Here is a 288,358-nt window from a genome sequence, read left to right as displayed (position 1 = left end):
ATTTTGCTTGGCATTTATCATGTCAATAAGGCTGAAGAACTACTATCTAAAAATAGCACCTAGCGCTGAGTCTGTCAGGTTTCCAAGCCCTCTGGTCTCTGAAGCCAGCTTCTCTCTTCGCTCCCACCTAAAACTCAAAAAACCACATGCATTGCTTTCATGTGGGCCTTGCCCACACACAACTCCACCAAATCCAGGCTCACACTTGGGAATGTGCTGCACGTGACCTCCTCACCTGAGAATGTCACAAAACCTGTTTGCTAGAGAGCTCGCACGCTCTTACTAATGAATGAACAAGTGTGAGCTGGACAGCTTCTTCTAATGACATTATTTGCCTGTAGAGTTCTTTTGTCCTCAGGATGGATGAGACAAATGCTACATTTTTTTTTTCCATTATAAAAGTTTTACTGAGAAAGGGAAATTTTTTTAAAAGATTTTTTTTTAATCCACTGGGCTCTTTTTACCTCGTGATAGAAAGACCCGTCCCAGCATCATCGAGGCTCATAGCATGTCTGTAGTGTTTGTATTTGGTACTGTGTATTTCCCTCACTGCTGTTATCTGTAATCATTTACTATCTCTTAACTACATCTCCCCCATGAGATTGGACAATTTTATCAACCTTATTTTACAGAGAACTGGTGGGATCAAATGCTTTACCACCATCATATGGGTGCAGGGTAGCGTCAGAATTAGGGCGCTGCTCAGTGCCCTGCCCTTGGGCTGGGAACCAGCATGGCTAAGTCCTTGTACACGTGTGGTCCCAGGAAACCTAGCGTGGATGTTGTTCCTTGATCAGCATTATGTGCTTCTCTAGAATATGATAGGAACACAGGGAGAAGAGGGCTCTCGCCTATCCTGTAGGCATGTTCTATTTTTTTCTTTGACTCAGCTTAAACACCCACACTTAGGGAGGCAAAATTGCAGGACAGTCCCCAAAAGTGAGGGCTTCTTTGTGGCAAGGGCATTCTTTCTTCCAGTCAAGAGGGTATTTAGAGGGGCGCTGGGAGAGATTATTCTCCTGATTTTTTTTTGGCTGCCTTGGGGCTTAGTTGCTGCACGCAGGCTTTCTCTAGTTGCGGTGAGCGGGGGCTACCCTTCGTTGCGGTGCATGGGCTTCTCATTGCGGTGGCTTCTCTTGTTGCAGAGCACCGGCTCTAGGCGCATGGGCTTCAGTAGTTGCGGCACACAGGCTCAGTAGTTGTGGCTCACGGGCTCTAGAGCACAGGCTCAGTAGTTGTGGCGCACGGGCTTAGTTGCTCCGCAGCATGTGGGATCTTCCCGGACCAGGGCTCGAACCCATGTCCCCTGCATTGGCAGGTGGATTCTTAACCACCGTGCCACTAGGGAAGTCCCTGTTCTCCTGATTCTGCAGCAAGTTTAGCTCCAGAAGAATGGCCTAGGTATTGAGAATGGCTCAAATGTGACTTTGCCCCTATCTTTCATTCCATCTGAAGTACATAAATTATAACAATCTCAGTTTATTACTATGAGCAGGGAAACAATGAGAACTAACAGCCTATTCAGAGCTGCCAAAACCTTTCCCAAGAAGCAAACTGGTTCTCAAAGGATGGTCAGCTAATAACACGTTCTGTAAACACCTGCCACTTTATTAATATGCCAAAAGCCAAATTAATTTGTCCCATTAAGGTCACCCACAGCTTGAACCCGATTATCTTCACTGTGGTGTGGTTTTTGAATTCAAAACAATGATGGAGATCATTTTCTTCTGACTCCTTATGGGAGTATTATTGTCATTTTACTTCCTGAATTAGCTGCTGTAACAAGTAGACCAAACCTTTTTCATGGTTAACATAATAGGAAATTATTTCTCCGTCACTTCTGGCATGGCAGGTGGCTTTCCTCCATTTGATGATCCTGAGACCCAGGGCTCTTTTATCCCCCGATATCCCCTGGGCCTTAGCGTTATCCACATCAAGCTGGCAGAAGGGTAAGGAGGATATGAAAAAGGTACACCCACTTCTTAAAGCCTTGACCTAGAAGGACAGAAGTTGTTTCTGCTTATATTCTTTAGTGAGAACCAGCCACATGACCACACTTAGAGGCAAACAAACCTGGGAAATGTGGTCCCCGGCTGGGCAGCCAATATTCAGTGATAACTCTATACCGTGAAAGGGGGGAGTAAAATGTTGGAGGACATGTAGCCATCTCTGTCCCATTTCCTTCAGTAATCAAAGTAATCAATGTGGATAATTTTCTGTGGTACTTTCAAACTTGGTGCCACTTTAGAGGCCCACATTTTACATTCTGCCTCTTATACAAAATCTTCAAGTGTCCATGAGGGCAAGCGCCACTGGTGCATACCTATTGTGTGTGAATTCAGGCCTGTCGGGGCCTGCCCAGAAGGCTGGAAGGAATTCTGTTTGCATGAGATCTGGATGAGCTTCAAGGAGAGACAGTGTGTGGCTGAGCTAGGCATGAAAATAGGAATCCCTTACCTTGCCAGACGGTGAAGTGGATGAGGAAGGAACCACTATGAGAGAAGATGATGGACTGAAACTTCTAGGTCTGCAGATTCTGAAAGGAAGGGTGGGGATGGCTGTACAGGATGGAAATAGAGGGAGATGATTAAGGACAGCACTATTGCCTCCTCCTGCTATTGAGGATCAAACCTCCTACTCAGCTTCCTCTTCACACATGACTTTACTCTTCCACCGTCTTCAGCATATAACTTCATTCTTCTAGGAAACACTTGGCCAGGGAGATAAGAGAACAGATAACTATATTGATCATTGTAGGAACTTCCTGCAAGACCTATCTATTCTTTAATTAAAAAAAGCATCCCATGACAGTTTATACCCTAAGACTCTTTGTCTCTTGCCTCAAAATCCTTGCTTTGTTTTGTCCACCAATCCTAAATTGTATCATGATTCTTCCTCAGTCTTGACCATACCCCTACTTTGAAACACCTGTCTTAAGCCAGACTTCAAAATCTCAGTAAATCTATCTCCTTAGGCCTTCCTGCTCAGAGACGCTACTAAGACTCTGAGGAAAAGTGCTCTCCTTTCCTGCTGTAAGCAATACACTCAGCTTATGTTTGTTTTTGTGATATTTTGTGTAGCCAGCATTCCACAATATCTCCTGGTCTGGAGGATTTGTGCCAACTCCCAAAGGGAAGGGGAACTGTAATAAAATAAAAATTGTACTCACATGAAAAAGTGGTCCCATTGGCAGCTCCAAGCCACTGAGTAGGCCCAACTGTCTCCTATTTTGGCTTACAAAAGGTCTTTTTAAAAATGGTGGGAAACGGACCTCACCCCTAGACTGTGATTCAGAAAAAGACTGTGATTCAGAGAAACACAACAAGGTAATTAGAGGAGCTACAGGACAGCCAGGAGGCAGTGGTCCTTGCAGGGGGAATCTTGAAGGTAGAGAGTGGCAGAAGGTAGGAGAAAAGTAAGTGCTTCCTGAAAGCACACTCAAGACATCTCAGGGGCTCTTGAACAGGCAGCGATCATGATTTCATGAATGGGACTCTTAGCCTAGATCCTAGTTACTTTTCTCTATGCAGTGCTCCCCAAGCCTGGGGATGCGTGGCTGGGCATGGAAGGCTGGCATCTAGGAGACCTGGTTGTAAGAGCAGAGTCCCCTGTGATCTGGGCCATGGGGAGAAAATGGAGGAAGGGAAGGGAAGACTGTGATACCCAAATAGGAAGGAGTTGGGAACACAGGAGAACAGTCTACCAGGAAAGAAGCTGCTTTTTTCTTGATGAGCTGAGATCTTATGAGCCCTGAGGACCCCTCCCACAATAGGATTGTGGGCCAACATCCAATTCTGGGCTGGGTTAGGAATGGAGGAAAGAAAATGTGGAGGATTTATAATCTCAGCAGGGTAAAGATTTGCATTAAATGCCTCTGATAAAAACTGCACTTTCCCTGAGAAAATTATCAGGCCATCAGTCATTCACACTATAAGCTAAATTAGTGAATCAGCTACTTTCCTTCTGATATTTACAAAAGGAGGGAGAAAATTCAAGTTCATATGAGGATAGGGGAGTAGGGTGGTAGAAGGGTGTGTGGGGAAGGAGATGGAAAGGTTGTGTAGAGCTCCACACACTTCAGAAGAAGTCAGGTGTGACAGGATGTTGTAATGGGGCCCTGAAGCCAGAGGAAGTAGTGTGACATTCAACATGTGTGTGGGGGATGTTCACAGATGAGAAAGGGACCAAACAATCCTACTTGCAAATTTATTTTCTAGGCCAGAAATCCTACACCTTTCATCTAGTATTGGCTAGAGTGTTTAATTTGTAAGGTGGGAATATTTGTTTAGCACTGAGCTGAATACCTGAAAAATGAACACTTTATTTTAACGTCAGTTAGGAAAAGAAATCTTAAGAATAAAACCGAGAAACCTCAAAGATCTGAGATTTATCTGTAAGGACAGCAGCGCTTTTTTTCTTTAAGTGGAATAGATTATCTGCTTGGGAATGTGAAGCCTCTTCACTCTCCAACCCAACTGCTGAGAAAGCTACATTGAAAATGGAGAAGCTGAGTTTGTCCTTGGAGAGTCCTTATGATGTGCAGCTGAGCTTTTGGTTAAATGTTTTGAGACCTGGTGAGAACCGTAAACTCCCCTTTCTCCTAGTTTCTCTCCTGTAAAACAGAGAAAAATAAAAACAAGGGTCAGAGGGTTATTTCACTTGGAGAAGATCCCAGGAAGGACCAAGTAATTCATCAGGTGGAGCAGATGTGGTCCAGAAAAAAAGATTAGCCAGAGAAAATCCATCTGAAGAGCCAGATCTTTGTTGATAGCTGGCCTGAAGGACACCCCAGGATTCCTTTACCCTCTGAAAGTGACACATCATCACCTGCATCATCAGCCTCTTTACAGTAAAAATCTCTTTACTTACCAAATATATATAGAATATAGAAAATTTTGCATTAAAAAATAACATTTATTGAACTTACCTTTAATATAGAGAAGTACGAAGAGATAAACAAAAGTTTAGGCTATAATCTCACTTTTGATAGAACAGATCAATGAACAAACCTATCCATGGTCACAAAATACAAATATACAGAAAGGCCTAATTTATGATTTATTTATTCAGTTCCTGATTGATGGACACATTCTATATGTCCTCTCTCCCCCAACTTCTTTTTTTTTTTTTTTTTTGGGTATTATAAATTTTGCTGCTATGAATATCCTTGTATGAACATCTTGGTGAACTTTCATTCAGATACCCAGAGGGCAAGTTCCTAGCACTAAGAAGTTAAGGGAAATGTATAAGAATCATGACAGGTCATAGCTACCCTTTATTGAACAACTACTTTGAGCTGAGAAAAATTCTAGATATTACTTTTAATCCTCACAATAACCTTGCAAGGTCTTTATTTGTGGTCACAGGGGAGGGTGATCTGAAATTCAGGCAGGAGGAGGGTCCTGTCTTAGCTAACAGAGCTGCCAGTGGCAGAGCTGGAATTCAGTCCCGAGTCCTTCTGACTTGGAACTGACATGGCCATCTAAAGGTTACAAATAACATTCAAGAGGAGATCATCAAACTTTGTCAAAGGCCTTGACAATCTACTAGCCTAAAGCTTTCAATTTCAGATGTGGCAGGGAGACTTCAAGCTTAGTGTTTTGCCAAAGGCCACGGAGCTAGGTTGGACCCAGGACCTGCCTTCCAGGCCAAAGCCCTTTCAAGTTCACTAGTGGGTTTGCATGTTTGGGGCCACAGATGCTCTTCTTCTAAGGAAAAGCATAGAAATTCAGAGCTGCTCTGTTTGAATGGAAGAAGGCCCAGCGCCTGTCTCTCCTTTGTTCTCCACCTATTCTGTCTCTGTCTCGGCACCTCTGGGGAGCACGGTTTGAAAACCACTGGTCTATATCACAGCTGCCTTCTGTGGGCAAAGTCAATAATCCTTGTTGTACTGGACAAGCTCCAAAGCTCTGACTTGATCCTCCAAATGGCTGTGTAGGGCCTGGGGGGCCACCCTTCGTGCTGCAGTTCCCTTGGCCTCGTCCTCCTGCCTTGGGGAGGCCTTGTGACGGGCCTGTCCGTGCTTCTTGCTCTTGGACAGGCTATTTCAGATGTATTTAGGACTCTGGGGTTGTAAAAACCCACTATTACTAATCCTAGAAAAAGAGAGGAAAAGTATAAGAAGAAATAATCCAAACATTTTAAAATGTGAAGCTGTCTTCTTCTGCCTGGGGTGGCGTCAGTGGAGAAGTACAGCTGCTAAGCTGACAAGTGCGATAAGCATTCTTGGGCCGGATGCACCATGAGAAGATGGGTAAAAACACCAGGAGCCGTGCATCTATAAAAGAAGACAAACAGGAAATTTGATGTGAATCATCAGAAAGCAGACTGTGCAAAGAGGGGCCGTGCGGCTTCATCAGAGATGAAATGCATGGTGCTGTGTTGTTTAGGGCAGCGGACGGGAGAAAGCACATTCGTCAGGTCTAAGATAGAGACGTGGGGCGGCTGGGTTGACCTAAGCTGAAATTAACAGATTCCGCTGCTGGAGGTGGGACACTTTAGGAAATTGAAAATGAACTTCAGCTTTGGGCACTGTGAGATGAGGCCATATTGATGCATCAGTAACGTCAGGTGTTCTGTGTCTGAGGTGCTGTAAAAACCTTCAGCAGACCATGCGGCCTCAGCTCATTTTCTGGTCATTTATCCACCAGTTTCTGTCACCTGCCACTGTGGGAGCTGGGAGGCAGTTAGCCTTTTCATCCTTGTTGGCAGGCGCAGAGTAATCAGAGTTACACAAAGTTAAGCAGGGTTCTGATCAGAAAGACCACCATCTGATGTGGGTGAAGCTGCCTGCGCTCCTGGGCCCTGTGTGCGGGTCCCGTGGGCCCTAGTCTTCTACCCTAACTGGCTTCCCACACGTGTCGGAGGTAAGGGGGAAAGGTGGGAACAGGTCGTCTAGGACTGTGACGCTGTCTGAAAGCTGGAGCGCCCCGAACACTGAGAGAGGCCAGGGTTCCTTTCCTCCAAAATGGAATTCTGGAGGCAACACTGCCTCTGGCTCGCACCAGCTCGCCGTCCCAGCCTCAGAACTGACAGCTTTTGCAGGCCCATGGATGAAAGCTTGTGATACCGGTGAGAAGAGCTCCAGGTGGTTCTGAAGATGTTCAAGTCATCTCCCATGAGGACATTAACAAATGCTGCAGGCTGAAACGAAGGCAGAGAGGGAAAGTGTGGTAGAAAGAGTCCTGGACTTGGGCTCTGGAGAGCGGCCTTCAAGGGCCCCTCCTGCCACTGGGCTCTTGGGCTTCACTTTTTGTCTCTTTCCTCTCCTGTTATATAAAGAGGCTAGACCAGGACATGAGTGAGGCCATTCCCACCAACCCTGGTGGCAGGACACTGTCTCCCGACTGCTCCCCCATACTCGGTCTCTCTCCTCTCCCAGCCACCTCATGTAGTCCTAAATCTAACACTGCGTGTCTGCTATGGCACTATGCATAGTGCTTAACAGATATGAACTCACTCAATCCTCATACAATCGAATAGGATAAATACTATTTTTTCTACCTTACAAATGAAGGAACTGAGGCACAGAGAAATTATGTAACCAGTTCAGGGTCAGACAGGTCGGAAGTGGCCAAGCCAGAACTGAAACATCATACTGCCTCTAAAGCTGGGGTCCCCAACCCCTGGGCCATGGACCGGTACCGGTCTGTTAGGTACCAGCCTGTTAGGAACCGGGCCGCACAGCAAGAGGTAAGTGGCAGGCGAGTGGGCGAAGCTTCATCTGCCACTCCCCCATCGCTGGCGTTACCGCCTGAACCATCAGTCGCATAACCACTTGAACTATCCCCCCACCGGCCCGTCCTGTGGAAAAATTGTCTTCCACAAAACCAGTCCCTTGTGCCAAAAAGGTTGGAGACCGCTGCTCTAAAGTGTACGGTCATTCAAAAATGGGCAAAGGACTTGAATAGACATTTCACCAAAGAAGATATACAAATGGCCAACAGGCACATGAAAAGATGTTCAGTGTCACTAGTCATTAGGAAGATGCAAATCAAAACCACAATTAGATACCACTTTAGACCCATTAGAATGGCCATCGTCAAAAAAGCCTAGAAAATTATAAGTGTTGGTGAGGATGTGGAGAAATTGGAATCCTTGTGCTTTGCTGGTGGGAACATAAAGTGGTGTAGCTGCTGTGGAAACCAGTTTGGTCATTCTTCAAAAAGTTAAATACAGAATCACCATAGTGATCCAGCAATTCCAATCCTAGGTATACACCCCAAAGAATTGAAATCAGGGACCTAAACAGATACTTGTAGACCAATGTTCATAGTAGCATTACTCACAACAGGCAAAGAAGTGGAAACAGCCCAGATATCCATCGACAGATGAATGGATAAACACAATATAGTATATACGTACAATGGAATATTATTCAGCCTTAAAAGGGAATGAGGTTCTGACACGTACTGTAACATGGATGTGCCTGGGAGACATTACACAGCATGAAATAAGCCAGACACAAAAGGACAAATATCGTATGATTCCGCTTGTATGTGATACCTAGATCAGATGAAGTCACAGAGAAAGTAGATTACAGGTTATCAGGGGCTGGAGGGAGAAGGGGATGGGGAGTTGTTGTTTAACGGGTACAGAGTTTCTGTTTGAGATGATAAAAAAAAGTCCCGGAGATGGATAGTGGTGATGGTTGCACAACAATGTGGATATACTAATGGCACTGAATTGTACACTTAAAAATGATTAAAATGGTAAATTTTGTTATGTATAGTTTACCACGATAAAGAAAAAAAAGTGTACAGCCAGACTCCTCATCATGATACACATCATGCCCCTCCTGCTCTGGCACTGTTAGTGGTTCCCTTCTTCCCCTCCAACTCAGCTATAGCACCTCAGCCTGGGACAAGAGTGCCAGCTGGGCTGCAGGCGGCCCGCCTCCTCACGAAAGCCACGTTCCTGCTTACTTCCCTGCCCCTGCTGTGCTGCTCCCAGCCCCATGGGCTCCCACCTCTGCTCGCAGCCTGCAGGCAGAAGGGTCTAAGCCCCACTCTTCACCAAGAAATCTTTGCCGTCTACATCAGTGCTTTGGGCTATATCTTTTAGGAATTTCCCTAAGAGTTGGAGTCTGTGCTACGATCTTAATGCTGAATTATACATTGTCTTGTAGCAGTGTCCGCCTGTGTAACGACTCTGGGTCACCATCTAGATTTTACTTTGGATCTAGAGTAAAGGACAGAAGTGGAAATGCAGCAAACAATAAAGAAATGCTTCGTGACTTGCCTGGAAACAATAACGCCGCTGATTTTTATGTCAGCTCCGGCCTCTACATTGCCTTTGTCTGTGTGGAATGAATTGCAGCTTACAAAGTCAGGACTAAAGAAGGGACAGGTGAACATAAATAGGAGAATTAGGAAAGGAATAATAGGAGTCAGCCAGCCTGTGCTCTGGTTCATAGGTAATGGCCTTCGATTAGAATAGTATCGCTCTTTGAGTAGCAGTTCTAGAAATCTCAGCACCAAGAGAAGCTGTAATTGCTTACAGTGTTATCTGCTTTGTTGTCTTGTCATTTTATTTCTTACCCGTTTTATATTCTGGGCACAGAACCAGCTGGGAAGGATACCAACCCGGTGGCGTCAGTAGTGGTGGCTCGCGGCAGGTATGGTCTGTTTAAACCTTGGCTTTTATTTAGGTCCTTCTTCTTGTACATGATGGGTCACTTGGAAAGAAGTGATTCCATTGGGTAGTTGAGGAGGGGAAGGCACAGGAATAGGGGAAGTATTTAAAGCTCACCAATTATGCAGTACTTCACAACCAAATTCAAATTAATTTGAAGCACCTTGGGTAATTTGCTTTTTTCCCTTTTTTACTTCTGTCTGTGTAACGAAGGGCAACGTACTTGCAGGCCCCTGCATCCTGACATACCTGGCCTGGGTGTGACCAAGCAGATTTCCCTGCCGCCGCAGCCTGCAAGTTGCTCCCCCTACGGTGGAGACGAGAGGCCGTCAGGCCTTCCCCCGCCCGACTCCGAGATGAGGTTGGAGTGTAATGAACAGCGACCTCCAGTGTGCGGTTCAGGATTTGCGCTTGGCTAAGAGCACAGAATGAAAATAGCAGAGATGGGAATTCTTCGGAAATTCCCTGCAAACAAAGGCGAGATAGACCTTTCCTTATTGTTTTCCCTGGTAGAGAAGCTCAGGACTGAAGTTTTGTTTCCCTTGCACCGCGCACAACCATCAGTGCTGGAGATGCTACTCAAAACGTTGTCTTTTTATTTCTCCAGCAGATTTCCTCCAAATAGATCACTGGGATTTGTTTTTCTTAAGCCTTATCGGTTGCCTTTAGAGTTCACTCCGGATAGCATCAACATCTTTGACTGTGGGGTGTGTATGCCAGCTGGAGGGAGGGTTGAACGGGGGAGGTTGGAGTGGGGAGCTCAGAAAGGGGTGACAGGCAGTGTCTGTGGGGAAGGTCAGGGGCTCCTGCTCACCCTTCCTTGGTGACAGCGACTCTCAGAGGGTGGCCGGCTCTCCACTTCTTCTTCTGGCTATCGGCTATTGAAGACTGCCTTCCCCTGACCTGGTACTTCAATAACAGTAATCGGCCAGAGAGGGTTCCTGCCCTGTCTCTGTCCTCTCCTTGTCTTCTGCCCCTCCCACTCGTCTGAAGCCAGGTTCTGAGTCTCAAGGGCGATGTTTAGGCCAAGTTAGCTCACAGGCCGATGGTGTTCATTCCCTCTGAAAAACGGGGCCAAAGGGTGATCTCCAAACTCTGTCAGGAGCCAGGGGGAGGGTCTTCAGAGAAAGGCTAAAATCACAGTTCCTGGCCCATGACTCTGCTGTTTTGTGATGGGAATAGGGATTTGGGGGTGGGGGAGGGAATACATTTTCCTGTAACTTCAGCCCATTGAAGGCTGATACAGTCACCGTACACATTTGCAGTAATAACTGGGCTTGCCCTGCTACTGCCTTTTAACAAAACTTCAATGTGGAAATGCTGCATCTTACTGTTGTGTTTAAAGTTGTGAGCACATCACTGTGCTTGGGCTTCCCTGGTTTCATGAGGGCTTCCTCCACCCTACATTTTTAGATCAAGGACCTAAGCAATTGCTTCAGGTGGAAGCCGTCCTTAGAGCTGACAGGCTAGAGCCATAGACTCAGGCCAACCTTGGCCATGTGTTCCCTTAACATCACATTTATATGCCAGGAGTGGGAATGACAGATGAGGATGAGCCCATGAACAGGGTGAAAAGAAGATGAAGGGAGTGGTGGAAATCACATGACCAGGTAGAGCCAGGGAGGCCTGTGCGGGTACTGGATTGGTTCAGCAAGTTTTCCCAGGTGGCCTGGCTGAACATGTGGCGCAGCTTAGGAACAGGTTTGGGGGCAAGAAGAAGGTGAGGCCAAGAGGGAGGGACACAATGAAGAGGCAAAGTGGGCAGAGCTCCCTGTCCTTGGATACAAAGGATCAACACCTTCGCTCTATCTTTGGTGATGTGGAAAGCTGCTAGAATCCCAGCCCAAGATGGGTAAGAAAAGTAAAATAAGAATGATGATTCAATAAAAAACAATGCCAACAGGGGAAGATAATTCTGGCTGAGGTGGCAAGGGTCAGTGGAGGAGGGTAGTAGATTTAGAGGGAAGAAGTCTGGGGTGGAAGATGGTTCCTATGGGAAATTATCAGTGTCTGTTCTCAGGCTGTGACGGTACAAAAAGAAAGGTAGAAAGGCTAAATATCAAGAGGCAAAAGTGACAGCAGGATTTGTGAATGGATTCATAAAGACTGAAAATGAATAAAAGATTTCTCTGAAGTTCTCTGTCACAGAGTTGGCAAAATGGTGTCATTGATGAAGTGGGCACTCAGGAAGGGCCACCTTTTTCTGGAGGTAGATGGTGATCTAGGTAAGGATTGTGCCTTGGAAGCAGAGCCCTGCTGGAGAAGGGCTGGGCTCATTTCCAGTTCTCACTCTTCCCCCTTCTACACCCCTTTGCCTCTGCCTGGCATAGCTCCATTCATGCGAAATGGGCGTTCACCCAGCAGATGCTAATGGCAGTTTCAGGGCTTCTCTCCTTCCTCAAACCTCCAAACTGCCTTCTGCATCTCACGCTCCCACCAATTATCTGCCAGAGCAGGTGAAGGCACAGTTGGTTTTGGTTCTCCCATGACTTGTAAGCTCTTCGGGGGAAATGAACCACATCTCATGTGTCCTTTATTTTTCATAGTATATTGCTTGGCATGTCCCTGAATACCTAGTGTGTTCTTATGTGCCTGTGTCACTCAGCGTTCTTCAGAGAAAACACACACACACACACACACACACACAAAGAGATTTACTTTAAGAATTGGCTAACATGATTGTAGGGTTCTGGAAAGTCCTAAATCTGTAGGGCAGGCAGCAGGCAGGAAACTCAGGCGGAAGTTGATGTTACAGTCTTGAGGCAGAATTTCTTCTTTGAAAAACCTCAGCTTTTGCTCTTAAGGCCTTCAGCTGACTGGACGAGCTGGACCCCACGTTATGCAGGGTCATCTCCTTTACTTAAAAGTCAGCTATTGTAGATGTTAGCCACATTGACCAAATGCCTTCACAGAAACACCCTAGATTAGCGTTTGATTAAATAAGTGGGTACTGTAGTCTACCCAAACTGACATATAAAACCAAACTGACATATAAAACTAACCATCACAGAGCAGCTGATAATAGAGTCATATTGAGGAGTACAGGCACAGCCCATTTTTTGCGCTTTGCTTTGCTGTGCTTCACATATACTGCTTTTTTTTTTTTTTTTTTTTTTTTACAAATTGGAGGTTTTGGGCAACCCTGTATCGAGCAAGTGTATGGTGCTATTTTTCCAATAACATTTGCTCACTTCACGTCTCTCTCGCACATTTTGGTAATTCTCCCCATATTTCAAACTTTTTCATTATTATTATATATGTTATGGTGATCTGTGATCAGTGATCTTTGATGTTACTACTACGACTTAGCAATAAAGTATTTTTAAGTTAAGGTATGTACATTTTTTAGACATAATGTTATTGCACACTTAAAAGACTACAGGATAGTGTAAACATAACTTTTACATGCACTAGAAAACCAAGAAATCTGAGGTCTACCTACAATTTGTTGTACAGTATTCAACAAGGTGGAGTCTTCAGAATAAGAATGGAGAAAGTCACTGAGGGAACTTGATAAGAAGCAGTGAATCTCCGGGGTGTGCAGAGTGGAAGCCACGTGGTGCTTCTGGGTCAGCTGGTTGTCAAGAAGTTTGCAAATCAGGAGGAGCTTGAAGATTCTGGGTTTTTTGAGGGTTAAAAGGAAGAGAGGAGGAGATCACTCTTAGAAGGTACTATGCAAAGAAAGGACTGGGGTGGGGTTGGGGGAGAGATGGGGAGAGAGAGAAGGGGAGAGAGAGAGAGAGAGAAGGAAGGGGAAGGAAGGAAGGAGAGAAGAAAGGGAAGGGAGATGGGGGAAAAGAGAGAGGAGGAGGAGGGGGAGGAGATGGGGAGAGAAGAGAGAGAGACCTAGAGTTTTAAAATCCCAAGTCATTGTTTGTTGTCTATGGTTAAATGAAACTGAGGTAAACTTAAGTGCCTTCAAAATTAGAAAGAAATTTTGTTTTCTTTTCAGGCAATAGGAATAAACTAATGAGAGACTTTGGAAATGTGAGAATAAAGTCAATAAGAATCTAAGAAAGGCAAAGCAGATGCCTCTAGTGAAGAGAGAGAGTTTTTGACAGATTTTCAGATGACAAAAGGCCAATTTTTATCTGGAAATCGGTTAATTTCAAATAAATTTGTGTAGGCAAGAACTTGAGGGAGTTAAAAAACAGCAACAAACAAATAGAAAAGCCAAACAAAACAGCTTACAGCAGAAATCCAGATACTTGCTGCAAAACAATTAGTATTGGCATTGCTGGAGCATTCCCGAAATAGATGCGCTTCACCATCAGCCTTCTGTGAACTCGAGCAAAAAGGCATCATTACCCAAATTACATGCCAGGAGAAGGCGCTTCTGCACCGAGATGAACTTGTGAAAAGAACGTTTAAACCAAAAGCAATTTTGCCTATCTGTAATTTGCGCTATTCCCTTTGCTATCATTAAAGATATTTATTCTTGAGCAAATTTCTCACTCTCAATCTGATTTCTTCTTTTTCTTAATCCAGCCATGAAGTCATAAAATCCCCTGTTTGGGACAATATGATTTGCTGCCATGGAAACAATTACAATATCATAAATGTATCTTGCCCCATGAGATCAAAGAGGAAAAGCAATGATACTAATATTTTGCAGTTCAGTAGTGCCACTCATCCGGCAGTCACTGGCTGGTAAATATCATCGATTTGCAGATGGGGAAAACTGAAGCCACAAGCTCTCATGTTTTGGTCTAAAGCTCTTGAATTTTAGACTGTGGCAAGAATGTCCAGATCTTTCTAATTCCCACTCAGAGAAGCAGCTAAGGGGCCAGACTCTTGGTCTCCATGTCTCTTTTTTGTTTTTTTAAATTTATTTATTTAATTTATTTGTTTTTGGCTGCGTTGGGTCTTCGTTGCTGTGCGTGGGCTTTCTCTAGTTGCTGCGAGGGGGCTACTCTTTGTTGTGCGTGGGCTTCTCATTGCAGTGGCTTCTCTTGTTGCGGAGCATGGGCTCTAGGCGCGTGGGCTTCAGTAGTTGTGGCACGCGGGCTCAGTAGTTGTGGCGCATGGGCTTAGTTGCTCTGCGGCATGTGGGATCTTCCCGGACCAGGACTCGAACCCGTGTCCCCTGCATTGGCAGGAGGATTCTTAACCACTGCGCCACCAGGGAAGTCCTCCGTGTCTCTTTTTGGATGAGGATGGAGAGCCAGCTCCCTTCCCGGTGCCTGTACTTCACCAACAATTCCTAATTATGAGAGTATTTGATGGAATCTAGTTTGATAAAATATACAAACAAAAAGTCTTTAGCAATTGCCACAGTAGTGAAAACATTTATATACATAGGAATAGGAAAGAGATTCTGGAAGTGCATTAAAAAGTAAGCACTCATATCCAGTCCAGCCTTGGCCTGACACCCACCCCCCCGCTCCAGTCTCACCTAGGTGCTCGTTCTCTTGGCTCCTGGCCATCGGTGGATTTACCTAGAAGCTAATGGCACTTGAACTCCAGGGCCCTTCACATGTACAGATCCTTTCAAGGCTCTGGGAAGGGCCCTAGCATTGTGTTCACTGGACAGACTTTAAAAAGATCTACACTCTTATTTCCTCTGTGTTGAGTATTGTTGGAGTGGCCTTTTGGGTTCCTGGTAAAAGAAAGTGAGGTAGGGATGCATTTGGATTAAGTGGTTTGCATTCACTTCTGTTTATGGTTAAGTTATTGCTGGCCATTTCTGAGCAGCGGTGGCTTCCAGGAATACTCTTATTGCCCACTTTCCCCAACCCCCATGCGTGGTGTGAAGTATTAATAAGTCTGAACCAGGTTCCTGGAACCAGGCATTGTTGGCCTTCTTTCTACATGGAGCAATGTGCATGATGCAATAATTTATCTTTTATTTTGGAGGGGACGCCGTGGCATTCTTCAGATTACTGGAGACCTAAAATTTTTACTGATGTGGTGGATTCCCGAATCTTCATAGGGTTTATCTCCCACCCTCCAGAGTGCATGTGGCTTAACCAGGCCTGCAACACATTAGCCACTTCTTGCCCATCCAATCTAATTAGCATGATGTTGTTAATATAATGGATCAATGTGATATTTTGTGGGATGTCTAACCACTCCAGGCTTTTATTTTGGACTATATTATGACAGCAGGTGGGAGAGTTAATCTAGCCCTCAGACCAGAGTATAAATATACACTGTTATCTGTTTCTGGTCCTCTTTTTTGTATTTGCCAGCTCAGTGGCTACATTCCATGTAACCAAGGCCATGTTCATCTGGTCCAACAAATATACCACATCTGGTACAGCAGCTGCATTTGGGCTTGGTTGAGTGGTACCATCTACTGTCATCCTTCAGGACCTGTCTGGTTTTTGCAGAGGCCAGACTGGTGAAGTAAATGGAGGTAAGATGCATCCTTTAGGGTTTTCTTCTGCCATTCCTGCAGGAAGCTTTATTGCTTTTGATTTACTATTTTGAACTGGGTTTGGGAAGACTGCTGTTTCAGAGTTTTCCACTTGGATTTCCCCACAGATCGAGGCATCAATGCAGGTGTATTTGCATTGAATTGTACATTTAGGAACTGTGGGAATGACCATTGGATGGGTCCATGGATTCACTGGGCCCACTGTAAGCCAGACCTGGGCCAGGCTACCTCCACTTATTACTTGGAACTGATATGTCCTCACTCTAACAGGAGGGCCATGCTGATGCTTTGAGTCTCCGGTTATCAGTATCAAGTCAGATCTTATGTTCAATAGACCTCAGAATGTCTGGGCATTTCCCTTCCTCAGTGTATGTGTGGCAAGTGGTCACACCTCTCTCTGGGGGAGGATTGGAGGAATCATTACTGGGTACACTTGCCATGATGTTGCAGGGTCCTTCGTCCCGGGGACCCAACCTCTCCTTCAGTTATTAGGTTCCAAGTCCACAGAACGTGCTCATATCTGGAAACTGGGCAAGGGATCATGGCTTCTTACTGGTATGATAGCCCCCAGCCTCCTGATCATTTATCCTCGATTTCTTTTTATTTCACATTGAGTAGCATCCTTGCCAGGTACCCATTAATTTTGTCCTAGGGATATTAACCCTTAATAGAGAAGTGTGGGATGCTTCTGAAGTCTCAGAGGGTTCAGAACAATCTAGAATTCCGAGATTTTTGAGGGCTTTAGCCTAACTATCCCAATCCGGTGTATCACTTGGACTAGATGGACTCCAAGGTCCATTTTAACCCTGAAACATCTTTCAAGAATGACGTTTTAGATCTAATTCTAACCTTTCCTCAAGCAGCAGCAAGGCACAGCCTCCGGGGGCAGACCACAAACGTTCGAATTGTGGCTCTGCCATTTAACTAACTGTGGGACCTTGAGCAAGTTACTGAGTATCTCTAAGCCTCGGTTTCCTTATCTGTAAAATGGCAATAACAAAATACCTCCCTCAGAGAAGGAAATGAATCAATCTATGTAAAGCATTGATAACGATGCCTGGTACATGTTAGGTAGTTTTGTATCAGTATTTGCTATCCCGGCTCCTGCATTCAACAAGCTCATTTTCGGATATGAGTGTTCGTTTCTGCTGCCCCTGTGCCCTGCGTGTACCGCGTGCCGTGTCTACCTTTAGCACAGCGTTCAGCACATTCACTGTGGTGACCGGGGCCTGTCTGGTTTTCCTGCCTCACTTTGAGCTCCTCAAGGGCCCAAGTACGCCTTGTTTCCTCTCCGCTCCTGACACAGTGCAGCCGTTTAGTAAATACTCCTGTGAGTGGATAAGTGAGCTTGCAGTCCAGAAACTGGCCTGTCTTCGGCTGGGTCCTGAAGTGATTTTAGGACCCAGCTTTTTCTCGCCCAGCTGCAGCTGGGTTCTCTGTCAGATGTGCACATCTGCATCCCTTGGTCTGAGAGCATCTGCTTCCCGGCTCCTCTGGCAAACAAATCATCCTTCAGGCACTCGCATGTCCTGAACCCTGCTGCTGTCGTTCCTTTCCCCTATTTACCTGCGCTCTGGCCCCTTGATTGTTTCGGCAGTTGAGAACCACCTGTTCCTACCTCTTTCCTGACCTTCAGGTTATCAGTTCGCTTTTAAAAACCAGCACCTCAAGTTCTCCGCTTTAACCTCCATGCTCCTAAGTTTTTGTTTTTCTCCCCAGGCGAATAACATGAAATCCCTTGTTTCTGTTCTGGCTTCTTGTACTGAGACCCCTCACCTAGCTTCTGGCCTCTGGTGGCTGAAACACCCTTGATGTTTCCCATCTCCAAACCTGGGTATTTGATTGGTACTGCCTGACCTCCTAGAGCAGGGATGAAACAGTCATGGCCGCTCCCCATCCTGTGTTCAGGGCAGACAGAGCTAATCAGTCTCAGCTCTCTTTCCTTCAGGGTGTCCATAAGGTTGCAGATCATGTTCAACTCCCAGCAGCCACTACCTATCAGCATTGGCACATGAGTGCAGTCCTGTTTGCCCTCCCTGAATTAGATCGTGGCCCTTGCCCACATGGATCTACTTTGCTAGTTTCACCTCTGCCTCTCGGGACTTGACCTTTCTGCTGCCCATTTGACAGATGATGCTACCTACCATTCTTCTTAGTCCCTGGCCCCTACCAGACAGCTCTGGGGCCTGTTGAACTTTAGCTACCAGGACTCTACAGAATCTGGCTCAGTTATGCCTTTTAAGGGTCAAATATGACTCTTGGCCCACAGTCCCTCCACCACCATCATTACTGCGCTGTACCTGGAAGCAGCTTCTCTAACCAAGCGTTTGAAGGAAGCCCAGAGAAATAACAGATCTTTTCTGAAATGTACTAGTTTCTTTTCTGTGCCCATTTATAGGATTTTCTTGGGGACAGAGCCAGGTCTGATTGATTGTGTTTTCCTGAAGATCACTCAGAATTGGGCTTCTGAGTAGGCTCTTTGGGGACCCAACTCTCCCATGCGTTCCTGTGTCCTGCACAAAAAAAAATAAAAAGAAATCCATACTCCATCCATCTATCCCTGAGGACAATAGTGCTGATGTGAGTCAGTGAGATTATTGAGCCCTGGTGCTGGGGGTGAAGCTTGTGGTGTGAAAGGCAACAAGTTTAAATACTTTGACTTCCACATAATAGTTTGTTCAGTTTCCCCTTTGGGCTACTTGCCACGTGGTGTCATCTCCTGCCCTGGAAAGGCCAAGCAGAATCAGGTTGGGGCCTGGGGCAGGATGCTACACCCCAGAGCCCGGGCTTCAGGGAGAAATGCGCTCTTTCTCTTTCCACTCTTTGCTGGGGCCGGTCTTCCCTCAGCCCTTCTCGCCATTGCAAGGTGAAGATCAGCATGTTATTGGGAGAAGAGGCCCACAGGGCTGGCCAGTGAACATTTAGCAGCTGCTTAGGCTTCCTAATCTCAAGCATCTCACGTGGCCATTCCCACTGTGGGGTTCCAAGGGAAGCCACATGCCTCACTGAAGAGGTCACAAACTGGCTACAGAGCCCGGGGACCCCTACAGCCCACATGCCCACGTTTAAGAATTGAGGATTTCATGTGAAATTCCAGATTTCTGCTTTCTCCTGAGAAATAAGATGTACCGTCCATGTTGGACCCATCTTATGATGGCACACGTTAGCAAGAGTCAAGTAATGACTCCTCTTTTAGATGATGTCATGGGCTAAACCGTGTCCCCCAAATTCATATGTTGAAGTGCTGACACCCAGTACCTCAGAATGTGACTATATTTGGAGATAGGGTCTTTAAAGAGGTAATTAAGTTAAAATGAGGTCTTTGGGCGGGTCCTAATCCAATATGACTGGTGTCCTTATAAGAAGAGGAGATTAGGACACTGGCAGATACAGAGGAAAGAGCATGTGAATAGACAGCAAAAAGACAGCCATCTACACAGCAAGGAGAGAGGTGTCAGAAGAAACCAAACCTGTCAGCTCCTTGATCTTGGACTTCTATCCTCCAGAACTAAGAGAAAATAAATGTCTGTTGTTTAAGCCACCCAGTCTGTGACATTTTGTTATGACAGGCCTAGCAGACTAACACAAATGGGCATGCTCTCCAGTGGGCCACGGTTCCCACCACTCCTCTTCCTGGTCCACTTCAGCCATTTCTATCACCTCTCTGAGCCCTGGAGGCATACTGTCTGTGACCCAAGTCTTACCAGAACAGAGAGAGTGCTTTTTCCTGGTTGCGGGGAGGGGACCTCCATCTACTTCCTTCACATTCTTACAGAGTGGCAGGTTGTGAGATTCTGAATCTGGGCCAAATGTCTATACTTTTCATCTCGATGACGCTTCTAGATACTTAGAATTCATTTATATTCAGAGTGGGTAGCATGATCAAGCTTGATACTTCCTAGACTGAGGGTTCTGGGACTTCCGACCTGGCGTGTGGGGACGTGAGGCTGGCTCTCATACATGCAGTCCCGGGAAATCCAAAAGAAAACACTGAGGCAAAGTCTGAAGCGAGGGCCAAGCAGAGACAACACAAGAAGCTTTAATCTGAGGAGACAAAGTAGCATGCTTGCAAACTAGGGAAGAGGCAGCAGGACAGAGAATGCAGACACAGAACAGAACAGATATGCCCAGAGTGAGGGACTGAGGTGGCAGAGCAGGCCTGAGCTGGAGAGAAGCCATCAGGTTTTTTGTAGAGTGCCTATGGCTGTATCCCTTGTGACGTACGGGAGCTTAGACATCCGGAGGAGAGCCATATTGCTCGGCAAGCTATGAAAAACCCTCCTTTTGGCTTCTCGGTATAACTTGTACAGGTTTTAGGCCTATACTGGGGAGGCATAAACCAAATTGAAGTGTACAAAGTTCACAGAGGAGAGAGATCTCCACTTACTCCAGCACCTGAAGGCCTCACCAATTCACATGCACAGGAATTACGAGGAACTGGCATTGGTGGCGATCACATACGCCTCTCCACTCTACCATATTGCTTCTTCTGAGAATGTAATATTTTTATTTGATACCGTCTATGTGAGAGGATAAAGAAATGTTTCCTCCTTCTGAGGTTTCTGTGAGGGTAGATTTTGTTTATGCTAATGGAGGAAAAGCAGGGCTTTTGAGTAATATGTTGACTAAAGGCCAGCCTTTACCCCAAGTGGAGCAGACCATGCCAATGCTCGTCCTCATTGTCTTATGTCATGGGTTTACCAGTGCTCATGAAGCATTGTCGGCACCATGTCTTTATTATTTCAACTCTCCACTGTGTATGGAGAGAATAAATCATTTTTTAATTGTAGTATAGTTTATTAACAATGTTGTGTTCATTTCTGGTGTACAGCAAAGTGATTCAGTTATACATATATATGTATGTATTCTTTTCCATGATGGTTTATCTCAGGATATTGAATACAGTTCTCTGTGCTATACGGTAGGACCTTTTCTTGTTTATCCATTCTATATATAGTAGTTTGTATCTGCTAATCTCAAACTCCTAACTTATCCCTACCCCACCCTCTTTCTCTCTTTGGTGACCACAACTCTGTTCTCTATGTCTGTGAGTTTGTTTCTGTTTCACAGATAAGTTCATTTGTGTTTCTATATATAAGTGATATCATATGGGATTTGTCTTTTTCTTTCTGACTTACTTCACTTAAGAGACTAAATCATTTTTGTCCTCTCTGTAAAGTCACTTTAATCACTTAAAGACTCATGGCTCCCCTTCATCTCTCTCCTTAAAAAACAAACATAGGCCATTTTTTGGGTATTTTCTCATAAGACTTTTCTTTCAAAACTTTTATTGTTCTCAATTTCCTCAGAAACTTCTCTGATTGGTCTACATTGGTTTTGAAATTTGGAACTTGAAGAATATACTTAGTATCCCCACCGGGTTTGTACTTAGTGAAGGCCCAATCCAAAGTAATGAACACATGCCTGTTTGACCTTAGAGTAAAATCCCTGCAGCCCAGCCCGACACACCACGGTCTGCTGTTGCCGTGGGGCCCTCTGTGGATTCCAAACCATTTATGACTCATGCTTAACTGGACAAACAGTCTCAATTCTCTGCTTGCTCCATATTTGTTCATATGAGAAAATATGAACACTCCCACAGGAAGCCGTCATTTTCAGTGCCCTGATACTTCATCAAAAATGTTTTGGTCTGGGACTCCCCTGGTGGTGCAGTGGTTAAGAATCCGCCTGCCAATGCAGGGGACATGGGTTCGAGCCCTGGTCTGGGAAGATCCCACAAGCAGCGGAGCAACTAAGCCCTTGCGCCACAACTACTGAAGCCCGCGAGCCACAACTACTGAGCCCGCGTGCCCAGAGCCCTGCTCCGCAATGAGAAGCCACCGCAACGAGAAGCCTGCACACCGCCACAGAGAATAGCCCCCACTCACTGCAACTAGAGAAAGCCCACGCGCAGCAACAAAGACCCAACGCAGCCAAAATTAAAAATATAAATAAATAAATTTATTTAAGAAAAAAGAAGTAACCCATGCATATGGTAAAAAAATTCAGAAGGTGTGAGAATACACATTAAAAAGTATGTCTTCAAAAAAAAAATGTTTTGGTCTGACAAGAATCACATCTTCCAAAAATTCGTGATAGAATTCCAAACTACAGAATAAATGTACCAGTTGTCTTACAATCCCCTGGTCACATCTATTTTATGAAAGGAAGCATTTACTTCATTAAATAAATATTAAGATATATTGTAAAATTTGAAAAAAAATCACATCTTTTGAGTATATATTAAGTTGGCTAGAGAGGAATATTCACTAATTTATTCATGCTTTCAGTAACTGTTGATGCTCCAATACGTGCAAGTGTATGGAGGATATAACAGAGAATGAGACATGACTTCTCTGGCCTTAAGGAGGAGGCTCCTCCTTTCAAATGGCCATGAATATAATAGAGATTGAGTCTATATTTTCTCCCCTCCTTGGACATCATTCAAATTCAGAATGTTCAATAAAGGTTTTTTCTGAGCATAGTGAACTGACTGCTTCCAATAAACTATCCCTTCTCCATCCTCTCCCGCAAATACAGACCACCACCATGTTTGCTTCTCATCTAATGCATGGGGATTTTTATTTTGTAACTGGGAGCAAGAAAAGAAGATGAGGGAGATGGAGGAGATACTGTAACATGTGTCCCCACCCAGTCCAAGGAGCAGGTGAGTGCTGTGCTTGGTTGGGGGTGGAGGGTGCATGTCAGGAGCTGGTTGGAACCACTCAGATTGTGGACATAAGCTCAAGTAACAAAGCATGGCCCAGAGGTGAGGGAGAGGGACATTCTCCCAGCCACATTGGGAGTCTCGCACAGTTCTGGAGCTCTGAAGACTGGACATATTGGGACCAGTAGAAAATAATACCCTAGACATGAGCTTTAGGTTTTCATGGTAAGTGTGGCCATTTGGAGTGTATGGGAGAGGCTGATTATTGCTAACTTTGCTCCCCTCCTGAGATTCCTAATAAATGCAGGAAACGGGGGTGTGACAACTAGCTTGGAGACTTCATGGGTTGTATTTGACATAAAAGTTGACGATTGCTAGCTACAGTGGGCATTGCAGGTAGAGAGGAACGGGGAGCAGGAAAAAGGGAAGATGAATATTATCTTGAGTTTATGTGACATATCAGCATATTGGGTACTTGATGTATTTTGTCTTACCTTATCCACACAATAACCCTGTGAGATAGAGATCATCATCTTTATTTTCAGATAATTAAAGTGAGACTAAGAGAGGTTAAGTGACTTGACCAAACCAGGATTTGACTATAAGTCTGCTTGGCTCAAATACTATATTCTTTCCATTATATCACTGACTTGTTATTATGAATGGGATTGCCTTTGATACTCTTCTACTGTCGTGTCATATGACCTAAACACATAAACTTGGTCTACTTTGGGAGTGAGGCCTCACTCTCGTTATTTTGAGATGATAGTATGACTTGTCATCACGCTCCTCTTATAGAAAACTTCCAAGGAGACAGTGAGAGAGTATGATGCTTTAGTGTACTTCTCTTCTGTAATAGAAAAATTGTTCCAAATCTGGTCTGGAGCAGACTTTTCTATGTGACAAAAATCCATAACTTCCTCCTAGAAAAGAAACGCTTATGCAATTTTCTGCTGAATTTTAATGAGATGAAGATTGGGTCTAGGAAATTAGTTACTTACCCACCCAGTTGACTGCAGCTGGTTATCAGAAAAGATTTCAGAGACCTTTAACCAGGCATTCTTTTTCTTTTGTATCTAACAATGATATTTGCCCCATTCTCTTTGCCTTTTTTTTTTTTTAAACATCTTTATTGGAGTATAATTGCTTTACAATGGTGTGTTAGTTTCTGCTTTATAACAAAGTGAATCAGTTATACATATACATATGTTCCCATATCTCTTCCCTCTTGCATCTCCCTCCCTCCCACCCTCCCTATCCCACCCCTCTAGGTGGTCACAAAGCACCGAGCTGATCTCCCTGTGCTATGAGGTTGCTTCCCACTAGCTATCTATTTTACATTTGGTAGTGTATATATGTCTATGCCACTCTCTCACCCTGTCACATCTTACCCCTCCCCCTCCCCATATCCTCAAGTCCATTCTCTAGTAGGTCTGTGTCTTTATTCCCGTCTTGCCACTAGGTTCTTCATGACCTTCATTTTCCCTTAGATTCCATATATATGTGTTAGCATACTGTATTTGTTTTTCTCTTTCTGACTTACTTCACTCTGTATGACAGACTCTAACTCCATCCACCTCACTACAAATACCTCCATTTCATTTCTTTATATGGCTGAGTAATATTCCATTGTATATATGTGCCACATCTTCTTTATCCATTCATCCGATGGTGGACACTTAGGTTGCTTCCATGTCCTGGCTATTGTAAATAGAGCTGCAATGAACATTTTGGTACATGACTCTTTTTGAATTATGGTTTTCTCAGGGTATATGCCCAGTAGTGGGATTGCTGGGTCATATGGTAGTTCTATTTAGAGTAGATCCATGCCTTTAGAGTATCTCTGACTTGGCATACTATGGGCCTTTTTCCCTTGCAAGCATGATTGTAGTGATATTTTGATACTTTCTCATAAATAGATTATCTGAAATTTTTTCTTTAACACAAACAATGGTAACTATTAATGGCATTTATTGAACTCTCACAATATGTTAGGCAAGGTTTTAAGCACATTACATGGATTATCTTATCCTCAGAAAACCTGATAAGGTAGGTATGCTTAGCACCCTCATCTCACAGATGAAAAAATTGAGACCTAGGGAAGTGAAGTAATTTGTTCAGCATCTCACAGTTAGTTAAGTGGTAGAGCTGGGCTATAAATCCAGACAGTCTGACTTCAGTCCTGTGCTTCTTACTTCTTCCCCATAATGCTTCAAGTCTCCTCTCCTTTTATTTTAAAATGTTTGGTAGCTTTTCCCTTATGAACCTTTGAATATCAGTATACTAGTATTCTCTGTTGGGTTTGCACTTTCAACTAGAAAAAAAGAAAAAAACCAAAATGTTGCCCTTTGCTTTCATTTCTTTATCTGGCTGAAATGTGTCATAATCATTCTTTGTTCTGACCCTTCAAACTTTGGCTTTTCCTGGGGGAGATGGAGCGGTTTCTAGCCGAGGAGTGACATGATCTGACTTGTGCTTTTAAAGGCTCACTCTGTGGTCTATAGAAGCAACTGTAGGAGGGCGAGGGTGGAAGCAGGGAGACCAACCAGGAGATGCTCACGGTAATCCATGTGAGGGCTGATGGTGTCCAGGACCTAAGGGGGAGAATAAGCTACGGTCTGTATTTTGAAGGTAAAGTCAAAAGGATTGGGTAGATTAGCTCTGGGTAAGGAAACAAAGAGCCTGACTGGGGTCTGTGTCTGTGGCAAGAGAAGAGAAGACGGCTGATCTTCTGAGCCTGGCTTCTGGACCATCTGCACGAGGGTAGGAATCATCTACACCAGCTCCCCTCTATAGACTGGAAGAGTCCTCCCTGTGGGAATCTTCCTAAACCCTGAGATACAGGATATCAGGTTTTTCATGGTTTCCTCTTCTTTATAAATGGTCGCCTCTCCTGCTTGGAGCAGTTTATAAAAACAGCTTTCTCATTAGCCTGTTTCCAGCAACGTATATTCTCGTAACGTTCATGGGTGATTCTCAATTTTGTTTTAATTTGCCCCTTTTAAACTGCATTTTCCATATTGTATGAAACCTCTTTTGAGGTGTCTTCCCAGGGCAGGACCCCTCCTTCTGAGAAGTGTTCCCCCCAGTTGCCTTGTCTGCCATGTAATTCTTTATAGCCATCTTATGTAACCCTTAGCTAATAAATTACTCCCTAATTTATCACTTGATAAGCCTGGATTTACTTATGTAAGTTTTGCCCATCAGTGGGCTAAACCTTCTTACTAATACCCACAAGAAGATTGCTTTCATGTTGATAATTATCTATATTTGTACCTACACCCATATCTATATATGTTTACGCATATGATACATATTTATGAATATTTACTTATTTAAGCTGTCAAAATTTAAGGTTAGGGGTACCACGAGTAATTCTCAGTTAGGATCCCAAAACCCTCTCAGTTTTAACAATACAAATTCTCACTCAAGTCCCCTTGGGAGCTTTAGTATCAAAGGTGAGGCTGGAATCATATCAGCGAGATGAGAAGTTGCCCAACTTGGGCTTTGTGATTGCTTAGGCATAGGGTGATAATCTCCCCATCTCCTTTCCTCATAAATTCAAACTCAGGTTTGTTTCTATTACACAGCGACGTAAGCTATTTGAGCGGGAAACACCAGTCCACCTGACTGAGTGCTTGGCTGAAAGTGACAGAAACCCAGTTGAAACTGACTTAAGCACAAAAGTGAATTAATTGGCTCATGTAACTGAAATGTCGAGGTTAGCCTGGCTTCAGGAATGGCTGCACTCAGGCACTCACGCTACACGATTGGGAGGAATCTGGATCTCTCCATTTCTCGGCTCAGTTCTCCTGTGTTCTCAAGGCAGGATCTCCTGACCGCACGTGCCCCAGCAGCTCCAGGCTTATATCCCACCGGCTGGAAACTTCAGTGAAAGTAGGGGCAGGCCCAGCAACTGGGTCTCACTGGGACTTGGGCCCCAACTCTGCTCCCATCACTGTGGATGGTGGGACACAATACCATTTGGCTGCATGGAATGGGAGTGGTAAAGGCATAGTTCCCCAAAGAAAATCACCAGAAGGAGGGAGATAGATTCCAGACCGCCCCACCAGCAGGTGCCCTATCCTAGATTTAAATTCCATTTCTGCTCCCTTGGGCTCTACCCTTAGGGGATGAGCATCTTCGTTGGGGTCTGAGTTAGCAGTGCCCACTGAATTCCCAACTCAAGACAGAAAGTGCCTTTTTGAAAGTGAAACAATGAGGTTGTTTCTTCAGGAGCTTTAAAAAAATACTTCCTCCCCCACTCCCTGCTTGAATTTAATCTTTTATATTTCCATCAGAAATAATTTCTAGTGTTCTTTCATCTGCAAATAAGCGCTGGTGTTGTCTTTGTCTGCATGTATTATTTATCATTCAATTCATGGTGTCTCTGTCGATCAGCCTGTGGGTGTATGTGCCTGAATTTAAATGAGAATTTATCTGTGTGGTCAAAGAACTCCTTTAGGAAATCAAAAAAGAGGCTGGGGAGGTGGCAGCTTGGCCCCATGCTGCCCTGGGAGCAGGAAGCCTCCTTTGGAGTCGTTGCCTATACAGATGGCATGGAGCCCTTCTCAGCTCTAAGATCACCAGGCAAGTGGAGGGCAATTCACAGATCTAATGCAGCCTTGGTTCAGCCCAATGAAGAATTTCTAGAGTACCTAATGGCAGTGATACAGCATAGATGGCTAGCTTGCAGCTCACAACTGTTAAGAACACATTGCCCATTCTCCTGCTTTATCATTTCTAATTTCCCTCAAAAGGGGCGACTGCAAGGAAAGGAGCTGAAATGCAATTTATTTGTTCCCTTCTGCTCTTAAGTGGTTATAACCACTTTTCAGAGTTTGTTGGTAGAAATGATAGGTGCTATTTGCAAAAAAAAGAGAAAAGAAAAACAATATTAATAATGCTTCCCAACATGTAGCCAGCTGCTGAAAATAATAGTTCTCCCGCCAACTAAAGGGTTTCTATCCCCATGGCAACAGGAGAACTACTCCCAAATATAAGGTGGAACGGCAAACACCTTGGAGGCCTTTTACTCGCTCAGTGGACCCTGGGTTTGGTTTTGTCCACTCGGCCAGGAAACGTCCGCAGGGTCAGCAGCTAATAGTTTTGGCTCCTGGAGATGCAGTCTAAAGGTGGAGCAGCCCAGACTTTACCTTGATGAATCCCTGAGTGCAGATCTCCTCTTTTGATGCAACTTTAAAGAGATTTTATTAAAAGATGAGATGCTTTTTGAAAAGAATCACAAGTTGGAAAATTTCCTTTAGAGTTATTGAAAAGAAAACTTTAGGCAAATCTCCACAAAGGGTTTTCTTTCCCCCTCCTTCTTTCCTTCCCCTCGTATCAAATGAGTGAATTAAATACGAGGCATAGCAGCATCCAAACTGGAGAGACAAGACTCATGCATGAATAAATACAAGTGGGAACATATGCTAAATGCTGCCCTGTGGCACACACAGCAATTCACACAGGTCATTGTGGCCTAATAAACCTGAAGGAACGTCAAACAACAAGAATTCCCTTTGTGAATCTCGTTTAAGAAAACATTTCAACATCCTACAGGTCCTTAGAGCATTGTGTATTGTGTGTACTATTGGCGAGGCCATCCCCCTAAACGCTGCCAGATCCTGTGTTGCGTGTGAATTATGACTCCAGGACTATTACTCCCTTCCCTCCTCCCTTCTGTTTCCTTTTCCCCTCCTGTCCCACCCTTCTTTCACTAGCACTTTTTATAGAATATCTCTTTAGTCTCTGACTTCATAGTGACCTGTGTTCATTTCTGGTGAGGAACGTTGTCCCCTTAAATTCCACAACTTTATAGAAACTTGGACCTTAACTTGCTGATTTGAGAACCACTCACTTCCAGCTGGCCATGTAGAGTTGATATTCTCCCAGTGGAAGTCTCCTCTAGGCTCTTGAATTGCTAACTCTCTGTTTTCCTTTTGGGGACAGAGTTCACATATAATCTTCTCTTTGCCTCACAAACAACTTTTCTTTGCTATAAGATGGAGTTCAACTTGGTGTGCCTTCGAGAAGCCCTCATCAGGTGCAGTTGAGCTTGGTGGTCCTAGTAAAGAGTGTGAACCCTGAGCCCGACTACTAGGGTTTGAGCTGTAGCTCTGCCGCTTGCATGCTGTGTTGCTTTGGCAAATTGCTTAATCTCTATGTGCCTTCATTTGCTCCTCTTTCAAATGGGGACAATGTACCTACATTGAAGGGCTGTGAAAATTAAAGGAGTTAACCTATGTTCCAAGCTTTCTTGCTTAGAACAGTGTTCGGCACTAGGTAAACTACACAGTAAGTGTAGCTATTATTATTCAAGGAGTGATAGTACTGTGGCTAACATCTTCTGAATGTTCACTAGAAGCCAAGTGTGGTACTAAGGGTTTCACATGAGCTATCACATCTGATCTGCACAAAGCCCTTTGGGGCACGTATTATTACAACCTTGGTCTTGTAGATGAGGAAAATTGTTGCCTGATGTCAGTCAGTTATCCGTTAACAAGTAACAGAAACAACAGGAAACTAACCTAGTTCTGCGTGGTAGTGAAGCACAGACACTGAATTACAAGGCTGGGCTGTGTGTATATGAGTTGGTTTTTTGTTTTGTGATGTGGGGGAAGGTTTGAGTAGGAAAAAGCAACTTTTTCAGAGAGTATTTTTTGTCTTATTCGTATCTCACTTGGATTTGAGAAACTAATTTCTATTAAATAATGATCAGATCTGTGAAGATCATTTTACATAAATGGATCCTCCCTCTGGACGTCTTGCTTAGCGCACGCACACCTCTCAGATGCTCAGTTCACAGCCCGGGAAAGGCGCGGCCAGTTTTGGAGGTGGGTCCAAAGCTGGATAAAGGAAGGTGAGCTGGCAGTGGCTTGAACAGCACCTAAAAGTGTTTCTCCTCCCGCGAAAAACACCAGCCCTCTGTTCTAATCAGTTTGGTGATCACCTCGGAGGGAACTCACAAAATTGAGTCCAGGACATGAATTCTGACGAGAGCAAGAAGGGGCAGGAATAGGGGCCTCCGTGGGGGAGAGGCCTAGGCCGCTGGGATTACTTGCAGGTAGCAGTCACCTGAGGCTGTCTGGGGTCTCCTAAATGAAGAAGGTGTCAATCAAAAGAACTTTTGAAGATCACTTTTATTGGAAACTTTTGCCTAGATCTGGCCTTGGTTAGCCCATTAAGGCTCTGGAAACCAACAGCTACTGCCTTTATATGCCAAATCTCAGCCTCACATGCACCATTTACTCTTTGGTGGTATTTAGTACTGGTGTTGTATTAAATCTCACCTTGTTAAAATAACTGCCATAATAAAAAAAAAAAATCCTACTGGGCACATGGGCTGTAGCAAATGGAAGCTGCCTTTTATTCTTTTTAACATGCATGGTCCAGCTGAGCTGATAACCAAACCCCAGCCTCCCTCAATAAACTCAGCGTACTGCTCTGTCCAGAAATGAATGTCATATTTACAAGGTTTCTTTTATATAAGGAGCAACCCCCCTACTCTACACCTTCTAGGCCATCTGTGGCTCTGTCTCAGTTCACAAAGGAAGCATTTCATTTTCTTTCTCTAATGGAGACTTTTAAAGGATGTTGGCTATTGCCAAGGCATTTTCAGATGCAGGACAATGAAGCAGGTTGGTTTCTTCGTGAAGCCCTGGTTCCATCTTCCTTGGTGAACTGCAGGCATCTTACCTCCATAGACCAGGCTCTAACTGTCGTGCTTTGCATTCACCTGCGATTCCCATGGGAATGGCACGAAACCGTGTGACTTCACTCAACCTCATTTCCCACCAACTTTAAATTGAATTTAACAGAAGTAACTACTTCACAAGACTCTTGTGAGGATGAAGCAATAATGCACACAGAGCATCTTGTGCAGTGCTTGCCACAGAGTAAGCGCTCAGTAAATGACAGCTAGTATTACCCCTCCAGCCTTGTTGGAGCCTGGTCTTGTGTCCTCTTAGGTGTCACAGTTATGTAAAGTATGCTATGGTGACTTCTAGAAACTTGTGAGGGAATCTTCTGGTGCTCATTTACTCATGTTGCTCTCCATTAGCATTAATGCCTCACACCTTCTCAAACGTAGAACCAAAATCAAAGGCTGCTGTCATTGCCCTCAGTTATATGAGGCATAAATAAACTTCTCTGAGAGACTTGGAAACTTGCCTAGTTCAAGGTTAATTAGCTCTACATCTCCAGAGTGTGTGTACAACAGTGCATTGCTCCCACCAGCTTAGAAACCTTGTTATTTAAAGACATTTCAGTGCCTGGGAGGGAGGTTGCACAGTACATCTCTCAGGGTCAAGGCATCCCTGCTTGTGCTCGGGGCTTGAGTGAGGGTGTGGCTCATCTGACCACAGTGACCAAGGGTTTCAACTTCAGGGACAAGCCTTCTATGGGGAGTTTTCAGAATGCAGTCAGCCTTTGTGGTGGTAAGAAGGACTCACAAGGCAGACTTTGGACGAAACAGTCAGGTGAAATCTTCAGCATCCATCCTCTCTTCTTTGGATCCTAGAATTCCAGCTTGAGAAGTTCCAATGGCCATTCTCTCTGTTGTTCTGAAAGTTAAGGCAGGTAGAGGGATGGTTTGGGGTATTGCCTCCCAGGGCAAAGCATCTTGAAAAGTTGTCGGTGCTTTCTCCATTCTCTCCCGAGACCTCTCCCATCAGACTTCTGTCCCCACCTCTGCATTCAAACTGCCCTTGTTGAGATCGATAGTGACCTCCACGTTGCCAGACCCAGTGTTCTCAGATCTCATGTTACTGAACTCATCAGTGCATTTGATATAGTCGGTCACTCTCTGCTGTTTCAGACACATTCTTTGGATGCCTCTCAGAAGCCTCCTAGTTTTCCCAGCCTCTCCAGCTGCTCCTTCTCAGTTTCCTTTTCTGATTTCTCCTGATATCCTACACTTCTGAACACTGCAGGAGCCCAAGCCTGGGTTTTGGACACCCTCTTTTCCTACAGGCACTCCCTGGGTGGTCCAGAGTCATGACAGTAAATGCTGATGACTTGTAGATTTATACCTCCAGCTTGTACCTCTCCCTTGAAATCCAGACTCAAACAGGGATTGCTCATGCAGCATCTCCACTGGGATATCTGTGGTAGGCTGAATAATGGTGCTCCAAAACACATCCGTGTCCTAATCCCTGCCACCTGTGTGTGTTACCGTAAATGGCAAAGGGCAGTTTATGATTATGTGATTATGTTAAAGATACTGGAATGGGGAGATGATCCTTGTTTATCTAGGTGGGTCTTAAATGCAATCACCTGTAATCTTACAAGAGGAAGGCACAGGGAGATTTGACACACAGAAGAGGAGAAGGCAATGTGACCGTGGAAGCAGAGTTTGAAGTGATGCAGCCACAAGCCAAGGAATGCCAGCAGCCACTAGGAGCTGGAAGAGGCAAGGAATGGACTCTTTCCCTAAAGCCCTATTGTGGCCCTGCTGACACCTTGATCTCACCCACTGAAACTAATTTTGAACTTCTGGTCTGTAGAACTGCGAGAGAATACGTTTTGTTATTTTAAGCCACCAGGTTTGTGGTAATTTGTTAGGCAGCCATAGAAATCTAATACCATGCCTAATATGTGTCTAGAACCCTGTGGATCCAGAATCACACTCTTGAGATTCCCTGCAAGCCTGCGATCTCAGAAAAGTGAAAATTCTATTCTTTCAGTTGCTCAGAGCAGAAACCCTAGAATCATCCATAACTCCTCTCTGTATTTCATATTTCACATCTCATTTAGTGAATCCTGCTTACCCTACCTTCAAAATATATCCAGAGTCACCATTGCTGCCACTGCCATCCTGGCAAGGCCATCGTCACCTCTTGTTTGAATCATTGCAAGAACTTCTAACTTGTCTCCCTTCATCCTCTTGCCCCTGACACAGTTGAGAAGATACTACACAGCAGCCAGAGATCTTTTCTGTGGCGCCCGGAGCACGGAAGACGGAATCCAAAATTCTTATTATGATGTCAAGGCCCTCTATGACTCGGCCCCTGTTTCCTCCCTCCCTCCCTTCAGCTCCCTCTCACTCTTCTCACCCTCTCGAATTCTACTCCAGCCACACTGGCCTTCTTCCTGTTCTCTGAATATTCGTGCCTCGGGGTCTTTGCACTTGCTGTCCCTTTTGCCCAGAATGCTCTTCTCTCAGATATCTGACAGCTCACTCCCTCATCTCTTTCAGGTCTGTCAAGTACCACCTTCCCAATGAGGCCTTCCTTGTCATCCTATCTGAAATTTCTCCCCCAATATAAACCCTTCACCCCACTATATCCCCGATTTCATTTTCTCTTTAGCATTTATGACTATCTGACATATAATATATTTATATTATATATTTTACGTGCTTATTGTGTTGGTTGCCTTTTTCCCTCACCAGAATATGATTCCAGGAAGAAATAGATTTTTTAAAGTTTTATCCATTACCATATCCACAGTGCCTAAAATAGCACCTAACACATAGTAAGTGCTCAATAAATACTTGTTGGATAATTGATTGGATTAATTTCCTGGTGGTCATTTTGGCCAAGAGAGAGGAGATATTCACACTTCATTCCTGAAGAAACTGTGCAACCCACACACATTTTAATTAAGCTTCACTAATGGCCTAAAGCATAGGAGGATCTTTGTTAAGGAAAGAATCCTTTGTTTAAAATGAAAAGAAAGTAATCATTCCTTGATTTTCCTTGTCCTCACTCACTCCCCCATTAGCTGTTTCAATCCTTCATTCATAGATTCTCTTATAGTTCTCCTATTCTTCTGAGTTTCCGGGGTTGTGTAAATGATGAGAAAGTTAGAAATGTGGAGCAGAAACTGATGAAAATCTAGGATCATTTTTCTTTTAATGGTTCAATATCAGAAACAATAAAATAATATAAAACATTCTTCCCTGAAAGGTCACACCTGGCCATGTGAGACCCTTACCTCTGTTCCTAGCATGAGGAAGGTGCAAAATTAGTGTCTAGTGAACGATAGTACAGTCAGGCCTCCATATTTGAGGGTTCCACGTTTTGGAATGCAACCAACCATGGATTGAACTTCCTTGAGATAGGGACCATTACTAATCTCTTTTTTTAAAAATGAAACTGAGGCATAAAGAGATTAATTTGCCAAAGGCCACTGTATTAATTTTCCCATGGCTACCATAACAAAGTACTACAAACTAGGTGGCTTAAACAACAGAAATATGTTGTCTCACAGTTCTGGAGGTCAGAATTCTGAACAAAGTCGTCAGCCAGGGCCACACTCCCTCTGAAGACGCCAGGGTAAGATCTGCTCCAGGCCTCTCTCCTAGCTTGTTACCAAGCTGGGCCTGTGCATGTCTTCACATGGCATTCTCCCTCTGTGTGTCTCTGTGTCCAAATTTCCCCTTTTTATAAGGACACCAGTCATATTGGATTAGGAGCCCACTGCAGCATGATCTCACTTTAACTTAACTAATTACATCTGCCAACAGGCCTGTTTCCAAATAAGGTCACATTCTGAAGTACTGGGGGAGTTAGGACTTCAACATATGAATTCTGGGATCACGTAATAAGTCACCCACCAGTTAGCAAGTGGCAGAACCAGGACTTGGACCCAGTTCTGTGCTGTTGACACCGCAACGTGCTATGACCCATGCACGGACAGAGTGCAAGGGAAACGATGGTGCTGCAGAGGGGGTAGGTACTGGATCCGTGGCTGTGGTGGTTGCAGTCATGGCCATTGTATGGTGCACATGATGTTTATTTACTCTCATTTTCTACTTCCATGAAAAAAAAAATAGAATAGAACCGTGGGAGATGTTTCATAATTTTTATAATGAATTTTATGTGCTTTTGATGGTTCTATTGCCTTTCTGGCAACTTTGATGGTTTTCCACTGGGATTTAGGATGTTACATTGAGGTATCATGAGGTAAAGGATGGGGGTGGGCAGGCATGATTCCCCTACCCTGGGACTGGACTGAGAGCTAATGACTTGTTTTTGCATTCAGTAAATAATTATTGAGCCCTCCTATTGTGCTAGGCAGAGTGCTGGACGCAGGGATAACTAGTGACTACATCAGACTTAAGGCCTGCCCTCTCACAGCCCACAGTCTTGTAGGAGATGGGCAGTTATGACAGAGGCTGTGGACTGGGGAAGTGCAGGTCCACGGACTCGGAGGTCCAAGAACAAAAACCATGCAAGGAAGGTGATGGTGAAAAACCAGCTTTTCATATCGGTGAGCAACAAGTACAGTTCATGAAAAGTCCTGAATATATTTTCGTACCTTAAAGGAAATAATGCCATGGATACACATGTATAGCGTTTAGATTGCCTTCCTATTACTGAGCCATGAGGAGAATTGAAAGAGGATGGAGTGAGGTAAAATCAAAGTGTCTGCTTTTCTGCACCCCTGTGATTGTGATTTTCTATGTAAAGCCTTTCATACCTCCACCTCTACCCAACCTACATGATAGCCGGCGTCAAAGACCAAGCTGGAAAACCAGCCACCGGACAGTTAAGAGCCGCACAGGCAGTGTCAGGAGTCTTGTTTCTGCTCCAGGCGGGATGCATTTTTATCTCAGTCCCCAAATCACCCTTTCTATCACACACATCCCTTCCACCATTTTACTAAAAGGCACCGAGAACATTTGGGGCCAGAGAACACACCCAGGACAGCCCTCAGGGCAGAGAGAGGATGTGAGAGAGCCAGCCCCCAGGGATAGGGGAAGATCCCGCTGGCAGCCAGCGTGGTGCCTAACGTGTGAGAGGCCCAGAGCAGCGACTCAGCCTGGTGAGAGGCCAAAACAGCACCCACCAAAAGAGGAGGAGCAGCCCAGGAGAAGAGGAGCCTGAACACGTCGGAACTCAAACCGGTTGGCAACAAACTCGTTCTCACTAGTTCCCAAATGGAATTACATCTTGAATCCCAATGCACAATATCATCTGAAGTTGTATGTGTAGAGATGTCATTCTGCAGTAACATGCATCTAGCTCTTAGTCTGGTGTCTTGGTCCAGTCTTTTCCCAACAAATGCTTTTGGTATGTCCTTAAAGTCCTTGATCAAAGAGCCCTCTCAGGTGTCACTTTAGATGGTTGTCCGGATGGAGTGGACCTTACCCAATAGTTCAAATCTATTCAGTGGCCAGAGGGGGGAAACTCAGAAAATCATACCCCTTCCAGAAATGAGCTTAAACAAGGCTTATTTCAGTCTGTTGTACCTTACACCCTCATTACACAGCAGGGACTGTGCCTTGATTTTTACTTCCCATAGCACCAAGCACTGTATGTGGCAGGCATTAAATAAATATACATATATATATGTGTGTATGTGTGTGTGTGTGTGTGTGTGTATATATATATATATAACATATGTTGAATTAAACTACATGTTCCGACAGTCTCAGTAAATGCTGCACATCTTTGGCAGGGGTTTTCAGGCCCCCTGTACCATCTAGCCCCATAGGGCTGCTAAGACCTATGAATCTTGACTGTCTAACCACATCCTGTTTTGCACAGGTACTTGCCGCCGAAGCACTTATAAAAGCAGTTGACTCTACTAAAGTCTAAAGTGGTAAAAGATTACCAATGATGATGATGGTGGATAATTGCCTCCAAGAGTAGAGACCTACTGCTGTTACTGTTTGTTAATCAGGTATGAGCTGAGATGATCCTTCCTGAATGTAGAAGAGGGCAGAGTCCAGAAGTGGCTCTCATAGAAAAAGTCTCAGCATTCCAATTGGTCTTTAAACAGAATCTCTCATCTTGAGAGGCAAGATATTTGATACGCAGAGTAAATATCCCAGGTTGAGGGACACAGCTACAGGACAAGGCATAGATTTTAATTCCTCATGAAAGGGTCAAAGGACCACCACCCTCCTTGCAGGAGCTTTTAGCATCATGTGTCTGGGTTGTAAATTTCCAAATGGTGGGGTGATTACTGCCCTCCAAAAGGCAAAAACAGAAGAACTTGGCTTCTGCCCTCCCTCTTCCTCATCCCAGCCCTAGGAACTCACTTTAAGGAAGTATGGGCTTGTGAGGTCAATGACCTCTGGGATACCTACCTAGGTACCAAAGTCAGTGAAACTTGGACAGAGTAATGGGTTTTGGATTTGAACTCAGTGTGTATACCTAAAAGTCTATACTGCTAACTCCTTTCTTTTTATTGGCCAAATGAAATGCAAATCAACTGATAAAACTAAGAAGTTGGCATCCAGAGAAGCCCCAGGCTTGCACCAGTGTTAAATGATAGTTCAGTCAAGCAGCACAAGGAAAACACAAGAGCATAGGACCTTTATGGAAGGGCCCAGCTTCTTACTGCTTGGGTCTCATATTGTGGGAAAGAGAAGGAATGTTGAAGAAATGTCTCACTGTTCTTAATTGCTCTAAGAGTGGTTCAGGCAAATTTAAGGGAAAGAAATTTAAGGGAACTAGGGCAGGAATCATTCTACCCACTGTGTGCTGTGAGCTCCACTCACCACATCCCTCAAGGATGACGCCCCCTGCTGGTACTCATCACAGATTCCTTGTTCATTAAGACAATGACCTTGGCCTAATAGGTTTTCTCTTGTTATCATGTTCAAATTATTAAGGTTGGGCTAGAAAACAAAGTGGCAGTTGCCCTAGGACTGATCTGAGTCAGATAAATGTGCCGTGATTTGTGTACAGATAGAAGGTAGGAGGAGTGATAGGAGAGAACTACAAGGAGCCCACAGTTCTTCTATCCCAGGAGGATTCTGATGAGATCTCCTCCGCTGAAGGCTTTTTGGAGGCATCCTCTGTGGACCAGTACACACTTCATCTGCAAGGCTTTCCTGTTGAAGATTCAGAAACCATCTAATTTACTCCTCAATATACAGTTTTCTACACATTCTATGTCTTTGACACTATCAAGATAAGCAAGATATATTTGTAAGGATTGGGGGGTCAGGAAGGCACAACGAATCATGGCACTTAAGACTCGGTGGTCGGCAATCCAAAAATGGGCAGAAGACCTAAATAGACATTTCTCCAAATAAGATATACGGATTGCCCACAAACACATGAAAGGATGTTCAACATCACTAATCATTAGAGAAATGCAAATCAAAACTACGATGAGGTACTACCTCACACCAGTGAGAATGGCCATCATCAAAAAATCTACAAACAATAAATGCTGGAGAGGTTGGGGAGAAAAGGGAACCCTCCTACACTGTTGGTGGGAATGTAAATTGATACAGCCACTATGGAGAACAGTATGGAGGTTCCTTCAAAAACTAAAAATAGAAGTGCCATACGACCCAGCAATCTCCCTACTGGGCATATACCCTGAGAAAACCATAATTTAAAAAGAGTCATGTACCACAATATTCATTGCAGCTCTATTTACAATAGCCAAGACATGGAAGCAACCTAAGTGTCCATCGACAGATGAATGGATAAAGAAGATGTAGCACATATAGACAATGGAATATTACTCAGCCATAAAAAGAAACGAAATTGAGTTATTTGTAGTGAGGTGGATGAACCTAAAGTCTGTCATACAGAGTGAAGTAAGTCAGAAAGAGAAAAATACCGTATGCTAACATATATATATGGAATCTAAAAAAAAAAAAATTGGTTCTGAAGAACCTAGGGGCAGGACAGGAATAAAGACGCAGACATAGAGAATGGACTTGAGGACACGAGGAAGGGGAAGGGTAAGCTGGGACGAAATGAGAGAGTGGCATGGACATATATACACTACCAAATGTAAAAGAGATAGCTAGTGGGAAGCAGCCGCATGGCACAGGGAGATCAGCTCGGTGCTTTGTGACCACCTAGAGGGGTGGGATAGGGAGGGTGGGAGGGAGACGGAAGAGGGAGGAGATATGGGGATATATGTGTATGTATAGCTGATTCACTTTGTTATAAAGCAGAAACTAACACACCATTGTAAAGCAATTATACTCCAATAAAGATGTTAAAAAAAAAAGACTCAGTGGTGGGTCGGTATGGACTATCCTTTGCGGAAGCGGCTGTTGAGCAGGGATGCAGCAGGGGCGATGGTGAGTGAACCTCCTTTCCCAGGCCGCACGTTCCCTGTGGCTGCTCTCCTGGGGCCATTCTTGAGCAGGAGGAGAATTTGGTGATAGCAGTGACTTCTTTTCTCTTTCGCTCATCGTCTCCCTGCTATTCAGCAATTAGAAGGCTGTGCCCGTTATGTGCCAAGTACTCTTCTCTTTCAGCTTTTCCTCTGTATCCAAGTGATCATAGATTCAGGTAGTCAGAAGTCACTGTCTTCAGGAAAAGTGTAGCCCTCTGTCCTTCTCTAATCTCGGAATAATTCTACAAAACTGTGAATCTCACACAAGTGTTTTGACACAATTTGACACCCAGGACCCAGTGCTTTAGAGGAGATGACTGTTGGGTCTGGTACAATACGCTCATTTTAAATCATTCATGCATGGGTATATTCAACAGATTTGGATACCTACTGTGCCATCAGACTTTAGTTAAAGCTTCTGACTTAACCTCCTCTCTCTTTAGGCTTTTTGTGATACGGCCCCGCACCACCTATCTGATGCTACTTCCCACTCACTTATAACCTCTTTTGCTGAGTACGTATACCCACAAGGGTATATCACAAGCGCACTGCTGCAAATTAGCACGCAGTACTTGATGCCGGGCAGCCTGCTGTCCGCGATACTGTCCATCTGTTCTTATCACAGCCTGCCTCACCATGGTGAGCCCGAGGCTGATCTCCAATAAATACTTGGCTCATTGATTCATCTGTGAAGCCACCGTCTTTGAACAGCCACAAGCTCGTCAGTGAGGAGTATCTTGAGCTGCCTGGTGCAACAGAAAAGGGAAATTTTGAGAAACAAAGGAAGCTAGGGCAGTTTCTTCTTTGAATTTGGGACTGAAGCTAATTTAAAAGGCTGCCAGAAATCTGGAACCACTTTGCTGGCTGCAAGTTTTTGGTGAAAGCACGAAGAGTGTTTCCTTTTTCCTGAGGCCAGTTTGTAACATCCTGGAAAGGGTCCTTGGACTCCACTAGAGTCTCTGTGCTCTAATGCCTTCATTGGGCCCCACGCCCTTTGTGATGGGCTGTCCTTCCCCCAGACTGAAATCAACCTCACCCTCATTACTCTCCTTTAAGTCTTGCCTGTCCTCCCCAGCACCCCTATACACACACACATATTTGGACCAGTATTGTTAATCTCCTCCTTTTTTCTGGCTCCTGGAATTCATTAGCATCCTTTTTCCCTTCCTCGACATAACCTGAAATCTTACCAACATCAAAATTCTCTTCCTCCAAAGTGTTTATATAGTGACTCTTTGCATGCAGTGCTGGGCTGGGCAAAGCAGCAAATAAGTTCAGGGATCAAGGTCCATGCCCCTCGGGTGTGTCGTTTTTCTGCCAGCACCAGCTTAGATGGGATGTTCAGAACCTTTGGTCAGTTAATAAATACTTCTTATCCCTTTACTTTTTCTTTGCATAAGATGTAAGATGGAAATAAGATCACTTTGCCTGTAAGATGGAAATAAGATCACTTTGTTTCATGGAGCTATTTAGAGGGATAAATGAGGTAATTTACCCAAAAGCACTTTGACAACTATAAAGTCCCAGTTACATGCTTGTTATTATTTTCCATCACCTAGCATAATGCCTGGCACTTTGGCACTTTTTGGTTGAAAGAATGAGTGAATGAATGAATGAATGAAATAAAAACCATAGTCTCTGAACTCTGCTTAGAATCAGGCTGGACAGAGGCTACACTCGCTCATGAAATATCACCAGAACAGTGTCTAACAACACCTCACTAATCGAGATGCCCTTTTTGGGTAGCGGCAATTATCTAGAACATAGTTGAAAACCAGTGTCCCCAGATCAGCCAGGATAAATGTCCCCGAACACTGGCACCAAAGCACATGCTCTTTACTCATTAAGGAGGTCTTCAAACATAACCTATTTATTCTTACAATTTTGTTCATTCTTCTAACAAACATGCTTCTCTGGGCTGCCAGCCTCAGAGCAGCATTTTGGAGCAAATGGAAGATGGGAACATCTGGCTAAAGGAAACTTGTCATGGGCTCAGAAGGTATCTCAGTGATCCAGCCTTGTGTGATAATTGATGCTTTTAATGATGGCCACTTGTAATCAAGTAAAACCTCAAGTAGATTTAGTATCTTCTGAAACCATTTAAGTTAAATAATACATTTTAGAAATGTTAAAAAAATTTTCTCATGCTTAAAACGTTAACTCCAAAGGTTGGAAAAATGCAGGGTAAGTGTAGCGTGACTGTGCCCGCAGATGCGGAAGGACACTGTCTAGGTTCAGTGCACGAGTGCTGAGAAGGTCAAGCATAGGCTGTTCACAGCGGGTGTCTCTTCCCAGAGGAGAGGATTTGAGCAGTAATAGCCGTTGTGGTAGCAGGTGCCTTAATCTGTGCTCCGCAATAATCTAAGTGCTTTTTCTGTATCAACACATTAAACCCTTGAAACAGCTTTATGAGGTAACCTTGTTATTATCATCATTTTACAGGTGAGACACAGAGAGGTTAAGTAACTTGCCCCAGGCCAGGCCACACAGGAGTGGAGGTGAGCCTGCCTCCAGACTCTATGCTACTCATCATTGTGCTAATTGCTTCCCTAGGTTTTAAAAGAGGAGAATAAAATCCACTGATAGGGAGAAGAACCGTAGGAGCGGTGCGCTGAGTGGGAATGATGAAGGAAAAAGGAATTATTAAAACAGTACTTTAAAAACTGTGAGATCAGAAGAAAGCTGCCATGTAGTTTTGTTGCTGTTGTTAAAGAAACATGTATGAAAATATGTGAGGAGCCGCCTGAATGATGCATTAGAAGAGACAATCACTCAAAAACAGGGCACGTTATATAATAGCAGGGGTGACAATGATTTCATAAAGCTCTGGTTTCAGTTGTGTGTGTGCCTGTGTGTGCGCGCTGGGATGTGATGTAAAATATTTTTCTTACTAAGAGTCACAGTCAAGAGACTTTGAAAGCCCTTGCTCTGTAGAGTTTGCTGCTCCACCGGGACAAAGCTGGCTGGAGCGGCCAGCGATCAGGTCCAGATTTGCTGTCTCACTGCTGTACACTCTCTTGTAACCTAATAGCTCCGTCCGTGCTGCCCACTCCTATTTCCAGGGGGAGGGGCCATCATTGACTGAGTTGCTTGGGCAGCATCCAGAGTGTGAGTATGTGGGTTTGTTCACAAGGGGCTCTTATTGGAGGTTATTTCCTTAGGTCAATTGTGAAGTGTACAAAAGACCAGTCAGGCAATAAACAAACGTGGATCAAGCGCCTACTACGTGAAGGGCCCTGTGTTAGGCTACTTGGGCTCTGACGTTTTCGATTTAACAAATATAAGCCTGATGTAAATTTAAGAAACGGCAGAGAGAAAAATCTGTTTTGAAATGGGAGAAAGAAAACCAAGTCCTTCCCCTGTGTAGCTCTGTAGCTTGACAAGCTTCAGTTTAAGGGCTGGCTTTAACTCTGTTTTCATTTCCAGTGGGTATGCTTTGAGTTGGCACACAAATTCAATGTGTGAATGGCGTGGGAGTTGAGAAAGTTGCATTGCTGTTTCTCTTCTTAAAATTAACAGTGGAATCCTTGTGAGAGCTGTGTAGGCCCCAGAATGTGCCACACATGATTCTCTAACTGCATAATTAGGGAGTTCTCCATAATAAAATAGATGAAATAGTCCTCATTCTTGCCGAGATGTGTGCCCCTCCTCCGCAGCCTCCTCTGAGAAGCAGCTGACTGACAAAAGCTCTGCAGGCTTCTCCAAGTCCTAGAATCTTGCTGTCAGTGTAGTATCCACACCCTAGCCATTAGGACTTGTCTGGTGAGGTTTACAGATGTTCCTACTTGCCCTGAAGCCCTGTTGCCTTGAGCTTCCTGGCTTTTCTGAATCCACAGTGGATGCTTCACTGATCTACGATATGTGTGTACATGTTCCCAGGAGAGGTCAGTCCACAGTGGCTCACGGCCGCCTTCCTACATGAACGTGGTAGGTCATCATGGAAGCTTGTTAGAGCTGAAGACTCTCAGGCCCCGCCTCAGCCCTACTGGATCAGAATCTGCAGTTAATAAGATTCTCAGGTGATCTGTGTGCACACTGAAGTTAGAGAAGCACTGGGTAGACACTTGGGAGCAGCTCAGAGGCAGTCTAGATTTCTATGTGGAGCCTCAACCAACTGTTGACCTGAAACAGACAGACTGACTGTTATTTCTCCAACAAAAATGAGTTTATTTGGGGTCAGCAAAGAATTGCAGTTGGGGTCTGCGACCATGATGAGCCACATGTTTGTCCCCATACAGCAAAGAGAGGAGAGCTCTTTGAAAGAAGGGAAAAGGAAGGGGCGGGGGAGGGCAGTGGGGTTTACAGTAAACAAAAAGCCCATTAGAGGAACCGAGAGTTCAAAGTATAGTGGTTTTTCATTGGCTGAGTGTGACAGTCTCTCATTGGCTGAGCTTTTGCCAGGCAAGAAGAGGAGGTCTCTCTTCTTCCTTTTGAGCTCTGCTATGGTGGTAGGGGGTGAGAGTTCCCCCTTCTGGCCTCTTGGCTCTATTTTAATTGAGGTTTCTGTTTATTGATTTTTACACAACCAACCAACTAACCAGCCAATCAATACCTACATTTCTATAGACCATCTACCATGTTTACCATGATAACCAATACTCATGATTACCAGTGCAAAGATCAAAGTAATAAAAAAGTGCAGTCCTTGTGTTTCCCAAGTAAAAACTTTCATCACAGTGGTAGCAGGATCAAAGGCAATAACTTGGCCCAGGGCAGTACTAAAGTGGGAGGCATCTGATAAGTCTGTGGTCCCTGCAAACTTGGAGGTTGGAATGCAGCTTTGGCTAATCGTGATTCCATCATAGTGAGTGGTCAGTGCTGACAATAGAGAAAAAAAATCTGGTTTTAGTTTTTTAACAAAAAGCAATTGTTGGAACAGGTGCACAGGGAACTTGAAGGTAGGCGTTGTGTCCTGCTGTGGCTTAAAACTTTTTCCGGAAGTCTATCAACCAGAGTCTGTAGTTATACAATGGTTATAAAACCATTCCTCAGGGATACACCAATTATGTATAGTTTTCCCTCAGCATCCGTGAGGGGTTGGTCCCAGTACCTCTTGTGGATAACAAAATCCACAGATGCTCAAGTCCCTTATATAAGATGGTGTAGTACTGTTGGCCTTCTGTATCCGCGGGAGAGTCTGACATCTGCACATTTTGATCCATGATTGGTTGAATTCATCTACGCGGAACCCATAGATACAGAGGGCAGACTGTATTTAAAGGATTCTTTTCAAGTTCTTAAGGCCATGTTTGACCCTTCACTTTCCTACTGGCCCAATATCCAGCTGCTTCCAAGGTTACTAATTCTTCTTTAGAAATGCTTTTCCACTCACTTCTCCCCGCTTCTCCCTCCACTTCCGGTGCCATCCCCACAGTCCACACTATTTAGCTTCTGATTATAACAGTTATTAGATGACCTTCTTGTTTCCAAAATATTTCCCCAAACACATCTTGAAAATTTCTTTAGCTGTACAGAGTTTCCTGAGATGATGTGAATCAGGCCACTTCCATGCTCCATAACCAAATGCTATCCCATCTGTGAATGAAAAATGTTACCTGCCATATCAGTAAGTGAGGGACGTTGCAACCCTCAGCCACTGCAGCCACCCCCAACGGTGAGCCCTGAGGGGACTCAGGATGAGAAAGCACAGGATGCTGGCCCTAGATAGCTATGCTGCATAGCAAAGGAATGATTTCAATGAGCCCAGACTCTTGCACCTTTTTTATTTTTAAATTTTTATTGGAGTATATTTGCTTTACTATGTTGTGTTAGTTTCAGGTGTACATCAAAGTGAATCAGTTATACGTATGCATACGTCCACTCTTCTTTAGATTCTTTTCCCATATAGGCCATTACAGAGTATTGAGTAGAGTTCCCTGTGCTATACAGTAGGTCCTCATGTTGCATCTTCCCATACACAGAAAAGCGCTAAATCATTAACTTGAGATATCTGGTTTTCTTTTTATTAATTAATCTTTTGATGTTCCGACTACCTGGTCTTTGAGACAAAAGCCCCTATATTTCCGGGCTCCTCCCTTACCTCTTCCTTCAGAGCGATCTGACAAGCTGTCTTCCTGGCTTGAGGTCCTCAGAAAGACCACCGAGTAAAACATAATGCTCAACTTTTAGGTTGTGCATTTTTTCAGTGGACACATCTAACTTCCCCCCTTGGTCTTCAAAGCTTCAGTGACCTGCTCTCACGTCACGTGGACAAACTTACCATTTATGCCCAAAATACTGGTTAAGATTTCTTCCCCAATAGCATCCTTCAGAAAAAGAAAAGTCACTTTATATTTAAGTCTTTATATTTATATTTAAGTCTTTACAAAGTTTGATGACTTTTGCAAAGAGCACCAAAATTTGGGTGTTTTCTGAACTACTTTATTTGGAACAAAAATCACTACCGAGAGCACATAGGATTAGACAAACATCGGTGAAAGTTTGGGATGTTTATTGAGGCCACCTGTTAGAATCATTTTTTTTAAAAGGAAGCAAAGAAACTTAACATGGTTTACTAATTACTTCTAAGAGTACGACCTCACTTTTAAGATTTTTAAAGTGATTTATTTTTTAAAGATTACTTAGAAAAATACAGGATGAGGTTACTTTGTGGAGATCATGAGTATGTAACCACAAGAAGAAGGTTAAAAAAAAAAACTGACTTAATGGGATGGAACTGGTAAATTGCAGCTTGGATGAAATGTTTAGTGACAACTTTGCACACAGATTTAAGTCACGCTGTATGTCCAGCATCAAGATACACAAGAAGTGTTTCAAGAACTGGGTTATAAGAAGTGAGAATGGAGAAAAGCAGTGTTTGTATGTATGTCTCTGAGACACAAAGACGTGCTGCCCAGATGGTCTTTGAGGAAGAACTTGCCGTCTCACCGTCAGCACCACTGAGCTGCAGACAGCCTCCCCAGACCAAGGTCTAACTCTTGGGGGCAGCCCCTGTCCTGGGACCAAACGAGGTAGAGACACAAGGGCCTGGCCCTGGGGTATCACTTAGGATGTCTCTGGTCGGCACCCTTGGCTCCTGAGCTCCCTGCAGGGCTGGCGGAAACGCTGTCAGGCCTGTAGCTCAGTTACACGTCTTCCTCTGCCCAATCCTGCTTCCTCCCTCGTCCTTTCACAAGTGTTGATCTCTATTAAACGTTGTGCACCCCAAACTCCCTCTCAGCATCTGCTTCCAGAGAACTCGCCCTGCATCAGTAGGGTACCACATTAACAAACATTGCAGGAAGACACTGGCTAGTTCATCTATATCCTTGCAAGTTTATACATGCAGGTTGGCGGGTAATTTTTTTAAAAAATTGTCTCATTGGGAAAACTGAATATCACCTTACGAGCAAATTTTTTTATTTGCATACCCTCAGTATTCCCATCAGTAGTGTATGCAGGCCTGTCCACTCACTGTCCTTCACACCCATACCCTACTCCCTATATCACATCCCACCCCACTCATTCCTGCTCTTAGGTTTTGTCTTATGCTGTTCCCTCCACTGTAAATGCCTTTCCTTCTGCTCTCTTTCATATCTGTCTAAATCCGACTCATTCAAGGTCTTCAAGGAAGGTACCACTTCTTCCACGAAGGCCTCCTTGCCTTAAGCTGCACTCTTTTATTATTCCTTTATTTTTTTAATTGAATTACATTTTATTGTACTTTAACAATTCAACTCAATTAAGCACAGTTATTCTCTAATTGTTTCATGTGAAGCAGATACCAAATTCATATTTCCTAGTACCTGATATAGCCCAGAGTATTAAGTAGTTACCTGTAAAACACTAGTCAGTTGACTAAAATACATGCATGATAACAACAATATTGAAAATATTAGGAAATGTATCCAGGAAAATTTTAAATTTGAATCATACCCTGGAGCAGTATGTTCCAAAACCTGTTTCCTGAATTTGTTCTTCAAAAAAGTTTTCGTGGTCAAATTAATTGGGAAAATTGTGCCTCTAGCGTCTTCCTATAAGGGATGAGCACATTGGCCAATTAAATAGTAAAGGATCTAAGAAGTCCTAGAGTAAATAAATCTGGTTGACTTTATTTAACCCAAACTACTGTAATTTTTAAAAATACATGTAGTTTCCATTTTAAATAGCATCTATGAGCATCCCCGTGGTATTTGTGTAAAACAGACTCTGGGAGCCATACCCCAGCAGACAGCGGAGTGGGTGTCAGCACCAACAACACAGGTAGGCCTGGAGGCCAGAAAGATGGACTCTCCGTGGCAAACGGGCCATGACCTCTATTCCCAAATTTGGGGTGGGGAACACGCTCCGCAGGCAGGTGGCCGATAACACTATTCCAAGCACAGGAGGCACCATTCCAAGCAGTAGAAGAAGCAACAAGAGGCAGGGCTGGCAGTTCATACCAATGACTCCTGGGCAAAGGCTCTCTTTGGGCAGCTAGTCTCAGCTCCAGCTGCCAACTGGAATCACCTGGGGGAGCTTGAAAACATCTGGACGCCTGGGTCTTACCCTGCAAATGCTGATGCCACTGGTCTGAGGTGAGTCCTAGACCCTGGGATACTTAAAGCTCCCCAAGCGATTCTAATTGCAGCTCAAGTTGAGAGCCACTGCTTTAGGGGAACAGGAATGGAAATGTTTAAAAGAATGCTTTCTTCTGCATGCTAGGCTTCCTTTATTGAGCGTATCTGCCGTAACAGAAGTTGCTCTGGAAATTGTCAACCGCTGCTGTGTAAGTCATGGCCATGCTGCTCCCCTTGGAGCCGAGCCTCCTGCTCCAGATGGGGGTCTGAGGACCGCCAGCACCGACTCCACCTGAGGGCTGGTCAGAAAGGCCCCACCCACATCGTGAATCACGATCCCCAGGAGATTTGTATTTGTCCCAGAGGCGCTGAGCTAGAACAGCAGCTCCACTCCATGTAGCGCCTGCCATCCAGAGAGTCTGCCTCTGTGGTCTTCATTCATCTTAGTATTGAAGGCGCGTCTCTCCCTGTCACTAGTCATCGGCCTCCTATACCTCAGGTCTGCTACCCTGGAGGCCAACTGCCTCTCTCTCGAAGGAGGCTTCAGAGTCCCCAAATTAAATTTTCCAAAGACCAGTTAGTCAATATTTTGAGTTAGGCAATCCCGAATTGGTGGAAATCTGTCCAGCTGCATTCCCCTGATGTGGTCAAAGCAGAAAAAACCAGAAATGTAGTTTGATTTATAGAGATGACAAATGGTGTCCGAAATGGCTCTTTTCCTTCTTTGTTTTGGATTAAAGAATGGGGGAAAGTCAGAAATGTAGGTCCTAAGTGATAAGCCAAGTCATCCAAATGAATCTGAGCCAGGACAGAAGAGTCTGCTGTTCCAAGGGCTCCTGGGGAGCTGAGCTGGACGAGGGAAGAGGGGGGGCTCAGGGGCACCCCTCCCATGACAGAGGCGAGCTCCTCACTGTGGAGGGTCATGCCAGCTTCACACCACACGTGATCGCACCCTGCCCCATCAATGACTGTCCTACAGCTTGAGCCCAAGTCTCCCACTGGGTGTGCTTGTTACCTTCACAGAAGGATTTAATTGTCAATTCTCCTCATGATGAAAACCAAACCGACCAAAACAGCCTCATATTTCTGTAATGAGTACATGTTCTGGATCATCAGCTGTGCTCTTTCCTTCTCCATCAAGCTCACGGAAGGTCTGTCCTTCCAGGGCAAACACAAATGGCTGGCTCCTCATGCTTCTCCTGCATGCTACTTGTGCCTTCACTCTTGAATTAGCTCCCTTACTCATTTGTTCAACAAACATTTATTATCTAGTGTTCATTGAGAATAGCACTAGGCTCTGGGTACATATGCTCCTGTCTACACAGAACTCAGAGACGAACACATGTGGATAGACTATTGAACAACGAGTTTCTGGAAAGAACCCTATGTTAGAAGGTGAAACTATAAACACTACTTCATCAAGAGAGAATACTAATTTATTAATCTAAAGGATAAGATCGTTATTAGAGGTGTGCTGGCACATCCATTCAAAAGAAAAGATGAACATTTGACTTGTGTATAAATTCAGTCATTCTGAAGACAACTTACTTTCCTCTCTCCAGAATACATCAGCCTCAAACCTGATAATGGTAACTTTGGAAGCAATGCAGCATGTCTGGTACCTGCTCAGTCGTGCTGACCTCTTCCATCTCATGCTGTGCTGTGGTACAAGAATCAGGCCGAGTGTGGCCAAGTGGCAGTCCAAGCACCACAGGATTGTGCACAAGTTGATAGAAACGTGCCCATTTTGGGGGCTGGAGCAGGAATATTCGTTGAAGGTGATGCAGCAAGAGCCCAGGGAGAAAGCTGTGTTTGTTTTTGGTCACTTAATTTCTCGAAAGGGTAAAAGGGAAAAACAAGGTTCTTGGTTACCAGCCAAAGGCCCCCTCCTGGCCAGCTTATGCAGAGGAGGAGTTCATTGGCAACCTATTGGGTAGCTCACAGAATGCCCAGGAAATTTGCAGAACTAGGCTTGGAAAATGGGAAGCTGGGCAGGGGGAGCCAGTGAGGGTCAGGTCTCAGGAGCAATCGGGTCAGCACGTTGGCATCAGTGCCGCCCGCTCCAGAGCAGGGCTCTGGATGTCAGCATCACCGTCACCATGACAACTACAAGTCACATCTGTGTCACTCCTTCCAGAGTCCCCATCACAAGCATTCAATTAGCCCAGCCCAGGTCACGTGTCCACACTGTATCTGCCAAGGGGTGAAGAAAAGCATCATTTGGCAACTTCCACCTCCTGTAGTAGGAAGTGGGACCCTATCTCCCTCCAGGACGTGTATTCTGGAAGGTTTATTCTCAAATAAAATGGTGTGGGTGCTGGGCAGCCAAAAATATGGCACATGTCCACTAAAAATCATAACTTTAAAGTTGCGTCTATCTGAGCTCTCCTATCCATGCCCCTGCCTGTGGTAAGAGTCTGAGGAAGGTTAGGTCGGCCTGGCCAGCTGCACAGGGAAGAAGACAAGGTAGCATTCCAAAAGAGGGCATACAAGTTAGAACTCTGCTTGATACAGTTACTAGAAACCCAATCCGGATTCGCTGAAGCAAAGCAGAATATTATTTTAGGAGTATGGGGAGGAGCGTGCCTCATGGAGCCCAAGGGCTGGTAATTGCTAAGACTTCGGCAGTGACGCAGTCCAGTGACTTTGAGTGCTGTCGGGATTCTGACCCTAATATTATTATAATTAATAATAATATTTGTGAAGCACTTATGATGTCCTTGCATTTATTTGTACAACAACTCTGTGAAATCTGAACTAAAATCACTCCCATTTTACAGAAGAGGAAGCCTGGAGAAGTTAGGGCATGTGGCCAACGTCACACAGCTAGTAAGTAAGACAGCAGGTGAACCCGGAGCCTGTGCCCGTGACCCTCACCACACTGCATTCTCCTGCCTTGGTGCCAGACCACGGTCTTCTGTCCCTCAGCTCCACAGACCCCGAGTTTCACACCTGCGTCCATTGGCCTAGGGAGAGATCACACTCTCCTGTGTCCCAAGTCCAGTCTCTCAAGAGGACAACTGTGATTGGCCAGTAGGTGCCAGAGGTAGAGTCATCCCCAGTGGCTCTGCCATAACCAAGTAGACGCAATGCATGAGGGCTGGGGGCTTCAGAGGCAGGGCAACCGTTCCCAAAAAAATCAGGGTTGCTGGCAGCCAAACACTTGTTAACTACACATTTCAACCTTGCCTCCTGTGTGACTTTCCATTTTTGCCTTACTTTCCAGCAATTTACAAAAAAACTTAATTTTCAAAGGCAATGACTAACTCATTCCATGTGTCTGGGAACACTATTTTTCTGCTCTCTTTTACAGAATTACTTTCTTCTTTTATTATTAAATTTTTTTCAATTTTGCCATTTCACACTCCGCTTGATTTTTTTGGCAACCGTTTTAGAACTTTTACGAAAGTAGATGAGGTACAAATCATAGATTAAAAGAGAAAAAGACCACAGAGATGTGCTGTCCAACATGGGAGCCCCTAGCCACATACAACTATTTAAATTTAAATTAAATTAACTAAAGTTAAGTAAATTTAAAATTCAGTTTCTTGGTTACACTAGCCATATTTTAAGCACCCAGTAGCAAGCACACTATAACAGCAAACTCTGTATTATAGAATCTTTCCATCGTTGCAGAACATTCTACTTGCCAGCGTTGCTGCAGAGGGTTGTCATAATGGCATGGACTGTCTTCTGAAATAATGAGCTCCCTAATGGAAGTGGTCCCTAACGGAAGTGGTTTGCTGACCAGGACCAACCCTTCCGCTCCCAGGGGCTGTGAGTTCCAGCCTTCTTTCCCATCACTATACTTCCTTCGGATTCCTTTCTGACTTGCTTGCATATTTGTTTACTCAAAGCCAACACTGGAATCACATAAATGTGAGTTATTTCTTTTCTATAGTAGAAAAGGTATACAACTATAATAGAAATTTCTTGCGCCAGAGGGACATTTATTGCTGATACTGAAAATTTAATGCACTTGCTTAATTAGAGGTGGGATGGAAGGAATGTATGAGCTGGAGATGCTCGTTAACAAGATGAATTGTTTGCATGTGGAGATGCTGCCAGAGCCCAACAGCAGAGGCTCCGTGTTCTCCATGGTAGGGAAGTTTCCATCCCTCCTCTTTTTATAACTGTCCAGAAAAGACAGGCTATTCTTGATGAAAGCTGCTTTGAATCTTTAAAATTGTTTTGTCCACATTAAAACAGAACTCATTTCCATTCAGTGCCAATCCACAAATTGTTTTTACCACCCCTTGGTGCTAAGGGGGGGTCACAGCTGCTCCTGTTTAAGGTAAATTCTGCCCTAGAGTGGGAGGAGTACCTTTGGAGGCAGCTGGGTGATGCGGGAGAGAGTTCCCCCTAGGACTGGTCAGAGGTCTTGTGAAGGTGGGGCTGCTTGCCCTTCCTTGTCTGTGTGCTGAAAAGAGGGCAGGATGTCCCCAGAGTGTCCCTAGCTAGAGAGGTTGGACCCCAGAGGTGGGACCTTGCAGCTCACCAATGATTCTCATGCCCCAAGCGAGGCATAGAAATAGCCGGGTCTTTAGACCCCAAGGAACGACAGGGGCTGGGACAATGTGGCCTGTGGGCTGCAGGAACCTGGAACCCTGATACAAATCAGGACAGAGCAGGTGCCCAGTAATGATAATGATTCAACTGCCCATCAACTCAGTGGAAGGGGGACTTGGAGTCATATTTAACTTGATTTAAGGGATTCTAAAAATATCTATTTCTTGTGCACCTGAGTCTCAGGACTAAAATTCTTGCTTGCTGCAGTTGGATATACTAAGTTTGGACATAAAATCCGAGGGGCTGGTAAGGACAGTGTCTGTGTGACTGGCAGGGGACACAGATGGCATTCCAGCAGCCAGCAGCCAGGACTGAAGAGTTGCTTTCCACACTCTGAAAATTTGACATGAGGCGCACCGTGGGGAGGCCTCTTGTGGATGAGCTTTGTCAACTGGCAGCCCCACTGGGGGTGAGAGGAGCTCAGTTTTGTTCTGCCAGGTCTTACGTTAGGATAACATGTGATTTCACAATTGATTCAATTACGTTGCATGTGGATTTGGCTAATGGTAGATTAGTATGTATTTTTTATTGTTTTTTTTTTGAAAAACAATGACTACTTTTCTGAATTCAAGCAGAAGCTTTTTAAAATGACCTCCATGAAACTGATGGGCCAGATTAACTAACTCTGCATTTTCTTTGTGAAGCATACTGACTGTAATGGACTGAATGTTTGTGCTCCCCCAAAATTCATATGTTGCAATCCAACCTTCAATGTGATGGTGTTAGGGAGCCCAGAGAGCTCTCTCCCCGTCTTTTCCCCATGTCAGTGTACAGTGAGAAGACTGCTGTATTTCAGCCAGGAAGTGGGCCCGCACCAGAACCTGACCATGGCCCTGATCTCAGACTTTCAGTCTCCCAAACTGTGAGAAATAAATTTCTGTTGCTTGTAAGTCACCCAGTCTATGGTGTTCTTTACAGCAGCCTGAGCTAAGAGGTTGACTGATGTCCACAGCTCATTGAGCGCTGGCAGCTGGTATTGCACAGGCTACTGTTTAGTGGGCCCACAGTGTGTTGTTTGCTTCTTTCCTAACCTGTTAATTCCAATTGATTGTTTCCCGGTAATTACACAGTTTGACCAGATATTATTAAAACTAGTGATACACCAGTACACAAAGAAAGAGGGATGTGTTACCAGTGAAAATTCAGCTTAATGCTTTGGAAAGACTCAATGAAGGAAAGTCTATTTAAAAAGCATTGCTGAATTATATTTGATGGTTATCAGTACAGCATCTAGAAGGATTCTTGAGTCAAGATGCTTTGCACTGTCTTTAAATGCTCATCTCACTAAGGAAACCCAGTGAGACAATACAGAGGATGCATTATGTGTGTGTGGTTTGCAAAGAAAGGAAATAATACAGCACTCTAACCAGCAAATCCATATTCTAAGAAGAGGCATTGGCTCAAAAGAAGGATTGGTGAGTGAATATACATTTTAAGTTCCCTGTTACAATAAAATGTTGGCTGCGTAAATGCATCATTTGTGTGCATGATTCTCCTTTTTGTCCGAATGGATTATCGCCCTCTACTGTCAGCAGTGAGGGATGCCAACCGTGATTCTCACGGCGACCCCACCCACGGCTTACTTTCAGAGCACCTCCTTTCAGTTAGAATGTGCAGGCAGGTGTCCGGTTACAATGGGGCTGAAAAAGTAGCCGCGCTCACACATCAATATAACGAAATTATTTTACATCCAAAGTATTTTCATCTATTTATTTTCAACTGTTTCATCTATTTATAAAAGAATGTTTTATAATTGAGTGAACACCCTCACCCCATCCCCACACGATTTTATTGCCTTTTAATTACACTCGGTAATATTTAAGCATAGATGTCGATTTAAAAGGCGGTGGCCTTCAAAAAGGACAGCTGCTATTCTTTGGTGCCACTGTTCACAGTGACAATGTGAAATGAAATAATTCTGACTATGGAAAGGTCCAATCTTCCAATGAATGAGAAAAATAATGTGTGTGACAGACAGTTCTCTCCTCCCATATCAAGGGACTTGGCAGGGAGTGGAAAGCATCTTGAAGGGACCACCCGGATACTGCGGGAGACCTGGCGAGATGGCGGCGGGATCCTCCCACCTCTGCGGCAGCTTTGCAATCAATAAAGCAGGGCTCTGCGGCAGCGCTGCGCCTTCTTTCTTACCCGCCTCCCGCAGCGGAGCGGAAGGCCAGTACGTTAGTCCATTGCGCCATCTTTCGTCTATCAGTGTTCGTTGCAGGTTGGGTCTGGAAAACTGCGGAACTGCAGTTCTGAACATCAGAACTGAACATCAGAAACTGCAGTCTGAATTGTGCGTGGGGCAACGCTTAGCCTTCAAAAGGCGATCTAATGTTAAAAGGCAAAGAAAGAAATGAATGCCGTGTTTATTCATTTGCCTGTAAAACGAGTAACTTAAGTCTAGAAACTCCAGGTGCCAATCATGTAAGGTAAATAAAGATTATCAAGCACCTGCCAGTCATTTTGTGTGTACCAAGGCTATATTGATAGGTCTCGTCAGTCTCCACCCTCTTGTGACTCGGTCCAGTTGGAACAATCCACATAAACGTAAGTCCAGCTAAATCTGAGGTTCGTGTTAACAACGAATAGATTTTTAATATAAAATATGTCCCATATATACTAAAAAAAATAATTGGGCACCCTATCATTATTATTACCATTCTTTTTATTAGCTAAATCTGGCAACCCTCCATGGAAACACGTGATTGCAATACAGGTTTTACAAGGCCATTAGCAGTGCACGAAGGGCTTGAGGACCTTTGTTCAGAGGTGCTGGTTAGGAAGGCTTCTCAGCAGAGTCACTAATGCCAATGGTTCACCAAACCGGTGAACGGTGGGCAGGTTTCTCCTGGTAGAACTTCATAAGCAAAGGCGAGAGTCTGGGGGAACACACAGCACAACACACACACAGCATTTCTGTGCTGTGTAAGTGCAGGGGTGGGGAGGGGAGAGGCCCGCGGGAAGCCCGCTGCATCACGGAGGGCTATCTACCATGCTGCCCAGGAGGTGGATTTTATCCTGGGTGCAAGGGGGAGTAAGAGAAAGGTACTGAGTAGGAGAGTGACTTGGTCAAATTTGTGTTGAAGGAAGATACATCTGCAGCAGTGTTGAGGAGGGCCTGGGAGGTGAAGAAACCTAGAGGTGGGGAGACGTGGAGGATATCGTCCAAGGTCAGCGAGCTGGTAAGTAGCAGAACTTGCATTGTGAACTTGGGTCTGCTGGCTGCAAGTCAGCCAACGGGCCTGCCCATCTAATTGGATTATGATTCCCACGTGCAATCATGTTCAGGCTCAGGAATAACACCACATTATGCACATTTTCCTTCCCTGAAAGATGAGCTCCACCCACATTTGGAAACACGGGAAATACCTCGTCCTCCTCTTCTCTCCCTTCCTGCCTCTCAGGAGGCCCCTCAGCTCCTGCATCTGATTAACTCAGCCCTCTTTCCCACACAGGGCTCCCCCTGCAAACCCGTCTAACAGGGCCAAGTGACAAAGTGAGTTAGATCCTCTGAGGTAACCTCGAGGGCCTTGTTTTTCTTGGGCCGCAGCCTGACTTTCTGATGCCCTGGAATGAGGGCACCTGCTTCTTTTCAAGGAGACTCTGCTATGAGGCCCACGCAGATGGCAGGGCTGGCGTGCTGCGGTCGTCAGGGGCTGCTCGTTCTTGGACCCGGTTCATTAAAAGCTGGACAGGAGGCCAAGCAGAGCCTGGCAACCCTTCCCACCTGCCCTCCGAGGCGGGGGCATTGGCAGCACCTTAGCACACATGGTGCAGCCCCTCAGAGAGTGCGCAGGTGCTGGTGAACTAGGCTGGTAGGTTAGTGGGGGAAGAAGAGAGAGCAAACTTGCTCTCCCGGACATGTGTCATGAAATCCATGTCAGGATCTTGAGGCTAGAGCTTTGCAAAAAAAAAAAAAGGTGGGGGGGGGCATTTAACAGAAGATACACACGTAGGAAAAAGGTACGTGAGAAGTGCAACAATTAGTTAAAAAAGGGCACAAAAGGATGCAGTGGATAAATTATTCAAGATTAGAGACATGCATAGATTTGGTAGTTTTAGGGCGATTTTAAAAGGAGTGCTTTTAAATAACCAACAATTTTTTATTGAACACCTGCCATTTGAATGCCCTTCAGCACCGTTGGGCCGGCAGTAGCAAGTCGGTTAGAAGAATCCCTGATTAGGGATCTAGTTGCTGGGCCAGGCAGAGCGGACAGAGAGCCAGAGGAGATGGTATAGAGGTTTCCGGCATTGGTTTTGGTTCTGAGGCATGTGAATTTTCAGGGGAGAATATGCACTCTAGGAGAATGGTGATTTTGTGAGACTTATGGTATTCGTAGCAAGGATGAATATGAAGCCACAAATCCAGGCGTGTAGGAAATATCCGTTTCTTCATTGTCTTCAAATTCAAATTTTAATTTGATTAACTTAATTTTAATTAAAGTTAAAATTTAAATTAAACCTGGCTCTGAAGCACCCGCCCCCATCTCCATCTGGAGATAAATTTATTATTCTAAGCCGTCATTGGTGGGCTCCTCCCAATTCCACCACCGCCACCAGCGGAGGTTGGTCAGCAATCCAGGAGGCCTAGCTGGTGCCTGGAGAAGAGGCCAGGCCTCTGGTCTTCCCTTGCTGAGCTTCCTGCCCACACCCTGACGGTCCACCTCTGCACGGGCACTGAAGGCTCTGTACGTGCACAGAGGTCCTCGGGGAACTTGTGCGGAGATGGTCCAGTCCGTACCGCCCACCCCTTCCCGCCGGCCTCCCAAGCTTCCTCCTCCTCTTGGCTGCCTCAGACTCACTCCTCTCTTCTCTCCCAACATCACCTCTTCCGTGAGATCCAGTTCCCTAAAAGACGAGAGAAAGCATTGCAGTAGCTTCCTTCTTCTGCTTGGAGGATGGATAGAGGGGAATATAAATGGCCTCACTAACCTCTTGAAACTAGAGAGGGGAGCAGGAGGGGAAAAAATGTTGAAAATGCGGTGCAAATTAATTATCTCAATAAATCATCCTGCTGCAGATTACTATGTAATTTACAGGCCATGCAGAGGGGCAGCAGAGCAGAGGGATTAAATGCTTGGATTCTTGGTTCTACCTCTTGCTATCCACGTGGCCTTGCCTCAGTTTCCTCAAAGATGGTAATAACCGTACCTCCCCGGCAGTGATGCCGTGACGAGCAGCTGAGTCCACACGTGTACAGGGCTCGGCACAGCGATGAGGCGCCCTGAGCACTTGGTAACTGTTAGCTGCGATTATTATTAAAGCTCTACTTTCGCTGACACACACGTTCAGCGCCTGACTACACCAACCATGTCGGTTCTTTTCTCGGACTAACAATAGCTCCCTCTCCACAACCAATAAGACGAAAGGAAGGACGACGGGGTGAGGAAAGGGAGACATCCCATGCTCAGTGCACTGACAGAGGTGTGGAGGCTGATCTCGGCCTGCCCAGATGACCCAGGAGAAGGGACTATTCTAGTTGTGATGCTGTGCCTGTTAGAACAAGCTCAGGAATCTTACAGGAAGGGCAGTGGGACATGTTCTTCACAGATGGAGCTTGTCACCACCAGAGGTGTGTGTTTTGCCGTTGGAGAGACCACTGGACCGGGTGTCTTCCCGACTCTTCAGCTGGCTTCCTCTCTCAACTCTTTTCTTTTGTTAATAAATTTACTTGTTTTATTTATTTATTTTTGGCTGCGTTGGGTCTTCGTTGCTGCGCACGGGCTTTCTCTAGTTGCGGCGAGCGGGGGCTACTCTTCATTGAGGTGTGCGGGCTCCTCATTGCGGTGGCTTCTCTTGTGGAGCATGGGCTCTAGGTGCAAGGGCTTCAGTAGTTGTGGCATGTGGGCTCGGTAGTGGTGGTGCACGGGCTTAGTTGCTCTGCGGCATGTGGGATCTTCCCAGACCAGGGATCGAACCCGTGTCCCCTGCATTGGCAGGCGGATTCTTAACCACTGCACCACCAGGGAAGTACCCCTCTCTCAACTCTTTGTGTCACTGCCTTACAGATGTTCTCCCCGCCCCCTGATTTAACTTAGCTCCTACCTATCATTCTCTCTTGCAATTTCTTGTTCTTTATTATTAGCCTTTAGCCTTTATTCAATTTTTAATCATGGATACTTTGCGTGTTTATTTGTTTAGCATCTTCTCTCCCAGTAGATTACATAGCTCTAGAGGGCTGGGATTAAGTGTGTTTTGTGGACCAAGTGCAATCACTTAACCTCAACTTTTTAATCTGCTAAATGAGGATGGTAATACTGCTTTTGCCTACCTCACTGAGCTGTGAAATTAAAAAAGATAATACATGTGAACTTCCTTGTAAATCATGAAACATTTTGCAAATATTAGTTATGCCCAATGACATGTCTATTTGAATGTACATCACAAGCTGAACACTTGTGAAATGAACTCCCAGGCAGATTAGCATTTTGTTAAATGAGATAATGGAGGAAAGTGCTCACAGCAAGACACGCACTGTGATGGCTCTTGATGTCTAAAGTAGAAGATGGCAGCCCCAACCTCTAGAAATACGATAGTCACTCAGTCCATCCGTAGTGGGCTTGAAATAGTTAAATAGGAGCACGCCCATGGCTGGAGATGTCTAAACACAAGCCACAGTGAGTAACCCAGAGCCCATCCATTCTGTACACTGGAGGAGGATTCGCAAGTTCATTCTCAACTAAGATGTTCCTTTCCTACCAAGAGGCAAGGATGGGGAGTATGACACCTTCCCCTGCCCTGTGGCAGAGAGACTGCCGAGGGAGGGAAGACATTTCCAGAAGAATGGCTGCTGCTGCCAGCATTTCACAGAGAGCACATGGGAGGAACATGAATCTCCTTAAGTTCAAACACTGAACAGATATGTGCAGTACCACATTTGGAACAGGATGGATGTAGTTGATGAATATGCTAATCCTGGGCTTAGATTTTTCTGCTTTTGATGGACCAGCGAGGAAATGAGAAATGATCCTTTCTCATGGCCAGTGTGCTGCATGAATCACTGAGGCTGGGAACCCAAAGATCAGATGATGTTAAACCAGAGAGACAAAAATAATAGACAAGATTGGACCAACACAGACCCATCTTCCTTCACTAGGCCGTTCTCAGGTGTTACTGAGTCCACGTTTGTACTGCTTATGGAGGACAGGCAAATCAGTCGAGAGACGAGGTGTTGGGGCAAGGAGTGGCGACTTTATTCGGAAAGCCAGCAGACGGAGAAGATAGTGGACTCGTGTCCCAAAGAACCATCTTCCCCGAGTTAGAATTCAGGCTTCTTTTATACTAAAAGGGGAGGGGGTGAAGTCTTGGTTCTGATCCAGCTCTGGAGGGGGTGTGTTAATTTCTTTTTTCCTGCAGCCATTCACAGGTGGGCCTGGTCAGAATGTTTCCTGTGAGCTAAACAAAGGTATTTTAGCTTAACTCTCATTACCTGGGAGGCAGGGTTCCCAGAGAGGGGCCATTATGTTAATTTTAGCTTATAGGCAACATCCCTTTAGTGACTGACTTGTAACAGAATGCAGAGGTTTTTCCCTGTTACACAGGTTTTGTCCTGTTTCTCAGGGAGGAAGGATGAGGAGTTGACACCATAACTATGCTGGGTATCCCTTGTTGTTTGGTGTGTATGTAATTATGGTGTAATTGACTACTTAGTAAACTGTGTAGAGTATGTTTGCACATTTTATGGAGTCCCTGGCTCTCCCAGGACCCCAGATTCCCCATTGTTGGCAGGAAGCCCAGTTTTTCCCCAGGTCTTGGGCTTGGGACTGAATGAGCGTCAGTCACTGTGTCCTTATACATAGAAACAAAGGTGAGCAGTGAGCCCAGGAGAGGCAACAGGTAAAGGGAGGATAGGTAACAGGTCAAAGGGAATAGAAATCGGCCCTAGGATGGGGGCGGGAAGATGGACCAGACACTGGATCCACAAGAAGATGAAGCCCCAACACAGATGCATGTCAAGACACACGGACAAAGACCAAGGTTGAGAAGCTGGGTAAGCAAAGGTCACGCACAACGGGACACAGGAGGACATGGGGCTGGTGACCACACATGCCAGGGAGGTGAGAATTAGAAGGAGAGGGGGGTAAACATTTGTAATAAATTTTAAAAAAACCTTAATTTGTTAAATGAATGATTGCCACTAGTGTAATTGTCTTATCTTAGCCCCAAAAGATTGGGGTTAACTTTACTCTCATCTATCATGGGGCTGCAGCCACAGAAAGGGGCTTCTCTCAGGCCCTGTACTGCAGGCGTCCACCTGGGTTCAATCTACATTTTTTTCCAAACCTAACCCACCTGCTATGAGAAACGTGCTGTAACAGAGGAAGTACAGGGCACTGTGAGTAGAAGCTGGGGAGTGAGGGAAGGTCTGTGGGAACCTGTTACCATGTGGAGGGAGAAGCCCAGACGGAGCAGGCTGTGATGGGGTGCTGTGGGCAGAGGCCAGGCTGGTACCCTGTGCTTGAGGACCGGGGAAAGCAAGCAGCACAGAGAGGCCTTGGAGAGGCAAACCCAGACGAGAGGCTGAGGGCAAGGCGGGTAACTGCGTCTAACTTCACCATTTTGCCCAAGGCGGGCTCTGATCTCTAGAGCAGGTGGGGCAGTTCCTCAAACAGAAGTCACCTCTGACCTGCCCTTCTCAGTCCCGGGAGGAGCGCGCTCCAGGCCACCACGAAGGTAAATATGAGAAGAGTCGCCTGAAAGTAAACAGGGCAGTAAAAGGGATCCGGGAAAGCGAAAGCAGAGTCTGAGAGCGGGAGCACGAAGTCAGGAGCCGGGAGGTGGAGGCGTGGGTCCTTTCTCCAGGAGAGACAGGGGAGCTTTGTGCGCTGGCCTCGCATCTCTGGCTGCGCGCGGCCGGGCCGGGGCCATGCGAGGACCGCTCCTCTCCACGCTTCTCCTGGCTGCTCTGTCACAGGTACGTCCTGGCTCTCCCACCACTCCTTCCCCCAGGGGATGCGGCGACTCCTATTTCCTCAGGTCAGAAATAAAAAGGAAGAGAAGATGGGGGAAGAAGAGGGATGCATTCCTGGTGGAAATACTTGCAGACGAATAGGGAGCCATTTTCCTCTCCGAATCGAGTCCTGTTTGGGTTCATTAGCTTCGGGAAAGAGTGAAAAACATTTCTCCCTTTCGGGTAAGGGGACCTAATCCTGCTTCCGATATGTTTGAACAGCTCCCAGATTTTCATACGGTGTAGTTTTTACTGGAGTCTGCTGGCGCACGCACTTGGGGAGCGGCAGCCCTGCGGGGGGGCGGGGTGGCCGTGGTCCTCTGCGGGCGCCAGGCCGGGCAGAATGCACAGAGCCGCCGGAAAAAGTGATCCTGACGGCTTTCTTCAGCTAAGCCTGTCCTTGTTGGAAAGGAGCTTTTCGGAGCAAACATTTATATTTTTAAAACATTCTATTTCTTTTTTCTTAACCCATGAGTTTTTCACTTTTCATGAAAAGGAATCAGTCCACGGGATTTTTAAATATTTCACGCAGCAGACCAAAGGGAAGTTTAATTTCATATGAGCAATTCTTTGCTTTAGTATTTTTTATTAAGGCCATTAAAACAGGGTGACTTATTTATGGATTTATTTACATGGTGGAGGTTTTCGCTAGCCCAGAAGACAGAGCTTTTGAAACGTGGTTACTTAGAATACAGGGATGTGTCTGTGAGTTCATTTGGTTGAGGCAGTAAGTAGTAGATGTATTTTAGAAAACAAGGGGTTGAAAATTGTTATATGTGGAGAGATTGAAGATTTAAGAAGGGTCATAACAAGAATGTCAGTGGTACCATTATGTGGAGTGGTGCTTTTCCCCAGTAGGGGTGAGATGGGGCTGCCTATTGCCTATTCCAGTGCTCTTGAGAAAACCCCTGTCATTTTTGTTGACTGAGAACTACAGCATCTCCCTAAACAGCAAATATTCCAACAGAGAGAGATGTGCCCAAAGTAAAAAACAAAAACAGACACAAAAAGGGGTTATATAAAGAGCAACAAGAAAATATTATGCTTAATGGCAAAGTTAAGGGTCTGATAATACCTACCATTTATAGAAAATCTACTGTGTGCCGTGCACTTTAGTCGTTATCTTAATCCTCAGGATAACCTTGCAAAGTGGATATTATTAGCCCTGTTTTATAGAGGAGGATTGAAGCTCAAAGATCAAATAAATGAAAGTTATCTAAATCCCAGAGCTATACTAAAGCTCAGCTCTGTGGTCAAGACCCCTCATTGTTTCTGTTGTATTATTCTGATGATTCTTTTGTTGTCTTTAGCATTTGATTTTGAAAACAATCAAAATGTCTGAAGAAAAAATTGTATACAGTTCTGTACATTTACCCACATATTTGCCATTTCTGAGACCCTTGATTTCTTCCTGTATTTCTTTTTTTTTTTTTTTTTTAATTAATTAATTTTTGGCTGTGTTGGGTCTTCGTTTCTGTGCGAGGGCTTTTTCTAGCTGTGGCGAGAGGGGGCCACTCTTCATCGCGGTGCGCGGGCCTCTCACTATCGCGGCCTCTCCCGTTGCCGAGCACGGGCTCAGTAGTTGTGGCTCACGGGCCTAGTTGCTCCCGCGGCATGTGGGATCTTCCCAGACCGGGGCTCGAACCCGTGTCCCCTGCATTGGCAGGCAGATTCTCAACCACTGCGCCACCAGGGAAGCCCCCTTTTCCTGTGTTTCTAAAGTACTATCTATTGTAATTTTCCCTTCAGACTGAAGAGCTTCCTTTAGTATTTCTTGTGGGACAGGTATGCTAGCAACAATTTCTCTCAGCTTTTGTGTATCTGGAAATGACTTTAATTTTACCTTCATTTTTAAAAGATAATTCCACTGGAGAAAGAACCTCAGGTTGACAGTTTTTTTTCTTCCAGCATTGTGTCTGGGGGCCTTGTTCTCCTTCTCCTCCTCCTTTTTTAAAGACATAGTTTTTTTTGGCGTGGTTTTAGGGTCATAGCAGGTTTGAGAGGAAGGTACAGAGATTTCCTGTGCACTGCCTCCCCTCCACCCGGATTATCAGTGTCCCCCACAAAAGTGGTACACTTGTTACAACTCATGAACCACATTGGCACATCATAACCATCCAGAGTCCATCACTTACATTACTGTTCACTCTTGGTGTTGTACATTCTATGAGTTTGGACAGATGTATAATGACATGTATCCACTCTGATAATATTGTACAGAGTATTTTTGCTGCCCTAAAAGTCCTCTGTGCTCCACCTATTTATCCCTTCCCCCAACCCCTGGCAACCACTGATCTTTTTACTGTCTCCATAGTTTTGCCCTTTCCAGAATGTCATATAGTTGGAATCATACAGTATGTAGACTTTTCAGATTGGCTTCTTTCACTTAATGATATGCATGTCTTTTCAAGGCTTGATAGCTCATTTCCTTTTAGCACTGAATAATGTTCCATTGTCTGGATGTATCACAGTTTATCCACTCACCTATTGAAGAACATCTTGGTTTCCTTCTTTTGATGAGAAGTCAGATCTCATACTTACTGTTATTCTCCTGTGTGTAATACTCCCCCTTTCTCAGACTGATTCCAAGATTTTCTCTTTATCCTTAGTTTTCAACTGTGTTACCTTGTGACCTTGGAGATCATATAGAAATGCTTCCAGACTGGAAAGATAAACAGGTACCCCCAGGTGGGAAGTTTGGGGAGCAGGCACTCCATTAGAGGGAGCAACGTGAGGAAAAGCCTGGAGGAGAAACTGACCTGCTGCCTCTTGTCAGGTGCATGGCATAGGAGGAGAGTGCATTGAGTGCTACCGCTAGAGAGGAAGGCGGGGACCAGCACACAGAGGGTTTAGATACCATGCTCAGAAGTTTGGACCATATACTGGTGACAGTGGGGAGCCACTGAATGGGCTTCTAGGAGATGAGGAGTAAAATCAGATATGGTGTTTAAAAAAATTTTTTTTTTAATTTTATTTAATTTATTTTTTATACAGCAGGTTCTTATTATCCATTTTATACATATTAGTGTATATATGTCGATCCCAATCTCCCAATTCATCCCACCACCACCACACCCCCGCCACTTTCCCCCCTTGGTGTCCATACGTTTGTTCTCTACATCTGTGTCTCTATTTCTGCCCTGCAAACAGGTTCATCTGTACCATTTTTCTAGGTTCCACATACATGCGTTAATATACGATATTTCTTTTTCTCTTTCTGACTTACTTCACTCTGTATGACAGTCTCTAGATCCATCCATGTCTCTACAAATGACCCCACTTCGTTCCTTTTTATGGCTGAGTAATATTCCATTGTATATATGTACCACATCTTCTTTATCCATTCATCTGTTGATGGACATTTAGGTTGCTTCCATGACCTGGCTATTGTAAATAGTGCTGCAATGAACACTGGGGTGCATGTGTCTTTTTGAACTATGGTTTTCTCTGGGTATATGCCCAGTAGTGGGATTGCTGGGTCATATGGTAATTCTATTTTTAGTTTTTTAGGGAACCTCCATACTGTTCTCCATAGTGGCTGTATCAATTTACATTTCCACCAACACAACAAGAGGGTTCCCTTTTCTCCACACCCTCTCCAGCATTTGTTGTTTGTAGATATTCTGATGATGCCCATTCTAACTGGTGTGAGGTGATACCTCATTGTAGTTTTGATTTGCATTTCTCTAATATTTAATGATGTTGAGAAGCTTTTCATGTGCTTCTTGGCCATCTATATGTCTTCTTTGGAGAAATGTCTATTTAGGTCTTCTGCCCAGTTTTTTGGGTTTTTTTTTAACATCTTTATTGGAGTATAATTGCTTTACAATGGTGTGTTAGTTTCTGCTTTATAACAAAGTGAATCAGTTATACATATACATATGTTCCCATATCTCTTCCCTCTTGCATCTCCCTTCCTCCCCCCCTCCATATCCCACCCCTCTAGGTGGTCACAAAGCACCAAGCTGATCTCCCTGTGCTATGCGGTTGCTTCCCACTAGCGATCTATTTTACGTTTGGTAGTGTATATATGTCCATGCCACTCTCTCACTTCGTCACAGCTTACCCTTCCCCCTCCCCATATCCTCAAGTCCATTCTCTAATTGGTCTGTGTCTTTATTCCCGTCTTACCACTAGGTTCTTCATGACCTTTTTTTTTTTTCCCCTTAGATTCCATATATATGTGTTAGCATACTGTATTTGTTTTTCTCTTTCTGACTTACTTCACTCTGTATGACAGACTCTAACTCCATCCACCTCACTACAAATAACTCAATTTCATTTCTTTTTATGGCTGAGTAATATTCCATTGTATATATGTGCCACATCTTCTTTATCCATTCATCCGATGATGGACACTTAGGTGGTTCCACGTCCTGGATATTGTAAATACAGCTGAAGTGAACATTTTGGTACATGACTCTTTTTGAATTATGGTTTTCTCAGGGTATATGCCCAGTAGTGGGACTGCTGGGTCGTAAGGTAGTTCTATTTTTAGTTTTTTAAGGAACCTCCATACTGTTCTCCATAGTGGCTGTATCAATTTACATTCCCACCAACAGTGCAAGAGTGTTCCTTTTCTCCACACCCTCTACAGCATTTATTGTTTCTAGATTTTTTGATGATGGCCATTCTGACCGGTGTGAGATGATATCTCATTGTAGTTTTGATTTGCATTTCTCTAATGATTAATGATGTTGAGCATTCTTTCATGTGTTTGTTGGCAATCTGTATATCTTCTTTGGAGAAATGTCTATTTAGGTCTTCTGCCCATTTTTGGATTGGATTGTTTGTTTTTTTGTTATTGAGCTGCATGAGCTGCTTGTAAATTTTGGAGATTAATCCTTTGTCAGTTGCTTCATTTGCAAATATTTTCTCCCATTCTGAGAGTTGTCTTTTGGCCTTGTTATAGTTTCCTTTGCTGTGCAAAAGCTTTTAAGTTTCATTAGGTCCCATTTGTTTATTTTTGTTTTATTTCCATTTCTCTAGGAGGTGGGTCAAAAAGGATCTTGCTGTGATTTATGTCACAGAGTGTTCTGCCTATGTTTTCCTCTAAGAGTTTGATAGTGTCTGGCCTTACACTTAGGTCTTTAATCCATTTTGAGTTTATTTTTGTGTATGGTGTTAGGGAGTGTTCTAATTTCATACTTTTACATGTACCTGTCCAGTTTTCCCAGCACCACTTATTGAAGAGACTGTCTTTTCCCCACTGTATATGCTTGCCTCCTTTATCAAAGATAAGGTGACCATATGTGCGTGGGTTTATCTCTAGGCTTTCTATCCTGTTCCATTGATCTGTATGTCTGTTTTTGTGCCAGTACCATACTGTCTTGATTACTGTAGCTTTGTAGTATAGTCTGAAGTCAGGGAGCCTGATTCCTCCAGCTCCTTTTTTGGTTCTCAAGATTGCTTTGGCTGTTCGGGGTCTTTTGTGTTTCCATACAAATTGTGAAATTTTTTGTTCTAGTTCTGTGAAAAATGCCAGTGGTAGTTTGATAGGGATTGCATTGAATCTGTAGATTGCTTTGGGTAGTAGAGTCATTTTCACAATGTTGATTCTTCCAATCCAAGAACATGGTATATCTCTCCATCTATTTGTATCATCTTTAATTTCTTCCATCAGAGTCTTATAATTTTCTGCATACAGGTCTTTTGTCTCCTTAGGTAGGTTTATTCCTAGATATTTTATTCTTTTTGTTGCAGTGGTAAATGGGAGTGTTTCTTAATTTCACTTTAAGATTTTTCATCATTAGTGAATAGGAATGCAAGAGATTTCTGTGCATTAATTTTGTATCCTGCTACTTTACCAAATTCATTGATTAGCTCTAGTAGTTTTCTGGTAGCATCTTTAGGATTCTCTATGGATAGTATCATGTCATCTGCAAACAGTGACAGCTTTACTTCTTTTCTGATTTGGAGTCCTTTTATTTCTTTTTCTTCTCTGATTGCTGTGGCTAAAACTTCCAAAACAATGTTGAATAATAGTGGTGAGAGTGGGCAACCTTGCCTTGTTCCTGATCTTAGTGGAAATGGTTTCAGTTTTTCACCATTGAGGACGATGTTGGCTGTGGGTTTGTCATATATGGCCTTTATTATGTTGAGGAAAGTTCCCTCTATGCCTACTTTCTGCAGGGCTTTTATCATAAATGGGTGTTGAATTTTGTCGAAAGCTTTCTCTGCATCTATTGAGATGATCATATGGTTTTTCTCCTTCAATTTGTTAATATGGTGTATCATGTTGATTTGCGTATATTGAAGAATCCTTGCATTCCTGGAATAAACCCCACTTGATCATGGTGTATGATCCTTTTAATGTGCTGTTGGATTCTGTTTGCTAGTATTTTGTTGAGGATTTTTGCATCTATGTTCATCAGTGATATTGGCCTGTAGTTTTCTTTCTTTGTGACATCTCTGTCTGGTTTTGGTATCAGGGTGATGGTGGCCTCGTAGAATGAGTTGGGGAGTGTTCCTCCCTCTGCAATATTTGGAAGAGTTTGAGAAGGATAGGTGTCAGCTCTTCTCTAAATGTTTGATAGAATTCGCCTGTGAAGCCATCTGGTCCTGGGCTTTTGTTTGTTGGAAGATTTTTAATCACAGTTTCAATTTCAGTGCTTGTGATTGGTCTGTTCATATTTTCTATTTCTTCCTGGTTCATTCTCGGCAGGTTGTGCATTTCTAAGAATTTGTCCATTTCTTTCAGGTTGTCCATTTATTGGCGTATAGTTGCTTGCAGTAATCTCTCATGATCCTTTGTATTTCTGCATTGTCAGTTGTTATTTCTCCTTTTTCATTTCTAATTCTATTGATTTGAGTCTTCTCCCTTTTTTTCTGGATGGGTCTGGCTAATGGTTTATCAATTTTGTTTATCTTCTCAAAGGACCAGCTTTTAATTTTATTGATCTTTGCTATCATTTCCTTCATTTCTTTTTCATTTATTTCTGATCTGATCTTTATGATTACTTTCCTTCTGCTAACTTTGGGGTTTCTTTGTTCTTCTTTCTCTAATTGCTTTAGGTGCAAGGTTAGGTTGTTTATTTGAGATGTTTCCTGTTTCTTAAGGTAGGATTGTATTGCTATAAACTTCCCTCTTAAACTGCTTTTGCTGCATCCCATAGGTTTTGGGTCATCGTGTCTCCATTGTCATTTGTTTCTAGGTATTTTTTGATTTCCCCTTTGATTTCTTCAGTGATCACTTGGTTATTAAGTAGTGTATTGCTTAGCCTCCATGTGTTTGTATTTTTTACAGATCTTTTCCTGTAATTGATATCTAGTCTCATAGCATTGTGGTCAGAAAAGATACTTGATACGATTTCAATTTTCTTAAATTTACCAGGGCTTGATTTGTGACCCAAGATATGATCTATCCTGGAGAATGTTCCATGAGCACTTGAGAAAAATGTGTACTCTGTTGTTTTTGGGTGGAATGTCCTATAAATATCAATTAAGTTCATCTTGTTTAATGCATCATTTAAAGCTTGTGTTTCCTTATTTATTTTCATTTTGGATGATCTGTCCATTGGTGAAAGTGGGGTGTTAAAGTCCCCTACTATGATTGTGTTACTGTCGATTTCCCCTTTTATGGCTGTTAGCATTTGCTTTATGTATTGAGGTGCTCCTATGTTGGATGCATAAATATTTACAATTGTTATATCTTCTTCTTGGATCGATCCTTTGATCATTATGTAGTGTCCTTCTTTGTCTCTTGTAATAGTCTTTATTTTAAAGTCTATTTTGTCTGATATGAGAATTGCTGCTCCAGCTTTCTTTTGATTTCCATTTGAATGGAATATCTTTTTCCATCCCCTCACTTTCAGTCTGTATGTGTCCCTAGGTCTGAAGTGGGTCTCTTGTAGACAGCATATATACGGGTCTTGTTTTTGTATTCATTCAGCCAGTCTGTGTCTTTTGGTGGGAGCATTTAATCCATTTACATTTAAGGTATTTATTGATATGTATGTTCCTATTCCCATTTTCTTAAATGTTTTGGGTTTGTTATTGTAGGTGTTTTCCTTCTCTTGTGTTTCTTGCCTAGAGAAGTTCCTTTAGCATTTGTTGTAAAGCTGGTTTGGTGGTACTGAACTCTCTTAGCTTTTGCTTGTCTGTAAAGGTTTTAATTTCTCCATCAAATCTGAATGAGATCCTTGCTGTGTAGAGTAATCTTGGTTGTAGGTTTTTCTCCTTCATCACTTTAAATATGTCCTGCCACTCCTTTCTGGCTTGCAGAGTTTCTGCTGAAAGATCAGCTGTTAACCTTATGGGGATTCCCTTGTGTGTTATTTGTTGTTTTTCCCTTGCTGCTATTAATATGTTTTCTTTATATTTAATTTTTGATAGTTTGATTAATATGTGTCTTGGCGTGTTTCTCCTTGGATTTATCCTGTATGGGACTCTCTGTGCTTCCAGGGCTTGATTAATTATTTCCTTTCCCATATTAGGGAAGTTTTCAACGATAATCTCTTCAAATATTTTCTCAGCCCCTTTCTGTTTCTCTTCTTCTTCTGGGACCCCTATAATTCGAATGTTGGTGTGTTTAATGTTGTCCCAGAGGTCTCTGAGACTGTCCTCAGTTCTTTTCATTCTTTTTTCTTTATTCTGCTCTGCAGTAGTTATTTCCACTATTTTATCTTCCAGGTCACTTATCCGTTCTTCTGCCTCAGTTATTCTGCTATTGATCCCTTCTAGAGTATTTCAAATTTCATTTATTGTGTTGTTCATCGTTGCTTGTTTCCTCTTTAGTTCTTCTAGGTCCTTGTTAAATGTTTCTTGCATTTTGTCTATTCTATTTCCAAGATTTTGGATCATCTTTACTATCATTATTCTGAATTCTTTTTCAGGTAGACTGCTTATTTCCTCTTCATTTGTTAGGTCTGGTGTGTTTTTACCTTGCTCCTTCATCTGCTGTGTGTTTTTCTGTCTTCTCTTTTTGCTTATCTTACTGTGTTTGGGGTCTCCTTTTTGCAGGCTGCAGGTTCGTAGTTCCCGTTGTTTTTGGTGTCTGTCCCCAGTGGCTAAGGTTGGTTCAGTGGGTTGTGTAGGCTTCCTGATGGAGGGGACTAGTGCCTGTGTTCTGGTGGATGAGGCTGGATCTTGTCTTTCTGGTGGGCAGGTCCATGTCTGGTGGTGTGTTTTGGGGTGTCTGTGGCCTTATTATGATTTTAGGCAGCCTCTCTGTTAATGGATGGGGCTGTGTTCCTGTCTTGCTAGTTGTTTGGCATAGGGTGTCCAGCACTGTAGCTTGCTGGTTGTTGAGTGAAGCTGGGTCTTGGTGTTGAGATGGAGATCTCTGGGAGATTTTCACCGTTTGGTGTTGCGTGGAGCTGGGAGATCTCTTGTGGACCAGTGTCCTGAAGTTGGCTCTCCCACCTCAGAGGCACAGCCCTGATGCCTGGCTGGAGCACCAAGAGCCTTTCATCCACATGGCTCAGAATAAAAGGGAGAAAAAATAGAAAGAAAGAAAGAAAGAAAGAGGATAAAATAAAATAAAGTAAGATAAAATAATGTTATTAAAATAAAAAATAATTATTAAGAAAAAAATTTTTTTAAAGTAAAAAAAAAACAAAACTGATGGACAGAACCCTAGGACAAATGGTGAAAGCAAAGCTATACAGACAAAATCTCTCACAGAAGCGTACACATACACACTCACAAAAAGAGGAAAAGGGGAAAAAATAATATATCTTGCTCCCAAAGTCCACCTCCTCAATTTGGGATGATTTGTTGTCTATTCAGGTATTCCACAGATGCAGGGTACATCAAGTTGATTGTGGAGCTTTAATCCGCTGCTTCTGAGGCTGCTGGGAGAAATTTCCCTTTCTCTTCTTTGTTCGCACAGCTCCCAGTGTTCAGCTTTGGATTTGGACCCGCCTCTGCATATAGATCGCCTGAGGGCGTCTGTTCTTCACTCAGACAGGACGGGGTTAAAGGAGCAGCTGCTTCGGGGGCTCTGGCTCACTCAGGCCGCGGGGAGGGAGGGGTACGGATGCGGGGCGAGCCTGCGGCTGCAGAGGCCGGCGTGACGTTGCACCAGCCTGAGGCGCGCCGTGCGTTCCCCCGGGAAAGTTGTCCCTGGATCATGGAACCCTGGCAGTGGCGGGCTGCACAGGCTCCCGGGAGGGGAGGTGTGGAGAGTGACCTGTGCTCGCACACAGGCTTCTTGGTGGCAGCAGCAGCAGCCTTAGTGTCTCATGCCCGCCTCTGGGGTCCGCGCTGATCGCCGCGGCTCGCGGCCGTCTCTGGAGCTCCTTTAAGCGGCACTCTGAATCCCCTCTCCTCGTGCACCAGGAAACAAAGAGGCAAGAAAAAGTCTCTTGCCTCTTCGGCAGCTCCAGACCTTTTCCCGGACTCCCTCCTGGCTAGCTGTGGCGCACTAACCCCTTCAGGCTGTGTTCACGCTGCCAACCCCAGTCCTCTCCCTGGGATCCGACCACCGAAGCACGAACCTCAGCTCCCAGCCCCCGCCCGCCCCGGCGGGTGAGCAGACAAGCCTCTCGGGCTGGTGAGTGCTGGTCGGCACCAATCCTCTGTGCGGGAATCTCTCCACTTTGCCCTCCGCACCCCTGTGGCTGCGCTCTCCTCCGTGGCTCCGAAGCTTTCCCCCTCCGCCACCTGCAGTCTCTGCCCGCGAAGGGGCTTCCTAGTGCGTGGAGACCTTTCCTCCTTCACAGCTCCCTCCCACTGGTGCAGGTCTGTCTGTATCCTTTTGTCTCTGTTTTTTCTTTTTTCTTTTGCCCTACCCAGGTACGTGGGGAGTTTCTTGCCTTTTGGGAGGTCTGAGGTCTTCTGCCAGCGTTCAGTGGGTGTTCTATAGGAGCAGTTCCACGTGTAGATGTATTTCTGATGTATCTGTGGGGAGGAAGGTGATCTCCGCGTCTTACGCTTCTGCCATCTTCTCCTCTCTCTCTTCTGCCCAGTTTTGGATTGGGTTGTTTGTTTTTTTAATATTGAGCTGCATGAGCTGTTTATATATTTTGGAGATTAATCCTTTGTCCATTGATTGGTTTGCAAATATTTTCTTCCATTCTGAGGGTTTTCTTTTCGTCTTGTTTGTAGTTTCCTTTGCTTTGCAGAAGCTTTGAAGTTTCATTAGGTCCCATTTATTTTTGTTTTTTATTTCCATTACTCTAGGTGGTGGATCAAAAAAGATCTTGCTGTGATTTATGTCAAAGAGTGTTCTTCCTATGTTTTCCTCTATGAGTTTTATAGTGTCCGGTCTTACATTTAGGTCTGTAATCCATTTTGAGTTTATTTTTGTGTATGGTGTTAGGGAGTGTTCTAATTTCATTCTTTTACATGCAGCTGTCCAGTTTTCCCAGCACCACTTATTGAAGACACTGTCTTTTCTCCATTGTATATCCTTGCCTCCTTTGTCATAGATTAGTTGACCATAGGTGCGTGGGTTTTTCTCTGGGCTTTTTATCCTGTTCCATTGATCTATATTTCTGTTTTTGTGCCAGTACCATATTGTCTTGATTACTGTAGCTTTGTAGTATAGGCTGAAGTCAGGGAGTCTGATTCTTCCAGCTCTGTTTTTTTTCCCTCAAGACTGCTTTGGCTATTTGCGGTCTTTTGTGTGTCCGTACAAATTTTATTTGTGAATTCTATCAAACACTTAAAGAAGAGCTAACACCCATCCTTCTCAAACTCTTCCAAAAAATTGCAGAGGAAGGAACACTCTCAAGCTCATCCTATGAGGCCACCATCACCCTGATACCAGAACCAGACAAAGATACTACAAAAAAAGAAAATTAGAGACCAATATCATTGATGAATATAGATGCAAAAATCCTCAACAAAATACTAGCAAACAGAATCCAACAACACATTAAAAGGATCATACACCATGATCAAGTGGGATTTATCCCAAGGATGCAAGGATTCTTCAATATACAGAAATCAATCAATGTGATACACCATATTAACAAATTGAAGAATAAAAACCATATGATCATCTCAATAGATGCAGAAAAAGCTTTTGACATAATTCAAGACCCATTTATGATAAAAACTCTCCAGAAACTGGGCATAGAGGGAACCTACCTCAACGTAATAAAGGCCACATACGACAAGCCCACAGCAAACATCATTCTCAATGGTGAAAAACTGAACACATTTCCTCTAAGATCAGGAAGAAGACAAGGATGTCCACTCTTGCCACTATTATTCAACATAGTTTTGGAAGTCCTAGCCACGGCAATCAGAGAAGAAAAAGAAAAGGAATACAAATTGGAAAAGAAGAAGTAAAACTGTCACTGTTTGCAGATGACATGATACTATACATAGAGAATCCTAAAGATGCCACCAGAAAACTGCTAGAGCTAATCAATGAATTTGGTAAAGTTGCAGGATACAAAATTAATGCACAGAAATCTCTTGCATTCCTATACACTAATGATGAAAGAGAAATTAAGGAAACACTCCCATTTACCACTGCAACAAAAAGAATAAAATACCTAGGAATAAACCTACCTAGGGAGACAAAAAACCTGTATGCAGAAAACTATAAGACACTGATGAAAGAAATTAAAGATGATACAAACAGATGGAGAGATATACCATGTTCTTGGATTGGAAGAATCAATATTGTGAAAATGACTATACTACCCAAAGCAATCTACAGATTCAATGCAATCCCTATCAAATTACCAATGGCATTTTTTACAGAACTAGATACAGTGTTTTTTGTTTGGTTTTGTTTTTTTTTGTGGAGATGCTGGGGACCGACAGATATGTTTTTTAAGAGCTCCTTAAAGCTGTGACGTGGTAGATTTGTTGAAGTCATTCTTGAGGGAGGGAGACCGGTTAGGAACTTACTGCAGTAGTACTTGGTAGCAGTAAAAATGAGGGAAGGGTGACTAGTTTTAGGGCTATAAGGATGATAAGCAGGATTAGTTTTTAAATGACTATGGGAGGTGGGGGAGAGGAAGATGACCTGGATGACTCCTAGCTTCCTATCTCCAAGGTATGGAGAAGCTGTCTCGGGTGGGTGGGGCAATGTTGAGTTTGGGCCGTGAGTTTTTCCTGTAGGATGTTCTAGTGGAGACGTACAGTAGGCAGCCAGCTATATGGGTCTGCACTCAGCGGAGCAGTTCTGGATGGAAATTTAGATTTGAAGCTGCATAGTGTCAAAAATGAAGGCAAGGGGGTGGATGAGATGGTCAAGAGACAGTGTGCAGGGTGAGAACAGCAATACATTAAGGTCATGAAACACCAGTGAGCTTAAATCTAAGTCAAATGCAGGGTAACAGGAGCCTGCAAAGGAGATTGAGACAGTATGTCCAGAGGTAGGGGTAGAACTGGGCAGGGAGATGGGGCTGGTGTCATGAAAGCCAAGAATTGAGAGTCCAACACTTAGAGAGGGAGGACGGAATGTTCATGAACATGAGCCCAGCTGAGAGGCCACCGAACCCGGCAAAGGGTCCCTGGTAACCACGTCTGAACCTGGGCAAGAATGAGAAGCAGGCACTCACTATTTGTAGCCTTGATATTCTGCTCCTCTACATTTGGAATTTCCATTGCTCCTCCAGAAGCCCAGCACTGTATCCTCAAAGTCTATTCTCACATGGTATATTCCACTCAAATAGTAGCTGAAAGTGTTACTCTGGGGAATACATGTCTCATCAGTGGTAAGAAAAAAGGCTGAAGATTTAATGGTGGAATTTCAAACAGATACTTTTAAATGTAGGGTTGTTTTTTTTTTTTTTCTGATTCTGACTTTCTTTTTCACTGTCCAAGCTTTTTCTTTTTTTTAATTAGCTATCTATTTTATACATATTAGTGTATTTATGTCAATCCCAATCCCCCAATTCATCCCCCCCCACCGCTTTCCCCACTTGGTGTCCCTTAAATGTAGGGTTTTTGAGTTGGAAAGAGGTTTAGGATGTCTGAATCAGTCCAACTGCCTTCAGTTCCATCAGATAAAAATTGAGAGTTAATTACAGAAATTACTTGCCAGGCACTGTGCTAAGTACACCAGCAAGTGAACCTCAAGTCCCTGTGGTTGGGTAGCTTTAGGGTGAGTGGAGAAGACAGGCACTTACACACTAACTTCAGTACACCGACAGGGAAAAGGAAGCATGGAGAAGTTATAGAAAGTCTTCTGGAAAAGGTGGTAACTCAGTGAAGGAGTGGGGGCAGGTGAAGAAAGTTACAGGTAGAAGGAACAGCCTCAGATATGCAGGGAACCGCAGGCACTTTCACTTGCTAGAAGCTAAGGAATCTAAGGAACGCAAGAGACGGAGGAGGGCCCTGAATGCTGTGCTCAGGAGCTTGGACTTCCCTGCAGGTCACTGACATTCGGGTGTGAGGGATGAAGGAGATGGAACAGGTGAGGGTGATCTCAGTTTCCTGGCTTGGGGAACTCAGGGGATGATGCCACCATTCACTAAAATGGGGACCAGCTGAGAGCAGTTTCTTGTGGGGAGGGAGAAAATGAGGTGCTTGTGGGACATCAAAGTGGGATATACCCCGTGGAGATGAATGAGTTAGTTGTGAGGTCAGGGGGAGAGTCTGGGCTGGAGAGGAAAAACAGACGCAGAGATTCAGTGATCTGTTCAATATCAAAGCTGGTTGGTGGCAAGACCTGGCCTAGGGAAGGGAGGAAGGTAAGGATTGAGAGCTCAGGCTCTGGAAGCTGCCTGCCTGGTGTAAGTCCCTCTTCTTCCACTTACTTGATATGTGACCTGGAGTAGGTTAAGCAATCAGAGCCCCATAGTCCTCCCTTGTGAAATGGGGTGTATTGTTTCCTATTGCTACTGAATAAATTGCTACAATCTTCAAACAGCACAGGTTTATTATCTTCCAGTTCTGGCGTCTGTAGTCTGGAAACAGAGCTAAAATCAAGGCAGGGCTGTGTTCCTTCTGGGGAGTCTAGGGGAGAATCTGTCCTTTGCCTTTTCCAGCTTTTTTAAGCTGCCTGCATTCCTTGGCTTGTGATACCCCCCCTTCAGCAGCAGCATTGTGTTACCTCTGCTTCTAGCATCACATCTTCTCTGACACACCTGCCTCTCTCCTTCCCTTGTAAGGAAGAGTAGATTGGAGGGGAGAATTGGGAGTTTGTTTTTGGTCATGTGAAGTTTGCTATGCCTGTCACATATTTAAGTGGAGCTCTGTTAAGTAGGCAGTTTGAGTTCAGAAGAGAGGCCTGGGTGGAGATACGAGATACAGTGAGGGAAGTTACTTCAGAGGTCTTTACCCACAGGGGGTTCCAGTGTTTAGAGATGAAGATGATGAGAAGAAACTAGCAGAGGAGACTGAGAAGGAGCCATCAGTGAGAAAGGAGGAGTAAGAGTCACGTGTCGGAAGCTGAGTGCAGAAAAGTTTAAGGAGCGAGTGATCATGTCAAATACTGATAGATACTATTATTATTACAATTCGCCACACTATATTCTTGTAATCTGGGGGAAATCTGTTTCTAGAAAACCTCTGAAATTAGTTTGTGGAACCATTTCTAACATCACCTTTGTTGTCAAATGAAGTTCTACCGCAGGGCCCAGGGCACTGGGCTGTTAGACACGGCACCCGAAGGAAGGCCTGGTGAGGTAGCAGAAGTGCACCATCGTCAACAGTTTTGTCACTGGCCCTGTCAGTGCGCTCACCAGAAGCCCAGCTGCCCTCCTGGAGTGAGCCTGGTGAGGGATGGCTGTGGATGCTGTAAAATCTGTGCCAGGCAACCAGGCGACACCTGCAACGAGGCTGACCTCTGCGACCCCCACAAAGGGCTGTACTGTGACTACTCAGCAGACGGGCCTAGGTACAAGACCGGAGTGTGTGCATGTAAGTGTTTCCTTCTGCACTGGCTGGCGAATGTGGAGTCTAGACAGGATTTTTGTCTGCAATTGTTACTTTGGAATAATCAGCTTAATGTGACTAACTATGAGGTGGGTTTAGTTTCCATGCACCAGTGAGACTAGCCTTCTCATACTGGACACCATGTGAAACGAGCAGATGTTACACACACATTCAGAAACCTGTTACTTTTATTGCATTGAAATGATCTTGCAGTTCTTCTCAGGTAATTGCTTTTAATGATAAAAATAGGAGAAATTATGTAAACAGTCTGACTCATTAAAGTGCCACAAATGACAGCTTTCGTTAATAGTGTCAGAAGCAATCTGAATTCAACCTTTTCTGTGACTAGAAAATAATCTTTTTTTAAATGTAAGGATGTATATCTAGTATTCAGACATACAGCTTTAATCTCAGCCTTCCCAACTAACCATCAAGTTACTGTACTTTTAAAATTTGTTTTTTTTAAATTTTTGGCTGCGTTGGGTCTTCATTGCTGCACACGGGCTTTCTCTAGTTGCAGAGAGCGGGGGCTTCTCTTGTTGCGGAGCACGGCCTAGAGCTCGCAGGCTCTAGAGCGCAGGCTCAGTAGTTGTGGCGCACGGGCTTAGTTGCTCCACAGCATGTGGGATCTTCCCGGACTAGGGCTCGAACCCATGTCGCCTGCATTGGCAGACGGATTCTTAACCACTGCACCACCAGGGAAGCCCAAGTTACTGTACTTTTTACTGAGGCACATTTGTAAAAAAGAAGGTAGGGGCACGCCAAATCACAACAGGATCCTCAGCTTTATGGGCCTTAGCGCTGCAGACTGCTTGAGACCATCTAAACCTATGCCTTGACAATAATTCAGGATACCGATTTATTGAGGATTAAAAAATAAAATTTCTAAGGGAAGAGAAATACTCATGTCAGCTGGGTGGTTAAGTTACTCTGTAGAAAAGTCTAAGTGGGAAGGAAAACGACTAGCAGAAGTTTGGTTCTAAGTATGGAATGAGAGCACATCTCTGGAGTTGGACTGAATGTGTGGAACAGTTCAAACTGATAGCCTGATGCCCCTGTCAGCACTTGATTATTGTATATTGGTTAAGAATGTAGGCTCTGGGTTCAAATTCTGAGTTCTGTCTGCTGAGTGACCTTGATCAAGTTGCTTAACCTCTCTGTGCCTCAGTTATATCATATGTACTTCCTATTTTATAGAGTTGTTAGGAGGATCAAATGAAATGAAGACACAAAACCCAAAACACCTAACACAATATCTGGTATGTAGTAAATTCTCAAAAATGTTAGCTATTACTTATGGAAATTCAACAGGAAAAACATGATCTATCAGACTCTGGCATTCAGGATACCCCTTTCTCCCAAACAGTGTCAGGCAAGGTATTTCATTAACCTAACAAACACTTAGTGAGCATCCGCTACTGAGCTAGACACTGTGACCAGCAGGTGGGGGCACAACAGGGAAAAGAGAGATACAGGTCCTGCCCTCACGGAGTCAAAGTTTATTGTGTCAGACAGATCTTTCCACAAGTAACTTTATGTACAGTGTGATGAGTATTGTAACAGAGCACAGCCATGAGGATGGGGGTGGGGATGATCTATAACTGGGGTCACAAACTATGGCTCAGGGACCAAATCCGCCCCACAGTCTGTTTCTGTAAATAATGTTTTATCAGAGAACAGCCACACCAGTTCAGTTACATATAGTCTGTGGCTGCTTTACAATAGCAGGGTCTAGTAGTTGCAACAGAGACCGAATATAAAGGCTTAAGATATAACTTTACAGAGAATGTGCTGATTCATCATATAGAACAATGGTTTTTAAACTTTTTTTTGGTCTGAGGATCCCTTTAGTCTTAGAAATTAATGAGGACCCAAAGAGCTTTTGTTTATGTGAGTTATCTCTTGGTATTTAATGGATTAGAAGTTTAAAAATATTTACTAATACATTAAAAAAAAAACAAACCCATTACAAATTAATAAGAATAATATATTATTTGTGAAAAAATTTTACTTTAAAAACAAAGAAATTTAGAGAAGAGTGGAAGTGGAATTGTTTTACATTTTTGCAAATCTCTCTAATGCCTAGCTTAACAGAAGATAGATTCTTACATCTGCTCTGCATTCAATATATTGCTATATGTTGTTTTAGTTTGGAATATATGAAGGGATTCCAGCCTCACACAGATACGCTGTTGGAAAAGGAAGGAATATTTTAACAGACTTTTCAGATAATTGTGAATGTTCTTTTTTCAGATTATATTAAAACTTGAGAAGTGGAGTTTCTTAAAAATTAGCTGCATCACTGCTTATCACGTGGAATCGGAAACCAAATCAATGAACTTTTCAAACTCTGTGACGTTAAAATACATTCCTCTATTCAACGACCCACTTGGAATGGGGCTTTTCCTCATGTATAATTTTGTAATACCATGCATTGGTTATTTGGAAAATACCAGTTTGGAACAATGGGTTATATAGATATTTTTTAAAATCACATTAGTTAGTACCAAAATTATCAGAAAAGTCTACATATTGGGTAGCTATAAAGATCTCAGTGGTGGACACAAGTTTTTCAAAATTCTAATTTTTGCTCAAAAGCTTAAATTCTGTCACTGGCAACAAGTACTGTCAGTTGTTTTCCTTGAAGTGACAGGCTTGTTTCGTTGATTTTCGAGAAAATGTCTGCCAAATACCCAAGTCTGAATAACCATGAGGTATCTGTCAATCATTTCTTCAGGGGAAATTACCACTAAAAAAGTGGTTAGTTCGGCCCACAACTCAAACAATAACATAGGTGCTTTTCCTCGAGATAACTATTGTACTTTGGTACAGTATCTAGAGAAAGGCTCTACGTAACTTCCTGTTTTGTCACACAGAATATTAAAAAGACATGTATATTTGATCACTCAGATTTAATAAAATTAGTAATTTTTACTGTGTCATTAAGGACATTCTTAGGTAGAAGAACTTTAAAAAACAGTACATTTATGTACAAGTGTATGGCAAGGAAAAATAGTGACTAACCTGTACAGTTCGATTCATGCTAAAGTGCCAGCAGCAGTTTTAGCCACTGCTGCTTTTGCACCATCTGTACAAATGTCAACACAGTGAAGTCAGTCACATCTTAGTATTCTGAAAAGGTTTTGACCTTCCAGTTCTGTGAAAGGTCATCAGTTACTGTGCAGTATTGTAAACATATTATGATTTCTTCACGCATTCACTTATCCTAACTTCCTAGGACTATATCCCAGCCTGCTGCTGCGCATCTGGGGATGTCTGTCTCACCAGCCATCAGCCCAGCTCTGAGGTTTACAGCCGTTATCCCAGTGCTATACTCATAGTGATTTTTTTTTAAAAATAAATTTATTTATTTATTTTTGGCTGTGTTGGGTCTTCGCTTTCTGTGCGAGGGCTTTCTCTAGTTGCGGCGAGCGGGGGCCACTCTTCATCGCGGTGCGCGGGCCTCTCACTATCGCGGCCTCTCTTGTTGCGGAGCACAGGCTCCAGACGCGCAGGCTCAGCAGCTGTGGCTCACGGGCCCGGCCGCTCCGCGGCATGTGGGATCCTCCCAGACCAGGGCTCGAACCCGTGTCCCCTGCATTGGCAGGCAGACTCTCAACCACTGCACCACCAGGGAAGCCCCACTCATAGTGATTTTTTATTAACTTTACTCAAGAACAGGGAACAGGGTCTTAATTTGGAAGGTGACTACTCAGGGCTGATAACCTATGATATAATGAAAATGTCTCATTTTCACTTTTTACAGATGTTCTGTGAAGGAGGTTTCAGATGTGGCCTAAAAAATTGAGAACTGTATTTCATAAAGGAGATAGCAATTTCCTCTGTGGTTTACAACTGGAAGTCTAGACTATCAGTTATGACTTCTTTGGTGATTTTGCTCTTTTCTCTTTTCAGACCTTGTAGCTGTGGGATGTGAGTTCAACAGGGTACATTATCATAATGGCCAAGTGTTTCAGCCCAATCCCCTGTTTAGCTGCCTCTGTGTGAGTGGGGCCATTGGATGCACACCTCTGTTCATACCAAAGCCGGCTGACAGGCACTGCTCTAGGGCTAAAGGTGGAAAGAAGACTGATCAGTCAAAATGTGGCCTGGGGTCATCACAACAGCAGCTGTCAACAAGCTACAAAACAATGCCAGGTACTCATAAGTAGAACTCTCTCTCATGTATGACTTCGCCTGGTTTTCTTTCATGTTCCTTTTATGTACCATAGGAACTAAGTAGGTACTTACTGATTGGTGATCAGTGTGAGATTTAGTTTGAGTGTGCCATCATACTCAGTCTCTACCTCAGGCAGGTATGCTCTGAGTATCTGAAAAGGGAACTTTATAATGTTTTAGATTTTTTCCTTTTTTTTTTGGCCGCGCAGCTCATGGGATTTCAGTTCCCTGACCAGGGATTGAACCCACGCGACAGCAGAGAGGGCTGAATCCTAACCACTAGATCACCAGGGAACTCCCCAAATATTCCAGTCTTTGAAAGCTCTACTAGGTCAGGAAAACTCTTCTAAACTCTTACTACCTCTACTTATTTCCATTTAACCTCTTCTCAGGAAAACTGACCAAATATTATCCACATGTACCCTGGTCTAGAAAAACTTTTATCTGTATTGTTCTATTATGGGCAAGAGGTATGAACCATCCAGTTCCAAAAATTTCCAAAGGTAACTTTTCCATATGGTAAAAGCAGAAATGGAAGGCTATGATCAAAAATATTTGAGGGTACATTGATTTGTAAACATTTCTAAAAACAGATAAAACTAATATAAAATTACCCTTTCATTCACTGAAAATGAAGCTTAACAATTACCAACTTCTCTAAATAAATGTGCACACAGGCATTTTTAAGTAGGTTACCCAGGTATGTGTGTAGTCAGAAACTTGTAATGAGAATCTTTATTACTCATCTGGAGCATCTAGCCATTTACAGTTGGCATCAGTATATTCATAAACCTTGTAGTTTGGTCTGCTGTAAGCTAGCATCTTATTTAGGTGCCGGGGTTTTTTGGGGACAGGAGTTTCAAAAATGCCAGCAGATGAAGCACAGGTGAGGAAGGACTCAAAAAGGGCAATATTGATGCCTGGTTATTATTCACATCTGTGCTTTCATCCAGAAATTAAGAATGCCTTTTTCTTGAAATTTGGAGCTTAGTAAATGAAAGGTGCCATGGAAATATGGAATACTTACGTATGCTAAAGACTCCTAAATTCACTTATGTGGATAGTTAATAAAAGCAACTATAATCAGAGAAATGAGTCTTAGATCTTTAAAAACTAATTCTTAAAGGAACATCCTCTGGGATTCCAATTATGCCAATTAATTCAAAAAACTTTAACAGGTTACAGCAAATCGGCATTCACCATCCCTGGTTTTCAGCTAACCGCATGATACTGCTAATGCTCTAAAACTTTTGAAAATATAAGCCGAATTGTTTTTTTAACAAATGTACAGGAACAGTTGATTTTCTGCATTGGATCTTAGTGACTCAGTGTTAAGTTCTTAGAACCCATGCGTGAACCTCCCTGGTGAGACCACCGTAGAATAGCAGTTGTCCCCGAGGCCAGGCTTTTGGGTCACGGTCAAGTTGGTCTCATTTGTGAAGTCAGAGCAGTTTCAGTGGATTCACTTGGAACCTGGTTGGAGGAGGTGTCAGATGGTCATTCTTAGTGGTCAGTACTTTGCTACAAAAAATGAGAAAATCTCCCAAGAGCTCTCTGGTAATTAAAATATAGGCCTAGGTATGTTTCAAAGGAAGTATATGTTCAGTTTAATGTCTCTCCTCTGCTTAACTTTGAAACTGTACTTATGGGCCCAAACAGGAGTTTGCTTTCAAAGTTGAGCACAATGACACACACATACTTTAAGATATATTTGTGATAGAAATTTATATACTTAATTACTTCCAGACAGTCTACGGTTGGAATCTAGCTTTTGCTTGGTCAGCAGGAAGCATGCAACGACCTAATGCCCCTATGCTTTTCTCACTGCTCACCAAACACTGAACTTGTACTTTGAAAATTTCTTCTAGTTTTCTTACCCTTTAATGAATGTTAAGCAAATTCCTGAACTGCAGCTCTTGGCTTAACTCTAAGGGGGGTTCTTGGTAATATGATAATCTAACCTACCTTTATTTATTTCAGATGCATGCCAAGCTTTTAACCTGCTTCCTGCGCTGAGGTCTTTAAACTGTTGTCTACCTTCCAGGTATCTCCATTTTTCTGCTTCCTCTCCCTCAGTTCTATGTGCAATGGCGAGATCCTACTGTAATAACACTGACAACAGTATCAAAGTATCATTTTATTCAAAGATAGTACATACTTCAAAGTGACTCTTCCCTATCAAGAAGGCATTTTTTTTTGGGGGGGGGGTTCCTTTTTAAATTGACATTTTAAAGTAATGTAGCCTGAATTTTGCTGTGTTAATTGCAGATTCAAATCTCCACCTTACTCCCAAAGCACCCACTTTAGGATGCATATTAACCTGAAGGAAATGCTTTGAGACAATGAACCAATTAGTAGTTTGCTTAAAATGAACCAAGTGCCTGATTCATTCATGAGCAGAACAGGAGGCAAGCTCCCCATGGATTTACAAGAAGATGGAAGAATTATTATGCACTCTTTATATTTTCATTATTCACCCCCTTCCCCTGCCTTGTTTCTCCTAAGCTGCAGGCAGTGGAGGGGGGCTCTGTCTATCCAACCCACTCACCCATAGATCCGTCCATGCATTCCGAAGTGATATGAAATGTCTAGACAACAGAGGGAATACCATAGGCCTGATACCATAGGGAATGCAACAGTGAAGCTGAAGGAATAAAACAGATTGCACGTTTTTCATGACTTAGTATATGAGTATTTAGATTAGTTCAGTGTAACGTAGAGAATTTTCTAAAAGACTAGATTTTAAAAAGTGGAGAAGAAAATAACTGGTCTTATTGATAGCTGAATTCTCAAATCTAACTTTTGTATTTTAGATTTTAACATCACGAAATTTAACGGTAAGACCACCTTGTTCTGATTAATATCTTGAATTCCCTAATCTTACTAATGTCTGTTTCAACATCTGTTGAAAATAACATCAAGCATGAGGCAAGAACCAGGGAAAAGGCAGATATCCATCAAAGCATAAGCTTGTTTAGTACTCAGAGGATGGGCTAAGCAGAAAGAAGCAAATGGGTACTTAGTTTTTCAAAGATAGATAAAGTATTTTTATTCCTCCTAAGATACTGCACTGTAATACTTGATTGAAAGATAATTTGGGGAGTGGGAAAAAGAGAGAATGATTAATTAGACCATAAGCTTATTTTATTCTGAGTTACTTTATATAAAGTTCAGATCTATTAACTATTAGCTTAAAAATGATTAAAAATTATCTACCTACGGGAATACATATATATTTATACACATGCACTCCCTCCTCATTTTAGCTTATAGGAATCTCCCACTTATTTGGAAAAGAAAATGTCTTGTGCAAGCAACGAAGTGGACCCCTTGCTCCAGAACATGTGGGATGGGCATATCTAATAGGGTAACCAATGAAAACAGCAACTGTGAAATGAGAAATGAGAGAAGACTGTGCTACATTCAGCCTTGCGACAGTAATATATCAAAGACAGTAAAGGTAAAGTTTAAGTAGATTTAACAACTTCATCATAATTCAATATTGAGACTCATGAAAAGTATGTGTGTTTTGGAAGTGTTTATTAATAAAACCACTTCATTGTAACTCTTAAAGTCAAACTATCTTGGAGGGCAGCAGATATTAATTAACTGCACTTTGTGGGAAAAATTTCACCAAGCAGAGAGGTAACGTTAGGGTATCTAGAATCAACAGGTTAACAGCTTACTAGTGTGGGTCTTGATCAGCCTGATTTGTTGGGGCACCCCACCATGTATATTGTTTTTTCAGAGTAGATCCTTTTCAGAGTCTATCTTCTTTTTCCTATATTAATTTTATGTAGTGGATTCAGAGCAATTGATAAAAGATTTTGGTTGCTACATCATAATTATAAAAACAAACATTAGGAACATCAGAGAAGTTCTGATCTTATGTATCACCAACTTGGAGAGGGAACCACACTATTTCCAAAATGCTTTCCTTAGCTACTACTTGCCAAAGGACTATGATATAATAATACATACTCTAAGATTGCTTGGTATAACTAGAGCTGGTCCTGCTTCTGTGACTGTCTCAAGAGTAATTTCTAGAAATGCTACAAAACCAATCTTATCCCTAAGTTATTCCCTATCAATCATATTAGAAAGTTGACGATTTCAAAGGGATTAAGATGTTTATTCATCTATCCATCTACTTAAAACTGTCTGAGCCATGTTAGAGAATTTAAGTCTTGGCCCTTGATATTAAACAAAACAGAGAAATTTTCATTTATTGTGGAACTAAGTCAAGGGTAGATAGCAGAAAAACATTGGGGAGTGGGTCCTATAATATGACGGAGGAAGCACAGGGAGGACTTTCAAGGTCCTCGGTGAGAGGGGATTTTAAAGGTAGAAAAGAAAGGGCTGGATGTCACTAAATGGCAACTATTAATGCCCTGAAAATAATTATATCTGTGTATTTATGTAACAGTCCATAAAGTATCACTTTTCTGAATTATTGTAATCAAGTTTAAAGAGTGACTTAACGTTATATATCTTTTCAGATCCCCAAAGGAAAAACATGCCAACCTACTTTCCAACCCGTCAAAGCTGAAAAATTTGTCTTTTCTGGATGCTCAAGCGCTCAGAGTTACAAACCCACTTTCTGTGGGATATGCTTGGATAAAAGATGCTGTGTCCCTAACAAGTCTAAAATGATTACCATTCAATTTGACTGCCCAAATGAAGGGTCATTTAAATGGAAGATGCTGTGGATTACATCTTGTGTATGTCAGAGAAACTGCAGAGATCCAGGAGATATATTTTCTGAGCTCAAGATCCTATAAAACCAAGCACATGGGGAAAAAGTTAAGGTTAATCATGTCATTACATCAAAATTGAAAATGGTTTTAAAAGGGTGGCAAATCTGCCTTATTGGTTTAAAACAGTAAGAATGCCTAGCTATTCTCAGATAACTGTATTTAAGGCATTAGAAGCTTTAAAAAAGGTTCTCCTAAAAATTTATGTAAAATATGAAAACCTTAAAATTGAGCTCTTAAAATGTATAATTATGTAATACAAAGATATTTGGTTCCATCTACATATTCCAGAATGAAAAATTATACAATTTACAAGAGAACATTTTATCCTATAAAATAATCTGAAATGATCTGTTGAAGCTATATAAAAAGCATATTAAAGTTTTAAAACTTTGTACTTTGACAATACAGCCTAGGCTCCAATCACATAATCATTATAGGGTGAGCAAGATTTTCTAGATTAAATCTTAACTAGGAATAAGACTAAGCTGTAAATATATTTATTATTTCCATTGCCCTATCCTGAATATCAGTTTACTAAGATTTCTTTTGGAAGGAAAAAAATGGAACTTCTTTGGCCACTGTTGACAACTGTAATCTAAATTTTTATACCAAATACTGTAAAAAACTTAATTTCCAAGATAAAGACCAAGAGCAGTATCCTTAATCTGAAAAGGAAAGAAATTAAAAAAATAACATTAAAGAAAGCACACAACAGATTTTTCTGGCTTGAAAATAAATTGTTGCTCAAAATTACTTCCTTAAATGATAAATCACCTATGAATTTTAAATATAAATTGTGATTAAAGGTAAATTAATGTTGAAGACTAAAACGAGATTTATAGTAACTGGAACACTTTCACTAGACTATTAGTCATTTACTGCAAAGTTTCAAAGAAAATATCAAGCTTAGTAATGTTCTGTTTGCTTGTATAAATAGTGACAAGTGGGCCTTCCCTGGCAGTTCACTGGTTAAGACTCCACGCTTCCAATGCAAGGGGTGCAGGTCTGATCCCTGGTTGGGGAACTAAGATCCCACATGCAACGCAGCATGGCCAAAAAAAAAAAAAAAAAAAAAAAAAAAAGGGACAAGCAAAACTGATAAGTAGCATAGTTTAAAAACATGGACATTTATTGTTACAAAATTAACTGGTTTGATAAAAAAACCATTATATTTAAAAATAATTTAATACAAGTTAAAATAATTGTAAATTGTGATTCTTTTGAGTGCGAACAAGTGGTTACCCAAAGAAGAAATAAAACCTCAAGATGCAATAAAATCTATTCCTGAAGTTAGTGGGTATTACATAGAAATATTTATACTGTGTTCTTCTACTCCCATATTTACTTTTAAAGAGTTAGAATTTAAACAGAATGTGAAGACATAAATTATCAATAAATATAAAAAATATATCTGTACAAGACTTTTATTGAAGACATGATTATCTCTGTATAAATGCCTAAATATGAGACTATAAATAAAATAAAATGTTGAAGAACTCTGTTCTCTCAATTTTAGAAAACACGACTTTTTGGAAGACAGATGTTTAAAGTCAAGGCACTAGGACTTGGCTAATTTCACACAGTGGGATCATCAACAAACTGTCATTAAATGGAAACTACTCTAAAGACAAAAACCTTCCCAATATGAAAAACACACATCAGGCTTTCTGAATCACAAAAATTCTAAAATAGAAAGGTAAGGGGACAAAAAATGTGAAATTAAGAAAAAGAAATTGTATCCTTGGGGTTTCTTTTTCACACAGCTACGCGTAGTCTAGGTAAATCTTCTGCAGGCATGCTTTTTGTGGCATCCAGTTGGTCATATTCCTGTATGAGTGCTGATAAAGATGACATGGCTTCTGTGAAACAGCTTTCCTCCATCCCTTCAACTTGTAGATAGTGATGAAGATGAGCCTATAAATAAAAAAACTGAATGATGTTGACCATTTTCAGGAAATTTAATACAGACAACTATCCTATAATGTAACTATTCTTATTAAAATGATAGTTCACACTCAGCTTTACAAGAGAAATGAGAACCTAAATCCTATAAACCCATGAGATTTCTCATTTAGTCTGAGTAAGCCTCTCCTCTTCAGTTATAATCAATACACAGAGCAGGCGGGATCACACCTGATTTGTGTTACTTTAATTCTTGACAATACATCTTAAATAGCCAAAATAAACACATATAGTTAGAAAGGTGTACTGATGATTACCCTTTTTTTGTAGAGCCTCGTGAATCTCTCTCTCAGTTCTATGAAGGTAGGCTTCACGCATGTGTTGTTTGCTAAAGCTAATAATGAATGGGAATGGCCCACAGGAGGTACTGAACACAGGCTGGTCTTCCAGCCTTCTTGATTCCAGGAGACAAACCGTAGAGAAGGTTTTAATCTGAGATGCAAAAACTCAAAGGTAAGAATTAAGGTACTAAAATATCTGCCATATTATGGCAGCCCACATTAGTTAAACTAGGACATTACTAATGGTACCATTCTAAGTGCTTAGTATATAATGTAAGTTACCTATTTTTTAATACTAGCAGTATTATGGTACAGTCTGACAGTGAACTAAGGGACATTAAATTGGCCGTAATGGTGATTCAAGAAGCTAGAAACACATTCCTTAACATTAGAAATCTGGGGATGAAAAGAAATGAAGGTATTATAATTTTCCTTACTTTGTAATTCAATAGAGCAGTTTTCCTAAAAAATAAGACTGTCAAATAGTAAAACAAACTTAGAAGCAGTGTAGTGGTAGTAGCGGTGGTAATAAAAACAATAACAATAGCTAAATTTCCTGAACATTTTCAGAAAATAACATCTCATCATCTAATGTGCATAACATAATTAACATAAATAACAACTTTGTATTATTATTATTCTTATTCTACATTTGAGGAAAACAGGCTGAGAGGCTAAGTAGCTTGCTCAAAGTCACACTTCAATTAAGTTCACAGTGCTACTTAACCACATGCTACACTGTTACAAACAGTACACATAACATTATCTTGAAAAATATAAAATTGAACCTTTCAATATTTCTGCGAAGATCAGAAATCTGTACATTTCCTCTAACCATGAGGGCACAGGCGAGGTAGAGACTATGTTTGGGGTCAGCTTGAATTAGCTGGTGATCTTTACTGAAGGCATCTGAAAACATCTGATCCAACCTAAAACAATGAGACAGTCACTGTTTATACAAAATACTGCACTACATCTTTCTTCTATGTGTAACTATAAAATGAAAAGACAGTCATCTACAGGTAAATACACTTCACACACAAATATATTCTGAATCTCAGCTATCATTTCCTCAAAGCAATCTGGATAAATATGAGGAGAGGAAATCACGCAATATTTTTTTTTAGGGGGAATAAAAAGCTTCTGCAATATATTGGTGATTTCAGGTAGCTACAAAATATTGACTACATCATTAGTGAGCTAGCTCTATGTAGTACTAATTTCTGAAAATTGTGTCATTTTTACTTAGTTCAGTATGCTTATCTACTTCGTAGTATCAGAACTATCAAAACTAATTAAAAACCTACTACATTAAGATTACTTTGTCTATAAAATGTATCATAAATTAGCTAGGAATAATAAGGAGGAAGCTATCAAAGGACAATGTTAGGCTCTCCAAAAAAGACACTACTCTATACTACTATTCCTGAAAAGGGAGGCTTTTAAGTGCATGAAGTCTTTTAACTTCATTCTTTTATCATTCCTCTAAAGAGAGGAAGATAAAACTGACCGATGAAGTTTATATCTAATAATATGCAGGCTCCTAGGCCTCTAATATGACCCCAGTCTGGTTCTTAAATCCCACTGAACTCAATACAAATATGATTAGGTTCCTTAGATAACTCTAGCCAGAACTGTGTGCTGAATTTGCAGAATGTCTAGGAAGAGCCACAGAAATTACACTATGCTGCCTATTCATTCAGTAGATATTTACTAAATGCCTATTATGTGCCAGGCACTATTCTAGGTGCAAGAGACCCAGCAGTGAACAACAACAGAAATTTCCTACTCTAATGGAGCTTACATTCTATCCTGATTCTTCTACAGTAAGGGTAGAGGACTCTCTTAGTGGATGGTGAGCTTTGGGGGATTCATGAATCCTCTACTGTGCTCAAAATTGTGGTGTGTATGTGCTTTTAGGCATTTTTATGAAGTCAAGGAAACCCAGAAAAGGTTAAGAACCACTATACAACAAGTAGGCACACTCATTCTTTTGTCAAAAAAATATAAAAACTAGCAAGGAGCTATTTATAGTTATTGGGATATTTCTCTTTACGTTAGAAACAAGGAATTTAACATACACACTCTAATATGTGCTTTAACATTTTCATTGATAAAAATGGACTAGATGACGTTTATTAATATGAAGCACATCCAAAAACCATTCTCAGTTGTTTGTAAACTACTACTAAGAAATTAAAGTTTTAAAACTACGCCTTTTAATAGTACAATTTAAAAACAATTTATTATTTGCTCAAGGATAAACGTGTCCATATGTGAATATGGCAGCCTTTGAAATACCTATAGTACAGTAGAAGCAAAAAGAAAAAGGAAAAAACCCAGAAAGCTAGAAAGAACACTGTGATAAGTTCCTTAAGAGTCTAACATTCTTAAGGTTCCTTACAGGTTTTCCACTAACATATTTTAATTAAAAACAAACCTGCAACAAGCTATAATTATATAAATAAAAATTTTAAATGTTGACACTGTATTATCTTTATCAAAATATACCAAGCACGGGACTTCCCTGGTGGCACCGTGCTTAAAACTCCGTGCTTCCAATGCAGGGGGCCTGGGTTCAATCCCTGCTCGGGGAACTAAATGCCATATGCATGCTGCAACTAAGAGTTCGCATGCCACAACTAAGGAGCTGGTAAGCTGCGACTAAGGAGCCCACCTGCCACAACTAACGCCCGGCACAACCAAAAAGAAAAATGTGTACACACACACACAAGCAGGATTATGCTGAACTTAATTAGAAATTACATGTCTTTATTTTTTTAAGGAGTAACTTTAAATGTCTGGATAATCACTATTGTACAATAAATAGTTTAGCACCAATTTACATTCTATGTGTCCACATTAAAAGTGTACCTCTTACTAAATATACTCATTTTTAATATGCTGGGCTGATAATAAAAGCAAACATTTAATGATTGATTCCCATGTTCAGTAAACTATGCAAGTCGCTTAACCTGTTAAGCTCATCAGCATCCCACAAAGAAAGAGACCGCACCTATTAGTTGGCATAGTCAGTTATTTGTTACTTGCTCAAATAGAAGTTAATCAGTATTACTGTGACATTCCCACAGTATAGAATTGTTATGTTGCCAAAATTTAAACTATTAAAAAGATCTGTAATCTAGTTTTTACTTTATCATTTACATAATTTCCTCTAGCAGAGTCTGACAAGACCTTTTCCCTCAGTCAACTGTGAATGTCAGTGTGACCTTTTCAAGCTCATCATCACTGTATATGCTAAGAGTATGTTACAACTACATTTTTGTTAAGTCAATTGATGTAAGTTTTATGCTTAAAAATGACACAGTTATAAAACAAGGTGTTCTGGAAGTGATACATAATAGCTATAATAGAGTAATATCTGTAAACCCTCTATGGTGCTAGACTGTGGTAAGAGCTTTAAAAGATACTCTTATTTAATATACCAACAAGCTTATGAGGTAGGTACTCTGACTCTCATTTTTAAAGATGAGAAAAACTAAAAGTTCGTCACCTGCCCAAGGTTCTGTAGCTAGTAAATGATAGAATTAGCATTCGTACGTAAGTACATCAGACTTCAAAGCCTTTAAATCTTTTTCAATAAAAATTATATCTTTACTAATTTTCATAAGCTTAAAAATTTAGTTATTAGATTTAATTTCAAATAGTTTAATACTGACATTTTTAAACAATGACTTCTAAATAAGGAAGTATTCACTTAATGGAAAAATGGCTGTCATCACCTATATTTTATATAATTCTCACAAAGAAAATGGTATGAAGAAATAACTAGAGTTATTATAAACTTTTCTCTTTAAAATGTGTTTGTTTTTAAAGTAATTTGAGCCCTCAAGTAATTGGAATAAAGTTACTACATCTTACCTTCGAGAAGGAACGTTAACATCTGCCAATGTATACAGAGGTGTTAGGCTTGACACAAGATAATGCAGTTGAGGAAAAGGAACTAAATTCATGCTGATTTCATTAAGGTCCATATTAAGGGATCCTTCAAACCTTGCAGAGCTAAAAAATTAACATTAAAGCACGAAAAATATTTAACTTAATGTAGCTTGATTTAGTCAGCAGGCACTTTCCTACATCCTTTTGTACGCTGTACTTCAGTAGAGAATATATGCTCTTTTTTTCTGTATTAGTGAAATTTAGTATCATGAACATCATGTATAAAGATAATTAAAATATAACATAACATCTACAGCAATTCTTATTTCAGGATTATCTGAAGTGTAACCGCTCTATTACAGTTGCTAATTACCTACATAAAAATCTTACTTAAAACAGACTTTAGATTGAATTAAATACATACAATTCAATAGTTATTTAATTATTCTATAAGCCTTACTAAATTCCCCCGGGATTTGCTTACATGCTCTACAATTTGGAATATAATAATGCCAAAGCAATTTTTTAGATCAAAGTCGAAGAAATATTTTGGACCAGCTAATAAAGAGGTATAGATTAGCTGGTTTAAAAGGTTAAGACATTTCGCAGCAAAAAAAAAAACCAAGTTTGTTTTTGTCTAACCAAGTGTTTCTCAAGTGTATATCCTTCAAAACCCTTTACCATTTAACATCTGTTAATATTCCATGGAACGTACCTGGGGAAAATAAAATGCTGCTCTGGAGTCAGAGGAAATAAAATTCTGGTCTATCACTCCAAGATCTGAAAACACTAGACAAACTAAAATTTTTATTTTAAATAAAGTTTTTTAAAAAGCTTCTACAACTCAGAATAACTAAAAAATGCTACTGCAAAACATTATCAAAAGCAAGTGAAGTTTTTAAACTGCCCTTAAGTACACTGTCAACAGGATTACCTTGTTAGGTTGAGCAGCAAATTTGCCACAATGTTGTTCATTGCATCAAATGGTTTCTCCTGCCGCTTTTTAAAAGCTCCAGCACTTGAAGTAACCAGACTCTTTGGCTTTATAGCTGTACCCAACTTTCCAGAATTCACCATGAGGTCAATTTTGCTAATGATGTCAAATAAAGACTTTTAAGGAAAAAATATTGGGAGAGAAGCTATTAAGAAGAGAGGACATAGATGACATTCTACCAGGAAGAAAAGACAAAAAAAAGCAATTTAAACTTATTTTTTCTCTTAGACGGGTAGGCTGAAAAGTGAAGAGACTGTTTCACGTACACACATAAGCGTAACACAGGATTGAATGCATACATAATATGTCCATAAATTACAATGCCATTTCTTACTTGGTTGTCAATGGGCAACACACAGTCTGCATGCTCATTAAGTTCCTTCATTGCCAACATGCTATTATAAGGCGAGGTTATGACATCATCTTCACCAGAAGGATAAACTGAAGTCACGAATCTGTATACTTCTGGGAATTCATCCTCAAGCACCTTTAAAAGAAATGTGCCAAGTCCAGATCCTGTTCCTGAAGATTAAGATTTCAAAAAGAAAACAGCATAAATGGTTCAGAATATAACGGAATTCTGTGTTTTTTTGGTAAAAACCTATTTATTAAAGACATACAATTTTCAACTTATTCCTGTGATTATATATTAACTAATTAATTTCAGATAAAGAAATGAAGACAATATAGGTAGTGAGACTTAAAGTCATGAATTCAACCTCTGGGTCTGACTGTGATGATGAGAGGCCTTTCTACATTTTACACTTTTTTACATTTAAGTTATATCTCTATGATGTCAAAAGAACTGACTGAAGAGTAAAAAATGCAACTAAGACAGTATTTAGTCTACACTTGATGTTAAGCAACTTAAGAAAAAACAAATTATCTTGACATCTTTAGTGTAGCACCTATATAATCTTAATGATGAACACTATCCTGACATTAAGCAACTTAAATGCTGAGTTAAAATTGTTTAAAGTTAAGCATGACCAACTTGAATTTACAAAAGTTTCAAAGAAGAAACTTTTTTACTATCTATCTAAAAGCAGAAACTCTAAGAATTTCATTAAGGTAATTTTCTGACACACAGAGTTACATATATATAAATTCAGATATTTTTAAGAACTTAAAGAGAGAAAACTGGAATCCTTTACCCTGGTGCTTTTCAAACTATGGCTTGTTAACCATCAGTGGGCTATGAAACTAATTTATAAGGTTAGGACCAGTATTTTCTTTTCTTAAATGAAAGGCAGAAATATTAGTATGTCACATATGGTGTGGGTAAATAATCTTTTGTTTTAGTTTGTGTATGTGTTTGTGTTGGTTTGTAATGTAAAACGTATTTCTTGCTGTCCTGATGAGAAAAAGTTTAAAAGCCAATAATGCTCTAACCCCATTTGGATAAATATTAAAAGGCTGATATTAAAAATATTAGATGAAAGCGAGGGAGATTTTTTGGGTTAATCTTTAATGAGGACTTTCTAAGCATTATAAAAAACCAGAGCCATTATAGAACAGATAGTTTTGATTCCATTAAAAATAAACAAAACTCGCCTCTCTTTCTATATGTATATATAAAAACAAACAAAATAAAAAGGCGAACTAAGAAAAAACCTTCAAACATGATGGAGGACTCAATTTCTTTAATAAAGAGGGTCACAAATCAACAACAAAAAAATATGAATAATGCAATGGAAAAATGAGCAAAGGATATAAATTGTAACTCAAAATAAATCAAATGGCAAATAGATGTAAAGATGCTCAACCTTTTCTCTAATTAAAAAATGCAAATTAAAACAATATAATTTTGAACATATTGTATTCGACAGATTTATGTCTCATAATACTCAGTGTTGGTGAGTGTGGGGAAATAAACTCTTATAAATTGCTGCTAATCATACGGATTGATGCAATAATATAGGAAGGTTATTTAGTAATATCAACCAAAACTTAAAATGTACATATTCTTTGGTTCCACTTTCCTTTCTAGGAATATTGCCTACAGCTATTGTGGCACAAATGAACAAAGATGTAGGTACCAGATGTTTGCTGGGGATTTTATGTAGTAGCTAAAAACCATAAATAACTTGACATCCATCAATGAGGAACTGACTTTAAAAATTATTACATATTCTCACAATTGGACAGAGCTGATGAAAGATGTTCAGGAAAGATTTAAAGTGAAAACATTACATGGTAGTATGTATTGCATGATCTTGTTTATGTAAAAACACACACAATGGGCACAGGAAATATCTGGAAGGACAGACACTAGCAAACTTGATTATCTGTGAGGAGAGAGATTAGGGATTAGATGTGGGAAAAGACTTCATTTTTAGCCTTCAATATTATTTAAAGTATTTTTGCCATTTTCAGTGAATTATGAATAAAGTACAGTCTACTGAGATTCTGAGAAATAGAGAGATATAAAAAAAGCACCATAATGAACTATAAATCAAATTGGTTTTTTTCGAAAACTTACTCAAAATCTGAAGGTTAATTATACCAGTATAAAGAAAATTAGTTTCTTAATTTAATGATTACGATGGTCTTCTAAAGGCATGGTTACATAGCAATTTTAACTTTAATTTTCAAATGCTACCATACTGAATAACAGATATGTATAAGAAAGTCAACTGTACATTAACCTGCTGAACATAAAAATCTTAATCTCAGCTTGGAGGAAAAAAGCATGGCAAATTTTTCTTTTAAAATAGGCTAATTCTCTTTTGAAATTATCAAATTATGATCTGTTTCTACTTCATGGAACAGGGGAGCAAAATACTTCACTTGCAAGGTACAGGCTTCCCTGGGAAAGAAAGCAATGTAGATCATTTATTCTAGGTCAAGGTGATTAATTACCATGTAAGGAATGATTTAAGGGAGTTGACTAAGAGGGTTTCTTTTACTTATTTCTCTTATTGGACACAAGAAAGGATTGAAGGTGGTTAACAAAAGGGTACTGATATTCTTTTGCAAACGTACCTATGAATATGCCACAAATACTTAGTTCTAGTCAGCATATGAAACTGCACAAGCAAGCTCTTAGGAAAAAGGCAGCATTCCCAAAAAGCTTATACTGAAATCTACCTTCTACTAAAGATAAAAGAAAAAATTTTTTCAGATTCAGTTCTACTGACTCTTTAAAAGGGTTTAAATTTTTAAAAAATGGTCATAGTGACACAATTTGACAAAAATTTAAGATAAAAAGCTGTTATGTACATACATTCATAAACACACTCAATTCTTAATAGTTCTATATTTATTAAGCAAAGGTCTGAAAACAAGACTTATGTTGGCAAAAAGAATTCTCACTTGCATTTGCACATTGTTATAGACAAATGAATAAATAATTTTACCTCCTCCCATGGAATGTATTACAAAAAAACACTGCAAACAATCACAGTGCTCTGCTGACTTTCTGAGTTTCTCTAAAATCTGTTCCTGATAAAGACTGCCAAACACTTTGTGACCCACAGCCCTGGAAAAAAGAATATAGATTAAAAAAAATATCCTTGCATTTATTATTTCAAGATTTTATTATTTCTGAACTAAATGAAAAGACTATAAATAAGCTTGAAAAAGTATTTTTACTGTAGTAAGTAAATTCTATTCCTGTTTAACATCAATAAATCATATTATGATATCTCAAGGATACAGGAAGATAATTTAACAAATATATATACCTATAATCCTCAAATATCCTGATAAAATAGTTCATTATCAATGGATATTAAACTATGGTTTTTAAAATTTATCTGCTCTTAAGGTATAATTACAACAAAACAAGTTTTTAGTTACATAGTTTTTTCTCATCTTCATTGAAAGTAAACTGATTGCACTGTCTTTTATGTATTAAAAAGCAGAATGTGGTCAACTAGAAAGACATAAAAATAAAAAAATTTAAACTGACCTACTTTGGTTTAAAACATGAAAAAAATATTGGTCATATCATGTTATTACTAGATGAAATGCCACACAGTACAAAACTGATATTCATGAGGCTCTGCAAGCCTTTTTGGTTGCCCAAATTTGCAAGTATTATGATGAATTGAAATGTAAGAACGATTTCCATACAACATGTAGTCAGGTGTAACTCAAAAGTTACAGAATAAGTTATACAACAATTAGAGAAAGCTGGTTGGATGGTTAGGTGGACTCACTTATTTAGTGACTGGTTCTCCCCAAATGAGTCTCAAGACTCAAATTCATGCTTTAGTAAAATTACACAATATTACACATTATAAACCTGAGGGACTAACTGCAAATAATTTAAATAACAAATATTAGATTGGCAAACAAGAAGCTACTTACTTTTTAAAAAACAGCAAAACCAGTGTCAATGTAAATTTTAAAATGATCACTGTTGGAGCTTTTTTCCCATTAAGGAGAAGAGACCATTATATATTTAAGGGCCAAATATAGCCTCAGACTGACCTTGAATGCTGGGACACTGGTCTAGCTTGCATCTCTATCAATTCTATTAAATCTGACCCATGGGAAAACTTTGACAGAGTCAAATACTATAGGTAAGAGAACAGTTTATAAAAATACTTACAAGTTTTAAATTGATACAGCCACTATGGAGAACAGTATGGAGGTTCCTTAAAAAACTAAAAATAGAACTACCATATGACCCAGCAATCTCACTACTGGGCATATACCCTGAGAAAACCATAATTCAAAAAGACTCATGCACCACAATGTTCACTGCAGCACTATTTACAATAGCTAGGACATGGAAGCAACCTAAGTGTCCATCAACAGATGAATGGATAAAGAAGATGTGGCACATATAAACAATGGAATATTAATCTGCCATAAAAAGAAACAAAATTGAGTTATTTGTAGTGAGGTGGATGGACCGAGAGTCTGTCATACAGAGTGAAGTAAGTCAGAAAGAGAAAAACAAATACCATACGCTAACACATATATATGGAATCTAAAAAAAAAAAAGGTTCTGAAGAACCTAGGGACAGGACAGGAATAAAGACGCAGACATAGAGAATGGACTTGAGGACACGGGGAGGGGGAAGGGTAAGCTGGGACAAAGTGAGAGAGTGGCATGGACATATACACACTACCAAATGTAAAACAGCTAGTTAGTGGGAAGCAGCCGCATAGCACAGGGAGATCAGCTCGGTGCTTTGTGACCACCTAGAGGGGTGGGAGGGAGATGGAAGAGGGAGGGGATATGGGGATATATGTATACGTATAGCTGATTCACTTTGTTATACAGCAGAAACTAACACAACAATGTAAAGCAATTATACTCCAATAAAGATGTTAAAAAAAAAAAGGTAAGCGTTTTCATATACAAATTAGTATGCTAGCCACATTGTTCCGTGCCTTAATACTTCTGATTTTTAAAATGTCAGAAAATTTCCATGCAGATATGTTACATTTTATAAGAGTTGCATGATTTTCCATTGTATGGATATACTATAGTTGATTTAAACAAACCCCTGTTGAGTATTATCTGATGTTAAAAACAATGTTTCAGTGAACAATCTTTCATTTGTATCTTTATGGACAAGTGAAGGGTTCTATAGAATAAATATATAAATGTGGAACTACATATCAAAAAAAAATAAAACTTTTGTCACTACTTAGCAGTTATGCAAGAATCAAATTACAACAAGAAATTTAGTAAATCAGTTTTTCATGATTCATCTTTTTCTTAAAAAAAAAAGAGAAACAACTAGGATACAGATGGCTTCCAAGCATTGTGAACACCATCATCTATCAAGGAAAAGATATGGGCTGAAAGGCCTAGAGTTAGGTATGGCAAGTTGTATCTTGCTTTCATGTCAGCAGGACCTATCAGAATAAAGGAAAGATTCCTCATTTTTTTCAGATGACATTTAATTTTTACATCCAGCATATTCTCACCAATTATTTCCTGAGCCAGAAATATCAGTGATGAGCTGCTTACTATCAAATACATCTCTCAATGGTCCCTGAAGAATTTCATTTACTACCCCTTCCTCCATGTCAATCAAGACAGCCTGAGAAAGACAAATAAAATGTAATTAGCATATTTTTCTTTAGTCACTCTGTAAATAAAAAGAATTTTTGAGCTAGAAGTTGCATTGTTCTTTTTATAGTTTAAGTTTGATCAAATCTTTGACTCTCTTTGTGCAGTCTGTTATAAAAATTAAAAAATAATTTCACTCTGCTCCAAAGGTGGAATCCAATGAAAAGATGGATTCTAAATTCTTACCCTAAGAAGAAGAAGGAAAAAAAGGAACTGAATAATTCTGTCTGATTTTCTAACAATTCTTTTATTTATGTGCTTATGTGACTATAAATTTCTTGAGAACAAGGTCTCAGAAGTTTAGAAGGTAACCTTAACCAGAAACAATTCTCAATAAATGTAGGGTTCATTAATGTATTTGGTCACTAGGAATAACCATGCTGCTCTTTATGAATCACAGCCGAAAACTGTCCAAATCAAATTAGTAAACTACTATTACGTGCAAAGCCAAGGCACTGGATAGATGTCAAAGATGACAACAGGGTCCCTTCCCGTAAGTAACTCGCAATCTGAATTCACAAACTCACTAAATATCACAAACTTTATTGACATGGGAGATAACCTCTATTACTAAGAAGAAAATGAGAAAATAAAACATAAAATTAGCTATGGAAAGAAAAATAGAAAAGACTGGATGGAAATACAGCAAAATGTAAACAGGGATAGCTTGGTAGTAGAATTATATACCCTCTGTCCCCACTGTTTTGTACTTTACTTTCTATAGTTTCTACACTGAGGAAGAATGAAAGAATAAAATAGAGTTAAATAAATAAAAAAGCAAAGCTGAAAAAAGTAATCTGAAATGATGTTAGGATACCCTTTAACCTAAGCCTTTGATTCAGTGTCACAGAGAAAGTGCTTGATTTATGGGCTTTTTCAGTGCTGGTGAGCATGTAACATTAAGCACTTCCTACATGCCACTGTACATGTATCACCCCATTTAATCCTCACAACCCTATGCATAGGTACTGTAATTACTCCCAGTTTACACATGAGGAAACTGAGGCCTAGAAAAGTTAAATAACTTGGCTGTGATCACCCAGCTAGGAAGTGGTAGAGCTGATTCAAACCTGGCTAGCCTGGCTGCAGAATCTTCACTCTTAACCACCAAACTCTATGCTCTATTATCTTATCAAAGGGAGACAGTCAAGTTTGGCACTTACCGAGTACTGACTACAGTGGAGTCACAATTTATGCCCATTTAAATTCTGTGAATTCAATTATTTGTGTAATTAAGTATGCTACTGTAAGCTGGCAATTAAAATATTATTACACAGTACTTTAGAAATATATTTCTAATTGTATGATAGTATACCACTTTTTTTTTAAACATCCTTATTGGAGTATAATTATTTTACAATGGTGTGTTAGTTTCTGCTTTATAACAAAGTGAATCAGCTATACATATACGTATATCCCCATATCTCCTCCCTCTTGCGTCTCCCTCCCACTCTCCCTATCCCACCCCTCTAGGTGGTCACAAAGCACCGAGCTGATCTCCCTGTGCTATGCTGCTGCTTCCCACTAGCTATCTATTTTACATTTGGTAGTGTATATATGTCCATGCCACTCTCTCACTTCGTCCCAGCTTACCCTTCCCCTCCCCGTGTCCTCAAGTCCATTCTCTAGTAGGTCTGCATCTTTATTCCCGTCCTGCCCCTAGGTTCTTCATGATCTTTTTTTTTTTTTTTTAGATTCCATATATATGTGTTAGCATACGGTATTTGTTTTTCTCTTTCTGACTTACTTCACTCTGTATGACAGACTCTAGGTCCATCCACCTCACTACAAATAACTCAATTTCGTTTCTTTTTATGGCTGAGTAATATCACATGTTATATCATCATATTACAGTGGTATATTAGAAAGACTGTAAAATTCTGTTTTATAAATGTGCTCCTTTAAATACAGCATCAATATACATACACAGGACTATACAGGGTCATTTCTTGGCAATTTTAGGGATTTTCAAGGATATTTTTAAAAACATGCAATTTTTATCTTAAATGCTGACTTTAACACCTAATCAACCACGTAAGAGGCATTTCACTGTTGCGTAAGATTACAAAAAAGAACAAAATTAGCTTCTACTGTCCTTGCTCCAAAACAGATTTATTGAGATGATTTGTGGAAGATTAAACATATTTAAGCCATGCTTTCAATTACTTTGCAATCAGGCAAAGGAAGGGGAATACAGAATACAAACTGACATTCAAGCACCTCCTGAAGTCAGTTTTGAGAGAATCATCACTGTCGGAGTCACTTAGCACTAAACCCTGACAGTCTGTAACTCTTTCAATCTTTCCTTAGTCACATAAGACCTCTGATTTGTTCTTCCATCGGAAATTAATTACAATTACAAGGAATTATTCTGGATTCCTCACTTAGCCATCCAAGATCTGGAGTCACAATTTCCAAGATTTGATGTTTATTATTTTCTTCCAGAGCTACCTGGTGATAGCTTTCAGGCCCTTGAGCTTCCCCTTAATTGTAATACAGGATTTACAAAATTCTGAGTGTTTGCCTATTAACACAGTGGAGGAACTCAGCCACCAAATTACCTTTTGAAGCCTAGACTCTTCAGTGATCAGAGCCATATGATACCAAGACTACTAAGAAGAAATGGAAGAACACCTTCTAGGAAAAAAGCCAAAGGCTATAGAAACATGCTGATTTATTCTCTTCCAGCAGTGTTTCCTCCATTTCCCAACTTGCTCACTGGTAGGGTGGTGGGAAAGAGCTCAAACTGGGAGTGGTCTAGGAAATGTCAACGTTTCTTTATCTCTGAGTAAGATTTGGATTGGGATGTTAGCACTCTCCAAGGCATGAACTATACCAAATGTTAATCAATTATCCTAACAGACTACAAGCACGTAGTCTCTGCCCTAAATTTGTTTCCCAAGGACATGGAGATCACAGATACAAGGAGATGGTTCCCAGGTACTACAACATTACTGCTCTCTACTCTTTCAGCCACTACTCCAGGTCTGATCCTTATCATCTCAATTACTTCCAGAGCACCAAAACTGCCTTTCTTTTCTGTCACAGTCAAACATTACTGATCAACAGCTGGAAAAAGCAGTTTGTTGCAGAGACACAATCACAGAAGAGAAGTGTTATTGCAATGAGATTAAGACTAAATATGGGCTATTGACTAGAAGTATTTTTGTTCAGGAGGTCTTACATGGTTATGTTATGTATTCACTAGAATGTGGTTGAATCTATGCTTTGTATTGGGAATAGTAACTCCGGTGCAAATAAACCTTTCATCATTTTTATATGAAAATTAACCTTCATTAGAATGTATTTTAGGCTTAGAGTTAAGAAAGCTTTTGTTATCATTTATCTAGACATATATTTCCCCTAAAACATTTAGAAAAAATGCCAAATATGCAGTATTTTCACTTTAAGCACAAAATTTTCCCCCTAAAGTTTCAGGGAGACACAAATGTCTGCTTAATTATATTTATATTAAATGTGGCTTAGCAAATACCTTGTTTTTATTTTGAGAAGTTACATTAAAATTTTATTCTTATGATAGTTACAGAAGTAGAGTTATTTTAAAAACACACGCAATATAAGAATCCAAGTATATAAGACTTACTCGTGCTTTTAAAGAACAAATTTTCCCCTTGGAAATACTGCCACCATCACCAACCACTCTGAAAGATAAAAGATGAGAAAAGGTCATAAGATCTTCCACGCTAATAGTGCTATCAGGTAATAAAGTTAACTTCCATTCACATAGTAAAGCTACTTATAGGCCAAGTGAGGCAGACACAAAAGGCAACAAAGAAGCCATTCATAATCTCCTTCTCCCTTACCCACCTCCCAATAGGCTGAAAAAGTGAGGTACTTATTTCCCTGGCTTTCTTTGTAGTTTGGGCTGGTCATGTAATCCAGTTCTGGGTAATGAAATAAAAAGGAGATATTCTGGGAAGCTTTCTGATAAAAAGGACCAGATGCAGTTGGTCCTTTTTCCGACCTTGAACACGAATCTGGATGGGATTCCTGGCAGTGGAGGCTGTCATTTTATGGTTATGAAGTAAAAAAACAAGAGGACAAAAAACCAACACATGAAACAATATGACAGTATCCTGGTCTTTAGGGCACTTCTCTAAACACAGATTTCTTTGTATGTGACATAACTGGATACATCTACTGTTTAAGCCACCATTAGTGAGGCTTTCTGTTGTAGCCAGACACACGTCAACTAACATATCAGTGATATACAGTTGAGTATCTAAGGCTGTTCCTAGAATTTCATGTTGAAGATAAGTCACCAAAGTAACTAAATCTATGACTAAAACAGTGGACAAGTCAATATAGTTTACAAGACAGAATATATGAAGGTAAATTGAACATAGATGATGCTGAATTGAGCATAGATGATGCTATAGGTCGGGGGCTGATAATCTATAATCCTCAAGCCAAGTCTGACCAGCTACTTGTGAAAACAAGTTTTACTGGAACAAAGCCACGCTCATTTGTTTACGTACTATCTATACCTGCATTCATACAACAATGGCGGACTCAAGGAGATGTGATATGGACTTTATGGTCTGCAAAACCTGAAATATCTACCATCTGGTCCTTTACAGGAAAGGTTTGCCAACCCCTGGTATAGGTAAATTCCTATCATGTTATTTAAAAGGTATGATAATTTCCTCAAATAAAGAAGTATATACAAAGGTGTGGTCTTATTTTTGAAAAAGAATTTTTGTACTAACTTGTGGAATAGATGCTGCATGTGTTGATACTACACTGGAAAGAAGAGCAAGATGCCAAGGCCCTTCTCCTCAAACTTGATATTGGAGAAATAAGTATGCTCTCAGGTTAAATTATAAAATGAACCGAGTAGATGAGAATAGAGTTACGTAAAGTCACCTGATTAAGAGAGAATGGCTTCCAGGCTGAGTCTCAACTATGTAATATTCAATGAAAGGAGTATTACAGAGGGAATGGAAGTACAGATTTAGTTAGAATACTTCCTACAAGGAAGTACTACAAAGGCAAATTTGAGTCTCTTAATAGTATCTAGGGAAGAAGATGTTCTAGTTTACAAACAAGAAATAATCTAGTCTATGTGACAGATATCTCCATATTAATAAAGATAAATAACACCAGTCATTAAGGTAATACACCTAACTTACCTTGGTCTGATTCCATGGTCACTAAGTAACCTTTTATTATTTAGCTTTCCTGATAGATTTCCTACAGAAGAGAATGTGCTTTTGAAAGAAAATGGGTGTCTAGTCTTTTTGAGTTATAGCTCCACTGTCCATGACTACATTGACTTTCTGCTTTGTAATTTCCTATCTGAGTTTGGTTTATCTGCCTGTACTAGAGAGCACTGGACCCATTCTCAAGATGCCATCGAAGTTTCTGAGTTTGCAAGCCTGAGGGTCAGACTCTGAAATTCACTACGGAAGTCGGGCCTAATTAGCCTTCCCGGAGAGATAACTGCCTCAAACACCCAACGAACTAATTCAAACTAGAACTGAAATCTTTATTAGATTAAAACTGGATCTAAAGTATGTATTTTTCAGTTCAAGCCTGGCAGGTTTAGTTTTATTAAGCATTTTGAAAATGCATGAACTTCATGATTTAACATTAAAAGCTTAGAAACACACCCTGAATGTCAAATTACTCTTTCAGGTAAAAGATATATACTTACATATACCCTTTATTAAATAAAACTAATCTGACAACTGCTTTGCTCCTTTTTAGCACATTCTATTTGTAGAGCAAATACTCCTGACCACAAGTAATATCACAGAAATGTAAACAATATATTTTTCTTTCAAAAGTTAGCCATTACTGAATGCACTAACTAGACACTCTCAGGGAAATTTTCAGCATTCCTTTTAGTGAAACTTTATTTCAAGGTCAAGTTAAAATTAAGCACACTAAAGTTTCTTTTTATTCCTTCATATGGTTTTAAAAGGAAACCTGTTGTCCTGCCCTGCCTAATGATATGAGAATATTAATGACAAGAGAATGACAATATGCTTTCAATAATGAGAAAAACAAACAAAAAAGCCAAACAACTTCTTTACAGCTATCAACTGCTTTTACTGTCCTCTGAAGAATTTTCTCCCAAACTGCTGACATGAAAATAATTATTAAGCTATGTGACAGACTTTAACCCCATCTTACCTGGTATCCACATTTCTAAAGAAGCTGCTTATTGCCTCATCATAAATTGCTTTCTAAAAAAAAAAAAACATTTATTAGTGCTTGATTACGTTTTGCCTCTTTCCCAAACGAAGTCCTTTTAATTTAATAATCCCACAATACTTTAAAGGCCGGCATACGGCTACAATAAGAAAAAGCAAACAATCATAAAATGCTTATAGTGATTCTTCCAATCTAGAGAAGAGCAAATACCGCGAGATCTATGGATTAAGTGCAGCTGAAGGTACTGAGAAAAGGCGTCCCCCACAGGACTGTAGAGCAGGTGCATCAAATGAGAGCTTTCCCTGCATTCTTGGTGATATTTTAAAAGCTGACTGGTTAAATTAAGGAATATAATGCCACACATGGTACCTATTTTACAAAGTACTTTCACATATGCTATCTCATTGCTCCTCACAAGAACCCTGATAAAGATGCAACCCAGAGAATTAAGGAACCTTAAGACTAAGGTCTCCGGCGAGTGTTCGTTTGGACTCTTGTGTCTAATGCCAACAGAAGTTTAAAAACCAGTTTAAACCAAAAGTTTAAAAACTCTTCCCTTTACCGAGAAGATCCCATACAACTTATACCGGCCAGATAAAAGCTCCCAAAGCATTAATTCTTATTTTTTGGAAGAGCCTCGGGGACAGGCGGGCGTGGGGGTCTCCCGCGCGGCGGGGCCGGTACCTGGTTGACCGCGGCGTGCTCCCTCAGCGCCAGGTCCCAGAAGCAGCAGCCAATCTGGTTTCCGCACTGGCCGACTGCACCCAGGAAGGTAAGAGAATAGACATTAGGCAGCAACAGGGCCACTCGCCTCGGCGGCGACCGGGTCCCCACCCTCCCGGGGCGGCTTACCCTGTATGACCACCGACTGGGTCATGCTGCGGCGCGGCCGTCCCGCTGCAACCAGGAACCCGCGCCTGCCTTGCGCATTTCCGGCCCACCAACTGCTCTGTCCGAGTCGGCGGGACGGCCGTAAGTCACGCTGCTGCCGCAAGTCACTGCCGTAGCTCCACTCTGCTCTAGCTTCAGGCTAAGATTTTACGTCCGAAGGCCGCGCAAGTGCACTTGTGTCTCACCGTTACCGTAGCGACTGGTCCTCCCGACAGCAGATCTTCGCTGCCTTGTAAACATCTGAGCAACTGCAGCTCCGGAGGCCCTGGTCACTGGCGGGTAACTAGGCTTTGGCGTGGGATTTTAAAACGTGTGTCTTTAAAGCTGTTTATGATCTATCAGAGGTTCAGTCTTCGTTTACAGTCTCAATACCTGGGGTGGCGGGTCAAATTCCGTTCATTCCGATTCCTCCGGACCCTGCGTTAATCTATTCAACAAGTCCTTTGTTCTAATAGAAAATAATGTCGATGAGCACAAAGAAACCCCAGACAAATAGACGTGTCAGGGTACAACCGAAACTAGGTGGTTATACAGATTGACAAAAATGGCGCTTCAGAGGCCCAACCAGTGTATGTTGAAGCTGTATGCTCCCAACATTAACTTCTAGGCCCTCTGCAGGATTCAAAAGAAATTAAGACATAGATCCAGCTCCAGAAGGCTTACAATCTGATTGAAGATACACACGAAATACTCAAAAAATTGTGACGATTTTGTGGCGCTAAGTGTAATAGGATTCAATAGAAGTCTGATGGAAGAGATGAAATTAAAACTAGGCATTTTATTTATGTACAGTGTTTAGGTGGGACAAAGGAGGAGGAGATTGAAAAATCAGGTATTCCTGAAAACGACCAACTCCTAAAATTTTCAAACATTGAAAAATACTGTAAACTCTTATTGATTAATTTAGACCAGATTTCAATTAAGAACTCAAGCACTTCTTTCATAAAATTAATATTTTCCACAAAAATTCTGAGAAACTACAAAATACTAGGAAGCCTCCCCCCACCAAAAAAAAGTTAAAATTACATGTGTAACTAATGTGTGGTAATAGGAATTGTAATATTCGATTGTTTGGAACACCTTATTCCCCTACCAATACAAATAATAGTTGTTACTATATCTCTGATATCTGGTAAGTTTGAAGTTGCAATGGGTGGTTTATGAGGCTGAGGCTTTCCCACATTTCCATTTAGATGTTTTTCACCTTATTACTCACATATCTTATGATTAATAGGTAACTTTTAGTCAATAATTTTTTGCATTTGCTGGATTTTACTCTTAACTGCTTATTAGTGAGCATGGAGTCAGTGTTAGAGGTGCAGTCAGGTTCCCCTAACACTTCACTTAGGTCTTAACATTAAAGTCCTAAAGTCTGGGGCTTCTAAAATTTGCAAAGCTTGGTCCCGTTTGTGAGTAGATCTGTATCTGTGAGCTATGGTGCCAGCTCATCTGGTATTCTGGCCTCTGCAGAGCTCTACCCTTCATGCAGTGGTTAGGTCCTAGTCATGACTCCCTAGAGGTCATACATGGGAACAGAATTAAATTAAGAAAGTTCTAACAAGTCTCACTAAAAACTTCAGTCTGGGGAGAATCAGACTGAGAGGAAATTCTGCTTGAGAGTCAAGGTAGAACCTTACATACCAGCCACTTTAGGACTTCAGTAGAAGCAGAAAAAACATTTTAGAGTTTATACTTTCCAGGAGTCCACCTTGAAGTCATATATCTGAACATATCCTAAAGTTGAATGCACTCCTAATTAGATGGACTGAGACCTCATTGAAAATATTCAACAAACTTTCAGAAGAGCAAGCAGAACGCAGGCCACCCAGAAGGCTACACACAGCTCTCGTGGAATTCTCTCTGATACACCTCCTCTGATAAAAACACAATGAAAAAGAAAATATGATTTACCTTTCAAACTCTAGCTGTGAGTGGAAGAGCAGATTTCAGATAAGCAGGAAAGAAGTCAAGGAGAATTTACCCACAGAATAGCAGAGTATGGTAGATTGGAGTATCGTTCTGAATTCTTTACTCTCTCGCTTTGCACATGACTGTGCAGTACCTCCTGGAATAGGGGTGTAGGCAGAGTATACGTCTTTGTCCTATTGGTCAGGCTTGGTCAGGTGACTTGCTTTGGCCAATGGAATGATACCAGGTATCAAAGGTTTTAGGTGTGCTTGCATGCTTTTGCCTCTTGGTCTTTGCTATTTTTCGTAAGAAAAACTACCTCAGGTGGCTGCTGTTTCCAAAATGATGAAGACATGTGGACCAGATCTGAATCTCAGTTGAAATGTGGAGTACTGCTAATCCTAGCCAAACCCAGGAGAGGCAAGTGGAGAGCAGCTGAACAGCAGTCTCTCCACAGTCTCAATAAGAAAAAAGGTTTTTGGTTGAAGCTGTGAGATTTTGGGGTGCAATAGTATTGGAGCAATAGCTGTCTAACACACCAAGCAAATAGATTGGGCAAAATTTTATATGTTAAATGTGAGCAAGAGAAAAACATCATTGAAAATTATGCAGACTACTCCTGTAAAAGGAAGGAAGGATGGAAGGAAAATAGCATGTAAAAGATGAATGAAGTACATGACCTGTAAAACCTAACCTAAGGGGAAAAAAGAAAATTCATATAATTTTTGTGCTGTAGAGGAACTTATTAATAATAAGAATGTGAATTTGGTAGTACAGGAACTTAAAGACAAGATGCTAAAATAATGTATTGAGGGCTGAGTCTTGCCTTGTTTTTTTCACTACTATATCCTTAGTACTTAGAACTTTGCCTGGTGTACTATAGGTAATCAATAAATATTTGGTGAATAAATGAACTAAAATGGAAATAAAAGAGAAAGGAAACTAAAGACCAAAACATGTTAAAGGACTAATGAATAATTAGAAGCACAGAGAAGCAGACTAGAGAGCTGAAAATCAAATTACTGATTAGAAGAAAGGCTTGAGATAATCACAGAGAACACTGAGGCAAAGGACAAAGGTATAATAGCTCTTGGAAGATAATATATGTGAAACAGATAAAGACGGTTCAACATAAGATTAATAAGTGCCCCTGAAATAGAGAACACAGCAAATTGAAGGAGAAATGTTCTTATTGATATAAAAAATAATACAGGAGGAAAAATCTATAGATTAAAAGCATATACCATGTTACATGGAATAATTTCTATAGAGCAGTCAACACTAAGGGATATACCCTGGTTCAGTTACTCAGTTTTCAGAATAAAGAAAGAATTCTTTAGGTACACAGGCAAGAAACAAAAGTTGGGGGGCGGCATGGAGAAAAAACAATTAGGCTCCTTTAGATTCATCTATAGTACATTTAGTACTGGACGACATTACAAAGATGCTACAAATTTCGGAGAAGGAATAAAATGTGTTCCAAGGAAAATATACTCCTGTAGCTTTCAAAGTTGTCATTTAAATATACTTTGAATTTGTGGGCACTCTATCAATTTTTATTCCTGCTTGCACACTGCATTTCTGAGCCCATCTCTTTGTCATATAACTTGACAAACACAGCCAACAGCAGCTAACATGTTATTGGCATTCTGTCTTCCAACCTCTTCACCTAGCATTCACCAGCAAATCATCTGCTTTCTAGGTTATCACAGAGTTTTCCAAAGATTTTTCCAGTAGGTTTGCCACTGAATAGCATAGACAACTATCCTCTCAGTTTCCAATAACAATTTTCTTGACACTCGCTGCTTGACCACTATGCTGGTGACTTATATTTTATGTTTTTGTTATGGCAGTACCTAAGTCTGTATAAGTCAGGATAAATTTTATTATGCTGTGGTAACAGCCAACCCCCAAATCTCAGTGGTGTAAAACAACAGTTGTTTATTTTTTGCACATGATACATGTCCATTGGAGGGGGGAGTCTGGTGGCTATGCTTTATGTTATCTTCACCCTGGCACCCAAGTTGCTGAGCTACCACTATTTGATAATTCCTGGTTTTTGTGGCAAAGAGAAAGACAACTCAGGAGGGTCTTGTACTGCAATTAATGGCTGCTGTTAATTTACTGGCCAAAACTAGTCACATGGGCTCCAAGTAATCATAAGGGGACCAAGAATTACAATTTCTGGAAGACAGAAAGCCAGAAATATTTGATGAACAACATTTGTAAGTTCATCACAAGCACTCTCAGACATGACACCAAAACACAGTCTCTGTGGTAGGCAGCCTCTCAGATGGTACCCAGTGATCTCTGCCTCCTAGTTTTTTTTGAACTTCTCTACAGATGATCTGCCTCCTATTTTTGTGTAATCACCTCCCATTGAGTCTGGGCTGGACCTAGTGGTTTCTTTCTAATGAATAGCGTCCAAACACAGCCCAGCAGCCATCCTGAGTTGGGGAGACAGAGGAACGAAGACAAGAATGACAGCAGACTTTCTTGTTGGAAACAATGCAAGCCAAAAAACACTGTAGAAGAATATTTAAAGTCCTTAAAAAAAAACCCCACAAAATTGTTGACCTAGGATTCTATACCCAGCAAAAAGAATGTTCAAAAATGAAGATGAAGTAAAAACATTCAAAAGTGAATGAATTAATCACCAGAAGTCCAAAACTTAAATGAAAACCTTCAGATAAAAGGAAAATTATGTTGGATGGAAATCTAGACCTACTCAAGGGGATAAGAACACTGAAAATGATAAATATGTGGGTAGATATAAAAGACTTCTCTTGAAAAATTTCCTAAAGAGATGATTGCTTAAAGAAGAACTAATAATAATGTGCTGTGGGGTTTATGGTATACGTAGATGTAAAGTACGTGACGACAAAGTAATACAGGGTGTGAGGGGGAAATAGAATATATTCTTGTAATTTTCTTGTGTTGGAAGTGGTATAATGTTATTGAAGGCAGACTGAAAAGTTAAAGATGTATACCATAAACCCTAAAGTAACCCAAAGCAAAGCAAAACAAAACAACATGCGAGTTTGTATAGCAATGAACCAATAATGGAGATAAGATAGATTCATAAAATATATTCAGCTGTTTCAAAAGTACAGAATAAGAACAAAAGGGGAACAAAAACTGATGGCACAGAGTACAAATAGTAAGAAGGCAGATTTACATTCAATCATATCTATCGCATTACATCAAAACACCCTAATTTAAAAGTCAGAGATCATCAGAGTAGATTTGTAAAAAGCAAGACTCAGCTATATACTGTTTATAAGAAAGCTACCTCAGGGCTTCCCTGGTGGTGCAGTGGTTGAGTATCCACCTGCCAGTGCAGGGGACGTGGGTTTGATCCCTGGTCCGGGAAGATCCCTCATGGTGCGGAGCAGCTAAGCCCCTGTGCCACAACTACTGAGCCTGCGCTCTAGAGCCCACGAGCCACAACTACTGAGCCCACATGCCACAACTACTGAAGCCCGCGCGCCTAGAGCCCGTACTCTGCAACAAGAGAAGCCACCACAATGAGAAGCCCGTGAACCGCAATGAAGAGTAGCTCCCACTCGCTGCAACCAGAGAAAAGCCGGCATGCAGCAACAAAGACCCAACGCAGCCAGAAACAATAAATAAATAAAATAAAATAATAAAAAAAGAAAGAAAGCTACATCAAATATAAAGTTTGAAACTAAAAATATAGGAACATTATATGAACACTAACGAATACAAAGTAGCTATATAAATTTTAGACAAAGTAGAGCAAAGAATACTACTAGCGATAAAGATATTTTATAATAATAAAAATATAAATTCATCAAGAGTACATAATGCTACTAAAAATTTATGTACCTAATGAGTTTCAAAATACGTGAAGCAAACACTGGCAGAATAGAAAAGAGAAACAGATATTCATAATTATAGTTGGAGATTGCAACATCTTTATTTCAATAATTGATAAACAAGTATACAGAGAATGAGTAAGAATGCAGAAGACTTGAACAACTCTGTCAACCAATTACGTGTATAGAATACGTCACCCAACAACAGCAAGATACACATTCTTTTCAAGTGTACATAGAACATTTACCAAGATAGTCCTTATTCTGGCCATAAACAGGTCTCAATAAATTTAAAAGAATTAACATAATACAAAGAATGTTCTCTGTTAACAATGGAATCTAAGAAATCAGTAACAGAGAAATAGCTGGAATATTCCCAAATATTTGAAAACAAAATATCATAGTTCTAAATAACCCATTGGTCAAAGAAGAAACCAAAAAGGAAAATTTTAACTGAAGGAAATGAAAATAACAAAATTTCAAAATTTGTGAAATGAAGCTAAAGTACTGCTTTGATGGAGATTTATAGAATTAAATACTTATGTTAAGAAGATCAAATCAATGACCTAAGCTTCCATTTTAAGAAACTAGACGAAGAAAAGCAAATTAAACCCAAAGTAAACAGGAAAAAAGGAAATACTAAAGATTGGAGTTGAAATCAAATAAATAGAAAACAGAAAATTAATAGAGGAAAAAAATCACTGAAACCTAAATATGTTTCCCAGGAGATTAAAATTCTTTTGTGGGCTCCCTTGCTCATAAGGTAAAGTCTAAAATCTTTAACTGGGGTTCATGTTCCTGCTTGATTTAGCCTCTACTTATTCTCTCTGACCTGGTTTCTTTTTTATTTTCTCTGCTGTGGTTATGCTGGCCTTTCAGATTTTCTGTTGTCCTTTCTACTGGCACAGGACCATTGCACATGCTGTTTCCTCTGTTTGCCCCCTTCCCAACTGTCTCAGTGTCTTTGCTTCCTACCCACTTCCACCTAGTTAATGCCTACACGTCCTTTAGATTTAGTGCTAATCTAGAGCATGCCCTACCCTAACTTGTAAACTCCATTAGGGCAGACACTGTATTTGTTTTGCTCAATATTTTACCTTCAGTACTTAACACATGCCTTGCTTATGGTGGATTATCAGCAAATATTTGTGGTATGAATAAAGTAATTCTAATAATGGATATTTTCTTAGGATATGACCAGTTCAAACATTACTCTTTTTCTGTATCTCATGAATCAATATCCTGAAGATTGAAAGATCACTATTCTTGCACTCATGAGAATTAAGAGAGAGTATTTAGAGATTTCACCATTTTTTTTTTTCACTATTTATACTTCACCTATTCATCCATTCCCCTGTGAAGATCTGCTGTAGAGTCAAGTTTATTTTATCTTCTGATGTATATACTCTAGTGCTGGATAGTTCCATCCTTAAGGCTACTTTTTGGTTTGTCTCACTGTATCATCCATATTAAAGAAGAACCTTGGCACAACTTGTGCCAAATAAACTAGTTTAAAATGATGGTAAACTGGGGGAATTTAAGAATATTTCACATGCGAATATTTGCTTTGCAGCTTAAAGATAGTATATCAGTGATTAAAAAGTGAAATCAATGCCTCAACACTCTGATTGAAATTTTGTACCCCAGCCGTTGGCTTTTTATTCCTCAAAACAACTCTATGATGTAGAAATTAATACCATTTTACAAACTTTTAGTGACTTGCTCAGTCTCAGAGTTAACACGGTGTTCGAATTTAAACCTAACTCCGAGGCGCTAACCCACCGTTTTCGCACTGCCACCCACACAGAAAATTCAAACTATTAAAAAAATGTTGCCATACTAAGCATCAAATGTTTAGGTCCTAGTGATATATTAGCTAACAATGACCAGCAATTATTTCAGTTTGTCTGACTGTGACACAGTCAGTTAAATGATTTCTCTAAGCTAAGATTGTGATCAACTCTTCACAGCACCCTAGTAAGAAAGAGAAGGTAGAGTTCAGCTTTTATCTAACATCAACTTAATTATGTAAAATGCTAATTTCCTATTACATAAAGCATATGAAAACAGAACAGTGGGAACTTAGCATAAAATGTAGGTAGTAAAAAAGATTTTCATTAAATGTGAAAAATGCTCATTAGCATTTAATAGTTCAGTCATCAGCTAAGAAAACTGAAAAAAAATTGATTAGCTGAAGAGTAATGTTCTGGCTTAAGAGTTAAACTTAAGTATTACATTCAGTGAGGTAAGCTGTTGATACAGAAACTGGGAGAGAAAGGGCAGTCCAGAAGATAAGTTTCAGCTTGTTGCTGGAACTACAAATTGAGACATTTTATGCTCTAGCAGGTAGGGAACTATATGAAAGAATCTCTGATGTCATAATTCCTGGGTGTCACTGGGATATTTTATCATCATTCATTTGGTGAAGATGTTATAAACGGAGAACTCAGGGCCCAGGGAACAGAATAGAGAGGACAGTATAAGATGTATTCTTCCTTTCTCATTATTCCTGTCACTTGGGAATTTCAAGCCTCTTTTGAGGAAACAGGAGAGAAGAGGTAGTCCAGGCATTAGAGAGAGGGTTTAGAGAGTCCTACATAGGAAGAACGATAAAGAAATTTGTAAAGGTGCAGTTTGAGGCTTTTGGCATGGGACAAGGACATGGCTAGATTGGATTAATTTGGCTTATTAGTTAAGGGAAAGTCTGGAAGACAAAGGTAATGAGGAGAATAGGATATAAAGTGAGGAGAATCTCATGTGATTTTGTGCAGATTGATTAGACTGTCGGTTTAGAATAGATACAGATAAAGTAATTCATAGATTAAAATATTTAATGTTGGAAAATAAACAAGGCAATGACAACAAGAATAAAACCTTCACACAAACTTTAGAGACAATTTTTTAGCTAGGTTTCAGCTTGTTGCTGGAGCTATGAATCGTGATATTTTATTTGTTAGCAGGTAGGAAACTATGTGAAAGAATCTTCTGGTGTCAGAATTTCTGGGTGTCACTGGAACATTTGATCATCATTCCTTTGGCAATTCCAGCCTTCTCTGGAAGGTCAGTAGAAGCAATTGATTTATTCACCTCTACAGGAATCAGACTCGGCCTATTTTGGTAAGTCTGTGTATCCTTGATCAAGTTAGCTGAAGCTTAATACTTACATATGATAGCTAGTTATACTAAACCATAGTTTTTACTATGGTTTTACTAACTTGTCATTGAGCATAACACTTTTTTCTTCGATAATGGACACACAGTCTATAACAACTGTTATATAATATTCAAATTCCAAAACTTTTAATAATTTAGTTTTATTATTACCACAATAAACACTTATTTATTAGGCATAGAATACTGCCCTAGGCATAAGAAAGTTATAAGACATTTTTCATTGTTCCTGCCCTTTGCTGAAGACATGTAAATTTATACAAGATAGAGCTATTAATTACCCACTGTGTCCCAGACACTGTTCTAGGTATTAAGGATTTAATCACTGGTGACAAAGACAGACATGGAATGGGAGTGGGGGGGACAATGATAAAGCAAAAACATTTACAAAAAAATTAGAGCACTGGTTCTCAACAGGGGGAGATTTTTCTCCCCTTTTCTACCAAGTGATATTTGGCAATGTCTGGAGATATTTTTGTCGCAGCTTTGTGGTGGGGTGCTACTGGCATGTGAGTGAGTGAGTGGAGGCCTTGGATGCAGCAAAACTTCCTACAATGCACGGGACAGTCTCCTCCCTCCTAAACAAAAAGTTACATGACCCTAAATGTCAATAGTGTCAGAGTTGAGAAATCCTGAATTAGAGCGATGATAACTGTTATAAAGCAGAAGTAGAGTGCTAAGAAAACATATAATGGAGGGGTTATAAAAATCTTCTCCGAGAAAGTGACATTTAAATTCAGACTTAATGAATGAGTTGGCCCTAACAAGTAAAGAGTGGGAGCAGTGAGGTGGGGAAGAATTCCAAGCAGAGGCAACAGTAGGCACTGAGGAGCTTATTTTGTGTAGTTGTGTGTGTGTATGTGTATCATATATAGCATATGTATCTCATATATACATTACATTGCATATGTGCATGTATATATTTAATCATGCTCAGTAGTATCTGCTGAGTAATAGCAGTTAACATTTATTGAGCCTGTACTACATGTTAGGCACTGCATTTCACATGTATTACTTTATTTAATCCCCATTATTACCCTGGAGGTAGATAATATTATTAAGCTCAGTTTATCTTTGAGAAGCATACTTGGTTAAGTACCTTGCCTAAGATCACATAGTTGGGAAGAGCCAGAGCCAGGATTTGAATCCAGGTCAGTCCAGCTCTTCCAAGGCACTTTCTTAACTAATGCACTGTAAATGTAGAGAGGCAGGGGTTAACAAATAACCACCAGGAAGAGAAGGAATAGCTGTAGATATCAGGCAGATGTGAAACTCTTGTACTTCAAAGGAAGACAAGGGTTTAGCTAGGCAGAGAGGCAGTGGGAGCTCAAGCTTGTCAATTGCCATAACCATTCAAAGGAAAACAATTTTTTTTCACATAACATAAATGGACTTCAGTTATGTTAACCATAGGGCACAGTTTACTTTATCATCTAGTGGCTATTTTATATTTGCTCAAGACTTAAAATTGTATGTAAGGGAGAGTTGTATAATAGAGTATTTATGTACTTTTATAGATATTTAAATATGTCGTTTTCAGAATGTTTCTATATGCCTATAGCAAAATTAATATTAAGAATTTCAAAGAAATATTTGAAAACAACTCACCCCTCCTCTCCATTATTTTAACTTTCTAATCTAGGTTTTCAGTGAATTATGCCTTTTCGGTTTGGGACCCAGCCAAGGAGGTTTCCAATGGAAGGGGGAGACCCTTCAGTTGGGCTGGAGCCTGGGCTGAGCTCCCGTGCTTCCTGTAACGGGAAAGAGTTGTTACCAAGCAGGTAAAAAGTCTTCTTGTCCTAACAACTGAGGAGATGTGTAATGGCTATCATCAATGCAAGCTTTAGCTGACATTCAATTAGTAAGAAAGAAGCCTAGGAGCATTGCTGTTATTAAATTAGTTTTACCAGAGCCTAGGTTTTCTTAGCATAAAGTCTGTATATTGTAAGTCTGAATGATAGACCAATTTTGGGGGGTAAATATTTAGCTAGTTTTTTGTTAATAGTTTCAAGATTATATAACATTCAATCAAATAAGCAAACCTTTAGTGCTATTATGTGCAGGGCACTGTGCTAGGCATAAGGCTACAAAATACGAAAAAGACTCAGACCTCAGAGTCAGTGTCACTTTGGCTTTGACTTGACCTTTGGCAGAAGGAGAGTGATATAGAGGTGAAGATTCTATTTTTGCAAAATTGAAGAAAACTATAATAGGATTTATTCCACTTTTCTTCTGTTTACCATAGTACATTGTTTGATTTCTCATGGCTTGGAATTTTCAGAACACAGATTTAAGCTTAATAAGGTAGGTACTTTAAACATCAGAGTTATTCAAGGATAAAATAGGCTACTTCGGGAAATACTGATTAGTAGTCTTTAGAAATGTTTAAGGTTGGGTTATTATTTGATGGGGATGTTGGAAAGGAAATTCAAGCACTAGGTGTATTTTTAGGCTAGATGTTATTTAAGGGCTCTTTTAAACCTGAGATCCTATCAACATTTGAATAGTATGTGGAATAGTATGTTCAGTTTTATATTTTTCCACAAATATTCTAGTTTTTAAATCACTCAACTGGAGTGATTTTAAGGTGCATATATGTATGAATTGCCATAGTATTATCACTTATGTTTACAACTATGCACTCCCCCCTGCCCCACTTTTCTTTGCCATTTAGAAATCCCTGCATACCTTTCAAGAGAACATCTGGAGGGTTATCTTTGTATTTATAAGTTTCTTTTGATTAAATGTATGGCACAACATTTAACAACAATTTCTTTGCAATGTAAGTCTAAAATGTCTGCCTCATTAGTGCCACTGTGTTATATTTTGTGACATTCAGAGATTTCAAAAAGACTTAAAACAGCTGAATATACACTCAAACTTTGGTTCTCTGAAAAAAGTTTCCTTTTTTATATCTAAGTACATGTCATTTGCTCTTTTATTTAGGCAACTCCGAAGATGCCCTGGAAATCATTGCCTGACAATAGCTGATGTTCCCATCACTGTCTTTGCAACAATGCGAAAGCCACCTGCACAAAGCAGCAAGGAAATGCATCCTAAATAGCATCATTAAGTCTTTTGTAGAGGTTTGACTAAGTCAAGGGTAATGGACCAGTATCATCTTATGATCTGGTAAGCAAATAAAAGTGGTGGCACCTTTGGATGGTGACAGTAGTTGAAATATTTACTTTTTGTAGGGAAAGACCGGAATGTAGTCTGTAAAACATGTGTAGTGATAAGCCATCAGTTATGTTTGATAGATAAGACAGAATAATATTTCACAATTAGAAAGTGCCTTAGAGATCATCTTGCTCACAGTGGATCGTTAATATCAACAATTCACAATGAAGCTTAAGCCACCTTGATTATCCGTCAGGAAGGGCACATTCTAAATGCTTAATGTGTTTTGGGCTGATTTCCTTTGCTTATTTTTGGGTTGCTACTTAGCTGAATCCTTTCACTTGAATACCCTAATCCAGTTTCTGTCTTTCTGTCTTTTGATAATGTTCTGCCCAGGAATGATTATATTGGGTGAGACATGGAGCCCTGTGGGTTATGCATTTTGAAATAATACCCAAGACTGAAGGAAATTCTTATTCCATGGTTAATCTGCAAAGCATATACACTGCTATCATATGGGAGCTCAGGTTACTGGTTAAATTTATTATAATGAGGTCAAGGCTGTGATTCTAACCCCTATTTTTCCAGGAAAAATGATGTCTCATCATCACACTATTACCTCAAGTCCCAGCCAGTCATCTTGAAATTGTCCACAGTTAGTATTGAGAAACCTCAGATGGATCTTTTTATTTGATTAGACTTAAGGCTCAGTTTTGAGGTGTAGGCCAGCTCTTTCTGTTTTCTTTTTCTTCTTTTAATAGTTCCAAGAAACTCGCTTGCCTTCTTTTCCTCTTGACGGTTGCCACCCTTCATCCCATGAAATTTTTTTTTCTCCAGAAGACAGACTTTAGTGTCAGATACAGTTTCCCCAGTTTCTTATCTACTTTTCTGCTCCTGAAGAGATATATATATATATAGATATATAGATATAGATATATATATAGATATAGATATATATATATATATATATCTCAAAGCCTTTTTATGTGAAAGGTTTATTAGCTTATAATTACTTGCACATAGATGCATGTGTGCTACATGAGGTGAAAAGAAAAGCTTTTCATCAGGGATTTATAAATGGAGAAATTCTGAGAGCTCACACAGTGCTAGGAGATGTTTGAATTCCAACCCGCCAGAGTGGAAAGACCTCACTGAACCTGTAGGGCATTGAGTAGAGTCCTCAGGAAGGTCATGTCTTAGTAGGAGGTCTAAACTAGCACTAGATTAAAGGTTAATGTATACTAACTTTAACAAAGTTTACAAATAAGACTTGAGAGAATCAAGATGATCCACGAGTAAATTATTTGCCAAATAAACATTTAATACTCCTCACAGGAAGAGAAAAAAATCCATAAAGGAAATTGCCCAAGGCTGGGGAAAGAATCATGGGAAAGGAGAAAGGAGTAATGAAAAATTCCTCAGAGCTCATACAAGGCTGGGAATAATTTGTGATTCAACCATAGTGGAAAGAGCTTTTAATATATGGAGTAGAGTCCTCAGTGAGATATTGCCTCACTGGGGGTAGGTTTGGAGTGGAGGATAGCTTTAGACTGAAGGCTGCTCTGGACCTGCCCTAACAAAGCTTAAGAGCAAGCGTGGAAAGGGTCAAACTGATTCCAAGTAACTAAATTGCATCCAAGGAGGGAAAAAAACCCTCACAATTTAAAGAACTACAGTGAAATCCAGCACCAAAAACGTAAAATTCACAATGATTGGTGTCCAATAAAAAATTACCAGGCGTGCAAAAAAGAAGGAAAATGCAGTCCATAGTCAAGAGAATCATTAGTCAATAGAAACAGATTCAGAGTGCTGGATGATAGCATTAGCAGACAAGCTACCATAAGTGTTCAAGTAGTAGATGAAAGCATAATCACCATGAAGAGAGAAATGGAAGGTATAAAACGGACCCAACTGAACTTCTAGTGATGAAAAATACAATATCTGAAATAAAAATGTACACCGAGTGGGATCAAGAACAGATTATACACTGGAGAAGAAAAGATTAATGAACTTGAAGACATAGCTATACAAATTATCCAGAATGAAATATGAAGGAAAAAAGACTGGAAAAAAGAGCATACATTTTGTGTTTTAATAGCAAGCAGTCTAACATATATGTAAGTAGCTTCCCAGAAGGAGGAGGGAGGACAATAGAAAAATACTTGAAGAAATAATGGCCACATTTTTTCCAGATTTGATGAAAACTATAAATTCACAGGTCCAAGTAGCTTAACTGACCCCAAAGAAAATAGACATGAATAAAACAAAACAAACAAAAAGCCATATAATTAAATTGTCTAAAACCCAGGGATAAAGAGAACATCTTAAAACCCAATAGAACAAAAAGGACACATTCATTCAGAGGAACAACAACAAAAAGAATGAGAGCACTTTTAATCAGAAAGCATGCAGGCAAGAAGGCAATGAAGTCATATCTTTAAAGTATCTCTCAAAAATTGTGAAGTAAGGACTTTTCATCACCAGCAGATCAGCACTATAAGACATGTTAAAGGAAGTTTTTTCAGGCAGAAAAAAATACTAGATGGAAATTTGTATAAGGAAATAAAGAGCACCAGAAACAGAAAATATGTGGGTAAATATAAAAGACTTTTTCTCATTTTTAAACATTTATTTAACAGGCAAATGACTGTTTAAAGCAAAAATAATAACAATAATTTATATAAAAGTATAATGTATGGTAACAATAGCAAAAAAGACAGGAGGAGGAAAATGGAAGTTTACTTTTGTAAGTGTCTTAGATGATTTATGAAATGGCATAATAGTATTTGAAGACTGACTGTGATGAGGTAAATATGTAATTGTAAACTTTAGATTTATTTCTAAAAGCAAACAGTAACAGAGAGCTAATACACCAGTCAGGGAGATTAAATGGAATAAATATCACTCAATTAATCCTAAAGAAGGCAGGAAAAGAGGCAAAAAGAACAAAGATAATAGATGTAAACCAAACCATATTGACATTTGCATTAATTACAAAAGGTGTAAACACTTCAATTAAAAGACAGAATATGAGATTGGCTAGAAAAGAGGATGGTGTCTACATGAACCTATGTTAAGAGTCTCATGCTGTACTGATTGAGCTAACCAGGCACTACATGAACCTACTTTAAATTAAAAGTATAAAAGGATAAAAATAGATATCCCATGTAAACATTAATCAAAAGGAAGTTGGAGTAGCTATATTAATAATAGACAAGAAGATTTTAGAGCAAGGAATACTACCAGAAATAAAGAGGGACATTTCATTGATGATAAAAGGGTCATACAATCTCAAATGTTATGCAGAGCTTCAAAGTACATGAATCAAAAACTGATGGAAAGAACAAATAACTCCACATTTATAGCTTAACATTTTTCAACAACTGGTAGTAGAACAACAGTACAGCAGAATACTATACATTCTTTTCAAGCACACATGGAAAATTTACCAAGAATAGACCATGTTATAGGCAACAAAACAAAGTATGCAGAGTGTGCAAAGTACGTTCCACAACAGAATTAAATTCGGATTCAACAGAAGAATGTCTGGAGACTCTCCAAATATTGGAATACTAAATGAAACACTTTCAAACAACTCATGAATAAAAGAAGAAATTACAGGAGAAATTAGAAAGTATTTTGAACTGAATGAAAATGAAAACAACATATCAAACGCATGGGGTGCAACTAAAGTAGTGCTTAGAATTAAAGCCTTAAATTCTTTCATCAGAAAAGAAGAAATGTAGGGGAATTCTCTGGTGGTCCAGTGGTTAGGACTCCAAGCTTCCACTGCAGGGGGCATGGGTTCAAGCCCTGGTCGGGGAACTGAGATCCCCACATGCTGCATGGTGTGGCCAAAAGAAAAAAAAAGAAAAAAGAAATGTCTCAAGTCAATTAATCTAAACTTTAACCTTAAGAAAGAAGAAAAGATGAGCAAACTAAACCCAAAATAAGCAGAAAGAAAGAAATAAGATGAAAAAATTAATGAAATAAAAGACATAAATAATAGAGAATAATCAATGAAACCAAAATCTGGTTCTTTGATAAGACCAATAAAATTGATAACCTCTAGGCAGAACTAACAGGAAAAAAAGGACACAGATTACTGATATCAGGAATGAGAGTGGGACTTCACTGCAAATTTTAAACATTAAGAGGATAAATAGAGTTTTTCACTGGTATGAATTCTTTAGTCTTCTAAGACTTCTACCTTGAATAAATGCCTTCCCATATTCCTTACATTCCTAGGCAGGAGCTTTCTGTGAAGGGGATATTATAAACAGTCTGAGGGCAACCCTGTGGCATCACGCTTTCATAACCTTCCTTTAGGTTGACATCAGCTCACGAATCATCCATCTTTAGACATGATCATTTGAAAACGTGTTCTCTGAGGTTGCTGATTTAGCTCACTGTAAACTCACTGTGATCTGGCTGGGCTAGTGAGGGACTCAGTGCTAAGCAGCTACCATCACTACACTTCCTTCCTTGAGGGATTCAGTTGCTATTCTTCTGGTTGGTAGTGTCATGTTACCTTCCTCTTCGGTGTGAGCCTCTCTGTCACATGATTTGGCAGATTAGCAGGCTTTCACCCCTAAAACTCATCTATGCTCTGCCCACCCCATCCTGCCCCCTAGCAGTATCCTCTGTGAATGGGGTCCTCTGGTGTTGTGAAGTTTATAAACTGAGTGGCCTTATCCATGGTAGCCAATCTTTTCCTCTACTTTTCAGGGCTTGAAAGGTTACCAAAGACTTGAGGGAATGCTTCTTGTCTCTCTGATCAGCTATGCCATTTTTTCCCCTAGTCTTCTCTCCATATCTTCAGGCAAATCAGAGATCCCTGGGGCTTAGGGGAACCCAAGTGGAGAAGTCAGTATCACTTTTTCCTTTCTGAAGATTGCCAGGCACTTTGTAAGTGATTGCCTTGGGAGGTGAGATGAGGGGGTAACTTTTATGGAAAATTGGCTTTCCTGAAATTTACTCAAAGAATATTTATTGAGCATATACCTACATGCCAGGCATTGTTCTAGGCTCTTACAACACATCATTGGATGACAGACAAAAATTCGTGGAACTTACATTCTGGACAGTGCCTCTTCTGTTGCCTTTATACAGACTGTGTGTGTGTGTGTGTGTGTGTGTGTGTGTGTGTGTGTGTGTGTGTGTGATTTGTATGTAGTGTGTTGGGGGCATTGTGGTTTTACATTGCTGGTTATACTGAAATGACTTCTTTGAGCCAGTCCTAAAGAGAAGGAATTGGCTTCACACCTCAAAGTTTGGTGAACCTAAAATGTGTATTTACTGCTTTATGGTCCTAGTTATAGGCTGTAGTCACCAATTAAGGTAAGCAAAGACCCTACTTAACACCCTATACTACCACGCTATGTACAAGGAAGTGGGAGCACAGGGAACAGAAATAGCCCAGTGTCTTCTGAGATGCCCCCTTACAAACTGTGGGCTGAGAACTGAGGTGGTTCTTACTGGACAAAGGGTAGGTGGATATATATTATTCTGTGTTTACAGAATGGGAAGTATGTGTCTATAAATGTGTATGGTAAACACTTAAAACCATTCTTCTAGGTAAGATCATTTTGGCTTCAGCTATTATTGCTATGGGCTTGATTCTTTCTGTGTTTCCCAATTCACAATTTCAAGAGAAAATTTTCAGTTGTTGGAACTCATCTTTTCATACCACCAGATAATGGGATGTTGCTTCACTGGAAAGCAATAGGATGGTGCCCTCACCCAATCAGCTGTGGCCATGAGAGGAGGAAGTAGGATACAGGCCCAAATAGGGCTGCTTCTTCAAACTGGGGCTATGGGAGGCCTCTTGATTTCAAAGGTGCTCTGAACTGGCAGGGGCCATGAATGACAACTAGTCAAAATTACTCTGAACATCCAATCTGTATTTCTATGTATGAAGTTCCAATATATTATGATTAACTAAAAGACAGGAAATCATACTTCTTTCTCCCTAGACAGAAGTTGAGAGAAGATGGGGTCCCATCTAAGAACTGAACCAAGCTCTTATAAATGGTAAATTCAAGGTTTCAGAAGGTCATTGTGTGGTTAAGAGGGTCAGCAGATATGCGTCAGTAGATTCTTACTTGCTGAGCATAAGAATGTGAAATAATAACTGCAAAGAAGTGGCCCTGTAAATTGCAGAGACGGTAGAAGAATTTTTGTTGGTTTAGTCTGCATATATGTGAGTCTGCGTACACACTTGCTGTAGCTACTGGAGGTCCAGCCAGGGTCTGGGCCACTGCTGAGAATGAAGGGCATAGAATGGCCCTCTAGGATGTCTCAGGAAAATCTCTTGGAAAAGAAAATGGCAGGCTGTTTCAGAGCTACTGCCTCCATCTTGGGTCTGTTGTAGGGAGGACTGTGAAGGCTTAGTGTGTTTTAAGCATTGGTCCAATCTGTACTGGTTAAGGCCCTAGACTATTGGATTCAGAGTCTTTAGCTCAGAAGCCACATAGGCCGAGAGGCCATATCTCTCAGAAGGTTTTGTTTGGTCAGCCCAGTATTTTGCTCTTGTGATTGCTGTTGTTTTAATTTTAATTAGTTACTAACTGAAAAATCAGGCCATTTCAAGCCCCTCAAATTTCCCATTTCCAGCTTCTTTTGGAAATTTTGGCCCTTTTGATTTTCTCAGTCAGACCCTACCAGCTTCACTCCTTTATGATACCTCTCTGGCTGTATAGGTGGTTGAGTCTGTGACTCCAGCTTTAGAGACCAGTTGAGAGCTGGCCTGAAGGCAGGCAGTCCCCTGGGGGCAGGAAGCAAGGGGACAGTCATACTGCCCCTGGAGGCAGGCAGCAGTCCTATTTCCAATTCTGGCTCCTCAGTCTAGCTGAATGACAGCAGGCGAGTTATTTAACCGTTCTAAATCTCGGGCTTCTCATCTGCAAATGCTACCTCATAGGATTAGTGTGATGATCAAGTGAAATCTGCTTTAATTTAGCTTATTGTGGAGGCTGTCACTTAGTAAGTCCTCTATGAATAGATATTAGCTATTTTTGTTGATCTTCATCATTATTATTAATGTACCTGAGACATGAGGGTAGTAGGGGAATGTAAATAATTACATATATATGTAAGAGATTATTTTATTCCCTTAGTAATTCCTCAAAATACTTTATACTCCCTCCCCATACCCCAAAAGTCACTCCTCTTACGTACCTTCAATCCTGTTGATATGAGGGTCTATTTTCTCATTTTGTCTTCATTGTTGATTATCTTTTCATGTCTAATTCTTTTATTTCAGTCTCTATATTTTAATATTCTACCAGCTAGTCAAGCCTACTTTTCCTTTTCTAGACTTTATTAATATATATATATATACCTAAAAAATGATTATAAAATTTTAGAAATCAGACTAGTTGTGTTGCAGGTATGTGGGAGAAAAAACTTTTAATAAAAGGACTTTTATACTTTTAAGTGGAATTGTATGACTTTGTCTTATTCTCTTTGCTATAACGTCCTTCATGATTCCTGCAGAACACACAGTAACAATATCCTACAGGAACCTCCCCTCATGCACAATTTTATTTTTCTTTTAAGGAAGAAAGGAAAAAAAGTAGGCATTTATTCGATTGAGGCTTTCTTTTTTTTCCTCTCCTGGAAACGAATTATATTACCATTTTCTGATAATTTGTTAGAAATTTACTTTATTAAACCTTGATAAAACTAAAATATTCTTGCTATACTGATAGACCAAACAAAAGTGCTAAAAGTAAATCTATAATCTAATTTTAGATTTTATGTAAATTAGTAAATCTTTTCAGATAAAGAAAGTATACCAAAGATATTCCGGTATAGGCTGAAGGTTATCTTACCTAAATGAAAGATGAATCTGAGAATCTAGCCACGCTTTAAAAATGTGTGCCAGTGTTTGTTTAGAATCCCTTCTATTTTATTAGACACAGGAACAGTAATTTCACCAGCAGGAATACAATACAATACAGGTAAGTTGACCGCTCCTTTGATTGTTATCCATGGCAGACATTTTGGATCCAAGGTGTAAGAATCCAAATAAGAAATAATAAACATCCAGTCCCTGATGATTCATTTAAGTCCTGCTCAACTAGATAAAAGCTTCTACCAAGAGGAATAACTGCCACTCCTCCTGGCTGGCTTTGTGTTTCTTTCAGTGCTCTGAAGAACTTTGTACTTGAGTAGCTCTGCTGTGTCAGGCTGCTGGACAGGAGTTGATGCTCACGGCACCGCTGACCAGGGCTGCTTTACTGAAGCTCACTGGGCGCCCGTCAATCACAAAGTGACGGATGCAGCCTGTGAAGGGTCTGCCAGGGGCCAAGCGTGGTGTCAGTAGAGACTCTGGAAAAAGAAAGAAATGAACACAAAGACTGCAGTTGAGGCGTTCCAAGCCCAAATATTACTTTGTGGCAAAAATATACATCATAACCGCTCACATTATCAAGATGATTTACACGTCAAAGACGGAATATAGTAATAATTTATGCATTTTCTCAGAAACATTATCTGCTTTTGAAGTAATATGAACATGTAGTAATTTTAAAGTTTTGCCATGTTTTCCATGATCAAATTTCAGAGTATAATTCAGCTGTGTATTTACCATTGAAATTTACCACTTACAAGTAAAGCCTCAGCAGTGAATTTTCAGGATCTACGTATGCTTTTTAGAGTTAATTTCACCTGGGCCTCACTTATTTTGTGTGCTTTACTGAGACAGAGGAAAGAAAATTTAGCTTCCAAACTCTTCTTGGAATTGGTTAATGTTTCTGTTTAATCTGTATCATTACCCTTCATCCTTAATCCTCCACATTTTTGCCAAGCTCATAAAATATAATGAGAAAATAATGAATTCAAGTAAACTAAATTTTAATTTTTCTGAGCTCAGGGCTTAAGAACTATAAATAGGATAATGATAACTAGCCTAGTCTTTGTGTGGCTACAGGTGCCCTGGGGTATGCCAGGGGAATTTTCTCCCATTATCTTAATTAGAGATCTAGAAGAAGACTTGATGCTTATTAATTGTACAGACACAATTAAATGTGTTGAGATGATAGAAGCAATATAATTTAAAGCAATTTAGAGAGCTTAGAAAAATCATGAAATTAAAATCCATTTAGTGAAAGCTTATTATTATGTACAAAACAGCTATGTGAGCAGTAGCAGATAAAAGATGGAAAACACTTAGAAATCAGTAACTCAGGAGGGAAGATAAAAAAGGACAGCAAATTAAATACCATCAAGCAGATGTAATAAGTTTTCCAAGCAATGTAGATTAAGAATATGCAGAAGCTTTGTATTGAAATAAATCATGGAAATAACATTTCATATTTAGAATGATAATTATCAAGTCTTAGATGTAGAAGAGGCCTAAGAGATCAATTCCTTTTGTCTCTAGATTAGTATGACTATATATATTCTTCAAGCCTGTTCAGTGTACTTCATCATCAGAATAAAGATGAACAGGAAAGAATGTAAGGGGTAGAAACATCTATTTCTTCTGTTCATTTTGGATACTAGTTTTAGAACATGGATTTTGATTCTGCCCAAGCTTACCACCCTTTGGTTCATGGGGGACAAATTCTAGAGGAAATAGTTCATGTAGAAATTATGGTCTGCATAATTCACTACACAATTTATTGCAGTAGTGACAATAAAGTGCCCCAGAACCCTAAGTAATTGATTGATAAAATCAACACATGATTTTAAGAGCAAACATTCTGCAGGTTGAAAGCTTGACTATATACAGAATAATGCAGGATCTTCAGTAGAGGAATGAATGGTCCTTAACTCAAAAAATTAACTTCTAATTTTGATTTTTAAATGATCATACAATGAAGTTGAATTTTCTGGTATAAAGTTCATTGGATTTCAATGCATTAACTTTTTATTGATAGAAACAATGTGTTACCAGGGTTCTGCCTGGTATGAGAGAGCTGGTTGGGATTCTAAGAGATTTCAGTGCATATAGGGGTTTTGTTTATGCCTAATTTCCTTTAGTTATTCTTTTTCATGCCCCAGTTTCTGATATGATTTTAGTGGAATTAATCTCGAACAGCTCAAAATTATGTGATTAATGATGTTCGGCTTAAATTATAATTGCTTCTGTTCTAGGCTTGCTGGCATGATTCGCAGATGGAATTAAAGGGTGCAGTGGTGCAGTGGGCTGGTGGGTATGCCTTGCTAGTTCCTGTGTGTTGGCTCATTAGCTAAAATTTGCTATTCATTGCATGTCTCAGGCAGGCAGAATTTGGCTTCAGGTATATGTTGCGCACCCAGTCTGTAGAGCTTAGCAAGTCTTATAGTGAGAGATGATGGCAGTGTTTAATGCTGGGATGAGACTCTGAAAACAAACACAAATCAGAGAGACAAATATTTGTTTGAATGAGAGACAAATATTTGTTTGATATAGTAAGCACTCTGGATGCAAAGTAAAGAACAAATACCGTAACTTCCATGAGCCCACGCTTGTTTTGTTCATCTCCTGGAGCCTAGCACAGTGCTTAATAGACACTCAATACATATTTGTTGTGTGTTGAAGTCGTGTTCTCTGGCAGCAAGGAGTGTACAATTTAAATTCAACAATATTCTGCAACAAGTGCCACAAAGGTGGTATGCATAGCACACTCTAGGGGGAGGGGGGCATGTGTGTAAGAAGTCTGAGCTGGATCCTCAAGGTCAATAGGAGTAAAGTTGGGGGAAGAGTGGGAGAAGTTGTTCCTTGAAAAGGTACTAGGGGAGGCAAGAAAGAAGAACATCTTCCAGAAACTGATGCCTTGTGCACTTGTGCAAAGGCCTGGAGCAAAGAGACCATCATTGAACATCTAGAGAACTGCAAGTCCCAGAAGGTAGGGGGAGGCCCCAGAGGCAGGGGCAAGGCGGGGGCGGGGTGGGGGGGGGCAGATGATCAGGACCTTGCATGCCAGGCTGACTTTGATCCTGTAGGCACTTGGGAACCTGTGAAATATTTTAAACTATGTTGTGATTTCCAGGAAGAAAGCAATGTGCAGAAATGGAGGAACTGATAGGACACATCTTCCACACTGTACCTGCATGAAGTGCAGTGTGGTGTTTGGCAGTATTTCTTTCTGAAACCGAAGCCTGGAGCAGGAGGAGAGGACTGAGAAATGGAGATGGGAGTGGATAGTGGAAGTAAAGGAGAAGAAGGGTTGCTTTTTGAGGGTCTCAAATATTTCATCAGTGAGTTACTGTTATTGTCTATACTGGTATTTGAAAAATTGATATTACAAAGCAGAAGAGTGCTTTGTTGCTACTATTTTGTGAGTACGCAAGACTGGATGCTTAATCTTTCTCACTCTCTTAATTAAAGCATTATTTGCCTTTACATGGGTCAGTCTAAAATAGTCTAGTTAGGATGCAAGGTAAAACCATGTTAAGTTCTTCCTTAAAATCCCCACCAAATTCCAGATGTAAAAGCTTGATTTTTCCCTCTTGCTACCTTTATCATTCAGTTTTTCCAAGTTAATGAAGTGTGTGAAACAATCACTTTCAACATAAGGCCACGGTCCCTGCTTCAGAGGTTTAAAGTAATTGTGGAGGGTCCATAAGTGTCCTGTCACCATCCTGGATTATACACCATTCTTGGCAGATGACAGCAGTGATGTCACTGATGATGTTTACAGAACTGCAGCTGGGAACCTCTCAGGGAATGTGACTACATAGGAACAACAGAACTTATGGTCTGCAGCTGTTTTCACATTTCAAACTAGTCCTGGTCGGGAAGAACTGTGTATTCTCTCTTAGTGTGGAAGAGGAGCAACTTTCCGCAAACTTTTAGTCCTCCAAGGTTCTTTCTCAGATCCTAGAGCAGCAATAGTGCATGAGTTTTCTTTGTGTCAGAGATAAGATAGAGTGTGTTTCACTGTGTGTATGTGAGGAGGGTATGTAAAGTGAAGGGAAAAAAATTAAGCAGATACAGCAGAGGGAGAGAAGTTATCTACTGGTTAGAATGCTGTGGTGTATAGTTCTTATGTGTTACTTTGTTTTGATCCTTGGATAAGGTTTCATAATTGTCAGTACACTTTTTCCTATGAAAGGATATTGTATATAAAATCCTTTGAGTTATTAGGTTAATTATGAAAATACATAGCTCAATTCTTAATAGTATAATAACAGTTATGAGAACTTAGTGTCTTTTTGGATTTGGAAACTTGTCACTTTTAAATAACTCTTACCTGGAACACCTCCAACAAACACAGGCTCCCTGTGATCAACTGGTTTTGGATTCAGGGGTCCAACCACGTGGTTCACTTCAGAGTCTACATCCAACTGAACCACATTTGAATCTCTAATAACTGAAATACAGGGAAAAGAGTGGTCATAAGTGACAATGAAAGGATTAATTTTCACATGAAAGGTAATAATTCATTACAGTAATGGCTTTTATTTATTCTGGAATAAACCATACACTATCCTCTAATCACTGAAAACATCAATGTCTAACCAAAAAATAACTAACATTTTCCTTTGAAAGGGATAATGTTTAGGATACTCTTTCTGCTACTTTTTTGCTCCATAAGGTATGCATTATTTAAACAACTCCCGAAGACTATTCCGGCAGCATTAATATTTTCAAATCACATGTGGATTCAATATACACATTTTAGTACAGTAACATTTGACTCTCTTTTCTTCACCACTTTTAGACTGTCACCGATTACCTATTCTGTCATATAAGTTATAGTCTAAGTTCTGCCAAGCCATCATGCCACAGGTGGGTGTGTAGGCTCACTTTATTAAGGAAACCCAGGACACTCAGCTTTTCTCACCTGTAATTCTGTGCCATCTGCCATCACAGAGACTCTGCTTGGGTGTCACTAAGGTGGAAAAGTCTCTGATACCATTATTGACTTTCACTATGACCTGCAAAAGACAAGGCACATTGTGGAATTTAATTTCATTTCTCCTCATTGTGATAAAATGAAATTTCTTACATTTACCACGGGGAAGCAGAACTTTTAACATCCAGACATGATTAGCTTTGCAATTTGAACGCAAGGGGTCACTCTTTAGTAGGCTACAGAAAGTTTAAACTGTTCCTCAGACAGAGAACAAAATAATGACACAGGAGAGAAGAGGGGGCAGAGGAACAGTAAGATAACACAATGAATTCCTTTAATTTTAAAGATGAAATGTGTTATACAAGGCAGGCTAAGGTACTGATGTAGAGCATGGACTCTAGGAGCCAGACTGCCTGGGCTCCCACCCCAGCGCTCCCACTTAACATCACTCTGTGCCATGTCTTCTCATTTGCAAAATAAGGGTGATAACTGTAATACTGACTTCATGGAGCTACTGGGGGGATTAAATGAGTTAATCCATATAAAGCAACTGGAATAGTATCTGACACACAGTAAAGCACCACATAAGGATTTGTTTTATTATTATATGGTTTAATAGAATATACGGGAACTCAAATGAAAATCAGTTATATTAAGTTAGGGACATCATTGAAAATATGCTTCATATTTATTTGAGTACTCTCATGAATGTTCTTTAGTAATATTATTTAAGGATGAAAGTGGTGTTTAATTATAACAGAATTTTTTGTTTTTAGTAGTTGAAAATATGATATGCATATAGATTATAGAGGGATGTTTTAGTACTTGTTGGTTTTGATAGTTAACGTGTTTGCTGCTTCCATTTGTTGTAAAAAAATTCTCTTCCGATTCTTTTGTTAAAACCTTTTAATTATGGATTTTTGCCACAATTTCATGGCTCTTTGCTCTAATCAAATCAATTCCCAACATATGAATCTGAATCCAAATATTGCCTGTGTTTAAATTTTATGTTATACCTTCCCTGTTGTTTGTTCTTTCCCCCAGTTAGGAAAGATTGATGAAATAATTCTGTGAAATAAATCTGCTTCAGATCCAGAATCCAAGATCAGAGGAGACAGACTGTTAAGACAATTTTTAACACACTACCTGCCCATTTTTCATGTGAACATTTAGGTACTCCCCATTGACACTGTGGCCGTGAACAAGGGTTCCAGAACTGCTTCTGGGACGGACTTCAAATGCAATCTCAAACTTCAATCCAATATTGAAAGACTCATCTATGGAGAGAAATACTATTAGTTCTCAAGAACAGCAACCTAAATTTTGTAACCATGGTTTGATTGCAGGTTTTTGTATTTGTTTTTGAAAGTTTGACGCATTTTTCAATAGGTAAGCAGAAAGTGTTGTTTTCCATGTCAAACACACTGTGGAAAGCTCCGTGGGGGTCTGAGATAACTAGCACACCACTCCTGCTCTGGGGCCTGGGGAGGAAACAGCTTGCTGAAAACACAGCATGGCTATGTGAGCACAGGTGAGGAGAAATTGATTCCAACTAGCAGGACCATTTAATACTTCAAAAGTGAGAAGGAGGAAAGAGCAAACTGGGAAGAGTGAGCCGTCTGAACAAAGTACAGAGGCTGGAACATTTGGAGAGCACTGTGGATGCCAGTGTGGCTGGACTGTCCCCTGCAAGGGTAGAGGGAGGCAAGGTGAATGGGGAAGGCTGGTGGGAGCCACACTGGGAAGGGCCCTAGTGCTCCAGTATGGAAGGTAGACCTGACTTTGCAGTCATTGAGCAAGGGAGCTGACTTGATCAGATCTGTATTTAAAATAATTCTTAAAAAAGTAACTGGTGCCAGTGCTGCAGAGCATTTGGGAGGAAAAACAAAGTGAGAGCAGCAAAAGCAGTTAGCAGCTGTTATTGCAGTGATGCAAGAAAAGGAATTCTTCTTAAGACTAGCTGGGTTCACTCCAAGAGACTCATTGCAAACCTGGGCATCTTAATAATGTTCACTTGACGTGTCTCCTCATAGATAACTTTTTAATTTTTCCTGCTGTTAATTAATGTTTATTGAGAACATAAATTGTGCAGGTTGCTATGCTTTTCAGGCTGTCCAAGTCTTTGAGTTCTTATCACCGAAATTCAATGAAGGGTTGAGAAATGTGCCTGTAGGTGTTTTAGTAGGGAGAAAGGAGGAGAAAGGAAAGTAAAATCATGAGCTAGACAAAGAGAGGATATATTACCTCTGGTTATTCTATTGGACATGCGGGCGGTTTAAGAAGGAATACTTGGCTGCACTGTAATGTCTTTATTCAGGGGATGTTGAGGGCGGGGAACATGTGGTTTTATACTCTTCTCCTATCTTCTTTCCCAGCACCTGTCCTGGTACCTTCCTCACACCTAATGGTTGCTCTATAGAATGTTGGTGGAATGGATTGGATGGTGATTGTGTGCAGTCTGTTTAGGATTTTATTTATTTATTTTTTGGAATTATTGATGCTACTTTTTTTTTTTTTTTTTTAAGTCTTCATTGAATTTGTTACAATATTGCTTCTGTTTTATGTTTTGGTTTTTTGGCCATGAGGCATGTGGGATCTTAGCTCCCCGATCAGGGATTGAACCCACACCCCCTGCATTGGAAGGCGAAGTCTTAACCACTGGACCGCCAGGGAAGTCCCAGGATTTTATTTATTTATTTTTAGAACTATTATGTTCCATCACCTGGCATAGGGACTGTCATACCAGAGGCACACAATAAAAACTTTGTTGAATGAGCGAGAGAGTAAGAGTTGAGGAGAATAAAAATCCAGAAATAAAATGTTTTTAGGATAGTGTTGTCTGTCTGCTAGAGTTGCTGGCAAGGGGAAGAAGTGGAACTTTCCTTAGTAGGAACAATGGGTGACGCTTAGAGGGAGCAGAGAAAGACCTAGAGACTGAGGTGGCCAAGAGCCAACACAGGTTAGACCATGGTGCAGCACAGGAAATTCTAAAGGGGCCAAGATGGTCTTCCTCCAGAGGTTTGGCAGCTGTGGAGAAGCACTGGCTGGGGAAAGCGAACAGGGATGGGCACGGTCCATGTGTCTAAGTTTGGAGGGTAGGAGAGGAGAAAGGTGGTCCTTATGGAAAGAGGCCATTTTCTAGGGCTAAGTGAGTTAGATTTTCTGGTTTTTATCTTTGGGCCCAATATCCCTGTTAGCCACCTCTAGGAAAGAAGTATTTCATGATTCATGTTTTAACATAAGTCACTGTTACCTAGAACCACGTATCCTCCTTCTGTTGAAAAGTATGTTCCTGTTTCCATTGGGCCTTCAAAACAAGGAGTCACGCTAAATGTCTGAGAAGCAGAGGTGATGGAGGCCCCATTGAGCTGGAGATTGCTGAGGCAGCCACTGAAGCTGTAGACTGAGTTTATCTGAGAGAAGAAGACATTTCTTAAAATCCATTTTCTCAACACTCACAGATGTACCAAAGGGAAACAAAATGAAGGGATTTGAGTCCAGAGAGAAACCAAGTAATTTCTTGCCTTATTTATCTTAGCTATCTGAATGATCAACTACCTTGCCAGGTAGTTGCTTTATAAGTAGCTCTTTGAAGCTCGAATTTTGTATTTGATAATGACAGCCTACCGTAATTAAGGTAACGAAAATTTTTACGTTTTTCAACACAAGGTAAATTGCAGCTGTGGTTTTCAAATTGAACATTAGAAATATCCTCGTTTGTTTCTCTTCAAGAAGAACAGCTGTGCCCTAGATCACCTAATGCTGATGAGGGCTAGCAAAGTTCTTAACTGTTAAATCTACCATGGTTAAATAAACAGTAGAAAGCTTGCTTCATTGTTTTGTGGTTGAGCATTTATCATACTACAGAACAGGAAACACGGGCCACTTGAGATAACTGATTTCACACTGCTTTGGAAATCTCTCTTTTAAAGAAGTTATCATGGAATTGGGGGTACTTACCTAAAATTTAATTAAACATGGACATTTTCCCCCTTTTTTGCTTTATCCACATATATTAACGGATCTTAGAAGTATATTAATTCTTTGTGTTAAAGTCAAATCTATATTTATGTTAAAAAAACTTAGTCCTTTGATGCATTCCTTTATTGCTAGATAATTTTTAAAGGTCCAATATTTTAAACTTCTAAATTACAAAAATAATGTTGTTGTTGTTTTCTACTATATCCTCACGTCTCCCCAGGGGTAACCACATTTCCTTGCACATTTACAAATTGTGTGTATGTGTGTGTGTGTGTGTAAGAAACAAAAATGAGATCATAGTTCACATAAGGGCCTGAAAGGTTTTTTTCATCCAATAATATATTGATATAATGGAATGACTTGCTTTCTTTTTTGGGTTTTTTTGGCTGCGCCGCACGGCTTGCAGGATCTTAGCTCCCCAACCAGGGATTGAACCCAGGCCGTGGTAGTGAAAGCACTGAGTCCTAACCACTGGACTGCCAGGGAATTCTTTCTTGGGTATTTTTTTAAGATTAAAAGTATGGGTACTTGCTGAACAAATAAGCATCTCCTTGAGACATAACTTTTCATGACAGTTTGTATCTCTGAAACATTTTCCATCTCACCTCTACCCTAGAATCAAAAGATCACTCTGGGCTTTGTAATGTCATAGGGTGGACAGACAACCTCAGGACAATACCCACTTATGTACCCCATCTCCAGCCAAACTACAGTTTTACTTTTGCCAGTTTCCTAATCGTAAAATGAGGGCTAGATTAAATGATCTTCCAGCTCTAAAGGTCGATGGCTCTACCTGGTCACGCCTGGCTTACCTGGACATTTTTCACAGCCTTTCCAGGAGCCACACCTCCCAGATAAATAGGACCCTTGATTTTCCAGGTAGCTCCAGTAGGGGGAAGACTTTCTTCTAAGACTCGAAGACCATCAATTATCAGCCGGCCGCTGCTTTTTTCCCGAATAAATATCACCTGGATGGAGAGAAGGACAATAGAGAAGGCTGTGTTGCCTCTCATCCCAACTTTGCTACTGCAATGCCACAGAAGTTCTTTAAAAAAAGTGGTCCTGGGCTTCCCTGGTGGCGCAGTGGTTGAGAGTCTGCCTGCTAATGCAGGGGACACGGGTTGGAGCCCTGGTCTGGGAGGATCCCACATGCCGCAGAGCAACTGGGCCCGTGAGCCACAGCTGCTGAGCCTGCGCGTCTGGAGCCTGTGCCCTGCGACGGGAGGGGCCGCGATAGTGAGAGGCCCGCGCACCGCGATGAAGAGTGGCCCCCCCCCTTGCCGTAACTAGAGAAAGCCCTCGCACGAAACGAAGACCCAACACAGCTAAAAATAAATAAGTAAATAAATAATAAAAAGAGTAGCTATTAATTTAAAAAAAAAAGAAAAAGTGGTCCTTTCTCTGAAGGTTAGGAGTCTCTTCCTTTAACGCTTGATTTAAAGTTACAGGCTTAATTTCTGAATACAGCTTATGTTTAGCAGAGTTCTCTATGAGGCTCTGCCCAGCTGGCCAGCCCACATGCTCTCTCTTGTAAATTTAATTATAATTAATTGTAATGCAGCTGACATTGCTTACTCTTGCCACTATATACACACTGAATTGCTTGGATATTTAGGTTATTCTACCTGTTGTATCCTGTCGTCCTAACAGATTTACTCTTCACTTTGTACCTTCCACAGCTTAGTCCACGAGACACTCAGCAATCATTGAAAATTTAGAACATTATAGGCAGTGGAAAAAAAACCCAGTCGAGCGAAATATCCTTAAAAGCCAAACTTCGGTTTATGTTGGCCATTGATCTTTTGTTTAAAATAACTGCACTAAAAAAAAAATTGATCTGTAAAAAAAATTATACTCAGACTGTACTTCTTTTAAAATAATATGATTCAAGATTTTTGTAATGAATTAATGGAAATTTTGAAATTGAACATATAGCAACAGAATTTTTAAATGGATGTTTCTAGAAAAACCCCTAGTGGGTATTAGTGTCAGTCCATTTGACAGTGGTGGACATTTGCTGATAATAATATTCTCTGCCTTCAACTTACATCATGCCACAAACCATCATTGTATTTCTCTTGGCTTCTAATCTTCAGTTTCTTGTGGCCAACATTAAACATGAAAACCAAGCGGCCGTGGGCTAAGAATAGAGCCATGAAGTCATTCTCTTCTTGATCCGAGACATAGAAAATCATCCCATGGGAGGAACGTGTTTTCAGACGAATGGAAAACTGGGATCTGGTAAATGAGAAGAAAAAGCTTACCACCTGTCAAGGGAGACTGAGGGTGATCTCTAACTTCCCAAGGCAACAGAGTGTAAGAAAGACTAAAGCCATTTGATCTAATCCCAAGCAACATTCTTCTAATTATTAGTATTATTAGAAGATTAGAATAGAATACTATTAGATTAAAGATTAAATTAGAATACTAACATTCTTAGTATTGTTAGTGAGTATCGGGTAAGCACCGCTAGTTCAAAAATGTAAATCCTTCTCCATTTCCTCACACAACAGGGATACATCCCACATTTAAGAAAGTGTTGTTTCAGTAAAGGATAATCTCATGTCTTCCTTTTAAAATATGGTTGCAATTAGTTTAGTAAAAATCTTTATGTTAAAGAAGCTTCATGTGGACAAAATAGTAGTAATTAATATGCATATATAATTTTGCATAGAAACAATATGTGTACTGTCTAAAATACAGATTCAATTTTCTCCCTGTAAAAATTAATCGATGGATATCACATGCTAAAAACAGCTACCAGAATGTGTAGAAATTAAATAAAAATTTCTAGAAATTTAGCTCTAGGCCATAGGTAAGATACATTTATGAGGCTAATTTCCAGTCTGATTAACTCTAAATTTTTCCTGAAGAATACAAAATACTGATTCTGCCCATTAGGAAAACAGGAAATTAGAAGGCATTAGGAGTTTCTTATTGAATGCACTGCTTGTATGAATGTTTGAAAGAGCTATATAAGACCTATATAAGTATATTTGGGTGCTAACAGTTTACAAAGAAATCTTCAATAATACTAAATAACCTGGAGATTTGTGAAATACCAGGAAGAGTGATGAACTTTAGAGATAGTTTGAGGGCCAACAGAGATACAAGCGCATTTGTATTTTCAGTGTCTTTCCTTATTAACCTTCCAGCAGTTCAGATGCATTCCCATTTACAATCTGAAAGCAATTTGTATGGGGGAGGGAAGGTGATAGCAAGGTTAAATGATGAGTCATCTAAAATTTACCCCATCTTCCTTTCTTTGATTGTCTTTTCTTTTTGATAAAGTACAGCAAACTCCTAGGAGAATGCTGTTTTATGCACCTTACTTTTGGGAAGAAAGTCACAGAGAATGTTATTTGTTGGACAGTATGAATCATGTACTATTTAGTATTCGTTTTGATGATAAACGAATAAGATTAATTTGGCACAGAAAAATTATAGCAAAAGGATGACATATGGCAAATAAGGATGCAACCCAGCCATGGCATCAAGTTTCTGAGAGGATAGTATGTTACTTTACTTTTCACCAAAATCTCCTTTTAAGTGTTCAAACTCTTGGCGGCTGTTGGCTGTCCCTCCGTACTGATAGGCGTGCTCTATTGCTCTAGGGCTGTTGGAAAGGTGGCAGTGAGAGTCTCTTGGAACATTCCTCTCTAGGAATTTCAGGTCAACAGGATCCCATGAAGGAGCATCTTTACTTTTCTCTCCCTGTAAGAATAGGCAATGAATCATTTAGGAGACAAAACTGACATACTAGTAGCAAAAATTCATTTTTGATTTTCTTATCATTAATAATGATGATAAATAATTAAAGGGTATATTATTTGTGCATTTTCCACTCATAAAATATTAGGCCTCTCTCTTCCTTCCTCCACCACCATAAGAAAATGCCAGCAGTAGCTGCAGCAGTAACAACAACAAACAACAACAACAGAGTATGTTAACAAATCCAAAATTCTAGTCTGTGATAGTGAAGCTATAGAGACAAGTGCTCTGTGATTTAAATTAAATGCACATCTTAATCAATGATGAAAAATGAAAAAGCTGGCAATAAAATAACCCTGAGACAAATCAATAAAAATCCTCATATCATATGCAACAATATCACTTGAATACACATATTATTATTTACACATCCTGTATAAAAAGTTAACAACTTAGTAATATCCTCAAAATATTTAAGAATATTTTTGGTGATATGTAGCAAACCTATGTGACAGGATATAAAACAATTTTTAAAAACTATCTTGTGCTCTTAAAATTGCACTACTGATTTTAAAATTTAGAATTGTGAAACTATAGACTAATATTTAATGGTCAGTCAATTTCTGAAGCAGAAGTACATGCAAGTAAATCTGAGCATTCATCTACTCATTTATTCAAGCAAATGTTTATTGAGTACCTAATAGGTAGGAGTGAAGGGGAAAGAAATCAACGTTTCTGCGTACCTTCCATGGGCAGTGTGTGGTGGGGAATAGAAAGGTGAGTGAGACATGCTTCCTGTTTTTTAAGGACGGAAAATTGATTTGGAAGAATAGGCTTTTAAACAACAAATTGGAAGACAGGTTGTTGCTGGACAGAAAGGACCTTAGATGACTTGGTAAAGAAGGGGGTCTTGTGTTTTAGGTGATGAGGAGCCACTCAGGTTTGAAAAGCAGGGAGTGGCCTGATCTGACCCACTTGGGAAGAAATCCTGCAACAAAGCAAGGGTGGAGAGAGAGGAAATGTTTGGCGCTAGGGAGAACTGGAGAACACAGTAAGAGTCAGGATGAGACACAGGATTAGAGGAGAAAAGACAATTTCTGGTTCAGATTGTTGAATGAATGCACACATTTAGTTTTCCTCCTCCTTAATTCCCACTGAAATGTCAGAAGAACTATACACATAAAAATAAATCCACAATAGTCCTGGAAGTCTATGAGGCTTTCTACTAGTCGAACAAAGCAGTGTGGAATTTCCAGAAGATAATAATACAGATTGGAACAGACTGACAATAAAATTCTTAATCTCATATGGGCAAAAGATAAGACCTCCAAAAAAAATCAGTGTTCCAGGCAAATCCCAGAATTACCCTCAAAATACAGGTATGGTGGGCAGAGGGCAGATGAATGAATTAAAGGGCAGACCAGCTGTGCCAGTGCCCTGCTCTCAGGGCAGAGGCTCTTAAAGTTGGGTTCTGATACTGGAAACTCTCTCAGTGGTGGTTAGATTGGAGAAAGTGAAGTGGTGCTCAGAGACTCACCTGTCCTAAAGAAAAGCCCACCTGGTTCTACCATCCCTTCTTCTGTTCCTCACATAGTTGTCAGGACTCAGAACCTGATTCACTGCTACAGAAGCAAGCCTTCTCTCTTGGATGGAGGAAGTACATCCAATCACCAATGTGTTTGTGGTTGGCCCAGGCTCTCACCTATAAATAACGGCCATAGCTTCAAGCTACGGGTGGGCAGAATGGGCTGGAGTGGGGCTTCGGGGAGACTCTTTTTCTCTAATGTATCTTGGGAAATTTCCCCTGACTCCACACTGTATTCCAACCCCAGTGGAGTAACAAGCCTTATAATGGGAGATTGATCACCTTTGTCTCATTGAGGAACAAAGCTGGAAATGGTGTGCATGTGGCATGGAGGGTGCGGGTGAGAGATTGGTGGGGGTCGGGGACTTTCCCCAACTCTGGCCATTCTTCATTCTCTCCATTCCAGTGGAGAGGATCTCACTTTTTCTCAACCAGTGTATCCACTTAGCTGTGAGAGGAGAGTGACAGTAACTTAGACGACAGGGGCTCAGCAAAGCAGGGCTTGTCGGATCACGAGTCTCAACTGAGCAGCCTTGCCTTTCTCTGCTTCAGTGTGGGAATACATGGACTAGGACCTGTCTCTTGTCTGCTGCAAAAATTAATAAAATTTATAAATGGCAACCAAATACCCTAAATCCTCTGTGGATATATGCTCTGAATAACAATAAAAAAAGAAAAGTTATAATTTAATCAATTGCTTTGCTACCATATAACACAGAGACTCAGTTTACTATCCCAAAATGGGTACGTGTGTGGGGATTCCCACTGAACCCCACTAGACTTTACCAGTGTAATTTCTTTCTCTGAAGGTCTATTAGTTGCAAACCAACTGGTGGTACCAACTTCAATTTGGTATGATTCTTTTGTTTCAGATTATAGCCAAACTGGTTGAGCTACTTAAGACAAAGAGGGAAATGTGTTATAAGGATATAGGAGTATCTTCCACAATCCAAGAAAAGAAAGTGTAGTGGGGGTCCTACCACAGGCAAGAATCAGGAACTGGAAAGCTAGGAAGAATTAAGGCACTCCTTTTCTGGAGGTTTCTGGTATCTCAGCTTTGTTTTTCTCAGTGTTTGCTTTCATTCTCCTTTTCTCTGCAGGACAGCTTTCTGCCTTTTTCTATAAAGAGTATATTATTTGTGCATTTTCCATTTATGAACTATTAGGCCTCTCTCATAATAACCATAATAAATAAAGTCTATAATAAATTAAAATGTGATAGGTGCTATGGAAAAAAGAACAGCTAGGAAAAGGTAAAAGATCAGTAGTAGTGGTAGAAGGCAGGAGGTGGGCTGGGGTATAAAATAAGGGCTAAGATACATCAACATCGAAAAAACAAACAACCCAATTAAAAAATAGGAAGAAGACCTGAATAGACACCTTTCCAAAGAGGAAATGCCAAAAGCCAACAGGCACATGAAAAGATGCTTAACATCACTAATCATCAGGGAAATGCAAATCAAAACCACAGTGAGATATCACCTCACACCTGTCAGAATCGCTATCATCAAAAAGAACACAAATTGGTGAGGATGTGGAGAAAAAGGAACCCTCTTACACTGTTGGTGGGGATTTAAATTGGTGCAGCCGCTGTGGAAAATAGTATGGAGGTATCTCAAAAAACTAAAAATAGAACTACCATATGACCCAGCAATTCCACTACTGTACATATATCTGAAAAAACAAAAACTCTGATTTGACAAGATACATGCACCCCAATGTTCATAGCAGCATTGTTTACAATTGCCAAGATATGGAAGCAACCTAAATGGCCATCAACAGATGAACAGATAAAAAGATGTGGTATATATATATATACACAATGGAATACTAATCAGCCATAAAAAAGAACAAAATTTTGCCATTTGCAGTAACATGGATGGACTTGGAGGCATTATGTGAAGTGAAATAAGTCAGAGAAAGGCAAATACTGTATGATGTCACTTATATGTGGAATCTAAAAAATGCAACAAACTAGTGAATATAACAAAAAAAGAAGCAGACTCATAGAGAACAAACTAGTGGTTACCAGTAGGGGGAGGAAAAGGGGGAGGGACAATATAAGGGTAGGGAAATAAGAGGTACAAACTATTAGGTATAAAATAGGCTACATGGATATATTATACAACATGGGGAATATAGCCAATATTTTATAACAACTATACATGGAGTATAACCTTTAAAAATTGTGAGTCACTATATTTATACCTGTAACTTATATAATATTATACAGCAACTATACATCAATTTAAAAAAAACAAATAAAATAAAATAGGGGTTAAGGTAGGGCTCACTGAGCAGATGACAGTTGGGCAGTCCTAGAAGGCAAAGGAGTTGTCCATGCAGATATTTGGGGGAAGAGTGGTCCAGGCAAGAGGAAAGCTCAAGTGAGGATCTTAGGCAGGAGTGTACATGGCCTGTTTTAGAAATAGCCAGGAGATCAATGGGAGGAGAAGAGTGAGTGAGGGAAAGAGGCCTGGAAAATATAGGGCCTCTTATGACATTGTAGGAACTTGAGCATTTACTCTGAGTGAAGTGGGGGGCCACTTTGAGCAGAGGAGTAACATGATAGGGCATGTTTAAAAGGATCTGGTTGTTGTGCCGAGAATATACTATTGGGGAACAAGGTAAAAGCAGGGAGTCTTCTTGGGAGGCTATTACAGTAATTCATATGGGAGATGATGATGGCTTGGACCAGGATGGGAGCACTGGTACTTGAGTGCATTGTTAACACTGGACCAGGAAGGAGTAGGGAGGGTTAGATTGAAAGAATGAGAAGGAATTAGACTTTCACTTGTAATGAAGGCAAATAATGTACATGCTAGGAGTAAATGAACGAGAAAGAATAGTCATCAGTGAACGCAATTTAAGACTCAAGAATTTGATGAAAGAGCTGCCTTAGTTGATGCCACAGGTCAACTGTGTGAGTGGTTAAAATGAAGGTCAAGGAAGGAGGGGAAAACAGGGTAAGATCAGAAATTAATAATTTCCATGACTGTGACAGAAACCAGAGATTGTTATGTGAAAGCAAATGATACTAGAGAATTAGCACAATAAATAATATATATTATAAAGTACAGAGCAATTTTAACCATTGTAATGAAAAGTAGTTGGAAGTATGAGTAAAAGCTTATTCAAACTGTTTTTCTGGGAACAAGAAATGATACAACAAATCTGGTAAACTGCAGTATCAGATACTACAAGAATCGTATCTTTCATATATACACAGTTGCAAACGAGTAAATTCTATAAAGCATCAGTGTCTAGAACTGTGTGTGTGGAATACAAGGGCAATCAAGAAGTTGGCATGGCATTATCTTTTACCTTTTTATTCTGACTTGTTTTAGGCTTTGAGGAATTTTTTCCTTTTTTGTGAAGGAGAAACAATGGCGAAGACTCAATGGGACACTCATAAAGAGAAGTATGGACCTTTTCAGAATACCGCTGGAAATCTTCAACCTCCACATCTCTATCCAACCTGTGTTTGTAATAGAGGAAAGAAAAACCTTAAAAATGTTGTTCAGAATTACATGATGAAACTATGGCAGTCAAAGAACTTTAGCAATTAAAATGTGTGTGTGTGCACACGTACATGATGGGCCTTTATCCAACAACCACTACCTTAATGAGAACCCTTGAAATGATCATTTAACCAATTAACCAATAACTTTGTACCTGGGACCAGCATATTCTGACAGATGAACATGTTTTCCCTCACCATGCTCTGGGTGATGGGGACCTCATCTGTGTTACTTAATCTGTATTAAATTCCTTCCTTGCATGTTTTTGTACTCAGGGGGCCTTCACTGTCTTTGTTAAGTACAAAACAAAAACGGAGCCTACAGAATGGGAGAAGATATTTGCAAACAATATATCTGATAAAGGGTTAATATACAAAATACACAAAGAACTCATACAATTCAACATAAAAAAACCAAACAGCTTGATTAAAAAAGGGGGCAGAGGACCTAAATAGACATTTCTCCAAAGAAGACATACAGATGGCCAACAGACATGTGAAAAGATGCTCAACAACACTAATCATCGGAGAAATGCAAATCAAAACTACAAAGAGATACCACCTCACACCTGTCAGAATGCCTGTCATAAAAAAGACAAGATATAACAAGTGTTAGTGAGGATGTGCTAACCCTCAATATAAATTGGTGCAGCCACTATGGAAAGCAGTATGGAGGTTCCCCAAAACATTAAAAATAGAACTGCCATATGATCCAGCAATTCCATTGCTGGGTATTTACAGAAGAAAACAAAAACACTAATTTGAAAAGATATATGTACCCCTATGTTCATTTCAGCATTATTTACAATAGCCACAATATGGAAGCAACCTAAGTGTCTACTGATAGATGAATGGATAAAGATGCGGTATATACATGTATATGGAATATTATTCAGCCACAAAAAATGAAATCTTGCCATGTGTGACATGGATGGATCTAGAGGGTATTATGTTAACTGAAATAAGTCAGATGGAGAAAGACAGATACTACATGACTTCACTTATATGTGGAATCTAAAAAACAAAACAGACAACAAAACAGAAACAGAGCCATAGATACAGACAGCAAATGGGTGGCTGCCAAAGGGGAGGTGGGGGTGCAAAACCGGTGAAGAGGGTTAAGAGGTACAAGCCCCTCTTACAACGTAAATAAGCCCCAGGCATGTAACAAACAGCAAAAGGGATACAGTAGATGATACTGTAATATTGGTATGGAGACAGATGGTTAGCAGAATTATCTTGGTGAGCATTTCATAACGTATGCAAATGTCAAATCACTATGTAGTACACCTGAAGTTAACATAATACTGTACGTCAACTAAATTTCAATAAAAGAAAAATGATGAAAAAAGGTCATGCATTAAATTAAAAAAGACTTTCTGAGACCTTTAAGGATGATTTGGGTATGTTGCTCTGTACTATACCATTGATAATAAGTACAGAAATAATCACATTTACTATTTATAGTTTGCTGTATGCAAACTTGCTGTACGCAAGGTGCTTTATGCACATTATCTCATTTAATCCTCATAACAAGTCTACCAGGCAGGCCCTGTTATTATCTGCATTTTGCAGGTGAAGAAACGAAGGCTTACTTAGCCAATGCCATACAGAAATTAAAAGGCAAAACACCTACACACAAACCCAAGTGTGTCAGTTTCTCAAGCACATGCAAGCTTTTAATTACTACCCTCTAATGCCTCTGATATTTCATAGTTCTAAGTTTTAATACCATAAATATTTTCATTATTGACTTGATCTTCTTTATCAATCATTCAGATTTATGAATAATAAAAATATTATACCTGGTAAAGTAGGCATTACTTATACAGCCAGTGAAATTAGCATACTGGGGACTGATGGGTGAGCCACCAAAGTAGAACTTCTTTTCACCTGCTTGTGTCTGTTCCACTTTTCCTTTGGTAGGGTTCTTACTCCCAAGTCTGCTTTTATCTACTATCAATTCATACCTGTAAGGAAAAAGCTTCTTTAAGCACTACACAGCTAACATTTTACCTCGAGTTCCATTCTAGGTTGCAGGTTTTCTCATGGAATTGAAATGGAACATTTGGTTAGTGACAAGATAACAAGTTGCCAGACTCTTCATGAGACTCAGGATAAAATGGTTGACTATGTCTATATGCAGAAAAGACTCTCCAAACCATGACTAGAATTTAAACCCATAGAAGCAAGTTCAGATGACTAGTCATTGGCAACTTTTTTTTTTTTTTTTTTTTTTTTGGTGTGGAAGAATCAGAACATAAATCATGGTGATCATTTAATCACATTTGTGGGAAACTATTTTCATTGTAAAGCACATTGATAGTGATTGGAAATGGTGTCTTGAAAAGACCTTTTAATGTGTTTTATAATGGGAGGGCTCCATAGAAGTGGACATAGAATAGCAGCAGTCTACAACAGAAATTTCCTTCTTTTTCCAGAAAGACTTTCTTTTTATGAAAAAGAAACTCAGTATTACATATTTTAAAGATAAAGTTAGACTTTTTAAAGTCTGGCCGTAAATGCAACATTCTCAATTGTTTAATTAAAACCTAATGAAACCAATTGTTTGCTGAGCTCCTTCTATGTGCAAAACACTGCACTCCATTTAGTAAGTGCTATGTGCAGGTACTCCCCTCAAGGAGATTATAGCTTATGGTTTCACTGGGAAAAAAACTTTACATACCTGTTAGTTAATTTTATAGTGATTTATTTGGCATGTCTTAAAAATTAATATCAATTTTTAAAAAGAAGGTAAGTTGTTCCTTCTATCATTTTTTTAAATACTATAAAAGTAATAATATAGCCTATTATTCACAGTGGTCACTGGGCGGAATCATGCCCTACAGATAAAGCCACCTGGTGGAAAGAAAATGAAGTGAGGAGCTAGCTGTACCTTGCGGGGGAGACAGAGGTGATGATGAAGTGGGACAGCCCGTCATTATACTGCTTATCTGCCGACTGCACCTTGATTCCCTTTACATCCATGATCACAGTGCCATTATCCAATGAAATGGAGAACACGTCTGACTGAAATGCAAGCACAGGTTTTTTAACGAGGGAGGCCAGGTATCCAAAAGATGGACACGTTTTCAACACTTACTTAATGGGATTGCTTCAAGGAACACCCATCGTGTGGGAAGTTTGCTTGAAAAATAATTTCTATGAACAACAACAACAAAATACTCTATTGCTTGTATTGGTGTTACCTATAAAATCAGATACATTTCAATGGAGAGAGGAACTTCCTGTATTTTGAACTGAAAATTTCAGGTGATTTTGTCATGCTAAGTAGTTGTCATCCCAGCATCAGTTACTTTCTTAACTCAGGCATTTCTATTCTGTCATCAGTCTCACTTTTGAAAAGGCAATATTTGAATTTCCTTGGGGATGTAGCTAGATGACCAGGCAAGGGTTAATTTGCTAATGTGGCTTTTTAAAATGTTTCACTTTTCATCTACAGAGGCAGAAAAATTTAAAAATAGCAGAAGTTAACATCTTTTTCTGAATTTGCTTGTCTTAAAATATTGGCAAAATGATAATCTTCCTTCTCTTCCCTTATGTGGGCGTCAACCTCTACAGTTAGCCCTCAACATAACTACTTTTTGTGGACAAAAGGTATTATTTAACTAACCATGGTAATCTGAGGCAGGTTTGAGGCAGAGGTCCTACAAAGTGTTTTGGGTAAATCCTCACAGATGCTACTGATTTAAATTGGATATAAATGTGACAGATACAAGGTAATAAGAATGAAAAGTAAAAGCTGCTTTTATAAATCATATTATGACTTGGTCCATCAGTGTATATATATTGGTGATGACCTTTTCAGAGATAAATCAGTTAGATCTTAAGGTCACCAAACTTTTACAAACCTTATTTTATTCTTGACACAGTATATCTTTATAAGCTGAGCTACAGTGTTCTATAGCAAATTCAAGAACTATTTCACAAACTGAATCACACATGAGTTTGTATATATACACAGAGGTTCTTAACATTTTTTGTGCTATGCACTCTTTTGGCAGTTTGGTGATACATATGGACCCCTTCATAAAATATTTTAAAAATCACTGAACAAAATATGTAGGAATACAAAGGAAACCAATTACATTGGAATACAGTTTCAAAATATTGAAACAATAAATATGTGATATAGTTATATATGTACTTCTACATTAAGGCACTAAATAATAAAATCTGTTAGCAGATCTAATAACTACTGCAATTTAGAAGTAGCAATGAGCAAAAATGATATTTTGAGATACCCGTGACAACTATAATGTGCAATGAAAAATGCCTGTGATTTCTATTAATGACAAAGTCACAGGTACTGCTAATATTACTGTGGTTTGTTGCCAACATTCACAATTGAAGAAAATGCTAAATTTTAGTTAGAGAAAATAAAGTTGTAATTTTTTCTCACCTAGTTCACAGACCCACTGAATTCTTTCCATGAACCCCTGAGAGGTGGGTCTATGAAGCCCAGGTTAAAAACTCCTCATATACAATATATATAATATTTTACAAAGTGTCTGAAATGAGACATTTGTGTGTGTACACGAGTCAAAATTAATCTGAATTGAAAATCACTTTTAATGTGCTTAAAAGTATTTTTAATAGACAAAACAATTACCACAAAGAAGCTTCCACAGGGAAAAACAAACACTTACCCCTGAAGCATAATAGAATAGTAACCCATTTGGCTGTAATGTTCGGAAATTAAAACCTCCCTCAAAGCCATCGAAAAAAGATATTTTCTGAATTGAAGCAATGAAACTCTGTCCATTGAAATATGCTCTGCGAGATATCTGTGTGCCAAAGAAAGTAGGAATACAATGTTGGTGATAATTATCAAATGCTTAAAATGTCCATTTCTTACATACCAAAGGCCTTATCTGCTAGCTCCTACGTTAATAGTCATGTTTTAATTTCTGGTTTATACTGGAATTCAGGCATGCTAGCCTTCCTTCTGTATGCCTCTAAAAGGTGGGGTTTCAGCTTCCCTACTTCCTCCACCATGAGTGAGTGAAGATGCTCACGCAGCCTCTATGGGCTTTGGAAGCCCCAACCATTGAAAAGTGAAGCAACTGGACAAGTCACAGAGGATCCCCACAAGCCTTTTTAGCTTAATGATTCTTCTTTCCACTGGTGGCAGAAAAGAGCCCAAGGTGTACACAGGATCACAGAGAAAAAAGCTTTTTCAGCTTTTAAGAGCAGTTAAGTTTCTTGTCTATTTATTAAAAACCTTTTGATCGTGTACTTACAAGAGAGTCTTCTGGGCATCCATAACCAACTCCCAGGGTTTCTGTCTGTTCTAATAAATTGAAATCTTTCTTTTGGAACTGGAAACCCTTCATGCATCCTCTGAAATTGATATCCAGGGGAAGGTGTACTCTTAGGGTCCTGGAAAAGAAAATTAGTCTTTACTGACACAGCCATGATGATGATGGTGGTGGTGGTGATGATGATGTTACCCTACATATGTGGGATATAAAAATTTGATTTTATTTATAGTTATTTTTAATAGTTTTAGAATTATTCATATTCTCATGCCTTCTTTCATAAGCACATAGTAATGTCTAATCTTTGCATACAGAACAGCTTTATTCTGCACGAAGCCAATTTGTTTACTTCTTTATAGTTTTCAAGATCCTTTAACTTACATTAGCTCATTTTATCTGTATAACAACTCAGTGATATAGATGGTGATGCTATTATTTCCCTTTTACAGATGATTAATAGGTTGAACCATAATGAACTGACATATGTATGGGTCAAAAATTGGCAGTTTCACATGGTTTACCTATAAAGTGAAACTGAGAAATATTAAGGAATTTTTTTTAATGTCACAAGTGGTAAGTTAGGATTTGAACCCGGGTCTTCAGTCTTCCACTAATCCACTTGGGTCATGAACTCATTTACTTGTCCTTAATGTATCTGCAACACACTAATCAACTAAAGCTAGAGAAGTTTTTAGTGAACGTTGGGCCTCTGGAGCAATAGGAAAGTGAGAAATCCTTTATCTTTAAGATCAAGGATGGCACTTTGCTCAAAACTGTAATCCTAGCACCCATCATTATGGCTAATAGATAGGAAGTGCCCAAGAACATATTATTGGATATTGTATGAATATGAAGTTAATTTTGAGCAAGCTACAATGACTTCCATGTATTTTAGGTGATCACTGGCCAAATTAAGGGGTAACAGTCCCACTGTACTCTGCTCTGACAAGATCATACCTGCATGACCATGCTAATTGACAGACTGAGGTGCACATACAGCAACCATAATGGTTAAAGATCCCATGTGGCATGGCTGAAGGAACTGAAGAGGATATTTAGTTTGGAAAGGAAGCTTATGGTTGGGGCCTCATCGCAGAACAATTAGAATTTCTGGAGAATGGTCCTGGGTAATGATGTTTATAAAAGTTCTCTAGGTTATTCTAATGAGAACCAGGGTTGAGAGTGACTGGACTGGAATATCCTAAAGTTGTCTCTCAGTTTTAAGAGTCTCTGATGCTATGAACCGATTGTAATAAGAGACAGCTGAATTTTTGAATATATTAGAGTAATGTTTCATTATACTTAATACACAACCCCCACAGGCTTAAAATTTTTGTTTACCCTAAGATGCTATTTGAGAGTTCAAATAAGTCTAAATTAATACTAAAACAAAAGTAAATGAGCACAACGCTTCTTTGTTTTCACATAATACACATGCTCCACCTTTCCTCTTGCGGATAAGAAATACTGCATTAGACGATGTTCTAAGAGTAAAAAATAATTAAAGAAATCTGTAGATCACATCTACTAGATGACAGTTTAAGGGGGTCATGAGGACTAGCTGCACAGGGCCCACGGGTGAGTGACTGTGTGTGTGCTCCTGTAAATGTGTACAGAAGTAGTAGGTGGGAATGCTCCAACATTTACTACACCTCTCCTGGATGTTGAAGCCTCAGCCCAGTGCTTCGTTAGGAACAAGCAGCTTAACAACAACAAAAAAGCTTACCTTGATTCTAAGATTTCTGGGGGAGCTCCTCCAATGTATATGTCTGTAAAAGGTACTTTCATCTTTTCATTGTCCATGCTCTTGACATGTCGCCTGTCAACTACCAAAATCATTTTCTTATCATTGTGGTAAATGATTGAGATCTGGGAGAAATAATGCATAGTAAGTTTATCACTGCTTAACAATCACCTTTTTGAAGACTGCTATATATTTTAATTATTCTGGTTGTAAGAGCTGGGCCTCCATGGTCTTATGCTTGTTTGTTCACAAAGCGGGGAATAGATCTTCCTTTCTTACTCACAGACATGAAAACTCTTACTTACATAACCAGAAGTTCGTATTTGCTGGAGAAGGGTTTCCATGTGGAGACAGAGCTAGCCCAAGAAAAATTTTGCTATGAGACCAACTGTTTTATTTTGCCCCTTTGAGGGGATTCAGGAAAAAAATTATAAACAGTTACCTTCTGGACCCTGGACTGAATGCTGCCAGGTGTCATTTTTTGGTGGTGTAGTGAGATGCTTTAATGAATGTGGGAAAATGCCAGTCAGAGAAATAGTTAAACTATTCTTTTATTGCAAACCATCCTCGTGAAGGCTATGGACTTTGAACTGAAAAGAGAAATATAGCTTCTACTCTCTGCATTTCAGTTCAACTTAAAAGATACTATGCCTTTTATATATTTTATTAAAGTGTAGATTTAAAGTAGTTGTTAGTGAAAATAGATGAAATATATTATCACTATACTTCACATCTGTTTCAGGACTAAAGAGCAGTCTTTGTGGGTTTTCTTTATAAGAAAATCTGTGTTAGTATTTTCTAAGTTTTGGATAAATGGTTTAAAAGGAAATTATTTACTTATATCTACTCTTTTTACATTTAATGGGACTCAAGGAAAAAGCAAAAAAATGGCGGTGTATCTACACTCTCATTTTCAACAAATGTATAGAAGTGCCATCGTAATCAAGAGATAGAGTATTAATGGGAGTCTTTTGATCAATGAAGCAATTAAAATGAATCTTCACTGACTCTTTTATTAGAAACTCCAATGTGGGACTTCCCTTGTAGCGCAGTGGTTAAGAATCCGCCTGCCAATGCAGGGGACATGGGTTTGATCCCTGGTCTGGGAAGATTCCACATGCCGCAGAGCTACTAAGCCCATGTGCCACAACTACTGAGCCTGCGTGCTACAACTACTGAAGCCCATGTGCATAGAGCCTGTGCTCTGCAACAAGAGAAGCCACCGCAATGAGAAGTCTGCACACTGCAATGAAGAGTAGCCCCCACTCATGGCAACCAGAGAAAGCCTGTGCACAGCAAAGAAGACCCAACGCAGCCAAGAATAAATAAATAAATAAATAAATAAATAAATAAATTAAAAAAAAACAACTCCAATATGATAAAATATCCATTCTTTTAAAGCAAATGTTGTCCTGGAGTTGAGTAGGTGAGGGCCTTTCACTTGGTTTTTATATGTGAAGGTGTTCAGTTTAATAACTTTCTCACCTATCTCATTTGACCATCTGATTAGATCAGTAGATCTAAATACAAATAAAACAAAACAAAATACTCAAACTGCAACGATCAGTACCTCATGGTATTTTGCATCATTGATTTGAGCTTTCTTCATTGTGTCTTCAAGATGCACAGGGCCGTTGCTAAACCCAAAGTCATAGGACACATGTAGGTAACCATTGCGCATTTCCAGGCTGAAAAACATACTCTGTGGAGAAGAAAAAAAGTTATAAGACGTGGGCATCTGCTATTATGAAAGAGAAGGTTTAGCTGAATTTGAGAAATAACACTGTATTCTTTATTATTGAAACTGTTTGAAGACTAAAGAAGTCTCATGATATTCTTATTATGAAATAAAAATCACAACTACATCCATATCAGCAGTTATGTCTCATTTATACACCAAAATTTTAATATTTATCTACAATTTAAAACAACTATCTTCTATTGTTTTTCATTTACTTTGTGAATTAATGAAACTTTAAATTTACCTTATTGACCTTTAACAATCTTGAAAACAAGAGTATTATAGACCATATGTATTCAACTGCCCTTTTTTAAGGCAATATTTCAAAGTTATAACAGGCCAATAGATGTGATTACATTTCATTTTAAGAGCAAAACTGGTAACACTGAAAAAGAATTCCAAGGTATGCTGAAAAGAATCTTAGAAAATTATCAGCAAATATGGACCTAAGAAAAAGAAGGCCATTCCTGTGTTATTTTGAAACACTGGAGTTACGTAGATAAATACGGAATTATTATGCACTTGGACCATGTGATATTCAAGAACCAAAGTAATTCTGTAACACTCAAGTAATTTACTGGTCAGACTTGCTTGTTTTAGAAGACAGTTCATAGACACAAGAATTCAATGGATTTTCGGGACTTCCCTGGTGGTCCGGTGGTTAAGACTCTGCACTTCCAATGCAGGAGGTGCGGGTTTGATACCTGGTCGGGGAGCTAAGATCCCACATGCCTGTCAGCCAAAAAACCAAAACATAAAAACAGAAGCAATATTGTAACAAACTGAATAAAGACTGAAAAAAAAAAATGGTCCACATCAAAAAAAAAAAAGAATTCAATGGATTTGAAAGTATTATGGAAAGTCCCTATTTCACAGAAAGTGATCTTTCGGACACAATTTATATACTCTTGAGAATGTGGAACAAAATCCACTGAGGGATAGAAAGAAAATATTTCAACTTCTATTTATACTCATTTTAAAACTCTAAAATAGAGAAAGAAGCTAACTTTTAATACTTAATACGTGGATTGACTCTGGGCCTCCATTTTGTCCTTTGGATGAATTTTCACGGGATTTAGATTCACACAGTATGTGAGGCTTTGAGAATGAAGTTCCACACTTGAAGGCGGGCCATGACCCCCCCACCCATTTCTTTGTGTTTAGCCTATTGCAATTATTGACGTTTATGTGTGCCTGGTTACATGGATTCATGAGTGAGGTCACTTAATAATAGAATATTTACAGTAATTTTCTACTGAGATACAGTGATGTGAAAATATTTTGAGGCACGTAGATGTTTGCAGATTATTTCCTGTAAATTACTAAAAATGCTGTTAAGTTTCAAGAGGGTTACACATTTTCCTTATAAAATGAATTATTCTAAATTTATTGACCTTTATTTGTGATGACAAACGTCTTAGTAGTATAAGACCTACTAGCTACTAAAAAAAACATACTTGATCTGTAATTTCAAGGTAGGGGCATTATAACAATGGATGAGAAACTATTTTGGCAGGGAAGAAAGTTGTACTCTGGAGAGATGGGTCTCTTTAAAAAAAAAAAAAATTTATTTATTTATTTATTTATTTATTTATGGCTGGGTTGGGTCTTGGTTGCTGCACGCGGGCTTTCTCTAGTTGCGGCGAGCGGGGGCTACTCTGTGGTGGCTTCTCTTGTTGTGGAGTACGGGCTCTAGGCTTCAGCAGTTGTGGCACACGGGCTCAGTAGTTGTGGCTTGCGGGCTCTAGAGCACAGGCTCAGTAGTTGTAATGCATGGGCTTAGCTGCTCCGTGGCATGTGGGATCTTGCCGGACCAGGGCTCGAACCCATGTCCCCTGCATTGGCAGGCAGATTCTTAACCACTGTGCCACCAGGGAAGCCCTGGGGAGATGGTTTTTAAAAAATGCATATGGAACTTTTTCTATTGGTAAGTAAATTTGTTGATGAAAAGAATGTAAGTATACTACCATAAAAACTCTCATATCTGCACTATTAAAACATTTCTGGAAAGAAATTTCTAACCTGTTCAAAAGTCTTTCAAATGAAGATTTTTAATGGTCTTGAATTCCTTTGTTAAAGTTTACAAAATGATACGATATCTGATTACCTTGCAAGAACTGACATCAGGAAAGATGAAAACGTGCCAGCTGAATTTCAAAGACAACTTTTGCCAATTGGTGAATGAGACTGAATAACCGTACCATGATTTAGTAAGCACAGCCAATCATATATTTCCTACATTTTTATTTATATGAGGTATCTTGTCTAGTTATGATAGCCAATAAAACTTAGTATTGAAATAAGCTGGACTCAGGACAAAACTTGTATCACAAAGCGTTTAATGAGACTTTCAAAAATACTTAAGCATGTTTAATTACACTGTTCTCACTAACACTGCCATTAATAATTTTTGTATCATTAGCAAAATAAAATTAATTTTATTTTACTTCATCTTTATTTTAAAATTGTATTTATTTTTATTCAGTATTTATATAAATTTTTTCCTAGTTTTGAATATTATATTCATATGTAGTATATGTATATCATTAATAAAGAGATGTATGTGTGTGTGTGTGTATATATATATATAAATATATATATACACACACGCACACACACACATATATATTAAGCATGCAAACTTCTTTTTAACTGATTAGGGCATATGATTTAAAAAGTCAGTGCTAAATTTCTGTAGACACATGCTCGCCTAGATCTTGGTGCTAATTTTCCTTAAAGTTCCCTTAGTTTATTAAAGGGGTTATATTTAATATACATCCAAAAATGTACTGCAGGGAAATGCATCTCATGGCTGCTTTTACTTACTGCTGACATCATTTCCCTGAAGGAAAAAAACCCAATTTTGCTTCCTAAGCTAAAACTTCAGTTTGATGGCATGACACACTCAACCTGGGAAGGTTCCTAGAAACATGCATGGCAGAAAGTAAAGGCAATAAGGGAGAAGATGTAGGATTTTTATTTTTACTCACTCCATTGACCATCAGGAGCACAAGGCCGTTGTCAGCTGGTGTTCTAACTTCTATGTCAAAGCGAGTCACCTGACCGAATTTCCCTCTCCTTGTGATATCCCTCACCACGGCATAACTAGAACCATCGAAGAAATAGCTGGCAGCCCGACTCTGAGTAAAGGCCAGTTTATCTCTGAAATAAAAATACAAGGATCATATGAATATGACAGCTTCTGTTATGCTTTTCAAGTGAGGCCCTTTTAACACATTCTCACGACATTTTTCATGGGCCTTAATAGCATTTAAATGAAGTCCTGACGTCTGCATCGGAGACACAAAGAAGCATTTAAACAAATTGTTTGTAATGGATTTTTTTTTCTCTACCCTATATGCTAAGATAACAGAAGGTTCTAGTGAGACCCCAGTCTCTGGAATCTGAAACCAAAGCTCCAAACAAGTAGTTTAACACTTTTAATAATAGTGCATGCTCATTATAGAGAAGAACTGAAAAGTTGCGCGCAGGCATGACTATTATGCAGTTTCAAAACTGGTTTCCCCCAAGAAAAGACTGAAAACCTGAATATTTACCCACACTTGTCTCATCTGCAGCTCTTGCATGGCTATCAATTTTTTAGTACTCTTAACACTTTCTTACCTGGCACAGGGCACTGATTTGGAGGGATCCATATTATAGATGTGCTTAAAGTTGTACAAGCTGATCACATCGTTGTTCAAAGTGGCCAATTCCAGGCAGCCAACGAAGCCAGGCAGGTTTAAGCTGGCAGGGAGCTGTGAAACAAGGTGAAGTCAACTGTGCCATGACCACATCTCATCCAGTCCACACAGATCAGGCAGTGAGACAACAGTAGGTCAAGGGGACCTTCCCACTGATAGAAATATCTTTCTAGACCTGAGTTTGTGTCTATTCTATGCTAAACCATTTAGAATAACAATGATTTTTCAGTTGTCCATATCTTAGAGAGGGTGGGGTTTATTGAGCATATACTATGTGCCAGTCACACACCTGACTGTGGATTCATGACCAAAGTCAATCCTTACACCAGCTCTGTGAGGTAGGTATTCCTGTCCTCACATAAAGAGAGGGAAAGTAATTCTCAGAGCGGTTCAATAATGTGCCTCTCACTAGTGAGTAACAGTTCTGCAACTGAAATCCTAGATCAACTCCCTGTCTTCCTGGGCCTTTCCTGTATCTGTCCTTCAACAGGTCTCATCTCCCCTCCTAGACCCCACCCCTCCCTCATCCTAGGTATTTCATTTCATGCCTGTATATTAGCTGAGAAAACTGAGTTTTTGAAACTGTCGTCTGTGAACCTGAAGACTAGCTATAAACCCACAAGGTACAGACATTCCTGCAGTAGGTGGGGGTAATTAATTACATATGCATGTATCAGAATGAAATAAATTGATATTCAAGTGTTAGATATAGCTTGAAAGTATTTGACACTATGAAAATATGGGTAGCACAGACCAGATTTAAGCAGCAGATTTATAGATCCTAATTCAGAATTCGACCACCCACTGAGCTAAACTCTTTTTTTTAAGATATTAAAGTTTCCATCCAAGCCCCGAATCACTGTAGGCTTTATGGACTTCTAAAAACAATTACTATAGATTTGCAATAAGTCAAAGTATAGCTGGATAGCTCACCTTGAAGTTTGAAGGCACGCCACCAACATAAAACACAGTGTCCTCAGGATCCAGATCCAACAAGGAGTCATCTCCCGCAAATTCCCCCTTTTTAATAAACTTTTCCTCTGCGGTGCTACTTAGACTTGGGACTGTTAAAAACACCTTTCCGTGTTTTCCTACCCTGTTCAGATAAAGAATTTTCACTCTTTATTAGCCAGATAATTTGTAGAAAATATGTTTTTTTTTAAATGTCAAAATGTGAATGTCCCTTCATCACAGAATTGGTGATTTGATTTTGTCACTTTCATAAGCATTTATAGAATGTCGACAATCAAAGGGAAGGGGAAAAGAGACATTCCATCTTGGAATCAATTCATGGATTGGCCAGATTAAAAAAAATCTAATAATCAGATTGCTCTTTAGAAGTGATGACTATTCTTTCTAATTTTTTGTTTCCCACTAAGGTATTTGTGAAGGAATACAGGAATAATGGAAGAAAGAGGAGCAACATCCACAGAAAGACTGTGTGTGTGTGTGTGTGTGTGTGTGTGTGTGTGTGTGTGTGTGTGTGTGTGCGCGCGCGCGTGAGTGCATTCAATAGATTTTTTATGAAATTTGCAGATGAGCCCTGTGTCACGGATTCACTTTACCTTTCAATCTTGACAATGCTGAAGTAAGCAGGCCAGGAACTGACAGGCTTGGAGTCCAGGGGAATCTCGACATCCTTAGTTCCCAAATTATAAACGTACACCAGGTTATCATTTTTGATTGCAAGACCCATGTACTCTTTTTTGGCCTGAAATGTCAAGAAGTCTCTTAAATAAACTCCATATGAATGAATATCATCTTTCGTTCTCATTTCTTTAAAGGACAATTAGCAATCCAGACGCTTGGCTGTATATAAGGCATGTCTGGCTTGAATTATTACCAAAGTGCCTGTTACACTGGGCAGCGCCTCATCCTTTGCAGCCTCCCCGTGGCATCAGTGTGCTGCCCCTCCCCCCGATCCCTCCATGCCTGTACAAATATACCTTGGGCAGGAAGGCAAGCAACTGCGGGCTTGTGGACATTTGATGGCTGCCAGGAGTGTGCTAACCTTGTTTGGTTAATCAGGGGATATAATGCAGCCTGGCAATACCGATTGCTATGCACCTTCAAAGCAGGGTTCAGCATGAAACATAATCGGCCTCTGTACTCTGGATGTCTTTGAAACGCTGCATTCAGACTCCTCAGAGTTAGCAGTGTGAGGCCGGTATGAAGAAACCACAGAAATATCCCACACAGAGAAGGAATTACTTTTCCTAAAGTCACTGCTTTAGTCTTGGCCTGAAAATGGTCTATACCTTTTGAGGTGCTAGAATGGAAATTTTGTTTATTTGCACAGGTAGCTTTGTTTTAAGGCAAGAGAAAAAGCACTTATCTTTCCTTTCAACATTATTCCATCATTTACAACCACATGCTCTTACGTTTTTGCTTCCGAGGTATAGGACGAACTGATCTGCAGTCCCACCCAGCTCTGCTTGCTTCACAGGAGGAGGCTTCATGTACAGGCTCAGGGATGTAAAGGTCTTTAAGTCATCCATTCTGGCTTTGGGATGCACTTCGACTGCCAACTGACCATCAAACATCATGGAGACTTGGATCTGGAGTTACAAAATTATTCCATTAAAAGTACCCCGCAGAAATGGGCATAGTGCTTTCCCATGGTTCTCAATGGGCTTCCCTCATTCCTTATGAGGTCTCTGAGCTTTACCCATGACCTCCAAGCCTTTGTTTACTTATGTCCTCAACTTGTCGGAGAAAGGATTTAAGGAAGATAATATAGTTTAAATTTAAAGTGAGGTGAAAGAAAGCAGAACAAAAAGGTGACAAAGTAGGTCTAAGAATGAGGATAAATATGCATTCCACAATGAACTACATATTTGGTTAAGGTGAACTAAACAGCTTGAAGGGATACTTGGTCAGTTATACAATTCACAAGGCCCATAAAATTAACAACTAATTGATCAGGAGAATAATAACTAATCTTGGGTACTAACATAGCTAGGACCTTTCCCCTAGGGTCTTCAAAAGAGGAGCATGGGGTGAGGCTGTGAGCAATATCCTTGACCATGTCTGGACAGTTGGGAGGGGTCTAGAGGCCAGCTTTGAAGTCTTAGATGGGGTCTTAAAACCTGGCTCTGCCACTTAGTAGCTATGGAACCATGAGCAAATCACTTAACCTGTAGTTTCCTCATCTGTAAAATGAAGACAATAAATTTGTTATGAGAATGAAACAAGATGATAACTATAAAGTGTTTTCCAGTGCCTGGCTTTATCATTATAATAACTGTAGTGATGAGTTCATTAAGATGTTTCTTATAATGATCCTTAGAAAGGCATCACAACAAAGCAGGATTTAGTAAATACATTTCTAAGAGGCCCAATATAACGTGCTGAACTGGTCTGATTTGAGGTGATATTCAGAGTATTAATAAGTAGATGGACTGTGTATATTCATGTCATTTATGCAAATATTTATGAATAAGTAGATGTATTACATAATTGGCTAATATTAATTTGGTCAATACTGATGGTCAGTGAGTTCAAGATTATATTTCCAAGTGCCTAGAGTGCAGCTGTCCTATGTTGCCAGTTGAGTAAAGGACAATAAATCTTAATGAACAATCAAGCAGTGTATGGGATTAAAGTTCCTTTGTAAAAACTGAGAGTTTGAAAAAGATGTATATATGCATAGAAAGCATCTCCCTTTGGGGAGCTGTGTGGGCCCCAAAGGCATTGCTAAGACTCTCTTCAGAAAATGATTTCAGGTGATTAAGGCCCCCAAATTCTACCCCATAGAAATAAAACTACCAGAAGGCATTCACAGAAACCTAGTATTGGAAATGCCATTTCCTGACAATAAATCTTTTTTGAAATGTTCTTCAAGGTATCTAAAAAAGGTGATTTGTGGTGTGGGAACAACTATCATATATCATTTAAAAGTTGGGTATATTTACCAATAATAATTTCCTTCATTACAAAATAGTTGATTTCCAGTTCTTAATTCTGTCAGTAATTAGGACCAACAGTCTGTTCAGGCTGACTCTCAATTGAAAAAATAAAACCATATAATTTGGTTGTAAAAAATAATGCTGGTCTATAAATTAATAAAAAACAAATTAGAAAGGGGGCCAAGAACAAGCCACGTTTTGCCACACTGAAAATGTTAATTGCTGTGTCAGGATATTTCCCATCAATGCCGGCACTAGTTATGGTGTTGTGTTGCTTCTGTATAGCATCTCAGGATGGGGTCTTTGTTGAAATTGTTCAGTTTAGCTGCTATGTGTTAAGCCTGTAGAGAGGTCAGTAAAAGCTTCATATCATCTATGTTGCACTAGAGAATTCTTTGAAGAGGTAGATGAGCAAGATTATTCCATATAGTAATTGCACAAAGACAGCTGTTAGGATAATTAATAGTAATAATAATAATAATAAAATTGAGTCTTTTAGTGGGGTTGGCTTTCCTTGATTCCTTTTGCTCTACGAGCTTTGTTGACTAGGTTAAATGTGTGCTTCTTAATCTTGATTACACATTAGAATCACTGAGGAGCTTCAAAAAAATACGGGTTCTGAGCCCTTCCTCTAGAGAACATGAGTATTGCTTTGAGGTTGGGACCAGGAATTGGTTTGGTTTTCAAAGCTCCTCACATGATTCTAATGAACGGATAGAGCTGAGAACTACCAAGTTGGATAATATAGTAGAAAGTTTCCAGCTCTGGAAGCTGCCCAAGGAGCCTGAGCTCAGCCTCACGCTATCATTATCACCGAGTGACTGATAACGACTCCTTTCACTGGTTACCTTGCTGGCAACGCTTCTGGTCTGAGCAATGAGCTCTCGGATCCTCTGGATACTGGCAGAAACGTTGCTTGCAGGCCGCTTCTGCTCTACCGTGCGAAGCTGATCCAGGAGCTGAGGGACAACCTCTGTCAGATTTCCAACTGCAGTTAATAAAAATTAATCACTTGAGTAGATACCTCAGTATTAAGTCTACTTCAGGAATGAGATGAAGAGACAACAAATACATGGTTACTTCTGGTAGAACTATAAGAAATTATTTTTAATTCTGAAAAATTAGTAGCTAAGCCTTTCAAAGCATAATCAGTTCCTATCTTGTGACATTTATAATACATACTGAACTATAAATTGTATGCAGAGCAAGCTGACACATAATGTACACTTCTAAAGGGCAGGGCCCATGACAAATATGCAGATGTTCATTTCACTATATAGCACAAGTTCTGCTTGCATTTCTAATATAACTGATACAACAGGTCAAAAGGAATGCTGGGCAAAAGGAGGTGGCATCTTGTTTTCCAAAATGCCTGTTCACATATCAGAGTGCCACTGCAGTGGTCCCAGCAGAGGCAGAGCTAGATGGAAGAAACAAGGGAGCATCCAGAAAAGTGGCAGTTGTGCCAAGGTGAGGGGCAGCCATGGCTTATGGTCCCAGACAAAGGTGATGGTTGGAGCAGATCTTACTGACTTTTTAGGTTACTTTTTGTTGTGTGGGGAGGGGGGATGTATAACACACACAGAGAAAAGAGCACAAATCATAAGGATACAGCTTGATGAAAGAACCCCAGACACAGAGAATGCCATAACTTTCTCCAAAGTTTCATGGACTGGAGCACTGGCTCTCCATGTGTGGTCCCCAGACCAGCAACATGGAGGCGGGGCTCAGGTGATTCCGACGCACACTAGTGTTTGAGAACCACTGGACTTGAAAATAAACATCTTTGGGCAAACTCCTATCTAAGGGTAGGGCATGGTCACTGAGCATTAGCAGCTGAACAAAAGCAAGCCTCTTCCTGGAGCCAAACTAAGCTCAGATTCAGGAGAATATGTCAGTGAGGACCTAGGAAACTTCTCTTTTCTGTACTTAGGAAACAAGGTGCTTCTCCAGCAAAAGGAACGAAATCAGGTAAATAATAGCTACTATCATTTAGTGTATTTGTTAATACAGCGGTAAACATTTGTTATTTGGATCACTGACCACAATAGCTATGCTATAAGATGGCTATTGTTATAGTATAATAGTCTTCAACATCAGAGGCAATAAAGTATGTTTAAAGCATTACATTAAATGTTGATTATGAAAATGTGTACAAAACAGGGTTTCTCTACCCTCAATTCTCTCAGAGAAAGGGAGCCACTTCAGAGTCTTTATGAAGTCTCATATTATGGTATGCTTTTTCATTTACTTTGTTTTGAACCACAAAATGCTATTTGAGGAAAGCACACAATTAGTGTTAGTTCTAGATGGTTACTGGAATCACTGATGGTACTGCACAAGGAGGAAAAAAAATTAACACCGATTTAGTAAATATTCCTGAGGCAATATCTTTACAAATGTAAACATTGGATATCATGTAGGCAAATTTTTTAAAGATTAAGTTTCAAAAGAAATTGAGTGGTTACACGAAGAGCTCATGAATATATACTTAAAAGATGAGTATAAAAGAGCTATCTTCCTGTTACAGGAATGGATATTGTGCCCTGGGATAAAATTTCTAGCGATGGACAAATCCATACGTGGATTTTAAAAGTTGGTTCTTGATCCAGATGGAAGTGAAGGGAATACGGTCTGCAAAACCATTCTGGAGAACTGGAAGTTCTAATCATGACAAAGACATTGATATTTAGGAGATACGAAAAGATGGAATAAAAATATGAGACTGGAAAAGAATTCTCAAGTAATATGTGATTCTAATATCTATGTATAACTAAATTAATTAGATATCAACATATTTCATCTTCATTACTATATATTTATATTCAAGTTGGCCAACAGACTTTACTTCTTAATGGGAAGCTTAAGTTATATTTGGCCATATTCAGTACTCGTTGGTAATAACCTGCTTTACTCAGGTAAGGAAAAAGCAATGATGTTCAGTAACAGCAGTGCTGTTTAGTAAATTTTTTTCCTAAAAGCAAACCAATATTTTGTTAACATATTTATTCTAACAGGTGATTGCCCTTCTTCCCCAAAGAATCAATCTTACATTGATAAAAACAAGTGCTACCATTATTTCACCTAGAAAAAAATTGACTCAACCAGTCTGTCTGGTGTTTATTTATGGGAAATACATATATTTCCTATGCCCACACACATACATATATATTGATAGATGAACTGAGCAAAAGTTTTTATCCTTTTCTAAGCTAACTTCTACAATATTCCAATCTAAAACTTGAATGAAAAAAATTGCTTCTTAACAAAAGATGTGTAGGGTTTGATGGCCAATTCCTCAGTTGGATGCAAATTGTGAAGTTACTAAGTGATACCTGCGTCTCTGGCAGAGTCCACTGCAGTGTTGTAAGCAGATGAGTCAAAACGTTGAAGATTCTGTGACCAGTTGGTTAGATTGTTAGCCATCGGGGCGGCCGCCTGCTGGACTTCCATTGTGGTCTTGTTAGCTTCCGCGGTGATCAGCTTGGACTGACCCAGGCGCTGCTGAGCGTCACCTTCACACAGAGCACAAGGACGTTTACTTTGCAAAGAAGTAGGACATTTGATGGGGTCATGAATATCCATTTCATCACTGGGATGAGAGACCTCAAATTCAGGCTTTCCAGCCAAACCGAGATCTTTAAATGACTGTTAATTATGGTGTAAGTCAGGTGCACTAGAATATTGCAAATAGTATTAACAAGTGAGCTTGAAAGACCCTAAAGTCTCATTAAAATCATGTCGTTCATTTAAAACATTTCCAAATTAAAGGGAAATTAAAAAAAAAGAGTAGCATTTCTTCAGGTTAGAGACCTGGTGAGGAAGCTATAGAAAATGCACATGAGATACTAACTCATAAAACGCTTATGTCTGAAATTCATTGTAAATATCACTTTCTTCTTTGTGGGACACCTTCTGCCATAAAAATGATGCTCTAGTACAGAAGTAAATTGATAAGGAAAGGTATTTTTGAATAAGAAAAGCAAGTTTCAAAAGAGATCTATAGTGAAATTTTTTTTAAGTTATATACTTAAAATAAAAACAATATAGGTTTACAAGAAAGTGGTTTTTTCCTGGGTAATGAGATTATAAAAGATTTCTCTTCTTTCTCTTTTTTTGTTTATATTTTCTAATTTTTCCATAATGGTCACGTATTATTTCCGTAATAAAAACAATTAAAGATCACTCAGGTGAGGTTGTAGCTTTAATTATTTTTAACTGGAGAAACATTTACTCTGATGGCTGTAGCTTTGAATCCTGGGTCTGCTTCTTTTTGTTGCTGTGCCCTTTGGAGCAAGTTCCCCAACCTTGACAAGCTTCAGGGTTCACATCAGCCTAAAGGCAACAGCAATACTTTCCCACATGAGATAATGTTTGTAAAACACAGCCCAGCGCTTAGCATGTGGTAGCTCTGGTGATGCTGATGACACCCTTCTGGCCAGGGCTTTGGCATCCTGTAGTTCTGTAGCTGAATTTGCTCTGTGTAGTGAAACACCACATCCAGCAGCAATGTGTTAACTTTCACTATGCCGGGAAAGGCACTTAATGCGCCCAATCACATCTTTCTAAGATACCACTGTAGTTCCAGATTAGGCAGCATGAGTGCTCTTGTTTTTCCCTCTGGCTCAGTGGTCTCCCTGCTTGCACCATAAGAACGACATGGCATGTTAACAGAGAGCAGCTGTTTACTGCTGGGGCCAGAAAAACCCAATAACCAAATTAGGGCATATCTGTTAATGAAAAAGGATGTTCACAAGAAAGTAGGTTACCAAATAGTATAAACATCATGCTCTCATTGACATGCATGCGTGCACGCACACACATACACACAGATTGGAGGAAAATGCTCTCAAATTTAATTGTCACCCCTAGGTGATGTGACTACAGCTTTTATTATTTTCCAGGACTTTTGTGTGTATGTGTGTGCGTGTGTGAGTGAGATAAACACAGTTTCTTTTGTCATCAGAAAGCAATATTTATTTATAAAAAGATTAAAAAGCAAAGAATCACCTACTCCTTCCTCAAAGGTTTACCTTAACACTAGTGAACAAACAGATGAGCCTTAAGTTCTCCCTGAGATCCTCACCTCTCTCTGTGGCTTGTAGTCTCTTAATGGCATCATTTAATCTGTTTTTGAGGGCACTCTTCCTTGCTAGGGCTCCACCCACGCGCCTACTGGTGTCAGCCACTGCCTCGTCATTGCCTGTGGAGAAGAAGCCAAAAAAAGTACAAGTAGGGCAAAGATGCCAGGAAAGAAATCTCCACTGCAACAAGGAAAATTCTGGTTTGTACCACGAAGTCATCTGCAATATTCTGAATATGACATAAACATAGAACACCAATTCTGGAAAGCGGCATTTCAACTCAGAGGTAAAGGATTGCAGAAAACTTGTAACACTGCTTGGGAGTGATTTAGGATGTCATAAAGTAACTCATACGGATGTACAGATAATGGCTAACTTTTTTGATTGAAAAATATAGCACTGCTGTGACTAACAACCACGAGCAGCACGATTGATACAGAGCTGAAAAGATCTATCTATACTTATGGTGATAACTGGTTAGATAAGAATAATTATTTTTCTTGATTGTTTTAATACATTTTAATTGATACACAACACACATCTAGAAAAGGGTACACAATTATAAGTGTACAGCTTGATGAGCTTTCACAAACTGAACACAAAATATAACCAGCGCCCAGGTTAAGAAAAGCATTTTTAAAAGCATTATTAGCCTGTTACGGTTTCCTGGGACCTCCATGATTACCCAAAGGTGACCACTATTCTGAATCCTATCTCCGTCCGTTAGTTGTGTCTATTTTAAAGCTTTATTCAAAAGAAATGATAGAGTATTGTAATTTTTTATATCTTTTTGTATCTCTGTCTTAATTTTTGTATAGTTGTAAGTCTTGATATTGGGTAGTTTAAGTCTTCCAGTTTTGTTTTTTTTTTAATTCTTCAAGACTGTGCTGGCTATTCTTGCCTACCCCCATCCACCCCCATTTCCAAAGAAATTCTAAAAGCATCCTGTATATGTATATACAGTTCTGGTACTTTAATTGAGATTATATTGAATCTATAAATTTTGGCAGAAACTGTTATTTTTACAAATTCAAGTCTTCCACTTAATGAACAGTTTTTATTTATTCTTCCCTAGATCTAAATTCTCATTTTGATCTCCATTTATTTAGATCATCTTTTAATTTCTTCAGTAGCATATTATAGTTTTATGTGTAAAGATCTTAGCATCTTTCATCAGATTTATTCCTAGGTAATTTATGTTATTGCAAATGGTGTTATTTTAAAAAAAGTTAATTTCTAATTGTTTTACATAGAATTAAACTGGATATTTACACATTGAATTGATAATGTGGGGAATCCTTGTTTCATTTCCAATCTTAATGGAAAAGCTTTCAATATTTCAGTATGAATATCGGTTTGTTGAATATTATTTTATTATTCTTTATTAGATTATGGAAGTTTCCTTCTATTCCTAGTTTGCTATGAGTTTTTTTAAAACATGAGTGGGTAGCGAGTTTTGTTAAATGATCTTCCTGCATGTAGTGAGATAAGCATATGAATGTTCTCCTATGTTCTGTAAATGTGGTGAATTGCTACTGATGTTTTAAATGTTAAAGTATCATTGAAATCCTGGAATAAACCTAACTTGGTCATGTATTACCATTTCTATGTATGCTAGATTTGATTGGCTAATATCCTGATTAGGAGTTTCACATCTCTGTTTAAGAGAGAATTTGGCTTATATTTTTCCTTGTTTATAACGTCCTTAGGTTTTGATATCTAAGTTTTGTTGGCTTCATAGAAAAAAGAGAGTATTTCCTCCTTTTCTATTTTCTGGAAGAATTTATGTACTAATAGTGTTATTTCTTCTTTAAGTGTTTTGGAGAATTCACTGGTGGAGCCATCTGAGCCTTGAGATTTCTTTGTGGGAGGGCTTAATTACTGATTAGATTTATTATACACATGTATGTACATACAGTTCTATCAGATTTTCTATTCGTTCTTGCATCAGTTTTGATAATTAGTCTTTTTCTTAAAAAATTATTCTTGAAAATGTACTTGTAGCATAGACCTTACCTGGGGCTACCTTGGCACAAATCTAAACAAGTCATGATGTAATATCTTGTCACCTGAACTGAAGGATCAACTTTCCCAAGAATTCTTGTTTCATGCTTTGTTTACTTCCAAAGCATCAGGAAATGTGTGTTTCTTGACAAACAAAAAAATAATTTCTCCACTTACCCTTCTTTTCTTTCACTCCAATGGGCTTGCAAATATATACTCTCCCATGGTGTACTGTCTCTTTTCAATTATACAGTCTTGGTGTGCTTGGTTTATTGTTCAGTTATCTTTTCCCCATACATGTACATAATGGGCATATATGGGTGATGCTTAGTTGATTCTGTCAATGTACTTGTACCAAGTACAATGTAACCAAAGTACAAGCACTTCTTTCTTGTTTCCTCTGGGTAGTGCCAATAATTTCCGAGAATTCAAGGAGGGTCTTAAACATACTTTGTTGCTGTTTTGCACCCTCTCTCCCTCTTTTAGTTTCAATTTTTGAATATTGTGATACAAGCAATCTATTCAGCTCTTCCTTTTGGGTCTTGTTACTGCAAAAAACACTGGCTGATATACTGAGAAAGAATATATTTAACTATATTTGGAGTTTTTGATAAAATAGGAGAAAGAAAGTCGATTTGGGGCTGGATGGTCATAAGAAGAAATGCTTCATAAAAAGTCTGTCCTAGGGCTTCCCTGGTGGCGCAGTGGTTGAGAGTCTGCCTGCCAATGCAGGGGACATGGGTTCGAGCCCTGGTCTGGGAAGATCCCACATGCCGCGGAGCAACTAGGCCCGTGAGCCACAACTACTGAGCCTGCGCGTCTGGAGCCTGTGCTCTGCAACAAGAGAGGCCGCGACAGTGAGGGGCCCGTGCACCGCGATGAAGAGTGGCCCCCGCTCGCCGTAACTAGAGAAAGCCCTCGCACAGAAACGAAGACCCAACACAGCAAAAATAAATAAATAAATAAATAAAAAAAATAAATTTATTAAAAAACAAAAAAAAAACCTCTGTCCTATTTGGAACCCACTGTCTTATATAGACATTTTTCATTTTACAAATTAATTCAGTAGAAGATTTTAAAAGACAGCAGCTTCCTGAGTTTATTACAGATGGCTATTTGATGTAGATAATGAAAAAAAGGAAATCTGGTAAATAAAGATTACTGATCATTGAAATTCATTTGGAAATGAATTAACAGTAATCTGAAATTACAATGTAACTCAATAGATGAAATATGGTTCAATTTGAACATCTGAATTTATATTACAAACATGCATATTTGCTAAAGGGAGGCAAGTTCTGATCCACACAGTCCTAACTCCCCATCAGTGTCCCTTTGGCAAATAAACATAGGAAGGGATTTAACCAAACAAGATCATGAAATAGGTGGCCAGATCTGCAAAATATTCAAAGAGACCAAAGCAGAGAGATTTACCTACACGTAAAATATGGAACTTTGAAGAGATAGCATTATCAGAATAGAAAAATTGCTTTCATGAGGTTCAACAACTCAATAATGACAGGATTGAGAAAATACCTTGCAAATTATCAAGGAGAATAAAATATTTAAGTCACTGCATCGTGAAGACCCACATACTCTGGTCTTCACAAACAAAAGCAATACATACATATGACAACATTTATCCAAAAATATCTTACTATAAGTATTCTAATTCTTTACTGCTAACATTCTAATTCTTTTCTAAAGAGCATGTTTAAGACTAAACTTGTATAATGAATTAATTAGAATGAAGAAAGAGCATTTTTATTGTCTGTTTACCCAGATAATAGCTGCTTTACGGTAATTAAATAGTTAAATAGTCTGCATATGAAAAACAAATGCATTTATTTTCTCTATATAATGGCTCTACATTTAAAAAAGAGAGAAAATGTACAGTTAGACTTCAGGTTAATTGCTTTGATAAAATCACACGAAATTTTCAGTTTCAAACTTGGTCTTTGTTTTTAGGTGGTAGAAGTTAGCTAGATAATGGATTTCCAACCTCATTTAGTCAATGCTCGAAAATCCTTAGGAATGAGCTCATTACCTCAGAGATGAGTAAGGTTTAGTAAAATTCTTAGTTTGATTGTTTTCAAGAGTAACTCATAAGATTCAAAACTAACTGAAATGATTTCACTTTTATTTTTTCCTCCCTCTCCCACTCTGAGATGTGCTTGATTTAGCAGGTGCAGACACCAGCCTTTGGAAGTGCTTTTTTCCATATGGTCATTAGGCTTGTCCTAAATACAGCAAACTTGTATAACACAAACTACAAGAAAGTGCAAAAAACCACATGGCTTTGCGGTACCCTGTCCTCCTGACTCTCACAGTGCTGACCCACCCCTTCATGGTAAAATTTTAAAGGGCCTTCTGAATTGTTCAAGGAAGGTTACATTATGTGCAATATAATTTTAGTGTTAAAGTGTATTTTATGGTACTATCGCCTTGAAAATTGGTATTTATAGTAAGTTTCTATTAATTAGTCTTTTTGATTAGCAAGAATATCCACTATATGTTGGATAACTATATGTTTCCATGTAATTTTACTACATGGAATTTTTTTAAACCACAATTTATTTGAAAATATCTAATACTTGCTTTTTTATTATTCAGATGAAATATAATTTATTCTTTAATCCTAGCATTTTGAAACCTCTGTTTATATGCAGAAACACTGTGTGAAAGGAGGGAAGCAGCTATAAATCAGAAGGAAGACAGGAAAGAGAAGATATTTACTAGAATTTGCCCTTGCTTGCAGCTCTCTGGCTTGATTGAGGAGGTTCTCACTCTCATCTTTATGGTAAATGATTTGCGTATCAATCCCACTCACAGCCTACAAGGAAATTGGATGGAGAGAGTAAGAATGACAGCAGAAGAAATCAACTTTTCATCATTCTAGGATTTCAATGATACAGTTTATCTGCTAAACACCAAGCAAAATTCATACAGCTTCATTTTCATAGCTCAAAATCAAGGTCAAATGTGAACATGAGAAAATAATATCCTTGACATTTTCAAGATAAATGGTTTTTGAGGAAAATTCAGTGAACTTGGAATAGTGCTTGGCCAAGGGCCCACCAAAGTGCTTGTCATGAAAAAGCTGTTGAATAAACAATTTTTGAGTTGAGGAAATCTGAATGTATGCATAAAGTATCTTTTCTATCAGCAGGAACTAGTCTTAAATATTTTTTATTCAGGAACTTTGGTTTAAAAAAGCTGCCAAAGAAACTGGCATTTGCTGATTGGAGTATGACACACCTTGAAGAATCTGCATTACTGAAACATTCATAACATAAATAAAATGGTCTTTTCTTAGTTCTCCTGCCCTTTCTGCCATTTGTATTACGTTGGAAGCTCAACAGATGACATTAGGAAACAGAAAAGTCATAAGCCAGGAAAAGGCAACATATAAATGAATGTTAAAGTAAGGGAATACTCACATCATATATTCGATCAGTGATGTTCAAAGCCTGTTCTGCCGTTTCGTTGGCTTCAGTAACATAATTGGCAATATTTTCATAGACATTTGAAGCGTCCAAAGCCTTCTGTACCAGCCCATTCACATCTGAACTGTGCAAGTTCCTGTTAATAAACAAACGTGGCATTATTTCTCCTTCTTACCTTCTTGGGAAATAGGGCCATTTTTAGGGCCTGATTGGAGTACTTCTGGGACCAAAGGTACTTCCTTCCTGTTATTTAAAGTTACCTGGCTGGGCAAGGTTTTCCCGAGCTGCCTTTCCTAGGGGCACATTTTCTTTGCATTCCTCTACTTTTGGTTCCCTCAAGGCTTCACCTTATTTTGGCTCCTTGGCAACTGCCTGCCTGGTAGTAGCCTCAGGGAAACGAAATGCTGATTTAAAAACAGCGTCTGCACCTCTTCACTCAAGAGTTTGTTTACGTGGTGGCGTCAGGCAGAAGAATGAACCCACAATCATCCCCGCCTGCTGCTTACCCGAATCAGCATTGTTATTCCCTCCCTGGCAAAGAAACTAAGGCCCTTGGAGAGGGTGCATAACCTCAGCTAGTGTTAAATACTAGTTGGTTTCACTCTATTCAATCTTTTTTCCTTCTTTTATATAACAGATCACATTTTTCTTTAAGCAAGGTTATAACACATATTGAGCATCATGTGCAGACACTGGGCTAGCCCCATTCCATATATTATGTCTCTAAATCTTACCACACCCATGAAGTTGATATTGTTATTCCTTTTTCCATAAAAGTTGCTGAGGCTCTGAGGAAAGGTGCATAGCTTGCCCAGGGCAAACATGGTTAAGGTCTGTCTCACTCCTGAGGCCCAGCTGCCCCCGCTTAAGTGCACAGCCTCATCTCACAACCACCCCTGCCCTGACACCATGTTCTCTGCCTTTGTCCCTTCTGGCCCCTGTAAGGTTCCTCTAACATTTACTTACACCATGGTGCACTGGACACCTTCACATAGGGGTTGATAACAGTATGTGCCTCAGAGGATTCATATGCGGTCTAACAGGGATAAAATATGTGTAATGCTTGGTTCCATGCCTGGCATCCAGTAAATCTCAGGATTTATTTTACCTAACCCAGTTCCTAAATGGAAATTTCAAACTGTAAGTGTATCCACACAATAATTCATATTATTGACAAACACTTCTTCCTCTATAATACAAACTCCAGACCCCTCTTCTGCAGCTCATCCTGAATCCTTTGTCTTAATTTTATTCAGTCTTAAATCCACCAGTTCCATACTTTTTTCCCAATTCCATAAATGGATGACTAGTATCACTTTATTCATCAGTAACTTCTCAGAAGATTCTCTGTGATGCAGTACATGACACTGCAGATCCTACACTGGCTCCTCTCTTCACACCACCCTGACCTATTGAGCTCAGCCAATTGTTTCTCAGCCTCCTCCAACCAGTTTCAGTCCCTGTACACCGGCTTAGGCTCAGAGGAACTTCCTCTGTATTTCCTTGGCAACTTTCTCCTTTTTTGTCCGAGTTCATCATCATTCTGGCTCCTCTGCAGTAGGGCTGACATCCATTCAGGGGCCCACAAAGATGCTTTCATGTTAACTTTTTTAAAATCAGAAGAAAAAAATGAGGATAACAATAATGATTACATTAGCCTTTATACTCATGTAGTAATGACATATAATTAAAAAATTTTTTTTATGGCCCATGAAGGTCATAACGCAGCCCTGCTCTGCAGAGGAAATACTGATCCAAATGCCTGCTACTTAAATCTCCCCAAACCCCCCTGTTCTCAGAAATGGCACAGAGAGTAAAACCTGAGGAAGTTTTAAAAGAAAGGGGTAAAAGGTATAAAATGTTACCAATATTTATTAATATTTAAAAATTTTGCTGGCTAGAGTGGTGAGCAGATATATCAAAGAGCTTGAAACAAAAAGCCTTTATTACTTTGTTTTCATTACTAGGCACAAAACAGGTACTACATCAATATACAAAATAAAGATGTGCTTTTGAAATGGAAGCTTCTTGATGAATTATGTTTATCTCTGTTTGAGGCAAAACATGTAAATCACTGGGCACACCAGATAGATGTTGAAGAATAGTCACATTTTGAAGGGAAGACATCTATAAATTTGGATGTTTTCCTGAATATATGTAGTCAGAAATATGCTAAACATAAAAAAGGGACTACAGGGTGATTGATATTTCTGATCATGTTTCATGTAAAGCATGGGGTAACTTCCTTAGAAGTTCTAGCTAGAACACTGTTTGCTGCAGGGTTGAGAAGGTCTGTGTTGGGATCCCATTCAATGCGATGTAGTTACTAAATGACAAAAGAACAATGAAGAGAGCCACAGAATTAATCTCAAAAATAATAATCTACCAATAGAGTTGTTACCAAAACTAGTATTTTCTCCAAGTTCCATTTTATTGGCTTGATCAAAAGCACATTTCCTGGGAGCATGACACTGAGCTGGATACAACACCATCTCACACATCAAGGTTTTACCCATGATCTCTCCATCCCCACTCCCACCCCTGCCCTTGGCAATAAGGAAAGAAAGGTGATTTAAGTTTTGAACAGAAGTGAATACTGGGTCTTATTTTATTCATGACCTTCACGATCCTTGTTTCTAATTGCCAGACTTGCAATCTTTCTCTATAATGATCTCATTATTACCTATTTTTTCAGGGTCATGAATTCAATGCCAATCTTTTAGTACATTTCAATTAACATTAACTGAGTGCTTAGGACTCTCTTCTAGATACTGCGAGGAAAATTATCAATTGATTTTTCTCTTAACAGGTGTTGAAATCAAATAGTTCCTGCTGGGCACTGTGGAGTGGCTGGAGTACCTGCCGCAAGCCCCACGTATTGCCAACTTCCAACCAGCTTTACTTAAGACACTTGGGTGTGGAAAGCTAATGCTGTCTCTGAAATAAATAGGTGATGATGGCAGAATTAGACCTTGCAGAGGGATCTGATTTACTTGATACTATTTTAGGCAGCAGTTATGTTCCTATAACTAAAATGTGTTAGGTTATCTTATCAATAATGTGGAACAGAACTATCCCTCCCACAACACAGGTCTCTAATCTGACAGATTTTTTAAAATCGAAAAACTGTCTCCCCAAAGCAACTGCAATAAACAATAATTGGCTCTCAGACTGGCCAACCAACAAACAGAAAAACAAATAAGCAAACCCAACTCTAAAACCAAACTGCTAACACTGTATCCCAGCAACCCTGTCATGTGAAATTGAATAAAAATAAGTTACTCAGCCTATAAAGATGTTTGCATTTCTAAAACCAGGATATTACCTGCTCAATTCATCAGCCTCTTGTTGAAGGTTCTGTGCATGGTCAACAGCCTCCTGAACTAAATCATGACTGAGGTTGCTTAGGTTGGATAGTTTTCTTTGTAGTTCATTTTTGGCTCCATCTATTTCAGCGTAAATCCCTGATGCATTCTAAAGAAAATATTTGAAAAAGAATTGAATTTAGAGGGACTTAAAATATTTTTCCCAGAGAGCACCAAAGATAATCTCTATTCCTCCTTACTATGAAGTTCAGTAAGTTTCAGGACAGATCTACAAGAGTCTAAAAGGTTATACATAGATATTTATCTACTTGCATCTTCAACTCCTTCTCTACTGATTGCTTCCCTAGCATTCAGACATGCTCTGCCATCTCTCATCCGAAAAGAAAACTAAACAGAAACCCTCCATTGTCTACACTTCTCCCTAATGTTATTACCCTACTTTTTTATTCCTTTCATAGCAAAATAGACACCCCCCCCCCAAAAAAAAAGTGTTTCTGCATGCTATCTCTATCTCATCATCTTTAAATTCACGCTTTTGACCTATTCCAGTCTGGTTTTTACCTCAATACTCCACCAACACAGAAATTCACTTAATGATTTCTGAGTTACTAAACCTAATGGGTATCATTCAGTTCTCATCTTATCTGACCTCTCAGCTGCATTTCTTTTGCTGACTACTCTCCCTGACACTCACCTTGTAACATGACCTCTCTTAATTTTCAATTCAACTGTAGACCTATGATCTTAGCTAAAGACCCGCACAGGATGCTGCTGCAAATTTATGACTTTCAGCCTTGGCTGGGCCCTCAACGCTGAAAAGAATTCGCTCTCCCAGTCACTCACACAGTGACTCTAAACACTGTCACCATTCCAAAGCCAATAATAATTCCTTCCCCCACCCCTTTCCGATTCTCATCAGGTCAAGTTATTTTCTTTTTTATTTAGAAGACATAAGCTAACTGTTAGTGGGAACACTTTTTTCCAGCTCTCAATGTGATGTTCCTCCCCTATGAAGGCAGCTCAATTAGTGGAACTACAGACCGTTTCACCTTTTCCTTATTCTGCCCTGAGAGGAGGAGTGGTTTATCTGCTTGGTCAATTTAGGGGATGACTATACAGAGCCTGCGCAGCTCCACCCTTCTGCTCTTGGGAGCAAGCAGCTAGCAGAAAGCTGAGCTTCCCTGTGCTCCTGCACACAGCAAAAGCTGTCCTGGGCAGAAGCCCCTCCCCGCCCCAGGAACCCTGCGGTGTTGCCTGTCTCCGTGGGCAGACCTGCCTAATTCTGGGATTGAGTATCAGCAATCCCACTTGGCTAAGAGATCTCTTAAGAAGCCATACCCTCAATTTAGCTGAAATAAAGGTGATATTCTTGGTCGTAATATTTACTGTTTATTTTTCAACTTGTTTAGAACTCGGGTGCTGAAAGGCGTACCATTTTTTGATAGCCCCTAAGAGCCTCCAACACCGACAACCAGGAGTTTCCCCAACTCTTTGCTACCACCCCCCAGCTCCCTCCCCAGCCAACCCTCTACACTTACTTATAGCTACATCTTCCTCATATTTTAAGATGAAAAGTGTTCCTTTTCTGTACAAGGCATGCTCCCCTATTTTCTCAGTGCCCCTGTTTTCTGTTTTCTTGCTCCCTAGCTATTGGCTCTTCTCAGATATAAATATGCTTAAGTTCCTACTAAAAAACAAACAAACAAACAATTACTTGACTCTAGCTTCCGCTGCAGCTTCTTCTCTTGTGTTGATGAAGTGCTCACCACAGAAATGGTTCTTGCCCCAAGGTTCCCAATGTCAGACCCCATACTGCCAGGTCCATTAGACACTTTCTTGTATTTACCGGGTCTGGCTCTGGTTTGTGACAGTGTTGGTCACAGTCTCTGCCTTAAAACCCTTGTTTTCCCCAGTTTCTGTGATGCTGCTCTCTCCCGGTCTCCTATTTCTCTGGCCAGGCAGAAGACTTTCAAAGCTGGTGTTCCTAGGGGCTAGACTCAGTCCTTTCCTGTCTGAGCGATCTAACTCCTTTCTCTGAACCCAGACTTTTAGTCTTCTGATCCCTTCTCCACCACCTTGCAGGAATGGTGAACTTTCTATTCAGCAAATCTGATCATATTATTTCCCTCCTGAAAATCAGCCACTTGCTTTGCATGAACAAATCCAATTCCTAAGCGAGGCTTCAGCAACTGACTCCTCCTCTTAGCAATTTCATCATTTCTCACCACTTCCCACCCAACCGCATCCCATGGTCCAAACTTGACTGATTGTTGTTTTCATGCTCCGTAATTTTTTCTGGCACCTGTGCCTTTTCACATATTTTCTCTGTCTGGAATAACTTCTCTTTGTTTTCTGTCTGATCCACCTGGAAAAGTTCTACTCATCCTTCCAAATTCAGCTCAGATATCACTTCCTTTATGAAGCCATCTCTAACCTCTCTAGGGTGAGCTGTGTTGCCACATATTTCAATTATTCACGTGCCACACGACTGTAATGATTTTACATTATTATTCCACCCACCAGATCATATAATCTTAGAAGGCAGGGACTATGTTTAATATATTTTTATACTCCCAGAATGTAGCATAGTTCCTAGCACATAGGGTTTATGTCTATGGAGACAGTATTAAGGCTGTAGTCCATTTGGTTGGTCATCTGGGGAACAATACTTTGAAAAAAAAGTTTTTAGTTGTATAAGCAGAAAAAATACCATGGATATTCTACCTTTACTCATTAATTTGCTCAACAAATATTCATTGTGTACCCACTATGTGCCAGGTACTCTTTCAGGAGATAGAACACATAGCTATGAACACAGTCTCTACTCTCAAGGAATTTACAATCTAGCGGGAATATACAGTAATAAATAAAACAAGTGGTTAAATAAGTGAACAAGCTAATTTCAGAGAATAAAAAATATTTTGAATAAAAGATAACAGGTACGATGGGTTAGAGAGTGATCGAGGGCAAGAGAACCACTGGGACTGAATGTTCACAAGGACACTAGACATTTGAAGATCTGGGGATAGCAGGTGCAAAAGTCCTGAGGCAAGAAAAAGTATGGTGTGTTTGAAAAACAGGGAGGAGTTGGACTGTATGAACAGGAGTGGGCTGAAGTGTAGTGAGGAGGGAGAGAGTGGGTATGAGGTCAGAGAGGTGGGCCAGAGTAAGGTCACTTAGGGCCTCATGGGCCATGTAGCATGAGTTTGTTTCTTACTTTAAGTATCACTGGAGGTTTTGTGTGGGATAAATAATGTTATCTGATTATGTTTTTAAAGGATTGTTCTGCTGCTGCATAGAGAATGGATCTCGAGGGGCAGGTGTGGAGGCAAATGAATCAGTAGGAGGCTCTTTCAGAAGTCCATGCTGGAGATGAGGAGACTTGGACTCATACTCAAGAGTAGCAGCAGAGAAGAGGGTAGTGGTCAGAAATCAGGATTCGGTTTGGAGGTAGGGCCAACAGGTCTTGTTGAAATGGGAGTGAGGGGAAAGGAGAAATCAAGAAGGACTCCAGAATTCTGATTTGAGCAATTGGATTGTGCCAGTTACTGAGCTAGGTGAAACTAGGGAAGAGGGTGTTACTCAGAATATGTTAAGTTTGATATGCCTATCACACATCTAAGTGGTAGATGAAATTGTGATTTAGCTACATACCACACTGAGTTCTTACTTGAAAATGTCAAGTAAGCGTTTGGATATAGAAGCTTAGAACTCAGTGGAGGTCTCAGAGCTAGAGGTACACATTGTGGAATCACGCATCTAATTGTTCTTTAAAGTCATGGGATTCATTGCGATCAACTAGGGAGAGAGTATAAGTAGAAAAAAGGGCCCAGGACTGAGCACTGAACCATTCATTATCCAGAGCAGGGACCAACATGGCCCAGGGCCAAGTGTGGCCTGAGGCCTATTTTTATATAGCTTCCCACTAGGAATATTTTTTACATTTTTAAAGAGTTCTAAAAAACATAAAACCAAACCAAACAAAGAAGAATAAGGGAGAACAGTTTTATGTGGCCTGCAGAGCCTAAAATATTTACCACATAGTGGACACGCAGAAGCGAAGCTAGCAAAGTTGGCTGAGAAGAAATGGCCATGGAGGAAGGAGAAGAATCAGATGAGTGGGGTACTGGAGAACCCAGGACAGGAGCTCCAAGTGTTTAAAAATAGAGGGAAGGGTAATTAGTGGCAGGGCTAACAAAGCTGAGGAGAGAGAAACAACCATGGTTTTGGCTATGTTGAGATCGCTAATGACCTGGACAAAAATAGTCTCAGTGAAGGGACATGGAATCCCATTTGGAGTGGGTTGAGTACAGTAGACAGTGGGTGGCTGGAAGGTGGAAACAGCAACTGTAAATGACTCTTGAGATGTTTTGCTGTGAAGCAGAGTAATGGGGCAGAGATTAGAGGGGATGTGAGCAGGGCTTTTCTTCTTTTTAATTTTTAAAAGATAGGAGACACTAGAGTATGTTTCTATGTTGGCAGTAATGATTCAATAAAGAGTAAGAATTGGGCAAAACAGAAGAGAGAGGGCACAGTTTGGGAGTGAAACCCAGCAACCATGTTTTTGAGCAGAGGAAGGATGGGATTCAGAGCATAGGTGGAGGGATTAAACTTTGACAGGAGAAGGGATGTTTCACTAACTATAATAGGAAGGAAGGTAGAAGTGTAGATACACATGCAGGTAGACTGGTAGCTTTGGGGAGGGAAGATGAGGGGAATTATCCTCTCTTTGTTCCTAATTTTCAGCGAAGCATGAAGCAAATTCACCAGCCAGACTGATAGAAGGGGAGGTGGGTTTCCCACCAGTCATACTGGCTTCTCTGGTGTGGCCACGATGCTGAGGGTATTTGGGTTTACAGGGTTAAGGGATTAGAATTCTCAGGTGAGTACAATAGGGGAAGAGGTAGGTATGGAAGTAAAGGGTGTTTGCAAAGAATGATTATACTGATAATTTTAGCTCCTTAAGGAAGGAAGGGCAAATGAAATGGAGGAGGTTTTGGCATGGCTAGAGAATTGGTGGAGTGTGCCTTCTAGAGTAAGTGAGATAAGAGGTGGTGCTCAGGGAGGGAGGTGCTTGATACTGGGATGGAGGTGCTTGATACTGGGATTTGGGAGAGGTACTCTTAGTGATGACAAGATCTGGGTCTGATCATACTAGGGATTACAGAGGTGGATGGGAGGAAAAGCTTGTTGGACAGGAGAAGTTCAAGGAACCGGAGGTCTGAGAGCTGGTGGACTTATCCATCTGGATTTTGATGTCACCAAGGATAGTGGTGGGAGTAGGGATGGAGAGGAAGACAGGGATGGAGAGGAAGCTAAAATAGTCAGAGCATGAGATGGTGATCAGATGACTTTAAAATAATATCCTTTTAAAGTAATAAAAATGAGCTAGGAGTACTTTTGTGGGAGAGGAACCAAGATGGCAGAGTAGAAGGATGTGCTCTCACTCCCTCTTGTGAGAACACCAGAATCACAACTAGCTGCTGGACAATCATGGACAGGAAGACACTGGAACTCACCAAAAAAAATACCCCACATCCAAAGACAAAGGAGAAGCCACAATGAGATGGTAGGAGGGGCGCAGTCACAGTAAAATCAAATCCCATAACTGCTGGGTGGGTGACTCACAGACTGGAGAACACTTATACCACAGAAGTCCACCCACTGGAGTGAAGGTTCTGAGCCCCACGTCAGGCTTCCCAACCTGGGGGTCTGGCAATGGGAGGAGGAATTCCTAGAGAATCAGACTTTGAAGCCTAGTGGGATTTGATTGCAGGACTTCGACAGGACTGGGGGAAACAGAGACTCCACTCTTGGAGGGCACACACAAAGTAGTGTGCACATCGGGACCCAGGGGAAGGAGCAGTGACCCAGGGGAGAATGAACCAGACCTACCTGCTAGTGTTGGAGGGTCTCCTGCAGAGGCAGGGGGTGGCTGTGGCTCACCGTGGGGACAAGGACACTGGCAGCAGAGGTTCTGGGAAGTACTCCTTGGAGTCTGTCATTAACCCCATCAAAGAGCCCAGGTAGGCTCCAGTGGTGGGTTGCCTCAGGCCAAACAACCAACAGGGAGGGAATCCAGCCCCACCCATCAACAGTCAAGAAGATCAAAGTTTTACTGAGCTCTGCCCACCATAGCAACAGTCAGCTCTACCCACCACCAGTCCCTCCCATCAGGAAACTTACACAAGCCTCTTAGATAGCCTCATCCACCAGAGGGCAGACAGCAGAAGCAAGAAGAACCACAATCTTGCAGCCTGTGTAACAAAAACCACATTCACAGAAAGATAGACAAGATGAAAAGGCAGAGGGCTATGTACCAGATGAAGGAACAAGATAAAACCGCAGAAAAACAACTAAATGAACTGGAGATAGGCAACCTCAGAAAAAGAATTCAGAATAATGATAGTGAAGATGATCCAGGACCTTGGAAAAACAACGGAGGCAAAGACTGAGAAGATGCAAGAAATGTTTAACAAAGATCTAGAAGAATTAAAGAACAAACAAACAGAGATGAACAATACAATAACTGAAATGAAAACTACACTAGAAGGAATCAATAGCAGAATAACTGAGGCAGAAGAACGGATAAGTGACCTGGAAGACAGAATGGAGGAATTCACTGCTGTGGAACAGAATAAAGAAAAAAGAATGAAAAGAAATGAAGACAGCCAAAGAGACCTCTGGGACAACATTAAATGCAACAACATTCGCATTATAGGGGTCCCAGAAGGAGAAGAGAGAGAGAAAGGACCCGAGAAAATATTTGAAGAGATTATAGTCGAAAACTTCCCTAACATGGGAAAGGAAACAGCTACCCAAGTCCAAGAAGCGCAGAGAGTCCCATACAGGATAAATCCAAGAAGAAACACGCTGAGACACATAGCAATCAAACTGGCAAAAATTAAAGAGGAAGAAAAATTACTGAAAGCAGCAAGGGAAAAATGACAAATAACATACAAGGGAACTCCCATAAGGTTAACAGCTGATTTCTCAGCAGAAACTCTACAAGCCAGAAGGGAGTGGCATGATATACTTAAAGTGATGAAAGGGAAGAACCTACAACCAAGATTACTCTACCCAGCAAGGATCTCATTCAGATTTGATGGAGAAATCAAAAGCTTTACAGACAAGCAAAAGCTAAGGGAATTCAGCACCATCAAACCAGCTCTACAACAAATGCTAAAGGAACTTCTCTAAGTGGGAAACACAAGAGAAGAAAAGGACCTACAAAAACAAACCCAAAACAATTAAGAAAATGGTCATAGGAACATACATATCGATAATTACCTGAAACATGAATGGATTAAATGCTCCAACCAAAAGACACAGGTTTGCTGAATGGATACAAAAACAAGACCCATATATATGCTGTCTACAAGAGACCCACTTCAGACCTAGGGACACATACAGACTGAAAGTGAGGGGATGGAAAAAGATATTCAATGCAAACGGAAATCAAAAGAAGGCTGGAGTAGCAATACTCATATCAGAAAAAACAGAGTTTAAAATAAAGAATGTTACAAGAGACAAGGAAGGACACTACATAATGATCAAGGGGTCAATCCAAGAAGAAGATATAACAATTATAAATTTTTATGCACCCAACATAGGAGCAACTCAATACAGAATGCAACTGCTAACAGCTATAAAAGAGGAAATCGACAGGAACACAATAATAGTGGGGGACTTTAACACCTCACTTACACCAATGGACAGATCATCCAAAATGAAAATAGATAAGGAAACAGAAGCTTTAAATGACACAATAGACCAGATAGATTTAATTGATATTTATAGGACATTCCATCCAAAAACAGCAGATTACGCTTTCTTCTCAAGTGCGCATGGAATATTCTCCAGGATAGATCACATCTTGGGTCACAAATCAAGCCTCAGTAAATTTAAGAAAATTGAAATCATATCAAGCATCTTTTCTGACCACAACGCTATGAGATTAGAAATGAATTACAGGGGAAAAAACGTAAAACACAAACACATGGAGGCTAAACACTATGTTACTAAATAACCAAGAGATCACTGAAGAAATCAAAGAGGAAATCAAAAAACACCTAGAGACAATGACAATGAAAACACGACGATCCAAAACCTATGGGATGCAGCAAAAGCAATTCTAAGAGGGAAGTTTATAGTTATACAAGCCTATCTCAAGAAACAAGAAAAATCTCAAATAAACAGTCTAACCTTACACCTAAAGGAACCAGAGAAAGAAGAACAAACAAAACCCAAAGTTAGCAGAAGGAAAGATATCATAAAGATCAGAGCAGAAATAAATGAAATAGAAACAAAGAAAACAATAGCAAAGATCAATAAAACTAAAAGCTGGTTCTTTGAGAAGATAAACAAAATTGATAAACCATTAGCCAGACTCATCAAGAAAAAGAGGGAGAGGACTCAAATCAGTAAAATTAGAAATGAAAAAGGAGAAGTTACAACAGACACCACAGAAATGCAAAGCATCCTAAGAGACTACTACAAGCAACTCTATGTCAATAAAATGGACAACCTGGAAGAAATGGACAAATTCTTAGAAACGCATAACCTTCCAAGACTGAACCAGGAAGAAAGAGAAAATATTAACAGACCAATCACAAGTAATGAAATTGAAACTGTGATTAAAAATCTTCCAACAAACAAAAGTCCAGGACCAGATGGCTTCACAGGCAAACTATATCAAACATTTAGAGAAGAACTAACACCCATCCTTCTCAAACTCTTCCAAAAATTTGCAGAGGAAGGAACACTCCCAAACTCATTCTATGAGGCCACCATCACCCTGATACCAAAACCAGACAAAGATACTACAAAAAAAGAAAATTACAGACCAATATCACTGATGAATATAGATGCAAAAATCCTCAACAAAATACTAGCGAGCAGAATCCAACAACACATGAAAAGGATCATACACCATGATCAAGTGGGATTTATCCCAGGGATGCAAGGATTCTTCAATATACGCAAATCAATCAATGTGATACACCATATTAACATATTGAAGAATAAAAACCATATGATCATCTCAATAGATGCAGAGAAAGCTTTTGACAAAATTCAACACCCATTTATGATAAAAACTCTCCAGAAAGTGGGCATAGAGGGAACCTACCTCAACGTAATAAAGGCCATATATGACAAGCCCACAGCAAACATCATTCTCAATGGTGAAAAACTGAACACATTTCCTCTAAGATCAGGAACAAGACAAGGATGTCCACTCTCGCCACTATTATTCAACATAGTTCTGGAAGTCCTAGCCACGGCAATCAGGGAAGAAAAAGAAATAAAAGGAATACAAATTGGAAAAGAAGAAGTAAAACTGTCACTGTTTGCAGATGACTTGATAGTATACATAGAGAAGCCTAAAAATGCCACCAGAAAACTACTAGAGCTAATCAATGAATTTGGTAAAGTTGCAGGATACAAAATTAATGCACAGAAATCTCTTGCATTCCTATACACTAATGATGAAAACTCTGAAAGATAAATTAAGGAAACAGTCCCATTTACCATTGCAACAAAAAGTATAAAATACCTAGGAATGAACCTACCTAGGGAGACAAAAGACCTGTATGCACAAAACTATAAGACACTGATGAAAGAAATTAAAGATGATACCAACAGATGGAGAGATATACCATGTTCTTGGATTGGAAGAATCAACATTGTGAAAATGACTATACTACCCAAAGCAATCTACAGATTCAATGCAATCCCTATCAAATTACCAATGGCATTTTTTACGGAACTAGAACAAAAAATCTTAAAATTTGTATGGAGACACAAAAGACCCTGAATAGCCAAAGCAGTTTTGAGGGAAAAAACGGAGCTGGAGGAATCAGACTCCCTGACTTCAGACTATACTACAAAGCTACAGTAATCAAGACAATATGGTACTGGCACAAAAACAGAAACATAGATCAATGGAACAAGACAGAAAGCCCAGACATAAACCCACGCGTCTATGGTCAACTAATCTATGACAAAGGAGGTAAGGATATACAATGGAGAAAAGACAGTCTCTTCAATAAGTGGTGCTGGGAAAACTGGACAGCTACATGTAAAAGAATGAAATTAGAACACTCCCAAACACCATACACAAAAATAAACTCAAAATGGATTCGAGACCTAAATGTAAGACCGGACACTATTAAACTCTTAGAGGAAAACACAGGAAGAACACTCTTTGACATAAATCACAGCAAGATCTTTTTTGATCCACCTCCTACAGTAATGGAAATAAAAACAAAAATAAACAAATGGGACCTAATGAAACTTCAAAGCTTTTGCACAGCAGAGGAAACCATAAACAAGACGAAAAGACAACCCTCAGAATGGGAGAAAATATGTGCAAACGAATCAACGGACAAAGGATTAATCTCCAAAATATATAAACAGCTCATGCAGCTCAATATTAAAGAAACAAACAGCCCAATCCAAAAATGGGCAGAAGACCTAAATAGACATTTCTCCAAAGAAGACATACAGATGGCCAAGAAGCACATGAAAAGCTGCTCAACATCACTAATTATTAGAGAAATGCAAATCAAAACTACAATGAGGTATCACCTCACACCAGTTAGAATGGGCATCATCAGAAAATCTACAAACAACAAATGCTGGAGAGGGTGTGGAGAAAAGGGAACCCTCTTGCACTGTTGGTGGGAATGTAAACTGATGCAGCCACTATGGAGAACAGTATGGAGGGTCCTTAAAAAACTAAAAATAGAATTACCATATGACCCAGCAATCCCACTACTGGGCATATACCCAGAGAAAACCACAGTTCAAAAAGACATATGCACCCCAGTGTTCATTGCAGCACTATTTACAACAGCCAGGTCATGGAAGCAACCTAAATGCCCATCGACAGACGAATGGATAAAGATGTGGTACATATATACAGTGGAATATTACTCAGCCATAAAAAGGAACGAAACTGAGTCATTTGTTGAGATGTGGATGGATCTAGAGACTGTCATACAGAGTGAAGTAAGTCAGAAAGAGAAAAACAAATATCGTATATTAATGCATATATGTGGAACCTAGAAAAATGGTACAGATGAGCCAGTTTGCAGGGCAGAAGTTGAGACACAGATGTAGAGAACAAATGTATGGACACCAAGGGGGGAAAGCCGTTGGCGGGTGGGGATGGTGGTGTGCTGAAGTGGGCGAGTGGGATTGACATGTGTACACTGATGTGTATAAAATTGATGACTAATAAGAACCTGCTGTATAAAAAAAATTAAATTAAATTAAAAAAAGAGTACTTTCGTGATGGTTTGGTTCACTGCATTTATCAGAAAATTTCTACTTTAAAAAATGTGACTTTTATTGATTTTGAATGTCAGCTTTATTAAACATACAACTTACGAGTAAAGAGTGAGTAGGATGTATCTAGATTTACATTTTCTACAGAACTTTCTGTGATTATCTGTGCTGACCGAAATGGCAGCCACTAGCCACATGTGGTGCTATTGAGTACATGAAATGTGGCTAATGTGACTGAGGAATTAAATTTTAATTTTATTTCATTTTAAGTAATTTAAATTTAAATTTAAGTAGCCATGTGTGGCTAGTGGCAACTGTACAATGAAGGAAACTGAAAAATTCAGTCACCTGATCTTATTTTTACAATGCCAGCTAACTTGATAGACTGAATTGGAGTTGATTATTCTTCTGTGACACTGAGCTCCTGTTCTAACCTCCTATAAATACTAACCTGAACAAGTCATGTGTGTCCTTACCTTTATTATGTCATCAAGTTCTGAAAGGGTCAGCCGAGGCATAGTTAGTGAGTCGGAAGACATCCTCAGAGACGCGTTCACCCCTGCAATCTGTTCCCTCACTCTGTCATGCTGTTTCTGCACGAGGAAGAGCAAGGGAGAGAGGAAGAAAAGGTCGCTTTAGATAAAGAAGGCATCAGGGAGAGTGCTGTCAGCTTGCTGCCACTGCACTCCGACAGATCCAGGTTCCTATCCCAGACCCATCAATGAATTGCTGTGTCACTCTGGGTAATTCGACCCGGCCCAGGCTCAGCTTTCTCATTTATAAAATGGAGATAATGAAAGTAAGCACCTCAGGAGCTTCAAAGAACTTAGTTATGATTATTACTTACAGTGCCACCACATCAAAGAGAGTTCACACTCCAGAGAGGGCCCTTGCCTCTTTCTCCATAAATGTGAAATGGGGCTAGGGATACAGGATTGAACAGGCTCTGTATTTGCAGTAATTGAAAACTGAATTAATTCCAAAAAGCATTTATCATGTGCTAACTTTGGGCCAGGCACAAATAGCTCATTTGGACAGGAATAAAGTATATACAAAAGAATCTTAATGTCCTTTTAAAAATTTAAAATGGCCCTATTATCAAGCATAAAACTGTGCTCTCGCTTCCTCCTACTCTGAGCTCTTTATGTTAGATGCTCAGATGTTCTGAGGAGGGAAGTTGCCCAAGTGTGGTTATATTTTTTTTCTTCTTTTTCTTCCAGTTTTTTTATTGAAGTATAGTTGATTTACAGTGTTGTACCAATCTCTGCTGTACAGAAAAGTGACTCAGTTATACACATGTATACACTCTTTTTTTTAATATTCTTTTCCATTATGGTTTATCACAGGATATTGAATATCATTCCCTGTGCTATACATTAGGACCTTGTCGTTTATCCATTCTAAATGTACTAGTTTGCATCTACCAACCCCAAACTCCCAGTCCATCCCTCTCCCTCCCCCACTCCCCCTTGGCAACCACAAGTCTGTTCTCCATGTCTGTGTCTGTTTCTGTTTTGTAGATAGGTTCATTTGTGCCATATTTTAGATTCCACATATAAGTGATATCATGTGGTATTTGTCTTTCTCTTTCTGACTTACTTCACTTAGTATGATAATCTCTAGGTCCATCCATGTTGCTGCAAATAGCATTATTCCGTTCTTTTTCATGGCTGAGTAGTATTCCATTGTATATATGTATCACATCTTCTTCATCCATTCATCTGTCAATGGACATTTAGGTTGTTTCTATGTTTTGGCTATTGTGAATAGTGCTGCTATGAACATAGGGGTGCATGTACCTTTTTGAATTATAGTTTTGTCTGGGTATATTCCCAGAAGTGGGATTGCTGGATCATACAGTAATTCTACTTTTAGTTTTCTGAGGAACCTCCATACTGTTTTCCATAGTGGCTGTAACAACTTACTTTCCCACCAACAGTGTAGGAGGGTTCCCTTTTCTGCACACCCTCTCCAGCATTTGTTATTTGTAGACTTTTTCTCTTTTTAATTTTTTTCTTTTTATTAATTTATTTTTGGTTGCATTGGGTCTTTGTTGCTGCACACAGGCTTTCTCTAGTTGCAGCGAGCAGGGATACTCTTCGTTGTGGTGCGCGGGCTTCTCGTTGCTGTGGTTTCCCTTGTTGCGGAGCCTGGGCTCTAGGCACGTGGGCTCTGTAGTTGCTCTAGGGCGTGCGGGCTTGTTGTGGCGCTTGGGCTCTAGAGCGCAGGCTCAGTAGTTGTGGCACACGGGCTTAGTTGCTCTGCAGCATGTGGGATCTTCCTGGACCAGGGATCGAACCTGTGTCCCCTGCATTGGCAGGCGTATTCTTAACCACTGCATCACCAGGGAAGTCCCTTTCTTTTTTTTTTATAAATTTATTTATTTATTTATTTATTTATGGCTGTGTTGGGTTTTCGTTTCTGTGTGAGGGCTTTCTCCAGTTGCTGCGAGTGGGGACCACTCTTCATCGCAGTACGCGGGCCTCTCACTGTCGCGGCCTCTCTTTTTGCGGAGCACAGGCTCCAGACGCGCAGGCTCAGTAGTTGTGGCTCACGGGCTTAGTTGCTCCGCGGCATGTGGGATCCTCCCAGACCAGGGCTCGAACCCATGTCCCCTGCATTAGCAGGCAGATTTCCAACCACTGTGCCACCAGGGAAGCCCCGGGAAGTCCCTTTTATTTGTAGACTTTTTAATGATGGCCATTCTGACCGGTGTGAGGTGGTATCTCATTGTAGTTTTGATTTGCATTTCTCTAATAATTAGTAATGTTGAGCATTTTTTCATGTGCCTACTTGCCATTTGTTTGTCTTCTTTGGAGAAATGTCTATTAAGGTCTTCTGCCCATTTTTCAATTGGGTTGTTCCAAGTGTGGATATATTTTTTTGATGAATGCTTTAACTTATACTTTCACTTTGGGGTTCTAGAGTCAGGGATCTTATGATTTTGATGAAATATTGTAGAGCTTCAGAGATTGAAAGCAACACAGAATGAAACTTTAACATGGAAAAAGTAAAAGACCCATTTTATAATCTGAGTAAAAAATGAGCTGGTTACTTTAGAAATGGTAATTTAAATTAGAATTGAAATTTTTGTTATGGTATAATCTAGGATATCACAGAAATAATTATAAAAGCCTATACTTGAATGATATACTTTAAAACTTTCTAAGTTCATCTTAATGTCTTTTCTCACTCCCTGGACTCTTTTCTGATTTAGTGGACAAGAAGAATGAAACCCATCTTCTCCAAATACCTTGCTACAGGGAAAGACATAGGTCTAGGGACAGAAAAGTTATCTCATTTGAACATCCTCTCAAAGCAAGAACATTAAAAAAAATCAATTTCCCCTCAAAATCCGTCAAGCTTAATACAGTGCGACTATCTGGGGTTAATTGTTCTTGTCTTCACAAGGAGAGGTAGTTAATACAGCTCTACACAAAAGCAATATTTTAAAGTATGTACGGAAGGGAGGTCAAAAAGATTGGTATTATCTAGCTGTCTCAGAGCAGTTTTCCTGTTATAGAGTTTGGGATATGACCCCTTCCAGAAGCGCTTCTATCTGAGTTGCCTTAATGGAACACAGCTAACACCCTGAAGTAACAACCAAACTTCAAAGCCATGTGTGAACAGCACTGCCTGATAAGCTCATTGGCAGTAGTTGGAAAATGATATACTTCAAGTTAAAGGGTTTCTGTCATTTACCAGATATAGCATTAGACAGAAATGAATAAAATTAGCTTTGAAACAAAGATATTCCCACAGAAAGATGGACAATTTGAACAAAAGAAAGTTTAGAAACTAATAATTAGTGAAAACGACAATAATTAGCACTATTTAGCATGCTTCAGTATCCATTTCACGTATGCAAAAAATAAAACAAAGTTTCCTGACACTTAAAAAGAGATAGAAACAGTCTTGGGAAGGTGGAGCTTTGGAGTTTATGAGAATCCCTAAACAGACAGAATCTCATTTCTTTTTTCTTTTTTTTAAATTTTTAAATTTTATTTATTTTTTTATACAGCAGGTTCTTATTAGACATCAATTTTATACACATCAGTGTACACATGTCAATCCCAATCACCCAATTCAACACACCCTCACCCCCACCCCCCTGCGGCTTTCCCCCCTTGGTGTCCATACGTTTGTTCTCTACATCTGTGTCTCAATTTCTGCCCTGCAAACCGGTTCATCCATACCATTTTTCTAGGTTCCATATATACGCATTAATATACGATGTTTTTCTCTTTCTGACTTACTTCACTCTGTATAATAGTCTCTAGATCCATCCACGTCTCAACAAATGACCCAATTTCGTTCCTTTTTATGGCTGAGTAATATTCCATTGTATATATGTACCACATCTTCTTTATCCATTCGTCTGTCGATGGGCATTTAGGTTGCTTCCATGACCTGGCTGTTGTAAATAGTGCTGCAATGAACACTGGGGTGCATATGTCTTTTTGAACTGTGGTTTTCTCTGGGTATATGCCCAGTAGTGGGATTGCTGGGTCATATGGTAACTCTATTTTTAGTTTTTTAAGGAACCTCCATACTGTTCTCCATAGTGGCTGCATCAGTTTACATTCCCACCAACAGTGCAAGAGGGTTCCCTTTTCTCCACACCCTCTCCAGCATTTGTTGTTTGTAGATTTTCTGATGATGCCCATTCTAACTGGTGTGAGGTGATACCTCATTGTAGTTTTGATTTGCATTTCTCTAATAATTAGTGATGTTGAGCAGCTTTTCATGTGCTTCTTGGCCATCTGTATGTCTTCTTTGGAGAAATGTCTATTTAGGTCTTCTGCCCATTTTTGGATTGGGCTGTTTGTTTCTTTAATATTGAGCTGCATGAGCTGTTTATATATTTTGGAGATTAATCCTTTGTCCGTTGATTCGTTTGCACATATTTTCTCCCATTCTGAGGGTTGTCTTTTCGTCTTGTTTATGGTTTCCTCTGCTGTGCAAAAGCTTTGAAGTTTCATTAGGTCCCATTTGTTTATTTTTGTTTTTATTTCCATTACTGTAGGAGGTGGATCAAAAAAGATCTTGCTGTGATTTATGTCAAAGAGTGTTCTTCCTGTGTTTTCCTCTAAGAGTTTAATAGTGTCCGGTCTTACATTTAGGTCTCGAATCCATTTTGAGTTTATTTTTGTGTATGGTGTTTGGGAGTGTTCTAATTTCATTCTTTTACATGTAGCTGTCCAGTTTTCCCAGCACCACTTATTGAAGAGACTGTCATTTCTCCATTGTGTATCTTTGCCTCCTTTGTCATAGATTAGTTGACCATAGACGCGTGGGTTTATGTCTGGGCTTTCTATCTTGTTCCATTGATATATATTTCTGTTTTTGTGCCAGTACCATATTGTCTTGATTACTGTAGCTCTGTAGTATAGTCTGAAGTCAGGGAGTCTGATTCCTCCAGCTCCGTTTTTTTCCCTCAAAACTGCTTTGGCTATTCGGGGTCTTTTGTGTCTCCATACAAATTTTAAGATGATTTGTTCTAGTTCCGTAAAAAATGCCATTGGTAATTTGACAGGGATTGCATTGAATCTGTAGATTGCTTTGGGTAGTATAGCCATTTTCACAATGTTGATTCTTCCAATCCAAGAACATGGTATATCTCTCCATCTGTTGGTATCATCTTTAATTTCTTTCATCAGTGTCTTATAGTTTTGTGCATACAGGTCTTTTGTCTCCCTAGGTAGGTTTATTCCTAGGTATTTTATTCTTTTTGTTGCAATGGTAAATGGGAGTATTTCCTTAATTTCTCTTTCAGATTTTTCATCGTTAGTGTGTAGGAATGCAAGAGATTAATTCACTTTTATTTAGGAAATTTTTCAATGACTTACTAAGAGATAGTGATGACTGAAAATCAGGGCAGAGAACCTAATTTAAGTTGGGTTTGCTGACAATAAACAGAGCTAAAGTAATGAGTTTGCTCACAGTTGCTTCCTATTTTTGACACTGCTTTTTCACTCTAACCTTTACAGATATGTCCAAAGAGGCAGGTGTCTTCCTATCAGAAGATGACCATTCTTGGTGATGAGTGTGTGCAACACTTGGCGCAGAAGTGTGAGCATCACCAGTTCTAAGTCTGGCAGTATGGGCATGCACAAATCCTGGCCCTGTAGGGTGACTGCCTTGGCAAGCTCTGGCCAAGCCTGGGAACTTTCCTCACCTCTTTGTAATTGTATGACCTTGGCTTGAATTAGACTCCCTATCTCTGCAGCTGCTGATCAGCCAGGCTGTGAGATCTGCTTATCAGGCCCTTCCAAAAATTATACATATCTTTACAGGAACATGGTTCCGGGTTGCTTTGGGATTTTTACTGCTCTCAATATAAAAAAAGTTAGGCACAGGAATCATGCCTTGTTTACTCAGTTGCAAGAGCAATACATCCAACACAGGTGGACACAAGCACCAGGAACAACTGCATTCTTATCAATGCACAAGCTCAACAACTACAACGGTTTCAACTTGATTTTAGGTGTACACACTTATATTAGCAAATTATTGTGGCAAAAAATGTACATATAATTTAAAAAATAAAGATTTAAATGTACCAATATTTAAAAAAAGTGTTTACCAACTGTCCCTTCTTGGGATAACTTCATGTTGTATATGCCCGAAATGCATTTACAGTTAGAGTGTCCGCTGTACCTTGTGATCCCGCTGCCTGGCTGCTGTGGCTCTGTTCACGTCTTCGGCATCCCTGATATGGTCAAGGGCCAGGTCAAGTGACTCCTGGAGGTCTGACAACTTAGCATTATAGTCATCCAGCTGCTCCAGGACCACAGGAAACAGAGAGTGAGTATCATTGTACTGCCGCTGCCAACTCTCAGCCTGGCTCAGCACTGGGAAGAAAGGTACATAGAAACTCAGTCTGGACTTCTCCCTTCTCCTCCCATCCCATCCCGTACTTAGAAAGATGCAAATTCATCAGGTTATGTCTTCTTTATAGCAATAGCGATTGAAGCTGTTGTTCACAAAAACAGTCCCATCTTTGATATCTGAAGTTTTAAATACTATTTTGTAGGGTTTGGGAGCCCCTGGACCACCATCAGCTAAAATGGGAGTTGATTAGTTTTCCCATGAAGATTATGCTTTAAGTAGAAATGATGTCATTAAACTAGGTTTATTATTACCGAGATTATTAATAATTTGACCATACAAAGGAAACTTGGATATACTACAGTCTTACTATTAGAGACAACCCCAGTTGTTCTGTCTGTTACTGGCAAATGATGTTCACAACCATTCATTTTCTGTATTCTCTCCAGGCAGTTGTTTTTACTCAGCTCCTTTAGGTCAAACCTAAATCATTATCTTGGAAAGAAGATTAAATGGCAATGATATATTCTTAAACTTTGCATATATCTTAATTCTCTGATCAAAGTTACACGCATTGACTATGTGCCTTAATTCTATTTTTTCTCCAGGGACTATCAGTCTGTCTTATTGAGGTTTTCTATTTACTTTCATCACCATGAGCAGAAGATACAAAGTTCATGGCTGAGTAGAGAAAGTGGTTGAAAGTGCATTCACTAGGCGGAAGGCAGCTAAGTGGGAGATGTACTTGGTTCCATTTCCCCAGAACAGTCTTGTTAAATCCCAAAATAGGCAAGGAGTGTGAAAGCATCTGGCTGTGACATCAGAGCTCCAGCCTTCCTGACTGCTGGCCTCATCCTGACTCAGAAATGGGCCTGAGATTCTTCTTTATTTCTTACTGTTTCTAAGACCTTATAAGTTTGCTATCACAATAGGCCTTTATGTCAACAATGTTCCTCTTCTAGAATATTCACAGTAAGTTTTAACAGAAGTTGATAGTCACAATTGTAGGAAAATGATCTAACGTAGGCGTTCCTAACCCTTTCTGTATCATGGGCCCCTTTACAATCTGGTGAAGCCTTCAGATCCCTTCTTATGTGTTTTAAAATGCACAAGATAAAATACATAGAATTAAAAAGACCACTATATTAAAAAAATTGGTAATATAACAATATATGTGCTTCTTTATTAATGCATTAACTAACAAGATTTAGAGGTGAGACCAATAACTGCTAAAACTTTGAATTACTGATGAATTTAATGTTGTGAGATAACAGTACCAACTAAAATATGATATGCAAACCTGGGGCTTCTTTTGTTGATTGTGTAGATTAAAAGAGACACAAATTCTTTGTAACTCTTCCCATCAAGAGCGGAGTCTTTTTCCTCACCCTTGAATCTGGACGGTCTTGACCAACAGAATGAAGATGACATTGCTGAGTTCCAAGGCCAGGCCTCAAGAGACCTTGCCCTTTCCATGCTTGCCCTCCTGGAAGGCTTCTGCCATATGAACAAGCCTCAGCTAGCTTCCTTGAGGATAAAGCCCCACATGGAGGGAGAGGCCCAGCCATTCCAACTAAGACCCCAGACATGTGAGTGAGCTCGACCATGTCACATGGAGCAGAGGTGAGCTATCTAGGTTGAGTCCAGCCCAAATTACCAACCTATGAAATCACAAGCAAATAAATGGTTATTGTTTTAAATGAATATGTTTGGGGTGGATTGTGAGATACTAATTTATAACTGATACAGTGACCAAGTCATAGATTCACAAATACTGCTGTGGTTTGTTACCTACATTAATCATTAAAGGAATGTTCAATTTCCATTGAAGGCTCAAAGTCATTAAAAAGTCATTCATGGACATCAGAACATGAATGTTGCTGGGCTTGTAGCTTTACTGTCTTCTCAATGAGACTTACTGTAGTTCTGGTAATTGGTTCCCCTTAGCTTCCCTTCCCTTGTTTTTCACCAACTGCTAAGTTCCTATTTCTTCTCCTCAGGAGTAAAATTTTGTAGATTCCTTGTGGAATCTCAGCTGTTTCTCAAAAGCTCAAGGTTGGGCCTGAATCTAAAAATCCTGGTCATATAGTCAAGTTGTCCTGAATGACTCCCTGAGGCCACGTATAAACTCTAAATAACTGAATATTGGGAATTGGTTGCTTTGACCAAATGTTGCCCTGTGACTGGGTGTCCTCTCCTGGACCCACAAAGGAAACAGACACGTGCTGGGCTCTAGGAGTCGAATATACCTACATTCATAGGCTTCGTCTGCCTCCTCATCCACAAGTTCCCGTTGGGTGAGGAACGGTTGACGGCGTCGGATCTCCTCAAGCATCTTCTGGGCCAACACCAGTTTCTCAGAGATTTCCTCAGGGCTAAGTTCCTGATCTTTCCCATAATAGAGCATCTTGTTGTTGATATCTGAAAGGAAGGACACGGTGAGAGAAGACAGTAGGGAGAGATGACTGGGCATTTGACAGTGATGTCACTGAAAACACGGACAGTGAAGACAAAGGGAAGGGCTGATCCTAAAATGGAAAGAGAGACTCAGCAAAGACAGCATGCTGATGTTCATGCTGTGACTGTGTTGGCATCAGAGTTCATCATATATTCCAGGGAGAGGTTAAACCCGAGGAAATCACTCTTCTTTGCTTTTCATTTGGTGTCTTCAGAACAGGAATGGAATTAATACAAAGCCTGCCCTGATTTCAGCTGAATCTGGTTTCTATTCTGATTCAAAACCGTTAATATTTAAGACACACAAATCTGGGGTCTTTGACCAACCTTTTATATAAAATACATAATATGGAGAAAATGTTCTGAGGTATCTCCTGTCACATGCAGTAGGCATTGGAGATATTAATTGCAATTTAGCCAAGGATTTTACCCAAGCTCTAAGCCAAAATGAGTGTATATTGACAGTTGTTTAAATAAGTCTTTCAGATTGTCGTACAGACTAGATGTGATATAGAGGTTTGCTATAGTAGGATGTGAGTTTTTGCTCATTAATATATACATTTTTTTTGCAATTGCTATTTGCCTTTTGTGGTATGACTGTTTGTCAAGATTGTGCCGTTTTGACTTTGGGTCGTTCTCACCCCACACCCCACATCTGTAAGTAGGACGGAGAATTTCAGAACCGCAGGGACTGCTGAGGCTCAGAGGCATTAGATGAGTTGTCTGAATACTGGCGGAGCTGAGCAGGCCTCTGGCTCCCTCTTCCTACTACATATGATCAGATGATAGTTATGTAATTGCCACCTTGTCCTACGGCAGCTCTAGGAGAGGAAGCATTTTATCTTCCTGGCATAAATGAAATTGTCTGTCTTTGGTTTACTATGATCTATGTGGTTGGCCAGACAAGAGGGGTAAACAACACTGGTCTCACATAAATCACACCAGGATAAGGGCTTGTATTTTATATGGATAATAGCTTGAAGGTCACCAGTAGTTATTTTAGAGGTGGTTTGGAGATGGTTGGGAATAAGGAATGACACACTATTGGTGTTGTGAAGCATCCCTGAATTCTGAAGAGAGGGAGATAAATGGGAGAAGAGGTTTTCAGTGTTGTAAATATTACTGAGAAAGTTTTAGGGAAACCAAGATATGTTTAAAAAAAAAAAAAGAAACTTACAAAGGGATTAAATATTCACTTTTCAAGTAAAGTCTAAAATATTAACTCCTGAAATAAACTAAACATAGATACTTTTCCTCAGATCTAGCACTTGCAATGCTGAATTTCTTGGCATTTTGATGCAGATATTATTTTTACAATATGGCTTATTTTATTTTAGTCACATCTGGTCTAGATTAGAAAAAGGAAATACAGAGAATAATATTTTTGCCTTCGGTCTTTGAGACTGTTCATATATTATTTTAAAAAAGGTAAAAACTGATGGAAATTATTGTTTCCTCTTTACATTTCTTTTGTATTTCTTCCTTCTTTCCTATGCCCTAAGGGTCAAATAAGAGGACTTAGATTCTTTCCAAATGAAATAACTTAGAATCAAAATTTGAGCTACAACAGGAAAGGTGACATTTTTTTCTCAATGGCTTAATAAGATGCTGGCTTTATTTGCTACCTAGAGGGACATTTATTTCTTAATTAGATGAGATCAGCTAATCTAGGTTTAATCTTACTTTTTGAATAAATCAACAGGAACTCTAAAATATTATAGGAAAAGAATATTTTATTGGTAGATGCAAAAACATGAGATAGTGAGGATGGGAGCAGGGGATGTTTGAAATGCATACCATTTGTTTCTATTATGTATTATGGGCACCAAAGGAAATATAGCAAAAGATTAATCTTGGCTCCATACATCCCTTTTCCTGGAATATGCTCTCTATACCTCAGTATAAAGATATGAATCTTCCACTGTGTGTCCCTTTATTGTCATTGTGCCCTTGAGATGCACCTGGAGTTGTCATCCAGCTCTTAATATATAGGATAATAAAAACTATGGAAACACACAAATACTGTATCTTAGCAGACTGTAACCCAAGGAAATTCTCTTTATCTTAGAACAAACACAATCGCCTGTTTTCTGTCAGTAAATTGAAGGTTGGCTTTCAGTGTGCTATTAAGATAGTCTTCAAAATGCAGCCTGCACTTGTGAGAAGTTAGAACACAAATAAGTAAACCCTCAAGAAGAAAGGTAAAGTCTGCCACAATTTTATGCTTTAGGGCAAAGAAATCTTCCACACCCCCTCTTGGCTTTTCTTCTGGATTTGGGACCAGAGCATGCGGCCTGCCTGGTCCTTGGGAAAGCATTATAGAGACAGTTTAGGACAATTTGCATTAGTGGACAGTTTACTGCCACTCTAAAGGCAGTGTTTTCACTGCAAATAATTGAGAAATATGTGACTCCTACTCAACTCTTGCATTTTACAGACAACACAGTATGTAATTCCCTCTACCAGAAAGGTATTTTGGCATTCCATTTCTGTGAAATGCCTGGAAAGGGAATGATTTTCTACATTTATTTTTTATTTTTTTGGCCTCGCCACGCCGAGTCCTAACCACTGGACTGCTAGGGAATTCCCTCTACCCTGTGCATTTACTATTGAAAATAGACAGATAGTAAGCAGAGATGAGTGCTCAGAAGTCCCAGGTAAACAAACTTGAAAGAAGATCTTACATGAGTCTAAACCTATAACACTCTAACAACAGGTCCTGGCACACAATAAACACTAACAGTAGCCACTATTTTTATTGTTGTTAATAACATGAAAGATTCCTTGGCATGAAGCTAAACCAGAAGAGAATATATTTACCTTGGATTTTATCCCTCACATCGTGGGCTTGCTCTGCAAGCTGAGTTGCGTGGTTAATGGTATCCATGCTTTCCTTCTGAGCCAACTGGCTCTTTCTTGTGGCTTGACTTTCCTATAAATAATCCACATAAATACCAGATTAAATTTGCAAGAAGGAAAGGTTGTGCATGTGCATGTGGGGGTGGGTGGGCATAATGTATTCCATAAACATAAATTTCCCTGACATGTGAAAGTTCTAGAATATAGAACATGGTCTCAGAAATCATGCATGAAGACGGATGTGATGACCCACTTTAGAATTATAGATGCTCTTCCTAAGCCATCAATCACAGTTCAACCCAAACCAACCATCTTATGTATGTAATTTACCCTTTGAATTTTTATTGTATCTCAAGATGCCAGACTAGGGAATTACCCATGTCTGCTGATCAGTTTGACATTGTGCTGACTGAAATGCTTAAAGGTTCAAAGGGAAACTTGCTGAGAAAGCAGGCAGATCTCAAAATGCTCCATGCATTCAGTGGCTTCTGGGTGGTCCAGCCACTGCTGCAACTGAATTACCACAGAGATTTAAAGGATTATGCTCACTGTGCTAAATGCTGCCTTCCAAATTCCCATCAACATTGATGGCACTTGTGCACAAATAACTACTCAAGCAGCTTTGGCTCAGAGTGAATGAAGTTCTTCCCTGAGAAGCCGTTTTCATTCTTTCGACTCTGTTTCACAGAGCTCCCATGTAGGATCTGTCAAAATGAAATCCCAGCTCAAATGTGGCTCCTGAAGAAAGGATGTGTGGGTGTGCATGTGTACTTGTGTATTTCTCTCTGTGTGTATAAGGTCAGAAGCTGATCTAAAAAATGGTTCAAGGCCAGGACACAGGCCTGTATGCACAGCATGGGGACGTGTACTTCCTTTTGGCATCAGAAAGACTGACTCATGGGTTATACTTGAGAGGAGGGAGAGTTCTTCAGTCTGGCATTTGGTGAAGTGCCCACTTGCCTCGTCCAGTGTCTTTTTGGCTCAGCTCTGTGACAAAGGGCTGCAGTACCTGACTGGACTGCAGGGTGATCTGCTACACAGAGTTCTGGCTGGTAGACCCCCCCCCACCACCACCCAGGACAGGAGAGTGGCTATTTCAAATTTCTCTCCTTTCATCCACTGTTCCAGCCGGAGGATTAGGCCATGATTTTACCTGGAATGTTTTCACACTTCCCAAGCATAACCCAAGCAAGTGGCTCTTCATCAAGGAAGAGAATGCAGACATGGTATCCTAGCAGACACATGCCCCAGGAGCTTTTCATCAGGCATTTTATCCGAAATCTCCTCCATACAAAGCTCCCTGCGCAGCAAGACTGCGGCCATCAGCCCCTTCCCTAAAGCATGGGCTCTGTGAATGGACATTGCAACCTTGAGTCACGATGTTCTTTCCCTCAATTCCAGTCTCCCTCTTATCCTGTTCTAATGTTTTCCAGAGACACAAAAATCTGCGGCCACTTTAAAATTAGATGATACAGAAAATAAGATGAATCTATTCTTGATGTCACCCTTCCCCACCTTTAAAAAATAGGGACACAGACATATAAAACATTAAAAAAATTTTAACAAGTTGATTTTTGGTCCAGTTTAAATTGAGTTATACTTAAAAAACACAACATGCATATTTTTGACTTTGGCTTCATCCTTCAAGGAAAAAGATTTATTGTTATTACTGTGTTCATTTAATTGATTTCTTGATATGGAAACTTTGAATTATTGAAGTAATGAAAGACAGCTGGCGGATGTCATAGCTCTAAGACAACCTCTTCTGACAAACACCAGAGGGCGCTTAGATATATGTATTTAATAAAAGACAGCGGCAAAGAGGAACATGTTACTTTAAATTGCAAAATTACTGGATATAATGTATAGTGACGCCTTATTTGAAAGTTCTACTTTTTTCTTTAACTTTGATTATGGAAGGAAAATAATGATATGGGCACATGGTAAAACAGGGGCACCCTGCTTTAAGAAAAACTGAAATTAAAAAATTAGCTTACAACTATAAGCCGGTTGATGTTTAGCATTACAAATGGATTAATCATTTACTCACCTCAACAGTGAATTTTCCTTGTACATATTTGATGTAAAAAGTGGCAAGAATTTTATTTATTATACAGTGCATAAAGTATAGTGTACCTAGAATACTATTAAATTGAGGATGATAATATCTAGGATGGCCATATACTTTATTGTTTAAACTGGGACACTTTTGAGAGGGAAAGGGGAACTTTTAATAATCACTCTGGGAGACAAGCATAAACAGGGGCCTTCTGGACAAAATGGTAGTAGGAATATTGGCGTGCCATTTCAGAATCTGTACAGTGATATCGAATTTGGGTTTAAATATCTTCTAAACATTGACTTCCAAATACCTTTCCAGCCTTGATCTCTTCTCTTGAGCTACAGACTCAAATCTCTGGCATCCACAGAGAGCTCACCCTTAAAAGGTCCAGAGAAATCCATTCTGAATTTTTAGTCTTGGCCATCAATTTCTCAAAGTCAGAGCTTACATCCTTGCAACTCTTCATATCCAATTGGTCACTGAATCATTTTTATTCCACTTGTCATTCTGGCCTCTCTTCCTGGTCCCCACCACCACAGTCTCACTTTACCACTGCTCACTGCAAATTCTTTTCCAATGAAGACAAGGCAGCAATTGACCACTCTTGTTTGGACTACTGCGGCAGTCTACTGATGGTGTCCCTGTCTTCAGAGTCTTAAACCTACCATCCCCACTTCAGAGGAATGTTTCTGAAGCTTCACACCTAATCAGCTCATTGTTGTAGGTAAATGCTCCAGTACCTTCCAAAGTCCACAGGATGAGCATGGTGGGCAAGGTTCTTCATGATTTGGCCTCTGAGAACTTCTTCAGCATTGTCTTCTGCTCCTTGCTTTAATATTCTGCAAGGCCAAGGCCAAAGTTCTTCAATCTTCTGGTCAATTGGAATTGAAACATATTTTGACTTTTTGTCCTGTCTTTTTATCAGGATTGGAGATCAGGCTTGGAGATCAGGCTCAGATGCTTTTGCTGTGTGGAAGTGACCCACTTTCCTCCCAACCCTAAAGATCTTTGTACGTGTTGATATATGGGGAGCTTTTGCTGTGGCTCCCCATAGGGAAGGAGTAGGGAAGAGATGGAGGAGATGGAGAAGTGGAGGGAATGGTGCAGCACCCTCCTGGGCCAGCCCTTGGAGACTGGGCTCTACAGTGTACCTTTTGGATCCAGATGGCAAAGGGCGGCACTGAGATTGAGAGAGGGCCACCATCTTCACTTCTGCGTGTAGCCTAGTCCCACTCTGACTTTGAGCATGGTGGCTTTGGGAATATGGGAGAGTGGAATCTTGACACAGGCTTTGGTACTTTCATTACAGACATGACCAGCAGTGGCACAAGTGAGACCTTTTTGAGCAGCAGCTATTTGGGAACACAAATGCATGGGCATCCTGTAGGGGTTTCCAAGAAGTAGCAGGTGGGAAAAGGCAGTAAGATTTATCAAAAGGGGGCTAGAGGACTTAGATATGGAGGTCGGGAAAAAATACAGTAACTTTAGGTTAATATAAATTGTGAGATTTGGATTACATGAGATTCATGTGACAGGTACTTTGCATACAGAGGCATAGCTGACCCTTGAACAACGCAGGGGTTGGGGGCACCGACACAGTTGAAAATCCACGTATAACTTTACAGTTGGCCCTCTGTATCTGAGGTTCTGTATCTGCGGACTCAACCAACTGTGGATCATGTAATACCGTAGTACGTATTTACTGAAAAAAAACCTGCATGTAAGTGGACCCGTGCAGTTCAAACCTGTGTTGTTCAAGGATCAACCGTATTTTCAAGTTCAAGAGGCAACGCTACTGTGATTTTTTTTATCACACTGTGGGAATCTACAGTGAAATCCTTCACTCTAGCTAAAGATAAATATTAGTTACTTTTTTGATAGAAGGCTTTCTAAGACAAAGCTTTTCTTAAATCCTTCTAAGAATCAATTATGGACTTTTCTAGACTAAGGGCTTGAAGGATGCTTGAGAAGTCATTAAGACCCTCTCTGGGTGTTTGTTTCAAAATGTTTCAGCAGGTTCCTTCACCATCAGGACTGTTTGTGTCGTCTCCAGGTCGCCAGAAGGATGTTATTTTCAATAAGAATCAATGGCAACAGCTGGGTGAATGCTCCAGTCGCTTTATCATCAACTTCTGGCTTTGGTGGTCTGCTCTCATTGTTCAGGAGCCTTTTCTACTGTGATGTCCCTTTCAAGCTTGCACTACTTCCTCCCCATGAAAGGCTGCATTTAACTTATATTGGAAGTAGGAAAACTGTACAACAAAAGAATCAGTAACTCCATGTCTGAGCTATGGGAGGAACTAATCTTGGTGAAAACATTTCCTCAAGAATTTGAGACACTTTCAGCAAGTTCTAGCCATGACACAAAAAAAATTACGAGTTTTCACAAAGATTTCTTTCTTGGTATTTCCTTTGAAACTTAAGCGATCTCACTGCTCTTCAAACGCTCATGGTTGGATTAACATGCTCCATTGCATGGGAACGAGGGACACAATTTTTATATGCATTTAAAAGTAGTTGAATCTTCCAAGGATCCAATTAGAGTAATTCACATTTTTAGAAGCATAATCTCTTAGTTTAAGAGGTCCAAGGTCAAAAGAGATTATCAGAGTTATTTTAACCTTTATTTTTGTAGAAAATGAGAATTGTTTTTGAAAAGAACTTCAACAATTTATAACGTCAAGCATCAGTATCTGAAAGCAGAAATTCCGGAGTACTCTGGGCAGAACTGGTGGAACATAATCAGGGAAAAAAATGTGTTAAACATTTTAACATGTTAAACATGGCGCCTTGTAGCTTAGTTGTATTTTTTTTATTAGTACAGAGGATGGATATTTTTCCATTAGGCTCCTGGGGAATGTGTTTAATAGTCTCTCACATTGACTTTGCTCATGTTTTAATGTTTTTCTTGTTAATTTGTGAGAGCTTTTACAAGTCATATTTCCCTCGACATTTTTCTTAGTCTTGTTGACTTTTTTCATTTATTTAGTTGTTTTACTAGGTATTTGAAATTTTATCTTGTCAAATCTATTATTTCTTTTTATTATAATTCTTCACACTATATTTAAATGTATTGTTATTTCCTTTCAAGGTTTAATAATTATCTAGTTCTGTTTTCTTGTAGATTTGAGATTTAAACTCAAGTCTTTAATCTGTCTGAAATTTATTTTAGTATATGGTATAAAATGAGGGTCCAAAGTGGTTTTTTTCCTGCCAAACTGCAAAATTGCTTTCTCAACACAATTTCTCTTCTTTCATTATTTAATGCATACTTTAGCAAACATTTAAATTTTATATTCTATATAATAAAGTTTATTTCTGGATGTTCTATTGCTCTTAGCCATAAAATGTTAAGGTGACAGCTGAACGACTATCCTAATTAAAACATATATCAACCATATTTACCAGCAGCAAATACAATGAAAGTTTTCCATAAACCTGTTTTTTCAAGGAAACCAATCAAAATGGGAGGACACAGTAGAGACCAAGTATATTAACTTTCTCCTCAGGTCTTGCCTTGATTTATTTTAAGGCACCTGGGTCACTGCATTTTTTCTGGGCTGTGTTAAGCCTCAGTCATTTGTGACTAGCCAGTCTCACACCAGCTAAATCCCGTCTCTGAAGTTAGTCCCAGAAACTGAACACATACCCTTCCAGCTAATTCCTCCACGTCAGACAGAAGGCTTTTCATTGTGTTTTCAGCATTGTTGATCTGTATCTTTCTTAGGACATATTGGTTTTCTCTTTCTGACAATTTTGTCTGTGGAAAAAAAAACACGTATTTTTCCATAGTCAGTAGATGTGCACACCAGCTTTGTAAAAATATGCAGAAAACTCTTTCAGTGTAAGAGGACTCAGAGCAGAGTGTGAGCCTTTATTCTCAAAATAGTGGGGTCCACAGGCTACTGCAGGCTGGTATGAAGTTTGAGGCCTGCACAAGGGGGTGGAGGGCTCTAGGGGCAGAAATTCTGCAAGCTCCACTTACCAGGCTGGAGATTCTGGCTTGGGCTGTGCTGGTTCTGGGGAAAGAGTATCTTTTCCAAATTTGCACAAAGGCACAATATAGACTGGCAGTGGCCTTGGGTGTCTGAGCCTTAAAACTTCAATTTCGCAGGTCTTGGAGGAAATGATAACCCACGTCAATCAGTGCAAATGGAGTTTAGAAATTCACTTTCCTCTTTTTGGTGTAAGGAGAACAATTCTCTTTATTTCAGACCATTTTCCCCTTTCTTTTGAGCAGTTTGGTCCAAATGTGGCTTTCCTTCGATTACTTTGGAGTAAGCCCTTCAATCTTGGCACTGACTTCCCATCAGCTATAATATTATTATATATAATATAATAATTATTTCTACCTTGAAGTTGTGCTGTTGGGGAAAGAGGATTCAAGTGGTATCAAAAGGACTGAGTCTGGGTAACTCCTCTGAGAATTAGTGCCTTCATGTGTCCAAACAGATGAGTCTGGTTAAGAACAATTCCTAAACTGGGAATAGAGTACTCACTAAGATTCCATCCAGACCATCCAGGTTCACAATTTTGTGATTTTTGTTTTGTTTTACACTTTGCACATTTGGGCAATTGCTGTGGATATCATTTGCACCTCCAAAAAGCAGAGTAATGAGCACTTTCTATGTTAGGTACTGTTCTAACTGCTCTGCATATAACAACTCACTGAATTCTCTCAACAACCCATGAGATGGGTATAATAATTATCCTCAATTCCAGATGAGGTAACTGAAAAATAAAGAGGTTAAATAACTTACCCAAGGTCACATAGCTAGTAAGTGTCAGAGCTGGGATTTGAATCCAAGCATTCTGGTGTCAAAGTTTATGCTCTTAACCATTATGCTAAACTGACTAACAAAGTAAAAAAGTATGCTGGTATTAATTCTATTATCCTTTCATCAAATCATTATTGTCTTAAAAAATATCCGTTGGTTGTGATTGAAGCCCATGATTTAAAGGGGGGAAAAACAACTCTTAAAGCTTAGACATACAAGCACTGTTATGGTTTTTGACTATTGCCTGTCTTTAACTTGCTTATTAAATGTTAACTACTAGATCTAGGAAGAGAAACAGAGCATGTGAGTGTGCTTGTGTATTTGAGTGTGTGTGCGAGATGAGAAAGAATGTGTGTCAGTGAGAAGGAAAGGTAAGGGCAGGAGAGAGAGGGAGGGAAGAAGGAGGAAAGAGAGAATGAGAGTGTGTGTGTTAGTTTTTAGAGAAACTTCTGAAAACACAGCAAACTGAAGCTAAGGTAATGGTATGTTTGCAATGTTGACTTGAATAAGCAATGTACAGCTCCACTGAAATAAGAATGTTTCTCCTCCATCAATAGCTTTGTACATAGATACTAGTTTTTTAGTCATTTCATTTTCCATATTAACCTTTTTAACAGATGACAGCTCTTGGTTTAGGCTGGAGTTCATGACTGTAATCAACTTTTCATAATTTCCTAGGTCTAACAATCTGTAATATAACCACTGGACTCAGATACCAAAATGGATAGGAATTACCAGGAGTGACCCTATGAAACCAGAATGAAAATACACAGAAGGTATACCATTCCTGCATACTTTGAGGAGGTAGATGGTGGAGTTGATTTCATTCACATGCCTATGAGCAGCGGCACCAGATGACACACTCAACAGACCGGATTTGCTTTCTTCAATGGAGAGCGCTGCTAACCGAAGGTCATCAGTCAGATCCCAGATGCACTTATCGCAGCCTGGAGGTAAAATGGGTATGTCATTTCTTCAAAATCAAAGGTCAGCTGGGAAGCATGCTGCTTTAAGTCGATTATTATATGCACTTCCTTGGTTAATACTACTTGTAATTTTGTTTCCTGAGGAGTTGTTCTGGGCCAGGAACTAGTCCTTACACTCAAAACAGAGTAGGGCCTAAGATGAGCCAAAGTGTACATCGGGCACTTAAAACGTAACAAAAAAACAAACACATGCAACTGAAAAGTAGGTTAACGTGAACACTAAAGGCTGAACTGAGAAAGAAAGGAAGCACAAAGGGCAAGGCATCTGAGAGATGGGTGGCAAAGGAGAACCCTCCCTCCACTTTTCTTTGGTGGTAGGAAAGCTGTCTGGGATGACTCTCTCCATGTCAGGCTTTGGGCTTCTGCTTGGTGCCGGCTAGTGAAGACGGAACGTGCCAGGCATTCCCCCTCTCCTAGCAGCTTTTCTCACTGCCTATTGAGGCTCTAGTGCCTTCAGCTCACCCCAGGGATGTCTCAGCGCCTCCCCATGGCCCGACCTCCTGTTGGGATGAATGGTTCAGCAGAAGCAGGTCTGCAGGACATCACTGTTTGCGAATATCACTCCCTGATAGCTGACGAACCTGCACACATGGTTAGGTAGGTGGCAGTTTCTCGTTGCTTCCTGCATTTCACGTTTGAGTTCCTCTGACCACTGTCATCACCCCCAGGACCCAGCGCCCTCCTGTGACACACTCACAAAGGACACCCTTTGAAACTTTTCTGTTCCCAATCTCTTTCCCCCAGACTGCACTCTCTTCTAGAGAACTGATAAATGGAGACTAAAGTGTTAATGGTTGTTAATATGTTAATTTGTTATTTGAAGTTCAACGCAGACTTCCTCATAACACTCTCTCAAAGGAATGGCTCCCCAGCCAGTATATCAGGCTGGTGGAAAAGATGCGTAGGGCCAAGCAGGCACCTTGATGTCTTTAAAGTGACCTTGCTTAGGGGGTCACCTATGCTGTCAGTGTGTAAACTCTGTCCTGCTTGTGCCTCCCAACCTATGTCACCTTCAGTAATATTAATCTCTTGTGCCCACAGGGACTGAGCGGCCAAGATACTTTTGTTTGGGGGAAGGGATATCTAATATTAAAGCAGTCTTTAAACCACTCTACCTAAAGCAAATATTAGTTACTTTCTTGATAGAAGGTTTTCTAAGGCAAAGCTTTCCTTAAATCCTTCTAAAAAATCAATCATGGACTTTTCTAGGCTAAGTGCTTGAAGGATGCTTGAGAAGTCATTGAGACCGGGTCTGGGCATTTGTTTTGAAATGTTTCAGCAGGTTCTTGCACCATTAGGAATACTCATGATTTGAATACCAGAGGGGCAGGAAAGAGAGAGGGCAGCTCCATTTCATAAGGCCTGAATATTATATTTCTGGTGCCACTTCAGATTTAGAGTGATTTGAGAAAAGCCACTTAAATCTCTTGGCATCTCAGTTTCCCCAGTGTTGTAAAGCGTAGTCTGTGGATTACATTATCTGAGGACCTGAAGAGATAATACAGAAAAAGGAGCTACAATGAACTCAGTCACTGGGAACTGTATTTCCAACTTAGCCTTTACCTACTAAGTAAGATGCTGAACTTAAAGACTTGATAAAATAAATTTTCTAAAATAGAGCTGTTTAAATGTAAATCACCTATCTGCCCATTGGAATCAAGTGGACTGAATGTCTTTTGTTTAGGGTCCATTTGGTTGAGGCATAGACAGGGTTAAAGCCAAGGGTGGGACTCAGGCAGTTTCTAGAGAGAGTGTATTGCATAGCTTTTCTTAATCCTACACCTGCAGCACATTAGAGAAAGTGGGGTTAGTCAATCATGTACTGTTATTTTTACTTATGGTTGGGCAGTCCATGCCTGTAGGGGGTTCAGAACCTTCTTCCAAGCATTCTCCGGTTACGCTGTCACATGGGCCTCCCCCACAACTGCACACTGTGGGAAACAAAAACAAGAGATTAGGGATTCATTTCTTAATGCCTAAAATATGGCAATGTTTTTGTGGTTTGTAGAAATACTGGCTATCGGTATATAATTCTTCAATGGGGATTAATTATATTCTTTCTTAAGATCGTGTGGAATACATGATTTAGTGATTATTCCTCTCACCCAATTAAGCCCCAGCTCAGGGAGATTTTCAAAGGTGACCCTGGGGCAAAAGTAAATCTAAATGTTCTAGGATTCCTTTCCCAACTATTTGAGATTCTGACATGACTCTGCAACTGCTTCAGTCCAAAGAGCTCCTGGTCAGTTTCACAAGGTACAAAATGATCACAGAGTCCATCATTCAGCTGGAATCTGAGAGCCATCCTTTCATCACAGTCAAATTCTCCAGTTAATCCAACTCCAGGTTTGATTACTGCCAGGTGTGAGGGAGGAGCAGCCCACTAGGAGTGAGTGAGGAGACGCAAGAGCGATTCTTGGGTCCCACAGTGCTTGACTCTTGGCAAGACTGACTCCAAACCTCCAAATGATAGCTATCAGTGGGATAGCTAGTAACAATGTCATGGAAAGAATTAGGACCACATTTACATGAATTTAGAAGATCTGAGAGCCCATTATTAATCTACTAATAATTTTCAAGAATGCCTTTTGGAAAAAAACAAAAACAAAACCCTAATCTCACCAGACTGTTCATTTTCCACTGAGTTTTGGAGTGGAGATTAATTTTTTTTTAACACCTTTATCGAAGTATAATTGCTTTACAATGGTGTGTTAGTTTCTGCTTTATAACAAAGTGAATCAGCTATACATATACATATACATATATCCCCATATCTCCTCCCTCTTGCATCTCCCTCCCACCCTCCCTATCCCACCCCTCTAGGTGGTCACAAAGCACTGAGCTGATCTCCCTGTGCTATGTGGCTGCTTCTGGAGTGGAGATTAATTTTTAATATTTACAAAGGATTTCTTAAGCTATCTAGGCTAGCAATAAACTGGAATTGTGAATTTCCTCCCACCTCTTAACTGTCTTTACAGAATAATCATAAAAAATTAGCTTCAAGGGTAACATACATTTATTACATTTTGGCTGTTTAATGTTCCACAAAATGTAAATTTATTAAACAATTCAGCAAGATCATGCTTTATTGCTTCTAGCATCAGCTTCTTTTCTAAGACTGATCTGCATCTCTGTAACTTAAACATGAGTTTACATATTGACATGAGTCAATATTTTGAGAATCAGGATGTCAATGTTTAAGTCTTTGATTTTGCCAACACTCTTTCTGATGCCCACTTTCTCTCTCTTTAGTCTGACTGGGCACAGAGCTCGTCTCCACTCTGTTATTCTCGGGGTTATGCTTCTGTGCACATAGCTTTCCTGGAGACATGTTTACTTTTATTGCGACTTCTGCAGATCATATTTGTTTCCTTCTCAATTTCAAACTCTTCACTTCTTAAAAATCTCTTCAAGTGGACATCTGTTTCAGTGAGAGAATCTCCAATTGAAGCATGCCACAAGAGCACAATACCTCTCCCTCACTCTTCTTCCCCTCAAAGTCACATAAGAGAAGGAATATTCAGTCTCAGCCTCCCTTTAGTCCTAGAGGAAGGCAATTTAACTTTACTTCTGAAGAGCTTCACTCTCTGAGGCAAATGGAATGGAGAAATCCTGAATAAAATTTGTACCTTTCAGTCTAACTGAAGTCTGACCAGGAAGATTTCTTATACTATTCCTGAAATATTTACTCTGCTAATGTGAGGAAATAGGGGGATGATTAAACTACCTATGGCTTGCTACTCTATTTCACTGAAATGTTGATTTTACCAAACATAACTAAAAAGAGACACATAGCTTGCAGAGTAAGAAAATTGATGTCAAGCATGCAAACTTTCATTCAGTCCTCTGGTCAATGACAGGTAATCTATGGAAGTCTGATTTACTTCTTTGATCAAAATTGGAAGGACATAAAGATGATAAGACAAAAGTTCACTAGTGTTAGTGTCTCATGGTTCATTCTACCCATGAGCTAAGCTACATTAGTCTTGATAAAAATACCTACCCCTAGGAGTATGGGATGCACATTCCTATATTGCCCTGGAAAAGTGTCAAGGGAGTAATTGCAATATTTCCCCAAGATAAATTCATCTAAATCCAGCACTGACAGAGACCCTGCTCCTATCACACATGTGCCGGCTGGGTAGCTGCTGCAGCATGCACAGCACCGTACCTGCACAGTTCTTGGCTCTCCTGGCATCCCCATAGTAGCCAGGTGCACAGTGTTCACACTTGAATCCGGTGGTGTTGCGTAAGCAATTCCTACACTGGCCAGTGACCTCATCGCAGTCTTCAAAGATCAGGTTAGGATCTGAATTTCCACTGCAGTCACATTTCTTACAGGTGCTTCCAATCAGCAAGGGGTTTCCATAGTAACCAGGAGCACATCTGAAGGGGAATCACATGTTAAAAATTTAGCATCCATAGTTTTCTTCCTTTTTATCTTCTTTCCTACCTAGAAGAAAGTGTAATGAATATTTGTGTATTGCTCTCCCAGAATTAATTCCCACTCTCCCATCTTCCTAATAGGACCAGACTTTAAGGAACTACCCCTCCCCATTGTGTTGTAGCCCATTCAGTTAGGCGAGACCTTCAGGTGCAGGAGTGTCTGGATATGACCAGGGTGGGGGCATTTTTGGTCACCTCAATCACTGGGGTGCACAGCTGGCATACGACGGTGGGACTAGATATGCTACATTTGGCCGTGAGATATGCCACTAGGGCATAGCTAAGAATTGTCCTGGACAAAATGTTAGTAATACCTTCACTGAGAAACACTGGTATGTATTCTACCTTGCCGTAGTGAATTGTTCTGATAGCCTAAACCTGAGCCAACCAGTGCCTGGCATTGTCCTGGCCGAAATGGTTTGGCTCAGGAGTGATTCAGTTGGAGTGGAGCTCAGGGCTCTTGCTTGAGGGTTGTGTGAAGGCCTTCTCTCCCTCTGCAGGTGAATGAAGAGGCAGGCAGCACGCTTAGCTCTGGCAGCCGTCTTGTGACTGAAGGAAGACAGTGCGGAGACAAAGCAGAGGGCAGAGCTGGGAGTACCACAGATAAACAGAGTTGGGGCCAGATGGCCATTATTCTGTATGTTTTAGATATATGAGCCTACAGAGGCCAGGTGCCTAACTGCATTTGCTGTGGAGGCAGAGCTGAGGCCTACGGTCACGCCAGCTGGCCTTAATAAGTGACTCCAGCCCAGGTGGAGAGCAGAGGGTGAACTACCTCCAGCCTTTGCTGGCCTTGCCAAGCTATGCACTCTGGGGGGGCTGCCTCTGACCAGAGGAAAAGCGCCTTTCTCTACTTTTTCCAAAAGGTAACCTGTCGGCCAGCAGAGGCCCTGCTCTGAGTGATGGGACCACAGGCCCCACCTAAGGGGGCAGCTGCTTCTCAGCTCCTATCAACTGTTTCTATACTGTAGCCTTGAGGGAATGAAGGATCTGTGTTGTCAGATCTTATTTTTAAAGGAAAAAGTTGAAATTCGGATTTTTATGTGACATCTCAGTTTTTAAAGGTTGGCTCAAACTTTGTAAGAATACTTTTTGAGGCAAACTACACGCTTTTTGGCTGGCTGTGGCCCCCTCTCTGCTATGGACCTAAATTAGTGTTGAAGACTGGCTAAGGTGGGCTGAAGATGCTTTGGGAGTGGCTGGAAGGAATGTGCAGTCACACCGTCATGGGACTGAAGGTCAGGCACAGGAGTTAGTTTTGATGAGAGAGAAAAAGAAGAGAGCCAGTGAAGGTTTCTGAGTGATAATAGTGATGGTGAATGAAGCCGGTGTCGGCATCAGAGTTCAGGACGGACTCTGGGCTGGAATGGGAGATCAGGGTTGGGTGGGGAGGGCCTGGGGTAGGACCTATGCCTTGGGAGTGGAAAGGAAGAGAAGACTTTCCAAGGACACCAATAAGAGCCAGCCAGCAATAATAGGACACCACCTTTTTAAATGCTTCCATTTAAAGTAAAAGAATCATGATTCAGAAGATTTGAAAAATAGAGAAATGAAAAAAAATCACATCTGTAATCCCAAGATCTTAACAATCACTGTTCAACATTTTGCATATGTTTTTCCAGGTTTTATTCCTATGTCTCAGTTTTTTGATGTAGTTGTAATGATGGTGTATGTTCAGTCACTTGCAATGTATCTCATGACTTAACCCAGGTAAGTTCATTTAGTTACCACAGACACCTGGGGAGGTAGGGCACGCAGGCTTGGCATTCCGAGGCTGAGAGGCTACTTTGGTTTTCCAAGCTCACACAGCTAGGAAGTGACAGCATAAGACCCAGACCTTCTGACCCTGATGTTCTTTCCTTTGCTCTGCCCTGGACCACACTGCTGCTGCTATAAATGAATGAGTGAATTCATCCAACAGAAGGACAATTCATGTCTATTTTGTGTAAGGCACAGAGAGACAGGAAGAGGAAAAACACATAGCCTATGCACTGAAAGAACAGGAAAAGAATTAGGCATAATTATACAAACTCTAGAAGTCGAGGACTATGAAAAAGATAAGAATGAATGTAAGTGCCACACAACCCACAAAGAGACATCCCCCTGAGGAAATGTTCGATAAATTTTATTATTCATACTCATGTCTTTGTACCTTTGGTTCACAGGCCCTCTCATCCCCAAGTCAGCATAAATCATTCCTCTATGGAACACAGGGCTGGATTGAATTTCTATCCTGTGCTGCAGTTCACCAAACAGAATATTAGATACTTAGGCTCACTAAAATGGGACTCAGATCTGCCACCTCAGTGAGCAGCTGGGAAGCCTGAGGTCTGGGAGTGAACAGACTTGTCCAAGCTCACAGAAGCCAGATGCCAGTTGCTTTCTTTTCTCTGTTTAAGTCCACTGTATTTGATCTCCATAGGTGGTCCCCTGGTCTTCTACTAGTCAGAATCTCAACCACAGTGGAAACCTACTTTGAGTCACTTTGAATTTCAAGAATATCTTTTGGTGGTAGGCTCAGAGGCAACTCTGAAGTCACAGTCCCAACTTCAACCTTACAGATTTTATAGAATGAGCACACGAAAGTTTTGTACTCCTGGCACCCTCTAACCCTGACTTTATAGATGAGCAAACTACAGCATGGAGAAGCTGGACAATTGGTTCACTGCTTCAGGGCTCAAGCATCGTATGAGACTCCAAGCTTATGCTCTTTCCACTCCAAAATCTGGCATTAATGAGTTAACTAATAAGTCCATTAATGATATAACAGTTGAGTAATTAAATGCTATCTATTAATACACCTAATTCCTGTCCTCCAAGAGCAAATTACAAAGGATACAAAGGATACAAAAGGACAAGGAGTTGGATTTAGAGTCAGCATTGGAGCCCAGGTACCCAGTATCTTGTTTCTAGCTTTATTAATGACTTGATTCACTTGGAGAAAATAGAGCTGATAAATTTACAGTGTAAATGAAAGAACTGTGACATACGAACTTTGTCATTTCAGTCAGTGATCATATCATTTGGGAAAAATGGAAAACAAAAAGATATGTTTTTTGGAAAAAAATGCTTTTGACCAAAAACGATTATGTTGGGAATTTTTGTAGTGCTTTCCCTCTCCTCTGCTCCTTCTCCTTTCCTTCTCTTCCCAAGGCCATATACCTCTTACTGAATGCCTTTATCAAAGGTGCCAAAATTCCCAGCCCAGGTGGCATAGAAGCTTTTCTGGGGGGGATGTCACTCTGTAGCTGTCATCTGGGTTAAATTAAATGAAGAAAAAAAAAGCACCTGTTACATAGTAGGTGCCATATAAATGCTCTCTACTTCTCTACGAATGACTGGGAGCTAAGGCTAGGAAAATATAAGTAACCCATTCCAGGTCACAGGGCAAGAATCCAGAAATGGGGCAGGGCAGAGAGTAGGGAGTAATAAGAATTCTATACAGATAACAGGGCTGATACCTTAAGTTTGAAAAACTTGACGCCTGCAGAAAGAATCAGACTAAAGCCCTGAATCACAATATAAGCCTCAATAAATGTTAGCTTCCTCTTCCTCTTCCTCTTCCTCCTCTTTATTATTGTTTTCTAACATCAAGGTCATCATCAAAATCATTATCACCGTCATCATCGTCTCTGATGATACTATGTTCGGCCTTTCCTGTTAGGATTTTCAGGTCTCCCTGAATTTGCTTTTAATTTGCCCCATTCTTCTTTCCTGATCCTTAAGCAATAAGATCCACATGATAAATCCTCATACGGTTTTAGCATGTCTCTCAGTCCCCTGCAGAACTGAATGGATGAAGGTACACTGTTAAAGCTGCCGCAAGAGACAATGTGGAATACTAAGGCATTGACATCATATATGTTTATTAACTGAAAACTTTACGTTGAACATTGAGGGTCAATTGTGTGACCTTAGATTAAGTCTCTTCATGGCTCTGAGTCTCAGGTCCCTCATCTTTAAAATGTACTACTTAGGAGCAGAGGGAAGGTCACTCTGGAATGAGAATGAGAATTCAAAACTCCTGTCCATTCGGTTGTGCATTTTATAATTATTTGCATCAGAAGATGACTTCCATTTGCAACCTCTATTCAATTCTGGGTCTTTGATTTTCCAGGCATGGGGTGGGAAGTGGGGGATCAAATGGGGCAAGAAATGACTGACTCTTGTCACTACGTCGTGCCTTCTTAAAGGAACATTAAAAATTCTGGGGTTTTTTTAGTAAAAAAAGTTTTAAAAAAGTATTATTGAAACAAATATAACTCCGTGCCTGCAATGTTCTAGACACTGCAATGGAGGAAGAATGGATAGAGAAGTAAATAAGATGCTACTTCTGCTGAGAAGCTCATATTTCAATGAGATTTTAAAAACTGTTTGATTTTGAACAAGTGGCTTAACCTCTCTGTGTCTCACATTCTTTCTCTGTAAATAAGGATGAAAATGGTATCTCATAGGATTTTTTTTTTGAAGTTTAAACGTATCATTGCAAGTGAACTGCTTACAACAGTGCCTGGCATAGAGTAAGCACTCAGTAAATGTTAGTTATTATTTTTATCATCATCATCATGATCATCACCTAAATGTAATAAAATGTGGTAAGCTCTACAGCTGACCTGGTGGATTTTAAGAGCAGCAGGTCCAGCATGGGGAGTTTAAATTGTGAGGTGAGAAAGGACTTTGGCAAGAGACAGGCAGGGCCCAGAGCAGGCTAAGTAACATGGACCTCACTGGGAAGACAGCGTGTTTTGAGCTGTTCTGCACAGCACTAGAAGAGGCTCATGTCTTACGTTCAGACCAGTGTTGCTCAAAATTGTATGTAGTGTGGATCCTTGTGAAAAGAAAAACATTCATACAGAATATCTCTTCCAGTGTTCATTTAAATTACCTTTAAATATTTCAAACATAAAACTAAGTAGTAACTCCTTATGTCTATGACTTGTATACGTCTTGAAAAACCAAGATAAATTTTCCAAATAAAACAAAACTATAAAATTGATCGAATTCAAATTAATAGTATTAATTCAAGGCAACGGATGATGTCGTTGCAACTGAATGGCTACCTGCAATGTGATGTGGTAGAGGACTGTCTGAGTTCAGCACGCATGACCTGCCCTGTGCTGTGTCATGACTCTGTGTGCCTCACTGTCATGTCATTCGGCCTCCAGTTGTCTGTAATGTCTCACTGACACACCATCAGCCATTATTTTCTCCTCAGCTCTGAGGCAGATAGATCCCCCTTTATTATAAAATGGTACTTCAGAAAGTCCAGAACATGTTTCAATGAACTTTTTTCTCAAGATTATCACTGAAATGAAACACAAAATTAAGAAAATACTGAGAACCCATGAACCTCCACGAATATTTCCAAGGACACCAGTCAGTGGCTCTTGAGCCCCAGTTTGAGAATCACTGTTTCGTGTTTTGCGGGTGTGATATTAAAGGTTGAAATACAGCAGTAGTTCACAAGTCAGTGAGAGGATTGGTGTGAGAACCCAACGGGGAATCAAAATATGGGTCCCCAGGCCTCACCTGAGAGGTCTCTTTTCAGTGGGGCACGGAGTGGGTGAGGGAGGGCTAGGGAATCCAGAGGTTTCCAGGAGATACTTACACACAGTCAGACTTGAAAATCACCCCTGATTAAATGATCTTTAGGTACAGAAACACCCAGGGTGTTCTTGTTTGAACTAACGAGATAGATATCCATGCAAATCAGCTGCATATTTTTCAAAGATCTTGTGGAGAGATCTGAGTTTACAAATTCATTGAAAACATATTAGATGAAGTTTAATTGGGACAATTTAACAACTTGATGATTAAACTCAAAACAGAAGGCCCCTCTCAGTCCCAGAGTCAAACAAATCAAAAGCAGTTAAGGCCACCTCCTGTGGGATGATCCAGTCCCTCTATGGGAAGGAAACCACTCCTTTCACTACGCTTTTTAAGAGCCTCTGCTTGCCTTCTCTTTAGCTTTTCATTTTTTCTGTCTTGCAATGAATGGTTTTCAGGTTTGTCTCCTCCCCTAGCCTTGACTTCATTGAGGACAAGAGAACATGTCTTAGATGTATTGCATCCCTACCCTTCCCACCAATCCGTTTGTGTGGTCATTTCTATTTTGAAAAAGAGTTACCTGGATTGTCAGGTCAATTTTTGATGTAAAAGACCTCAGTGGATTCTTTTTAAAAGAACAGGGTGAGAGAAAGGGTGGATGGGAAAGAGAAGGAGAAAAGAAAGTTGCTCAAAGTGATCCTCCCCCAATGCAGATGAAAGGCCTTAGAAGGGATGCTTACTTCCAGCACCTTTGTAGATGCAGCCTCCTGTCAAAGGGAATCTACTTAACAGACTAACCATTTTTCTCCTCCATATCAGAAGTTCATCTAATTCATTAATTGTCAATGTTTAAAATAGGAGACTCTTAGAAGACATTCGGGAAAAGCAGAATGGGAGAAGAATCCAGATTTTTAAGCCAAACTTTCCAAATCCTGGTTCCACCACTTAGCAGTGATGTGACTTTAGACAAGTCACAGTTTCCTCATATGCAAAATGATAAAATACGACCTCCTCTCAGGGTAGTTATGAGGCTGAGAGAGGACACAGGAAACAATCAATAAAGGGCACTATTTCTAGCTAAGGAAAATGAGATTCAGGAAAATGAGCCAGCTTGTCCCAAGCACACATTATGCCAGCAGTGGCAACAGGACAATAGGCACAATGACTCGTACTGTTACCAGTTAATTTTTATTGAGCATTTATTAAGTGCCAGGTGCCATACTAAAAACTTCACAGTATTACTCACAACAGTCCTATGAGGTGGGTATTTTCATTTTTTCCTTTCTGGAGATGTGGAAATAGCCACTTAGAGATCAAATAACTTGCCCAGGAGGATCATAAAGGGCTGCAGCTGAGAGACAGACTCAGCCAGGCTGACGCTACATCTCAACACTGTACTTCCACTTCCCAAACTAGTGCTCTCTCCTCCATCCTATCAATCCAGGCCCAGGCTAAGCAGCAGATCTGACTGAGCCTTGCTGATTAATGGCAGGTTCCAGGAGCCTCTGATGTGGGCCAGGGGATTTATCATCTACAATGCCACGTGTGAGGTGGGCATGATGTCCTGTGCCAGGCCCCCCACCGTCGCTGACAGAACCCTAATCCGCACCCCTGTGTGATTTTGTAGGACTGGGCCCTTGGGGCTGAGATTACTCACTTCTGGAGGAACTTGCATTTGGTCAGCAGGACTCTATCTAAGGCCATTAATTCCCCTTCAGGAGCCATACAACACCCATTAGCTGGTAATATTGCTCAATCCTTATCCGACTAAACTGAGTTAAACCTCAGACACCGAGGAGAAAAATCTCCATCCCTGGCTGATGAACAATCCTCTCACCCCCACTGAGCCAGATAATGAGTAAATGAGGTGGCTCATGTTCCTGGGTCCCCAAATAAGGAAATACAGAAAAAGCATGTCACCAACATTAATCAGCCAAAGGTCATCTGATCATCTCTAGAAGTCCCTCCTAAAAGATGACGTTCATATGGTCCCTCAGCTTTCACTTCCCTGTTCTCTTATAGTAAAAAGGGGGAGAATCCCACAGCTCTTTAGCAAAAGAATTATCCACATTTTGCACATTTAATAATCACAATAACAATGCCCTCAAAATACAGAGATTTTTCTATGTACCATAGACACTGTGGCTTTTTAAAAAGACTTCCAGAGCTACACTTTTAGAGATGGAGGGTGTTTTCCTCGGAAATGAGATGGTATTTAAGGTTTACCTTTTGAGCCTAGGCTGAATCTGTGAGCCCCACCCAGGGCAGTAAGCAGCGTGCTGCGGTGAAGTGAGCGCGCTGCAGATGTGGGGATGTGGGACTGTATATCTGACCCGTCCCTTCTGGCCCTTCCCTCCCTGTCTTGAGGACACCACACATCATTGCACTGCCTAAACACAGTGGGGAGGATATTAATGGCATTTATGTTAAAAATAAGAAGGCCTCTCTGTGAGACTCTTTCAGTGAAAGCCCTTTTATCTTAGAAAGCTGTGAGCAGCTGAGGGAGGATGGGAAGCGTCTTGCCAGGAATCATTCAGTGGGAGTCTTGCACCCTTGCTTGCCAAGGCCATTCTTGTTTGAGCAAAGCCCAAAGCAACTTAAAAAAGAGTGTTAGGTGTAAATACCAAAAAGGGATTCAGAAAATCCAAACTCATGGAATTAGTTTACTTTTCAGGAGAGGAGATGGTATAAAGAATAGGTTAAATAATAGGTTTGTGCTTTTTTTCGATGTATCACTCTAATAACTGACCAGTTGATAAAAAAGGAATCACTGAAGAAGACTTTCTCTCTTTCTCTCTCTCTTTTGGACATTAATTGTACTACTGGTTCTCAGTGAGAGTGAGTGAGAGAGAGAGAGAGAGAGAGAGAGAGAGAGAGAGAGGATTGTTACCAAAACCATCTTGAGAATCTCTTCAAAATACGCATACTCATTTTTCCTCTTTCCTTGCCCATTTATCCTGAGATGTAGCCCTGGACGCCTAGGGAGCATTCTCATAGCTGTATATGAGGCATGAGATTTGGGAACGCTCCCCCAAGGGGTTCTGAAATGCTATCTCCCACTCCCTCTTCTTAAGATCTACTGAACGAGAGAATGGCAGAGCTGATGAGTGTAAGAAACAGGAAGTTTCCTTTGACCCCCATAGCACATAGTGACTTTCAGTAGCCTACCTTTCACAGTTAGGTCCAGCATAGTTTTCTTTACAAATACACCGAACAGCTCCATTTTTCCTATAGCAGGATTCTGCAAAACTGGAATTGAAAGAGAATATCAGAAGTCAATTCCATACATCACTGAAGAGACTGTCTTAACTTTTGATTTTGATTAGATCGTCTCTACCTTGGTCCCCTCAAGTTCAAATGGGTACAATCATTTGCTTCAGTTAAATTAAATCTTCCTCCTTTCAGGAGAGCTCAGACTATCAGGCTCAGACAGAAAATGACACACCACTGGTGACACCATTTCCCATGTCTACCTCATTTATTTTTCCATAGAGGCACTTTATTATTTTTACTTGAAACAGTGGGAATTTCCAGAACATCAGGTATATGTGTATGTGTGTGTGTATAAATATATATGTATATATTTTTTAATGCAAGTGTAAAACACATATCCTAAAGCTAGAGTAAAATAAGTAAATTTTACCTGTGATTTTAGATTTCTATGAGAATTTTCTCTTATTCCTACCACTTTCTGTGTATTCACTTGAAAGTTTCCCTCTTTTTTTCTGCACTAGCTCTCTTTCACTCTTCAAGGTCATGAACCAATTCTAAACTATGCTTTATAATCTCCACAAAACCTTAATTTCTTTCATGTGTACCTTAAAGATTGGGAATAAAGGGTGCAGGGACTGGCTCAGCTGATCAAAGTCATAAAGCAAGTACTCAAGCAAGAAATAGGACCCATAGTAAAAGGATTCTACTTCATGAAACCCACTCTCTTGATTCTTCTTTTTTTTGATAATAAAAATTAGGACACAGGACAGAAAACAAATAAATATATCGTTTCAGCAGAATAAATAACTATCTTAATTATGAAGACAAAGGAAATGGAATACTGTTCTCCATATGTTTTGAAAATTCTACCTACACTGACACATGAATTCATCCCCATGAGGGGGGTGTTCAACATTTTTAAGACTTTTAAATTAGTTTTGGCTTAGGTACTGTACAAACCATGGAGTGTGACCTGCTGTTCTCACATTCCTGCATGTATCAGCAAAGATCTAACGGTCTTTGGAGGAAAACAAATGGATATGCTTGCTTTGTGTGAAAATATTTATAAAATCAATCAGAAAAAAATATGTGCTTCTCAGTGAAAGGTAGTACACACAATTTATTTTCTCTAACAGTTTGGTTAAAAACATTCCAATGAATTACATTTCTTTGGCATTTACCCTTTATTTTGCTTGTTCTTATTCCTCAGCCTACTTAAAGAAACTACCAGTTAAGTGTCCAGAACATGAACAAACCCACATGCATGTTTCTTTGAAGATGTTCCACCCAGCAGCCCACCCATGGCTTGAAGGAATGAAATATCTGCCTGGAGTTGTCTGCTTTGAGCTAATGTCCTACAGTTTCAAACAGATGACATTTTCCTTGTTTGGAGCAATTATTAGTAGACATGGAGGATGTCTGGCCAACCCTAAAATAAATAAATGAGCTCTGTGCAAATGGCCCCTGGGAATAGCTGTGTGACTATTGGTCTTGGTGGAGGGAGACTCAGAGGCAGTAGAGCCACTGAGGGTTCCTTTTCCCTTTTCCATCAGCATTAATTGTTTATATTTTGCTTAGGCTAAAGTCTTTTTTGGGCTAGGGAAATGAAAACACTGCACCTTTCTCAGCCCACACTAATAACCATGGTGCCCTCTCCAAGTGGAAGGGAGTCTTTTGTTCTTGGAAAACCCTCAGGGAACTTAAAGGAAAATAGACTCAGCACTCTTTGTTTGCAAAACTCCCTCAAGCATCACTTCCTTGCCTTCTGATGTGGCTATTGTAATCTCTGGAGATTCAAATTCTGGGTCTGTAGGCTCAACTTGCGTATCTTTCAAAGTGTAATTCAGATTCCACGCTTGGTGCCTTTCTGAAATCTCAAATAAAAGTCCTGGCACTTTGATTTTTTATAGAAAGTAGAAATATGAATTTTAAGAAAAGCTGAAAGAGGCAGTGGGGAGTTTGATTTTTTATGATATTTGATTAGTATTTGAGATTAGTTAACTCAGTCAATAACAAGGCCAGATCAAAGACTAGCACTTTATAGGATCCAGGCAAATCTGTCCTGTTCTATGATCACACACTATCCCCCCCACCCCACCCCACCCCCGCTTTCTGTATCCAGTTCTCTCCCTCAAGGGATTCAGGAAGTAGAACTATTGCCACTACAGAGAAAGCAGGTCTCTTCCACCCTTCCCAATTCCTCCACACTGCCACATAATGTTCTTTACTTATAGGTCATATATTTTTGCTTTTGTGTTAATCTTCAGCAGGTTTTTCCACCTCAAATCTGTCCTCTAGAGCAGGAGTCCCCAACCCCCAGGCCAAGGACCAGTATGGGCTGCACAGCAGGAGGTGAGCAGCGGGCGAGCGAGGGAAGCTTCATCTGCCGCTCCCATCGCTGGCGTTACCGCCTGAACCAACCCCCGCCACCCCTTCCATGGAAGAATTGTCCTCCACGAAAGCAGTCCCTGGTGCCAAAAAGTTTGGGGACCACTGCTCTAGAGACTTCAGCTTTTACATCTGTGAATATGTACTGAACTGCACAGCCTGTTCCTTAAGTCCCTCAATTGCTCTTTTGAACCTGGATCCACTCACACAAGCAGAGAAAGAACATGGGTGGAAATGGTGATTCTTGTTGCCTATAGAAACTACCTGTGTTTCCTCTTTCCAGACAAGAAGCTCATACCTGATTGGCAAGTTTCTGCTTCTTTTATCTGAAAAAGTTAACAGTCTTCAGAAGAGCTTCTTGATGAACTAAGATACTGGATAATCTGGCTCAAAGGTAAAAAGGTCATTTGCTTTAGAAGCTGCAAAATATTGCTATAATTTCATCTATTTTAATGAAGGCAGGAGTTTTTAACTGTTTTATTCACAACTGTGACCAACAACCAGTACATGATTGGCACATAATAAGTGCTTGATTAATATTTGTTGATTTTATGTAGACAAGACTTCTCAGCCCATAGGAATGTGGCTCCAGAAGACTTATATCTCAAGGCATTAATGTCCTATAATTTAGATAAGGAAGTCTTGTCATATGAATGGTGCAAAAAATACAAAATTCGGACAATACAATGAAGAATTTGGGATTACCTTTCTAATTCCTCTGGTAGTTTCTAAAGAAACTGCAGCTCTAAGCTTATAAAGCTGCTTTGAGCAGGTGGTGCTGTATAACATCTATGTTTATATGGGAAAATGAGTGAAACCTGTTATTAGAAAGTTGGAGGTTAATATAGTTAACAAAATAACTCTACCACGGTAAGGGAGCAGCATGCTAAACACCTCATCAGATATGGTTAACACCTCATCAGATACGGTTGTGTTTGTTTCTGCTGCATAAAAAAGTGAATCAGCTATATGTATACATATATCCCCATATCTCCTCCCTCTTGCATCTCCCTCCCATCCTCCCTATCCCACCCCTCTAGGTGGTCACAAAGCACCGAGCTGATCTCCCTGTGCTATGCTGCTGCTTCCCACTAGCTATCTGTTTTACATTTGGTAGTGTATATATATAAATGCTACTCTCTCACTTCATCCCAGCTTACCCTTCCCCCTCCCCATGTCCTCAAGTCCATTCTCTACGTTAGAGCAGAATATTAATGAACAATTAAAGAATACACCTAGATGAGGCAAAGGGAGCTCATAAATCAGGACACACTTGAATGAAAATAATAGAACACAATGTTTTTTTCCACTCTCACTCTCAGTCCCATCCATTTTGCACACATTATTAATACCACTGGACATGAAAAATCACAAAGCAAAGGCTGAGACAGTTTAATGGTTTCTAAAGAAAGATGGGGCTGTAAAACATCTGACTTCTTCACTGACTGTCAGACTCATCAGAGGATTTGAACAAATCACAAGCTATTAGGTGAAATGTTAGGTGGTATTGGTGTTCAATTAAGGGAAAAAACATTAGGGGGAAATTTGGTTGTCATCTCTTTTCTCTTTATAAGAAAGTATGTGTGATGATATCACTTATATGTGGAATCTAAAATATGACACAAATGAACTTATCTACGAAACAGAAACAGACTCACAGACATAGAGAACAGACTTGTGGCTGCCAAGGGTGAGGGAGGGATGGAGTGGGAGTTTGGGATTAGCAGATACAAACTATTATATACAGAATGGATAAACAGTTCCTATTGTAAAGCACAGGGAACTATATTCAATATCCTGTATTAAACCATAATAGAGGGGCTTCCCTGGTGGCGCAGTGGTTGAGAATCTGCCTGCCAGTGCAGGGGACACGGGTTCGAGCCCTGGTCTGGGAAGATCCCACATGCCGCAGAGCAACTAGGCCCGTGAGCCACAACTACTGAGCCTGCGCGTCTGGAGCCTGTGCTCCGCGACAGGAGAGGCCGTGACAGTGAGTGGCCCGCGCACCGCGATGAAGAGTGGCCCCCACTTGCCGCAACTAGAGAAAGCCCTTGCACAGAAACGAAGACCCAACACAGCCAAAAATAAATGGATAAATAAATAAATAATAAAAATAAGGAATTCCTTTAAAAAAAAAAAAAACCATAATAGAAAAGAAAAAAAAAGAAAGTGTGTGTGTGTGTGTATGTGTTTGTGTGTCAGGCATTCAGGCCTTTTAAAAATTATTTTATATGCATTATTTAATTTTTACTACAACTATCAAGCAAATATTACATCCAAACACTTAGAAGAGTGCCTGACATAGAGTATGCAAAATGTGTTAGAAAAAATATAAAGTATGTGTTCAGTAAAGCCAACATCTACATACACCTTTCTATGTGTGAGGCACCAACCCAAGTGCTCCACACGTGCTATCCTAATCCAACTTTGTGAGGCAGATCCTTACACCAACTCTTATTTACTAAGGAAAAAACTGAGATCCAGAGCAGGTTAAAGGAATCAACAAATGAAGCTAACATCTGAATCTAGTTTCCTTGACCCGAAATCTCATGGAAAGTGAGACACAGAGAGAAGGGACTTTGTCTAAAATAACACAGCTATAATGTGCCAAGGCAGAGATATGAACCTAGATTTTTTACTCTTTCCACTTGTGGGATAATAAAAAATATATATTTGATTTTTGTCTTGGTTCCTGGTACAGAGCTCCTAAAATCCATGGAATTTCTTAGTGACATGACTGTCTTTTGTTATTCATAATGAGTCCCTTTCAATTTTTCAATTGTATCTTTTTTTTTTTTTTTAAGGCTTTTTTTTTTCACCAGTGATCGAACCATGCCCCCTGCAGTGGAAGCGAGGATTCTTAACCACTGGACTACCAGGGAAGTCCCAACTGTCTTTGAGTTTATGCTAATGAGGTGACTTGATGGGTCCCTCAGTAGCTTCAGGATGTGGGCTGGTCTTTGGGAGGAACCTACTACTGTAGTAGGGTTCCTGTAGTAGCGCTGGAATTTTCAACCCCATCCCTCCCTCCACCTCATGGAAGGGGAGAGGGGCTGAAGATTGAGTTCAATCACCAATAATTCAATCATGACTATAATGAAACTTTGATAAAGCTCGGAACAACAAGGTTTGGGGAGCTTCTGGGTTGGTGAACCCACAGATTTGCTGAGGGGCGGTGCGCCTGGAGAGCAAGTGCACAGAGGCTCTGCTCCCTCCCATCTCCCTGTCCATACCACGTCCCTGCGTCTCTTACATTTGGCTGGTCCTGAGTTGTATCCTTTGTAATAAAACTGTATTTGTAAGTACAGTGCTTTCCTGAGTTCTGTGAGTGATTGTAGAGAATTATCAAACTTGGAGAGGCATTGAAGGGACCCCTGAATTTGTACTTAGCTGGGCAGAAATGTGAGTAGCCTGGGACCCCAACTTGTGGCTGGCTTTCAAAGTGGGACTGAGCCCTTAACCAATGGGGTCTGCACTAACTGTAGTGGTTAGTGTCAGATTTGATTAGATTGTAGGACACCAGTTGGTGTCAGAGAGTTGGAGAACTGGTTGAATACTTGTCAAACCAAACACCACTACATCATTTTAAGTCTACATTCTACATTTTTAAGCCAATAAAATGGCTAGTCATGACCTAACTACTGGATTTATACATATATGTGCCTGAAAAGAATCCCATTATTTCGCTTAAGATGCATGTGTATTGTCTTTAACTTCTCACTCAGGAAACACAGCCAGAAGTGAAAATTAGTTTTCTCAGATATCTTGTATGAGCTGACTGGTCTAAAGCACATCTGCTTATCTGTGTTCTATTTCTGACTGAAAGCCTACTTAGCCGCCACATATAGAAAATGTCTGCTCTGTGGGAGCAGGAGAAACACTACCACTGAAAATGACGAATTATAACGTCTGTTGGCATCACCAGTTGTGATCTCTCTAGGTCAAGGGATGGCCAAGAAGAGATGAGACTAGCCTTGATTATAAAACTTGGGAAGCTTCACTGACTTCTGTGATGTGCCCCGTCCCCACCCGCAATATTTAGGGAACAGAGGCATCACCTATGCTGCAGTGCTTAAGCTTTCCTGAAAGTGGATTTAGGCTAGAAGACTTTCCTATCTCTCTCCAGTCTCATTGCAACGTGAGATACTCAATTCTGACTGTGGAAAAACCTTAGAACTCTGTATAGGGAGAAAAAAAAGAAAGAAAAACTAAGCGGATAAGTGGTAGAAGAGACCATCTTCCTTTAAGACTTACTTGGCAACATGAGGCAGGGGGCAGGCGCACGGCTGGCAGACGCGGGGTGCTCCCCTGATGGCATCTCCAATATAACCATCTAGACATTTCTCACAGTGCTCGCCTGTTGTGTTCCGCTGGCAGTGCTGTAAGACAAAAGATAAGAAAACTGACAAGGACACAGTAAGAAACTTTATACACAGCAAATCTGGGAATCAAGCAGTAGTTCAAGCAAAGGGGATGTCAGGCCTGACAAAATAGATGGTGTGCGATGGTCCTGGTCAGCACAAAGGAGCCACGCTGCCCCAGTCAATGCTACAAAGTGCGGACAACGGGGATGACCTCCGCGTGTGCACTAGCAGCCTGGGGACTCTCTTCAGAGTTTGTGTGAAGAGGGGATTATTCTTCAGTTACTCATTTCAATTCAGAATGATAATCAGAATGATCAAACTCTGGATATCCTAGAAGCATCAGTTTACTGACTTGGAATAAATATGAAATGAAAAAACAAATCCGCCCGGGTAAGCACCAGGGGGAACACTTTAAGAATTTATGGACTTGGGACTTCCCTGGTGGCGCAGTGGTTAAGAATCCGCCTGCCAATGCAGGGGACACAGGTTCGTTCCCTGGTCGGGGAAGATCCCACATGCCGCGGAGCAGCTAAGCCCATGCGCCACAACTACTGAGCCCACATGCTGCAACTACTGAACCCGTGTGCTTAGAGCCCGTGCTCCACAACGAGAAGCCACTGCAATGAGAAGCCCACGCACTGCAGTGAAGAGTAGCCCCCGCTCGCCGCATCTAGAGAAAGCCTGCGCACAGCAACGAAGACCCAATGTAGCCAAAAATAAAATAAATAAATATTAAAAAAAAAGATTTATGGGCTTGGAAGAACAAAATGTGTCTGAATAAAGCATAAATGGAGTACAAGGTAGATAAAGAATATTCTGCTAATGGGCTGATATCTTGGATAATGATATACAAAAAATAGTAAGCAGGTTTATTGTGTGATTCTTCCATTTGTGGTGGGGATAATTGGATAAAAAGCACAAAACAGTTGATTCTTCTGCCTAGAATGTCTGTTTATCATTCAAGATCTGCACCAGGCCTTGAGAGCTTCAGGATTCCTTCCTGATGACCCCCTCCCCGATCCTTCTCTCCTTCCATTGCCCACATTGTACTGTTATCATCTGCTCCCAGCTTCAACAGCGCTTCCCTCCACACTGCGTCTCTCAGCATTATACTGCCATCAACTTTAATGGAGCCTGTACTCAGCAGCTGTTTGTTGAACTGATGGATTAATTTCTCACTAGTCCTCTGGAAGAGTCAGTGATGCTAGTCTACTGATATTTTCTCCAACTGAACATGACTGGATTGCACAAGGCAATGCCAGTAGTACTACGATATTTTCAAAGATGAAAAGAAGACATCTATATTCACCAGAGTGTATAAAGTTTGAATAGGCTTTTCAGTGAAAAATTGTACTGTTAGAATTAGAACGCCATTGAAGAGGCACCCTCCTGTTTGAGCAATTCCCTTAGTAACATCTATGCATGAGAACTTCAACAGATAACTTTTTTTAAATAGGGCTCTGTGGAAGAATCTTGGGGAAGGCAAGACAGAGTGAGTGTAAACTTAACTCTGAGTTCTTTATTTTGTCTCTATGTTCTATGTTGAGGTTCAAAATAATAGTGAGGTCCTGCTCAAAACATTTTATCTGGATTAACTAATTTAATTCTCACAATAATTCTAAGGTAAGTTACTATTTTTTCCCCATTTTACAAATGAATAGAGACACAGGGAGGTTAAGTAAATTGCCCAGTGTCACACAGAGGTAGGTGTGTCTCAAAAGTGAGATCTGAACTCAGGCAATCTGGCTCCAGAGGTTAGGCTGGAAACTCCCATATTATACTGCTTCTCCAGTGTGTTAGAGAAAAGCCTTCTTTCCCAAAAGAGTCACAAAATGACTGCATTAGAAAGTGTCAGACTGTTTTACTAACAGTTTGAGTTTCATATCAAGAACAACACACTAGAAAAAAGGGAGGAATCCTGATGTGGGCCACAGCTATTGTGGTTGAATGCTCTTTGGGCATTTGATCTGCCATTAGATGTGGACAGTCTTTGGGTCCTGATTAGAATTACGTTAACAGAATAGAATTATTGATAAGAGGCTAGTTCAGACGAACTGACAGAAGAGAAACTGAAAAATAAAGTATGATGTGCAGACAACAGGATGTTAACATATTTCCCTCACTGTTCTTAATGCTGTATCAAGTGCTAAGTCAACCTTCAGTAAATGTTTGTTGGAAAGAAAAATGAAGGAAAAAGTGGGAAAGGCTGAATTAGCATCTGGAGCAAGTAAAGGAAATTAATATGCACCCAAAGCCAGCTCAAAATTGGTGGCAATCTCTCATCCCAGGGAAAACCAACGAGCCTTATCCAACTACCAGGAATCTAAGCCATAAGCAATCTGGCAGGGCAGCTCTAGACTGGGGTCAAACTTGTCTGAGTCCTTGTTGGACAGATGAAGCCTATCTGTGCAGAAGAAAACAAGCCTGTTGTAAGATGTTAGACCACTCTTCATGCCTGAAGAGCCTATTTAGCTGCAAAAATGAGCCAATTCTCAATTCTGTCACCTTACAACTCATGGATGCTTTGGATTCCTTGTCAGGGCACTAATTCTTCCATGGCAGCCACAGGGAGCAATTACCCTCAAGGGCAAAAAGCCTCCAAATCACTGTGACCTCTAAACGCTCAGAGTGCAAACACTGACTCTTGTCATCTGCCTTCTTTTAAAGACTTATTTATGAAATTCCCTAAAAGGCAAATGATGCACGTTCTGGGAGATTGGCAGGGATAGTGCTGGCAGCAGGGACAGAGGACCCTAGCTCCTCCATTTTCTAGCTGGTTGACCTTGAGCAAGTCACTCGACTTTTCTGGGTCTCTCTGTGTGTAAAACGAGGATCTAGCTGAGACGGTTTATAAGGTTTCTTCTAGCTCTGAAAATCTTTTACTCTGAGATTGCAAACATCCTTTACCTTCATTGCTCTGCCATTTAAAAAACAGAAAGGAAAAATGACAGCAATAAATAGTATGCTGTTGTTGGAGTGGGGTACAAATTTATTTTTTAATGAAACTGACCCCACTTAAAAATGAAAAAAGCATTCTGAATTTTTGGCCAGTGGTTAAGAAAGCTACATCTAGATAATCAATTGCACGTTAAGTGTCAGGAATGACATTTGGGCACCAGCTGTGCCTCCTTCATGTGAAAAATGGAGTCTCTTGACGACTGGGCCACAGCGCCAGCATAACGTGGGAAGAAAGCCTAAAAGGATCAGGTTAGTGGCTAGTCACAGGCTTCATGCGTGACTACAGTCTATCTAGACCTGTGGTTCTCAAAATACGTCCAGGGGAGTTAAAACTATTCTCAAAATAATACTCAGGTTTTCTTTCTCTTTTGCACTCTCATTTCTCATGTGTGTAAGGTGGGGTTTTCCTGAGGCTACGTGACAAGGAGATATCACCACAGATTGATGCAGAGGCAGATATGACATCCAGCTGCCTTCCATTAAGCCAGACATGAAACCTATTTTCAATTTGTAAAATATGTTTATATTTTTAAAAAACATACTGTTTATGTTAACATGTAATGGGTTTATTATTGTTCTTTTCAAATAGATTAATAAGAAAATATTATAAAAATTTTCCCTTTTAAATTTCAAATGCAGTAAACATGAACAGGTATAATCCACATAAACAAAAGCTCTTTGGCACCTTGAGTGATTCTTATGAGTGTAAAGGGCTCAAGAGACAAAAAAGTTTGAGAACTGCTGCTCTGTCTAGATCAGAGCTTCTCGGACCTGTGTGCACAGAATGCACTGGGGATTTTGTGAAAATGCAGATTCTGTTCAGGGTGTCTGGGTTGGGCCTGGGTTTCTGCACTTCTAACAAGCTCCCAAGTATCACCAGTGCTGTTGGTCTAGACTATACTTGAGAAGCAAGGGTCTCGATGGAAACACCTCATGTCGGTAGCACTGTTTGCTAGGCACTCGGCCCAAGCCTAAGGCTCTAGAATAACAAGACAGTGCATTTTACTGCAATAAAGGTGACCCCAGTGTCTCAAATTATAACATTAAAGATTTTTGCTTTTAAGTTAATTTGTTATTCATTCACTTAAACCTGGATTAAGCTGGTATCATGACAGACAATGAGCTGTGACGGTTACTAAAATGAAGACCCAGTTCCTGCCTTTGAATAACTCACTTTGATTAAGTTGTGATAAAAACACAGAGGTAAACTGAGAAGAATATAGTGTGCCAGGTGCTATGACTCTGCTATGGGTCAGAAAGAAGGGAAAGGGTCTACTCTTCCTGAGAAAGCTAGAGAAGACTTAATGGAGGTGGTGATATTTGAACTAGGCCTTGAAGGATAAGCAAGAAATCCCAGGCAGAGAACAGGGAAACACAAGTTCAGACACAGAGAGTGAAAGCATAGAGTTAGTTTAGGTGGCAGAGAGAAGCTCAGTGGGTCTGGAATAGAAATCCTTGAAAGATTTTAGAAAGGGGGATGCCTTGATTAGGTTGTGTTTTTTAAAGATGTTTCCATTGCTTGTGAGGAAGACAGATTAGGGGGAGGAGAGTCTGGAGCAGGGCATAATGAGTAGTTGGGAAGCTGCACTAGTGGTCAGGGAGGGATACTGTGGGCATGAATTAAGACAGTGGGATGGCACAGAAGAGAGGAGGCCCTCTCCTAGGTTGAACTGGCAGGATTTGGTGTTCAGCTGAATATTGGTGAACAGGAAAAGGCAGTTGATGAAGCATCTGGGACATCTAAGCATGGGGGATTGGCAGAATGGTGCTGTCATTAATTGAGGTGGGGAATACAAGAGGAGGAACATGTTCAGGGTTGAGAAAAGAAGGAAAAACAATGTACAGGGAACTTATTATCTGCATTTGGTTCCCATCATACTCTTACATTGGGGGCACAAAGCAACAGGGGGCTCCACTGAGCTAGCCATACTTAAAATCCTTTGCACACAAATTTTAGGACTTTATTTCAAAACTTTAGCCAACATGGAACCAAATCAATCACTATTTGCAAAATTTGGTTTTTCCAAGCTTGCAACAGATTGGAAAATTGTCAAAATTTTAATGTAAGAATTATGCACTTGATTTAGATACCAATTTTACAGTTGCAAGTAAAACAGGAAAAAGAATTCCCTATTACTCAATTTCTTCTTTCTACTGGACATCTAATAAGGGTGTTGCTTTATCCATCACACATGCTTAGTCTTAAAGGGACTTACATTGGTTGATTTTGGCTTAATACACATAAAGGACAGTTTGACAATCAGGAGAAAAATGCTAGTGTCTACAGAAATTAGAGATGTAATATCTTTGCTTTCCTGAATTAGGTTTTAATTAGGCTTTGAGAGTAATAAAAAATTCCTTAGCCTTCAATATGTTGAATGACTTCCCTTTCTCCATTGTGCTTAGGGTGGGGTAGAAGTCCATCTAAATATCAATATCTTTTTAATTATAAAATTACTACAGGCAGTTGTAGAACACTTGGGTAGGTATACTGTAAAGTGAAAAGAAGAAAATAAAAGTCCGTCCACATTTCTACCAGCCAGATGTGAATCCTTAACAGCTTGATGGTTTTCTTTCTAGATTTCAATTACGTTTTGCAGTTATTTAGTGGTTTCAAATCCAAATCTTTTCATTCAGATTTATATTTTTTCCTGAAATGCTGGCACAGACCTCAAAATCTTTTAATTTTTTTTTTTGATTGTCACTGAGCAGGTGGGGGTCTCTGCATGTGTTTCTGAAGCGCCCCTGGTCCTCATACTTTGAACTTCATTATGTTGGTCACGTCCACAAGCATTTTCAAGTAGGTGTTCTGTCCCTACAGCCCTTCAGTCCACACAGTGGAAACCACTTAATCCAGATCCTAGAATAGTGTCAGGCACATAAGTGGTACTCAAAAAATGCTTATTTGTTAAGTGGATAAATGAAATCAACAGATAAACCAATGCTTAATCAAAAGGAACCTGAGGAGCCCATGCCAGTGGTGAACTTCAAGTCAGATTTTCTCCACTCTAGTTCTGGTCAATGGGCTCCACGCTTCCTCCTAATGATGAAGCACCAGTTCTTTAGATGGGAACTGGCCTTAGTCATGGTCTCTTCTTGGTTCTCTGCACCTAGCCTCTAGATCGGGGGATAAACTATAGGTTATCAGTGACCAGGCATTCCTATCACTAGCCATCTGTCTGCTTCTGTTTGCTTCTACACCTTAAATCCTTTCTCATGCCTCTTTCGGGAGCTTTCCTAGAGAGTCTGCCATGCCCACTGGAGTTGCCTGGCCTTTAAGTCTCTGCCTAGCTGACTCCACTGAGAACCCTGCCCAATGCACCCCAGTTCTGATAAGATGCAAAGTGGCCCTTTGGAAAGACAACCAATGCATACTGGATTTCATTAGTTAATCCACTTTTCACTTAGCCACCTTTCTGCATTTGAAGAGTTGGCATTCCTCTTGTGAAGAAATCTCTTAAGATTTTTTGGTATGTCTGAAATGGCAGCATAACTTTGTTTACTCTATATATTTTGTCAAATGGCTTAGTTCCTTAAAATCAGTCTGTAAAATATAAGGTCCAATTGAAATTGATCATGGGAATGGAGGAAGAATTAGAAACAAAGAGGGGAAGATAAGACAGAGGCATTACAAGCCTTCAAAATAAAACAAAATGAAATAAAAGGCGGCCATTTATTTTTGGTTGCTTATGGAACATGGGAGAAATGAGTTAGGCCAGGCAAACTGTAAGAACTGATTGAAACTCTGGTGCCCACAGTGAATTGCAAGGTGTTCAGGTGGAGCCGCTGTGTCTTCTCTGGCTCCCTGAATGATGACAAGGAGCTGGGGCTACAGGGCAGAAGCTGAGAAGTAAGATGGCTATTTTCTTTTTTTTTTTTAATGTTCTATCTTGGAACAAAGTAATTGCAGGAAGATCGGCAACTTCCCTGAGTGTGCATATAAATGTTTATACCCTAGCCCATCCCCAAACTTTTATTAGAACTTCGTATGCCCCAAGAGCTATGAAGGAATCACGTGATGACTGCCCCCTTCAGAAGCTCAAGTCCAGGTCAAAGATAAAACCATGATAGCTCTTATTCTGACCAGGTCATTGTAACGAACAGTAGTTTTGTCATAGGCCTCCATAGGCACTAGCAGGAGGGACATTTTTCCCCTTTAATTTATTTCAGTCTTCCATCTTACTGACTGCCTAACAGCAGCTGATGGGCTGGCCAGTCCTTGTTGTCTTATATTTAAATAAACTAGATGACAAACAGCCTTCAACTGGTCAAATTATCAGAGATGTACGTTATTAGTTCAAGTGCATCCATGGGATTTTCTTTTCAAATGTCACTGGGATTAAAATAACAGGAAACCGGAGCTGGAAGCATTAGAAAGGGGTAGACTTTGGCAGCTGCGGGTGCCTACACTGCTACAGAGGACATCCTGGATGTAATGGTTATTTAAGAAGATGGGGGAAGGGGAAAACAGAAACGCCAGGACTAAACAAACACTACAAAGAGTTAGCAACGTTTAGTGTTTGCAACTTAATTCTGTCCCTAGAAAGATGTGAATTGTTAGGTTTAAAATAAATGGAAACGTTCTAATCTGCATCTTAATTGTAATACATGAGTAAAATAACACCTTCAAGTACACACCCTGAAGACCACTTATAATCAAAATTATCTGCTTAATACAGACAATTATGCTAATTTTGAGGTAGGTAGGTATATTTAAGTATTCTTGCAGTTTATGCAAAAATATTCTTGCAGTTTTGGAAAGCCTCTTTGCCTCATGGGAACTTCTACTATTATACTGCTGTGTAATAGTATTGCTCATGAAGGAAAACATGATCTTAGGGCATAAGTCTTTAAAAACGCCTCCTACGACCTCTACTGAAGTCACTTCTGGTAAATATTTCAATCCCCATTTTCACTAGGTTGTCAGTCCCTTTAGTGAAAATGGGAAATACGTAGCACGTACTTTTGCTAAAAGGTTTCTCATTCTCCTTCATAAATCTCTATCGTGTTTCACTGTCTATTGGAAAATTCATTTCAGTTAAGGAAAAAAAAAAATTCTTTGGGGGCTTGATTACAGAGTTACAAAGACCATAACGCCAAAGCTTTCATTTTTATTAGCTATTTGGTTTAAACTTTTTTTTTTTGTTAAACAAATTTTGATCTATAGACCTGACTATCTTAAGTTGTAAAATAGGCTATGAAACAACTGTTTTATTCCCCTGGTCTATGTGGAGTGAAGCCAAACATATGGCAAACTGTACTATTACAGAGGAATTTGGATGGATGATTTCCTCCTCTGTGTATTATTTTCAAGCCCATCACCAATGGCCGTTAGCAGGAAACCAGCTGCCGAGGGTGGTGGGGCAGTTACTGCTAGAGACACACGCACATTCAGACATACACCTTGGTGACCACTTACAGTCATACGCAGTTTATATGAGGTGTTTTACAGGAAAAGTGAAGGGTAAAAGGAAAGCCTGATTAGCAGTTTGCTCCTAGGTAGCTCAAACATCCAGGAAGAATATTTTATCCCCACCCAAGATGCAAAGGCTCACTGCAATATGTGAGAAGTGACAGATGACCCCGACTTACCACACAGAGTCCAGAGCCATCCAAGCACTCGTTGGAATTACCATTACAGTCACAGGGCAAACATTCTCCCGACTGGGCAAAAAAGAATCCGGCGTCGCATTTCTGAAACAGACACAACAAAAGCATCTTCATGACCGAAAAGATCAATTCTGGCCATCATTTTCTGAGAGGAGTAAGAGGAGATGATTGGTAAATGATCTAAATATTTCTTTACAGAACATACTAACATGAACTATTTATACTACCATTCAATGATGTATATCCAATTTTCTTTATGTATCTTTTCTGCCTCTTTTTTCATTTCTTTTCTTTGGGGGGCGGGGGGAGCCTGGGGGCGGGGGTTCCTGCCGAGGTTGGCCGAGCAGCCACGGCCCGGACACCACGAGAACAAATGGCGTCCAATTCTCGCGATGCGTAGCCGTTCTCGCAGCAGGAGCTCGTCTCTTCCTCTCCTGCGCCGCGGGGACGCCTGTCACTTCTCGGTAGAACAGGAGCACCTTTAACACAGTCTACCACTGTGAGGAAGTGTAAGAAGATTTTAGGTAACAGTGAAGGAGAAATTTTCTAATGTTTTCTTCCAATCCGAAACAAAACAAATCCAAACGATTTGGGTGAAGCACTGCATCACGCTCCCTATGAATAAAGACCTGTGGGTTCAGAAATTATTGGCTGTGGCAGAACAACTTAGAGATGTGTCTTTCATAAACTTGAGCTCTTAAAAAAATACGCTTTTCAGAGCCTAAAATTTTAAAGGGAGGGGTAAGGAAGTTAATGAGTCCTTACACTTAGCAGGTCCTTCGTGGGCGCTCTTCCTATATTTCATTTGTCCTCGTGACTGCGAGAAACACATTGTTTTCCTTCGTTCCAGTGGTGAGATAATTCAACCCAGAGGTGTGGGTTGTGGTGATGTTAACCGATCTTGCATTTGCTGAATTGCCCTGCCCAAACGTCACTTGTGCTCAGGTTGAGAAACTTTGTGAGATTGTTCTTGGTTTATGCCATTGGGCTTATGGATATGTATTTTATGTTTCTTTGGAATGTTTCAATGCTGCAAGGCAGAAATGACCTCATAGGCCTGGAAGTCCACTCCTTGCCTATCAGACAGATTTACATCTAAAGAATTCCAGACAGATAAGAATCTGGGTTGTTTCCACAAACTTACAGAGGAGGAGGGTTCCCATCACACCCGCCATTGACTCGTAGTTTGTACTGTCTTGGCTACCAGGAAACTTTTCATTGTATCTGGCTGAGGTCCCTCTGACTGTTATGCAAACCCATTTCCTCTTGCTTTTTTCTCTGTAGAGAAAGAATCACTAGACACCATGCACAGTATAAAAACCCCATAGTCCTAAAACTAAAATGTAACATATTCCATTTGGAGGAAGTTTAATAGAGCATAATGTCATTTGCCTATGAAGAAAAGGCAAAGAAATTCTGTCTTTCTAAGTGAAGACAAAATAAGGCTGAGAAGGGACCAATTTATAATTTATAATGGAGACTTTGTAGTTGATGGTAAGCCTTTTTCTCAGTTTCCACTAGGGAACAAAAGAGAGGGAAAGGTGCTAATACTGCAGTAGGAAGCATTTAATTCACACCACCTAATTTCACATATTTCTAACTCTGTTTCAAAATACAAGAAATACATGTTTTCACTGTGATGCAGTACACGGAAAAAGGAATTCACAGAAACAAGAGTAAGAAAAAAGACTCACAAAACAGTAATTAATCTTACTGTGTGTCATATACTTTAAACTTCTCTATTTTATTTTATCTTAAAATATGTCCTGGCCCTAAGACATAACATTGATTTGATGACCCATGAATGTGTTGCATCCTGCATTTTTTCATTAGGAGGCTTTTAATTATAAAAGGAATGGATGACAGTAATGAGGGCCTTAGTTATCTCAGGAGCCTCCATACCAGTGGTTTCTGAGTTCTCTAACTGACCAAGTTACAGACATCTGATTGGGGGAGTTTCTGATTCAACAGTTCTGATGGTGAAGCCAAAGAATCTACACTTTTTTTTATAAAATAAATTTTGTACTTTAAAAATTATTTATTTTAATTAATTCTTCCCCCCAGCCTTATTGAGATATAACTGACATATAACGTTGTATAAGTTTAAGGTGTACAACATGCTGATTTGATATACGTATGTATTGCAAAATGATTACCACCACAGCATTAACTAACAACTCCATCATGTCACATAACTACCATTTCTTTTTTGTGGTGAGAACATGTAGGATTTACTCTCTTAGCAACTCTCAAGTGTATAATACAGTAGTATTAACTATAATCAAGGTGCTGTACATTAGATAACCAGAATTTGTTAATCTTTTAACTGGAAGTTTGTACCCTTTGACCAACCTCTCCCCGTTTCCCTGTCTCCCCTCCCAGCCCCTGTAACCGCCCTTCTGGTCTCTGTTTCTATGAGTTCCAAGGAGTGGGGCAGAGATTGGAGGTGTATTTGGAAGAGAAAAGCACACAGGTGGTGGTAGGGAGTCTGGTAGAGATGCCTGGAAACAGTACATGAAAAGACCCACTTGTACCATCAACTATAGTAAGGACCTTCCTCTGGCCCAAGGAATCAAATTTCTGAAAGGGTGTTTTGAAATTGATAGTAGTGCAAGTCTTTTAGGCATTCTCACAGCTCTTTCTTCTGAAGAAGACAAAGAAAATTAAGATTTGCCCTGAATAAATGCATCATTGTGAATATGACAGTGGCTAATCTCTTATTAGCCTGAGGCCCTGACTAAATTAAGAGACTCATTTTTAAAAAACAAAAATAAAATTATCACAACATAGGAAAAAAAAAACACCAAAAAAAATTGGAAGATTTTGCATTTTAGAAGAGTTTTAGGTTTACTGAAAAATTTTGAGGGATCTGTATTTTTAAAAAGCCCCATGAAGATTTCAGTGTGAGACTAGGTTTGGAAAGATTGCTTCAAAGCACCTGTCACAGTACCTTGTACATGTTCATTGCTCAATGAACTTGTGATTGTGATTTGAATGGTTTGGACCAGGACAGGACATCTGAGGTATATGTGCTGTTGGAAACCAGTGGTTTATCCTACTAACCTGCTCACTGCTCTCTGATGGGGCTGGATTGGGTCTCCAGTGTTCCTCAACACAATCCAGGCAGCCACTGCCTTGACTAGACTGTGTACAAGATGAAATCTTTGTTATGCCAAGTTTAGGAGGAGACTTCACTCTGAGAATCTGTCATTATCCACTTAACCGCCCACCAGAGGAAGGTTCTGACCTTGTGTGAAGGATGATTTGGCTCAGGTCTCGTACTGTGGGAGATGGGAAGAGAAGGGAGGCAGGGACAGGGTTGTGTGGAATAGTCACTTGGTCCCCTGCCAAGAGGGCAAGGAGGGTTGGAAGCCTGGCCAACTCCTTTCTTGCTGAGTTTTGTACACTTGAAAGGATTGTATTTTCTAACTCATCTATCCAGAGAGGAGGCACCATTTTAAAATTCACATAAAGGCACCATATGGAATAATGGAAGCCCTGGGTACGGGGAGCTTCTGATGTCATTACTAGAGCCCATGCACTGGATACCTTGGACCTTGCGTTGTAGAACTTTAGAGGATTCCTTGAAACAGTAAATTGTTAAGTGGTTCAAGAGAAGCTTGAGTATCCTCAGGAAGAGCTGTTTAAGGTTGTTTCTTTTATCTAAAAACATGTCATCATTTTTTTCGCAGAAAGTTCTGTTAAGTTTTACTGAATCTCTTCTTGAAATTCTATAGGAACTGGCAAAATTGACCTTTGTCATAATATTAAAAGGTAGATATTTTCAAGAATAAAAGTGTGGCTATTTTTTAGTTTTGCTCTTGGTTAACAATCTTTTCTCTACGTAATTCTAAGACCTGTGCTATTTAGAGGCCTGTGAAAGCTGAATAGTCTTCTCACAAGGAGAATAATATCTGTCTGCTTTCTTTGGAAATATTCTCCAGAATTTACTAAACAAAGATGTGTTTATGTATTATATATGTGTGTGTGTAAGCAAGAGAAGTCTTACAATCAATTTTTAGATGCCACCCTGAACCCTCTTGCCCACATAAGATTGACCTACAGCGGACAACTGTATAAACACGTGGGTGGGTGATTTAGAGAGCACCCAGGGAGATTTGTATCTTCTGGGATGGTGCCACAACCTTTAAAAAATTGATAATAATAACAAGGATAATAATGACAATAATGATGATGATGATAACGATAATATGGTTACCATTTACTGAGAGCCTGTGTATCAAGTATTGTGATAAGTACTTTATCCATGTTATGGTATTTGCTCTTCACAGCAACTCTGGGAATTAGGTATAAATACCTGCATTTTAGAAATGAACAAACTGAGAGTCAGAGAAGATCAGAAATGTATCCAATGTCACATAGGTTTATAAGAGGTTCGGACTGATCCAAATCTTCTTGTTTCTCTACTATACCATGCTGCCCCTTGTAAGTAAATAAATAAATAAAATTTAAAATTTTATTTAATTTACATTTTAATTAATTGAACATAAATATTTATCATGCTAAGTCACTGCGTTGGTCATGTTGTATAGGTCTTGCATTTTTACCCCACCATAGCTCTATGAGGTAAGTTCTGTTACCTTCGTTTTGCAGATGCGGTCTGTGTGGCTTACAGGAATTGTTATTCAGGCCAAGTAACACAGATAAGAAATGGTGGACCCAGAAATTAGATTCTTTGTTTGACTCCCGCATTTGAGCTCTTAACCTGCTGGTGTACCATTAATATATGGTAACCAAACCCTTCTTGTTGGGCATTTAGGTTATTTCCAATTTTTTGCTGTTATAAACAATCCAGAGCAGGCTGAAATGAATAAAAAATGTAAAATCTCTCTTTAAGCCCCAGAAAAAATTCTTTAAAAATAGATACATGCTTAAAAATATATACAATCACTAATATATAAAAACCATTGAATGGGAATGTTTACTTTTTAAACAACTTATTTCAGCACATTGTCATTTTGCTTTACACTAAATCACTTGTAGACTTTTTACAGCTCTCTATTCTTAAGCCACTCTGTTACTACAGCTTGCCTCCTGCTCTGACACTGAGATTGGATTAATCAATAATATTTACTTCTGCCTTTGAAGAATAAGAGTTAAAATTGCCATTTGCTTACTTTATTATGATTAGTGTGATGTCTGGCTTGGAGTAAAAATCAGTATATGTTTACTTGACTAATTTTATATTTATAGAAATCAGAATTAGATAGAACTTAGGAGGAAATTAGTGTGGTGTATCCATGTGCCACTTATATTTAAAGGAACTGGAAATGACAGTGTATATATATGTTGATATCCTTGAAGAAGGCATTATTTCTAGAGGTTCATCGTATAATCACAATGTTAATTATTTCACTAGATGTAATTATAATTAAGGTTGTTTCTTAACAAAAAGGATAACATTTATACAGCTGATTGATCATTTTTGTCCTCATTCAAAGAAGTCTCCTTGAAAACACTAGACTTAAACCAACAATACTGTCATCATACAGAACATGCTTTGAATTTTCTTAAAAATTCTTAAATTGTGTTCTTTTGAAGTATAGTCCAGTCTGCATCCTTCGGGTGTGGCAAACTTCTAAAAATCTCTTGTAGTTATCAAAGTGAGTACCAAGCAAAGTAATATTAAGTTAAAAACTCATAAAAATCTCACTGTGTTTTCCAAATATTGTCACAGAGGAGCCAATTAATTGGCCACAAGCCACTACTTTCACATAGATAGTGAATCTCTAAGACCTTCAGAATTTCTGTTGAAAAGCCCAATTGACTAAACAATTTAAATGCTCTAATAGCATTCTTTAGGAATTTGAGGTCTCCAATCACCCGTTAAAATAAACTAACAATAGCAAAAATTGACCAGATTTAGGAGGGGCCTGAAGTTGTCATCTGAGGGTGTGAGACACATCTTGAGATCTCTGAGTAGGTACTTGATGTCCCAGAGAGAAACAGACTCTAATCTCCAGTTCCAACAAAAATAATGAATTAATTATAATAAAATTCCATTATAGAGAGCACATGCCACAGCCCTGTGCCTATTCTAATAGGATTTGACCTAAAATTGGAATAGATATTTGCATTGTGTCTTCAACCAAGGATCTACAAACATTTTACAAATATTGACTCATCTTGCTTTCTGAATCAGACTTGTAAAATTTTGATCCATCAACTTTTGCTTTAATTTACTAAGGCTTAATGTGGAAAGCTTTAAAAAAAACCTCTCTGAATTCATTCACTTGTATCCACAGTCATTGCTACCTTCCAAATTAGTATTCTTCAAATTTAACAGCCCACATTCAATTATCTTTCTGCTTAGGTTTTTGTATGGGTATAATCAATCCACTTTTCTCTTGTTTCCAGGCAACAATGATTTCAGCTCCAGTTTTAGTTTCAGTGAATTCCATTTTTTGTTTTAGTGTATTAGTCACCTTAAAATTTAGTCACCTTAAGATTGAATGTTATGCTCACTTAGGAGCTAAAGCTTTGTGCCTTTACTCAGAGTCTCTGGATCTTACACAACGCTGACTTCCATCTGCTTAAAACTTGGGCAGAATTAAGAATCGGATAGTATTCAGGGACCTTCTAATAGGAACCAGTTGTTCAATTTAATGTATTTAAAAATAGCAATGTAGCCTTTGCTGAGGAGGAGTGACTTCTAAGAACATATGAATTTATTACATGGGTAGGCATTTCACAGGCTATTTTTTTCTGTGTCTATAAAAATAAAAGATAAAGTATGTGACATGGAAAGCAGTCCCGAATTAAGCTATTGATAACTTTGCCTCTGTATTTTTTCTGGTAGGACTTAACATGTTTTGATTGTTCATATACAAAACTATAATGGAAGTGCCAAAATAAGTTAAAACGCATTATGCAGTGGGTTACAGTTAGCAAGTTGCCTTCTTGATTGACTTTACTTGAATATAGAGAAAATTACCCATGTACCCTCCCTTGTGTCTCTTTAAGCTCTTGTTTGCGTAATTGAAATTCCCCACATTTCAATAGGCGAAGTTAATTTTTGGATTTTGACAGTGATTTCACCATAGCTTGATTAGGAAAGTGGTTTCAACATTCCTCAGGGGTTTATCCAGTTCAGAGATATTTTTTCTTAGGATTGGCATAAATAAAGCTGGTGTATCAGCTGAACACAAACTGTGGTACTGGTTTCTCCTAGTTGGCTCTTAGAGCTACCTTTGTGCTTATTGCTTGGGAGCTCTGTCTGCCATTCCGTGGCAAACTTGCAAAACACTCCAGCCCTCAATTTAATCACCAAATGAATTAGAGACAATGATTTAGGTCCCGAGGAATTCTGAGAAGCACAGCACTGCTATCTTGTCCACAGTTAAGCCAGGTCCTTTAATTTTGTAGAGTGGAGAGATAGTTATCATGGCATTTACTTTACATTTATGTGGCTATTCCTCAGCACTCTTTATGGGTCTTTTGGGTATTCTCTTGGGTGTGGAAACCAGTGCTCCACTCAAAGGTCTCGGATAACTGTTCTCAAGCCCTGCACTTGATCAAATGCTTATTTGGACTTTTAGATACCAACAGACTCAGGCTGTGATGAAGTACTTACCACACTTGCTAATAAATAGCTCTCTTTAGTTGTAAAACTAAAAGGATCAAACAAGAAAAGTTTAGAGCCCTAAAGCCATAAAGATTTTCCTTTTGAAGTGTTGGATTGGAGGATGATTATGTTCATTAATACTGATGAAAATTTCTTTAATTTTCTCCTTGAAAAGTTATTTAAAACACTTTATCAGTTGCTCATTTATAGTAGTGATTGCCACTTATAAAACATAATGGGGCATTAGCAGTGCCTTTTTTCCTTCGATTTTTCTTAAAAAAAGAAACCTGCTAACATCTGGCTTTTTGCTCCGGGTCCTCCTCACATTGCCTCATGTAACTGGCTTGTGCTTTTCACTTCTCGCCTTCCAGGCTGTGGTTACACAACATAGCCTCTGCCAGATTTTTTTTTTATATCTGAAAACTGACTCAGTTTTATTTAATTTACTGGGGCAAATGCCATGGACACATTTCCAAGAAAGGAAGAGATGCGGACCACAAGGGCTAGCCTTAAGAGCAAGGAGAGAGGAATGACTTCAGAGTTACAAGGTTTAGGCGATTTTGATATGACTCCTTAACCGCTTAGTAGGAATCAGTATTGTGAGATGACAGGCATCTCTGTCCTCTTCAACTGGTTTTTGTGAATAATAACAGCGAATATTTATTGACAGACACCAGGCCCTGAGCTAAGTGCTCTTTATATTCTGATTTGATCATTACCATTTAATAGCCCACAGGACTGCAAATGTCTGCCTAAATTACCATTACTTTTTACAGGAAATTGGGGAGTTTAATTGTCTATAAACTGACTATGGGTTCTGTTCAGTATGCCCAGGGAAGGCAGCAGTGCTTCCTTAGGCGAGTTCTCTGGTTGGGGTATTCTGTCAGTTTCCATTGCTAGTAGATGTACCTGTTTCTGTCTTGAGGTGCCCTGTGTACTTCATTGCTACCTTCACACTGGACCATTCAGGATGCAAAGCAAAATGTGACTAGCAGTACCTGTCATTCTTTATGCTCTTCCTTGTGGGTCTATGCATCACTGAAGAAATGCTATGGTGAATTAGTAGGAAAGGAGAAATGCATCCCAAATCTCTACTCTACCCATTTATTCTCAGGAGATAATCTTTCCACTTTTGATGAGAAAGTGGAGGTCATTGGGTGGAAAATCTAATACTATCTACCTCTCTTCTCTTTCTCAAAATTCGTCTTTATCTTGACTCATCCTAATGTCCTCTGCCCACCTCAGAGGAGGTAGTGCTTCTCTGGTTGTTAGGAAAGACTAGCCCTCTATCCGTGCTCTGGGGCTTACACACCTGTGGCCAGCAGGCTCTGTCCCATCACCTAGCCTCCCTCCCTCACATGCCACCCATCTCTTTGCACCCACAGGGATGAGGAGAAGCAGAGTACAGTTAAGTGCTGGGTCTTGTGTTGGATGAGCCCTGACTTCTTCCCCCAGGTTCAGATTCTAAGAACACCTTCCTTCAGCTCTGCCTCTTCTTCATTTTCCTCCGTTCTTGCCCAGCCAAGCTTGGTGAGTGAGAACTCAGTCACACTGGCTCTGCTTCCTTCATGCCAACCTATGCCTCTATCCATCATCCAGTTTCTGTCTCCATGGTGCCACTGAAACTGCCCTGACAAAGCTGTTGGGTGATGTCTTTGTGGCTTTGCTTTTCCAATGTTACTTGTTCTTATTCCAGTACTTAATATTTTTGAAATTCCCTCCTTGAAATTCTCTCTTCTCTCTGCAGGACAACTCCCACTTTAGGTTTTTCTCCTGCCTCTTTTTCTCAGTATCTGTGGGGGAAGCATTTGGGGGGAAGGAAGGTAGGTTGTTCCTCTTCCTCTGCTGCCCCTGCATTGTAGGTGTTCCCCAAGATAACCTCTGTATCCCTCTTTTCTATCAACACACTCTTGCTGGATGAGGTCAACCTCTGCCACAGTTTCAGCCTCCATTTATATTCTGGTAACTCCCCAAACTCTCTACATAACCCTGATCTCACTCTTTTAGTCCACACTCTTGTTTCCAAGTACTTGTTAGACAAGTCCTTCTCCAGCTCTGTAGGCACATGGAGTTAAATGTGTCCCACACTGACCTTATTATATTCTCTCCCCAATCTGTTTTTCTCCTTATATCTCAGTTAATGATAAAGATTATAGAACATAAAGGGAAAAAGTAATGGATTAATGCTTTTAAATCACATGAATGTATTTTGCATTAATGTAGTTTTTGGAAATGCTTCCAAAAGAGTGAACTCTGCAAGGAACAGAGAATCGTTTGCATATAGAATGACAAAGTTTAAGAACTCACGTTTTATCTCTTCCTTTTTACAAGCACTTTGCTATCATTGTTTATTTCAAATGTATGGTTTAAATGGAGGTAAATGAAGTATCACAGAGGTTAGAGTCTCAAGTTAGAAACGACCTTACACAATTCTGATCTGTTATAAATTTACTCTCTAAATGAATATCTCTATCTATGTGGACGGTAGGACTGGATGTTCTCCAAATTAATTTCTGTGTAGAATACCATGTTTATCAAGGTTAAGTAACTGGAATGTGCTAAGTTGAAGCTTATGTGTTTGTTATATTATTAAAACTCAACAGTTACCACAGCGACTGCTTAGAACTTAGACAACAAAAGATTTCTCAGGGAGGAGAATTTTGTCATGGACATTATTTAGAATTGCTGGCACACAGTGCTAATAAAAAGCAGACTGTGGTTTAGTAAGTTTTATTATTGTTTTAAAATTCTCTGTACACAATGCACCCCTTATTGCCTCCACCTGAGTGAGACTGATCCCACCTCCTATCACCCTTTGTATACTGTTGCCTCATAGAGTTTGCACTATTCCTCTGAGATATTTACCAAGATGACTCTTCCTCCTTGTTCCTAATACCACTGTTTAGGTCAGAATCTTGGCGTTTCTCTCCTGGATTATCATAATTACATTTACTCTACTCTCTTGGTCACCAGGCTTTCTCCCTTCCGGTCCATTCTTTATTACCAGAATTAATTTTTAAAAACCTTATCATACTGCTTTTCTGCTTCAGACCTCCCAGTGGCTCTTCATTCATTGCATACATGAGTAAGTAAAATTCCTTAGCATGACATACAAGGCTCCTATTTCACAGTAAAATCCTAACTATCTCTTCAGGTTCAACCTTGGCTCCCTCTGCTCTAATTAAACTACATGTTTCCCTCCTCCCCCAACATACCATTCTCTTGACCAGCTTGACTTTGCATGTACTGTGCAAAGGGTCTTGGGGTGCCTTTCCCTCACCATCACCTGTGAATCCTTTCCTCAGTCTCAGACTCAGTTGCTCTTCCTCTGCATTCACGTGGCACTCTGCACACACCTCATTAGAGCACGTGGAACATGCTATTGCAAGTTTTAATCTACACTCCAGCCTCCCTGAAATCACTGTGAGCTCCTTGAGAACAGGGAGTGTCTTATTCAACTTTGTATCCTTATCACCTATCAGAGTGATTAACAAATAGCAAGTAGGTGCTGAAAATATGTTAGTTGAAAAAATGGATTTGAACCTGGAAAGAACGAACCAAGAGAGGGAAAATCATGTAGAAACTTTGGAGAGAAATTTGGCAAATCTCACAAGTGAAGATCTCCAATCATGAATGATCTTTAAAAAATAATATTAAGGAAAAAAGCAAGCTGCAGTATAGAAACAGTATGATATTTATATTGTATTTAAAAACATGCAAAATAATTTTGTGTTATACACTGTGTAGGGCTGCATGCATATAAAGAAAAGTAAAAGAAATAAATGGGAACCTAAGAAATCAGGCAATTTAAGGGTAAAGGAGAGGAATGAGATTGAGGATATATGGGCTTAACTATATTGGCAATATTTTATTTCTTAAGATACATGGAGGGGATACAAATGCTCATGAGAAAGAAAGAAAAGAAAAGAAAGAAAGAAAGTAAAAGAAAGAAAGGAAGAGAAAGAAAGGAAGAAAGGGAAGGGAGAAAGAGAGAAAGAGAGAAAAAGAAAAGGACGAAAGAAAGAAAGAAAGAAAAAGAAAGAAAAAAAAGAGGAAGGAAGGAGGGGAGGGGAGGGAGGAAGGAAGGAAAGAAAGGAAGACAAAAGATCCCACTTAGGTTGGCTGGCTATTGGATTTCCATGTCTAGACCTGGTAAGGTCTCTAAAACATCATCTCTAGGAAGTGACTAATGTGGTCATGACAATAGATTCAGCTGCTTGTGTATAATTTCCCTAACTTCCTTGTTATTCATTTTATGAACCATTATCATTACACACAGTTAAAAAAAATAAGCAGAGGAACATTCCTTACTTAATTTGTTCTTCCTTTGTTTTTCATCATACAGCTAGTAGCTACCTCATCCCATGTGGAAGCCTTTCACGTGTCTGTATACGTCTCAGTTAAAACATACACCAGCTTTTAGGTTCTTCTAAAATGTTCAAATGACTGCTTAATTTGATTTCCACTAGTTAATTTATTCTATCGGCAAAGCTACATGTCCTAGGCTACCTGTGCAATCTGGAGGACTTTTAGGGTGCTTATTTATTCTAGTTGGGGCTTACTAATTTAAGGCAGAGGTAAAAGAGTCTCAAAATAGTGCACAATACTCCCATTTTCCAATGACTGAGAAACTAAAATGTTAAAATCCATGTGAGATGGTTTACAGGCTAGTTTTCTGTTCTAAGAGGGGAGTTGGAGTCCAAACTCAGACTCCTGCCTCCTCAGGGACCAAGACAGCCAATAGTGGGAACCCCAAGCATCTCTGGCTTTAAACTGGCAGAGCATGGCAGAGTGACCCACAAACTCGGCTAAAGGTTGCCCTCTCCAGCTGGCCTGGAGCTGAAAAAGGGGAATGGGAAAAGACTGTGCAATGATTCAAACGAAATGAAGCTGACTTACGGAATTTAAGATTATGTTCTTATACTTGGTTAGTTTTTTGGGGGTATATTCTCTTCTCCATTATTCCTTTACATGAAACTAAAATAATTTGTAAATTACAACAGCTAATTACAGCAGGTACTTTTGGAAAGGGTTCCCCCACTAGAAAGGAAATGGAAAAAGCCATGAATTTTGAAAGAGGGCTTGTCATTGATTTAGTCAATCAGTCAGTCAGGGGCCCAGTAGGAAACAGAATTCACTTTAGAGGATTCAAGTGAAGAGAAGGAAGACATGAGAATGGATGGATGGTTTACAGACGCGTGGGGAGGTTAATGCAGCAAGGAATAGAGAGGCCATGGGAACAGAGGCCTAGCACCCCTAGGGCCCAAGGAACAAAGAAAGCTCTTACTCTGGCCTCTTACAGAGAGGCCAGAGCTGTGAAGGAGATGCCCCCATTGGACCTGCAGGGGTGGGGAGTCACAGCTTCTGCCCAAGAGGCAATGGTGAGGCAGAGAGGGAGCAGGGCAGAACTGCCCCACCTCTCTACTCTCCTTTCTGACTCAGCAGGGGAGCCTGAGTGAGGAGTCTTCAGGGGTCTGCCTCTGGAGGCAGAGCAAGGTGGGTAGGCAGGCACAGCTAGGGTCTGGGGGGCATATAAGTGGGCAAGTGGAGAGTAAGCAACACACCCTCATTCCCAGGGGTGTGGCAGGAGAAGGTACTAAAGCAGCAATATGAAATAATTGACCTGCTAGCTCTTTATCTGGGGATGATTCAAATGGTCCCCATTTGAAGTAGATGTAGAAAATGACATCTGATTGACTTTCTCAGACAGTCCAGGCCAAGGCCGCTTTCAGATAATCAAATTGCCTTTACCAAATCTTTGAAGGCTCATTTAAAAATGTTAATTTACTAATTAGGATGGTTTCGAACACTAAAACAGAAGCAAAGTCAGCTTTTGTTAGAAAATCATTAAATGTGATACCAGAAATTACTGTGACTGTGTGGATTGAGCTAGAACTAGGCTAAAAGTTTAGGATTATTTATATCCAGTTATTTTGTTTTGGAAGTAGAGTTGATTTACAATGTTGTGTTTCTGATGTACAGCAAAGCGATTCAGTTATACATACACACACACACACACATATATGTATGCTTTTTCATATTCTTTTCCATTATGGTTTACAGGGTATTAAATATAATTCCTTGTGCTATATAGTAGGACCTTGTTGTTTATCTATATCCAGCTGTTTTTTAATCACATCTTCCTTGCGGCCCCATTCCTCGCTTTGTTGGTGGAGAGCAGTGCATCTCCTTCATGTTTTTTGCCTCCTTAGAGAGCCCTGTTCTTCAGCCTTCCTGAGGCATAAGCCTCTGAAAACAGGCAAAACCATAACCACACCCATGATCTCCCCCAACATCCTGAACTCAGCTTTACGTTTCATATACATTTAATCAACTCTTGGGAGATAACAATTCTCTGTTGAAGTGGAAAGGTCTTTGTTAGCTGTAATCATCCTAAATATTAATTTGGGGGTTATAACAGATTTTTAAGTGGGTCCATTAGGGGCCACAGTCAGGAAAGAGCATGGACATAAGTGCTTCTTACAAGAAATATGTTTGGAATAGCCAGTAATGGACTGAAAAGAGCTAGCAAATTGACTTCTATTCATCTGGAGGCTGAAGCTGCACGGTCTAAAGATGGATTGCACTTCACATATTTGGACTCTTCTTTCGTAATTTATACCAATCTGGGAAAAGTGACATATTTCCCCTGTTCAGTTGATGGAGCATATTTTTAGGGAATCTAAATAGATAACGAGTTTGTATTCAAAGGTGGGATCCCTTTCAAGTATCAATTTTTATAGGTTTCTCAGTATAATTGCAGTCAGTTAATTGTTAAATCAAGAAGATTAAGAGCATTTCATAGGTAGGGGGAGATTTTCTTTTCGAATGTATTCTCTCTGTCCCTCTTTTTATCCCTTATTCTTCCAACAGCTTACAAATCCTCCCCCGCCCCCCGCCGCCCCCCACCCTGTAGCACATCTCTTTAGGTAATTTTTCTTTAGAATTCGCACCCCAAATTGTCAGAATATGTTGAAAATCTACTCTTTGGCATTTTAAGAAGTGCACACATGTATATCCCTGTTCAAGTCCCCATCTGTCAACCATGTACCTGGCAGCCATTCAGTTTTGTACATATTTGTTGAGTGAATGAATCAATTTCTTCTCCATATATGCTTCCCTTGAGGATACCCCCAGCGTCTAGACATCACTGTTTTATCTCCTATATGCATTGATGTGGTGCACTACAGTCTGTTTCTTACAGGAGCCATAATTCCCTATAGTTACATCCTCTGGAGACAACTGGGAGCAGTGGAAAGCATGAGGTCTTAATTCCAGTTCCAGTTCTACTACTGGGTAACCTGGCCTAGCTTATTTAATGCTAGGTCTCAGTTTCTCTTTCTGAAAAAAATGGGAGTGATCACCATATTATCTCTTAGGGTGGTTGTGAGTATCAACTAATACTGTGCAGTTAAAGTCCAATGGAAGGGTATAGAAGGGGTTCAGTAGCTAGTAGTTTCCTCCCTTCCTTTTGGACGTGTCTGTGCCAGGGTTATCTGTTTTAACTGGCAGCTTTTCAGTAAGCTGTAAGTCTTTCTTTATGGGACACAGCTCAGCAATGACCCCTGAAGTTACTGGTTCATTGTCTTTCTTCCTCAGAAGACTTAGCTCCCAGAGAACAGAATCTGGATTTGTCTGTCTTGTCACTGTATCCTCAGTGCCTTGCACAGCAGGTGCTTAATGAATATGTAGTGAATGTATGGCACTATACATACATTGGTATCTTAGAATCACAGGATTCCAGAGCTGCCAAGGATCTTAGTTGTTCCTTCATCTAACCTCGTATTTAAAGTTTGGAAAACTGCAACCGAGAAAAGTAAGGGACTCATCTAAAGTCACGTACATAGAGCAAGTTAATGCCACCCTTAGTGCACCTTCCACTAAACCACACTTCTTGATGATGATGAAAAAAGGGATGTTAAGAATGGTGGGGGCTGTTCTGGGGCTGCAAACAGGCCCACACTGTCCACTTCTGCCTTTCCCAGGCTTATCTGGGATAAAAGTCAACTCTGCTCATGGTTATCAGATTTATCAAGAATCTCATTTCCAGTAGTACCATCGCCCTTATTTCACAGGTGAGTGCCATCATCATCCAAAGTTCTGACTACCACTCCCGAGGCATGAGGATGAGGGAGTGGGGTGGGATGGGATGGAGAAGTGGGGGCAGGTGAGGGGGAGAACACTTTTTAAATCTTGCTCAGGTTGGTTTGCTCTGTGTGGCTCAGCTGAGATAGGAAACCTTGTCCGTCGGCCCTCTGTAATTACTAGATTTGGCATATGGCGATTATTTGTAATTTAAATATAATAATTTATAACTGGTGTTTCAATTTTTAGCAGTTTCTATTTAGTGTAGATAGAAATAGACTGTGAAGCAAATAATGTAATTACTCATTAGAGAAGTCAACTCTTGTTAGAAGCTGGTTGTATGACCTCCAGCTGCATCCCTGACACCTCCCTTGTTTCATTTGAGAGATCTGACAATGGGCCTTGGGAAAGGATGCCCCTTTGTGTAACATACACCAGCGGGTATGCAGGTGTTTCCCTTATGAATCAGAAGCAGATGTCTGGTTGGGCAGAATGTATGACAGCTTGACCCACCTAACAGGAAAACTCTGACCTATAAATTGCACTAATAAAATACCATCACTACAGTTTTGACTGGGCCATGAAACTAACACCATCGCCCTTCAACACTGAGAGAGGCTAGATCCCACAGAGGGTTTGTGACTGGCTCAAAACTTAGGATTGTAAGTTGAACCTACACACTGCCTTTGATATATTTTATAAGACAAATTTTATGAGGCAAATGACAGTGAGATCTTACCCCAAGTGTTCTTATTTGTAAAATGGGAGCAGTAGAATTCATTAAACTAACATTTTACATCTCTACAATGTGTCAAGCACCTAAAAGGCTCAGGAGAATGAATTTTCAGCCCACGACTGAAGTATTTCAGAGTGGTGGTCTGTTCAGGGTCTCTAATGACAGGGCCATTTTCAAACAGTTCAAGAATAAACAAATATATCAAACACCAACTGCTTACAGAAAGCAACGCAAATGAGTTACCATCCTGCACATTCAGCTCCTCAATTTGGGGAGCTAATTAAAACAGAACAATAACAGAAAAACTTTTCCAACAAGTGGTAAATCTATACGAACAAAAATTTAACTACAATGTCATGAACTGTTCCTAAGTTCTGTTATTTTTAGAACATGAATGAGATTCAAAGTTGGTACAGAATTTCCATTCTTTTCATGTTATTTGGGATTGTTTCCTACAATTTTCCTCCCTAACTTCCCTTCCCTAAAATTTTATTTTGTGATTTTGGTAAAATACTATTTAATTTAAATCTTTATTTCATTCAGTTTACATTGATAAATGGCATAAATAACCTGCACATTTTCCTTTTTGTAAAAATTTTGAAGGGTAGTTTCAGAATTACTTTACAACCTGATATTATCTCTTTATAGCTTTTAAATTTTGCCCCCAAATTACTGTTTTGATCCAGATAGTTACTGTGTTAAAGCATGTTTATAAAAGTGAAGGTAAAGTACACAAAGTGAAAGGAAAATGACTGCAAAGGAGATGGCAATGCCTCAAGTGCTACAGCTCTGTTCTCTGCACTGCTGTTTTAATGACAGCAAAATAATACACATTTATGAAAGGAAATGGATGAGGAAGGCTGAGAATGTTTGATTTAAAGTAATTTTGTTATCTGTAATTTGAGGGGGAAAACTTGTGCTGCTTTTAAAACAATACTTTAGTTACAGATGTTTCCAGACCCCTTCCCTGATCCAAGGAAACAAAATACCATTCAGCAACAAGCCCAGATTTAGAGATGGGGCTTGGTCCAATATAAACATTTCTTAGCTAGACCTTCTCCATGAAAGTGCATAGTCAATTTTTCCATATACAGTGGGAAAGACAAAGCTTTTAGCTTAAAAGGCATTCTCACCCGTAGCACAGAGCTCCTGGAATGAACAGCCTAGGGATGTCATGGTTCATTATTGATGTCAAGCTGAATGCTGATTTGTTCATCAGAGGTATATGACAGGATTATGTCAGAATGGACACATGCCACAAACAGAAAACTCAGCACCGTTTTGGCTTTCAGTATTTGGTATGGTCATTTATTCATTCTGTCTCTCTGTTTCATGTAGCACTGTTTACCCAGGGCCCAGTTTAGGGTGTGGCACAAAGCAGGCATTCAACAAATAAGGAATGCATGAACTATTTTCTTGAGCAACTATTATACTGAAGGCACTTGGCCAGTCAATTTGGGGAATCAGAAGATGAATCATGGACACTGCTGGCCTCCAGGAGTTTAGTGAGGGCATTTAAGGTGCATATGTAACTTACTATAATATATGGTAGAAAGTGCTAAGAATCATAGTATAGGAGAGGTACAGAGAACTGCTGAGAGAGTAAAGAGGAAGGGGAAATTACTTTTAACATGGAGGTGGGGGATGGATCAAGAATGGTTCTTCAGAGGAGGTGGCATTTTTGCACGGTTTTCTTAAAGGAGAAGGCTGAAGCCTAAAGGCTGGAAAACATAGGGTGTTTTTTAGTCACTTCCCATAAGGCAGAGAGGCTCAAACTTATATTCCTTTTGTTGTTTTATTGCTCAAACTAAGCATCCTCCCCCCACGCCCCGTAATCTACTTCAATAAAAGAGACCAGATGGACTGACTTTTTTTCTACTTTCTGTGATCTTCTTTGGAAGGATTAGTTTAATATCAGCAATTAAACTCATGTGACATCTTCAGCAACATTCTGGCTTACAGTATACTAACACGGAGATACCACTCTCTGTCCCCATATTGTAGATAATACTGGAGGCATGCCCAAATCCCTGAACTAAGTGTTAGGTATGCCTAGAAGCCTGATTAATTCTTTGTGGTCACCAGGATCCCATAAGGGACTGTCATGTGGCTTAAAAGTTAGGAGTTTGGAATTGACAATAATTTCCAAGTTATAATTTATGCATAGGGATAATGCCATTCAACTGTAAGAAGAGAATATTTTTTTATCCTCTTTCATTCTGCTAACGCATTTTACCCAAAGTGGGATGAGCAAAAGAATGGTAATGGGAATACTTGGTTGTGTGGCTCTCTCGGTAGCTACAAGATTGAATTGACTGAGAATCTATCAATAATTAAAGCAAGAACCTGGTACACTTGGTTTTTAATACTCTACTGTCAATAGCCCAGTCGCTGAACAGCTGAAATAGAGCAAAAATCTATCCTCATTTAAAGCTTCAACTGCTTTTTCAGTTTTTTCTCCTTTTTAAAAAAGGACTTAATTGATATTTATAGGACATTCCATCCAGAAGCAACAGAATACACTTTCTTCTCAAGTGCTCTTGGAACATTATCCAGGATAGATCATATCTTGGGTCACAAATCAAGCCTTGGTAAATTTAAGAAAATTGAAATAGTGTCAAGTATCTTTTCCGACCACAATGCTATGAGACTAGATATCAATTACAGGAAAAAATCTGTAAAAAATACAAACACATGGAGGCTAAACAATACACTACTAAATAACCAAGAGATCACTAAAGAAATCAAAGAGGAAATTAAAAAATACCTAGAAACAAATGACAATGAAAACATCATGACCCAAAACCTATGGGATGCAGCAAAAGGAGTTCTAAGAGGGAAGTTTATAGCAATACAATCCCACCTCAAGAAACAAGAAACATCTCAAATAAACAACCTAACCTTACACGTAAAGCAATTAGAGAAAGAAGAACAACAAAAAACCCCCCCCAAAGTTAGCAGAAGGAAAGAAATCGTAAGGATCAGATCAGAAATAAATGAAAAAGAAATGAAGGAAACAATAGCAAAGATCAATAAAACTAAAAGCTGGTTCTTTGAGAAGATAAACAAAATTGATAAACCATTAGCCAGACTCATCAAGAAAAAAAGGGAGAAGACTCAAATCCATAGAATTAGAAATGAAAAAGGAGAAGTAACAACTGACACTGCAGAAATACAAAGGATCATGAGAGAGTGCTGCAAGCAACTATATGCCAATAAAATGGACAACCTGGAAGAAATGGACAAATTCTTAGAAATGCACAAACTGCCGAGACTGAACCAGGAAGAAATAGAAAATATGAACAGACCAATCACAAGCACTGAAATTGAAACTGTGATTAAAAATCTTCCAACAAACAAAAGCCCAGGACCAGATGGCTTCACAGGCGAATTCTATCAAACATTTAGAGAAGAGCTAACACCTATCCTTCTCAAACTCTTTCAAAATACAGCATAGGGAGGAACACTCCCCAACTCATTCTACGAGGCCACCACCACCCTGATACCAAAACCAGACAAAGATGTCACAAAGAAAGAAAACTACAGGCCAATATCACTGATGAATATAGGTACAAAAATCCTCAACAAAATACTAGCAAACAGAATTCAACAGCACATTAAAAGGATCATACACCCTGATCAAGTGGGGTTTATCCCAGGAATGCAAGGATTCTTCAATATATGCAAATCAATCAATGTGATAAACCAAATTAACAAACTGAAGGAGAAAAACCATATGATCATCTCAATAGATGCAGAAAAAGCTTTTGACAAAATTCAACACCCATGTATGATAAAAACCCTCCAGAAAGTAGGCACAGAGGGAACGTACCTCAACATAATAAAGGCCATATATGACAAACCCACAGCCAACATCGTTCTCAATGGTGAAAAACTGAAGCCATTTCCTCTAAGATAAGGAACAAGACAAGGTTGTCCACTCTCACCACTATTATTCAACATAGTTTTGGAAGTTTTAACCACAGCAATCAGAGGAGAAAAAGAAATAAAAGGAATCCAAATTGGAAAAGAAGTAAAGTTGTCACCGTTTGCAGATGACATGATACTATACATAGAGAATCCTAAAGATGCTACCAGAAAACCACTAGAGCTAATCAATGAATTTCGTAAAGTAGCAGGATAGAAAATTAACACACAGAAATGTCTTGCATTCCTATACACCAGTGATGAAAAATCTGAAAGAGAAATTAAGGAAACACTCCCATTTACCATTGCAACAAAAAGAATAAAATACCTAGGAATAAGCCTACCCAAGGAGACAAAAGACCTGTACTCAGAAAACTATAAGACACTGATGAAAAAAATGAAAGGTGATACAAACAGATGGAGAGATATACCATGTTCTTGGATTGGAAGAATCAACATTGTGCAAATGACTGTACTACCCAAAGCAATCTACAGATTCAATGCAATCCCTATCAAACTACCAATGGCATTTTTCACAGAACTAGAACACAAAATTTCACAATTTGTATGGAAACACAAAAGACCCCGAATAGCCAAAGCAATCTTGAGAAAGAAAAACGGAGCTGGCGGAATCAGGCTCCCTGACTTAAGACTATACTACAAAGCTACAGTAATCAAGACAGTATGGTACTGGCACAAAAACAGAAATATAGATCAATGGAACAGGATAGAAAGCCCAGAGATAAACCCACGCACATATGGTCACCTTAGCTTTGATCAAGGAGACAAGATATACAATGGAGAAAAGACAGCCTCTTCAACAAGTGGTGCTGGGAAAACTGGACAGCTACATGTAAAAGAATGAAATTAGGACACTCCCTAACACCATACACAAAAATAAACTCAAAATGGATTAAAGACCTAAATGTAAGGCCAGACACTATAAAACTCTTAGAGGAAAACATAGGCAGAACACTGTATGACGTCAATCACAGCAAGATCCTTTTTGACCCACCTCCTAGAGAAATGGAAATAAAAACAAAAATAAACAAATGGGACCTAATGAAACTTAAAAGCTTTTGCACAGCAAAGGAAAACATAAACAAGATGAAAAGACTACCCTCAGAATGGGAGAAAATATTTGCAAATGAAGCAACTGACAAAGGATTAATCTCCAAAATTTACAAACAGCTCATGCAGCTCAATATCAAAAAAACAAACAAACCAATCCAAAAATGGGCAGAAGACCTAAATGGACACTTCTCCTAAGAAGATATACAGATTGCCAGCAAACACATGAAAGGATGCTCAACATCACTAATCATTAGAGAAATGCAAATCAAAACTACAATGAGGTATCACCTCACACACAGAATGGCCATCATCAGAAAATCTACAAACAATAAATGCTGGAGAGGGTGTGGAGAAAAGGGAACCCTCTTGCACTGTTGGTGGGAATGTCAATTGATACAGCCACTATGGAGAACAGTATGGAGGTTCCTTATAAAACTAAAAATAGAACTACCATATGACCCAGCAATCCCACTACTGGGCATATACGCTGAGAAAACCATAATTCAAAGAGTCATGTACCACAATGTTCATTGCAGCTCTATTTACAGTAACCAGGACATGGAAGGCAACCTAAGTGTCCATTGACAGATGCATGGATAAAGAAGATGTGGGTGGCACATATATACAATGGAATATTACTCAGCCATAAAAAGAAACGAAATTGAGTTATTTGTAGTGAGGTGGATGGACCTAGAGTCTGTCATACAGAGTGAAGTAAGTCAGAAAGAGAAAAACAAATACCATATGTTAACACATATATATGGAATCTTAAAAAAAAAAAATGGTTCTGAAGAACTTAGGGGCAGGACAGGAATAAAGACGCAGATGTAGAGAATGGACTTGAGGACACGGGGAGGGGGAAGGGTAAGCTGGGACGAAATGAGAGAGTGGCATTGACATATATACACTACCAAATGTAAAATAGACAGCTAGTTGGAAGCAGCCTCATGGCACAGGGAGATCAGCTCGGTGCTTTGTGACCACCTAGAGGGGTGGGATAGGGAGACGCAAGAGGGAGGAGGTATGGGGATATATGTATATGTATAGCTGATTCACTTTGTTGTACAGCAGAAACTAACACCCCATTGTAAAGTAATTATACTTCAATAAAGATGTTAAAAAAAAAGTGAATAGCATATAAAGAAAAAAAGGTTTGTAAATTTCTTAGACGATGTGAACTATGTTCCAGGGAAATCCATGCTGACTCATGACTTTGAGGAGAAAGCACATTTTCTAGATGAACTTATGTTAGCAGATTACAAAAAGAGGGATTGTAATCAAAGGAAAATCAAAACAGTTTAGATAATCTGAGATGATGATATAATGTCTTAAAATTAAAACAAGGGTCCAACACTTGTTAGCTTTCAAAACAACTGAATGGAAGAGCAGATAAAAAGATATTCTGCAGAAAAGAAAATACTTATTTCCACTGAACATTTTGATATATTGCAGGTCCAGAAACACAGGTCGCAGGGAAAATGTGCTTCACCTGCCAAAATAATCACCAATACTGTTTGAGAGTAGGAAGAGCCCAGCCCTTTAAAAAAACACAGAGATTTTAAGCACGTTACAAAGAGTATTATCCTTCCCCCAAAAAGATTATTACTCTGATCTGACAAAGATATTTATGTTTCCTTAAATACGGTATTACTTTCACCATACTGAGGATCCTCCTCACATCAAGACCAGGGGAGAGAACAAGGGATGATTGTGCCTGCCATTTTGAAAGTGAACCACTGAGTGCGCAGCAGATTAGAACTGTTCTGCCTCCCAAAGACCTTCTTATTTTGCTGACCACAGCGGGCTGCCCCAATCCCTGAAATCTTCATTATTTCTTATCCTCTGTTAGACTCAGGGCACGTCTAAGCAGATGCTACTCCTGGCGCAGTCCCTGGATTTTACTAACTACAGTTCTGCTGGGAATTGGTAGATTGCCTTTGAGAAACTTGCTGTTAGAAGAGTAGGGTGACTTGACTTTGAAATCAGCAGTGAAAAAGCTCCACAAATAAAAACGGAGATGCTGAAACTCAGAACTGTTTTAAAGCAGGTTGGGGCAGTCACAGCAAGGTACAACTGCCAGAGTAGACCACTTTGGTGCCAGCACACATTTAATTTTCCTAATTAATTTCTCATGTTACAATTGTTTTGCTACATGATAGGGAAGTTTCTTACAGTCATGTGGAAACCTGAATGATGACTGTGTGCAGGGTGCAAAGCAGACATAATGTGGTCTGGGAATTTTTAAACTTAGTTCTTCAATTGTTTTAAAACAGAAGTGTCATTGTTCATTTTTGAAATTGATCTTATTTTCTTTCTTCCTTTTAAGATCCAGGATGTGTTGTTTATTTTTATATGACCATCAGGAAACTCTAACCGGAAATTCTGAAATCTTAGTGCACTTGAAAGCTTTCTTTTTAAGTATAGGTGCTGAAAGCATAATTTAAGGGGTCAATAGCCATATGGGGACAAAGCAAAAATCCTTGAAATGAAAGAAGAGGTATGAATAGTGTGTTTATAAATTAAATTCAAAATTGGGATAAATATACTGACCAAAAGGCCAAGAGAATTAATATTTTAGTAGTTAAATTATTTCGGACTAAGGCGCAGATGGTGACATAAGTCATAACAAGAAGGTAAACATGGATATGCTCTTGTCTGATCCAACTTGTTTAATATCCCAACACACAGATCACCAGGTGTTCCTCACCCCTATTATTTATTCTGGTGATGGCATCCATGCTGTGATTCAGTAGGACAAGAGAACTGCTCTAAGAGTCAGGAAACTTGGCTGGTTCCAGTTCTAGAAACTTGCTGTGGGACCTCGAGGAAGTGACTTAACTTCTGGCTCCAGTTTCCTCCTCTTTCAATGATATTAGTGGCACGATGCTTTCTAGGCTCTTCCCGTCTTAACAGTCTAGAATTCTATAAAGCTGCCTGCTGTTTCATACTGGTTCCATGCTATGAAACTTTGGGCAAAGTATTAACATCTCCACGTTTATATAAATTAGATTAATAAAACCAGTGGCCTGCCTGGTTTGTAATATAGTTGAAAGGAATAAAGGTGGAAATATGTACGAATATACCTTGTAAATCATGGAAGCTTTATTTTTATTTATTTAACTTTTTAAAAATTAAAATTTACTTTTTTTTTTAACATCTTTATTGCTTTACATTGTTGTGTTAGTTGCTGCTGTATAACAAAGTGAATCAGCTACATGTATACATATATCCCCATATCCCCTCATGGAAGCTTTAAAGTATTAACATTGTTTTTCAACAGAGTTAGTAGTCATTGGAAATTCCAGTATTTTTCAGTTGTAAATAACATTTGTCCAATGTCAAGAGCTTTTTGAAAGCTGTGCTCTTTACACTTGGGTTGAGATATATAGGAAGCTTTCCTAATTTATCAGAAGATCAGTTCTCTCTCAGTGTTTGAATATATGTCATAAAGCAAAATAAAATAAGTGGCAACTTGCCTTAATGACACTGTGACATGCTCAAGGTGTCACTTTTTTCATTCAAATAAAAAAAATTCAAATACGGTTTTAAATGTTTATTTTCTCCCTTTTAATAGACATAACACTCATAGTGGAAGCATTTTGGCCTTTGGAGATGAAGGACCAAAGATGGGTGTAATCCTGTGTTGAGGGAGGGGAAAGTAAGACTAAGAGCTGTCTTTTTAGGTCAGAGTGCAGGTGAGTAACTGTTTAGGTTTAGGATAAGATGATGTTAATAATGATGAAACCATTGGTTTAGAAAAATAAGAACCATGCAAACATCTGACTGTTCCTATGAGGACTGAAAGATACCGGTTATCTGTTCAACCCACTACCACCCTCCAAAGCTTTCCAAAACTCCTTTGCCTTTTCCTCAGCACTCCCAGGTAATAACTGAGACAAATTGGAATTTCCTAAGTTCCTAGGAAAGGGCCAAAAATATCCTCAGACAGGGAACAGGAAGCATAAAAATATCTCTCAGGAGAGCACCAATTGTTCAGTGATTTCTAGCTTGTGTTTGGAGCCGCGGCAGAGATGCTCAGAGCACCAGCACCTCTGTGCAATCAGCAGTACGCACTGGCCCAGAGGCAGGTATGTGTAACACTGAGAAACTGCCTAGGAAGCACTGATTTGAATGAGATTTTGGGCAATATTTTGGAGACCTGTCATGATTTAGAATATCAACTCGGAAGCCCCCAGCATCATGGTTCTCAAACACTGTAGGGCAGAGAATTCCCTTTTTCCCAGGGAAATCTCATGTAGAATTCATCTATAAAACAGATTAAAAAGATGTACTGGTTGAAGGAAGAAGAGCCCCCACTTCTTGCTGCTCAGCCTCCCTCACCCCAAGTTATACCCGAGGCAAGGCATTTCCATGAAGCCTCAGCCTGAAAGCCACTGATCTAGTAGGTCTTGTGTTCAAAGGTCTTTGAACCCAAGATTTTTTCCCATGATGTAATACATTTCCACAAACAGCAGCAGCACCTCTGACTTCTCTGTCATCCTTGCCCTCCAAAACAGGGCAAGTCATCTGATAGAATCTCTGCAATGACCCCAGCGTCTGTTTTCTCCTTTCCAGACCATGGCCACCATCTAAATCCAGACCCTTCTTACTCGTTCCTGGACAATTACCAATACGTGATACAAGTTACCCTGATTCCAGGCTCTCTGCTGCCTACTGCGTCCTCCATCCAATAGCCCATGTCCAGATTAATGTTGATGAAGAATTCTCATTGAGCATCTTTTCTGCTCTGAAATCTTCAGTGGCTCCCTGTTATCCAGTACCACCAGCTAGGACTATATCCCTTTCCAGAGGAACCCTGTGTCTTTTGACTTTACTTATCCTATCCCCTCAGCTTGTATTTTCCTCAGTCTTAAAGATTCAACTCAAATGTCACCTCTTCCATGAATTCACTTGTGAACTTCCCACCAGGAGTGAACATTCCTTCTAAACCTTCTAAGAGTTTTGATAACATTTAGTTGTATTACACTATTGTTTACTTGTTTTATCTCTTTGACTGGATTCTATTCCTGTTTATATCATACAAAGCAACTTGCTGAGGTAGAAGGTACCTTTTTAAAATAAGAGAATAAAAATATTAATGCTAATCAATCAAGTGTCCCTGGACACCTAAGGAATACAAGGTGGCAATATAGGGCTGAATGTACTATTCTCCATATTTCAAAATATCTAATAAAAATTGCGACACATTCATAAAAATGTACAATCAAAATGAAATGCTAATGAAATTTTTGTGTTTGTTTTTGCTTTTGGCTGAGGTTAATACAGAGTGATAACACTACTTATTTTACCAGAAGCTCTCTTTTGCTATTATACATTACTTTGCCTAATTAAAAAAAGAGTTACTGCTTACCACACTTCCCTTGGTAGGTGTTACCAACTCAGTTAACACCCCTCCCCCATCCCAATTCATATGTTGAAGTTCTGTGCCTAATATGAGTGTATTCGGAGGTAGGGCATACAAAGGGCTAGTAAAGGTTAAGTGAGATCATAAGGGTAAGGCCTTAATCTGATAGAACTGGTGTTTTTATAAAAGAGGATGAGATCTCTCTCTCTCTCTCTCTCTCTGCATGTGCACAGGATAAAGGCCATGTGAGGACTCAGAGAGAAGGTGGCCACCTACAATCCAGGAAGTGAGCTCTCACCAGAAACCAAGCCTGATGGCACCTTGATTCCAGACTTCTAGCCTCCAGAAAGGTAAGAAAATAAATTTCTGTTGTTTAAATCTCCCAGTCTGTGGTATAACGTTATGGCAGCCTTAGCAAACTAACACAGTAAGCAAAACATTTCAAAACCTGAGGCTAGAGGGATAGGAGAAGCAGTAGAGATTCTTGGGCGTGATTACATGGGGGACTGCTACTGTAACACCTTCCTTTCTTCCAGGCTAACAGCAGACTCCACAAGTGACTGCTGCTGGCAGAGCTATCCTCCCTGTCCAGCAGGGTGGAGGCTACCTGGGTTTGTCCCAGACGGAATCACTGATGCCTTGCCTGGTTCCTCTCAGCTCTTAATCACTGTGAGCTGAATGAATAACTCTCTTATTTCAGACATGTTGTTTTATATAGTGCTTGAAAATTTCTAGGAAAGAAGTTAACAGCTTATGTGTCTTTTAGGTCTGACTTGAATCCTTTCAGTTGCCAAACTCCATTTCTTTCCATATTTTCCTTTATAAAGAAAAATTTGTAAAGATAAATAGTTTCTAAGCCTTCATTCAGTTTTCCTATGATTGACATACTTTGTCTAATCATTTCCCCTGAGATCCTGCTTTTACTACAGTTCAAGTTCCTTCTTTAGCCTTCTATCAAGTTCTTTTAAGTTGGAGGTCCCTAATGTAAACTCAGGATTCCACTGAAATGACTAATGCTTAGCATATTTGGAGATACATAAATACATATACATTCAGATATTATTATGTCAATCTTTATTCCTATTATGCCTAAAGAAGAACCTCCTATTGTTATTGAGATGATAGAGTGAGTTTAACTTTATAACTTGAAAAACAAGTCAAAGTATAAACATACCACTAATTTAAATGTTCTTTAAATAGACTCATCAGCTTCTAAGACCACTCTGGCATTCCTGGATGATACTGGGGACCCTTGTTAGCTGAGGTATTGTAAGACACTCTGAGATTTAGAAACAGACATTAGAGGGTCATTTACAGAACAGAGATTAAGAGCTTGGAGCCAGATTCCCTAAACTGTGATCTTGGGTAAATTACTCAACTTCTAGATGACTCAGTTTCCTCAAGTGTAGAATAGTGCTAATAGCAGTGCCTTCCTCATTACGTTATGAGCAAAATTAATAATACACATAGAGCACCTCAAACAATGCCTAGGACACAGCTAGTGCTAAGCAGGTGGTTAGGCATTAAAATCAAAAGGATGACAGCTGTCCTGTAAGGCTGTTACAGGATAACAAGGGGCCCTCTCAGGGCTGTGGCTGCATCAGGAGACCTGGAATGGGCCAGGAGAATGGAGATGACTCTGCTGATGCAGGAGGAGGCCGAGACCCTGTCTCAAGAGCACTTTCCTGCAAATCTCAATCCCTCTAGAGAGGTTCCATCTTGAGGGCTAGCCTTGACAATTCTCATTCTGGGGAACTAGCTCTTCCATATCTCTTATCAAGTATCTTTCTAGTTTAGGCCAGAGACCACACTCCTCACTCCCCGAAGACACATTATCCTGAATTAGAAAGCCTCCCTTGTTAGCAAGAGAGACGTTATAATCCCACTATTTCCTAAGAGTCTGGCAACGCCCTGTTTCCAAGAAGGTTCCACGAGTAAATTCTTCCCGTCTCTGCTCCCTTCCCCTCAAGGACACAGATCTCCAGTGGTCCTGTTTCTAGGCTGTGTGTGCTGGGAGTAGGGAACCTTCCTTATCATTTCATGTCTGTCTTTTTTGTCTGTTTGTTTGATAGCCTCTAAGCATTTTAAAAAACATTAAAAGTATTATTATTATTCATGTCTTTCTTTAAGTTCCCTTCCTGAACACCTGCTGCGTGCGGGCCAGGGTTTCAGGAAGTGACGTTACCTTCTCAGCTCCTCCAGATGCCTTGAAGCAGCAATTTTCTTTGAAGCTTGATTTTTATTCTAAAGTGCACCTTTCCAGGCCGGGGCCTAGTACCCGGGTGGGCCTGTGAGCTCTCTCACTAGCCTCATGCAGCCATGATTTGGTTTTATTTTTTAGGCCTTTCTATAATTATGTCAAAAACGCTTCCCTTTTCTGGATTCTCAATTTCCTGAAGTCCATTAAAATCTAAGCCCAGCTGCATTTTAGAGACTAGTGCTTCTCATACTTTAATGTGCATGTGAACAACCTGGGCATCTGGTGAAAATGCAGATTCTGATTCCAGAGTGGGATCTGGGAGTCTGCATTCCCAGTACGGGTCCATGTGCTGCTGGTGCCGCTGTCCTTGGGCCACATTTGGAGTCTCCACGATTTCGACCCCTCCTCCCCACAGTCATTCACACCCCCCGGGCAGGCTCCCTCACACACTGGTGATTCTGACTTCCAGAAAGGTCCTTTAAAATATTTGCTTCCAAATGTTGCATTCTGCTCAATCTAGAGCAGGCTATCAAATTAAGCTTCCTCTTTACCTTGTCATGAAGGCTTAGTTGGTGGCATTTTTGTGTCTACTATAATGCAGTGATTTCAGTTGATGTTTATAGTGAATTAATAATCCCTCACTGGCTCTTCCTTCCTTTTGTGCAGAGTGAAAAGACATTCTCCTCTCTGGACCCTCTGTCACATGTCACTTAAGTGTTAGAAGACTCAGGGACACAAGTCCCCATGTCCCTTATCTCGTCCATTGTCATCCTTCTTGTTTTTCCATGTGGAGCTTCATGCTTAGGGTCACCCTGAAGGGTCTGGAGAAGGCAGATGGCAGCAGGAACCCTGGCATGGGAGACCATTAATATTCATTGGACACACTTAGGTGTCTGCACCGGATGCTGGCTGGGAAACCTCCTGGGCGTGTCATCTTGGAAAGGCTCATGTCCGTGGCTGGGCCAGTGCTCTGTCCTGCAAACCATCCTCAGCTCTGCCCCTGAAGGAAGCAGGAAAAAGGACTCTTAAACCATCCCCACCCAACCCTCTTAACCAGATCAGGACCCTGTGTTTCCCTCAGGTTCTGGATACTAAATCTTGGGGTTCTAACTAGGACAGCAGCTGTGACTCTGCGTGATTCTGTTCCTTAGGTCAGCTTCCCTTTAAGTAGTTTACAATTTGATATATTTATTAGCCAATTATAGAACTTGGTTGCTTGAAGTAACCTTGATTTTGTTTCGTTCTTTTCAAGCTGTCCCAGGAGGTGAAGGGACTTACCCAGGTTCCTTTAACTGGTAAGGGTAATCTGGCTGTTAGTGGCATGGCCAAGAACCAGAATAGTTAGTTCCAGACTCACGGTTCAGTGCTTTTCCCACTCCACTCAATTCTGGGAGACTCTCCTACTGATAATTCAACTTAAGGTTAACTAGAAACAATGAAGAGTAAAGTGATAGTATATTAGAAGTAAACAATTTTTCTCTTAAAGATATATCTGTATATATATATATATATATATATATATATATATATATATATATATATCTGTGTGTATACATATATATATTTCATTAAAAAATATATATTTTACTTAATGATCCCCAGTTCTAAAGCTAAGGATGATTCAGTTGATTGAAATAATTTGAAAGAAAATAAGGCTGGAAGTCAGAAGACATAGTTCCTGGTACTGCTGCTAATGAACTTTGTGTCCTTGAGTGAAGCACCCCAACCCCTCTGAGACCCAGCTTCCTTACCTACAAAATGAGAGGGTTTGAATCTCTAAACTCTCTTTCTAGATCTAACATCCTATGATCCCTTTGATTTTATGGTTCCCAGTGCAAGGTCCAATAGAGTTATACGTCCAATAATAACCACCCACTGGCTCCACATTCAAACACGTCTCCTCTATGCTGAATTCTGTGCTGCAATAGAGGCTTCAGGGCTTGTCTCTGATGAGAGGAATTTCAGGGTGTCTGCTGGCATTGATCACGACAGACAGCAATTCCAAGGGAACAATAAAGAATGAGGCGGTTATTCATGCACTACAAAGAAACACTGGTCCATCTCCAGGCATTCAGACTCAGTTCAGTCTCCAAGTAACAGGCATTTAGCACCTCACCTGTGACCTGGGGATTAACAGAATCACAGATGACACAACTGCTCTGCTGCTCCTAGGACTCATGGCCTATCAGCAGGAAGAGAGGTTACACTTAGGGCACGCTTAGCTTGTCAAATTATATCACTGATCATCAAAGGGAAACATACACACTGTGGCTGTGAACCTTGAAAGGCACTGTGGAATAATTCTGTGTGGAAGAAGCAGCCAGCCATGATTTTAAACGCTGAATTTGTGCTCTGGCTCTTGCAGTGATTCTAGATGGTTCTACAGCCCTGGCATCCCACGGTACAAGGCGTTTTAGACATTGATCTTGCCTTCTGCTTGTGTCTATATTATGCATTCCTTTGGGTCGACATTTGGCTTTACAGAGCTGCTCAGTGCAGTGTGCCATGCTGCAATTCACTTTGTAAACAGACAACAGTATTGCATGTAACAGTCACGTCCAAGGTGAGTTTTAGTGAAGACACCTTTGATCTCTAGACATCTCGATTTCCTTTAAAGTAATCATGCCACTCCATGTAATGGAAGGCATAATTTCAAAATAAATAGTAATATACAGAATCTGCACTGTGCTCAAGCATCCTTTTAGCTGTAGTATGCAGCATGGATTACTGCTCTAGTCTCCAAGGGGCTTTGGGCTAATGCAGCTGTTAATGTTATGGGATTTCTCCAACTCATTGGTTCTCATGGAGTCATAAACGTTGATACTTCACTCCATTTAGGTAAACACTAGATCTCTAGCCTCCAACAAAACACAACACACAAACTAAGAGATTCCTGGAAGTGAAAAGAGGGCCATATCACATGTTACTGAAAGTACATTTGACCACCCCCCACTCCTTTTTTTTTTTTAAGAGAATTTGTTTCTTCGTGTATTTTTTTTTTTTTTTCCTTTATGTAGAGGATCTGGGCTTGAATATGGACAGCTTCCCACTACCAGTCAGCCTCGGAATGCTGTTTTCCCCAAGTTTCTCGTGATAAAAAGACTCAGATTCAGAGCCGACTGCTTGGCAGCTGAATTTCATTAAGACTTTGATGGGAAACTTAAGTTGGAATTACAAACATCTGTGGTTAAACTTCCCTTTAGTAAACCATTTCCAGAATTTAACTTTACCACACTAGGAGCAAAAAGAAAAGCAATTGAAAAAAGAATGCTGCTTTTTGGCAAATGCTGGAGTAGATATTTAAATATTCTTCTATGTGGTCACTATATCTCAGTCAAGTAGCAGATTATTTGCTTTAGAAAACACAAAAGTAATTGTTTGGAAATGCTAAGTTTTGGAACTCAAAGCATGTACTGGCAATCTGATTTTAATGGTTTCTAACCAATCAAATGTCTCATAACTATGTCTGGCCATCATTATATTTATGTGGTTACTTTGAGTAAGGAAAAACCCTAAAGGATAGGCGTGTTTTGGGCATTATATGCTTCAAGAATCTATGACAAGTCAGATTTTAGAATTTAATTGTGAAAGGGGGGAAAAAAAAGTTATAGTCCTTGTCATAGCAAATATGCTGGGTTTTTTGTTTAGTTTTTTGGGTATTTGGGAAAACTGACTCATTTCTCTTAACTGCTCAGATTATCCTATTTCTGGGGAAAGGTTATGTTTAAAGAACCATTAGGGATACAATGATTTTAATAGTTAAACTAGTCTCCTTCTTGTCCAATGTTGGATAATCAGCAAATTTGTAAGCAGAAGCTGAAAGTAACCAAATTTACAGAATAAGTAAAAATTTAGATGAAAATAGACTGATACTACAAATCTGAACTCGCAGGTACATAAAAACAGATAATGGAAGAAAAAGGGTGAGGAGGGAGGGAGAGAAGAGAGAATGAGGGCAGACTTTGAGTTAGGTAGCTTATACACACGATTTCACTTAAATTTCACAAATATCTTGCAAAGAAAATACATTTGTATTCATTTTAAAATCAAACAGACCGAGCCTCTGAAAAATGAACTAATTTGCCTAAAGTCAAACAGCTAGAAAGTAGGAGAGCTGGATTCATAGCACATCTGTCTGGCTAGATGCCCACATTGTGCCTTTGATGAAACGTGAATTTCAAATGTCGTAAAGCAGAGACTGCAAATAAACAGTCCTCAGATGTGCTTCCCACAGGGCATTAAAAAAACTGAGTCAGCAATTTCACTTAAGAATCCAGATTCTGTCTTCTTGTAAAAAAACAGAAGGCCTGGCAACACTGAGAGGTGGGTGCCCTCTGGAAGAGGCATCCCTTCCTCTGCTGTTGCTTGGGCCCCACCACTCACAGGATGTATTCCTTTCCCTGCCCAGTTATTTTTTGCTCGGCCTCCATAAAAATATGAGTTTTAAAACTGTCTCTGTTTCATAGGATCAGCAATTCCGCTTCTAGGTATATACTCAAAAGGACTGAAAGCAGGGACTCAAATGGATAATTGTAGACCAATGTTCATAGCAGCACTATTCACGGTAGCCAAAAGGTAGAAATAACTCAATGTCCATCAACAGACAAATGGATAAATAAAATGTGATATATACATACAATAGAATATTATTCAGCCTTAAAAAGGAATGAAATTTGGACAAATGCTACAACATAGATGAACCTTGAACACATTATGTTAAGTGCAATGAGCCAGGCACAAAATGACAAATACTGTAGACTCCACTTATATGAGATACCTAGAGTAGTCAGATTCATAGAAATGGAGAGTAGAATGGTGGTTGCCAGGGCCTGGGGAAAAGGCTAACAGGAATTATTGTTTAATGTGTATTGAGTTTGAGTTTGGGAAGATGAAAGTTTTGGAGATGGATGGTAGTGATGGTGATGGATGGCGATGGATGATGATGAATGGTGAATTACCTAATGTCACTTAAAAATGGTTAAAATAATAAATTTTGTGTATATTTTGCCACAATTAAAAAAAAAACATTTCTTCTGGTTAAATCTGAGAACTCTGGAATTACAGCAAATGGAATTCTCTGTTTTCCAGCAGTTTTATAATAAATTCTGTGAGATAGGCCATGTAATTTATGCTACTCATCTAGCAAGCACTGCATAAATGGACTTTGAATGGTATTTTATATATCTTCACTTTAAGAAATTCCCAAACTTTGACTAAAATTGTTCCTACAGATAGTTCTATTTACCTCACCACATTTTTCTAGATATTCTTGTGCAGTTGAATTACTTTCATAAACTCCTTCCTAGCTGGGTCACTTACCAGGCAGGTTGCCTGGGCAAATGCTCTGTGCCTCAGTTTCCACGTTTGCAAAATGAGGTAATAACTATGCCAATCCCACTGAACTGTTATGAGGGTTAAGGGAAATAACTCATGGAAAGTGCTTAGACCAGTGTCTGGCATGTGGTAAATACTCAATGAGTGTCATCGATAAGCCACACTATTATTATTATTACCGTTACTGTATTCCAGTCCTTCTAAAATAATGTTTCCCAGGAACTTTCTTTGGTGTTTGGTGAGTAAGTGGCTGTGCCCTACTGGCCTAGCCCAGGAGTAATACTTTTTCCACATTAGCCCCATGGCACTTAGCTGATAGCCACTCTTACAGAACATAAATTCATTCTGCTTTATATAGTGGCTACGTGTATATTTTTCTATCTTAGATTGCTTACTCCTTGAGGGTAGGGATGTGACTCTGCCTTCTTTCTGTCCCTCCTGGCGCCTGCTTTATTACTCTGTACATGGTAGGTCTCCAAACCTGCTCTTTGGATGGTATTAAGTGAGTGAAACAATGACTGCATGCCAGGCTGGGGGTGGCGTGTGGGTGTTAAATTACCAACTGCTCTGTGAACAGCGGTATAGAATGATGGCCCAGGCCAGTGACTGGAAGTCTTGATGTTGTTCTACAAAGCCTTTCTCAGAGTAAGGGAGCAAGATAAGGCAACGGAAAGCAGATAGTGAAAGGGATCTGAGCTGTCTTTTAATAAACATACTACAGTCCTTTAGTGGCAGGGCACCTAACTATGTGTTGGAGCACGGGATCACAGATCAACCTGAACGGAGTCTAGAAGAAAAGTCCCTCAAAATTAGTCTAGTTCATATTGCTTTTTTTTTTTTTTAGCAAGCAAGTTTGTCTAGCGCGAGGTACATTTGTGGTTCATGGGGCACGAATCTTCTTGGAGGGAAGCTAAGAACAGCAACTGCAAAATCCAGTCAGGTTATCAGGAGATAAACTCCTGGTTTCCCCTCTCAGGGAAGTTTGCTCAGTATTGTCAATTATTTCCTTTATTTTCTCAATAACCTACCAAAGGCAGTAACAGCACCGTCGCCTTCCACCACCTCCCGCTTTGCCCTTCCAGCAAAGTCCCCACTCCTCTCTTGAGTCTCTGGGTGGCTTCTTTCCAGCCACGAAGGATATAGACAACAGAGCTATGGCAATATTAAGTAAAATAGCACCATAAAATAAAGTTCTGAGAAATATTCCCAACTAAGGGTTTCTTTTAATCAACCTCTAACCTGTGTTCTTGACCTTGTTTAACTCCTGCTTCTTTTTGATAGACAAGAATGTCACTGTTCCTAAGGGCACTCTGATACCCTCTCCTGCGGGACTGTTCCCATCTCCATCCCTGCATCCCCTCCCATTCTTCTGCATCTCCATATTGGCCAAGAAGACTTTTGCCTAGTTTCACTTGCTGTAATGTGTATAATAAAATTAAGACTTTCTTTTCTTAAATGTAGAATATTAGAATACTAAATACACTTTTTGACACTACCTAGTTTCCCCTTTGCCCACCCCCACCTACTGAGAATCATTGTTCTCACCATATACTCAGAAATAATGGACTCAGTAAATTATCTGCTTGTGAAAAAGCAGATAGTAGGAAAATCCTACCAACTAGCACAGAGTTACCCATGGTGCTCCTCTTTTCAAATTCTCTGCATCCTGGAGGAGCTTGTGCTTATTTTAGAAGGAAAGGAGGGGCCTTCCTTCTTGGTCAGCCCATGCTTCCCATCCTTTTATTCAGTGCATGTTGAATGTATTTGTTCTCCTAACCCACACTGTGCACCCGTGTGCCCTAGTCTGTGCTGAGGGTGGAGAGGACGCCAGTCCTGCTATGGAGGAGCGTGGGAGAGCCTTAGGAAGGCCGTCAGCCTAGCACCCCCCACTGCTCCGTGCTTGCTTTACTAGTTTTCTTTCTTCCCTTTGAAGGAGAATTGAGGAATGACCATTTATATATATATCCGATTCAAATAAAATGAATGTATTTTTAGAATATCCTTCCATCCACCTCTCCAAACGCCCGCGAATGATGTCTTGTATGAGTCCATGTTCTCTTTTTCTCTACAGATGAAATAGAACCTCCTGAACCAATTCAGTGGAGTGGTTGTACCATGTTATTAAATCTCCAGAATGTATTTGCTTTCAGGTCTCCTTACTGTCTATAAAAAGCATGGGAAACCCGAATGGTGGGGCGTTGGGATCGCTGTGGGACTGCAGGCTGACTGGAGGGCATTATGTGAAACTATGCAGTGGGAACATAATTACCCCAATCCCACCCTCTCTACATCATATGACCCTCCGGAATGACTAATAGATTCTTTCTGTTTCCCTAAACCAAAAGCCTCAACGGGCATTCTGAACCTATTAGTCTCCAACAGTATTACAAATTTAACATACTACGTGACACTCTTTTTGATTGGAAGGATACAGACAAGCAATATTAAGTAAAATAGCACCATAAAAATAAAGTTCTGAGAAATATTCCCAAATAAGGGTTTCTTTTAATCCAGCTAGCCATGTATTTTTTATAATAATAACAAAGACAGCACGTAGGATGTATAAAGCATTTGTACATGTTAGTCACTGTGTTAAGTCCTCTATGTATTTTATCTAATTTCATCACAGTAACTGTATGAAATATGAAGTAGACATCAATAACTTATCTAAGTCTCAGTTTCTTTATCTGCAAGTTGGGCATCTGTAGTTTGCCCAAGGTAAGGAGCAGGCAAGCTGAAATTTGAGCTTGGGACCATCAGACTGCAAAGCCTGCAATCTAAAACCCTCTGCTGTGCTGCCTTCATATTATTTCACTGAACATATGAGTATATAAGCAATTGCCCAGGGTTTCAGCAATAAATTTAAGGTTCCCTAAAAAATCAAATAATTATTTTCTTACTTTTTGTGAGATGAGAGTTACAAAAAGTCATGTGTACCTGTCATTTTAGAATTAGCAGCTAAAAAGACAGGATGCCCAGATAAACTGAATTTCAGATAAACAGTGAAAAAAATTTTAGTATAAATACATCCCATGAAATATTTGAGACATAACCAAAATCTATTTGTTGTTTATCTGAAATTCAAATTTAATTGGGTGTCCTGTATTCTATCTGGCAATCCTACTCTTAAGCATTTCATTCTGGAACTTTCCACTCAAAGCAACAGGTGGAGATAATGCTTCCTGGGGGGTTGATTGCAAGCCTGTAGAGAAGTGAAGCCTTCTCATTGTGTGGAGTGTCTCTTGGTCTGGCTTCTCCCCATGTCTGAGTACAAAGTTGACCAGAAGGCGTGCCCCTCTTTCTCATGGGGATTACATTTCACACCAAAATGGGAGTTGGTATGCTCTGGCCCTACCCATCCTCCCCCTCATTTTGGGGTGTGGGTAGGGCTCACTCCTGGAGAAGGACCATCTTCATGCATCTTATCTTATCAGTAGTTTAATTAATAACTACGGTTATACTAACAATTAGTAGGACTAATAGCAATAATCCAGACTTCAGTGCGGTTAGAAATGGCACTAGAAATGCATCAATGGCATTAGAAATGTATAAATCCACATAAGTGCTTTGGTTCTATAGTTGCTGTAATCATAGCTATAGGGGGTGTGTGTGTGCGCATGTGTGTGTGTGTGTGTGTGTGTGTGTGTGTGTGTGTGTGTGTGTGTTGTTAGGTCAACTGCTCTTTCCTTTCCCATGAACTTAGGTGACTTCATTTTCCTCCTATTTAGCATCTCCCACGCCCTGGACATGCTGTTGTCTGTCTCGGCTCAGGGGGTTCTTAAATCACTTACTCTGGATTCATCCACCTCTACCCAGTTTCTACACTTTGGTTATGCTTTTAACATAAACGCTTTTGCAAGGGATTCAAACAGCAGCTCTTTGAATAAGCATATCATCAGTAGCATATCTCCATCATTTTTACATTTGGGATGGGACTTGACTTTCATCATGACTTCTTGTTTCTGGAATATAATGGCTTGTGTCTATTTGAGGTATCTGCTCTGCAGTTTCCTAACAGCTTCTTCAGTGCCCTCACCCACTCTTCACCCTCCCCTGTTGCAGAGGACCTTCTGTTTAATTTGTGACAAAAAGATTAGTCCTGCAGTGTTGTTCCCACTGTCCTAACTAACATCACAGAGGAGCAGGAAGCCAGTGACAGGGCACACACATTAAGTGGTGTGGCTTGACAACAATGACTCTATTGGGACAAGCGGCGGAAAGTCACAGACGTGCTACTGCAGCCCCAGCTGAGAGTCTAGCCTACTAACTCAGAGTATGCAGGACACATGCCCTTTTACCAGCTTGAACAGGGATGTGTTCCAAAGCCTCAGCTCTCAAATCACAAAGTCCAAATCCAACGTACAAAGTAAAACTCTTTATTTCAAGTTTCTGAACTGACCCGTCCAGGTGAAACTCATAAGGCGGGTGGGGAAGGGAAAGAGGGGGGGAGAGAGGGGGACACAAGTGTGACACACACAACACGGGGCACAGGTGCCCCAGCAGGGTGACAATGGCAGGGGCACTGTACCTTGGCAGCAGGCGGCAGGCTTCCAAGAGCCACGCGGGCCTCGATGGTCTCAGGCGGGTCTAGTTGGCCGACCGCTGAGCTCCCTTCAATGTCAAAAGGAAAAGCGCTGTCGTCCCCAGACGCGGCGCGGGAGCAGGCGGCGCCCCAGAAGAGCCACAGGGGCAGGACTGCGTACCAGGCTGAGCTCAAAGCCATCTCTCCGCTGACATCCGACAGGGCTCTTCCAGGGGCTCGGCCACTGTTGGTCCTCGCCGGTCCCCCCTGTGGTGCAGCGGTGCCTCGCTTATTTTACCTCCTGTGCGTCTGCAGTATCCAGATGTGGGAACTCAAGGCAGCCCAGGGAGCAACTTCGTAGAAAAAGGAAGAATGAGAGAGTAAGCCAGAGCCTGCCCCACCCCCCCTTCTCTCTCTCTTTCTCCTCTTTCTGTCTTCCCCCTCCGTTTCTCTCTCTCACTTTCTCTCTCCCTCCCCAGAGGCTCTGGCTGAAGAATGTACAGATGGATGGAGCTTAAAGCTCAGCATCAAGAGGCGGATGCGTTTGGGGCGAGCCCCGCGAGCGCCGGCCACCTCCTGTCCCTGGCGGTCGGGATTGAGGGCTGCGCTGTTCTGGCTTCCTTCCCACACCCATTTTCACCACTCCCTTTTTACCTTCACTTCCAGGCCCTCCCCCTCCAAGCTGGTCTTTCAGACACCGTGGCCGGGCCTTTCCTGGCGGCCTCCCCTCCCCTCTCAGTTTGGAGCCCCTCCAAGGGCCCCAGATGAATATTCAGCTTTTGTGATGGCTTCCTCACATCTCTTATTTATTTAGCCAAGGTGCCGGATGTCTTATCTATATTTATGTACATCTTTTATGTGGCCCTGCTAGTTTGCAGTAAAGTGGGTGGAAAAGGGATTCCTGGGCTGGAGCCGGAGGCGGATGCGCTCAGATGGCAGAGGGGGAGGGCACCCACTCTCCTGGGCAGTGTTTCTCATCTTCTAGAGACAGGCTGCCGCGCTGTTTGTGCTCATACCTTCCCTGGAGACTGGCTGGCCACCCTCTTCCCCCTGACGGTCTTCACCCAGAGGGCTTGGGAGAAGAATATCTTTCACTGCAGCCCTGGAAAATGACTTCATTACTCAGATGCATGAACTTTTATTTACAAAGAACATCTTGTTTTCGTCCTAAAGAGGTGCTTTGTAAGGGGCCCGGAACAAGGCTTGCAGTGTATGAGCCTGTCAAATATACTGCCCACAGCTCCGACCTCTTCCTCTTGGCCTGTAATCTCATGCCTACTACATCTGTCTGTCATGTAACCTTTCCAAGGCTTCGGGGTGAAGTTGAGCTACAATTATGTGGGGTACCCATGTGGATGGGTCAATGGCCACTACAGCTGATAGGTACCTTTGCATTCATTGGCTTCATAAGGAGCTTTAAACATTCCCACAAGACCCAAACATGTTTTAAAAAGGATTAAGTGAGACAACCATAGAATAACGCTTAAGTTTCTAGGTGTTTGAAATCACTCACAATCATGCAACAAAGCATTTCAATAAAGTCTAATCATTAGCTCTATTTATAGGACAAAAATCGTTTTATCTAAGGATAAACAAAGCAGCCATTTATTTTGCACCTACAATATGCCAGATACTTTGCATGTGTTATTTGCAAGCCTCATAGCATTTTTGCAAAATAGGACTATTATTTCCTTTTTATGGAATTAAAAAGGGAGGTTCTGAGAGACTAAGACATTTGCGCAAGTCACACAGCTGCTAGAAAGCTGGCCCCACTCCTCACTGATTCCAAAACTATCTTGCACATTTACACCACACTGAAACTCACGAAATAAAGGCCACAAATTCAGAGATAGAAGAGATTGCACTAAAAATTCACAAAAATTTTTTGAGTACCTTCTAGGTGCCAAAATGTTTGCATAAATTATCTCATTTATTTCCCTCTTCACTGTAATGAGATAGGCGTTGTTATACACATTTGGTAATGGGTATGTAGTAAAAGTACTACTAAAACAGGTAAATCTGATGCTAAGGTCATTGGTGTTTTCAACAACAAATTGGTGTAATACAAAAGTGCCAAAGCTGGAAGAAGCAAAAAGTTTTCATATTTCCCAAAGCATCTGTAATGTTTTCAATTCAAGATATAAAAATAGTATTGCAATGAACCATTAAGCTAAATTATGATCATCCTCTTCCACATAAACTGGTTAACCCACTAAATTAAGTAAAAGAACTTAAAAATATATGTTTGGTTTGGTTGGTTCTTTAAGAGCCTTGCATTGGGAGACAAGATGGCCAGACTCTGAAGAGGAAAAAATGATGCTCAAATATCCTGTCCCGCTGTCGCTTTTAAAAAACTTTAAATAATAATAATAACAATAATGATTTAGGTACATATTATATTCTGACTTCAGATATAGACCTCGTCAGTACACAAAAGCTGTTCACATTTGCTTCCTGATGGATTATGTCCTGTTCTTCGTTACATGTCAATTAATCGCACACTTTTTACTTGACCCAGCGCCTCTTTTCCCTGCTTGCCAGGCAGTGTCAGGTTCTATGAGAGGCCTGAGCAGTGGGGGTAGGAGTGCATTTATTCAAGACCTATGAACTTTTTGTTTTTGATTAAATATATGTTTCTAACTCTTCCTTCTCATCTTTCTGCAGATAGTATTATTATTTTTGAGGCAAAACAGCAAAATACACAAGAAGCATGGGTTTTGTATGAAATAAAATAGGCTGAAAATCCTAAGTCTGTTTACAGTGGTTCTGGGAGCTTGACAGAACTTAGTCTCTCTGGGTGTCAGTTTCCTCATCTGTAAAATGGGATAATGATGCCTCTTTCATGAGTAGTAAATGAAATAATGTGAATAAAGCATTGACACAGCCTGGCATATAGTCAACTGCTCAATGTTTACTATTTAACTAACTGTATTTTAAAGTCTTAAAAAAGCACAGAATCATTATTTTTAAACAGAAAAAATAAGCATGTTTATTTATCCTGTGACTTGGGTAACCTCCTATTTGCTGAGAATAGCCGTTCACATTTCTGGCTGCTACTTGGGACTTCCTTGTATTAACCATGAATGAGGCATCTTAGAGTGACAGAGCAGTCAGGCGAGGAGGGAGACTGGCTGACTATTTTATAGCAAGTTGGAAGGCACTAGAAGAAAGGTAATCATCACCAAAGGGCCACCCCAAGACCATCAAAGGCCTGAGTGTGGGAGGATTTTATTCCTGCTGACACTACAACTGCGGAGTGTCTCCAGTATGGCTGCTTTCTTATCATGACCCTCCTTCTCTCCCTCTCCAGGCATTCGGCAAGTACTTTCATGTCCACTCTCTCCTTTGGGACTCCCACCTACCCCATGATGGAAGGGGTACTGCTCCGTCATTCCCAATGCACAGAAGAGAGCATGGATTATGACAGGCTAAGAGGTTAAATGGCAAGGACACTAGGCCGGTTATTGCCGGGTGAGGGCCCCATGCCTTCTGACTCCCAGACCAATGCTTTCCCAACCACACCAAGCTATTTTTAGTTCTGGCAGCAGCAGATCTGGTGGTTTGGAGGCTTTATCAACAGAGGGTTCTGGAATTCTCTTCTGAGTCCCCTGCTGCAGTTATCAACAGATCAAGGCTGCCCACTCCCTTCAGCACTTGGTTGTTGGGCCTGTCCATAGTGTCCAAGGATCTGGCAAGGGTGTGGTTAATGTATCCCATGTGCCCTTCTGCAAATAGAAAATCACGTCAGATGCTATTTAGGATTTTTAAGTGCTAATCTTGGACATAATTAGACAGGGGATTGTTGTGGGGACTGTGTACTAGTGACAATTTTATGACGAGTTTGGTCAGAGAAGAAAGATGCGCTATACCTGCCATGAGGTGTCTAACTGATAATCAAGTGGCAGGAAAGTAAGGAGGGAGATGGGGTCTCTTTTTCTGTTCACACTCCTCTCCTCTCTGGCCATGAGTCTCCTCTGTGAATGACTCTGGTGGGAGTTCAGGCCACCTGAGGAGGGGCAACAGTGAGAATGCTGGGAGAGGATAAGTCTTCTAAAAGTGGTTCTTTTCCCATCAGTTTGTTCAGGCTTTTGTTCGGGGTGTGAGTAGTATGTGCTCCCTATGCTTTGTCTCCTGACTATGACACTTGTCACAGCCTCACTTGGCTTTTAGCGTGTGCCACCTGCATCCTTTCCATCCATCCATCCATTATCTATTTAATTAATTTATTCATTAATTCACTTATTCATTTATTTAATCAGCATTTATTGAACACTTCAGTATGGCATGTGAGATGCTGAAGGTAAAATAATAAAAACATGATCCTGACTCTCAAGGAGTTCAGAGTCTGGTGGGACAGACCATGAGTAGACCCTGTAAGCAATGCAAAGTGATTAACATGAATTGAAAGCAGAAGTCCAGACATGCTGGTAACTAAGTATCCAGAACAAGCCCTTTACTGGAGCTCAGCTAGGGAGGGTGGGAGAAGGCTCCAGAAGGGGGAAACTGTGTTGTCTTAACTGAGGGGAGGAGGGGAAGAATGGTGGTCCAGGGGGAAGAACTGTATGTGCAGAGGGACAAATGCGCCAGAGCCCCGATGCCACAGGAGGGTGAGAAGGCCGTGGGATTTCCAAAGGCTCTTTGAGCCTCCCTCTTCACAGCACACAGTCATGGCCTTCAGGGCTGTGAGACGGAGCCGGGTGAGAAGAAACAGCTTCCCCGCCTCCTACCGGTCTCTCATGGCCACAGAGGGATCCTCCCAAAACGCGCATCTGAAGACTGGGGAGCTGCTCAGAGTCCTACTCACGTCCTGATCAAAAGCCTGAGAAAACTATTGGGAGGAAGAACAACTTTTTTTTTTTTTTTTTTAATTATTTATTTATTTATTTATTTTTGGCTGTGTTGGGTCTTCTTTTCTGTGCGAGGGCTTTCTCTAGTTGCGGCAAGTGGGGGCCACTCCTCATTGCGGTGCGCAGGCCTCTCACTATCGCGGCCTGTCTTGTTGCAGAGCACAGGCTCCAGACGCGCAGGCTCAGTAGTTGTGGCTCACGGGCCTAGTTGCTCCGCGGCATGTGGGATCTTCCCAGACCAGGGCTCGAACCCGTGTCCCCTGCATTGGCAGGCAGATTCTCAACCACTGCGCTGCCAAGGAAGCCCCCAACTTTTTTAAAAATAAAAAAATTTTCAAAATTTCATCGTGGTGAGGACACAACAGGAGACCTACCCTCTTAACCAGTTTTGAAGGGTACAGTGCGGTATTTTATGTACAGGGAAGAACCACTTTAAGAAGCTCCGTCCTTTCCTAGCACTCTTGCTGTTGCTCCCCCTCAGGTGGCCTGAACTCCCACCAGAATCGTTCGGAGACGTGTGGCCGGAGAGGAGTGTGAGCAGAAGAAGACCCCGTCTCCCACCTTAACTTCCGGCCACGTGATGGTCAGCTGGAGACCTCATGGTAGGGGAGAGCTCATGCTTGCTTCTCTGACCAATCCCATCATAAAATTGTGATCATTTATTTTAAGTGAAGAAATTTAAGCCCAGGAATGACATGCTCATATTTTCATTTAAAGAATTTAAGAAGTACCAAATATAATAATTACAGTAAAATAGGAAATTACAGCTCTCACACGAGAAGGAAGTGAGGGGCACCAGGAATCATACCACTCTGGGGCAAAGACTGACAACACTGAAAATGTTTGGGTGTAAATACCTTCAGGCTTTTGTTACATCTATGTTAACGGATTCCATCTATTTTTATATTTTATGTATTCCGTTACATATACATATATTTTTGTGCATGTAAAATATATTTTAATATATATCCATTTTACAGATTCCATCTCCTTTTTTCTTGCAGAAATGAATCAAACTGTATATAATATTTTAAACTTTTTCTCCATGTCACTGTAACTCCAGTGTTACTGTGAATAGCTCACAGTGTTCGGATTGGCATTTTGGGAGGATTGGCTAGTGTGGATAAGGGCAGTGCTGAGGGACCAGTAGGAGGTTGGGAAGCCCTCTCTTCTCACACTGGCTCTGTTAGCTCCAAGGGCAGGGACTGTACTGGTGAAGAGGGGGCTCAGAGAGCATTTGGGAATGATAATAGAAATGAGGACGTCCTGATCCAAGTCGTTCATCCTGATGGAGAAAGGGTGAAACCAACAGGTGAGAGAGAATGGTCCTAACAAGGATTATCAACTGCCTCAGCTGTGACCTTCCTTTAGATCTGCTGGAATAATTACTTCATCAGGCTAAAGGGAAGTGATGGATGCTCTGTGGTAATGTAATCAACTGAGTACAAAGGCATCAGCATCCCTTACCTCAGTGATGAGATCAGTAGCAAATAGGAGCACCTGGGACTTGATAATGAAATGATACAATTAAGGAGAATTGGGCAACATTCAAAAGAGGAGGTCTGAAAAACAGGCTTTTTGTGTCCTTGCACACACCCCACCCCCAGCACCACAAAAGGAGCAGCAGATTCTTTAAGAGGAGGCTTGCTGTCACCATGGTGGGCATATAAGCAGGGCGGAGGGCTAAAATATGTTCTAACCTGCTTTGTGTGAGCAGCTGCAGACCAGGCTGTAAGATGCTAACTCAAAAGCTCCACAGTCTAGCTCTGCATCCCTTGCATTATCCTCTAGAGAACGCATACTGGACATGCTCACCTTGGGAAATCAACTGACTTTGGAAAAAATATTTGTCAGAATAGGGAGCACATAACCATAACGATGCCTTATATTTGCACGGTGCCTTATAGTTTGGAATTGAAGTACAGTTACTGCTCCTCTAACAAGTGAGAAACCTATCCGATTCTAAAAGTTCAATTGTACAGATTCTGACCTTTAGAGGAAAGATTCTCAAGTCACTATCCACCACATCCCTTAGGTGGTCTACAGCCCCTGAATATTTAACACTCTAAATAAGAATTGTTCATCACCCATTCATTCAACAAATATTTTCTGAGTGTCTGCTTTGCCATTGGCACGTTTATAGGCTCTGGGAAAGAGCAAAGGAGAAATCAGATAAAAATTTCTGCCTTCATGAAGTTTACATTCTAACTGAGGTACGGGTAGGAGAAAGAATAAACAAGCAAGAGAAATATGTATGCATGGAATACATTCTGTCAAATGGTAAGTGCTATGGAGAAAAATGAAGTTGCTGTGGGATAGAGAGTGAAGGCTGCAGAGGGGGAAGGTGCTGGCCTTGTTGAGGAAGAGGCTAGAATGAAGTGATGAAGGTAAAGAGTAGTTGGAGACAGTGTCAGAAAGGCAGGGGGCCACTGGGGTGGGTTATGTAGGAACTTTGAGATCATTGTAACAACTCTGGCTTCTGTCCTGAGTGAGATGCGAAGTATTTGGATGTTCTTTGCACACACACAAGTGATATGATTTGACTTATTTTGTCTGCCATGTGGGAAATAGACTTTAGGGAAAGAGATGAGGGAGGAAGTAGGGAGACTATCCAGAGGCTCTTGCAATAATACAGGTGAGAGATGACGGTGGCTTGGTCCACAATGTTAGCAATAGATGTGAGAAGCCTTCAAATTCTGGATTTATTTTGAATGTAGAACCAATGACATTTGCTGGATATGAGGAATGAGAGTGAGAAAGGACTCAAGGCTGAAGTCCATGTTGTTTGGCCTGAACAGACTTATATGACTGATTTGCCATTACTAACATGGGAAGGAAAATTGGAGGTGCAAGTTGGCAGTGGAGATGATGAAGAGTTTTGTTTTGGACAAGTTTTTTTTGAGATGCTTCTTAGATCAGATTCTTACACTGTATTCCTTCCTTTTTTTAAATACTTGTTTTTAAAACATTATAAATTCATAATACATAATGCATCAGGCACAAACTATCTTTTTACTTGGGATCTACAAGGCACTGTGGGTAATACTGTAGATAATACTATGGGATGACCTTACAGTCTAGTAAGGGAGGTTTGTAGCATGTAGGTAACATCAGGTGGTCAAGATGGGCACAAATCCATTGCTTTAAGCAGGAAGGGACCCCTTTGAGCTCAATGAGAAGAGAAGGTATTATAGACTTGAGCTGGATCTCCACACAGGTATAGGAATTAGATATGGAAAGACTGGCGGGGGAAGGGCATGGAGAAGGGAATGTTACGCAAATGGAACAGCATAGACACAGGAATAGGAGAGTGAAAATACATGCACATTCAGGCAAGGGCAGACTGGCTGAGTCATTGTGAGAAGTTTTCTTGGGTGAATAATGGGAGATAATATGGTATGGATAGGTATGGAGCTGATTACTAGTTTACTACTAGAAGAGAGTGAGAGGCTCACAGAGGGGTTAATCAAATAACCATGTGGAGAGAGCACTGAAGTGGAGAGACTGGAGCCTGGGGGACCAGTTGGGAGACTGTTGCAATAACAGTCTAGGTCTCAGCTGACAAATAGAATAATGTTTATGAACTATCACTGTGTCGCCCAAACACAACTCCCCATCCTTGGGCCAATCCAGTTGCATCACAGACATCTCAATTTGTAAAACCAATATTTCCTTGAAACTGAGGTGAGTTTTAGCTTGAATAGAGTCAGCCCCCTGCCCCTGCCCCCCACCGCCTACCCTTGGAGGGAACAGATAGGCCAGAAAGAAAGCAATGTTTGAAACTTGTGTTTCTCAGCCAGCACACACCATCATGAGTTTGCCAAGCCAGTGGAAGGTGTTGCTTGACAGTAATTCCCTGAGATAGCTTCTATCCATCATATGCATCATCCTTAAGTAAAGCTGATTAATTACTGGCCCTGGGTTTACTTTGACTATTTTGACTGCTTCCAAATGGCCCCTAATGGTTTTCTCCCTTCCTCTCTCTTTCGTTCTTGCTTTCTTTTCTTCTTCTCCTTTTTTAGTCCTCATTTGCTTTCTCAAAAGTCCCACACTGTCTTAAATTATATTTATCTCAAGCTAAGTATATATTTCCTTTATTTAATAAAAAGATAATCTTTCCTATTAAATCAGACCCAAGACCTCTTTTCTTTTTAATAATTAAAGAAGAATATGTAAAAACAAACAATTATGATATTTGGGATTGTAGTTTATGCAGTTTCTTACTAATAAAGTGACCCATCCACATAGGTTCTCACCTTTAAATACAGCCACACTTCTCTATTGGGATTTCATTTTTATTTATTTATTTATTTATTTATTTATTTATTTATTTATGGCTACGTTTGGTCTTAGTTGCAGCATGCGGGATCTTCAATGAGGCATGTGGGATCTTTCATTGCGGCACGAGGGCTTCTCTCTAGTTGTGGCATGCAGGTTTTCTCTTCTCTAGTTGTGGCACGCAGGCTCCAGGGCACCTGGGCTCTGTAGTTGTGGCGCATGGGTTCCAGAGCCCGCGGGCTCTGTAGTTTGTGGCACGCAGGCTCTCTAGTTGAGGCACATGAGCTCGTTAGTTGTGGCACGCAGGCTTAGTTGCCTGGTGGCATGTGGGATCTTAGTTCCCTGGCCGGGGATCGAACCGGCGTCCCCTGTGTTGGAAGGCAGATTCTTTACCACTGGACCACCAAGGAAGTCCCTCTATTGGGATTTCTAAACTAGTTTTCACCCTAATATCACTGGGACCCTAGAGATACTGATGAGAACTCTAGGAGAAATTAAGAGAGCTCTTGGTAACTACTCTTATTTTACTCCCCAACACAGTACCTGTGCTAGTGTCTCATTGCTCTAGAGGTGGGGTACTTGGTTCAGATCTAAATGATTCAGTGGAATCCCATTCCATCCTGGAGCATAATTATAGGGTCAGAGATAGTTATGTGACTGACACAGGCCAATCGCGTGGAAGGAGAGATGTGCTATGGTCTTCTGGAAAGAGGCCTTCTCTTTTGTTTGGAGAGAGCCTCTAGAGCTGGGCAGCTCTTATCTCTTGCATATGGAAGAGGGACTTTTTTGCCTTTGCAGTCATTAGCAGTCCCAAGGGAAGCCACCTTTAGGAGAAACTGACCCCATGGAAGACAGTGTGAGGAGAGGAAGAAGATGGGTCTTGGAAGAAGTTGTTCAGCTGTGAAATCAAACTGAACTCTAAACTTTCCAGTTTCATGGGCCAGGGAATACCTTTTATTGTCAATTTGAGTTAGATTTTCTGTTACTGAAAACCAAAAGGATTCTGATACAAGAACAGTAAGAATTTAAGAAATGTGATTTTGAAAAGGACTGTGATGAGTGTATCGGTGAGAAATAGGAGATGGCTGGCAGAGCCACTAACAGGGATGTTAGTCTTCTGGAAGGAGTCAACAGAAAAGCAAAACCTGTATATGCAATATATTGATTTTCTATAAGTTTGTCAGTTTGGAGACATTTATTAAAAGATAATTTAGATGTAGTTGTTAAAAACCCAGTCTACAGATTCAGATTGTCTGTTTTCCTCAATTTTCCTACTTGCCAGCTGAGTGATCTTGGGATGTTACTTCGTTCTCAAAGCCTCAGCTGCCACATCTGTAAAATGGGGAGTGTACCAACCTCATAGAGTTTTTGTGAGGGTAAAATAAGATAATGCATATAAATTGCCCAGAATGATGCCTGGCACATAGTGAGCACTCAATAAACTTTAGCCACTATTATCATTACTACTAATGTTAGTATTATTCCAGTTGTTATATGAATAATGTGTTCTGGAGTAAACTAGAAGACAGAGAGATAGGTTGATGATAAAGTTAATAGAATTCTCTGTTGTCTATAGCAATTCAGTAAGTATTCACTTTTCTTTTAGTCATTTTAATATTCAGAAGCTATAGCTTAATTATAGATGCTTTATTATCAACATGGTATCTAATATTTGTTAACATTTTTCATGGAGGCTGCTACTCAGTCTATCACATGGCTGTGGTCTCATTATCAACCCAAGATAACATCTAGCCCTTCATTATAGGTCGCATCTTACTCCTTAGCACCATCCAGATAACTGATGGCTCCAACTACTCCATCCTTAATTACTTGGCTCTTTCAGTCCAAAGTGATTTTAGTGTGAATCATGTCCTTACCTGACTCAGTTCTCTTATTTGAATTTTCATTTGTAGACTCAGATATAGTAAAATTCCACAGGAATAAGTTCCTAGAAGTGAACAGGATTTTCTAGGGGACTAGACCATAATTTAGGGGACAGTTTCCTATCTGGTATTCTCAGGCAGTCAAATTCAGAATCTATAATTACTAAAACATTTTAGAATTATGGCATTTTACATAGGTCTTCATTTCTCCTGATTTTGAGTATGCAGAATGCTGACACCTACAATGTCCCAAATAACTCTCCTGACAACCCTGTGGGGTAAGCTTCATCATCCAACTTGAAACTGAGAGAAATGAAAACATCAGGGAGTAGCAGACCAAGACCCGAAGGCTGATCTTCAAGTTCTCAGCCTGGAGTGATCTCTTCCCATTCCACCGGGCTCCTGACGTCATCAGTCTTTGACATTTTTAACTTGTACAACCCCAATTAAGTCATAGCTGAGCAGCAAGGACACAAAAAGAACAGCGTTCAAGATTGCTGTCCATCAGATTTTGAGAAACAGTTCACTTATTATTACTCTTAAATTAGTATTTATTAGAAAACAAAAATACCAATGAGAAAAAATTGATTATGGAATCAGCGAGAAGGAACGTATGTTTGGAAGGAGACACATTTCATCATTAAACAGCTGAATAAAAATGAAGGCTTCTTCTCTTTCTTTGTGAACTGGGATATCTGAGCACAGACAATTTAAGGACCGGGCTTATCACGGCTCTGGCTTGTATTCTAAGGGAAGAGATCTTCTGGGTGAAAATGATAATGTACTAAAGACCTTGAAATAAGCATTTCTTCCAGCTAACTACTGAAGATGAGCCCGTGACATTTCTGTGCTTAATTCAGCGGGATCGCCTTTGGGAAAGGTTTAGTGTGATTTTTAACCTGGTGTTATGATGAGTGCTGACAAGCAGATCCGTAGAGGGCCTAGGGAAGAGCACAGGGGGGAGAAGAGGCCCTGGCCTGGGGGCTGGAGACCTTGTGTTTCCATCCCAGGGCTGCTCCTCACTAGTCACAGTCTTGAGCTAGTCTCTTAAGCTCCCTGGCCTTCACTTCTTCCCTCTATAAAATAAAAAGTGAGACAGGATGAGCCTGGGGCCCCACCCAGCTTCAGGGCTCCCATGTTCTAGAAAAGGACCTATCCCCAGATACTGTGACCATTCTGGCCATGGCCGGGAGCAGATGGATGGTTTAGAAAGCAAGGCTGAGAGCACTGTTCCATGGCCATTCCTGATGGAATAATAAAACCCAGGGTCTAGTAATTTGTGCCTGAAGCTATATCTTAGGTACCTCAGGAAAGCCTATAGACAGTTCGTGTAATAAATCAAATGCAACAAAGGGGAGAGAAAGATGAGTTATTATTTTAAACTCTGCCAGATTCAGACCTGTAGACCAGAAAAGAAATAAGGCCACTGGAGACCACAAAAGGAAAAGAATTTAAAAATGTGTCTCCTGTCCTGGGGCTTCCCTGGTGGCGCAGTGGTTGAGAGTCTGCCTGCCAATGCAGGGGACACGGGTTCGAGCCCTGGTCTGGGAAGATCCCACATGCCGCGGAGCAACTAGGCCCGTGAGCCACAACTACTGAGCCTGCGCGTCTGGAGCCTGTGCTCCGCAACAAGAGAGGCCGCGATAGTGAGAGACCCACGCACCGCGATGAAGAGTGGCCCCTGCTTGCCGCAACTAGAGAAAGCCCTCGCACAGAAACGAAGACCCAACACAACCAAAAATAAGAAAATAAAATAAAATTAAAAAAAAGAAAAATATGTCTCCTGTCCTTAATTCACCCCTCTATTATACAGCCAGATACAACTGCCAGGACGCTTAGCCTTAATCAGCCACTGCCTTCATGAAGGGCTGAACTGCTAGCTAAACCTGTTCAAAGTGGTAGGTCAGGATCCACCTTGAGGATTCTGGGAACCAGCAGACATTTTGATTCACTGGCGTGCTTTTATGTTTTATTAAGCAAGCGGTTATTGCCTTTACAATTGAAGCAACAGCTCCGTCCACTTATCTACTCACATGACACTAGCATTAATATGATTCTTTGGATGAAAGTGGAACAATCCAGTGGCCTATCGCTCATTTGAGTCAGTCAATCTAAACTCCAGTCTGTCAGTCATCAATGCCGCTGTCTCCCATTTTGGTACCATTTTCCTAAGCTCAGAAAGAATTTTTCTCATTAGCTTACAAGTTCCAGCTCCTCATTCTGCTTCTTCATGTATTTATTGTTTGAAACATTTTTTATCTGCCGGGACTCATCACTATCTCCCCTCCCCAGCTTGCCCATTCTCCACTCACTTCCTGCCTCTGTGTCTTTATGTATTTATTGGTTGAAATATTTGTTATCTGCCAGGACTCATCACCATCTCGCCCATTCTCACTCACTGCCTGCCTCTGCTCCAGCTTACAGACTGCCTGGCCTTGACGCAGAATGCCATAGTATAACATAGACTCTACACATTTCCTCCCTCTTAACTTTATCAGAGTCCTCACAAATGCCTGGCAATCCATTTATTCATCTGTTTCGAGTTATTTTTGCATATTTTTAGAGGCTGTTTTACTGGACTGGCATCGTCGCTCACAAAAATGTGTGGTTTTTGGCAAATCCTTGTGTAAAATGGATGGTTAGATTGAATCGTCTCCAAGGCCTCCCCAGCTCTAAAACCGAGTCCATGTTCTGAACCTTCTCAACCTTTCACAGATGCCAGTCACCACTGCCCTCACTCTTAGGGATGACGCTGGCTCCTATTTTATTGAGCAACATGATTGGGTTCCCTATTTTTTCCTCCTTCCTGTAATGTTGCCATGGTTCACTACCTTCTTTCAGGAAGAGGGGGGTTTGACGCTGTTCAAGGCTAACCCATTCTATTGCACTCGTCTTCCCTTTTCTCCAGTGATTTTTGTATCTTTTATTGACATATTGAAATTATGAAAGAAATTTATGTTTGAACTTAAGAATACAGAAGTAATTAAAAGTATATGTACTTACTTCTCTTGCTCCACTTCTCATCCAATCCTACTCTCCAAAGATAACTAATTTCCTGAGTAGTCTTCCAGAATTTTTTTCTATGCACATGCAAACCTATACATATATATTCTAAGCATATATATGTGTATATAAAACAAATGTGAATCTTTTCACATTTTACTTGTTATTCTGCAACATGCTTTTAAAACTCAACATTCCATTTGTCAGGTATTTATTGAGCACCTACTCTGGGTCAAGCTCTCTGCTAGGGCATGGCTATACAAGCTGAGAAAACAGACATAGTTCTTGCTCCAGTAGAGCTTACAGTGCTGTGGAAAGATACTGAGCTTCATTCCATTTCAGTATATATATATTTTGCTCATTGTTTCTAATGGCTGTGTGGTATCCTATACAAGAGGTCTACCATGATTTATTTAAATGTTTCTTTATTGAAGGGCATTCGGGTTCTCCATTTCTTGCTATTACAATTAGTATTATAATGAATATCCTTGCATACCTGCTTTAGCTTTTCTGTGGGTCAGAATCATATTAGTGAAATTGCTGGGTTGAAGGGTATGAACACTTATAATTTTGACAGATGTTGTCACATTGCTCTCTTAAAAGACTTTATCAATTTATCTTCTATCAACAGCAATCAGACTTCTGAACTCAGTCCCCCAGCTTCTTTGAAATGTTACTTTATCAACTATCTCCCTTTTAACTTACATCTGGAGTCACTTCCTTTGCCTACAAAAAAGCTTAGGCCATCCTACATCTTAAAAATGTGAATATTCCCTGTATTCTCTTTCTTAAGTTACCAACCTATCTTTCTCATTCCTTTCATCACTGACATACTAAGTCAGTGCTCCTTGGCCATACATTCCTTGGTACCCCTTCAATTCTTAGTCTTTTTTATAAGGCTTAGGTTCTCACCATAACACCATCCCTGTTCTCTAGAAGGTCCTCAGTCACCTCAGATCACATCATTCAATGACCTTATTATCTCTGGTCTTCATCTTTTCAATCTCTGGGTGACATTTCTTCCTTGTTAAGACTGTCTCCTCTTCTTGCTTCTAAAGGGACATACGTTTCTTGTTCTCCTCTAAACTCTCTGATTAGACTCCCTAAATACAGTGAGATGTTCTGCCTTTGGCACTCTTTCCTCTCTTTTATCAGTTCCTTCCCAATTTAATCTATTGCCCTGGCTTTAATTGTTGCTTCTGTATATGACTATGAAATCTTCATCTCTGGTCAGGACCATTCTAGTAAGCTCTAGTCCTGAATTTCCGACTGATGGACAGTTATACCCCAAAAGCGATCTTCACATCAAACTTAGTATGCTCAGCATGGAACTCCTCATTCTGCCACGCCTGAAAACTTCTTCATGCTTCCTTTCTTATGAAAAGAATCATCGTTTTTCCAATCAGCCAGCCTCAACATGTAAACACAATTTTTACTACTGTCTCCTTTTTGAACCTCATTTCCTACCTATTGCCAAGTCAATAGATTATACTAAAGCAGCATTTCACAAAGCAGCATCTTACAGATAATGGGATAAACAAGAGCTAAAAAAAATTGAACAGAAATACTTCTCAGAGCCTTGTATTGTGAGTCACTGGTGCTATGCATTTCTCCACTTATTAGACCAAGGAACACTTCTTTTTTTTTTTGTTATAAGTACATTTCTTTTCTTTCTTTTAAATTTATTTATTTTTGGCTGTGTTGGGTCTTCACTGCTGCGTGCGGGCTTTCTCTAGTTGTGGTGAGTGGGGGCTAATCTTTGTTGTGGTGTGTGGGCTTCTCATTGCGGTGGCTTCTCTTGTTGCAGAGCATGGGCTCTAGGCACGTGGGCTTCAGCAGTTGTGGCTCACGGGCTCTAGAGTGCAGGCTCAGTAGTTGTGGCGCACAGGCTTAGTTGCTCCGCAGCATGTGGGATCTTCCCAGACCAGGGCTTGAACCTGCGTCCCCTGCATTGGCAGATGGATTCTTAACTACTGTGCCACCAGGGAAGCCCCAAGGAACACTTCTTTTCAAAAGAAACCTATTGAGGAATCTTTGGAAGTAAAGGAATGCATTTTGGCAAATTCACGCGTAGAAAAAAGAAATCATTCTCTAAAAGAAGCGTTTTGATGTGTCATTTCACTGAATTCATTCAGGAGTAAGCTATATGTGAG

At 40.3% G+C, this 288,358-nt stretch overlaps 4 protein-coding genes across 12 annotated transcripts; 2 read left to right on the top strand and 2 right to left on the bottom strand.

Annotated features, from left to right (window-relative positions):
• The first annotated feature begins 76,210 nt into the window (after positions 1-76,210).
• CCN6 (cellular communication network factor 6) lies at positions 76,211-83,046 on the top strand. The gene is made up of 4 exons (XM_068550839.1): positions 76,211-76,514; positions 80,445-80,687; positions 82,689-82,752; positions 82,977-83,046. Exons 1-4 carry the CDS (start codon positions 76,211-76,213, stop codon positions 83,044-83,046), a joined length of 681 nt encoding a protein of 226 aa, XP_068406940.1.
• Positions 83,047-86,873: 3,827 nt separating this feature from the next.
• Positions 86,874-105,796, bottom strand: TUBE1 (tubulin epsilon 1). Its single transcript, XM_068551214.1, has 12 exons — positions 105,672-105,796; positions 105,504-105,577; positions 104,799-104,851; positions 102,244-102,301; positions 98,495-98,610; positions 95,962-96,083; positions 92,937-93,124; positions 92,543-92,718; positions 91,591-91,731; positions 88,497-88,637; positions 87,685-87,859; positions 86,874-87,379 (listed from the first exon to the last, which is right to left on the bottom strand). Exons 1-12 carry the CDS (start codon positions 105,694-105,696, stop codon positions 87,221-87,223), a joined length of 1,428 nt encoding a protein of 475 aa, XP_068407315.1. The 5' UTR covers positions 105,697-105,796; the 3' UTR covers positions 86,874-87,220.
• A 41-nt stretch (positions 105,797-105,837) lies between these two features.
• FAM229B (family with sequence similarity 229 member B) lies at positions 105,838-117,791 on the top strand. 6 transcript variants are annotated; one of them, XR_011074961.1, is made up of 5 exons: positions 105,838-105,989; positions 114,415-114,574; positions 116,271-116,409; positions 116,874-116,932; positions 117,575-117,791. XR_011074961.1 is itself a non-coding variant. In XM_068551217.1 (4 exons), exons 3-4 carry the CDS (start codon positions 116,285-116,287, stop codon positions 117,690-117,692), a joined length of 243 nt encoding a protein of 80 aa, XP_068407318.1. In that variant the 5' UTR covers positions 105,838-105,989; positions 114,415-114,517; positions 116,271-116,284; the 3' UTR covers positions 117,693-117,791. The 6 variants fall into 6 exon arrangements, 5 of the variants coding, with proteins under 5 accessions (XP_068407318.1, XP_068407316.1, XP_068407319.1 ...); XM_068551217.1 differs by lacking the exon at positions 116,874-116,932 and having other exon boundaries at positions 114,415-114,517; XM_068551215.1 differs by lacking the exon at positions 116,874-116,932.
• A 7,847-nt stretch (positions 117,792-125,638) lies between these two features.
• On the bottom strand, positions 125,639-272,976 carry LAMA4 (laminin subunit alpha 4). Of its 4 annotated transcripts, none has more exons than XM_068551210.1 (39): positions 272,849-272,976; positions 272,201-272,547; positions 233,349-233,450; positions 224,689-224,813; positions 218,002-218,082; positions 209,012-209,226; positions 206,676-206,771; positions 204,650-204,801; positions 202,726-202,836; positions 196,976-197,087; positions 193,952-194,119; positions 191,528-191,721; positions 185,344-185,460; positions 173,575-173,723; positions 170,244-170,385; positions 169,540-169,636; positions 164,802-164,918; positions 163,051-163,230; positions 160,564-160,703; positions 158,189-158,365; positions 157,373-157,518; positions 156,741-156,903; positions 155,728-155,861; positions 155,094-155,265; positions 151,933-152,064; positions 150,345-150,487; positions 148,601-148,739; positions 148,007-148,144; positions 146,233-146,366; positions 145,142-145,306; positions 143,141-143,294; positions 138,047-138,234; positions 136,569-136,758; positions 135,333-135,488; positions 133,793-133,952; positions 131,686-131,816; positions 130,528-130,621; positions 129,934-130,053; positions 125,639-126,082 (listed from the first exon to the last, which is right to left on the bottom strand). In XM_068551210.1, the coding sequence occupies exons 2-39, from the start codon at positions 272,393-272,395 to the stop codon at positions 125,937-125,939; spliced, it is 5,475 nt and encodes a 1,824-aa protein (XP_068407311.1). In that variant the 5' UTR covers positions 272,396-272,547; positions 272,849-272,976; the 3' UTR covers positions 125,639-125,936. The 4 variants fall into 4 exon arrangements, with proteins under 4 accessions (XP_068407311.1, XP_068407310.1, XP_068407312.1 ...); XM_068551209.1 differs by lacking the exon at positions 272,849-272,976 and adding an exon at positions 272,655-272,813; XM_068551211.1 differs by lacking the exon at positions 272,849-272,976 and having other exon boundaries at positions 204,650-204,807; positions 206,703-206,771; positions 272,201-272,638.
• Positions 272,977-288,358: the final 15,382 nt, after the last annotated feature.

The sequence above is a fragment of the Eschrichtius robustus genome, chromosome 9 (assembly GCF_028021215.1).
Source record: "Eschrichtius robustus isolate mEscRob2 chromosome 9, mEscRob2.pri, whole genome shotgun sequence".
In the NCBI taxonomy this organism is placed as follows: domain Eukaryota; kingdom Metazoa; phylum Chordata; class Mammalia; order Artiodactyla; family Eschrichtiidae; genus Eschrichtius; species Eschrichtius robustus.
This window is presented reverse-complemented; position numbering and strand designations above follow the sequence as displayed.

Excerpts from the sequence above, each read along its gene's own strand:
- CCN6 (XM_068550839.1), top strand. The coding sequence starts at position 76,211 with ATGAAGTTCTACCGCAGGGCCCAGGGCACTGGGCTGTTAGACACGGCA. Across the intron at positions 80,688-82,688 it reads AAGCTACAAAACAATGCCAG|ATGCATGCCAAGCTTTTAAC; the intron begins GTACTCATAAGT and ends TATTTATTTCAG. Across the intron at positions 82,753-82,976 it reads AACTGTTGTCTACCTTCCAG|ATTCAAATCTCCACCTTACT; the intron begins GTATCTCCATTT and ends TGTTAATTGCAG.
- TUBE1 (XM_068551214.1), bottom strand. The coding sequence starts at position 105,696 with ATGACCCAGTCGGTGGTCATACAGG. Across the intron at positions 93,125-95,961 it reads AATACATTCCATGGGAGGAG|GAACAGGATCTGGACTTGGC; the intron begins GTAAAATTATTT and ends CTTAATCTTCAG. Across the intron at positions 87,380-87,684 it reads CGAGGCTCTACAAAAAAAGG|GCTCATCTTCATCACTATCT; the intron begins GTAATCATCAGT and ends TTTTATTTATAG.
- FAM229B (XM_068551217.1), top strand. The coding sequence starts at position 116,285 with ATGCCTTTTCGGTTTGGGACCCAGCCAAGGAGGTTTCCAATGGAAGGG. Across the intron at positions 116,410-117,574 it reads AAAGAGTTGTTACCAAGCAG|GCAACTCCGAAGATGCCCTG; the intron begins GTAAAAAGTCTT and ends TCTTTTATTTAG.
- LAMA4 (XM_068551210.1), bottom strand. The coding sequence starts at position 272,395 with ATGGCTTTGAGCTCAGCCTGGTACGCAGTCCTGCCCCTGTGGCTCTTC. Across the intron at positions 233,451-272,200 it reads GCCTGCCGCCTGCTGCCAAG|AAATGCGACGCCGGATTCTT; the intron begins GTACAGTGCCCC and ends TGTCTGTTTCAG. Across the intron at positions 194,120-196,975 it reads TGTGAGGGATAAAATCCAAG|ATATCAACAACAAGATGCTC; the intron begins GTAAATATATTC and ends CCTTCCTTTCAG.